This window comes from Scyliorhinus torazame, chromosome 19 (assembly GCF_047496885.1).
Source record: "Scyliorhinus torazame isolate Kashiwa2021f chromosome 19, sScyTor2.1, whole genome shotgun sequence".
NCBI classification, from domain to species: domain Eukaryota; kingdom Metazoa; phylum Chordata; class Chondrichthyes; order Carcharhiniformes; family Scyliorhinidae; genus Scyliorhinus; species Scyliorhinus torazame.
Window position 1 is genome coordinate 115,860,197 of NC_092725.1, and position 240,934 is coordinate 116,101,130.

The 240,934-nt window shown below is 48.4% G+C and overlaps 1 protein-coding gene, 1 long non-coding RNA gene and 1 pseudogene across 4 annotated transcripts; 1 reads left to right on the forward strand and 2 right to left on the reverse strand.

Moving 5' to 3' along the window:
* The first annotated feature begins 2,316 nt into the window (after positions 1-2,316).
* Positions 2,317-96,546, forward strand: LOC140396446 (uncharacterized). 2 transcript variants are annotated; one of them, XR_011936539.1, is made up of 3 exons: positions 2,317-2,385; positions 91,374-92,613; positions 95,854-96,546. It is a non-coding gene; the product is annotated as an uncharacterized lncRNA (long non-coding RNA). The 2 variants fall into 2 exon arrangements; XR_011936540.1 differs by lacking the exon at positions 2,317-2,385 and adding an exon at positions 60,183-60,288.
* Positions 6,109-6,759, reverse strand: LOC140395936 (calcineurin B homologous protein 1 pseudogene; annotated as a pseudogene).
* Positions 26,368-114,922, reverse strand: LOC140396445 (carboxypeptidase M-like). 2 transcript variants are annotated; one of them, XM_072485079.1, is made up of 9 exons: positions 114,796-114,921; positions 114,449-114,629; positions 103,969-104,066; positions 68,667-68,845; positions 64,564-64,748; positions 62,630-62,797; positions 49,126-49,278; positions 35,609-35,757; positions 26,368-32,647 (listed from the first exon to the last, which is right to left on the reverse strand). In XM_072485079.1, exons 2-9 carry the CDS (start codon positions 114,612-114,614, stop codon positions 32,426-32,428), a joined length of 1,320 nt encoding a protein of 439 aa, XP_072341180.1. In that variant the 5' UTR covers positions 114,615-114,629; positions 114,796-114,921; the 3' UTR covers positions 26,368-32,425. The 2 variants fall into 2 exon arrangements, with proteins under 2 accessions (XP_072341180.1, XP_072341182.1); XM_072485081.1 differs by lacking the exon at positions 49,126-49,278 and having other exon boundaries at positions 114,796-114,922.
* Positions 114,923-240,934: the final 126,012 nt, after the last annotated feature.

A 240,934-nucleotide genomic window follows, 5' to 3' on the forward strand; every position in this document is an offset into this window, starting at 1 on the left:
CTATATAGGGAAATGAGGGACGAGGGGGAGATTATGGTAGATGAGCTGAAAGGGAAATTGGAAGAAGAGCTGGGGGAGGAGATTGAGGAGGGGCTGTGGGCGGATGCCCTAAGTAGGGTAAACTCATCGTCCTCGTGTGCCAGGCTAAGCCTGATTCAATTTAAGGTGTTACACAGGGCGCATATGACTGGAGCACGGCTCAGTAAATTTTTGGGGGTAGAGGATAGGTGTGTGAGATGCTCGAGAAGCCCAGCGAATCACACCCACATGTTCTGGTCATGTCCGGCACTACAGGGGTTCTGGGTGGGGGTGACAAAGGTGCTTTCGAAAGTAGTGGGGGTCCAGGTCGAACTAAGCTGGGGGTTGGCTATATTTGGGGTTGCACAAGAGCCGGGAGTGCAGGAGGCGAGAGAGGCCGATGTTTTGGCCTTTGCGTCCCTAGTAGCCCGGCGCAGGATACTGTTGATGTGGAAGGAAGCCAAGCCCCCGGGGGTGGAGACCTGGATAAATTACATGGCAGGGTTTATAAAGCTGGAACGGATTAAGTTCGTCCTAAGGGGATCGGCTCAAGGGTTCACCAGGCGGTGGCAACCGTTCGTCGAATACCTCACAGAAAGATAGAGGGAATGGAAAAGAAGAAGGCAGCAGCAGCAGCCCGGGGGGGGGGTTGTTAATATATATGTATAATATGTATAGGTCGTTGCTATAAATAATTGTATTTTGGACTGTTAAATCATATTTTTGGAGAGTGTTTATCTGAGACACTCAGATGCCAACGCCGGCATCTCCACATCATATCTGAGACAAGGCAGGTGCCATTTAGTTTTAGTTTTCGTTTTTGTTATATATTATTTATTCTTTGTTTATAAAACAGGTCATTGTTATTTATACTGTTATATTATTGTGTAAAGGATACACAATGTACTGTGATGGTTGACCAAAAAGTTTCAATAAAATATTTTTTTTTAAAAAAAGAAAAGGTAAACTCAGCTTCATAATGACAACAAAGAAGGCAGTTTATTGTCATGGTACGTCCTTGGTCAAGATATGAGGAATAGGTTAGATTGGTTGTTGAGGAGCGAAAAAGGGATTTGGGATCAGGATGAACACATAGCGGCATTAATACCATGCAGCTGGTGGAATTTGAAATCTATTTATAAATCTCGAATATGAAACTAGTCACCGGCATGGTGGTGCAGTGGTTAGCACTGCTGCCTCACAGCTCCAGGGACCCGGGTTCAATTCCGGCCTCGGGTGGCTGTCTGTGTGGAGTCTGCACTTTCTCCCCGTGTCGGCGTGGGTTTCCTCCAGGTGCTCTGGTTTCCTCCCACTGTCCAAAAATGTACAGGTTAGGTGGATTGGTCACGCTAAATTGCCCCTTAGTGTCCAAAGGTTGTGTGGGGTTTAGGGGTTAGGGTGGAGGTGTCCTCTCTCAAGGGCCTGTGTAGACTCGATGGATCGAATGGCCTCTTTCTGCACTGTAAACTCTATGATCCTATGAATGGTGACTGAAACTATCACCGATTGTCGAAAAAAACCTTCTGGTTTACTAATGTCCTTTAAGGAATGAAATCTGCCTTAACTGGTCTGGCCTATTTATGACTCCAGACCCACAGGGCAGCACGGTGGCACAGTGGTTAGCACTGCTGCCTCACGGCGCCAAGGTCCCAGGTTCGATCCCGGCTCTGAGTCACTAACTGTGTGCAGTTTACACATTCTCCCCGTGTTTGCGTGGGTTTCGCCCCACAACCCAAAAGATGTGCAGGCTAGGTGGATTGGCCATGCTAAATTGCCCCTTAATTGGAAACAATTAATTGGGTATTCTAAATTTATTTTTAAAAATTGTCTCCAGCGCAATGGGGTTGCTCTTAATTGTCTTCTGAAGTAGCCCAGAAGCCATTCACTTGTATTCAAGAAGGTGGCTCACCACCATTACAAAGACTATTAGGGATGGACAACAAATACTAGCCTGGTCAGCGACACTAGTGTCCCATCAAAGAATAGAATGTGGAGGATCAATATCAAGTTGGACTAAATATCTTGGTTCCAACATATGATTGGTTCCTTTGTTATTAAGCACAGCGCCTTACAAGATGATCATTAAATCCACCACAGAATCTCACTAATCTCAGAACTTGGCTCTAATGTTTCTTGAGCTTAATATTATTACCACACAAAATATAAGGATGTGCAAACTAAAATGTCAGTCTTTCCTCCCACCTGTCAATAGATCTCATGTTGCCGTCATGTATTTTTTCCCCTTTTTTTGCAACATGTATTGCCTTTTGAATTGTATTTTCATTTTCATTTAGATGGGTAAACAGTCTTGCTCTCTCTTTCTGAGCCCAGTCACGTCCCCAGACGAGGCAGCGAAACACTGATACGGTGAGTTACAATAATCAGCTTTCTCACATCTCAAACAAATGAAAGAGTGGCTGAGCCTTGTCATTGTGGTGATCTCTGTAGGTGCATGCACACAAGGGGTTAATGGGTAGATAGCAGCACCACATGACCACCAGACGGCGGCACCAACAGGGGTATAAAGGGCAGCCACACGGGGTCTCTCTCTCTCTCTCTCTCTCGGGTGTGCTATGAACAGGGAAACATCAGAATCACATAGATAGTTAGTGGAGTTACATTTAGCTCCAATTGTTAAATCTTGTTATCCAATTCCTAGTTCCAATGTTAAGGTAAAGAACTCATGCATTAATAGTTATAGTTACTCAATAAACCTTTGTTGTTACTGGACGAGTTCGAGTCTTCTTCAACAAGATTCAGAGGACCTCACCATCAGCCCAGGATTGAGTAACATGTGTTATCGACCAGGCAGGTACCACTACAGTCATCTGCTAGAGCACTCGGCCAAGGAGTGATGCTTGAGAGAAGCAGATAGTGTGACTGAGTAACTACTGGGTTCAGTAGCGGCTATGTTACTGAATGACTAATCCAGAGACTCAAACAAAGTTCTCATCCTACCAAATTAAGGACCCACACTCCGTGTCACCATACTACAGATTGTATATTCCTTTATATGGACTTTAATTTGGCCAACCTATCCTTCCTCACTCTGTAATCTGTATTTGTGTGTGTCTGAGCTTCGAGTTGGTGTGTGCTCAAGTTGGAGTTTATTTTATTTTATTTACCTTGGTTTAAGTATAATAAAGCTAACCTCTTTCTTTATTTTTTAAAAATAAATTTAGAGTACCCAATTCATTTTTCCAATTAAGGGGCAATTTAGCATGGCCAATCCACCTAGCTTGCCCATCTTTGGGTTGTGGGGGCGAAACCCACGCAAACACAGGGAGAATGTGCAAACTCCACACGGACAGTGACCCAGAGCCGGGATCGAACCTGGGACCTCAGCACCGTGAAGCAGCAGGGCTAACCCACTGCGCCACCGTGCTGCCTCTCTTTCTTTGTTAAACTGAAGGACTCAAGTAACTTTTCTTTTTAGGATTAAGATGATTAAATGTGTTATTTCTGAAATGTAGAGATACTCTTCTCATAGGGAAGGTGACGGATCAATTCAGGACAGAACAATATAATTCTATACAGTATCAGGGAGCCAGTCCCAGGCATTCAACAGTTTGCATTGCATTCAGCTCAGTCACACCAGCCTGGCTACCATTCCCATGCAGTCCTCATATGGGAAATCTTTCAGCTTTTCCCATGTATCCCAGGGGTAGGGGTGGGGAGGCAAGCACCTTGGGCAGTTTCTCTGTCCTTGGCTCTTTGCTGAAAGGTTTCACTCTCCCAATAAAGGCACGCAACCAAAAGCCTGGGACTTGTTTGGGTTCCAGACTTGACAATCATGGTGACAGTTTAGGAAAGAAACCTCTAGCCTCAAAAATTCAGCCAGAAGAACACACATGAGCAGGGCTGCCCTTTATAGCACCACACCGTCTTCAGGCTTCCGACATCCCCACATGTGATTAAGGTCAGACCACGGTGTGCCTAACCTGGACGGAAACCTGCAGTTCCACAGCAAGGCCCAGGAATGTGCATAGTGCTCCATGGCACAAATGGGCCTTTGAATTATCGGAGCACTCAACAAGACAGTAAAATAACCGGTTGCAAAACTCAATTCAAGCTCTACAATACTGGAACTGCCCTATCCCTTCCTTCATTCCACTGTGCTAGCACTTAAGCCACAGAAAAATAAATACTGTTGGAATATTACTGCAACATGAAACTTCACAAATAGGAATGACCACAACTAGATAGTTTCAACAGCAAAAGCCAATTATAAATGCTGCAGGATGACAGCTGATGTTACAAATACAGAGACTCTGGGGCGGGATTCTCCGACCCCCCGCCGGGTCGGAGAATCGCCGGGGGCTGGCGTGAATCCCGCCCCCGCCGGTTGCCGAATTCTCCGGCACCGGATATTCGGCGGGGGCGGGAATCGCGCCGTGCCGGTTGGCGGGCCCCCCCCCCCCCCGCGCGATTCTCTGGCCCGGATGGGCCGAAGTCCCGCTGCTAGGATGCCTGTCCCGCCGGCGTGGATTAAACCACCTCTCTTACCGGCAGGGCAAGGCGGCGTGGGTGGGCTCCAGGGTCCTGGGGGGGCGCGGGGCGATCTGGCCCCGGGGGTGCCCCCACGGTGGCCTGGCCCGCGATCGGGGCCCACCAATCCGCGGGCGGGCCTGTGCCGTGGGGGCACTCTTTTCCTTCCGCCTTCGCCATGGTCTCCACCATGGCGGAGGTGGAAGAGACTCCCTCCACTGCGCATGCGCGGGGATGCAGTGAGCGGCCGCTAACGCTCCCGCACATGCGCCGCCCGGAGATGTCATTTCCGCGCCAGCTGGCGGGTCACCAAAGGCCTTTTCCGCCAGATGGCGGGACGGAAATCAGTCCGGCGCGGGCCTAGCCCCTCAAGGTTCCGCACCTTTGGGGCGGCGCGATGCCCGACTGATTTGCGCCGTTTTTGGCGCCGGTCGGCGGACATCGCGCCGATACAGGAGAATTTCGCCCCTGTTCTCCATGTCTATTACTATGTAGTGGAACTACCAATGGCCTCACACTAACGCCAGAAATGTCTTGTCACATTTAGGAACTGATATCATCAGAACAGGGGCACTGTCAACTTTAGTTTCTGCTGTTTCAGCAGCCAATTAACTAAGAGAGGGCAGGTGACACACAGAATCCTCTCTTCACAAGCAGCGAAAGTAAAAATACCATTAGTATAAAGGCTTCCCACCAGGGGTGGAGCAGGAAAACCAAGGCAGAGAAATTCATCAATTGGTTATATTAACATCGCAATTTCTCCACCCCCCCCCCCCCCCCCCCCCCCCGCGCCACTACCCCTAGGAGAGGCCCACAGGCTTGAGCTCCACCCTGTCCCCATAACCTCTAGGAGAGGACCGCAGGCATAAGACCTATATAAGTGTCATTATTATTGCAAAGTAAAATCTGGTGAAATCTTGTGTTGGCATACACAGTTAAACAAGTCACAAGTAGCGCTCAAGAAAGCCTGGACCCATGCAGAACCATGTGGGAAAGTAGTGTTATTCGCAAACAAAATGGCAACTGTTCCTCTCCTCATAGGGGTTTGAAGAGATTGGGCCTAAAACATAACAAGCAGAACAGACAAGATAGAATAACTGGCACTAAAGGACCTGTAATAGCAAATATGAAAACCACAACACTGGATCAATAAATACCCTATAATCAATAACCCCAATCAGAAAAACCTACATTTCCAATTTTAAACGCACCTGATTGTCATCCCCTCAGTTTTGCACAGTTTGATGGGGGAACAGTTCATTTCAAGGAGCACCAGAACAGTGCAACCCATGAATCATGGACGCCTCAGGTCGGACTTGTTTCCTCTATTAACCATCTCCTGAAAGTGCAGCACTGCTCCACCAGCAAGGCCGATTAGTCTGTTCTGCCCAATGGGCTGCAGTTCCATGGTACCCAGGACAATCAGGTGAAATGTACACAATTCCTTCCTGGTGAGACTGAGAACTTACCAGACAGACTAACAACTTCCACAGCTGCTGAGGAATGGGGAACCTATGGAACGACTGGCACTCTCCTGTGCATTGCTAACGTTTTCTACGTAGTCAGCTAATATGTCGATGTGTCAGGAACAGACAGAGTCACTGTGTCGAGATCTCGCCTGCTCATTCACTATAGAGTGGATTTCAGTGAAGGAAACGGATGCTCACCTTCTGCTCAACATCAACCTTCTCTAACACCTTCTGGAACTCTGTGAAGGAGATAGAAAGGTCATCATCCTAGTCTGCCTCTTGAATGGTCCGGTCTGCGATGCTCCCCAACTGTTCTTCAGAAATGTTGACCCCCACCATCATGCGAAGGACCTGCAGGAGCACTTCTCGTGAAATCTTGTCAAGATCATATAGCCTGAAAGCAAAGAGCAGTTTGTTGTTTCTGCTATTGAGGGGCTCAGGAACAAGAGGATCCTTGCTTTTGTCACTGTCCTCGATGGGTCGAAAATGAGCAAGAGTCCGCACAAAATCCCGGAAGTTGACCTGATCTTCACTATCTCCTATTTCCCAACGGGTTAATGGGCAGCTCTGGGATCCGTTGAAGATCTTCATGGCAAAGGGTGCCATTCTCCCCCTTATCGAGGCTGGTGAATCTGCTGTAAAGGCGTGTAATCTGGCTGTGAGATAAGCCGGTCTCCTTCTTGATTTCCTCGACCTCCTCCTCCCTGAGCAGACCGGATGCTCTGGATCCCATTTTCTTCAGTCTCCCTCAGGCTCTACCTCCCTCAGCTGTGTTGACACTCGTCCGTGCACTCTCAAGTAACTCTTTTATGATCACAGCACGTAAACAGATAACTATACATTGAATTGGGGGGGCAGCACGGTGGCACAGTGGTTAGCACTGCTACCTCACAGCGCCGGGGACACTGTCCATGTGAAGTTTGCGCATTCTCCCCGTGTCTGTGTGGATCTCATCCCCACAAACCAAAAAGATGTGCAGGGTAAGTGAATTGGCCACGCTAAATTGCCCCTTAATTGTAAAAAAAAGAATTGGGTACTTAAGATTTATTTTTTTAAAGTATGCATTGTAATGCAAAATGTATCTATTTCAAAACAAATCTGTTGCTTTGGAACATGGAGAGGAAAATGAAGGCGGCATGGTGGCACAGTCGTTAGCATTGCTGCCTCACAGCACCAGGGTGATTGTGCTGGGTTCTCCCCATGTCTGCATGAATTTCCTCCGGGTGCTCGGGTTTCCTCCTGTTACTCTCTTTGGTTGGCTCTGAATATGGCGGTCAATATGGTCGCCTTCCTTAATCCTAATTATGTTTGCTCTAGAGTTGCCAGGTATCTTTCGATACCGCCACAAGGTTCAAACCCGAACACTGATCAAAAGAGCCAATACACCAGTTAGTTAGTTCAAAATCAATACTATTTATGTACACACACAGTAATATCTACTCATGCACGAAATACTACAGACTAAACTATCACTACTGCTAAAGCCTATACTTAGCTTCGGGTGCCCACTCAGTCAGAGGAACAATGTCCGTTGTTCGGTTCTGAGGCTGCTGGGGTCGAAGTGGTAGAGGGGAACAGCTAAGGTCGTCTGTCTGGTAGCGAGCATTGACCTTGGACTTACTTGCTCCTGGTGCAGCTGGTGGACGGGTCTCTCCGCTGTGAGAGCCGATTCCAAGACATCGATTCTCTCTTGGGGCCTTTTTATACCGGAAGGAGCTTTGCGCGCTTTTGGGCGGGCCTTCAACTTGGCCCCAATCAATTGGGCCATATCTTGATCACTCGTATTGATCTTGACCAATAAAGGGGTGGGTGCCCTGATGGCTGGGCTTGTCCTAGGTGGTCGTTGGCCTTGCTTTGTTTTCTGCCCTCGGTTTGGGGAACTGGCACGAGGTCCGGAGCCAGATCGGTTACTTAAGTATCTTCCTTTGTTCCCGGAGATGGGCCATCCACATGCTAATGGGCCTAGAGTTTTGTTTTTAAAAAAAAAATGTTTATTCAAAGTTTTTCAACAAAATTTTTCAACCAATTAAACCCCCCCCGCGTAACAAAAAAGAAAAGAGCAGGAACAGAACAAAACATAAACATATCAATCCAACATAATACAGAACTTGTACAATGGGTTCCTCCCGCACATATTGACTCTCCCATATGTTTATGTTTTTCCTTTTTCAAGTACCCCTAGGAAAACCCCCTTCCCCGCCCACCCATATACCCCCCTCCGAAAGAGACCCCCCCTCCCCTCCCCCACCCACCCCCTCCCGCCCTGGGTTGCTGCTGCTGACCGACCTCCTTCTAACGCTCTGCGAGATAGCCTGAAGAACCCCTGCGCAGACCCTCTCAAGGCAAACTTTATCATCTCCAGCTTGATGAACCCTTTATCCAGGATTTATCCAGGCTTCCACACTGGGGGGCTTTGCGTCTTTCCATAATAGCAAGATTCTCCGCCGGGCTACCAGGGATGCAAAGGCCAGAATACCGGCCTCTTTCGCCTCCTGCACTCCCGGCTCGTCCACCACCCCAAATAGTGCCAGCCCCCAACTTGGCTTGATCTGGACTTTCACCACCTTAGACATATTCCTCGCGAAACCCCTCCAGAACCCATCCAGTGCCAGGCACGACCAGAACTTATGGGCGTGATTCGCCGGGCTTCCTGAGCACCTCCCACATCATTCCTCCACCCCAAAGAACCTACTCAGCCTCGCCCCTGTCATATGTGCTCTGTGAATAACCTTAAACTGTATCAGGCTAAGCCTGGCACACGAAGAAGAGGAATTAACCCTACTCAGGGCATCAGCCCACAGACCCTCTTCAATCTCCTCCCCCAACTCCTCCTCCCATTTGCCCTTCAGCTCCTCTACCAAAGCCTCCTCCTCTTCTTTCATCTCCTGATATATCGCCGAAACCTTGCCCTCTCCGACCTATACACTCGAAATCACCCTGCCCTGAATCCCCTGTGCCGGGAGCAACGGAAATTCCCTCACCTGCCGCCTCACAAACGCCCTCACCTGCATGCACCTGAACGCATTTCCCGGGGGTATCCCAAACTTCTCCTCCAGCAAACGTCCCATCTATAAACAGGTCCCCCATCCTTCTGATCCCTGCCCGATGCCAGCTCTGAAACCCCCCGTCCATCCTTCCGGGGACAAACCGATGGTTATCTCTGATCGGGGACCACACCGAGGCTCCCATCTCACCCCTGTGTCGTCTCCACTGCCCCCAGATCTTTAGCGTTGCCGCCACCACCAGACTCGTGGTGTACCTTGTCGGTGAGAGCGGCAGCGGTGCCGTCACCAGCGCCCTCAGGCTCGTTCCTTTGCAGGACGCCATTTCCAACCTCTTCCATGCCGCCCCCTCTCCCTCCATCACCCACTTACGGATCATCGCCACGTTGGCTGCCCAATAGTAGCCACCCAGATTCGGCAACGCCAGCCCTCCTTTGTCCCTACTACACTCCAGAAATCCCCTCCTTACCCTCAGGGTCTTGTTTGCCCACACAAAACCCATGAGGCTCCTACCTACCCTCTTAAAAAAGGCCTTAGTAATCATAATCGGAAGGCACTGGAACACAAAAAGAAACCTCGGGAGGACCATCATTTTAATCGACTGTACCCTGCCCGCTAGCGAGAGTGGCAACACATCCCATCGTTTGAAGTCCTCCTCCATCTGCTCCACCAGCCGCGTCAAATTAAGTTTTTGCAGGGCCCCCCAACTCCTAGCTACATGGATCCCCAAGTACCGAAAGCTCCTTTCCGCCCTCCTCAACGGTCGGTCGTCTATCCCTCTTCCCTGGTCCCCTGGGTGCACCACGAAGAGCTCACTTTTCCCTACATTGAGCTTATAGCCCGAGAAGTCCCCAAACTCCCTTAGGATCTGCATGACCTCCACCATCCCCTCCACTGGATCTGCCACATACAGCAACAGGTCATCCGCATACAGCGACACCCGATGCTCCTCTCCCCCTCGGACCACCCCCCTCCATTTCCTGGACTCCTTTAATGCCATGGCCAAAGGCTCAATTGCTAATGCAAACAACAGGGGGGACAGGGGGCACCCCTGCCTCGTCCCTCGATACAGCCGAAAATACTCCGACCTCCGCCGATTCGTAACCACACTCGCCACCGGGGCTCTATATAGGAGCTTAACCCAACTGATAAACCCCTCCCCAAACCCAAACCTCCGCAACACTTCCCAGAGATACTCCCACTCCATTCGGTCAAAGGCCTTCTCCGCGTCCATAGCTGCCACTGTCTCCGCCTCTCCCTCCACCGATGGCATCATAATCATGTTTAGGAGCCTCCGCACATTGGTGTTGAGCTGCCTGCCCTTTACAAATTCCGTCTGGTCCTCGTGAATCACCCCCGGGACACAGTCCTCAATCCTCGTAGCCAGCACTTTTGCCAGCAACTTAGCATCCACATTAAGGAGCGAAGTCGGCCTATACGACCCACATTGCAGTGGGTCCTTGTCCCGCTTCAGGATCAGAGAAATCATCGCCCCGGACATTGTCGGGGGCAGGGTCCCCCCCTCCCTTGCCTCATTGAAAGTCCTCACCAGCAACGGGGCTAACAGGTCCGCATACTTCCTGTAAAACTCAACCGGGAACCCATCTGGTCCCGGGGCCTTCCCCGCCTGCATGCTCCCCAGTCCTTTAATCAGCTCCTCCAACCCAATTGGCGCCCCCAAACCAGCGACCTCCTGCTCCTCCACCCTCGGGAACCTCAGTTGATCCAGAAATCGTCGCATCCCCTCTTCCCCCGCTGGGGGCTGAGATCTGTACAGCTCCTCATAAAAGGCCTTAAATGCCTCATTTACTTTCACCGCACTCCGCACCGTAGTTCCCCTGCCACCCTTGACTCCACCTATCTCCCTCGCTGCCATCCTCTTACGGAGCTGATGTGCCAGCATCCGGCTCGCCTTCTCCCCATACTCATACATCGCCCCCTGTGCTTTCCTCCACTGTGCCTCTGCCTTCCCTGTGGTCAACAGGTCGAATTCCGTCTGGAGACTTCGCCGCTCCCTAAGTAGTCCCTCTTCAGGGGCCTCTGCATATCTCCTGTCCACCCTTAAGATCTCCCCCACTAACCTCTCCCTTTCGCTGCCCTCTCTCTTCTCCCTGTGAGCCCTGATGGAGATTAACTCTCCCCTGACCACCGCCTTCAGCGCCTCCCATACTACCCCCACCTGCACCTCCCCATTGTCGTTGGCCTCCAAATACCTTTCAATGCACCCACGTATCCTCCCGCACACCTCCTCATCTGCCAGTAATCCCACATCCAGACGCCACAGCGGGCGTTGGTCCCTCTCCTCTCCCAACTCCAGCTCCACCCAGCGCGGGGCGTGGTCTGAGATGGCTATGGCCGAGTACTCCGTTCCCTCCACTTTTGGGATCAGCGCCCTGCTCAAAACAAAAAAATCTATCCAGGATTAGGCTTTGTGTCCGTGGGAAAAAAAAGAAAATTCTCTGGCCAGGGGCCTAGCAAATCTCCACGGATCTACTCCCCCCATCTGGTCCATAAACCCCCTAAGCACCTTGGCTGCAGCCGGCCTCTTCCCCGTCCTAGATCTGGAACGATCTAATGCTGGGTCCAACACCGTGTTAAAACCCCCTCCCATTATCAGGCTTCCTACCTCCAGGTCCGGAATGCGCCCCAACATATGCTTCATAAATCCAGCATCGTCCCAGTTCGGGGCGTATACATTTACCAATACCACCCACGCCCCCTGCAGCCTACCGCTCACCATCACGTATCGACCTCCATTGTCCACTACTATATTCTTGGCCTCAAACGACACCCGCTTCCCCACCAGTATTGCCACCCCTCTATTCTTTGCATCCAGCCCCGAATGGAATACCTGTCCTACCCATCCCTTTCTTAACCTGACCTGGTCTGCCACCTTCAAATGTGTCTCCTGAAGCATGACGACGTCTGCCTTCAGTCCCTTTTAGTGCACGAACACTCGGGCCCTCTTAACCGGCCCATTCAGGCCCCTCACATTCCACGTTATCAGCCGGATTAGGGGACTTCCCACGCCCCCCCCGCCCGCCCCCTGCCGACTAGCCATCTCCTTTTCTAGGCCAGTCCCGTGCCCGCGCCTCCCGCACCCTCCGGTCCCCCAGACAGGGGACCCCCGCCCCGACCACCTCTTGTTTTCAGTTCCCCCTCGGCCAATGCAGCAGCAACCCTATTTCCCCCCCCCTTCTCCCCCCCCCCTTCCCCCTCCCCCCGCTAGATCCGTATCTAGCTCTTTTGCTCCCCCCATAACACTCCCGTAAGTCAGCTGACACCTGCTGACCCCGGCCTCCCCCGCCATCCCGTTGACCCCCCCCCCCGGTGTGGAAATCCCCCCTCCTCCTCCTCCCCAGCAATCGGTGTTCGCTCCTCCACACCCCCCCCCCCCTCCGTCCTTCCCTAGCGCGGGAAAATGCCCGTGCTTTCCTGAGCCAGCCCCGCCCCCTCTGGCGCAGCTCCTGTTGCGGCCTTATCCTGATTTCCCCCATCCCCAGGCCTCCCCTCCCCACAGCACCGGCGCCCACATTCCCTCACAGTCTCCCCATCAGATCTCTTACCCCATCCCCATCCATCGCCCAACCCGTGGAACATTCTCGATGCATAGTTAAAACCCTGTATACAACCGACATCCCCCCCCACAACCACAGACCCTCAGTTTGAGTCCAACTTTTCAGTTTGTATAAAGGTCCAAGCCTCTTCAGGCGTTTCAAAGTAGTGGTGTCGATCCTGAAATGTGACCCACAATCGCGCTGGCTGCAGCATTCCGAATCTCACCCCCTTCCTGTGCAGCACCGCCTTGGCCCGATTAAAACCAGCTCTCTTCTTCGCCACCTCCATACTCCAGTCCAGATAGATTCGGATCACCGTATTCTCCCACCTGCTGCTCCGCTCTTTCTTGGATCATCTCAAGATACACTCTCTGTCCACGAAACAATGAAACCTCACCACTACCGCCCTTGGCGGCTCGTTGGCCTTGGGTCTCCTCGCCAGGACCCGATGAGCCCCATCTAGCTCCAGGGGACTCGGAGAGGCCTCCGCACCCATCAGCGAATTGAGCATCGTGCTCACATATGGCCCGGCATCGGCCCCCTCCACCCCTTCAGGGAGACCCAGAATCCGAAGATTCTTCCTCCTCGACCTGTTCTCCAGGTCCTCAAATCTTTCCGCCCACCTCTTGTGCAGCGCCTCGTGCGCCTCCATCTTCACCGCCAGGCCCAAGATCTCGTCCTCGTTCTCTGCGGCTTTTTCCCGCACCTCCTGGATCTCTACCCCGTGGGCCTTCTGGGTCTCCTTCAGCCCCTTGATCGCCGTCAGCAATGGCACCAGCCCCTCTTTCTTAAGCTCCTCCACGCAGCGGCTGAGAAACCCCTGCTGCTCCGGCCCCCATGCCGCTCGATCTCCGCCCTCCGCCATCTTGTTTTCTCTCCCTCGCTTCTTTCGCTGCTCCAAAACCGCTTTTTTGACCGCTCCACTTCTGGTCCACTCCATATACTATGGAAGGGGGACATTGTTCTCACCTTGCCACACGGGAAGTCGTCGAAAGATTTCCGTTACGGCTCCTCTGGAGAGCCCATAAGTCCGTTCTAGCGGGAACCGGCGAAATGTGCGGCTTAGCTCCGCATAGCCGCAACCGGAAGTCGGGCCTAGAGTTTCAGTCTTGTCTGGGAGCTGCAGCTCCAATATGCAGACAGGCCTGCTTGCTTTCTTAACATTGTCCATTTTTGCCTGAAATTTTTGCAAAGGTCCATTTTGTATTCTGGAAATGGCCATCCCAGATGGCTACACACCCTCCTTGTGATCCTCAACGCGAAGTGTGAAGGATCAAATAACCACCTCGTCTTCGTTCTCCTCCCAAGTTGGGCATCCGTAAGCACTTTATAGGCTCTACACTGCTCTGTCCTATGAATTGCAACTTTTACCTAAATTATTTATGTACATACATCACTATAAAATTCTACAGGGCGCTATGACATTCAGGCATGCATTACAAAATAAAAAAACTGGAACCTCGAACTATCCTTAATTAAACTATCCTTACTGAAACAATCAAAAGAATTTACAAAATTTTAAACTGTACAAATAGCAGCATCACAGGTCTCTGGCTTGGCAGTCAAGCACAGAGTTTTACATTTCTTTTTATTGGAACGAACAAAACACACACAAAAAACGGATGCACTTTAATTCACTTAAAGGGGCTGGGGGGTTTGTTGAAGTCCGAAAATAGGGGATCTGAGGGTGTATATCGGAGTACGAGTGGGGGAGGCTTTCCTCCACCATTTCCTCAGTCTTAGCGTCTGAACGACACTGCAGAGTATCACAAGTACTAATAGTGGTTCCACAACATAGGATAGGGAATACCAGGTGATGAACCGGTCACACCGAATTGGGGTCCATCTCATCATTCCGGATGAGCCTGAACGAATTGTCTCGGTGCCAGAATCTTGTATCGAGGTTGGAGCTGCTAGGTTTTAATCCATAATCGTCAGGCGGTGGGTCTGGGTCAGGGGCTTTAATGTACGTGGTCTCAAAGGGGTCGCTGGAATCATGTTCGGAATCGCTGGGAGTGGGGCCTGGTGCACGGGTGTAATCGTAGCGTGGCGTGCTGGGGCTGTTGCTATCGCTGTCGCTGTCGCTGCTGGTTGAAGGAAGGGAGAGGCGGAGCCGTGCCTCTGGGGGTGGAGTCGAAGTTGTGTCTGAGGACGGGCTGGACTGGCTGGGGGAGGGTAGGAATACGTCATCTGTGGGCAGGGCGTGCTCATCTGCTGCTGCAAGTGAGATGTGGTGTGCATGGTTGTTCTGCGAGCCATAAGCCTTAAGCTGGTTTATGTGAAACCACGCAGACTTGCCATTGGGATATGTGATCTTGTATACAGAGGGGCTGACTTTGTCAGAGATGGAGTACGGTCCGGAAAATTTTGGGGAAAGGAATGAACTGGGGTTGTATAGGGATAGCATCACTTGCTGCCCTACTGCAAACTCGGTGGCGTGTACCATTTTATCAAAGCAAGCCTTGCTTTGCTTCTTCCGTGTCCCAGGTCTGACAGCTGCTGCGAGCTGGGCTGCCTTTACATTATCAATAATCTGCTGTACTGCTTTTTCATGCGTGAGGGCGGTGACTGTGGGGCTGGCCAAATCCAGTCCTAATAAATACTCTGTCCCTTTCAAGGGGCGTCTGGTCATGAGGGTGTGGGGGGTGTATCCTGTGGACGTGGATACCATGTTTCTTATGAACATTAAAGCAAATGGGAGAACAGTGTCCCAGGTGCTATTGTGCTGTTGCACCATTTTCCTGAGGGTGGCTTTCAGAGTTCTGTTCATCCTCTCTATAATGCCGCTTGATTGGGGGTGGTATGCTATATGAAACTTTTGCTTCTTTTCCGAAAATTGTGAGGACGTTTTTCATCACTCGTCCTGTAAAATGGGAGCCTTGATCGGACTCTATACTGCGTGGGAGTCCCCATCTTGTAAAGATGTGCTGCATTAGGATTTTAGCTGTCGTTTTGGCCATGTTTGTTCTGGATGGAAAAGCTTCCACCCATTTTGTGAAGGTGTCGATGACCACCAACACATACTTAAAACCATTTCTGCAGGGGGGTAGGGGTCCTACATAATCTATTTGCAAATTCGTTCAGTGGCCATTAATGGGGCGGCTGTGACTTAGCTGGGCTTTTCTTGCATATCTGTCCGGATTGTTCTGGGCACAGATTAAGCAATTCTCAATGTAATGAGTAACATTGGCTTTTAAATCCAACAGAGAGGTCTGGGGTGAGCTAGGGTGGGTTCAATGCCCTGATGTCCATGATTGTCATGGAACTGACAAATAATTTGATTCCTGTCCTGGCTGGGGACTACATAAATGCCGCCTTTTAAAATCACACCGTCATGTGTGGTTATCGCGTTTTTAAACTTATCATAAGGGCTGGGAAGTTGCCTTTTAAAACTTCCCTGAGCTTCTCATCTTCTTTTTGAGCCTTTGCCAAATCTTGAATGTTGGTCTGTGAGACCTGAACCGCGTGTACTGGGCCAAAAGTGACTATGTCTGGAACCTGCCTTCGCTAGGGCGCTTGCTTTAACGTTACCAGGGGGGGAAGAACGATGATGAATGTGAACTTTAATAATGCCATATTCCCTATCTTTAGCTGTCTCTAGGATATGCCGGAGTAATGGGGCTGAGGGTAGGGGCTTTCCGTCTGCGGAAACAAATCCTCTAGTTTCCCACAGGGGTAGAAATTTGGTTAAACTGTTGCAGACATATAAACTGTCCGAATATATGTCGGCTGGGGTCGGAAACGAGTCGGGGTGATCTACAATGTACGCTATGGCTGCCAGTTCTGCTGCCTGCGAGCCTAAGTGTCCTGGCAATTTTGACGAAATCTCTTCTAGGGCGCGTCCCTGCACGTCCTTTACATAAATACCACAACCGGTAATTCTTTTCCCATTTAAAACTGTGGAGGGGCCATCCACATAGATTCTAAGGGGTGCGCATGTGTCTGTGGGCTGGGGTCTCTGGGGTGCAGTAACTGCTTTCCTGGGAGCTGACTTAGGTATAAAGGGTCCTGTATTATGTTTAGTGGAGATGATCTCACACTCGTGTGGGGTACCTGCATATTGTAAATTATCGGCTAGGAAAGTGTGCGTCTTGATTCGCTGAACTGTTATGTCCTGTCCCTGTAAAAGAAGGGTCCAACGGGCTGCGCGGATTTGGCTGACTGTTCCATCCTTAAGTCTACCATCTAGTAGTAGCTGTGTTGGGGTGTGTTCAGTGAGAATGGTGATGGGGTTGAGTCCTGTAATGTAGGCAAAGTATTGTACTGCCCAAAAAATTGCGAGCAGGCGCCTTTCACAGGCAGAAAATCCTTGCTCGACAGGATCTAACACGTGTGAGGCGTATGCCACGGGGCCCAATCTGTCATGGCGTTGTTGGAGGAGCATGGCCGAAAGGGTTCAGTCGGTGCTTGCAACTTCAATTGCGTAGGGGGATAGTGGATCTGGGACCTGTAACGCGGGGGCTGTGCTGAGGGATCTTTTTAAAGCATCCACGGCATCTGCATGCTGTGGAAGCCATTCCCAAGGTGCTTGTTTCTTGAGAAGTTCGGATAGGGACGCTGCTTTAGTGGCGAAACTGTCGATATGGTTTCTACAGTAGCCAACCAGTCCTAGAAATGACCGGAGGGCTGTTACGTTATGGGGAAGGGGCAATTTGATGATCGAGTCAATTCTTTTTTGCTCAATCTCGCGTTTACCATGTGTGATTACTGTACCCAAGTAAATCACTTTTTCCTGCAAAATCTAGGCCTTCTTGGGGTTCACTTTACATGCAATCTGTTGTAGGAGTCCTAAATGTTCGGGGAGAAGCGAAATGTGCTCTCCCTTTGTGTCCATCTGTAGTAGCAGATCATCTACATATTGGACCAGACAATCGGGTCGGGAAAATTTTGCTAATCCATTTGCCAGCTGTCGGTGTAAAATGGAGGGGGAGTTGTGGAAGCCTTGTGGCAGGCGCGTCCACGTATATTGTTGTCCCTGGAATGTGAATGCGAATTTATATTGGCACGCTTTATCCAATGGAATGGACCAAAAGCCGTTGCTCATGTCCAAAACCGTTTTTTTTTTTTTGATGTCGTCCCTGTTTGAGCATGGTCTCGGGACTCGTGGCTATGGTGGGGGCTGCTACTGGGGTTACTTTGTTCAGTTCCTGGTAATCAATGGTCAGTCGCCATGATCCATGGAGTTTCCTGATGGGCCAAATTGGTGCGTTATTCGTGGAGGCTACTGATCGGAGTACGCCTTGATCAAGCAGACTCTATTACCCTTGAGATTTCTCCCTCTGCTTCTTGGGGAAAACCATACTGCTTTTGGTGTCTGGGGTCGGGGCATGTAATGTTCACTAAGCCAGCGATCTTGCCACAGTCGTGCTTGCGCTGTGCAAATGCTGCTTTGTGTTGCTGCAGGCCTTCCCTAACTTGTTTGCCCTGACTAATGGCTCGAGGGTCGAACCAGAAGTCTCCTATTGCGCTGATTCTATTTTCATATTCCCCAACTGTGAGCGTGGCGGGGGCTCGTGCTGCCGTTGCCATTTTCCATACACATTTATTTACCGGGTCAAATGATAGATTGTGGGAGCTCATGAAGTCAATTCCTAAGATGTGTTCGGCTGTCTGGGGTAGATCGACCAGAACTACGGGATGTTTAGTTTCAATGTTCCCTATCTGGATTGCTACAGGAGCTGTGATGTGCCCCTTCTGTAAATGACACGTAAAACTGCTGAGTGTAATGGTGTCGGTGGTGGGCCACGTGTCTCGCTGAAACATCGTGGAGGAATTGAGCATGGTGCGGGACCCTCCTGTGTCCCAAAGGAATTCTACGGGGTGTCCCCGGACTGTGCCTGCCACTACTGGTCTACCGGACTTGTCCCAAAGGGTGTCGCAGACCTAAGTTGGGGAGCCCGAACACCGTCAGTTGGTGCCGTTCATATCTGCGTTCTCAGAACGGGCGCTAACGCTGTGAATTGGCTCTGCTCTATTCTTATTTAGGGTGCCTGCCTGTTGGTTTCTTTGCAGGTTCTGGGGTGCATTGCACTCTCGTGCGTAGTGTCCTAATTGTCCACAATTGTAACATTCCTGGGATTTGGGTTGCTGTGGGCTGTTCCTGCCCTCATTTACCCATGCGGGGTTCTGGTGCATCCTAACTGGATGCATGTCTGCCTGTTCTGCCTCGGTTTTAACAAATGTGGTTTTGCCTTGGATGGACTGTTCCCAAGTGCGGGACAATCTCTTCAAAACCCATTTCTCGTTGTGGGCCTCGTCTGAGGGGTCGTAATGTGCGCAAGCTCTCTGTCCTGCCTTTGTCGCATGAGAGACTAGGATGCGAGTCCATTTGGCCATATTATCCACGGACAAATGGGCGCGGGCTAACTCCAAATACTGCTGTAAAATGAAACCACAAGCGTCCAGCAAACGCTGTGGGGTGATCTGTCTTTTTCTGCCTACATTTGTTCAGGCCTTCTACGGGGTCTCCTTTGTTATAGCCGATCGCATCTAGGATCGCTGTGTGCATTTGTTGGAGTGTGCCTTCTCCTACATTCTGTGGGTCGGGAAGGGCTGCCACGACTGAAGGATCGAGGCTTAAAACTGTGAGCTTCACTTTCATCCAGGCCGTACATGGTCGCCTGCTGTTTTACTCTTGCAAAGTAATGGTGGGGGTCCGATGTGGGTAGGAACGGTGTAATCCTATCGCACGCGTCCCGTAATTGAGTGACTGTTAATGGGGTGTATAGGAAATCTGGGTCTCCTTCTGTTGTGGTCCTGCGCTGTGTGGTGACAGGGTTCATGGGATTGTGTTCTGCCTGTGCAGTCGAGGGTGGGGGTGCTTTTTGTTTTTGTGGTTTTCCTGTGTACATGTTCCATGTACATATCTATGGGCAGTCTCATTTAACTCCTGCCAATCTGGGCCGTTTTCCTGGTCTAACTGGGGTTCAAGCATGCTCTGAAACCCATTCTGAACGGAAAGCAGAGATTGCAATTCTGCAATTTGCTTCCGGCACTTTGCGTGATCTACCGAGCTCTGCCTTTGTTCCGTTGTGGAAGTGTGGAGCGCTCGTAGGGCTGCTTTTAAGTCGTTGCACTGTTTCTGCAACTGCTCAACCTGTTGTTCTTCGTTGCGTGTCTTGGTAGGACTTATCATATTGGATCTGAAAACTACTCAAATGGACGAGACAAGACTGGTGTGCCACCTCCTTGTCACTGGCCGCTAACTGCTCTCTCAATTCCCTTTTCTCCTTCTCAATTTCGCTCACATCTCCTTCACTATTCCTGTCTCTCCCATCAATCTCTCTACGGAGCGTCCTGACGACCTCCTCTGTGCCTCGCAATTGTGCCAAGCAGGACACGATTGCCATCGGCTTGCGAGCTTTCCCTAAGCTCTTCTTATGGATCTCTGTCAGGTTCTCCCACCAAGTATACCCTATACTCCCGGGACCTGTTTCATCATTGGCACAGAATTCACTCCAATGGGGCCATCCTTTCCCTTTGAGATATTTTCTGATCTCTTCTTCCCATATGGGACACTGTCCTACTCTACTGGTCGCTTCGACCTCGAATTCCTGGGGGTTCATAAGGCGTTCCATTGCCTTCATTGCCATTTTCTCTATCTCTGGGTTCTCTACTGAATTTGGAACAGGGGGTGATAAAGTGGTGATGTAAACACGGGTACAGCTTACGCTAATTTCCGGCCTACAAAACTCCCGATAGTTTTACGCAACAATATCTCTCAGGTTTACCTTATATCCCTGTTAGTACACATGCATTAACATACTTCCGAATCTTGGAGGTTTGATCAGTATCGTTCTTACACTTGTGGTTTTTCTGCTTCCAATTGGATTCCAATTCAAATTTGGGTTCTCTCGGAGTGACTAGGCCACTTCTAGGTCGAAACAAGTCAGAGGTCGCCAGTAAATGTTGCTCTCTTTGGTTGGCTCTGAATATGGCGGTCAATATGGTCGCCTTCCTTAATCCTAATTATGTTTGTTCTAGAGTCGCCAGGTATCATTCGATACCGCCACAAGATTCAAACCCGAATACTGATCAAAAGAGCCAGTTAGTTAGTTCAAAGTCAATACTATTTATTTACGCACACAGTAATATCTACTCATGCACGAGATACTACAGACTAAACTATCACTACTGCTAAAGCCTATACTTAGCTTCGGGTGCCCACTCAGTCAGAGGAACAATGGCTGTTGTTCGGTTCTGAGGCTGCTGGGGTCGAAGTGGTAGAGGGGAAACAGCTAAGGTCATCCGTCTGGTAGCGAGCGTTGACCTTGGACTTACTTGCTTCTGGTGCAGCTGGTGGACGGGTCTCTCCGCTGTGAGAGCCAAGTCCAAAAGAGCAATTCTCTCTTGGGGCCTTCTTCTTATACCCGAAGGGGCTTCGCGCGCTTTTGGGCGGGCCTTAAACTTGGCCCCAATTAATTGGGCCGTATCTTGATCACTGGTATTGATCTTGACCAATAAAGGGGTGGGTGCCCTGATGGCTGGGCTTGTCCTAGGTGGTCGTTGGCCTGCTTTGTTTTCTGCTTTCGGTTTGGGGAACTGGCACCGCGAGGTCTGGGCCAGATCGGTTACTTAAGTATCTTCCTTTGTTCCCGGAGATGGGCCATCGATATGCTAATGGGTCTAGAGTTTCAGTCTTGTCTGAGAACTGCGGCTCCAATATGCAGACAGGCTCTGTGCCTGCTTGCTTTCTTAACATTGTCCATTTTTCCCTGCAATCTTTGCAAAGGTCCATTTTGTATTCTGGAAGTGGCCATCCCAGATGGCTACACTCCCACAGTCCAAAGATATGCAGGTTAGATGGATTAGACATGATCAATGTGGGGGGTTGGGAATGGGATGGGGAGTGGGGCCTAAGTAGGATGCTCCTTCGGAGGATCAGTGCAAACTCAATCGGCCAAATAACCACCTTCTGCACTGTGGGGATTCCATGAGCGGAGCTTTCTGACCCCTCCTCATCTGGTTGTTACATTCTAATCAATCTATTCCCAGTTTTTTCTTTTAAAAAAGCTTAAGCAATAATCCTCTTTCCATAATTTCCAAAGTCTGATGGTGGAAGAGACGCTGAAGGACTGCCAGCACACAAGCAAGTTTTCTTTGAATTATTTCTGTACCTTTCCAATCCAAAGACTACAAAGGTTGCCCTGGTGATCCCTGACATGCCTGCACACTGATCTTTAACATGATATTCCCAAGCCAAATAGAGAGCTACTCCGGCTTGAAGAGTTAGCTGTGATGCCAATTGTATAATTGTGCCTGGGTGAGAACGCGTTTGTGACTCTTCAAGGGTTACGCTTTCTGTGGAAGGATCATTTAGATCTGAAACGTTAACTCTTGTTTCTCTCCACAGTTACTGCCAGATGTGCTGAGTTTATCCAGGATTTTCTGTTTTTAATAATAATAATTATAATAATCGCTTATTGTCACAAGTAGGCTTCAATGAAGTTACTGTGAAAAGCCTCTAGTCGCCACATTCCAGCGCCTGTTCATTTCTGATTTCCAGCATCCTGAGTATTTTGCTTTTATTTCTGATTTATTTATTGACTTGCATCATAAGAGTGCAGTTGAAGCATCTTGGCTGTGCCATTATGCCATTAGTTTAACACAACTGTACCCTGTCTTTAAACACAATTGTAATATTGCTGAATAAAAAAACGGCTACAAAATCCTGCAGCTTACACATTCCAGTGATTTGCACAGTTAAAACCTAAGTACACCACCTGCATTTATCCCTTTAGAGGTGTTTAATTTTAAAGGGATTAACATTAGAAGGTTCTTATACTTGCATTTAATTACATGCGTTACCCTTTCAGTGCCTGTTGAGAGGATTGGCAGCCAGGTTTAGAATCTTTTAGTTGGAACGAGAGAGACAGGGCCACAGCAACATAAGTAAAACAAAGAAAATTAAGTACTTCAAAATGGATGGCAAACTATTACATTAAAAAATTTATTCTGACTGCTGAAATTATAAAGCTCATTCTTAACTAGTGTCATTTGGTTAAAATTGTCAAAAGAATTGTTGTGGAGTGAAGAATTTCCTTCTGCAATATTCCTTATTCACAAGAAACAAGGAAACCCTTCCAACAATTATTGTCCAACATTTAAAATGAAGATAGATGATTAAACATTTTCAGTGTGGTGAAATTGATCGTGTCGTAACTGTGAATATGGAGAAGTTGACTAGAAAGGACATTCAGAACTGCAGACTGCAAGCTAATTTAAAACATTATTTTGTAATGACATTTTTCTGATGTGGGGTAATTTAATCAGAACTTCCGAGCTCCAGGCCAATTTAACTGGGGGTACCCTAAAACTGCGCTGGGGAACCACGGGCGGGATCCTCCCAGCCCCGCGCTGGGCCGGAGAATCCCGGCAACCGCGCCTGCTGCCCCGATGGCGGCACGCGATTCTCCACGGAATCGGCGCCATTGGTGCCGGCATGTTTGGCGCGGCGCCTGTTGCGGGCCGCTCTATGCGGCCGGGCCACCGATTCTCCGGCCCGGATGGGCCGAGCGGCCGCTCTAAAAAGGCAGAGTCCCGCCGGCGCCGTCCATTCCTGGTTGCAGCCGGCGGGAACTCTGCTCGCAGGGTCGGGGGGGCGGCCTGTGGGGGGGGGCTCTGACCCCGGGGGGGGGCTCCAATGGGGCCTGGTCCGTGATCGGGGCCCACCGATCGGCGGGCCGGCCTCTGTGGCTCGGGGCCTCCTTTCCTACGCGCCGGCCCCTGTAGCCCTGCCCCATGTTGCGTCGGGGCTGGCACGTTGAAGGAGGCCACTGCGCATGTTGGTGCCGGCGCCACTGCGCATGTCCTCGTTGGCGCCGGCGCAACTGCGCATGCGTGGATCCTATGGCGCACAGTTCTCCACCGATCGACCGGCCGGGATCTGCAGCTGGAGTGGCGCAAACCGCTCCAGCGCCGTGCTGGCCCCCTGTTGGGGCCAGAATTAGACGTGGGAGCAGCCCGTTCATGCCGTCGTAAAACGCGACGTCATTTACGACAGCGTGGACACTCTGCCCCGGGATTGGAGAAGCCCGCCCCACAGTCCTCCGGACCTTCCCAGGTAAGGGTTGCATGGTAATTGCCCAGGGTGCAAGCTTCCAAGGGGCAATTGCTCTGTACTGGGAACCATCTGAAACTGCTTATCTATCTGAGGAAATGTGAATGGTTCTGAAGATTGTGCAATCATCAGCGAACATCCCCACTTCTGACCCTGTGATGGAAGGAAGCTGCAGAAAATGGTTGGTGCAAGAGTCCTTCCTGTTTATTTCCTTTGTTCCCTTTTATTTTATGTTATTTTATTATTTTGGTCCATGGACCCATAATCAGGATGTACCTTTAAGCAGAAGACTCAGGTTTGAAGCAGGCTGCTTGCCAGCATTCTGTATTCCCAGGTTTTGTTTTTGGAGAGGAGAAGCCAGACTCCTCGGCACCGGGTGGCTCTTAGGAATCAGATTTCGAGGAAGTCTGATCGATTGGTTGGCTGACAACCGGTGGGACAGTGTTCTGCCTGACAATGGCTAGTGCTTGGTTCCTGCAAGAGTGTTTCCTTTCTCTCGTGCTTGCTGAAGTGAAAGAACTGCTTTATTGTTCTGAAAGCAGTGAGTGCCCGGCCCATCATTTACTGTAAACCTGAAATGATGCCGTCTGCAGAGAAGGTAGACAACCTTGCCAGAGAAAACTATCTCAAGCCTAGAAGGAAGAAGTATCAAAACAAAAGCTGAACTTCAGAAAGACACTAACTGGAAATTACCCCGGTGAATTAAAAGATCCTTATCCTGTAATTTTTATTAAAATGTTATTTCCCATTGAATCACCCTTTCCCCGCTGTGTTGTTTGTGTGTGTAGAGAATGGGGGTGGTTAGGAGGGGGGTGGGGGTGGGAAAGGGGTATTAGATGGTCAGTTACATTTTCTGTCCGTTTAATTTTAATACTTTTTGCTATAAATTTAGAGTACCCAATTATTTTTTTCCAATTAAGGGGCAATTTAGTTTGGCCAATCCACCTACCCTGGAAATCTTTCGGTTTCTGGGGTGAGACCCACGCCAACACGGGGAGAATATGCAAACTCAACATGGACAGTGACCCGGGGCTGGGATTGAACCCGGGTCCTCGGCGCCATGCTAACCACTCTGCCACCATGCTGCGTGTTAATTTTAATACTGTACATAAATAAAAGATTACTCACGTTACAAACCTGGTGACTGCAGTTTATTGGGATCAACCTAGGACCTCGGGTATTTTAAATAAAATCCAATTTTACTTGTGTTGCGACTCTGGGTCAAGCGAGGCTGTAAATGACTGCACCCGAGCCCAGGGCGTCATGAACCTGAGCCTAGAGTACTACTTTAATAAACTCCTGAAGTGCAGTGTCCTGGGACTGAGATAATTGGCCTCCAACAACCACAACCATCTTCATTTATGCTGATTAGGATTCCTCCAGTGGAGTTTTCCCCTGATTTGTATTGACTCCAATTGTACCAGTGCTCACTGGTGCTGCACTCGGTCAAATGCTACCATGCTGTCAAGGGCAGTCACTCTCACCCCCTGTTGAGTTCAATTCTTTTGTCCATCTTTGGACCAAGGTTGAAATTAGGTCAGGAGTCAGGTAACCCTGGAAGGACCCAAACTGAGCATCAGTGAGCAGGTTATTGGTGTGTAAGTGCCACTTGATAGAACTATCAACAATGCCTTCCATCACTTTGCTGATGATTAACAGGAGGCTGATGGGGTAGAATGGCTAGATTGGATTGGACATGCATTTTGTGGATAGAACGTACTGGCAAATTTTCCACATTGTTGGGTAAATGTCAGTGTTGTTGCTTGTGGTCTGCGGTGAGCAGTTTCTCATTTAAGGGCATTCGGTGCCTGACCAAGGAATGTGAAATTGGGAATGGATGGGGTGCCACTGAGAACTTCATGCCATTGCTGCTGACCACCCCCTTCCCCATTGCACTCACCCTGCTGCCCCACCTTCCTGCCATCACTCACCTGTGGGCTGGAATGCAATGATGACACTAAGCATCAAGTGGGTGTAGTGCCTGTAGCTGCCACCCCTTCTGTGATGGCGCTGCTGTACAAAAGAGTTACTGTCCTCTGATATGTTGGCAGCTCTTGATGGGTGAAACATCTGCTGCTAGGGTCCTCTATCCCGAGCAAAGCCCGCCACTGTCCATTTAATATGGTGGGTCTTCCCTAAAAGAGGAAGCATGGGGCGGTTGCCAACTCACCAGATAGCAGGCAGGACCCCCAATCGCCTCCATCAATTACCACCCAATGTATCTATTCCAAATATATATATATTTTCTCGGTACAGGTGATCTACATTAAAGTATGAATATTTATTTTAAGTTTAAAAAAATAAAACTTTAATCTTTTCAAATCAGTGAGGTAATTATGTATAAAAATTAACATATTGAAACCAGAATCACATCTTATTAATAACATATGCTGCATAAAGATTATAATTGGCAAAATGAATTCATTCAATAAAAGTTTCTATACTATTGAAGTTGAGACGTTAATCATTGTGACACAAGATTAGAATATTGAATTCAAACTGTACCAACCAGGTCTATTAACACAAAATGTTTCTAATGTTATGGAGCATTTACACCATACACTTTGGAGAGCAGCTTAATCTATGTGAAATGTGAAACACTCGTGCAGCTGAACTAGGACGAGTTCAGAAGTTGGTGATAGTGTTATGGGCCAGGGTTTAGAGAACCGCAAAGTGCATCATGGAGTTCACCTGACCCACAACTTTTAATAGATTGTGGCATGGGGAGCACACGGCCCACTCTACAGGTGTGGTACAGCAGAAATGGAAAAGTATTTTTTTAAAGCAAAACAATGTTTATTCTATGAACTAAAGTTAACCTTTTTAAAACATACAGTGAACATCTTAGCAGCTATCAATTCAAATACAACCCCCAAAGAATACAACACTAAGTAATCTTTAATAACTTCCCAAACATCCAGAAGACAGAAGAAACACCTTTCAACAGAAGCACATTAGGTTTACATTCACTTCTGAGAACATTTATAATTCTGAATTCACCAAATGATCAAGAGATACTTTATTGATGGCAGAGAGAATAGCAGTGCACCTGCTTGGTCTGGCTTCAGCTCCAACACTGAAAACGAAACCAAAACACACCCTGTAGCCTGCTCAAAAACAAAAGTAAAAAGCTGACACAGCCCAGCTCCACCCACTCTCTGACATCACTGCAGTAGGAAACACCCATTTCTTAAAGGTACTCTCAGTACAGATATTTATATACACACCCATTTATAAACACCCATTTCTTAAAGGTACTCTCACATGACAATAGATGTAAGATTCCCTCAGGAAGGAAGTTTCACATCTCTTTAGTAACTGCAACTGCTAACTTTAAAGCTTAAAAACACAATCTACTGGACATTGTGAAATTATTAATAGAACAGACAATGCAGAAGGAGGCCATTCGGCCAATTGAGTCTCCACCGACCCACTTAAACCCTCACTTCCACCCTATCCCCGTAACCCAATAACCTCTCCTTCCCTTTTTGGTCACTAAGGGCAATTTATCATGGCCAATCCACCTAATCTGCACGTCGTTGGACTGTGGGAAGAAACTGCAGCACCCAAAGGAAACCCACGCAGATATGGGGAGAACGTGCAGACTCCGCACAGACAGTGACCCAGCGGGGAATCGAACCTGGGACCCCGGCGCTATCCACTTGTGCAGCCGTGCTAATGTTAGGAAAGAGCCAACATGACAGTCAGTTCTTCCTTAACAGTACCATCACTACCAGCTAAACTTAAACAAGCCCAAATCTGCATACGTAGCAAAAGGTACATACAGGGGTCTACATTTTTCCTCTACTTTGAGGGCACTACAAGTAAACCACTGTAACTTGGTCCCTGTCCACAGTGATAAGGTTTTACCAGTGTAAAATGAGTTGGCATAGATGGGCTAAAGTCTATAAGTTAAATACTCACAATAGTTTCAAGACTACTTTTAGTGATGCCACAGATCTTTGCGTATACTTTGTGTTCCTCAAATTAAGAACTGCCAGTAGCTGATACAGGCCAGATGAACTTCCCCACTGATTGCCTTCCACGTTATTAAAACAGAAGCTGCTCCTCTCTTTCTATTCTCTCCATAAACTCTAGGTGGCATCACAAACTGAATGGTACAGCTGAGCTGGCCAGGAGAATGATCCTTCCCCATGATCCTTCGATTGAGTGAAGCTATTTTAGAAGATTTTCAAGGTCCGAATTCAGCAATCACTTTTGGCAATGTTGGTAAGATTACATTGGGCAGAGGGGCTGCAAACGTTTGAGTGAATAAACACCAGATTAATGGTTCTCGTTTGATATATATGGCAGTCGAATGTATTCTCTTACCCTTTTGGGTTTCACTAAATAAGAAATTGTGGTTTTCTCAAATACATAAATATTGTTTCATTTAATGGCTTTTAATGAATCTAGTGGTCCTTAGTTTGAAAAGATCTGTAGCCCAACAATCATGAAGATTTTCACCAAGACGAAAACGTGAACAGAACTATCATATTGGACTTTGATGCTCAAATTGATGCAATACCTGTCACAAAAGGATATAGAATTTTAAGAAACAGATATCCACACAATCCTCATTTCTTGATAACAGGCATCCCAACCCAGCACAAAAAATTAACTTTGTTAAACTGCAGAAAGAGCAGTCATAATTATTGCATAGTCGCCAAATAATGTTGCTGATTTTCTCCTTGGTTCAATTGCTCTGTTTTATTACCTTTGCTCTCGAGTCGCCAGGTACCTTTATGTTACCGCCACGAGGTTCAAGTCCGAGTAATGATCAATAATCCAATACACCGATTAGTAAGGTTTAAATCAAAGCACATTTATTATACACAGTAATCGCTACTCATGCACAAATTCTACGTCTAAGCTACTTCTACAACTAACAGGCCAATACTTAACTTTGGACTGGCCCACCAGGTCAGGGGAACAAATGGCCTTTCGTTCGGGTTCTGAGCCTGCGGGATTCGAAATTGGTACGGATTGGTAGCTAGGAGCGCCTATCTCGTAGCGAGCGTTGAATTAAGACTTACGATTTCGATCTTCACTGCTCCGGTCACGGTCAATGTTGGTTCGTTGTTGCTGGGTGACCCGGGCAGGAAGAAGAGCGTGAAGAGAGCGAAGAGGTGGAGAAGAAGAGCGAAGAGGTGGAGAAGAAGAGCGAAGAGAGAGCGATTTGAACTTGGGGCTCAACTCGTATAGTCCCCAGGGGCTTCCCGCCTTTTGGGGCGGACCCTGTACCTGGTCCCAAGTGATTGGACTTTGTCCCAATCGCTTGGTTCGATTTTCTCCAATGCTGGAGCGGTTCCCTGATCGATGGGCGGTCTTGAGGTGCTCGTTCACCTCCTTTTATGTAGGCTCCTGCTGGCGCCGAAGAGTCTGGTTTTGCTTTGTGTGTCTAAATGTTGCTTATTGTTCCCGGGGATTGCTCATTAGTATGCAGATGGCTGTTGTTTTGTTATGCTGATGGTTGCTGGTATCGATATTGTCTGGTCTTTCCAGAGGTAAATACACAGCCAACCTGCAGCTGCTGGTTTTTGTCTTGTTGGCTGACTTTCCCATCAACCTTTGCCGTTCGCCATTTTGAATCAGGAGTTGGCCATTTTAAGTGGCTACAAGATCCTCTGTAAACTATCCTTTGATTTCTTAACAGTTGCAGGCATTATTGGCCAACCCATTTCTATTGCACATCTCTAGTTTCCAACTGCCACTGTTTGATTGGTCATTTCAAAGGGTTAGTGTAAAATTGCAGTCACATGCTATCCTGTTCAGATATGACATTAATGAACTATTTGGGTATTCTTTTTCTGAGTGACAAATCCTCAAATGACAAAATCTATTTAATTCAATTTGGTGTGGATGAGGATTTCAGCAGCCCACGAGCAGAAGCTACTGATGTTATGGAGGTGGAAATAGGCAGTCTTAGTGATGACCCAGATATGTGGCCGGCACCTCATCCTGGGTCGAATATGATACCAAGATTACAAACTGATTCAGCCTCAAGACAGTTGCCAGGACGAGGGATGGAACCAGTGGCTAATGAATGGAGTTTTTGGTGGGGACCAAAGACAATGGTCTTCCCAATATTTGATTTTCTTTTTTATTTATTCACGTGGTGTGGATGTTCCTGGTTTGGAAAGCATTTATTGCCCATCCCGAATTACCCTCAAGAAGGTGGTGGTAAGCTGCCATCTTGAACCGCTGCAGTCCATGTGGTGTAGATACATCCACAGTGCTGTTATGATGTGGAGAAGCCTGTTAGGGAGAGATTTCCAGGATTTTGCCCTAGCGACAGTAAAGGAACGGCGATATATTTCCAAGTCAGGATGGTCCAGTTTAGCTCAGTGGGCCAGACAGTGGTTTGTAATGCAGAACAAGGCCAGCAGCGCGGGTTCAATTCCAGTACCGGCTTACCCGAACAGGGGCCGGAATGTGGCGACCTGGGTCTTTTCACAGTAACTTCATACTTGTGACAATAAAAGATTATTATTGAGTAGCTTGGAGAACTTCTAGGTGGTGATGTTCCCATGTGTCAGCTGACCTGTCCTTCTGGATGGCAACAGATGTGGGTTTGGAAGTTGCCGTCTAAGGAGCCTTGGTGAGTTCCTTCACTGTATCTTTTAGATGATGCACACTGCTGCCACTGTGCGTCAGCGGTGGAGGGAGGGAATTTTTGTGGATGGGGATGACAATCAAACGGGCTGCTTTGTCCTGGATTGGAGGAATTATCTGCTGACATAGTACTTACTGGATGTTGGATAAACAGACTGACAATTTAGAGACAGTGGAGGAGGTGAGAGAGGCGGTGGTAAAAATGACTGTGAAGCTATTGGAATTGTTGTAAAATCCTAACTGGTTCACTGACATTCTTTGGGAAGGAAGTCTGCTGTCCCTTAACTGGTCTGACCAAGACATCCCTCCCACAACAACCTTGACTCTTAACTGTCCTCTGAAGCGGACTAGTAACTGTGTTTTAACAAACCAATACATCAGGGCAACCAGGAATGACGAATAAATTCAGGGTTTCCCCACAATTATCATCCCCTCCAATTCCCTTTTGTTGTGTGCGCTGCCTATTCATCTTAAGTGTGCAGGCCTGGAAATGGTTCTTGAATAGCCGAGAGGTAAATTAAAGGGACCAACTTGTGCTCAGCCAGGATAGAAATTCTTAGCAGGAATAAGCAGAAGGAAATTGTTTCATTCCATGATGAATCTCTCCTGGATTACTTCATACTCCTCTTGCTATTACAATTTGTTTTATGAAAATGCTTTTCATTGCACTGCGCTTTCTCACCACAAGACAACAAACAGATTAAAACTGGTGAGGTAGTTCTTGGGGGTAGTGTGCACAGTACGGGTCTCCACATTATGGAGACACTGGGGCAATGTGCAAAAATAATTCACAAGGTTGATACCAGAACTGAGGGTACACCTGTCAGAAAAGGCTGAACAGACTGGAACTCTTTTCTCTATAAAAGAAAAGGCTGACAGGTGGGTTAGGGTAGGCGTAGAGATGTTTCCACACGTGGGGAGTCTAAAACTAGACACAAATTCATCCGACAGGGTATTCAATAGAAACTTCAAAGGGTGGTAAGAAATAGAACTCGCTACATAGACTAATCATAGAATCACTACGGTGCAGAAGGAGGCCATTCGGCCCATCGAGTCTGCACCGGCCCTTGATCCGATAGAGCACTCTACCTCGGCCCAATCCCCCACTGCTAGCCCCGTAAGCCCACCTAACCTTTGAGCAATATTAGCATGGCCAATTCACCTAACCTTCACATCTTTGGTCTGTGGGAGAAGATAATGAGGCAAATGGCAGAGATACATTATTTAAGGGAAAACCTTATATGCGGGAGAAAGAAATGGATGGGTATGCTGATAAGATTGGAGGATGTAGAATAAGAGGAGGCTCATGTGGAGCATAAACGCCGGCATAGAATAGTGAGGCCAAATGGCCTGTTCTGTGCTGTAAATGTTTGCAAATTTGGTGCTCAATGATAAAAGGAACTCTCTTCTAATATAATGGCCTGTTGTTAATATTAAACATTCTCATGTTCAACAAAGCATCTTAGCCATGACATCAAACAATAAATGATAAGTTTCCCACGTTCTTTCAAACAAACTCTGGTAGGGTCACATCGCTTTACTCTCAAACTTCTCAATCAGATGCTTATAGATAGTGCGATTGTTGTTTGGTTAAGATAACTGAGAATTAACAATGCAACTTTAAAGTAAACTAACATGATAAATCCATTGATTGGAGAAAGCAGAGGCATAGTGGTAGTGCCACTGGACTATTAATCCAGAGACCCAGGGTAATGCGGGGAGCCCGGGGTCGAATCACGCCATGGCAAATGGTGAAATTTGAATTCAATAAAAATCTGGAATTAAAACTCTAATGATGACCATGAAACTCTTGTCGATTGTCCATGTCCACCTGGTTCACTAATGCCATTTAGAGAAGGAAATCTGCCATCCTTACCGGTCTGGCCTACACATAACTCCAGATCCACAGCAATGTGGTTGCCTCTTAAATGCTCTCAGGGATGGGCAATAAATGCTGGCCCAGCCAGAGACGCCCGCATCCCATGAACGAATAAAACAATGAAAATATTGCAAAACTCCATTACTCCTTTCTTTCAGATGAAATTCGATCTTACCCAGATTTTAAAATATACTTGTTCAAATGTCATCAATGCTGACTTATTTTGATTGTCATGTTAATATTTATAATTAGCAGGATACAAGAGTCTGATCAGATTTTATGCAACAGGATTTGGTTGTAGATTATAGTTACAGCGCCAGAACATCTCTATCCATTGACTAATAAATTAAAGCTGAGCAAATCACAATTGAGATCAACAAAACTGCATTTTGTTGTTTGCTGCTAGCAGTGCCATGTTGTTGTTGAATACTATGTTTACTTGATGTTGCATCAGTAGCATTGACGTTGAAGTGAAAGTTAAAGACCAACGCAGAGAAATTTTCCACATCATTCAAAACTTGAAACTCAGTTGTGTTTGATCCAAATCCTGGCACAGTGACCTTGAAGAGAAAAAGTTACAAGACTCGGTTTGTTAGTTTTCTATGATATCACAACCACCAAAAAAAAACCCTTTCCTTTCGGATCAAGCACTCCACATGTAATTTAGAACAATTTCAACTGCTCAATCTGAAAGCTTTGCACCATTTTGTTTTGGATGGGTACAGTTTAAGGACACTGGTTAATTAAAGAATTGAAACATGGAATGGGAGGTCACTTGATCGTTTTATGTTAGACATTTGGTGTTGACTTCTGAAACCTGCTCGAATTCCTTTGTTGGGCTTAAATTTTCCTGGAATTTTGGTTGTTGATCCCCAGAGATTTGCCTGATTTGTGGGGTTGTGGTGGTGGCAGTTTGATGGCACACAGAAGCTGGATAAGACATACTGGACAAATTAATTCTATATTTTCCTGTTCTTGTACATAGGATTTTATAGACTGTGTGCCAACATGTTCAACATCATTAAAGAGATAAAACCCCAAAATTAAGTCAGGTGTTTTTTTCAGATCACATGAACATAGGAGCCTTCGGCCCCTCAAACCTGCTCCACCACTTAGCTAGATCATGGCTGATCTCCTCTCTCAGCACCACCTTCCAGCACTATCCCCATATCCCTTAATGTCATTGGTATCCAGAAATTTATTGATCTCTGCTTTGAACATACTCAATGACTTGAGCCTCCATCACGATCCTCTGGGGTAGAGAATTTCAAAGATTTACCACCTTCTGACTGAATTCCTCCTAATCTCTGTCCTAACTGACCTACTTATTATTCTAAAACTGTGTCCCATGGTTCTAGATTCCACCACCACCCCCAACCAGCAGAAACATTCTTCCTGCATCCACCCTGTCGAGCCCTGTAAGAATTATGCACCCTTCAATGAGATCACCTCGCAAAAGCCCTGGAGAATACAGGGCCAATCACTTCAATCGTTCCTCACAAAGCAAACCTGCCAACCCAGGATTAGTCTGATAAACCTTCATTGCACTTTCTCTATGGCCAATATATCCTTCCTTAGAACCATGGAGCCATAGAATCCCTACAGTGTAGAAGGAGGCCATTTGGTCCATCGGTCTGCACCGACCCTCTGAAAGAGCATACTATATAGGCATGCTACCCTGCCCTATCCCTGTAACCCCACCTAACCTGCACATCCCTGGACTGTATGGGGCAATTTTTATTTATCGTGGAGGAAACCAACATAGGCATGAGCCGGGGTTATTAGAGTCCGCTCCTGGTCAGAGAATCGCCGGGGGGCGGGGGGGGGGGGGGCGCGAGATACCCAGCACGCCGCTCCGACGCTGGGCTGCCGATTGTCTGGCGACCGAAGAATCAATACCAATCACGCCCATTGAAAGCGGCCCCCGCGACGAATCTCTAGATGGGCCGAGTGCCAGCTGAGTGCCGTCGGCATGGTATACATATGGTCCCACCCAGCAGGCTGTGGGGGCCGTCCTGGTGGGGGGCAGGGGGATTGGACTCCGGGGGAGGGGGCCTCCACGGTGGCCAGTTCCGCAATTGGGGGCGTCCGATCGACGGGCGCGCTCATTCTGGGAGGGGCCTATGTTTTTCTGCGCCGGGCCCCTGCAGGGCTCCGCCATGTTGCCTGGGGGCTGGTGCGGAGACTGAACCACGCGCATGCGCCGGCGCGGTAATGGCCGCGGCGCACATGCACAAACCCTCACCTTCCTGTAGGGCCGGCTTTCGGTGCCGGAGCAGCGCACAGCACTCCGGCGCCATTCTAGCCCCGAAGAAGAGAATTACTGGTCCAGGAGGCCGGTTGACGCCGGCATCAAAACCCACACATTCTCACCATGGCCGGGATTCTCCAAAATGTGTGGGTTTCCTCCGGGTGCTCCGGTTTCCTATCACAGTCCAAAGATGTGCAGCTTAGGTAGATCAGCCATGCTTTAAAAAATTACCCCTTAGTGTGCAGGGATGTGCAGACTCGATCGGCCAAATAGCCTCCTTCTGTACAGTAGGGATTCTATGGGTCAAAAGAAAGATATTCTACCAATACTGCACAAAATACTCCCACCAAGGCTCTATCCAACTGCAGCAAGAGTTTCCTATTCCTGCATTCAAATCCCTTTGCAATAACAGTTAACATCATGACTGACCATGATCGTGTGTGCTGGCAATGCTGTGGTTTCCTACAGTCCAAACTGAAAATAGCAGAGCAAGAGAATCCAGCTCAAATGTTTTGCTCAAACTGCTATCAGGCAATTTCTGTTTTTTTTCTGGGCAATAAAAAAAACTGAGAACTGAAAATTGCACCGTAAAGATTTATTTCGCTGCAATTAATCTCAAGATCTTCATCATAATGGTGAATGTTTTAGTTTGCTTTCAATTGCTGTCTGCTTGTGTGGATAGCAATTTTTTCCAAAAACCAAATAATGAAAATCAACGAAGCTCACTGATGCTCAGAGCACTGAAAGCTCTGCAAAGGAGTCAATTTTATAAACCTCTTTCTTCAATGGAAAAATTATTGAATTGCCATTTCAAAGAGCTAGCGCCAGCCCAGCAGGCTGAATGTTCTCCTTCTGTGTATCAAGATTCTACTCAGATTTTATTTCAAAGCAATTCTTCAATCCCTGAGTGCTTGTAAGAGTATTAGCAATACGTTTTCAACATTGTGGGTATGGTTTTCTGAGATCCCATGTCACTGGTAGTACATTCAGAATTTTTCATGAAGCCGCTCCCCTGGAAAGTTTTGCCCGGGACAGAAGGTCTCAGGATATTCAGCCTTTGATACTTCTTAAAAACTAAAAATGACTTGAGGAGAAAGTCTGTTCTGCAACTCAGCGGAAATGCTACATTGCCTGGAAATTATTATTATCCATTGAGTGACACTTCATCATTACACAAGGTGAACTGCATTATATTTATGCATTTGTTATAATTACAGCAAGATAGTAAATGTGGCTGAGCACATTAATAATTGCAGTAGATTGAACTTACATTCAGGATATATGTTCCAGGTAATAGGAGTCTGTAATATTCTCCCCATTTATTCGTTCGAAAAGGATTGATGTTTTCTCTGCCTTGAACCTCTACTATTGCATTTTCTATGGGAGCACCATCCATGGTCAGGACTTGCCCCTTTATACCTGTGTAAGTGAGACAATTTTAATAATAAATTATAACATAGATTTGGGTGAATAACTGTGATCTCCTCGGTCATAACCAATTTCAACTATTTACGGTATAGAACATAGAATAGTACAGCACACTTCAGGCCCTTTAGCCCCTGATGTGCCGACCATTTATCCTAATCCAAGATCAACCTAACCTACAACCCTTCAATTTACTGCTGTCCATGTGCCTGTCCAAGAGTCGCCTAAATGTCCCTAATGACTCTGACTCCACCACCTCTGCTCAGCGCATTCCACGCACCCACCACTCTCTGTGTAAAGAACCTACCTCTGACATCTCCGCTATACCTTCCTCCAATCACCTTAAAATTATGTCCCCTCGTGACAGCCATTTCCGCCCTGGGGAAAAGTCTCTGGCTATCCATTCTATCCATGCCTCTCATCACCTTGTACACCTCTATCAAGTCACCTCTCTGCCTTCTTCGCTCCAGTGAGAAAAGCCCTAGCTCCCTCAACCTTTCTTCATAAGACATGCCCTCCAGTCCAGGCAGCATTCTGGTAAATCTCCTCTGTACCCTCTCCAAAGCATCCCCACATCCTTCCTACAATGAGGCGACCAGAACTGGACACAATATTCCAAGTGTGGTCTAACTAGAGTTTTATAAAGCTGCAGCAAAACCTCACGGCTCTTAAACTCAATTCCCCTGTGAATGAAAGTCAACACACCATACGCCTTCTTAACAACCCTATCAACCTGGGTGGCAACTTTGAGGGGGTCTATGAACGTGGACCCCAAGATCCTTCTGTTTCTCCACACTTCCAAGAATCCTGCCTTTAACCCTGTATTCAGCTTTCAAATTCGACCTTCCAAAATGAATCACTTCACATTTATCAAGGTTGAACTCCATCTGACACTTCTCAGCCCAGCTCTGCATCCTGTCAATGTCCTGCTGTAACCTGCAACAACCCTCAACACTATCTACAACTCCCCCAATCTTCGTGTCATCGGCAAACTTACTAACCCACCCTTCCACTTCCTCATCCAAGTCATTTATAAAAACCACAAAGAGCAGAGGTCCCAAAACAGATCTTTGCGGGCACCACTGGTCACCGACCTCCAGGCGGAATACTTTCCATCCACTACCACTCGCTGTCTTCTTTCGGCCAGCCAATTCTGTATCCAGACAGCCAAATTTCCCTGTATCCCATGCCCCCTAACTTTCAAATGCCTTACTGAAATCCATATACACCACATCCACTGCCTGACCTTCATCAATGTGTCTCGTCACATCCTCAAAGAATTCAATGAGGCTTGTGAGGCATGACAAAGCCATGCTGACTATCTTTAATCAAACTATGTTTTCCTAAATAATCATAAATCCTATCTCTCAGAATCCTTTCCAATATTTTGCTCACCACAGACGTAAGACTGATGAGTCTGTAATTCCCAAGGATTTCCCTATTCTCTTTCTTGAATAGGGAACAACATTCGCCTCCCTCCAATCATCCGGTACTACTCCAGTGGAGAGCGAGGACGCAAAGATCATCGCTAATGGCGCAGCAATCTCCTCCCTCGCTTCCCGTAGTAACCTTGGATATATCCCGTCAGGCCCAGGGAACTTATCTATCCTGATGCTTTTCAAAATTTCCAGCACATCCTCCTTCTTAATATCAACCTGTTTGAGTCGATTAACCTGGTCCACATTGTACTCATGAGCAACAATGTCCCTCTCTCCTGTGAATACTGAAGCAAAGTATTCTTTTAGGGTCTCCCCCATCTCCTCAGACTCTAGGCACAAGTTCCCTCCACTATCCCTGATCGGCCCTACTCTCATTCTGATCATCCTCTTATTTCTCACACAAGTGTAGAACGCCTTGAGGTTTTCCCTAATCCTTCCCACCAGGGCTTTCATGCCTCCTTCTAGCTCTCCTCAGTCCAATTTTGAGTTCCTTCCCAGCTACCTTGTAACCCTCTAGAGCCGAGTCAGATCCTCGCTTCCTCAACCTTACGTAAGCTTCCTTCTACCTCTTGACTAGAAGCTCCACTTCTCTTGTCACCCAAGGCTCCTTCACCTTACCATTCCTTCCTCGTCTCAGTGGGACAAAACTATTCAGCACTCGCAGCAGGTGCTCCTTAGACAATCCCCACATTACTGTTGTGCATTTCCCCAAGAACAATTGTTCCCACTTTATGCTCCTCAGCTCCCCCAATTAAATACCTTCCATGCTGTCTGTTCCTATCCCTCTCCATGACTATGGTAAAGGTCAAGGAGTTGTGGTCACTGTCACCAAAATGCTCTCCCACCAAGACATCTGACACCTGGCCTGGTTCGTTGCCGAGCATCAAGTCCAATATAGCCTCCCCCCTAGTCGGCCTATCTACATATTGAGTCAGGAATCATTCCTGTAAACTTCCGGGTGCGGCGATGACCAGCTAAGTCGCACGTTTCGGCAGCTCCCGTTGGAATGGACTTTTGGGCTCTTAATAGGAGCCCCAACGGCAATTTAAACGGCCAAAAACACTGTGCGGTAAACCAGAAGGGAATCCCCCCGGACACGCATGGATAAGGGAGAGGATAGCGGCCGGATTGCGGAGGATCCTCTGGAGCAGCGGCAAGGAAGGGAAGCTCAAAGCAAGATGGCGTCGGAAGTTGGCCGTTTGTTATGGGGCCCGGACCAACAAGAGTTCCTGCGGCGCTGTGTGGAAGAGCTGAAGAAGGAGTTGAAGAAGGAGCTGTTGGCCCCGATATTACAGGCGATTGAAGGGCGAAAGGAGGAGCAGAGGACCCAAGAGCTGGAGCTTTGGGTCGTGAAGGCAAAGGCTGCTGAAAATGAAGATGAAATACAGGGCCTGGTGGTGAAGACAGAGACGCACGAGGCACAGCACAAAAGGTGTGTGGAAAGGTTGGAAGTAGTGGAGAATAATTCGAGGAGGAAGAATTTAAGAGTCCTGGGTCTTCCCGAAGGCGCAGAAGGGGCGGACGTCGGGACATATGTGAGCACGATGCTTCACTCGCTAATGGGATCGGAGGCCCCGACGGGGCCTTTGGAGGTGGAGGGAGCTTAGCGAGTTCTGGCGCGAAGACCGAAGGCTGGAGAAATACCTTGAGCTATAGTGGTGAGGTTTCTCCGCTATAATGACAGAGAGACGGTCCTCAGATGGGCGAAGAAAACTCGGAGCTGTAGGTGGGAGAACGCGGTGATCCGCGTATACCAGGATTGGAGTGCGGAGGTGGGCAAGTTTTAATCGGGCTAAGGCGGTGCTTCACAAAAAGAAGATCCAGTTTGGAATGTTGCAACCGGCGAGATTGTGGGTCACACACCAAGGGAAGCACCACTACTTTGAGACAGCAGAAGAGGCGTGGACATTCGTTGTGGACGAGAAGCTGGAATAGTCTGGCGAGAGAAAGAGCTTTTGGGACAAAGTGGTGGTGTGATTATGTGGGGTGAGAAAAGGGGGGGGGGGGGGGGGATGATTTTTCAATTTGTTAATTTTGTGATCCTGTAACTTTTCTCTCTTCCCCATGTTGGGGGGGGGGGTATGAGGAACTGTGGGCGCCGGCCATTAGGGGCGGGGCCGAGTGGGAAACGCGGGCTTGGTTCCCGCGCTATGGTAATTATGGTGGGAACAGGGATGCAGGAAGGAGGGGGCCTCGCACAGTGGGGGCCGAGGACAAGGGGGGAAGCCGAGGTCAGCCAGAGTTCGCTGACTTCTGAGAGCAACATGGGGGGTGCAACTACACTAGAGGGGGATCTAGCGGAGGGGGGGGTTAACTGGGTTGCTGCTGCTAAGGAGAAGGGGGAGCTGTTATGGGATGGGGTGGTCGAGGCGGGAGGGCGCCGTCGGGGGGATATACGGGTACGTGGGAACCGGGTGAGGAGCTGGGTTAAAAAAGGGGATGGCTAGTCGACAAGGGGGGGGGGGGGGGCAGGGGGTAAAGAGCCCCCCAACCCGGCTGATCACGTGGAACGTGAGAGGGCTGAACGGGCCGATTAAAAGGGCACGGGTACTCGCACACCTAAAGAAATTAAAGGCAGATGTGGCTATGTTGCAGGAGACGCATCTGAAACCGATAGACCAGGTCAGACTACGTAAAGGATGGGTGGGGCAGGTGTTTCATTCGGGTTTAGATGCGAAGAACAGGGCGGTGGCTATCTTAGTGGGGAAACGGGTACTGTTTGAGGCAAAGACCATAGTGGCGGATAGTGGGGGTAGATAGGTGATGGTGAGTGGCAGATTGCAAGGGGAGGCGGTGATTCTGGTGAACTAATATGCCCCGAACTGGGATGATGCAAATTTTATGAGGCGTATGTTGGGACGTATCCCGGACCTGGAGGCGGGAAAGTTGGTAATGGGGGGAGACTTCAATACGGTGCTTGATCCAGGGCTGGACCGGTTGAGGTCCAGGACCGGGAGGAGGCCGGCAGCGACCAGGGTGCTCAAGGACTTCATGGAGCAGATGGGAGGGGTAGACCCCTGGAGATTTAGTAGGCCTAGGAGTAAGGAGTTCTCATTTTTCTCCCAGGTTCACAAAGTATACTCACGGATAGACTTTTTTGTCTTGGGAAGGGCACTGATTCCGAAGGTGACAGGGACGGAATATACGGCCATAGCCATTTCGGACCACGCTCCACATTGGGTAGACCTGGAGGTAGGAGAGGAAAAAGAACAGCACCCACTCTGGAGAATGGATATGGGCTTATTGGCGGATGAGGGGGTATGTTTAAGGGTGAGGGGGTGCATCGAAAGGTACTTGGAGCTTAATGACAATGGAGAGGTTCAGGTGGGAGTGGTCTGGGAGGCGTTGAAGGCGGTGGTCAGAGGGGAACTGATATCCATAAGGGCACATAAAGGGAAGCAAGAGGGCAAAGAAAGGGAGCGATTGCTGAAAGAACTTCTGAGGGTGGACAGGCAATATGCAGAGGCACCGGAGGAGGGACTGTACAGGGAAAGACAAAGGCTACATGTGGAATTTGACCTGCTGACCACAGGTAAGGCAGAGGCACAGTGGAGGAGGGCACAGGGTGTACAGTATGAGTATGGAGAGAAGGCGAGTCGGCTACTGGCCCACCAATTGAGGAAGAGGGGAGCAGCGAGGGAGCTAGGAAGGGGTGAGAGATGAGGAGGGAGAGAAGGAACGGGGAGCGGAGAGAGTGAATGGGGTGTTCAAGGCATTCTACGAAAGATTATATAAAGCTCAGCCCCCGGAAGGGAAGGAGGGAATGATGTGTTTCTTGGATCAGCTGGAATTCCCTAAGGTGGAGGAGTAGGAGAGGGCGGGACTGGGAGCACAGATTGAGATGGAGGAGGTGGTAAAAGGGATTGGGAGCATGCAGGCGGGGAAGGCCCCGGGACCGGACGGATTCCCGGTGGAATTTTATAGGAAATATATGGACCTACTGGCCCGCTTTTGACGAGAACCTTTAATGAGGCCAGGGAAAGGGGGCAGCTGCCCCCGACTATGTCGGAGGCGACGATATCGCTCCTTTTGAAGAAGGAAAAAGACCTGCTGCAGTGTGGGTCCTACAGGCCCATTTCCCTTTTAAATGTAGATGCTAAGCTCCTGGCCAAGGTGATGGCGACGAGGATAGAGGACTGTGTCCCGGGGGTGGTCCACGAGGATCAAACTGGGTTCGTTAAGGGGAGACAGCTGAACACAAACATACGGAGGTTGCTAGGGGTAATGATGATGCCCCCACCAGAGGGGGAGGCAGAGATAGTGGTGGCGATGGACGCCGAGAAAGCATTCGACAGAGTGGAGTGGGATTATCTGTGGGAGGTGCTGAGGAGATTTGGTTTTGGAGAAGGGTTTATTGGATGGGTACAGCTGCTGTATAGGGCCCCGGTGGCGAGCGTGGTCACGAACAGACAGAGGTCTGACTACTTCCGTCTTCATAGAGGGATGAGGCAGGGGTGTCCCCTGTCTCCGTTACTGTTTGCATTGGCGATTGAGCCCCTGGCCATAGCACTGAGGGGTTCCAGGAAGTGGAGGGGAGTACTCAGGGGAGGAGAAGAACACCGGGTATCTTTGTATGCAGATGATTTATTGCTGTATGTTGCGGACCCAGTGGAGGGGATGCCTGAGATAATGCAGACACTCAGGGAGTTTGGGGAATTTTCGGGGTACAAATTGAATATGGGGAAGAGCGAGTTGTTTGTGGTGCATCCGGGGGAGCAGAGCAGGGGAATAGATGACTTACCGCTGAGGAAGGTAACAAGAGATTTCCGGTACTTAGGGATTCAGATAGCCAGGAGTTGGGGAACCTTACATAGGCTTAATTTAACAAGATTAGTGGAACAGATGGAGGAGGATTTTAAGAGATGGGACATGGTGCCCCTGTCACTGGTGGGTAGGGTGCAGGCGGTCAAAATGGTAGTCCTCCCGAGATTCCTTTTTGTGTTTCAGTGCCTTCCGGTGATGGTCACGAAGGCTTTTTTCAAGAAAATTGAGAAAAGTGTCATGAGTTTTGTGTGGGCCGGGAAGACCCCGAGAGTGAGGAGGGGGTTCTTGCAGCGTAGCAGGGATAGGGGAGGGCTGGCACTACCGAGCCTAAGTGAATACGACTGGGCCGCCAATATCTCAATGGTGTGTAAGTGGATGGGAGAAGGGGAGGGAGCGGTGTGGAAGAGATTGGAGATGGCGTCCTGCAAAGGAACCAGCCTACAAGCAATGGTGACGGCGCCGTTGCCGTTCTCCCCGAAGAAATACACCACAGGTCCAGTGGTGGTGGCAACACTAAAAATTTGGGGGCAGTGGAGACGACATAGGGGAAGGACGGGAGCCTCGGTGCGGTCCCCGATAAGAAATAACCATAGGTTTGTCCCGGGGAGAATGGATGGGGGATTTGGAGCATGGCAGAGAGCTGGGGTTGTGCAACTGAGAGATCTGTTCGTAGACGGGACGTTTGCGAGTCTGGGAGCGCTGACGGAAAAATATGGGTCGCCCCAAGGGAATGCATTTCGGTACATGCAACTGAGGGCTTTTGCGAGGCAACAGGTGAGGGAATTCCCGCAGCTCCCGACGCAGGAGGTTCAGGATAGAGTGATCTCAGGGACATGGGTGGGGGATGGTAGGGTGTCGGATATGTACAGGGAAATGAGGGACGAGGGGGAGATCATGGTGGATGAGCTGAAGGGGAAATGGGAAGAAGAGCTGGGGGATGAGATTGAGGAGGGGCTGTGGGCTGATGCCCTACGTAGGGTAAACTCATCATCCTCGTGCGCCAGGCTAAGCCTGATACAATTCAAGGTTTTACACAGGGCGCATATGACCGGAGCAAGGCTCAGTAAATTTTTTGGGGTAGAGGATAGGTGTGGGAGATGCTCGAGAAGCCCAGCGAACCACACCCACATGGTTTGGTCATGCCCGGCACTGCAGGGGTTCTGGGTGGGGGTGGCAAAGGTGCTTTCGAAGGTGGTGGGGGTCCGGGTCGAGCCAGGCTGGGGGTTGGCTATATTCGGGGTTGCAGAAGAGCCGGGAGTGCAGGAGGCGAAAGAGGCTGATGTCTTGGCCTTTGCGTCCCTAGTAGCCCGGCGAAGGATATTGCTTATGTGGAAGGAAGCCAAACCCCCGGGCGTGGAGACCTTTATAAATGACATGACAGGGTTTATAAAACTAGAACGGATAAAGTTCGCACTAAGGGGTTCGGCTCAAGGGTTCACCAGGCGGTGGCAACCGTTCCTCGACTATCTCGCAGAACGATAAAGGAAATGGGAAGGTAACAGCAGCAACCCGGGGGGGGGAGGGGGGGGGGGGGGCACGGGTGGGTCCTCAGGGGTGTTTTTGTATAGATATTTGTACTTGGTTATGCATATTGGATTGTTTGATTTTATTTTTGGAGAGTTATTATTTTTGATATGGCAGTTGCCATTTAGTTTATATATTATTTATTTATTTGTTAAAACGGCCACTGTTATTTATATTGTTTTATTGTTGTAAAAAGGAAAACCTTTGTATTGTTATGTTTGGCCGAAAAATTTGAATAAAATATATTTTTTTAAAAAGGAATCATTCCTGTGCATGCCTGACAAAATCTGCTCCATCCAAACTATTTGCACTAAGGAGGTTCCAGTCAATTTAGGGAAGTTGAAGTCGCCCATGACAACAACTCTGTTACTTCTGCACTTTTCCAAGATCTGCCGCCCAATCTGTTCCTCTATCTCTCTGCTGTTATTGGGGGGTCTATTGAAAACTCCCAATAAAGTGACTGCTCCTTTCTTGTTCCTGACTTCCACCCATACTGACTCAGTAGACAAACCCTCCTCAACTACCTCCTTTTCTGCAGCTGTGGTGCACTCCCTAATTAACAGTGCCACTCCCCCTCCTCTTTTACCTCCCTCCCTATTCTTCTAAAAACATCTAAACTCCGGAACATCTAACAACCATTCCTGCTCCTGTGAAATCCATGGTCTCCGTGATGGCCACAACATTGTAGTTCAAAGTAGTGATCCATTCATTTCCCTTATTACTGACATTCCTTGCATTGAAACAGACACACTTTAACCCATTCCACTGAGTGTAGCTTTGCCCTATCAACTGTCTATCCATCCTCACAGACTTGTTGCATACTATTTCTGCCTGTTCAACAGCTACCCTATCCCCTGATCCATAGCTCTGGTTCCAATCCCCCTGCCAAACTAGTTTAAACCCTCCCGAAGAGCTCTAGCAAACCTCCCACCCAGGATATTGGTGCCCCTCCAGTTTCGGTGCAATCCGTTCTTCATGTACAGGTCCCACCTTCCCCAGAAGATATCCCAATGACCCATATATCTAAAGCCTTCCATCCTGCACCAGCCCTGTAGCCACATGTTCAGCTGCACTCGCTCTCTGTTCCTTGCCTCACTTGCACGTGGCACCAGTAGCAATCCTGAGATCACTACTCTGCTTGTCCTGCTCTTTAGCTTCCAACCTAACTCCCTAAAATCACTTTTTAGATCCTCATCCCTTTTCTTAGCTATGTCGTTGGTGCCTATGTGCACCACGACTTCTGGTTGCTCCCCCTCCCCCTCGCGTTTCTCGACGGCGTCAACACGGCCTCAGGATCAGCAATTCTGGCCCCTACAGGGGGCCAGCACGGCACTGGAGTGACCCTTGCCGCTCCAGCTGCTGATCCCGGCATCAACTGGGCGCCGCGGGATCCGCGCATGCGCAGTGGCACCGGCACCTACACGCACATGCGCAGTGGCTTCCTTCAACGCGCCGGATCCAACGCAACATGGTGTACGATTACAGGAGCCGGCGCAGAGGAAAGGAGGCCGCCAGCCAGAGAGGCCGGCCCGCCAATCGGTGGGCCCCGATCGTGGACAAGGCCACATAGAAGGGCCCGCCCCCGAGGTCGGACCCCCCTCCCCCTCCACAGGCCACCCCCGGACCCTTCAACGCCACGGTCACGCCGGCTGAGAGCAGGTGTGGACGGCGCCAGTGGGACTTGACATTTTTACGACGGCCGCTCGGCCCCTTCCGAGCTGAGAATCAGCGGGCCAGCCACGTAGAGCGGCCATTGACTGATGCCGCGCCAACCACGCCGGCGTCAGGGCGGCGTGGCACGATTCGCGCCAGTCGGGAGAGATACTCCAGCCCGGCCCCCACTGAGAGAATCCCCCCCATGATTTTATTACAATATTCTTAAGGAAAAAGCTACAGCTCTGGTATCGTATCTCCCACTCACTTGGGATCTTCCAAACGTTTCTTCCCGCTACTGCGGCTGAATTATATAAATACCAGTTTGAAACGATGGATTAATGCTGACAATCTGGTACAAAGCTTCAAACCCACAACACATCATGCCTTGTTGTAACTGAACAGTTTAGTTTCTGGCTTCTCTTCCACACCTAGTGGTGCACCAAGGCAGACTTTTTGGAATAGGCCAGTTGTCTGTCGCCAGGGGTTTATAGCTTGAGGGTCCTCACACAATCAAGTGTGGCTGAGCAGGTTGTCATTTGCAGGTTGTCACTCAACCTGTTTGGCCATATTATGAATGCAATTTCCTCCACCATCAAATCCGGTGGTAGGACCCCAAGCCAGAGCTTCTGGCTCAAAGGCAGAGACTTGACCAACTGTGCCACAAGCTGTGAAATGTGGGCCCAGGTGGGAAGGGGTGGTAGGCCGAGCCAGCCAATTTATCTACTGTTTCTGCCACTAATTAATAGTAATAATAATTGAAAGTGATAGAGAAAAATCCAGGTCACGGTGTGTTAAAAGAGCAGCACATCTGCACCCCCATAGGGAGCAGGATAAGATCATCATATACAGCACAATAACATTATTGAAGAGGCAAAATGTCTTGTTTTAAGTCCAAATATACAGGAAGCCAAGTTGAACAATGTTACATGACAAATGTGTACCTCACAAAAACAGTAAGCTGCCTTACACAGGAATTTTTTTTTTTTTTAATATTTATTTATTTATTTAAATTTAGAGTAGCCAATTCATTTTTTCCAATTAAGGGGCAATTTAGCACGGCCAATCCACCTGCCCTGCACATCTTTGAATTGTGGGGTTAAAACCCACACAAACACGGGGAGAATGTGCAAACTCCACACAGACAGTGACCCAGGGCCGGGATCAAACCTGAAACCTCGGCACCGTGAGACAGCTGTGCTAACCACTGCGCCACCGTGCTGCCATCCTTACACAGAAAAGTAATGAGTGAATGGCATCTAAGTACATTTGGGTCTGAGTATAGACAACTCAATGTTACTAGATCATTGGGAAGTTCCACTTAGTCTTGGGGTATAGGTTAAATATTGAGTTCTCTTTAGGACCATAACTAATAAAGATGAGTACACACAAAATTGGGCACTAGTGTGGGAAAAATGACCGGGACTATTAAATGATGTATTGATGTGGTCCTTTGAACTTACTGGACATACAGTTTATGACAAAGTAAATTTGTTATTTACATAGTCAATACTTTCTATATTATTACTGTTGCCACAAGCATGTGCAAGCATGTGAGTGGAGCAGCAGAGATAAAAAAGCGAGATTGAGAGCGGAGCTGGGAGATAAAAGAGCGTGAGAAAGACTTGAGAACAGAGTGCTAGTCTGGAGTTTGGAGCTCCTGAGGTGATGTCAAGATTCAAAAGTGATGTGAGGCAAGTGGATATACAGATGTACCGCTTTGGATGCGGTTCGGGAGAATGGCTTCTCAGAGGAAAGCAGCAACAGCCAAACTCATTACGCTGCATGGGAATGCAATAGTTATAGGGGATTCAATCGTAAGAGGAATAGATAGGCTTTTCTCTGGCTGCAATCGAGACTCCAGGACGGTATTTTACCTCCCTGGTGTTTGAGTCAAGGATGTCTCAGAGTGGCTCGAGGACATTCGGGAGGGAGGGGGTGGACAGCCAGCAGTCATGGTGCACATTGGTACAAACAACATAGTTTAAAAAAGCAATGAAGTCCAATAAGCAGAATAGAGGCAATAAATTGAAAAATTGGACTTCAAAGGTCCACTAGTAGTAATCTGAGGAATACAGGAATTTATAATGGGGAACAAAGAAATAGCTGATCAATGAAATACTTACTTTGGTCCTGTCTTAATAGAGGAAGACACAAGTAACTGACCAGAAATGTTGGGGAACACAGGGTTCAGTGAGAGGAAGGAATTGAAAGAAATGAATATTAGTAGAGAAATGGTATTGGGGAAATTAATGGGTCTGAAATCCTGAGGACCTGATAATCTACATCCCAGAGTACTTAAGAAGGTCGCCCTAGAAATTGTGGATGCATTGGTGGTCGTCTCTTAAGATTCTACAGTTGCTGAAACAGTGCATATAGATTGGAGGGTAGCTAATATAACCCCACTATTTAAAAAGGAAGGTCGAGAGAAGACAGGGAATTATAGACCAATCAGCCTGACGCCAACAGGGGGAAAATGTTAGAGTCCATTATAAAAGATGTAGGGCGGGATTTACCGACCAACCCGCCATGTGTTTTCGGCAGCGGAGGAGTGCCGCCAGAGGGATTTTCTGGTCCCGCCATTGTCAACGGGATTCCCCGTTGATTGCACCCCTCATCTTCGGGAAACCCGTGGGACTGGAATATCCCGCTAAAATCCATCTACTATACAGAGCCCTTGGAATCAATGGCAGGATCAGACAGAGTCAGTATGGATTTGCAAAAGGGAAATCACGCTTGACTAATCTACTGAAATTCTGTAAAAATATAACTAGTAGAGTTGACGAGGGGCAGCTGATGGATATGATTTATTTGGACTTTTAAAGGGCTTTCGGCAAAGTCCCGCATAAGAGATTAGCATGTATAATTAAAGTGCATGGGCTTGGGGATTGTGTATTGAGATGAATAGCAAACTGGTTGGCAGACAGGAAACAAAGAGTAGGAATTAATGTCCTTTTTTCAAATTTGCTGGCATTGGCTAGTGGGCTGCTGTAGGGATCAGTGCTAGGACCCCAGCTATTCACAATATATATTAATTATTTAGATAGGGAACTAAGTGCAATGTCCCCAAGTCTGCAATGACACAATTCATGGTGGGAGGGTGAGCTGTGAGGCGGATTAAGAGATGCTTCAGTGTGATTTGGACAAGTTAAGTGAGTGGACAAGTGCATGGCAGATGCAGTATAATGTGGATAAATGTGAGGTTTCCACTTGGTAGTAAAAACAGGAAGGCAGATTATCTGAATGGCTATAGAATTGGAGAGGGGAATATGCAGCGAGACCCGTGTGTCTTTTTACATCAGTCGCTGAAAATAAGCATGCAGATGCAATAGGCGGTGAAGAAGGCAAATGGTATGTTGGCCTTCAAAACGAGAGGATTCGAATACAGGAGCAGGGATGACTTGCTGAAATTATACAGAACTTTGGTGGTATCACACCTGGAATATTGTGTGCACTTATAGTCTCCTTATCTGAAGAAGGATGTTCTTGTTATAGAGGGAGTGCAGTGAAGGTTTACCAGACTAATTCTTGGGATATTGGGACTGACAAATGAGGAGAGATTGACTACGTTAGGATTGTTCTCACTGGGGTTCAGAAGGATGAGGGGGGATCCTATAAAATTCTAACAGGACTAGACAGGGTAGATGCACGAAGGATGTTCCTGATGGTGGGGAAGTACAGAACCAGGGGGTGCAGTCTGAGGATATGGGGTAAACCATTTAGAAAGAGAAGAGGAGAAATGTCTTAACCTGGAGAGTGGTGAGCCAGTGGAATTCACTACCACAGAAAGCAGTAGAGACCAAAACATTGTATGATTGATTTCAATGAGTTAGATATAGCTCTTGGGGCTAAAAGGATTAAAGACTATGGGGGAAAAGCAGTAACAGGTTACTGAGATGGATGATCAGCCATGATCATAATAAATGGCGGAGCAGGCTCGAAGGGCCGAATGTGTAATAATAGGATGAGAACTTGCACATACCTAGATGAACAAGTTTGAGGAAATTAATCAGCGACTCCTGATTTTCATTCCAGTATTCCATCAAATAGATTTCCGGTGGATTTTTACAACACGACAGCTCTACAGTTAGCTCAAAACACTGTCCCGAAATGTAGTTGAAGTCTTGCATTCCACCTAATGGAAAAGGTTTAATGACCGATTTCAGTAGTTAATAATACAAGGTCAATCATAGTTTGAATATTTGTTTAGTCTTTTGTATGCTTAAAAATATTTATTTAAATGTACATTAAAAACCAGCAAATGATGTTTTGTGCTCATGTTTCATCCTGAGGACATATCACTAGTAACGGTAAAGTAGTTCTGCAACTGTAAATACATCAGTGGTAAATGGATACACTGGCTGCTCAATAATAATCCCCAATAAGACAGAAGTGCCATCCTTCAACTAGGATCACTAAGTATTTCTTTTTAAAAGAGAGTTTCGTTGAGTGAATTCAGGGAGAAAATAAGTGATAAAGACCAAGAAAATCAGAAATTTAGTTGATTTAGTTGATATGAACCTTTGCTAAAATTGGCCTCAGTTCCCCCAGGTTAAAGAGCGGGTAATTAACCAGAATTCCTGCTCCTGACCAGTATTCCGGTCGTCCAGCTGAGGACAAGTTCAGGGTCGGTTGCGATGCCCACACCCCTACCCCCACACCCCATTACCACCGAGCAGCTGTCAAAATTGGATTCAGGAAGTTTATATTTATTCTCATGGCCCTTTGTAGCCTTTGGCCCTGGATGTAACCCTTGCCCCTGTACAATTTTCTGGTCATTTAGGAAAGCTGATCCCCACATAGCAATCAATAGTATTAATCAGTAAATTTGTTGGGAATATGGTGAAGAAGTAGAAGCACATGGCCACTCGAGTCTTCTCCCCTGCCTGTTCCCATAGCCCTCGACTATAATTCAAAAATCTGTCTATCTCAACCTTGAATATATTCAACGACAGTCTCCACAATTCTCCGGGGTAAAGAATTTCAATGATTCAAGGCACTCAGAAGAAATTCCTCCTCATCTCCATTTTAAGTGGGCAACCTCTTTATTCTGGAATGGTGGCCCCTAATTCGAGACTCCCCAAGGTCACGAGGGCAAACATTCTCTCAGTGTTTACTTTGTTAAACCCCACAGAATTTTAAACCTTTAAGAAATGTGCTGCGGGATTCTCCGTCGGCAGGATCCTCCACTTCACCGGCAAAGCACCCATGACCGCAGGTTTCCCGACGGCGTGGGGTGGCCACAATAGGAAACCCTATTGGCCGGCTGCGGGGGCGCACCACACCGGAAAACGGGGCTGGCGGGACAGGGAATCCCACCCCTGATTTCTTATTCTTCTCAAGTCCAATGAGTATAGGCCCAACTTGCTCAACATTTCCTCGTTAGACAACTCCTTCATCCCAAAAATCAAACTGGTAAACCTTCTCTGAACTGGAAGTCTATCCCTCCTTAGATACGGAGACCAAAACGGTGCATAATATTTTAGGTGTGGTCTCAACAATGCCCTGTCCAGTTGTATCAAAACTCCTACTTCTAGAGATCATCCCTCTTGTAATAAAAGGTTAACATTCTATCTGCCATACTAATTTCTTGCTGCACCTGGATGTATCTTTTGTGTTTCAAAAGAACACCCTAGATCCCTCTCTACCCCACCTTCTTCAGTCTCTCTCCATATAAATAAAATTTTGTTTTCCAATTTTTCCTACCAAAGTGGATAACCTCACATTTTCTCCTACATTATATTCCATCTGTCAAATGATTGTTTTAAGTTCTTCCTTCCCTTCCTCGTCCTGATTTTATACGTTCATTAGACTACTATTCATGTCTTGTGCCATGAAGACGGATACTTCTCCAAAGTCGCTCTGATTCCCTTACTCAGTTTCATGTTTTAAGGGCCTAACAAAAGAACAATACAGCACAGGAACAGGCTCTTCGGCCCTCCAAGCCTGTACCGGTCATGATACATTTACCTTTGCTAGCCTCTTCATCTTTGTATACTTTAGAAACTCTCAGTCTGCTTTTGCATTTCTTCCTAGTTTATTCTCATCATTAAAGCGCATGAGATTAGGGGTAGTGTATTGAGATGGATAGAAAACAGATTGGTAGACAGGACACAAAGAATAGGCATAAATGGTGTTTTTCCAAACAGCAGGCAGTGACGACTGGGGTACCACGAGGATCGGTGCTGGGATCCCAGCTATTCAGAATAAATATTAATGATTTAGATAAGGGAACAAAATGTAATATCTCCAAATTTGAAGAATACACAAAGCTGGGTGGGAATGTGAGCTGTGTGGAGGATGCAAGTGTGATTTGGACAAGTAGAGTGAGTGGGCAAATGAATGGCAGATGGAGTATAATTGGATAAATGTGAGGTTATCCACTTTAGTAGCAAAAATGGGAAGGCAGACTATTATCTGAATGGCCATAAATTAGGAGAGTGGAATGTGCAATGACAACTGGGTGTCCTTGTACACCAGTCACTGAAGGTAAGCATGCAGGTGCAGCAGGTGGCTAAGAAGGCAAATGGCATGTTGACCTTCACAGCGAGAGGATTAGAGTACAGGAGCAGGGATGTCTTGTTGCAATTATACAGGGTCTTGGTGAGGCCACACCTGGAATATTGTGTGCAGATCTGGTCATCTTATCTGAAGAAGGAGTGCAGAGAAGGTTTACCAGACTGATTCCTGGGATGGCAGGACTGAGGTATGAGGAGAGATTGTGTCAGATCGTATTCGCTGGAATTCACAAGAATGAGGGGAGATCTCAGAAACCTATAAAATTCTAATAGGCCTATGCAGAGTAGATGCAAAAGGATGTTCCCGATGGTGGGGGTGTCCAGAACCAGGGATCATGATCTGAGGATATGGGGTAGACCATTTAGGACTGAGGTGAGAAGAAAGTTCTTCACCCAGGGAGTGGTCGTCCTGTAGAATTCACCACCACAGAAAGCAGTTGAGACCAATGTTTTCAAGAAGCAGTTAGATATAGCACTTGGAGTGAAGGGGATAAAAGGTTATTGGGGGGAAGGTGGTATCAGGCTATTGGGTTAGATGATCAGCAATCATCATAATGAATAGCAGAGTAGACTCAAAGGGCCTCCTCCTGCTCCTATTTTCCAGGTGACTTTAATCTCATAACATTATTCTGGGTTCTAGAAACAGTGCCAAATCAATCGTAATCAAAGCCACAATTGACTTCATGTATAACTGTGACAAAAGGAAACCAGTCTTCCTTGTCCTTCTCAACCTGTCTGCAGCCTTTGACACAATTGACCACACTATGCTCCTATAATTCCTCTCCACTATCAGCTGGCTGGGTTCCATTCTTATTTCTTTCATCATCCTCAGAAAATCAGCAACAATTGCTTTTCTCATTCTCACACAGTTAACTCTGGTATCACCCAAGGATCTATCCTTGGCCTCCTCCTATTTTTCATTGATGCCCCTCAGTGACATCATCCAAAAGCATGTCAGTTTTCACACTTATGCTCGGCCTCAGCACCACCTCGCTTGACCCCTCCACTGTCCCTAAATTGTCAAGACTGTTATCCGAAATCCAGTACTGGATGAGCTGGAATCTCTTCCAATTAAATTTGAGAGATGACTGAAGGCATTGTATTCAGTCTCTGCCATAAAACTTGTCCCCTCACCATTAATTCCATCTTTGGCCCTTGGCAGGGCGGCATGGTGGTACAGTGGTTAACACTGCTGCCTCATGGTGCCGAGGTCCCAGGTTTGATCCTGTCCCCGGGTCACTGTCCGTGTGGAGTTTGCACATTCTCCCCATGTCTGCATGGGCCTCACCCCCATAACTCGAAGATGTGCAGGGTAGGTGGATTGGCCACGCTAAACTTGCCCCTCAATTGGAAAAAAGGAATTGGGTACTTAAAATTTTAAAAAATCTTTGGCCCTTGGCTGGCCAATAATTACAGTCACCAGGTTGGTAAATGTAAACACAATTACTTTTTATTAATAACAAGAACTTTAATGGACTTCCGGTGATGGGGATGTGCAGAGATGTCACACATTAGGTGGCTCACCTTCCAGGAACCTGAAAAATAGGCCCTTTTTGCCCGAAAAACACATGCACACCATTACCACAACATAAGAGAGAAAAATGCCAAACAGCAGCCACTCCAGAGGACGTGTGGAAACCAGGAGCGGAAAAAGCCTGGACAAGCAAACGACCGAGCTGGCGGACGCACAAGCCGGCGAAACTCCGGCTTCGCCAGAGCAAGAGGGACCGGCCCGTTGCACGAGATGCCCCCCCCCCCCCTCAACATCAGGGGATGGGTGGAAGATGTTTCTCTCAAGAGAATTGAGAGAACATCAGGAAGAGACAAAGTCAGATATTCAAGCTGCAGTGAAAGATACTTTTCCGAAGCTCTGGCGACCTTGCAGATGGCCCAGGATAAGGCGGAATGGCGACTGGAAGACAGGAGGAAATGATGAAGGAGCTGGAAAAGTCTGCAACAGACCAGCGCGACCGGATCATTGCCCTGGAGAAGGAGGTGCCAAGGTTGGTCGCGATGCAAGGGAACCTGAAAGTGAAAATCGAGGACCAGGAGAACCAGTCGAGGTGTCAAAACCTATCAATTGTGGACCTACCGGAGGGGATCGAAGATAGGAACCCCGCAGACTATGTGCCCCAAATGTAGGGTAAGCTGGTGGGAAGAGATAACTCACCCAAAGCACCAGAATCGACAGAGCACACCGGTCGCTTCGCCCAAAGCCGGGGAACATCCGAGGGCGAGAATCGCCAAAGGTGCACCAGTACCAGGACCCGGAATGAATCCTGCGCTGGGCCAGACAAACCAAAATGTGTAACTGGGAAGGCCACTGGATTCGGATTTATCGAGACATTGGAGGCGACCTGGCCAAGCGCCAGGCCGAATGTAATAGGGCGAAGGCCATGCTGTACAAAAACAACGTAAGGTTTGGGATTTTGTACCCAACCAAGCTCTGGGTTTCATTCCAAGGCAGGAGCACTTCTTCCTGGCCCTTGCAGACGCTGACAAATATGTTGCAGAATTTGGACTAGAGAAGGGGCAGCAGGGACAGCGATGAAGAGCCCACAGGAACAGACTCTTATTGCTTAATTAATGTAATCTTTACATTCTGTACAGCCAACTGTGAACCAGATCCATATTGACCAATTTCCATTGGATTGTACAGCCTCGTTCTGGGGACGAGAGTGAAAAGAGAGGAAGGTATGAACGAGTGCAACAAAGCACAGGAGACGATGAGGGGAATGGTGGACAGGGGGCACAGGGATCGGACGACGGGACGACGCACAACTAACAGAGTGCATGGGGCTCACCCTCACGGCGAACTCACTTTTTTTTTTTAATAAACATTTTATTGAGTTATTTTTGGTATTACAACAACAAAATAAACAATGTACATGAATCTATAAACAGTGCAAAAGCCGTCTCCCCCCCCTACAGGTTCCACCTTTATTAACCCCCTACTCTAAGCTAAACTACCCCCCCCCCCCCCCCAACTTCTGGTGACGATTAATTTTCCACAAAGAAGTCGACGAACGGTTGCCACCTCCGGGCGAACCCTAACATTGACCCTCTCAGGGCGAACTTGATTTTCTCCAAACAGAGAAAGCTAGCCATGTCAGATAGCCAGGTCTCCGACTTCGGGGGCTGTGAGTCCCTCCAAGCTAATAGTATACGTTTCCGGGCTACCAGGGAAGCAAAGGCCAGAATGTCTGCCTCTTTCTCCTCCTGGATTCCCGGATTCCTGCAAAAATCCTCTAAGCTTCGGACATGCCCAGAACATGTGGACTTGGTTCGCTGGTCCTCCCGCACACTTTGCGCTCCTGTCTTCCACCCCAAAGCATCGGCTCAACCGGGACGCTGTCATGTGAGCCCGATGAACGACCTTGAATTGTACCAGGCCAAGCCTGGCACATGTTGTGGACACATTGACTCCACTCAACGCGTCCGCCCATAAACCATCCTCTATCTCTCCTCCCAGCTCTTCTTCCCACTTGCGCTTCAGCTCCTCGGTCTACTTCTCCTCTGACCCCATAAATTCCTTGTAAATGTCAGAGACGCTCCCCTCTTCTACCCACCCTCTGGAAACTACCCTGTCCTGAATGCCCCTTGGTGGTAGGAGGGGGAAGGTTGACACCTGACTACGTAGGAAGTCCCACACCTGCAGATACCTGAATTCATTTCTCCTCGCCAGCCCAAACTTCTCCTCCAGCGCTCACGTACTCGAAAAGCTCCCCTCTATAAACATATCCCCCATCCTCTCAATCGCTGCCCTCCGCCATATCCGGAACCCCCCATCCATACTTCCCGGGGCAAACCGGTGATTATTACAGATTGGGGACCAGACCAATGCTCCATCTTCTCCCACATGTCTTCTCCATTGCCCCCAGACTCTCAGGGCCGCCACCACCACGGGGCTGGTGGAGTACCGTGCCGGCGGGAACGGCAGAGGCGCAGTTACCAACGCCCCCAGACTGGTGCCCTTGCATGAAGCCGCCTCCATACGCTCCCATGTCGACCCTCCCCCCACCACCCGCTTCCTGATCATGGCTAGATTCGCCACCCAGTAATAGTTACTAAAATTTAGCAGCGCCAGCAAGCCCTCTCCCCGACTCGGCTCAAGCATTACCTTCCTTACTCGTGGGGTCTTGCCCGCCCAAACAAAGCCAGCGATCACTTTGTTGACCCGTTTAAAAAAGAACCGCGGAATAAAAATGGGGAGACACTGAAATACAAACAGGAATCTCGGGAGGACCGTCATGTTCACCATCTGCACCCTCCCAGCTAGTGACAACGGAAGCGCGTCCCATCTCCGAAAATAGTCTTTCATTTGGTCTACTAGTTTATTATTTATGCAGCCGGTCCCATTCCCGCACCACTAAACGGCAGCTCCCCCAATCGCCTCTCCTGTCCCCTCGCCTGGACCGCAAACATCTCGTTTTTCCCCATATTTAGCTTATACCCCGAAAACCGGCCAAATTCCCCTAAATTCCTCATGATTTCGTCCATCCCCTCTATTGGGTCCGATACATACAGAAGCAGGTCGTCTGCATACAGCGAGAATCTGTGTTCACTCCCCACCGGATCAGTCCCTTGAGGCTCTCAGAGCAATTGCCAGTGGCTCTATAGCTAGCGCGAACAACAGTGGGGAGATGGGGCATCCCTGTCTCGTCCCCGGGGCAGTCTAAAGTAGTCCGATGTTGTCCTATTTGTCCGCACGCTTGCCACAGGAGCCTGATACAGCAACCTGACCCAATCAATAAAGCCCCACCCAAATCCGAACCATCCCAGTATCTCCCACAGATAATCCCATTCTACCCAATCAAAAGCCTTTTCTGCATCCATTGCGACCACTACCTCCACCTCCCTACCTTCCGGGGGCATCATGATCACGTTTAATAGCCTTCTTATATTGGCCACAAACTGCCTACCCTTAACAAACCCTGTCTGCTCCTCCCCAATAACGTCCGGAACACAATCCTCAATCCTGGAGGACAACATTTTTGCCAGCAGTTTAGCGTCCACATTCAACAAGGATATCGGCCTGTAGGACCCACACTGCTCCGAGTTCTTGTCCCACTACAGGATCGGCGAAATCGTGGCCTGTGACATCGTCGGGAGCAGCACCCCTCTCTCCCTTGCCTCATTGAACATCCTCATCATCAACGGTCCCAATATCCCAGAGAACGTTTTATAGAACTCCACTGGGTACCCGTCTGGCCCCGGGGCTTTACCCAACTGCATGGCCTTCAGACCCTCCACTATCTCTTCCAACCCGATTGGGGGCCCCAGCCCTTCTACCAGCTCCCTGTCCACCTTTGGGAAATTCAGTCCCCCTAAGAAGTGCCTCATCCCCTCCGGCCCAGGTGGGGGTTCCGACTCATACAGCCTACTGTAAAAATCCCTAAACGCCTTATTCACCCCTGTTGTATCTCCCACCAGGTTCCCATCTCCATCATTTACTTTCCCTATCTCCCTGGCTGCCTCCCTCTTTCTAAGCTGCTGTGCAAGCATTCTGCTTGCCTTCTCTCCATGCTCATAGATCGCCTCCCTCGCCTTTCTCAGCTGCTCCACCGCACTCCCTGTGGTTAACAAGCCGAACTCCGCCTGTAACCTCCGCCGTTCCCTAAAAACCCTGCCTCTGGGGTCTCCGCATACTTCCTGTCGATCTGTAGTGGCTCCTTTAACAGTCGATACCTCTCTGCCCTGTCTACCTTCTCCCTGTGGGCCCGTATCGAGATCAGCTCCCCTCTGACCACCGCCTTCAGTGCTTCCCAGAACACCGCTGCTGAAATTTCCCCCATGTCGTTGACCTGCAGGTAGTTCTGAATACATTTCCTCAGCCGCTCGCACACCCCTTCGTCAGCTAAAAGTCCCACATCTAGCCTCCTGTGCGGGCGCTGGTTACTGTCTTTACCAACCTGCAGGTCAACCCAGTACGGAGCATGGTCTGAGATTGTGGTCACCGAGTACCCGTGTCCATCATCCCCATCAGTAAAGCCCAGCTCAGAATAAAGAAATCGATCCGGGAGTACACTTTATGCACGTGTGAGTAGAAGGAGAACTCCTTCACCCTGGGCTGCCCAAATCTCCCCTTGACCTGTCTAAGCCAGGGTCCAACCCACCCCCTCCCCTTGACCTGTCTAAGCCAAGGTCAATAACTGTGTTGAAGTCCCCTCCCATAACCAACTTATGCGAGTCCAGGTCCGGTATCTTCCCCAGCATCCTCTTTATGAACTCCGCATCATCCCAATTTGGCGCATATACATTTACTAATACCACCTGCACCCCCTCCAGTTTCACACTGACCCTAATGTACCGACCTCCCACATCCGAGACTATTCTACCCGCCTCAAACACTATCCGCTTATTGATCAGGATCGCGACACCTCTAGTCTTTGAATCTAGTCCCGAGTGAACGACCCGACTGACCCAGCCGTTCCTCAATCTCATCTGTTCAGCTACTCTAAAGTGAGTCTCCTGCAATATTACCACATCCGCCTTCAGTCCCCTCAGATGCGCGAACACGTGTGCCCTCTTGACCGGGGCATTTAGCCCTCGTACATTCCATGTGATCAGCCTAGTTGGGGGGCTCATTGCCCCCCCACTTCGCCGATCAGCCATCCCCTTTTTTGGGCCAGCCTCCAGCCCATGCTCCATGCCTCCACCGGCCTGCCGCTAGGCAGCCTCCGCCCCAACCTCCTCTCTGTCCTTTAGCACAAGTCCCTCCCTCGTCAGCAGAACATTCCCCCCCCCCCCCCCCCGCCCCCCCTAGTAACAACACAATATAACTCAACCCCTTTGATAAACCTAACATATGCACATCCCCCACTATGCTTCTGTGAGATAGCCCGCTCAGCTAGCTTGGTGGCCCCCACCTCTGACGCCGAAAAGTCTCCCACCTATTGTTCCCTCCCCCCGCTCATACATACATATTCCAATCACAAATAATCCCAACACATTGGCCCGACAGAAAAAACAGGAAGAAGAAAAACAAAGACGCTAACAAAGATCAAGTAAGAGATCCAAAATCTAAACAAGCACACCTCCATCTCCCAACAGTGCAAGTGTAAACCTTAACTCACTCAGCTCTGCCACTGGTCCCAAATCAATACAGAAGGCCTTACAGACAGCTTACACAAAACAAAAACGAGAAAGTTAAAAAAAAAAACATGAACATTGCAGCAACGTTCAAAAGTTCTCAGTCCACCACCAGTCCTTTCCTTTTCGCAAAGTCCAGCGCGTCCTCAGGCGACTCGAAATTAAAGTATTGTTCCTCGTACGTGACCCAGAGACGGGCCGGATACAACAGTCTGAACTTTACCTTTTTCTTAAAAAGGATCAACCTAATCTGTTTGAAGCCTGCTCTTCTCCTGGCCACCTCCACACTCCGGTCTTGGTAGATCCACAGGATACTGTTGTCCCATTTGCAGCTCCCTGTCTGCTTGGTCCACTGTAGAATGCGCTCCTTATCCAAGTACCTATGGAATCTCACCACCATTGCCCTCGGGGGGGGTTCCCATTCACAGCTTCCTCGCAAGTGCTCTGTGAGCTCTGTCCACCTCCAAGGGTCGGGAGAATGCCCCATTCCCCAGCAGCTTCTCAAACATGTCCACGATGTATGCCCCAGCGTCCGCTCCTTCGGACCCCTCCGGGAGCCCAATGATTCTCAAGTTCTGCCGGCGGGACCTATTCTCTAGGTCCTCCACCTTCTCCAGGAGCTTCTTCTGCTGGTCTCTCAGCATCCCCACCTCCAACTCCACTGCAGTTTGATGTTCCTCCTGCTCAGCCAGCGCCTTCTCTACCTTCTGGATAGCCCGATCTTGGGCGTCCAATCTAAGTCCAGCCGCTCAATTAACTCTTTTATCGGGTCCAAACCGTCTCGTTTCTGCTTAGCGAAGCCTTCCTGAATAACTTGCATCAACTGCTCCGCTGATCGCTGGGTCGATAAGCCAGAGGTCTGGTCCTCCGCCATGCTATCTCTCCCCCTGCAGCTTCAGCCCAAGCCTTCTCAGTCTTTCTATTTCTGCCTTTACGAGCACTTCTAGTCTTCCTCTCCATGCACCGAAGTGGGAATTCAATACAGGATTGCCTCTGTCATCAATTTTTCAATTGGGTGAACAGAGCCCACGGCCATCTTCGACGGCCCCCTAACAAAAGGAAACTCAGGAGTGCAAGGTTGCGTCCTCTAGTGGATTGGATTTATTTGTTTACCAAGGTACAGTGAAAGTATTTTTCTGCGAGCAGCTCAAACAGATCATTTAGTACATGAAAATAAAATAAAATACATAATAGGACAGCACAAGGTACACAATGCAAATACATAGACATTGGCATTGGGTGAAGCATACAGGAGTATAGTATTAATCAGGTCAGTCCATAAGAGGGTCGTTTAGGAGTCTGGTAACAGCGGGGAAGTAGTGGTTTTTGAATCTGTTTGTGAGTGTTACCAGGTAATCCAATGGTTGATCCCGCAGGAATGGAGGGACAAAAGAAAACCATCAGGATAGTCATCTGGAATGTCTGGGGACTTAATGATCCAGTGAAAAGATCCAGAGTGTTCGCCCACCTGAGAAGTATGAAAGTTGACATACACTTCCTCCAAGAGACGCACCTGAGAGAAGGACCGACTGCGGGTAAGGAAGGGCTGAGTGGGACAGACCTACCGTTCCTGCTCCGGGACGAGATTAAATAAGAGGACAGTGTTTACGGTGACAAGAACAGTTACAGACCCAGGGGGGGACAGTAAGTCATGGTCAGCGGTGTCCTGACGGGGCACCGGTAGTCCTGGTGAACGTGTAAGCGGAGTTTGTAAAGAAGACCATGGCGGAAATCCCCGACATAGACACACACCGTCTGATCATGGGTGGAGACTGTGTACAGGACCCACGGGGAGACAGGTCGAACCCAAAACGGGAAAGACCTCCAACATGGCGAAAGAACTCAGCCTATTTACGGAACAGATAGGGGTAGTGGACCCATGGCAATTTGCCTTCTTCTCACAAGTACATAATGTCTATTCATGGATCGACTTCTTTGTAGTGGGAAAATTGGTGCTTCCAGGGCTAGTAAGAGCGGAATATTCCATGACCATAATCTCTGACCAGGCTCCGCACTATATGCATGTGTGGTTGGAGATGGGTCGTGCCCAATGCCTCCCATGGAGGTTGGACACGGCCTTCCTGGCCTTCAGCGAGAAAATGTTATTTTCTGCGAGTATGTTATTAACAACCATAATGGGGAGGTCTTACTCGCCACGTTCTGGGAGGCGCTGGAGGCTGTGATCAGAGGTGAAATAATAGCTTCTAAAGCACGGAGAGATAGGGAAGAGAGGGTGGCTAGGAAACAGCTGGTCGACCCCATACTAGAAATAGACCGGCGATACTCCGAAGCCCCGACTGTAAAATTCCTGGCGGAGAGGAAAAAGCTACACGTGGACTTTGACCTGCTCTCCACGAGGAAAGCAGTGCACCAACTCCACCAGGCATGGGGGACCCTGTACGAACATGGAGACAAGGCCAGTCGCTTGCTGGCTCACCAGCTGAGAAAACAGGCAGCCACGAAGGAAGGAGCCCAGATTCGGGACAGAAAAGGCAAACTAGCAGTGGAGCCGGAAAAGGTCAACAAGGTATTCAAGACCTACCGGGGGCTGTACATCTCCGAGCTCCCAGCAGCGGACTTCCGGATGAAGCAGTTTCTCTATGAACTCGACATGCCAGTCGTGGGGGAGGATAGGAGACAGAGCCTGGAAGCACCGCTAGAACTGGGAGAAGTCATGGAGAGTATTAGCTCCATGCAGGCGGGGAAGGCGCTGGGACCGGACGGTTTCCCGGCGGACTTCGACAAAAGATTTGCACGGCACTGGCCCCATACCTGCAGGAGATGTTCATAGACTCACTGGCGAGGGGTACCCTGCCTCCTACGCTGGCGAGGGGCACCCTGCCTCCTACGCCAGTACAAGCCTCAATCTCGCTGATACCGAACAAAGACAAAGACCCGACAGAATGCGGTTCCTACAGAACCATCTCGCTGCTAAACGCAGACCACAAAAATAATGGCCAAGATCCTCGCCAAAAGGCTGGAGGACTGCGTACCAGAGGTGGTAGCAGACCAAATGAGTTTTGTCGAACATTAGCCACCTGCTGAATGTGATTATTTTTAAAAATAAATTTAGAGTAGGTAATAATGTTCCTTTCCAATTAAGGGGCAATTAATTTAGCGTGGCCAATCCACCTAACCTGCACATCTTTGGGTTGTGGGGGTGAAGCCCACGCTGACAGGGGGAGAATGTGCAAACTCCACACGGACAGTGACCCCAGGGCCGGGATTTGAACCTGGGTCCTCAGCGCCGCAGTCCCAGTGCTAACCACTGCGCCACATGCTGCCCTCAGATCAGGTAAGGATGGCAGCATTAGTGAACCAGATGGGTTTTTACAACAATCGGCAATAGTCATCATTAAACTTTTAATTCCAGATTTTGATTGACATGGTGGGATTTGAACCAAGCCCAGATGCTGCCCTGGGTCTCTGTTCAGTGACAATACCACTGCAACACTGCCTCCCAGGTAAGTAATGCTGAGCTAACTGGCTGGTGCCCACTTGGATCTGGCCAGATAAATTAGATGAATGGGACCAGAAATCAAATTAAACTTAGCAGTGCACTCTGCACAACCAAATTGCCTTTCAGCCTTTGTAATTCTAAATTATCACACACTTTTTATGCCCAAAATGAAAGAAAATCACCAAATAATCCTTCAGAGTTGAATAAGATTTGAACGGATCATAAAACATCATTTGTTTCTGGATAACCTGCAAGTGACAGAGATGCAGAATTGAAAATGAGCAGGAATTTTGAACATTTCTTCAATAATTAGCCAGTTATCAATCTGCAAACTACCAATTCTCCTTCACGGTTCTTTGCATTTATTTCAGGCTAGGAGGTAGAGGGAATTCACAAACTGTCCGTATAAAGTTTACCTGAAAAATGATACCACTCTGCTCCATTGGTGATTCCGTCCTGGAAATATGGGGTCCTCTCACATTCTTCTCCACTGAACATGCTTAAATGGTTATACGAGTAATTCTTTGCAAGATACACAAAGACGTCGTCATCAGGGCATTTGCTGTAGCCTGCAGGTTGCTTGTCTTTTGCAGACATAAACTCAAGTTTAGTAGTGAAGCTGAATAACTTTAAGGACAAACACACTGAGCACATTCAGCCCATTGATACATTGTAAAAGTTAAGCAATTAGGTTGCAAATATATTGCAGCATAAACAAAAACATTTTTCAAATTGAAGATGGATTTAAAGCACATCTGAATGTCTCCATCAAGAGACAGCAGCTCATCGGGGAGTTTGTAATTTTGGATCTGGTTGTACAAATACAGAAACTAGTAAAGTAGTTGTTCTTACAAAGCCAAAAGCAATTGTCAGTCATCTTGCTTTACATTCCCAGGGTTTGGCCCGACAAGAACATAAAACAAGAACATAAAAGGATTAAGGCAGCACGGTGGCGCAGTGGTTAGCACTGCTGCCTCACGGCGCCGAGGTCCCAGGTTCGATCCCGGCTCTGGGTCACTGTCCGTGTGGAGTTTGCACATTCTCCTCGTGTTTGCGTGGGTTTCGCCCCCCACAACCCAAAGATGTGCAGGGTAGGTGGATTGGTCACGCTAAATTGCTCCTTAATTGGAAAAAATGAATTGGGTATTCTAAATTTATATTTTTTAAAAAAGAACATAAAAGGATTCTGAGGGGGTTAGACAAGGTAAATATTGGGAGGATGTACTCATGGGAGAATGTAGGACCAGACGGCAGCGTCGCAGGATAGAGGATGCTCGTTCAGGACTGATTTGAGGAAGAATTTCTTCTCTCAGAACGCTGAATCTTTGGAATTCTGTACCCCAGGAAGTTGTGGAGGCCGAGTCTTGGACATTTTCAAGGCCAAGAGAGATAGATTTTTAAGCAATAGGGGAATTAAGGATTACGGAGATAAAGCAGAAAATTGAACGTAGTGAATCTTTAAAGAATAAATTTAGAGTACCCAATTCATTTTTTTTTTAATTAAAGGGCAATTTAGCGTAGCCAATCCACCTACGCTGAACATCTTTTGGGTTTGTGGGGGTGCAAGCTCCACATGGGCAGTGACCCAGAGCCAGGACCGAGCCTGGGATCTCAGCGCCATGAGGCAGCAGTGCTAACCACTGCGCCACTGTGCTGCCCTTGAACATAGCGAATTTTTAAATTTTAAAAATAAATTTAGAGTACCCAATTCATTTTTCCAATTAAGGGGCAATTTAGCGTGGCCAATCCACCTACCTTACCCACACTGTGGAGTTTTAGTTAAGAGTGTCTCTGACCTAAGTGATCGATTTACTTGTCCAGAGAGCAAGTTTGATTGGCTTTTAATATTATGGAAAAAAATCTGTTAAAAGTGCCCATTGAATGTTGGATTGTTGCAATAACGAAACTGGTTGACAAATTTAGGGAAGGAAATCAATCCGTCATAAATGTGACTCCTGACCTACTCCATTGTTTAACACTCAGCTGACTTCGGAAGAGGCTGAATAAGTCACTTGGTTAAGGATATGGTCGTGGAGTGGGCAGGGGAGGGACGAGGCACTCTCAGGGTAGGTAGGGTACTCTTTCCAAGGGTCGGTGCAGACCCGATGGGCTGAATGGCCTGCTTCTGCACTCTAGAGATTCTATGATACTGAATGAATTTCAACCCAGCGGTGTCAGATCTCTGAAATCCTCAGTCTTGTACAATGTGCCAGTCTCAAAGCTGGCCACTCCAATTAATCAGTACTGTATGAGTTTGTAAAACAGTAATTAGGTCAGAGAAACACTAAACTGTGAGTGTGTTGGCAGCAAATGCAGCCTTAAAAAATAGGAAATGTTTCAGCGGCATTACCTGTTTGCTTGTTGTCATATGGGTAACTGGCTACAACAGCCCCTCCATGTAAACTTATGGACAGAACAAAAGTTTCACTCAGAATCCAGTTCATCACTGCCTTGGTTTCCGGTTGTGTTGCTGAGGTGCTATTCTCAAAGGCATCAGGAAAGTTTCTATTCAAATCGACCCGTTCTTTATTGTATCTGGCGAGTGGGGTCAAAAGTTAGAAGCAACACTCGGTTAAATACAGCACGATTGATTTCTTCTGGACAAATTATATCCGTTGTAGGGTTAAATAACATTTTTCACACGTTCAGTTAAGAGCTTTTGGTTTCTTAAAATTACCACAACAATAGGCTCCTAAGCACAAAACGTTAAATCCCAGAATGATTACAGGAAGTTATCTACGATGATGAAAATCATTGGTGAGAATCCAAAGCTATTTTCTGTTTTCTTTATTCTTTCATGGGATGTAGGTGCCATTGGCAAAGTCAGCTTTTGTTGCTCATGCCGAATTGCCCTTGAACTGAGTGGCTTGCTGGGCCATTTCGGAGGGCAATGCCAGTCAGCCATGTTGCTGTGTGTTTGGAGACACATGGAAGACAAGGTTGGCAGATTCCCTTCCCTAAAGGACATTAGTGAACCAGGTGGGTTTTTACAGCAATAGTTTCATGGTCACCATTACTGAGACAAGCACATATTAAGAGTATGACACAATTTCCAATGGAGAATAGGTCAGAATGCGGGATTGTCATCAATTACGTTTCCTCATTTTGAAGTCAACGGATTATGTAAATGAAACAAATATTCCATTGGTAAAGTACATCAGTATTTCAGTGCTATATAATTTGACTCAAAAGTTAAATGATTCAAAAAAAATTCAATTTATATTCGTTAAATTTCCCATAGGTTTGTTCAAGGATAAAGTAATAAAATGACACTGTCCGTGTGGAGTTTGCACATTCTCCTCGTGGTTGCGTAGGTTTCGCCCCCACAACCCAAAGATGTGCAGGCTAGGTGGATTGGCCACACTAAATTGCCCCTTAAGGGTCATCTTAACAAATACATGAATAGAATGGGAATAGAGGGATACGGACCCCGGAAGTGCAGAAGATTTTAGTTTAGACGGGCAGCATGGTCGGCACAGGCTTGGAGGGCCGAAGGGCCTGTTCCTGTGCTGTACTTTTCTTTGTTCTTAATTGGAAAAAATGAATTGGGTACTCTGAATTTATATTAAAAAAGAGTAATAAAATGTATCTTTCCTCGGGCAGCACGGTGGCGCAGTGTGTTAGCACTGCTGCCTTCACGGTGCCGAGGTCCCAGGTTCGATCCCGGCTCTGGGTCACTGTCTGTGTGGAGTTTGCGCATTCTCCCCATGTTTGCGTGGGTCTCCAACCCCACAACCCAAAGATGTGCAGGCAAGGTGGATTGGCCACGCTAAATTGCCCCTTAATTGGAAAAAATGAATTGAGTTCTCTAAATTTCTTTAAAAAAAATATTTCACAAACATTTTATCTCCTCGTTTTAAGAGGTGCAACTCTGAATTTTATGTTTCGCTCATTTGATCCTTCTGGTCTTGGTTACGTTCACGTCCATCTTGATCATTAGCTCCATAGCATTGCTCAAGAAGTTAGGTGCGCACAGGTGTGCAAAAGTGAGGCGAGCTGGAGGTTTTTCCCCAGCTGTGTGAGGGGGTCACTGTATTTGTGAAGAGAGTGATGCAGTTATCGCTTCCTTGACTTGCACAGTTGTTGCTGTACACCTCAACTTTTTTCAAAGTACATACAAATTTCTGCATTTCTCCATTAGCTCATAGCCAATTGGGTGCGACTTTTTGATGAGTTAAACCCAGATAGTTCACAAAATTGCTGAACTCATCGCTGTTGAATGGGGGTCCATTGTCTCTTCTCGCTGCATGAGGAATTCCAAACAAAGCAAAGTCTGGTCAAGCTTTAGGATGACTGCTTTTGTTGCCATTGACAAAACTACCTTCACAACTGAAAATCCGCTGTAGTCAGTGTCAAGAAGGAGATGTTCGCAGAGTGAAAATCTGTGAAATGGACACTAACTTCAATTCATTGTCCTGGAGGTAATTCAGACATCTTGAGCAGATCACGAAGATTTGACACTGCGCTCGCTGGGCACGGCAAGCACTGGTTGATTTGTGCTCAACGCCAGGAATACATTAGCCCCCCCCCACCAAAGGATTCTCTTTCATGTGCTATATTGACAACACATTCATCATCATGACTGATGGATTGCCTGCCTTGTCTTTCTGCATGATAACTGCCAACATGACCGGCTGCGACAATTTCTCTGGGCTAAAATGGGAATTTGTGCAACTTGCTGTCAATCACAGTTTGATATGTGCAGCTTGTTTGTGAGATTTGGTTCACTCCCACTTGGTAATCTTTTCAAATCGCATAGTGGGGCGGATAGCAAAGCGAGATCAGGAATGAACCGACCACAGTACACGATTATAGTATCCACAGCATTTGCAATTGCTTCAATCTTGCCTTGGATCAGGTGATACTGCTTTAGCGCTGAGCATTTGTCTTTGTTCAAGGTGAGGTTATATTTTTCTAAGACATTCAACGTATGTACGTAAGCATGTTACGAGTTCACTTTCAGTGCAGCAGTAAATGAGAATGTCATGACTGATTTTCAGCGTTCCTTCAAGTGCAGATTGAATCATGTCCGAAATACCTCACCTGCTCAACTCACGCCAGAGCCTCTTTTATTATACAAGTCCAATATGAGTAGAGAATACTTTCAGATACCTCAATTCTTCTGCAAGCTCGATATAATGGTGGCCTACATTGAGGTCAAGTTTAGTGAGGTGTTTAGGACCATTCATTTTCTCTATGATGTCATTAATCACAAGTGTCAAATGTCTTTCTCGCTGTACGGCTTGGTTTGGTGACGGTATATCAATGCAAATTCTATTTGGTCTCTCGTCCTTAGGTTTCTCGATGGCTTGTATGGATAAGACCCAAAGGCCGTGATCTAGCCGCCCCACTAGCTGTGGACGCATATCATGTAATGGCTGCAAGTCTGGTAATGGCCAGTTTGAGATATTCCCCAACCCACTCCACCCCACGTCAGTGACGTGAACAGGTTCACACTCAGAAAAGGAGTGAACCTTATTTATAAACATCATAATATTTTAACATATTATTAAAGAGTTGATGCTGTAATGTCTGTGTCTGCATCGCAGCCCCCCCCCCCCCCCCCCCCACCCCACCCCACCCCCCAGCGGCGTGATTTCACACCAGGGCAATACACTGCTGATTTTCAGAGGCGAAAAATAGTCGTGATGATGTCGGGGACGCAGAGGTGCCTGAAGACCCGGGGGTGGAGGGACATGCTTGTGTTTTGCCCCCTGGCATCTTGACAGTGCCCCTTGGCACTGTAATTTCCAGAGAGCACTGGCATGGTGGGTCCTATGGGAAGGCCTCTCCCAAGATTCAACCGTCTCGTCGCGCCACCAGTCGGGAGTGACAAAGCCAGTAAATTGCGCCCATGCTTTCTGAATTTCAAACCTCGCCTGATACTACACAAATTGCAAACACAGTTGAGAGTAATTATTTCAAGAGGCAGAATTTGCCGTTCTATCACGCCGTCAGGATTCTCCAGTCCTGCTGCAATGAATGGAGATTTGGCTGAGTGCCAAATTCTTCGTTCTTGCTAGTAGCGGTAGCAGGGCGAACTGGGATCGCAGATATCCAGCCCAAGTTTTCCTTCAGGGACCTGAACAACTTGCTATTTACCATCAGCCATGCCCTTAACACAATTATGAAATTCTTGGGAAGAAACAGCGAGATTCGCTAAAAAGCATTACTGCTGCACATGCTGTTGAAACCTGGAATATGAATGAAATGAAAATGAATGAAAATCACTTATTGTCACAAGTAGGCTTCAAATGAAGTTACTGTGAAAAGCCCCTAGTCGCCACATTCCGGCGCCTGTTTGGGGAGGCTGGTACGGGATATGATCCTCCCTCTCGACTCCCTGCGCTGGTACATGTGTGTGTGGTAGCCTTAAGTGGACAAAATGCACAATGCAACTTTCAATACATTGCACCATCCAGCTACATAGAACGGTTGACATTTTTTTCTTACCTGCCAATAGAGTAGGTGCAGCTTCTTTCTTCATGTTGAGTGATTTCAAATCCATCTGGGTTCATGGATGGCATGATGTGAATCCGAGCATTGTTTATTAACCTTGTTATAGTGGCATCGTGTTTATACATTTTAACCAGATGTTCGATCAATTGGAGCAACATTTCTCTGCCCACCACCTGTATTAGATCACAGTTTTGTTTCAATTCAACTACACCTCAATATAGCTGACATTTAAATCACTGAAGGTTCTGGTTTGCTTTCTGGTATGGGTACATTTTGTTATGAATGCGAGAGTCCAGCTCGTTATTTTCTTTTTTTTAAGTAAATTTAGAGTATCTGATTTTTTTATTCCAATTATGGGGCAATTTAGCATGGCCAATCCACCAAACCTGCACATCTTTGGGTTGTGGGGTGAAACCCACTCAGACATGGGGAGAATGTGCAAACTTCCCACAGTGACCTGGGGCCGGGATTGAACCCAGGCCCTCAGCGCCTTAGACAGTAGTGCTAACCACCGTGCCGCGAGACAGCACATTACTATCAGCAACAATAAAAATGGTGGAAATTTATTTTTAAACTCTTAAAATTTCCGAAGTTTCTACAAAGAAGTCAGGATTTTCTTTTCAGATTAGGCGGTAAAGCAGCACAAAGTAGGCAAGAAGACAACAATAAATTTTATCATTCCCTCAGGAGAAAGGAGCAAGGATGACAATTGTAATGTGGAAAATTATGTTAATGAGGTTGGAGAGGACATGGTCAAGGTGACTCATGGGTTTCTGGACCTATATCCTGTCCATGTCCCTCTTAACAATGCCCTATCAATCTCACCCACTGTCTTAATTGTTTTTTTTCTCCAATGCACCATTTGAGATACAGGGAGGAATTACTTAGTAAAATGGTGACTGTTGTGTTATGCTTCTTCATGTAGCATAAGCTGCTTCCTTGATGTATGCTCTGACAAAGGAAGGTTCAGTCTTGGAGATAGGGTTAACACATTTATTGAACAGTTAACAATTCTCCTACTTGAGTTCGACTCTCCTGCTAATCTTGCTATAGTAACTCCGTCTAACTAACCAGTCTGCTCTAAGCCATGCAGTGGGTGTGATGCTTCCGATCTGCCCCGTCCTTCTCTCTGAGTGTCGCCTGTGGAAAAGAAAAAGAGCATGTGTGCCCAGTCCTTTTATATGGGTTGCCCCCTTGTGGTAGTGTCACCTCTGGGTGTCTTGACTGCCCATTGGTCGTGTCCTATTCGAGGTGTTCATTAGCTGAATGTATGCATGTCATGATGTCTCTGGTGCTCCCTCCAGTGTTTACTTGGTCTTAGTGTATTTACATTAACCCCTTGTGTAGTTACAGTGATGCATATCACCACAGTGACATAGGGTGATTCAAAGAACATAGTACATAGGAACAAGAATAGGCCATTTAGCCCCTTGAGCCTGTCCTGCTATTCAATGAGATCATGACTGATATGCACCTTAAATCCACATATCTGCCTTTGCCCTATATCCCTTAAGAGTTTAGGATAATTAAGGCATTAGCTTGCTTGTCTTTAGAGGGATTTAATTTAATGGGGGGGGGAGAAATGTTCTAGAGTTTTATTATTATACAATTTCCAATTTAAATCCATTGCTGATGTCATCAGTAAGTGCTGTAACATCATTAGTTGTTATCCACGTATATTCACATTTAACAGTAAGTTCTAATTCTATTCCGTTACTGTTATTTTGACGATGAGCTAGCTGCTCCCATTTAAAAAAAATAAATTTAAAGTACCCAACTCTTTTTGTTCCAAAGTATAGTGTGGCCAATCCACCTATCTTGCACATCATTGTTTTGTGGGGGTGATACGCACGCAGAAATGGGGAGAATACACAAACTCCACACATACAGTGACCCGGAGCCAGGATCAAACCCGGTTCCTTAGCGCCGTGATGGAGCAGTGCTAACCATTGCGCCATGCTGTTCCCATTTTAAAAAAAAAATAATTTAGCGTACCCAATTATTTTTTGATCCAATTAAGGGGCAATTTAGCGTGGCCAATCCACCTACCTGCACATCTTTGGGTTGTGGGGGTGAAACCCACGCAGACACGGGGAGAATGTGCAAACTTCACACGGACAGTGACCCAGGGCCGGGATTCAAACCTGGGTCCTCAGCGCCATAGGCAGCAATGCTAACCACTGTGCCACGTGCCACCCCTGCTGTTCCCATTTTTGAGTTTTGAATTTCATTTTTTTTAATGTATTAAAGATTAACTTTATTTATTAACTTTATTAACAATGTATTTCAACTACCTTTTTGTGGTCAAGTTATGACACAAACTGTGGGGTTCATTTCTAAAGGGATAGAATTGAAAAGCAGAGAAGTTATCTTAAGCTTGTTTGGAACCTTGGTTCAACTACACTTGGAGCACCATGAAGTTTACAAATTAGAAAAAGAATATAGGGCCACTGGAAAAGGTGCAAGAAAGATTAATTGGAATAATACCAAAACTAAGAGGTTGTACACATCAGGAAATACTGAGCAGGCTGAGGATCTTTTCACTCAAAAAATTAAGAGCAAGAGGTGACATGATAAGATTCTTCAAGAAGGTTGATGAGGGCAATGTTCTTGATGTGGTGTATGTAGACTTACAAAAGGCATTGGATGAAATATTGCTCAACAGACATTTAAGCAAACTTAGAACTCGTGGAATAAAAGGGATAGTTGTAACAAAGATATAAAGTGTAGTGGTGAATGGCTGTTTTTCAGAGTGGTCTATAAAGCATATCATGGGACTTATCAATAAAGGCAGAGTACAAGAGCAAAGAAGTTACGTTGAACCTGTGGTTTGGCCTTGAGTCCCAGGTTTTATTCCCTGCTGGGTCACTGTCTGTGCGGAGTCTGCACATTCTCCCCGTGTCTGCCTGGGTTTCCTCCGGGTGCTCCGATTTCCTCCCACAGTCCAAAGACGTTGGATTGGGTTGGGTGGGGTTACTGGGTTATGGGGATAGGTTGGGGGTGTGGGCTTGGGAAGGGTGCTCTTTCCAGGAGCCGGCGCAGACTCGATGGGCCGAATGGCCTCCTTCTGCACTGTAAATTCTATGACATCTATGACGTGCAGGTTAGGTGGATTGGCCATGATAAATTGCCCTTAGTGACAAAAAAGGTTAGGAGGGGTTATTGGGTTATGGGGATAGGGTGGAAGTGAGGGCTTAAGTGGGTCGGTGCAGACATGATGGGCTGAATGGCCTCCTTCTGCACTGTATGTTCTACGTTCTAACTAGAGTATTGCATCCAGTTCTGGGCACAAAACTTTAGGAAGGATGTGAAGGCATGAGAGGGGATCCACAAAAGATTCATGAGAATGGTTTCAGGGATGAGGAACTTCAGTTACAGCTGGGACTGTTCCCCATGGAGAAGAAGGGATTTTTATTTTTATTTTGCAGTGAGTGGTTAGGATCTGGAATGCACTGCTGGAGAAATTGTGGTGGACACAGGTCAACTGAAGCTTTCAAAAGGGAATATGGGATTGTTATCTGAAAAAGAAAAGAATGTGCATGGCTAGTTTAGCACAGTGGGCTAAACAGCTGGCTTGTAATGCAGAACAATGCCAACAGCTCGGGTTCAATTCCCGTACCAGCCTCCCCGAACAGGCACCGGAATGTGGCGACTAGGGGCTTTTCACAGTAGCTTCAATGAAGCCTACTTGCGACAATAAGCGATTATTATTACTGGATGAAGACCAGGGAGTGGTACTCGATAAATTGCTTCTTCAGAGCGCCAGTACAGTGGTGACAGTCCGAATGGTTTCCTGTGCTTTAACCATTCTGTGATTTTTATTCCTCCATATTGGATAACGAAGGACCATTCTCGTCTGTTGTGATTTTGCTTTTCTTAATATGAAATTTATAGCAATTAGGGAAAAAGGAGATGCATATTTTTATTTAAAGTATGACAGCTAAGGTGCACTGCCTAAAGTGTGACAAGCAGGTGCACACTAGCCGCAGGATCCTATTTTTACTTGCCTACATTTATCAGTCAGACATGTGAACATTAATTAGATGTCAACATTTTGCAGTCACATTGTGCTGTTTGACTCAATATGATATGGCAGAGGCTGATCAGAACTGAAGCAGCAGGATATATGCAAATCATGTGACCAGAACATTGAAAATGAAACAACCAATTGAGTACAGTGAAAGTACCAATACCAAAAGGAAAATTTAAAATGCACCAATTGAATCAGTGAACACACTTTGGTGTCATTTATATTCTCAGCAACAATTCCTGAAGGGGTGGAGAGGCTTCTAGAAGGCAGAGTGGTGGCAAGGCCTACACTTATTAAGACAATAACAAACAGGAATAGGAGTAGGGTGAGGTCATTCAGCTCTTCAATAAGATCAGGACTGATCTAACATTCACTACGTCCACCCCTGCCTTATCTCTGTAACCTTTATCATTTATCATAGAATTTACAGTGCAGAAGGAGGCCATTCAGCCCATCGAGTCTGCACCGGCTCTTGGAAAGAGCACCCTACCCAAGGTCAACACCTTCACCCTATCCCCATAACCCAGTAACCCCACCCAACACTAAAGGCAATTTATCAGGGCCAATCCACCTAACCTGCACATCTTTGGACTGTGGGAGGAAACCGGAGCACCCGGAGGAAACCCACGCACACACGGGAAGAACGTGCAGACTCCACACAGGTAGTGACCCAATCCGGGAATCGAACCTGAGACCCTGGAGCTGTGAAGCAATTGTGCTAACCACAATTATGCTACCGTGCTGTCCCTACCGATAAATACCCCTACCGATTAAATCCCCTACCGATAAATGTTCAAGGACTTGGCCCCCACAGCTTCCCGTGTGAAGAATTCCAAAGGTTTACCACTCTTTGAGAAAAGAAATTCTTTCTCAAATCTATCTTAAATGAGCATTCCCTTATCCTGTGACTGTGCCCTCTGGTCCTACACTCTCCCATGAGTGGAAATATCCTCCCACCATTTACCCTGCCTAACCCCCCTCAGAATCTTATGGGTGGGATTCTCCGTCCCGCCAGCCCCATTTTCTGGTGCAGCGCACCCCTGCCAGCAGCGGGATTCTGCGTCCCGCAATCGACCAATGTGGTCTCCCACTGTGAGCATCCCCACGCCATCGGGAAATGGGTAGGCATGGGTGCGCTGGGGGGCGGAGGATCATGCCGACGGAGAATCCCACTATGGCCGGGATTCTGCGACCCCGCGCCGGGTACGAGAATTGCCGGGGGGGCGTGAGAATAGTGCCACGCTGCTTAGACGCCGCTGCCGATTCTCCGGCCGCCGGAGTCGCAGCCGCGCCGGTCAGGGGCCTTTGAAAGCAGCCCCCCCCCGGCGTTTCTCCGTGCCTCGATGGGCCGAGTGCCCGCCGAGTCCTGCCGGCGTGGGTTACATGTGATCCTACCCGGCGGGACCTCGAAGTTCTGGCTGAGGGGGCAACCCTGGTGGGGGGGGCGGGGGGCTCCGACTCCGGGGGGGGGGGGGCTCTCCACGGTGGCCAGGTCCGCGATCGGGACCTACCGATCAGCGGGCGGGCTAATTCCGGGGGCGGCCTATGTTCCTCCATGCCGGGCCCTTGTAGGGCTCCGCCATATTGCCCGGGGGCTGGTATGGATACGGCAACCCACATGCATGCGCGGACCCCCGCTGGGCATGGTGCGCATGCGCCGACCTGCGCCGGCCATGACGCGCTGGCTTTTGAGTGCCGGAGCAGCGGACACCACTCCAGTGCCGTGCTAACTGCTAGGAAGGACGGTAGAAAGAGGGAAAATCAACCGTGGATACCTAAGGAAATAAGGGAGAGTATCAAATTGAAGGTAAAAGCATACAAAGTGGCAAAGATTAGTGGGAGACTAGAGGACTGGGAAATCTTTAGGGGGCAACAGAAAGCTACTAAAAAAGCTATAAAGAAGAGTAAAATAGATTATGAGAGTAAACTTGCTCAGAATATAAAAACAGATAGTAAAAGTTTCTACAAATATATAGAACAAAAAAGAGTGGCTAAGGTAAATATTGGTCCTTTTGAGGGTGAGAAGGGAGATTTAATAATAGGAGATGAGGAATTGGCTGAGAAACTGAACAGGTTTTTTGGGTCGGTCTTCACAGTGGAAGACACAAATAACATGCCAGTGACTGATAGAAATGAGGCTATGACAGGTGAGGCCCTTGAGAGGATTATTATCACTGAGGAGGTAGTGATGGGCAAGCTAATGGGGCTAAAGGTAGACAAGTCTCCTGGCCCTAATGGAATGCATCCCAGAGTGCTAAAAGAGATGGCTCGGGATATTGCAAATGCACTAGTGATAATTTACCAAAATTCACTAGACTCTGGGGTGGTCCCGGCGGATTGGAAATTAGCAAACGTGACACCACTGTTTAAAAAAGGAGGTAGGCAGAAAGCGGGTAATTATAGGCCAGTGAGCTTAACTTCGGTAGTAGGGAAGATGCTGGAATCTATCATCAAGGAAGAAATAGCGAGGCATCTGGATGGAAATTGTCCCATTGGGCAGACGCAGCATGGGTTCATAAAGGGCAGGTCGTGCCTAACTAATTTAAGTGGAATTTGTTGAGGACATTACCAGTGCAGTAGATAACGGGGAGCCAATGGATGTGGTATATCTGGATTTCCAGAAAGTCTTTGACAAGGTGCCACACAAAAGGTTGCTGCATAAGATAAAGATGCATGGCATTAAGGGGACAGTAGCAGCATGGATAGAGGATTGGTTAATTAAAGAAAGCAAAGAGTGGGGATTAATGGGTGTTTCTCTGGTTGGCAATCAGTAGCTAGTGGTGTCCCTCAGGGATCAGTGTTGGGCCCACAATTGTTCACAATTTACGTAGATGATTTGGAGTTGGGGACCAAGGGCAATGTGTCCAAGTTTGCAGATTACACTAAGATGAGTGGTAAAGCAAAAAGTGCAGAGGATACTGGAAGTCTACAGAGGGATTTGGATAGGCTAAGTGAATGGGCTAGGGTCTGGCAGATGGAATACAATGTTGACAAATGTGAGGTTATTCATTTTAGTAGGAATAACAGAAAAAGGGATTATTATTTAAATGCTAAAATATTAAAACATGCTGCTGTGCAGAGAGACCTGGATGTGCTAGTGCATGAGTCGCAAAAAGTTGGTTTACAGATGCAACAGGTGATTAAGAAGGCGAATGGAATTTTGTCCTTCATTGCTCGAGGGATGGAGTTTAAGACTAGGGAGGTTATGCTGCAATTGTATAAGGTGTTAGTGAGGCCACACCTGGAGTATTGTGTTCAGTTTTGGTCTCCTTACTTGAGAAAGGACATACTGGCACTGGTGGGTGTGCAGAGGAGATTCACTAGCTTAATTCCAGAGCTGAAGGGGTTGGATTACGAGGAGAGGTTGAGTAGACTGGGACTGTACTCATTGGAATTTAGAAGGATGAGGGGCGATCTTATAGAAACATATAAAATTATGAAGGGAATAGATAGGATAGATGCGGGCAGGTTGTTTCCACTGGCGGGTAAAAGCAGAACTAGGGGGCATAGCCTCAAAATAAGGGGAAGTAGATTTAGGACTGAGTTTAGGAGGAACTTCTTCACCTAAAGGGTTGTGAATCTATGGAATTCCTTGCCCAGTGAAGCAGTAGTGGCTCCTTCAGTAAATGTTTTTAAGATAAAGATAGATAGTTTTTTGAAGAATAAAGGGATTAAGGGTTATGGTATTCGGTCCAGAAAGTGGAGCTGAGTCCACAACAGATCAGCCAAGATCTCATTGAATGGCGGAGCAGGCTTGAGGGGCCAGATGGCCTACTCCTGCTCCTAGTTCTTATGCATGCCTAGCCTGGAGGCCCGTTGACGCCAGAGTCGCTCACGCCGGTTTGGACGCTGCCGTCAACACTTGGCCGGGATGTCGGAAAATCCCGGCCTATTTGTTTCAATCATATCACCTCATTCCAAGTTGTACAGATTTTCCTCACATGGCAGTCTCTCCATACCTGGGATCATCCTAGTGAACCTCCTCTGTACTGCATCCAGTGATAATATATCTTTCCTTAAATAAGGGGACCAAAACTGTACACAGCAGTCGGAATGTGGCCTCACTAATACCATGCGTAGTTGCAGCAACATCTCCTTACTTTAATACTCCAGCCCCCTTGAAATAAAGGTCAGCATTCCATTTGCCTTCCATTACCTTCTGCAGTTATGCTAGCTTTTTAGGTTTCACGAACAAGGACCCGCAAGTCCCTTTGTGCTACAGCTTTCTGCAGTCTCTCTCCATTTAAGTAATAATCCGCCTTCTCATTCTTTCTTCCAATATGAACCACCTCACATTTTCTCACATTGAATTCCATTTGTCAATTTTCTGCCCACTCATTTTTTTTTTAATAAACATTTTATTGAGGTATGCTTTTGGCATTGTAACAGCAGCAATATAAACAATGTACATGAAAATATAAACATAGTGCAAATACCGCCTCCCTCCCCCACAGGTCCCACCATTAATTAACCCCCTAATCTTTTTTTTTTTTGTAAATATTTTATTGAAAATTTTTGGTCAACCAACACAGTACATTGTGCATCCTTTACACAATATTATAACAACACAAATAACAATGACCTATTTTATAAACAAAAAATGAATGAATCAATAATAAATAACAAAAATGAAAACTAACCCTAATTGGCAACTGCCTTATCACAAGTAACACTCTCCAAAAATATAATTTAACAGTCCAATATATAATTAACTGTAGCAACGACCTATACATATTATACAGTATATATTAACAACCGTGAGAGTCCTTCTGGTTCCTCCTACACCCCCCCCCCCTTCCCGCCCCCCCCCCCCCCCCCCCCCCCGATTCTGGGCTGCTGCTGCTGCCTTCTTTTTTCCATTCCATCTATCTTTCTGCGAGGTATTCGACGAACGGTTGCCACCGCCTGGTGAACCCTTGAGCCGACCCCCTTAGGACGAACTGAATCCGCTCTAGCTTTATAAACCCCGCCATGTCATTTATCCAGGTCTCCACCCCCGGGGGCTTGGCTTCTTTCCACATGAGCAATATCCTGCGCCGGACTACTAGGGACGCAAAGGCCAAAACATCGGCCTCTCTCGCCTCCTGCACTCCCGGCTCTTGTGCAACCCCAAATATAGCCAACCCCCAGCTTGGTTCGACCCGGACCCCTACTACTTTTGAAAGCACCTTTGTCACCCCCATCCAAAACCCCTGTAGTGTCGGGCATGACCAAAACATATGGGTATGATTCGCTGGGCTTCTCGAGCACCTCGCACACCTATCCTCCACCCCAAAAAATTTACTGAGCCGTGCTCCAGTCATATGCGCCCTGTGTAATACCTTAAACTGAATCAGGCTTAGCCTGGCACACGAGGACGACGAGTTTACCCTGCTCAGGGCATCTGCCCACAGCCCCTCCTCGATCTCCTCCCCCAGCTCTTCTTCCCATTTCCCTTTTAGTTCATCTACCATAGTCTCCTCTTCGTCCCTCATTTCCCTATATATATCTGACACCTTACCATCCCCCACCCATGTCTTTGAGATCACTCTGTCCTGCACCTCTTGTGTCGGGAGCTGCGGGAATTCCCTCACCTGTTGCCTCGCAAAAGCCCTCAGTTGCATATACCTGAATGCATTCCCTTGGGGCAACCCATATTTCTCGGTCAGCGCTCCCAGACTCGCGAACTTCTCATCCACAAACAGATCTTTCAGTTGCGTTATTCCTGCTCTTTGCCACATTCCATATCCCCCATCCATTCCCCCCGGGGCAAACCTATGGTTGTTTCTTATCGGGGACCCCCCAAGGCTCCAGTCTTTCCCCTATGCCGTCTCCACTGTCCCCAAATCTTCAGTGTAGCCACCACCACCGGGCTTGTGGTGTAGTTCCTCGGTGAGAACGGCAATGGGGCTGTCACCATAGCCTGTAGGCTAGTCCCCCTACAGGACGCCCTCTCTAATCTCTTCCACGCCGCTCCCTCCTCCTCTCCCATCCACTTACTCACCATTGAAATATTAGCGGCCCAATAATACTCACTTAGGCTCGGTAGTGCCAGCCCCCCCCTATCCCTGTTACGCTGTAAGAATCCCTTCCTCACTCTCGGGGTCTTCCCGGCCCACACAAAACCCATGATGCTCTTTTCAATCCTTTTAAAAAAAGCCTTCGTGATCACCACCGGGAGGCACTGAAATACAAAGAGGAATCTCGGGAGGACCACCATCTTAACCGCCTGCACCCTCCCTGCCAGTGACAGGGATACCATATCCCATCTCTTGAAATCCTCCTCCATTTGTTCCACCAACCGCGTTAAATTTAATCTATGCAATGTGCCCCAATTCTTGGCTATCTGGATCCCCAGGTAACGAAAGTCCCTTGTTACCTTCCTCAACGGTAGGTCCTCTATTTCTCTACTCTGCTCCCCTGGATGCACCACAAACAACTCACTTTTCCCCATGTTCAATTTATACCCTGAAAAATCCCCGAACTCCCCAAGTATCTGCATTATTTCTGGCATCCCCTCCGCCGGGTCTGCCACGTATAGTAGCAAATCGTCCGCATACAAAGATACCCGGTGTTCTTCTCCTCCTCTAAGTACTCCCCTCCACTTCTTGGAACCCCTCAACGCTATCGCCAGGGGCTCAATCGCCAGTGCAAACAATAATGGGGACAGAGGGCATCCCTGCCTTGTCCCTCTATGGAGCCGAAAATATGCAGATCCCCGTCCATTCGTGACCACGCTCGCCATTGGGGCCCTATACAACAGCTGCACCCATCTAACATACCCCTCTCCAAAACCAAATCTCCTCAACACCTCCCACAAATAATCCCACTCCACTCTATCAAATGCTTTCTCGGCATCCATCGCCACTACTATCTCCGTTTCCCCCTCTGGTGGGGCCATCATCATTACCCCTAACAGCCTCCGTATATTCGTGTTCAGCTGTCTCCCCTTCACAAACCCAGTTTGGTCCTCGTGGACCACCCCCGGGACACATTCCTCTATTCTCATTGCCATTACCTTGGCCAGGATCTTGGCATCTACATTTAGGAGGGAAATAGGTCTATAGGACCCGCATTGTAGCGGGTCCTTTTCCTTCTTTAAGAGAAGCGATATCGTTGCTTCAGACATAGTCGGGGGCAGTTGTCCCCTTTCCTTTGCTCATTAAAGGTCCTCGTCAATACCGGGGCTAGCAAGTCCACATATTTTCTATAGAATTCGACTGGGAATCCATCCGGTCCCGGGGCCTTTCCCGCCTGCATGCTCCTAATTCCTTTCACCACTTCTTCTACCTCGATCTGTGCTCCCAGTCCCACCCTTTCCTGCTCTTCCACCTTGGGAAATTCCAGCCGATCCAAGAAGCCCATCATTCTCTCCCTCCCATCCGGGGGTTGAGCTTCATATAACTTTTTATAAAATGTCTTGAACACTCCATTCACTCTCTCCGCTCCCCGCTCCATCTCTCCTTCCTCATCCCTCACTCCCCCTATTTCCCTCGCTGCTCCCCTTTTCCTCAATTGGTGTGCCAGCAACCTGCTCGCCTTCTCCCCATATTCGTACTGTACACCCTGTGCCTTCCTCCATTGTGCCTCTGCAGTGCCCGTAGTCAGCAAGTCAAATTCTACATGTAGCCTTTGCCTTTCCCTGTACAGTCCCTCCTCCGGTGCTTCCGCATATTGTCTGTCCACCCTCAAAAGTTCTTGCAGCAACCGCTCCCGTTCCTTACTCTCCTGCTTCCCTTTATGTGCCCTTATTGATATCAGCTCCCCTCTAACCACCGCCTTCAACGCCTCCCAGACCACTCCCACCTGGACCTCCCCATTATCATTGAGTTCCAAGTACTTTTCAATGCACCCCCTCACCCTTAGACACACCCCCTCATCTGCCATTAGTCCCATGTCCATTCTCCAGGGTGGGCGCCCTCCTGTTTCCTCCCCTATCTCCAAGTCTACCCAGTGTGGAGTGTGATCCGAAATGGCTATAGCCGTATACTCCGTTCCCCTCACCTTCGGGATCAACGCCCTTCCCAGCACAAAAAAGTCTATTCGCGAATAGACTTTATGGACATAGGAGAAAAACGAGAACTCCTTACTCCTAGGTCTGCTAAATCTCCACGGGTCTACACCTCCCATCTGCTCCATAAAATCTTTAAGTACCATGGCTGCTGCCGGCCTCCTTCCAGTCCTGGACTTCGACCTATCCAGCCCTGGTTCCAACACCGTATTAAAATCTCCCCCCAATTAACCCCCTAATCTACGCTAACCTAACCCCCCCTCCCCCCACCCTCTGCTGACGATTAATTATCTGCGAAGAAGTCGATGAATGGTTACCACCTCCGGGCGAACCCTAACATGGCGAACTTAATTTTCTCCAGGCAGAGAAAGCCAGTCATGTCCGATAGCCAGCTCTCCGACTTCGGGGGCTTTGAGTCCCTGCATGCTAGTAATATCCGCCTCCGGGCTACCAGGGAAGCGAAGGCCAAAACGTCTGCCTCTTTCTCCTCCTGGATTCCCGGATCCTGCGACACCCCGAAAATCGCCACCTCTGGACTCAATGCCACCCTTGTTTTAATACCGTGGACATGACATCAGCAAACCCCTGCCAAAATCCCCTCAGCTTTGGACATGCCCAGAACATGTGGACATGGTTTGCTGGTCCTCCCGTCTTCTTTCTGCCCACTTAACGTATTAATCTCCCTCTGTAAATTATTTATTTTCTCCTTACAATTTGCCTTCCCTCCCACCTTTGTAATATCTGCCAATCTGTCCACAGTACACGCTGTTCCTTTCTCCAAATCATTAATATATATTGCGAAGAACTGCTGTCCCACCACTGATTCCTGTGGCACTCCACTGTTTACTGTCCTCCAACCTGAGAAAGACTCCCTTATCGCTACTCGCTGCTTCCTGTTAGCTGGTAAATCCCCTATCCATGTCAGAATATTCCCTCCAACTCAATGAACTCCTATTTTGCATGGGAGCCTTTTGTGTGGCACCTTATCAAATGTCTTTTGAAAATCCAAATATACAATGCTGACTGGTTCTCCTCTATCTACTCAAAGAACTCGTGAGTCAGACATAATTTCCCCTCATGAAAGCATGCTGACTCTTTTTGATCAGATTGTGAATTTCCACTGTCACTATTTTTTCCTTAACAATTGATTCTAATATTTTCCCCAATAACTGAAGTTAGACTAACTGGCATGTAGTTTCCTGCATTTTTCCTGCCTCCTTGCCTTTTAGAACACTGGCAGTTTTCCAATCCTTTGGCACAGTTCCAGAATCCAACAAGGATTTTTGGAAAATGACTACCAATGAATGCATCCATGATCGCTGTGATCCTTTAAGATCCAGGTCCAGGACATCTGTGAGCCTTTAACCCCATTAGAATTCTCTGGTGGTGGTGGCTGTCTCTATTTAATTCCTCCCGCATATGTTTTTTTACTATTTCTGGGATGCTTGTAGTAACCTCTACAGTAAAGACGGAAGCAAAATATCTATTCAACTCCTCTGCCATTTCTTTGTTCCCCATAATTACTTCGACAGTTTTTGTTTACGTCTCTCTTCATTTTAATGTACTTTTAAAAAACTTGTCTGTTTTTATATTTCTCGCTAGCTTGCCCTCGTTATTTATTTTCTCCTTCCTGATTTTTTTTAGTTCACCTTTACTGCATTCTGAATCAATTCCACTTTTCTGGCCTACCACTAACCTTTACCATCATATATGTTTCAAAGAACAAAGAACAAAGAAATATACAGTACAGGAACAGGCCCTTCGGCCCTCCAAGCCTGTGCCGACCATGCTGCCCGACTAAACTACAATTTTCTACACTTCCTGGGTCCGTATCCCTCTATTCCCATCCTATTCATGTATTTGTCAAGATGCCCCTTAAATGTCACCATCGTCCCTGCTTCCACCACCTCCCCCGGTAGCGAGTTCCAGGCACTCACTACCCTCTGTGTAAAAAACTTGCCTCGTACATCTACTCTAAACCTTGTACCTCTCACCTTAAACCTATGCCCCCTAGTAATTGACCCCTCTACCCTGGGGAAAAGCCTCTGACTATCCACTCTGTCTATACCCCTCATAATTTTATAGACCTCTATCAGGTCGCCCCTCAACCTCCGTCGTTCCAGTGAGAACAAACCGAGTTTATTCAATCGCTCCTCATAGCTAATGCCCTCCATACCAGGCAACATTCTGGTAAATCTCTTCTGCACCCTCTGTAAAGCCTCCACATCCTTCTGGTAGTGTAGCGACCAGAATTGAACACTATACTCCAAGTGTGGCCTAACTAAGGTTCTATACAGCTGCAACATGACTTGCCAATTCTTATACTCAATGCCCCGGCCAATGAAGGCAAGCATGCCGTATGCCTTCTTGACTACCTTCTCCACCTGTGTTGCCCCTTTCAGTGACCTGTGGACCTGTACTCCTAGATCTCTCTGACTTTCAATACTCTTGAGGGTTCTACCATTCACTGTATATTCCCTACCTGCATTAGACCTTCCAAAATGCATTACCTCGCATTTGTTCGGATCAAACTCCATCTGCCATCTCTCCGCCCAAGTCTCCAAACAATCTAAATCCTGCTGTATCCTCTGACAGTCCTCATCGCTATCCGCAATTCCACTAACCTTTGTGTCGTCTGCAAACTTACTAATCAGACCAGTTACATTTTCCTCCAAATCATTTACATATACTACAAACAGCAAAGGTCCCAGCACTGATCCCTGCGGAACACCACTGGTCACAGCCCTCCAATTAGAAAAGCATCCTTCCATTGCTACTCTCTGCCTTCTATGACCTAGCCAGTTCTGTATCCACCTTGCCAGCTCACCCCTGATCCCGTGTGACTTCACCTTTTGTATTAGTCTACCATGAGGGACCTTGTCAAAGGCCTTACTGAAGTCCATATAGACAACATCCACTGCCCTACCTGCATCAATCATCTTTGTGACCTCCTCGAAAAACTCTATCAAGTTAGTGAGACACGACCTCCCCTTCACAAAACCATGCTGCCTCTCACTAATATGTCCATTTGCTTCCAAATGGGAGTAGATCCTGTCTCGAAGAATTCTCTCCAGTAATTTCCCTACCACTGAAGTAAGGCTCACCGGCCTGTAGTTCCCTGGATTATCCTTGCTACCCTTCTTAAACAGAGGAATAATATTGGCTATTCTCCAGTCCTCCGAGACATCACCTGAAGTCAGTGAGGATCCAAAGATTTCTGTCAAGGCCTCAGCAATTTCCTCTCCAGCCTCCTTCAGTATTCTGGGGTAGATCCCATCAGGCCCTGGGGACTTATCTATCTTAATATTTTTTAAGACGCCCAACACCTCGTCTTTTTGGATCTCAATGTGACCCAGGCTATCTACATACCCTTCTCCAGACTCAACATCTACCAATTCCTTCTCTTTGGTGAATACTGATGCAAAGTATTCATTTAGTACCTCGCCCATTTCCTCTGGCTCCGCACATAGATTCCCTTGCCTATCCTTCAGTGGGCCAACCCTTTCCCTGGCTACCCTCTTGCTTTTTATGTACGTGTAAAAAGCCTTGGGATTTTCTTTAGCCCTATTTGCCAATGACTTTTCGTGACCCCTTCGAGCCCTCCTGACTCCTTGCTTAAGTTCCTTCCTACCTTCCTTATATTCCACACAGGCTTCGGCTGTTCCCAGCCTTTTAGCCCTAACAAATGCCTCCTTTTCCTTTTTGACGAGGCCTACAATCTCTCTAGTTATCCAACGTTCCCGAAAATTGCCGTATTTATCCTTCTTCCTCATAGGAACATGCCGGTCCTGAATTCCTTTCAACGACACTTGAAAGCCTCCCACATGTCAGATGTTGATTTGCCCTCAAACATCCGCCCCCAATCTAAGTTCTTCAGTTCCCGCCTAATATTGTTATAATTAGTCTTCCCCCAATTTAGCACATTCACCCTAGGACCACTCTTATCCTTGTCCACCAGCACTTTAAAACTTACTGAATTGTGGTCACTGTTCCCGAAATGCTCCCCTACTGAAACTTCTACCACCTGGCCGGGCTCATTCCCCAATACCAGGTCCAGTACCGTCCCTTCCCTAGTTGGACTGTCTATATATTGTTTTAAGAAGCCCTCCTGGATGCTCCTTACAAACTCTGCCCCGTCTAAGCCCCTGGCACTAAGTGAGTCCCAGTCAATATTGGGGAAGTTGAAGTCTCCCATCACCACAACCCTGTTGTTTTTACTCTTTTCCAAAATCTATCTACCTATCTGCTCCTCTATCTCCCGCTGGCTGTTGGGAGGCCTGTAGTAAACCCCCAACATTGTGACTGCACCCTTCTTATTCCTGATCTCTACCCATATAGCCTCACTGCCCTCTGAGGTGTCCTCCCGTAGTACAGCTGTGATATCCTCCCTAACCAGTAGCGCAACTCCGCCTCCACTTTTACATCCCCCTCTATCCCGCCTGAAACATCTAAATCCTGGAACGTTTAGCTGCCAATCCTGCCCTTCTCTCAACCAGGTCTCTGTAATGGCAACAGCATCATAGTTCCAAGTACTAATCCAAGTTCTAAGTTCATCTGCCTTACCCGTAATACTTCTTGCATTAAAACAAATGCACTTCAGGCCACCAGACCCGCTGTGTGCAACTTCTCCCTGTCTGCTCTGCCTCAGAGCCACACTGTCCCTATTCCCTAGTTCTCCCTCAATGCTCTCACCTTCTGACCTATTGCTCCCGTGCCCACCCCCCTGCCATACTAGGTTAAACCCTCCCATGTGACACTAGCAAACCTCACGGCCAGGATATTTATGCCTCTCCAGTTTAGATGCAACCCGTCCTTCTTATATAGGTCACACCTGCACCGGAAGAGCTCCCAGTGGTCCAGATAATGGAAACCCTCCCTCCTACACCAGCTGTTTAGCCACGTGTTTAGCTGCTCTACCTTCCTATTTCTAGCCTCACTGGCACGTGGCACAGGGAGTAATCCCGAGATTACAACCCTAGAGGTCCTGTCTTTTAACTTTCTGCCTAGCTCCCTGAACTCCTGCTGCAGAACCTCATGCCCCTTCCTGCCTATGTCGTTAGTACCAATGTGTACAACGACCTCTGCCTGTTTGCCCTCCCCCTTCAGGATGCCCTCCACCCGTTCGGAGACATCCTGGACCCTGGCACCAGGGAGGCAACATACCATCCTGGAGTCTCTTTCACATCCACAGAAGCGCCTATCTGTGCCCCTGACTATAGAGTCCCCTATTACTATTGCTCTTCTGCGCTTTGACCCTCCCTTCTGAACATCAGAGCCAGCCATGGTGCCACTGCTCTGGCTGCTGCTGTTTTCCCCTGATAGGCTATCTCCCCGACAGTATCCAAAGGGGTATACCTGTTCGAGAGGGGGACAACCACAAGGAATTCCTGCACTGACTGCCTGCCCCTTCTGGTGGTCACCCATTTCTCTGCCTGCACCTTGGGTGTGACCACATTTATATAACTGCTATCTATGACGCTTTCCGCCACCTGTATGCTCCTACGTGCATCCAATTGCCGCTCCAACCGAACGATGCGGTCTTTGAGGAGCTCCAGTTCAGTGCACCTCCTCCCCGTGTGACACCTGCATATGTTTTTTTTTACTATTTCTGGGATGCTTGTAGTAATCTCTACAGTAAAGACCTATGCAAAATATCTATTTAACTCCTCTGCCATTTCTTTGTTCCCCATAATTACTTCACCAGTTTAATATTTCAGGGTCCTATGTTTTTGTTTACATCTCTCTTCATTTTAATGTATTTTAAAAAACTTGTCTGTTTTTATATTTCTCGCTAGCTTGCCCTCGTTATTTATTTTCTCCTTCCTGATTTTTTAGTTCACCTTTACTGCATTCTGAATCAATTCCACTTTTCTGGCCTACCACTAACCTTTACCATCATATATGTTTCCGTTTTCAGCTTAATACCCTCCTTAACTTTGTTGATTATCCAACGTAGGATCTTCTTCCCTGTAGAGTCCTTCCTCTTCATTGGGATGTATTTTTGATGGGAGTCATGAATTACCTCCCTAAATGTCTGCCACTGCTTATCTATTGCCTTCCCAGTCCACTTTGGCCAATTCCATGCTCATAACTTCGTAATTCCCCTTAAGTTTAACACTGATATTTCAGTCCCAATTTTCTCAATTCTGAGCACAATCCAATGGCCACCCTGCACCGGAAAGATAGCTTGTTGTGGCTGATGAAAGCCGGGAGACCCCGCTCCTGGGATCTACCCGGCTCGCACGCTTCGCGAGATCCAACTCAACCTTGTAAGACGTTGCGATGGGCGCGATCACTTTCTGGCAAATCTCCACATTGGAGGCAGTAAGCTTCACTGTAATATGCAGATTCACGAGGTACCTGAGGCTTTGGGATCCATCCCCTTTGCCTCAGAGACCTTGGGCGGGATTCTCTCATCGGGCGGCTAAGTGCCGACGACGACGTAAAAACGGGAGTATTTTACTCCGGCGTCGGCACCCGTTCCGGGACCTCATTCTGCAGTCCACAGGGGGCTAGCACCAGTTGCCGATCCCGGCCTGAACCTGGCGCTGCGGGGTCCGCGCATGCGCAGTGGGCTTCTTCCCCGCGCCAGCCCCGATGTCAAATGACGCAGGGCTACAGGAGCCGGCGCGGAGGAAAGGAGGCCGTGGAACAGAGAGGTTGGCCCGCCGATTGGTGGGCCCCGATCGCGGGCCAGGCCACTACGGATCCCCCCCCCCGGGTGGGGTCAGACCCCCCTTCCCCCCTACAGGCCGCCCCCGGAAACTTCAGTTCTGAGGTCCTGCCGGCTCAGAGGATGTTAGAACGGTGCCAGCGGGACTCGGCTTTTTGATGACGGCCGCTTGGCCCATCCGGGCCGGAGAGTCGTCGCATACCCCGACCGGCGCCACGCCGGCCCCAATGGCGCCAATTCTCCGCTCTGTGGTGAATCGTGTCCTGCCATCTGACCCCGGCGGGGGGTAGGAGAATCGCGCCCCGTGGGTGAGCGCTGTTCAGCACTGCTCCCTACAAACGGGGTCCAGGCAGAACAGCCCCAGGGGTTCGGAGGCTCCCAGCTGCATGCATTTTGGGCAGGATGGTGCCATCTGCGTAACCTGGCAGTGCCAGCCTGGTACACTTGTGCCAACCTGGTAGTGCCCATGCCAGCTGGCAGTGCCAGGCTGACACCCAGGTTGCACTGCTAAGACGCCAAGCTGGCATTTTTTGTGTGCGTGTGATCCGGCCGGGGGGCATGTCGTGAGAGTTGGGAAGGTGCAGGGGCAGGCGGGGACACTTCTATTGTGCTTTCAGGCTGGGGAGAAGGAGGTCGGGGATCATTTCAGGGGCCTCGGAGATTAGGACTACGCTGCACTGGGGAGTTCAGGAAAGCCGAGCTCCCCACTGTACAAAATGGGGCTATGTGCGGCCTCGTCCGTGCGTTCCCCATTCAAGCCCTTTATGCAATGCGAGTCCCATTGAATAGCCATGTGTTTCTCAGCACTGGAGCGCCGGGAAAGACACGGCTGAATGCGCTCGCTAAGGGACTTTGTTCCCTTTTGCGAGAATCACACCCTCTATCATATTGTGATCACTACTTCTGAGGGGATCCTTAATCTTGAGATCATTTATTGAACCTATCTCATCACACATTCAAAATAGTTTGATTCCTGTGATATTATCATAACTATCAGCATTACAAGGGTTAATGTAGTACCATGAATAGCCACTAGAGGGAGCCACACTATATAAAGTAGTGATGCTGGACCTTAGCGGAGGAGTAAGCAGGAGATAGCTAGAGCGAGGTCATCAGAGCAGTTAGTGTGAGAAGGTTAGATTAAAGTTATACCAGTGAGTGAGATTAGAAGTAGGTGAGTGTAGTTAGATGTTGATCAATCCTGTATTCTGAAATGGAGTAAGTATCGAAACCCAGTTTAGTAGTGTAAATAAAATCATAGCTTTAAGTAAAAGATATACTGTGGTCTTTGTGGAACGCTACGCCAGCCATCCTTAATAAGCAACACAAAGAACACCACAGTTCCTAGTTGGCCCCATAACATATTGCTCCCCCCCAAAAATTATCTTGAATACACTTGAGCTTATTTTCCTGCCATTTCCAAATTTGATTAGCCTTATCAATATGAAATTAGTCCTGGTGGGAGGCTGGGTTGGTCTTTTGAGGAAGGGAGGCCTCTGCTAGGCCTTCTCTTGTGGATATAATTCAGCGTTGCTATGGTACTATCAAGAACCAAAACTTTATGTCGACATTCACTGGTTAAAGTCACATGATCACCAGAGCACCCATTATCTCGAAGGGGGAGAAAGCACTACAATGCTGCTACTCACGGCAGTCTAAATGTCATGCAATATCAATTGTCACGCAATTTAAAAATAAGGGGTTGCCCATTTAAGACAGAGGTGAGAGGATTTTTGTTTCTCTCAGAGGGTAGGGGGTCTTTGAAACTCCCTTTCTCAAATATCTGTGGAAGCATTGTCTGTGAACCTTTTAAAGATAGAATTTGATAAACAAGGGGTGAAAGGTTACCATCAGCCATGAGCTCAGTGAATGGTCAAGCAGGCTTAAAGGACATAGTAGTCTACTTCGGCACCTAGTCAGTGTGTAATACACAGCACCTTTTACTTATGGGGCTGTATTAATCCACATCTGCTGCCAAACACTGGTTCAATGCACAAGTTTTTATAATCGGTCTCCAACAGCCATTGCTAGGAGCCAAACTGAAAATAGTGCAAGATCCTTGTCGTTCAGACGCTTCTCCGACTCGCGAAAGAGTAATAACTGCCACTGGTGACTCAAGGTACAGAAAGCAGAAGTTCAGTTTGGAACATATTGTTTCAAAGAAGTACAAGTTCTTTTCATAAGGCATTAGCAGCAAAGTCTTGAACAGGAAGCAAACTGTTGAGGGCAAGTGGAGCAACAACAAAAAAAAAAGCCAGTTCTGGTTGGAACTGGTTAGATCTGAGACGTCAGGCGCTTCAACTCCAATGAGGGCTGAGTTTTGTACAAACTAAAGGTCAGTGACATTTACCATCAAAAGAAGAGGAAAGGGTTTTGGCATCTTTCACCCAATTGACTATATTTTGTGTCAAGTCAGAGGATGATTATCAGCTTGTGGGGCATCAGACAAATCCTACATTCACCGGACATCCAGCATGTACATATCCCAACAGTGGTCACTTGATAAATGAGGTTATGTGAGACTGTTCCCTAACCCAGGCTGAGAACTGACCCTGGTATCCTTCATGCCATTATCACTCGGCAGGACATTTAGGCAGCATTTTTTAAAAAGATGTTAGAGTTCTGTATACATATGTTGGATTAGCATTTGATTTCATCTCACATGATCAGCGTTTTGCCTTTTTATTTCATAAATAATTTGTGGGTTTGTATTGTATCTAGAAATAAAGGAATTGGCAAACATGTCCTTTGCCCAGGTGCTTTAGAGTTTGACACATCAGTGTAAAATATAGCTGACTGTGCTACTGGGATGCAGGATTTGTGATTCCTGTCTATTTTGCTGAGCTTGGTCATTACATTGGGAAAAGAGATTGCCTTAAGCCAATGACTTTCTTCTTAGACAGTTCCTTGGGATTGATGATAAGTTGCTTCAATGCTAGCTCAATGGGTTCTGGAAAGTCTGCTTACACACATACCAACAAATTACTTAGGAGCAGGAGCAACACATTTGTAGCCTCAACGCCACATTTCAACCAGGAGCGTGAGCGAGCGGTGCTTCAGCCTCCTGAAGATGCGGTTCAGGTATGGGGGGGGGGGACTGGCCATGGTCACAGACATCATATCCCTCCTGCAACCCCCTCCATGATATACACCTGCCGCACTACAGGGTGCAGGCCCTAGGTTGGCCTTAACACCGGATCTGGTCCAAGGGATGGAGGATGATGATAACCTGCTCAGCGATGAACTCTGGTGTAACAGGCCTAGCCTGTCCAGACACGTCCCCCCCCTCCCCCCCGCCCACCCCACCCACCACCACCTTCCCTTATCCCAGGTGACGTGCCAAATAATAAGCAAGTTGGTACATGGTTCTCTTGACCATTAACAGCTCAATTGAGGATCTTTTTCACAATGCCTGTTGTCAGGACTTGATGAATAATTTAGGATGGTGTACATGACTCAAGACCTACAAAGAATCTGCGTTTTCCTTGACTATTTATAGAGTCAAAATAGAAAGAATTGATGAAAGCGACATCTCCCCCCAAAAAGTGCATTTGTTTTTTTCCATATTTACTGGTTAGAGATTTTGCTGAAATGTTGCAACCATTTTTGATATCAGATTCAAATCTCTTTAAATTGTACCAGAGGAACATTATTGTTTCTAAATTTCCGTGACCAATATTTGTAACTGCCAGATAGTTATAAAAGGAACTATTTAAAATGTGGCTAACTAGCTTTAGGACAGTAAACAACCCTGCTGAGCATCTTTCCAGGCAGGGCTGCCTGTGCTATATATCATCCTATTAAGTTTAATGAAGTTTACACCCCAAGACATGAGTCAAACAAACAATGACACCTGTTTCATTTAATTATATCAATATAATCATTACTGCTGTTGAGGAATAAAGTCATGGATCAGTTTACTTCATTTTACTTGGCATCCGTCCATTATGATTTAAAAAGAGAAATTAGACTAAAAGTTGACTCAGCTGTTTTTATTTTATTTTACAGAATTGGACACTTAAGCATCTCATAGATTATCATAGAATTTACAGTGCAGAAGGAGGCCATTCAGCCCATCGAGTCTGCACCGGCTCTTGGAAAGAGCACCCTACCCATGGTCAACACCTCCACCCTATCCCCATAACCCAGTAACCCCATCCAACACGAAGGGGAATTTTGGACACTAAGGGCAATTCAATTTATCATGGCCAATCCACCTAATCTGCACATCTTTGGACTGTGGGAGGAACACCGGAGCACCCGGAAGAAACCCACGCACACACGGGGAGAATGTGCAGACTCCGCACAGACAGTGACCCAAGCCGGAATCGAACCTGGGACCCTGGAGCTGTGAAGCAATTGTGCTATCCACAATGCTACCGTGCTGCCCCAATGCTACCGTGCTGCCCCAATGCTACCGTGCTGCCCCAAAGAATCTGTCCAGACAATTTCAGTACACCCCAGATTCAAAGAGAAAAGCGAGAACATCTTTGATGGCATACTGGGTGTGGTAAACCACTGTGTTCTGATATTAGGGGTTGTACGGTAGACTAACACACTAGCGCTCTCCATGACGGTCGCACTGCGCAATGTCCAGTCCTACGCCCCCACTCCTCCTACACTTCATGGGCCCCACAGGCAGTCGCCCCAGCAGGGGCGATACCCACCCAATACGCCTGCGCTATGCGCCAGCAAGTGATCTCCGGGGGGCCCCGATGCTATTTTTGCGGCCAGCAAAAACACCCCCGCCAACGCTGCCCGGCCCGTGCTGCCCTTTGTAAGGCCTGCGGGAAGAAGGGCCACTTCGCTGGGGTGTGCCAGGCCCGCTCAGTGGCCGAGGTCGCCCCCCCCGGTCACCGACAATGGGCGCTGCCATCCTCCTCCCCTCCCCAGGCCATGTGCTACCAATGGGCGCTGCCATCTTCTCCCCCGTACAACACGTGCATTTCATTGGCGCCGCCATCTTGCTCCACTCCCGCAACATGCGTTCCATGGGCGCGCCATTTTGTAAACCCCAGGATCTCCGTGCGCCACCATCTTGTCCACCCCACGGCACATGGATACCAACGGCTTTCCAGGACCTCAACTCAACGGCCGCCTCACTACCCGACGATCAACCACGGCTGGACTCCATGGCAATCGACCAGATAATCTGACCAACGCATCCACCAGCGTGAAAGTCAACGGCCATGTGACCTCCTGCCTACTGGACTCCAGGAGCACCGAGAACGTTGTACACCCAAATACGGTAAGGCGCTGCTCCCTTAAGGTACACCCTACCAATCAAAGTATCTCCCTGGCCTCCGGATCCCATCACGTAGCAATCCGTGGGTACTGCACGGTCACGCTCACAGTCCAAGGCGTAGAGTTCCACGGCTTTCGCCTCTACGTCCTCCCTAACCTCTGCACTGCACTTATCCTCGGCCTGGACTTCCAGTGCAACCTCCAGAGCCTGACCCTTAAATTCGGCGGACCCTTACCACCCCTCACTGTGTGCGGCCTCGCGACCCTAAAGGTCGATCCTCCTTCCCTCTTTGCCAATCTAACTCCAGATTGCAGACGGCACAGCACCCAGGATAAGGCCTTCTTCAGGTCCGAGGTCCAGCGGTTGCTTCGGGAGGGTGTAATCGAGGCCAGCAACAGCCCCTGGAGAGCTCAAGTGGTAGTGGTTAAGTTTGGGGGAAAAAAACGAATGGTCGTGGACTACAGCCAGACCATCAACAGGTACACGCAGCTCGAAGCGTACCCCCTCCCACGCATATCTGACATGGTTAACCAGATTGCACAGTACCGGGTCTTCTCAACGGTGGACCTGAAATCCGCTTGCCACCAGCTCCCCATCCGTAAATCGGACCGGCCATACACCGCCTTCGAGGCAGACGGCCGGCTATATCACTTCCTTAGGGTCCCATTCAGAGTCACCAATGGGGTTTCGGTCTTCCAAAGGGAGATGGACCGAATGGTCGACCGGTACGGCTTGCGGGCCACGTTTCCGTACCTAGACAATGTGACCATCTGCGGCCATAATCAGCCGGACTACGACGCCAACCTCGCTAAATTTCTCCGCACCGCCACTCTCCTCAACCTCACATATAACAAGGAGAAGTGTGTGTTCCGCACAAACCGCTTAGCCATCCTTGGGTACGTGGTCCAGAACGGAGTTCTGGGGCCCGATCCCGACCGCATGCGCCCCCTCATGGAGCTCCCCCTCCCCCACTGCCCCAAGGACCTCAAACGCTGCCTGGGGTTCTTCTCATATTATGCGCAGTGGGTCCCAAACTATACGGACAAGGCCCGCCCACTCATACAGTCCACTCATTTCCCCCTGACGGCCGAGGCCCAACAGGCTTTCGCCCGGATCAGAGCTGATATTGCCAAAGCTGGAATGCACGCTGTAGACGAAACACTTCCTTTCCAAGTAAAAAGCGACGCATCGGACGTCGCTCTTGCCGCCACCCTCAACCAGGCAGGCAGGCCGGTGGCATTCTTTTCCCGCACCCTCCATGCCTCCGAAATTCGGCACTCATCCGTTGAAAAAGAGGCCCAGGCTATCATTGAGGCTGTGCGACATTGGAGGCATTACCTGGCCAGCAGAAGATTCCCTCTCCTCACTGACCAACGGTTCAACATGTTCAACAACACACAGCGGAGCAAGATCAAAAATGATAAAATCTTGCGGTGGAGAATCGAGCTCCCCACCTTTAATTATGAGATTAAGTATCGCCCTGGCAAACTCAACGAGCCCCCAGACGCCCTAACCCGAGATACAAGTGCCAGCGCACAAGTAGACCGACTCCGGACCCTGCACGACAGCCTTTGTCACCCAGGGGTCACTCGGTTGTACCATTTCATTAAGGCACAAAATTTGTCCTACTCCATTGAGGAAGTAAGGACAAAGCCGCACTTCTACCGGTCGGAACGCGCGCACCTGGTGAAGGACTCCCGCCCCTTTGAACGCCTCAGCGTGGATTTCAAAGGCCCCCTCTCCTCCTCCGATTGACACACATATTTCCTCAGTGTGATCGATGAATACTCCCGGTTTCCCTTCGCCATCCCATGCCCCGACATGACGTCTGCCACCGTCATTAAAGCCCTTAATTTTATCTTCACTCTGTTCGGCTTAGCGAGATGGAGTCCAGATCTAATGTCCTCCCGTGATCTAACTGACTCCCCAGTGAGTGGTCACGCGGGCCACTGATTAACACTGGTCCACACAAACTTGGACCAGACGTCACAGCAACTTGGGGGGGGGGGGGGGTTCTCCCAAGCCATTGGAGACCACCTGGGTGGTCAGGGACATTGCAGGGTGGCACCCTGACTCTTCCCCTGGCACTAGACATCTTGGCACAACCAAGATGGTACCTTGGCACTGCCACCTGGCCATGGTGCCTTGGTAGCACTGCCAAGGGCTGAGGCCTGAGGGTGGCCATGCTCATGACTGAAGGAGTGAAGGGGCTATCATGGGTGGGGGTGTGTGAAGGGGGGTATGAAGGAGCCTCTGGAAGGTTGAGGGTTCAAAGGAGGGGCCCTCAGTTACCCCATAGCAGGATGTCTTCACTTGGGGAGTGTGGGATATTACCCATGCATGTTGGGGGTGACATTGCCCGTTGGTGGGGGAACCTCACGATCACTTAAAAATCAGGACACCCTTTAAAATGGCGGCACGATCTTGGAGGAGCCGGCCTGGCCAGCCAGTTCAGCTCCCCAGTTGATGAAAATAATTGTGTGGGCTAACCCGGAGGGAAACTCCCCGTGGTCCAAATTAGTGACTACGTGTGGCTAGATAGGGATGGGGAACACACTGACAGAGCAGAGGAGAAACTCCCAGCCAAACGCGCCAGAAATGATAGAAATCCTTTCTGTTAGATCGCGGCCATTGGCTTTGTGCTTCCTCCTTCATTGATATTAGAGCCATCAAAACATTTATAAAGAGTGAAAATTAAGTATACCATCTGCAATAATTCCCAAAACAGTTGCCATTCATATAGCACATTCAGAAAGGTGGAAACGTTTTTCAAGGCTCTTCACAGAAGTATGAGTAAAATGGGCAACAAGGCAAACTGTTGGAGACTGGGGTGGGAGAAGTTCATCAAATCCTTAGAGGTAGGTTGTGAGGAGGAAAGGGGTGTGGAGAGGCACAAGTAAAATGGCAACTCTTTTTAAATGTCATACAAACTTAAATTGAAGCACCCTTTTTATAAAAGTCATATTCTGTAAAGAAATGAACGAACAGTAATAGAGCTCAAAGTCAGGTTGGTGTGTGTGACTTGGATGAGAATATGCCAACTATGTCTTTGTTTATAATGGTTTGTCAATCTCGACAAATCATCCATTCATTATACAATCCTCTAATTCATTATGGCATGAAATGGAATTCCTTCATGCCAGGATGATTTTGAAATGTATGAAATCCAGAAAATGTGTTTGTTAACATGTTCTCTTCCACAGCAAAATGCAAGTTCTGAAACAGTTGATTTTCTTTGCCCAGACTTCAACAGCACTTTCCAAGCCCACATCCTTTCCCACCTATAAGGACAAGAGCAACATGCCCATGGGAACACCATCACACCCAAGTTCCCCTTCAACTCAAACACTGGGGTGGTCAAAATTCCGGAACACTCTCCCGAGCAACAGTGTTGGTGTACGTTCAGCACAGGGACTGCAGCAGTTCCAGAAGACGGCCCTCCACCACTTTCTCAAGGGCAATTCAGGACGGGCAATAAGTGCCACCTTGGTAGCAATGACTGTATCCCATGAATAAACAAGAGTTTACATGCACAAAACTAGAAGCAGGTTTTGTAACCTTGAAGGCAAGGCTCTACCTTTGAATATTATTGGCTGTGATGCACAGACACTAGAGCTCATTCAGTACTGAATCAGTACGAAGAAAAGTAACACTCGGAAGAAACAGTAGTCTGGGACTAGGAAAAATTCTTGCAGCTATTTATATCAACTAACCAATTGTATGAGCTACGTTTGGTGATTTATTTATATATTTATAAATAATATTTACAAATTTTCACTTGAGTAAAGGGCGAAAATGATCAGAAATAATTTGAACAGTTTGGCTGTTTTGTGACAAATGGTGGTTTGTGAATCATGACTTTGAAAGAACAAATCGACATTTGATTTTCCATTTTCTGCTAACAACTCATTCATTAATGAGAATGAATCGATAAGTGCCGACCAGCTTCGATTGGTTACACATGTAGCTGTTGTTTTTTTAAAAATCCACATTCTCTGGCATGAGGGCACCAGCATTTCAACTAATATAACTGGGCAGTACCAGTATAATCCTGAATGCAAGATGTTTGGACTGCTTACAGATGTGACTAGTGCTGCTGTTGTCAAGAGAAACAAATTTAAAATTTGTAAAAAAAGGAATGATACAAACTCCTGAAACCCATGTGCCTCCAGACAGATTATTGCCCTGTCTATTCCCCACACAGAACAGGAGATGTATTTTCAGAAGTCAGCGAACAAGACTTCCATTTTAAATTTGCATTGGATTAGATTTTGCAATTAGCAGCAAGCTAATAGTTAGCTATTCATTGCATTTACACTTCCCATAAACTATTGTACGAAAGGTTCCTGTAAATTTCTCTTTGAGACCAATTTGAACAGGGCAAGCAATGACGTATGGCTTTAACCAACCAGTTTGAACAAACGTTAACAGGTAGCCCAGTGTTTGAGCCAAAAAGTGTTCGTCAGAACAGTTAATTCAATATCAAATAGAGTATTAAAAGCAAAAGAGAGAGACAAAATGAAATGGAAATTTAAAAACTTTTCTTTTAAAAGAGTCCAATATTTAAAATCTTCACGCTTATAAATTTTCAATACAGAGTCTTTGAGACCTGTGAACAGGGCAAGCAACTAGGAGTCCCCTGACTAACACGTTTAGCTGTGTTTTTCCCGGTGCTTGCAGCACCGAGAAACACCATGCTATCTATTGGGACTCTATTTTCAATTCGGGGCCTGCCCCACCGAGGCCGCACTTAGTCCTGCCTCCTGCATTGAGGAAGGAGCTTTGCACGCCCCCATCTCTCGACCCCCTGATGCGTACCTCAAACCCCTCCGGAGCTCAATTCACTTGTAATGGGGTCCCCGGATCCCCTGCACCGCACATCACAAGCGCAGCGAATCCTGGGCCCCATCCCTGCCACGGGAAAAATGCCAGCCTGGCACCTTGGTACTGTCAACCTGGCAGTGCTCCTGGCAACACCACCTGGGAACCTTGGTAGTACCAGGCTGGTATCAAGTTGGCACTGCCAGGGTACCCGTTCCCAGGAGCCAGACTGGCAGTACCTAGGTGATACCAGCAGTGCCAGGATGCCACCCTGGCCAGAGGGCAAGCACCTGGTGGCTTCTGAACTGCTGGGAGACCCCCCAAGTGGGGAACCATTTGTGGGGACCAGGACTGAACGGCACTCGCCTGGGTTAGATCTCAACACCTCAGAAGATCAAGGGTGTGCATATTAGATATGCAGATTTGAAAAATACTGATCCCACCCACAATGTGCAATATTCAGATCTGAACGTCTCAAGATTGCATTAGATTTCACAAGGCACGCCGGATGGTTCCCAGAAAGTGGATCTTGCGGCATCAGTTTGAGTGCCGAATTAGTGGAGCAATGCGATAGATCGCGCCTAAGTGTTGACGTCTGGACTGAATTGCATGCGGTTCGCTTCCTGGTGGGGGCGCTATTTCCGGAGCAATTCTGAACATGCTAATGAGCCAACACACTTGGGGCAGCATGTGGTGCAGTGGTTAGCATTGGGACTGCGGCGTTGAGGACCCGGGTTCGAATCCCGGCCCTGGGTCACTGTCCGTGTAGAGTTTGCACATTCTCTCCATGTCTGCTGTGCAGGTTAGGTGGATTGGCCACGCCAAATTGCCCCTCAATTGGAAAAAAAAATAATTAGGTACTCTAAATTCATTTTTTTTAAACTGTCCACGTGAATCTATAGAGCAATTCCCATTCCCAGGTTCACAGGGGACAAAATTGGTGCTGAAGAGCTTGGCAAGCTGGAGCTGCCTACTTCACGCCCCACAAACTCATTCCACCCAGGATGATGGCTCCATGAAGAGCAGCACCACGCTTCGCTGATGTAGAGCTCGTGGGAATGTTGGATGCGGTGGAGGAGAGGCAGGACACCCACTTGCCCAGGGTGGGCAGCAGGCTACCGCCTGTGGTCATTTACCAGGCCTGGGCGGAGGTGGCCGAGGCGCTCAGTGCAGTGAGCCTCAGCAGGCGGACTGACGTACAGTGCCGCAGGAAGATGAATGATCTCCTTAGGACAGCTCGGAAGAGCCACCATCTCTGTTCCCCTGGCATCACTTTGTCCCTCACTCAGCACATCACCCCACCCACTCCCATAGAGTGGGACTGCATCACCCCCACATCCGACCCTGCATCAATCCCCAACACCTGTATTGTTCTCTTTGGCCAGGTGCCTTGCCACCAGCTACAGACTCCCAATGTAATTCACCTCCATGCGTCTCACCATGCCCTTTATATGTCCCATATAAGCCATAATAGAAGGGAGCAGAAGAAGACCGGAGGGGGAGTCCCGGACCTCCGGGCTCTCACCCCTGCTGAGCAGAGGGCAATGGCATAATCCGGGCAGGTGCAGGATAGGACTATCTCCAAGGCGGAGGTCGGCATGCGACATCCAAGTGAGCCCCTAATGCAAAATGATGTCCCCCACAGCAAGTGAGTCGCCACTCTCCCTCAGACCACTCCTTCCCAAGATCTCACCATTTGCCTGGTCTTTTGTCTTGCAGTATCACCAACAGACCAGGGCAGCCCATCGCCCCCCAGCCACTCCCCAGCACACCCTGGAGAATCAGTCTGGGTACCACTGCATTCACCTGCACCCTTCACCATTGCAGCGATTATCACCTCGGTAGAGCATTTTAGTGAAGAGGCGCATGGGAACACCACCACCCGAAGTTGGAGTCACCTTCTGATACACACGCCCCACATGCTGCAGAATGGAGGTAGGGACTCCCGGGGTAGCGGACAGTAAGAGGGCTTTTAGAAAGTATGATCCCGGCGAGATGCAGGCACAGGGTCAGGATCTGCACGAAAGGTGTCAGCAACATTCTAGCATCTGCAGGTGCAGTTGAAGGTGTCCAACCGCATTCAGATGCAGGAGATTGTGGCAATAATGTGTGGCACCCAGGCCAACATGGTATGGATGGCATCCGCAGTGGAAGCCTTGGGTCAAAAAGTCACAGACATGGGTCAAGACATCCAAGGCTTGGGGCACAATCATATAATTTACAGTGCAGGAGTCTGCAACGGCCCTTATAAAGAGCACCCTACTCAAGGCCACGTATCTACCCTATCCCCGTAACCCCCACTTAACCTTTTTGGACACTAAGGGCTATTTAGCATGGCCAATCCACCTAACCCGCACATCTTTGGACAGTGAGAGGAAACAGGAGCACCCGGAGAAAACCCACGCAGACACAGGGAGAACGTGCAGACTCCACAAAGACAGTGACCCAAGCCGGGAATCGAACCTGGGATACTGGAGTTGTGAAGCAGCTGTGCTAACCACTATGCTACATGCTGCCCACTAATGTGCGGTCGACGGCTGAGGCTCAGGACAGGGGAGTTCAGTCACAGGCAGCCATGTACCAGGCCCATTGCTACGCCATTCCCAAACTTGGCCCAGTCACAAGTCACAAAAGGGTCATGGCTGAGGGCATTGTGAGCATTGGACGTGTGCTGACTGACCTGGGCCAGTCACAGAGGGACATGCCTCACTCACTGAAGGACGTGGCCCAGTCTCTGTGCTCCATGGTTGAGATGAGAGTGGGCTTCCAGGACTGGCAGCGTCAGGTGACAGTGGAGCTCACTCCGGCCTTACCTCTGTCCAATGGAGTAGCAGCTCGTCATCTGTGATTACCAAAAGTCAGCTGGGCCCATCTAGGTCCAGGCCCTCCAGAGGACAGCCGGCAAAGTCATCTCAGGTCAGACAGCGAGATACGCAGCAGAATCTGAGATACTATCTGGGGTCACACTTGGAAGGAGCGGTAGACCACTTAAAATAAGGAAGTTAGACACCAGGTAAGTTGACACAGGTGCAGCACATAGGCTAGAGGTGGGGCTGCGCTATCCTCACCACCCGTCGCTGTCAACTGGGCTACCGGTGGCAGCTGCAGCCCCCGTCAGTGATAGGCTCTGTGGTCCCTGTCCTGTCTCCCCAGTGGGGCCTACTGTGGGTGTCCTCATTGGGTGCACCATGTGTTATCCCACACTCAGTGTGGCACCTAGTTATGCAGTGGAGGATCAGTGCACCATCAATGGCCTCCGTGCTTCCATGCCTGTGTGTGGGCAGGTCCTACAGAATGGTGGTGGTGGTGTGGGGGGGGGGGGGGGGGGGAGCATGGGTGGTGGTGGTGAGTGAGGGAAGTGTGTGTCTGCTGGGAGCATAGGTGCAGTGTCATGTGGGTCCTGGGTGTGGCACACAGGTTGTGACAAGCTGTCCGGGGCAGGATGGATGGGCAGCGGTGGGCAGGCAGGGCTTGGAGACAGCTGTGGAGTTGGCTAGCTCATGGTGTTACCCTGAGAGGGGCAATGTAGCCAGGGAGGGTGATAAAGGTCACGATGCATATGTCTTTGTTTGGGATGAGCTCTGCTATTCCCCTGCTTCTCCGCAGTGAGGCTGCGCGACTGATGAGTGCACTGGGGAATGGCAGCATCTGGCGGGCGACTGATTGAGTTAGGCTACACCCATCCCATTCATGAGTCATTGGGGTCTGAGGATTTCCAGAGGGGTGGCCTGGACGGGCTCTCAAATGACTTGAGGTTGTGAAAATTTACAGGACACATTGACCAGTCAGCAGAGGGAGCAGCCAGGGACCTGTAACTTGTACCAAATGGCTGCATTTAAAAGAAATACTGCAGCAATAGCAGCCTGAGCCAGGTCACCACCCCCCACCCCCACCCACCCTCCCCAGCAAGTAGCACAGTTTTTAACATTTTTCATTCTCTCCCCCTCAGCAGCCATGGCGCCCAGTCCCCACTTGTGAATACCTGTAGTGATCCGCGCCCACGTGAGAGGGACAGAGCATCACGGAAGCCTGGAGCATAGTGGGTCAAACCTGCTAATCACATTTAAATGAATGTGAATGCTAGTTTTGCGTGCCACTGACGTGGGGCGTCACATCAATTAAGTACAGCAACTTCATGGGATTGCTTATTTTCTGGAGTAGCAGAGCATCACTGATAGCAGTTTCCGGATTTCCATATTTAATTGAATATGTGCGTTTAATGAATGCTGCTCTCCAATTTCCATATTAATAATGGTGCTTGCTGTTGGCCCCACTGTTATTTCCACCAGACGATCCAAGCCAATGTAAAATTTCAAATGAGAAAAAAACAAGCTGGAATACAAACTCTTAATGCTTATCTGGCTTCCGTGATAGAATCTTGCATCATAAATCTACAGAAATTCTTTGATGCAGCTTTCCGGATGGTCCAATGAAAACAATTAACTGGAATTTTCAGTAGTAATTTAGTCCACGTGTATTTTTTTCATGATTAAATCTAGGCCAAACACAGAAAACTGGCTAACTAAACTGTTTCCTAAAGTGAGAGAGTATGTGGCAACAAATAACTTCCATTCACATTGGGCCCAGTAAATGCTTCCAATTAATTATTTGACTATTTACTTCGCTATTTTTTCCATCACTTGTTAGCTGGTGAATATAGTGTATGTCAGGCTGCAACATGAATGCTTTAAAGAATAGAACACAAAGAAATAAAATTTGGTCGAAATGCCGATTCAGGTGAACCACAGATTTGAGCCAGGGAGGTGGGATGGAAATTTTCGGAAATGGGACGAGAAGGGGATTAAGGCACTGAAGGATTTGTTTCTTAGGGGTCGGTTTTCAGGATTGAAATAGCTGGAAGCGAAGTATGGGCTGGAGCAGGGAGAAATGTTTAGATACATGCAGGTTCGAGATTTTGGTAGAAAGGAGATACAGAACTTCCCGGAGGAGCCGACCTCCACATTGCTGGAGGAGGTGCTGACGAAAGGGGGACTGGAGAAGGGGGTAGTGTCAGCGGTCTACAGAGCTATTTTGGAGGAGGAGAAGGCACCGCTGGAAGGGATCAAAGCAAAGTGGGAGGAAGAGTTGGGAGAGGATATGGAGGAGGGGTTCTGGTGTGAGGTGCTCTGGGGAGTGAATGCCTCCACCTCGTGCGCGAGATTGGGGCTGATTCAGCTGAAGGTGGTATACAGAGCACACCTCACGAGGGCGAGATTGAGCCGATTCTTTGAAGGAGTAGAAGATGTGTGTGAACGTTGCGCGGGGGGGGGGGGGCCTAATCAAGTTCATATGTTTTGGTCCTGTCCAAAGCTAGAGGATTACTGGAAGGAGGGTTTTAGGGTCATTTCTAAAGTGGTGCACGTGAAACTGGACCCGGGCCCCCAGGTGGCCATATTCGGGGTGTCGGACTAGCCAGGGTTGGAAACAGGTGCGGAGGCAGATGTTGTAGCCTTCGCCTCGTTGATTGCCCGAAGGCGGATCCTGATGGGTTGGAGAGCAACCTCTCCACCCTGTGTTCTGGCGTGGCGAGGGGACTTGTTGGAATTCTTGACTCTTGAGAAGGTTAAGTTTGAACTGAGGGGAAGGATGGAGGGGTTCAATAATTCATGGGCATTATTCATCATGCACTTTCAAGAACTGATAACATTGAACATTAGTTGGGTGGGAGGGTTGGGGGGAGGGGGGTGGTGTGTGTTGATGGTGACTATGGGTGATTTCTGATTCCTTTTTGTTACTTGTTTCTGTGAACATGCGGGCTACTGTTTGGTGTTTGGTGGGAGGATGGGATCGTTGTTATGGATATGGGGATTGACATATTTGTTACTGATTATTGTTTATTGTTGGTGGGTGTAAATTTGGGAGAAAATGTGAAAAAGGAGGAAAATAAAGAAATATTTAAAGAAATAAAATTTGGTCAACCTACTGGGAGCGACAATTATTAAAAGCATTAATCTGGATTGTACAGTTAGAGGGGACAGTAATAGCCATTGGCCTCAAAGAAAGCTTCCCACAGAGATCTAGCAATCCCCGTGGCATGGCTGTCCACTTTACTGGCATCATTTTGAATTTAGGAGCAAGGCAGAGGGATTATGTGATGTCCAGCAACAGTGTCATCAAGCAAGATAAAGAACCAATCACATTGACAAATTCGTACAGACAGAAACCAGGTGGTAAAATGCACCAATTACCCTTCACTTTTTACAAATTTTAACTGTCAAAATAATGATCGGGACATGCACATGAGAAGCTGAAATCTCAAACTTTGAAAATAATTAAAAACTATGGTATTATTATAATAAAAACCACTTGAAATTATACAAATATAAAGTACGTTTTCAGGGCCAGGGAGGTTGGTCAGGAGTGGGTATGATTTATTATGTTAAAAATGAACTTACCTCTCATTAACCAGGTGTGACTTTTTCCAAAGGGTTTTGAAAATCTTTTCTAAATTGCTTTCTTGGTATTTGATTATGCCCAGTGAAGCACTGATGTAAAGTATATTGGACAGTATGGAGCACATGAAGAAAAAAAAATTACCTCATCGCCATGGATGTTAGCAATGTACTTCACATCTGGAATCCCTACAGTGTGTACTTTTGGATATTTTCCAATTGCCAGAACCCAGAGCTTAATACCTAAATCAGGAGCACAAAAAAAAGTCTTTATTGAGTAGAAAGTTGGAAATGCAAATCCTTTGTCCATTAAGACGCATTCTTTAAAGAGAAAACAAATTACAGCAATTTTTTATCCCCTTAATGCTTTTTCCTCCTTTTCACCCCTTCTCCCAATAAAGCATCCTTTTAACGTTAACTGTGCTGTATAACTGCTTGTTGCTGTTTTTGCTAACCCATTAATAAATTGGGTATGCATCTATAGTAAAGCCAGCATATGCCCATTTTTGGGCAGCACAGCTTAATTTATTCAGTTTTTCAGGAATGTCTATTTTTATAATATTCTGGAAGGAGAGGGAGGAAAAGAAACTTGGCATTCAGCTTCTTAATTTATTTTCTTCAAAAACGCCAAGAATATTTTTCACAGTTCCCATCCTCCTTTTGAAAATGCTCACCCATAGTTAGGGTATGCTTCTGCAGGCACTAGTCACCCCACCAGTGCTCTCAACCAACTGACCAGTATTCCCAGGTGAGGCATGACCATGATTATTCTCCAGCTATTCAGCCACAGAGCACTACTGATTTGCCTGATCCTCTCCCTCCTTACTGACATCAGTACATGTGCACTTCTACCAGCTAGAGAAATCATGGGCCCCAGGTGCTTCTCCTGGTCTGGGCCCTTTATTTCTGTACTCACCGCCCCCCACAACTGCCTCACTCCCCCATCCGTTATGCCCTCCCCATCACATCCTTCAGATGCCCAGAATTAGGAACCAAGCACAGTGGATCAAACGGTTTCATACAGGTTTAGCTAAACTTGTTGGCTTTTGTATTCTATAGGCAGACTTCTCTGCACCCTTGCGACATGTTTTGCAGAGGTGGCCTGACACTGGCAGGCTGCGGATTCTTCTGATCCCCCTGCTGTCAATGGGAGTCTCCTGATATTCGCACCCTCCGCCAATGGGGAACCTGCGACAGAGGATTGCCATTGGCAGACCAGAAAATCCCACAAGCAGGAATAGCTGGAAAATCCCACCTTATGTATCTATTTACAAAGTCCATCGACACTTTACAAGCAAAACTTTGTCATGCAATTACAAACTTGGCCCCATGCAATATCCAGGCAGCAACATCCAAAATGCTTGAACCTCAAGCACGACGAACAACAATCCTGTGTAGAATACTTTGATCGAACAGTGAGATATTTTATTGGTACATGATTCCTGGCTTCACTTCAAAGTTTAAAAATGGAAAGGCCCTCCAGTAAATTTGCGCCAAACAATTCATCAGCAGTAATGTTCTATTTATATCCACACACATGCACTTTGTTAACAGAATTCTCATTTTAAATTGAAACTAACCACACCAAGCCTCTGAAGGAGCACCCGACTCAGGCCCACTCCCCGCCCTATCCCTGTAACCCCAACTTGTAACCCTTTTGGACACTAAGAGGCAATTTAGCATGACCAATACACCTAACCTACACATCTTTGGACTGTGTGAGGAAACCGGAGCACCCGGAGGAAGCCCACGCACACACGGGGAAAACATGCAAACCCCACACGGACAGTGACCCACGGTCAGAATTGAACCCGGGTCGCTGGCGCTGTGAGGCAGCAGTGCGAACCACTGTGCCACCGTGCTGCCCTTCAAATGGAAATCGCACTTCTTGGGGGCCTCTCATTTCCCTTTCAGCAACAAACTCAGGAGCAGCTTCCTGAGATCTGACGTTTGGCATAATTAACATAAACAAAAGTTCAGGTATGAAGAAAACAGGACTTGCTGAACAAAAAATAAAATCAATGTCAAAGCAATAAGTTGTTAATTAGAAAATAGTAATTAATAGAAATGACACACTGAGGATTTCCAACATTTCACATTTTATTGGAGCAAAAATATTCCCTTTTGCCGCCAGCCCTCCCAAAAAGTAATCAGACTCTCCTTCCTCTTCAGCAGCTGCCTGAGGTCTGGCTTGGCATAACATTAAACATGCATTTCATGTTAAGAAGAGAGAGAGAGAGAGAGAGAGACAAGCCCCCTAGTCCTGATCACCACGGAATGGCAGCACGGTAGCATTGTGGATAGCACAATTGCTTCACAGCTCCAGGGTCCCAGGTTCAATTCTGGCTTGGATCACTGTCTGTGTGGAGTCTGCACATCCTCCCCGTGTGTGCGTGAGTTTCCTCCCGGGTGCTCCGGTTTCCTCCCACAGTCCAAAGATGTGCAGGTTAGGTGGATTGACCATGATAAATTGCCCTTAGTGTCCAAAAGTGCCCTTAGTATTGGGTGGGGTTACTGGGTTATGGAGATAGGGTGGAGGTGTTGACCTTGGGTAGGGTGCTCTTTCCAAGAGCCGGTGCAGACTCGATGGGCCGAATGGCCTCCTTCTGCACTGTAAATTCTATGGTAAGGGGAGGGGAACCTGGGCTTAACTAACACAGACGTTGCAGTCACCATTGGTGGCGCACACTCGGAGCTGATCTTGGCAGAATTCATATGAAAGTGGGGATCAGATGCCGGCTGCCTTTCAGTCTGGGTTTTCTTCTTCACCTGGCCCAGTGTGTGGACAGGAATTTTGGGAAGGAGGAAGAGCGTGGGTGTGGCCCACACCCTCCCACGTGCATACTCCACACACGCCCACACTATCCCTACACACCGTTGACTTTTAACTCTGAAATTCAAGAGCAATTAGGGATGGGCAACAAATGCTGGCCACATCCCATCAATTAATTAAAAAAACACCACATGCACACCAGGTTCACACCACAAACACCCCTTCACCTGATGAAGGAGCTGCGCTCCGAAAGCTAGCGATTACAAACAAACCTGTTGGACTTTAACCTGGTGTTGTAAGACTTCTTACTAAATCTGCCTCCTCAATATCCCAACAAACCCACAAATGCCCCTTTTCCTATTACTTTGATATCCTTTCTATTTGAGGGTGCTCAGAAGTTCTGTATAACTGTTGTTCCGCAGGGCCCTGCTGTCTCACTGCTACCTTGACTCCTGTCTTCCTTCAGTGCGTTGGCGTGGGAAGGTGAGAGCACAGCCAAGGTTGGACAACATTAGCAAGAATGCACTTTGGTGGTCAAAACAGAGGGCTGTGCAGATTCGGGCTCGTTCTCCAACAACAGAACTTTGTCCCAGAGGGGAGCACTCACTGTGTGCTCATCTGTGAGGAGAGAGCAGATTGAGACATGAAGTGGCCACTCGGGAGAGTGGGCTGTGCTGCCTGAGCCCCAGTGGTAGGCACGGCGTGAAACCCTCTCTCCCAGGCCCGGTCAGAATATGAGCCCTGGCTGATTTTTCTCCCGCAAACTATAACCCACGTTGATAAAAGCAAAGTTGGAAATCTGAAATTAAAAAAATGGAAATGGTGGAAATAGTCAGCAGGCCAGCTAGTATCTGTGGAGAAAGAAAGCAAGTTAATGGTCCATAACTTCTGAGCTTCAAGGCACCCAATGCTACCCACTTACTGTTTGCACTTAATGTTCTCCATTGCCTGGACTTTTAAACTTACCTGGTTGTGGCAGCTAATACCATAGGAATGCAATGTGGTTTAATTAGCTTCAACTCTACAGCCTTCGCTGCACGTCACCTGAGGCGGAAGGTTGGGTGGGGTAGGGGCACCTGAATTGAAAGGTAAGAAATCACGACTGGAGTAGCAATCTGATTCAATTGTTAGGTTAATGACCTTTGGTCATCTATCCCCCACTTTATTCATCATGGCTGGATTTGGACAGTTCCAAAAGTCAATTTAGCATTGAGTGCTATCATCTGTCTTCACCTGAATATGTGCACATTTCCCCACATGGGAGGCAATCAAGAGAAAGATTCAGGGCTTAGGACCACCTACCAGCACCCAGGTCATTAACTCAGTAAATTTAAAAACCATGGACCTATCTTTTACACAACTAGAATACAAAAAGTTAAAGTGCAAATACGAGATGCCTTACAGAAATTTGCAACTGACTTTTTTGCCACAATCATTTGCCATAATAAATCTACAAAGTTTTGTTGGTTATATTTAAAACAGAAACACACCAAGAAGCAGAACTGCCTGTTCCAGAAATTCAATCGCGCCTGTTCTAATTAATCAGTCAATAGTAAAGATAAAATGCTCTTGCGTCACACTTGGTTAAATTATTCAAACTAAATTCTGTACAAGTTTCACAAAAAATAATCAATTATTTTTTGATTATTTTGAACGTTCACTAACAACTTGTAGATCGGCCAAAAAGAAGGCATGTTTACTTTTGATTGTAGATGTGTACAATATTCCAAGCTCCAATTCCCACATCTAGTGGTGCACCAAGGCAGACTTTCCATAGCTAGTAATTCTCAGAACAGATCACTAGTCTATTGCCAGGGGTGTATAGCTTGAGGGGTGCCACTCCACATCAAGTGTTGCTGACCAGGAGTCTCTCCCATTCTTAGGGCAGCACAGTGGTGCAGTGGTTAGCACAGCTGCCTCACGGCACCAAGGTCCCAGGTACGATTCTGGGTCTGGGTCACTGTCCGTGTGGTGTTTGCACATTCTCCCCGTGTTTGCGTGGGTTTCACCCCCCCCCCCCCAACCCAAAAGATGTGCAGGGTAGGTGGATTTGCCACGCTAAATTGCCCCAGAACTGGAAAAAATGAATTGGGTACTCTAAATTTATTTTTTTTAAAGGAAAAAAAAACATGAGTCTCTCCCCTCTTATCGCCAGGCATGTTTGCAAGGAATTGCAGGTTGACACACTCAACCTGTTTGGCCGCGTTATGGATGCAGCTTCCTTGGCCAACAGGTCCTAGGGTGGGACTTGAACCCAGAGCTTCTGGCTGAGAGACAGGGATGCTACCCACTGTACCACAGGATCTCCTCAGTGGAATATAGTTAAATAAAATATCGGCATTGAGCCAGAACAGTTGGGTCAAAACAGGAATCATTTGGCATTAGAAAAATTAGCACAATATCACTTGTTTCCAACTGATGCTGCCCGACCTGCTGTGTATTTGCAGCATTTACTGTTTTTATTTCAGATGTCCAACACCCCAGTATATTACTTCCCAAACTTTTACTTTCCTTCAGGTTTTTCTAATAATTGAACAGGACCAGCATGTAGGATAACTGTTATATTTAATTAATGGTTGTGGCTGCAGGGGCTCCTCATGATCCAATCCTCCACAACAAAACTTGACAAACTCTTTAATAACCTTTTTAAACTGATTTAAATCGGCCTCAAATGAGGTGAGCAAGGTATTCTGGTCCTTGCCCTCGCCGTCCTGATTACTAGTTGTGGCACTGGAATCAGCATCTTGAAATTGAGATTCCACTCAGCACCTGTATTTTCAGGAACTCTCCTGCCTCTGTTCTGCCTTCCGGACTCCCTGAAAATTCAGTGCGTCAAAGCAAAGCTGATCGGTTTGAAAATTATATGCATATCGCGAGTTTACCAACATCCTGGGGGTTGCCATTGACTAGAAGTTGAACTGGACTCCTCCATATAACTACTGTGGCTACAAGAGCAGGTCAGAAGCTGGGAATTCTGCGGGGGTAACTCACCTCATGATTTCCCAAAGCCTGTCCACCATCTGCAACTCAGAATTGTGCACAATTGTGCCTATACTGTCTCAGGAAACTAAGGAAATTTGGCATGTCCACATTGACTCTTACCAATTTTTAGAGATGCACCATAGAAAGCATCCTATCTGCTGGGGCAGCACGGTGGCGCAATTCAATCCCGGCTCTGGGTCACTGTCCGTGTGGAGTTTGCATGTGTTTCACCCCCACAACCCAAAGATGTGCAGGGTAGGTGGATTGGCCACGCTAAATTGCCCCTTAATTGGGAAAAATGAATAGGGTACTCTAAATTTATTTTTAAAAAGAAAGCATCCTATCTGTCTGCTTCACAGCTGATACGACAAGTGCTCAGCCCAAGGCCGTAAGAAACTAGAGTCATGAACTCAGCCCACTCCATCACGCGAACCCGTCTCCCATCCAATGACTTTGTCAACACCTCCCGCTGCCTTGGGAAAGCAGGCAGCATAATCAAAGACCCCTCCCACCAGGGTTATTCTCTCTTCCAACCTCTTCCAGTAGATGTAAAAGTCTGAGAACACACACTAAGTTCAAAAATAGCTTCTTCCCTGCTGTTACTCCTGAATGACTCTCTTATGGACTGAACTGAATTCTTCACACATCTTCTCTACTGAGTAGTACTGCACTCCCATATGCTCATCCGTGTCAGTGCCTATATATTTACATTGTTGTTATGAGTAAAGATCCAACTATACTCAAGGAACTCAACGCCATCCAGGACAAAGCAGCTCACTTGATTGGCACACCATAGGTCCTCTGAAATGTTCACTCCCTCCACCACTGATGCACAGTGGCAGCAGTGTGTACCATCTATAAGGTGCACTGCAGAAACTCACCCAGGCTCCTTACAGCATTTTCCAAACCCGTGACCTTCCCCATCTAAATAGGACAAGGACAGCAGATGCATGGGAACACCACACACCTGCAAGTTCCCCTCCATGTCACTCACCATCCTGAAGTGGAAATATATCGCCATTCCTTCATTGTCACTGGGTCAAAATCCTGGATCTCCCTTCCTAACAACACTGGGTTTATCTACACAATATGGACTGCAGCAGTTCAAGAAGGGGGCTCACCGTCTCCTCCTCAAGGGCACTAGCCTTCAGTGCCCAAATGTGGTAAAGAAATAAGTAAAAGTAAACATTTTCTCAGACCCTATAAATTTTTTAAAAATTTACCATGCTGCAATTAAAATCTGCACGAATAGGAAACAATGCAATACAAGCATCAAGTTTGCAGGCGATCAGGATATAGAAAATATATCTTTTTTCTCCACTTTCACCATAAGATAACTAAACAAAAAGTAGTCCATAACATGTAGACCTAACTTAGAAATATGCTCTGGAAAAACTGGAAGTAATAAATATCCCCAAAGCTCTTGCACTAAGTGGAGATCTATTTGCATCCTAGAATCCTTTAGATACTAAATGATGCTTTTGATAGTTTTCAGAGTTTTTAATAAACGCTGGAATAATGGCCAAGGATTGGAGGATAACGAATGGTAGTTTCAATTATTACATTAGCCTAATAATGACAGACCTTAATTTATTGGTGTCATTCTGAAGTTTACTGGAAAAGGAATAGGTAAAGAGAATAGGAGCAGTCTTGTGACAGGGCAGATGTGACAGCTGTTCCAGCAGATGTTGTTTACTTGTTCCAAGTAGGAAAGTTAAGAATCATGGAAGACATGACAAACTGATTTGTTGGACTGAGGGTTGGCTAAACAACAGGAGGGTGGAGATAAATTGCAAAAAAACCTCGGAAAAAAGTTATCAGTAATTATTTCCACTGGGTTCTGACCAATTAGCCCTGTTGTACATTAAGTTTGTGCATATAGAAGCTAGGTTTTTCGGAGTTACTGTGAGAATAATGGAAAGAACACAAATTATTTTGAGTCAATCATGCAAGTGTGATGAATAAGACAGATGGCACCTTGAAGCAAGCATTGGGCCAGATTCTGGCTTGAGCATAGGTCAGTTTTGGACAAATGGTAGGTATGCACAATATTATTTAGAGTTAGAATGGTCTACAGAATTAGTTTTGATGTCCCAAAACAGTCAGAAAAGAAATTTCTATTTCTTCCCCCGCCCAATGCAGCCCCTCCCACCCATATCAATTTGGGTTTTTTAATCTAATCTTCTTTAGTACGGCCAAACATATGAAAATCGTCGTCCAAATCAGTGTTCTTCAATTTTTTTTTTCCGGGACCCACTTTTACCAACCGCCCAACCTGTGCCATTTTCTCTTACCTTTAATGCGACAGATGAGCCTTCTTGGTCGTCACAATTTCACATGCTTAGTCATTCAATAATACATTTCTGCTCGGGACTTCAGCTGATGATTTAAGTTCTCAATGCATCCTTTGAAGAAAATCAATAGATCTCGCCATGCTTAGTCTTCAAATGCCTATGAAGTTTTGAGGGCTTTAAACTCTCATTTGCCAGTATTTCCCCTGCATTTGGAACACATGGGCTTTGCATCCTGATTTGCATTGGCACAATTAACAAAGCCATACCTCAAGTATTCATCTTTATACTGCTTTGTTCCCGATTTCAGTTTTTGTTCTGTTTAAAACGATCCATTTTCATTTCTTCACACTCCTGTCGCCTTGCTTGCTCACAGCTAGAAAATGGAGGAGTCTCTCCTCCGCGGTTTGACGACAAAAGCATAGACGCAGCTTCTGGCCCGAAAACTGTGTTGTTCCATTTTAAGAGCCAGTCGCAGCCGCCATTCTCAATTTAAAAGCCATTCACAGCCGTTGAGCGTTTCTCCCACAATCGGGAATGCTGTGACTGATTGCCTCGCAATCCTTGGGACACCCACAGATCGCGCTCCTCAGTTTCAAAAACCCTGGTCTAAATTCAAATTACCTCTTTGCTTCCTCAACCCCTTATCCTGTTGACAAACTGGTCAATTGTCCGTTGGGATATATTTTCTGATCAGCAAGTCCATATCCAAAGATTTAATGTACTCACACTAAATTCCTCAAAACAAAAAGGCTTTTCTTTTTATAAATGAAGAGTACCCAATTATTTGTTTTTTCAATTAAGGGGCAATTTTAGTGTGGCCAATCCACCTAACCTGCACATCTTTTTGGGTTGTGGGGGTGAAACCCACGCAGACACAGGGAGAATGTGTAAACTCCACACGGACAGTGGCCCAGGGCCGGGATTCGAACCCGGATCCTCAGCGCCACAAGTCCCAGTGCTAACCACTGTGCCACGTGCCGCCCCTAAAACAAATAGGCTTTGACCAAACCAGCAGAAATGTATGTGTAGGGGCTTTTCACGGTAACTTCTTGGCAATGTTAATGTAAGCCTACTTGTGACAATAAAGATTATTATTAATGTATATTAGGATTGTGATTTACTGACCAATAAAGGCTCCAGCCCTAACAGTCTGTCCAAGTATTCAGGCCCACAAAATCCAAAAGGACAGATCCGCAACAAGAGATAGAAGCATAACTGAAATATAGAACTGCCGAGCATCATTGACTCATTGGGATTGTTAGGGCTGCATATTAGTCTCCGGCTCATCGCTTGGACACTGCTTTGTAGAGAAATATCAGTCTATTGATTTACCGAAGACCATTTCATTGATCTTTAGGTGCCAATGGTTCAACCTGGCCAAGTTGATTGATTTACCATTATTGAGCTTTTGTCACTTTGCATTGGTCTCGTACATATTTAAAACTTACTCTATCTCTTATCCTTTTTGAGACACATATATAATTTTCCCAATAATTTTCAACTACAGTAGTAAATTACTTCTATAAACCTGCTGGAGCTCTTTTAAGTGTTGAGCATTGAGGATATAGCTTCCAGTTATATAAATCATTTAGTCATTTTTCCCCTTTCCAATTGGTCTTATACTGAATACTCAACAGGCTGCACCATGGACGCTAGATCTAGCATTTATTCTACTTCAGGTGTAGGTCTGGCTTTAACTCTCGACTTCCAAGGAGCTAAAAACGGCATAAGACCCAAAGCTGGCAGTTTCTTCACTGTTTCCCAAACATTAACCAGTCCTGCCTGCTACCTCTGCCCGAACTCAATTCATGGAAATAAGCTCAAGAGAAGAATCTCCAAGATCCTCCAATCTCTGTGGCAATGTGACACACATGGCCTGTTTCCTGCTAGAAATACAAAGGAACTGCTTTTTAAATTCCCAATGTTTTCCTTTATTCTGGGAAACCACATGAATAATATATATTTTCCTGGAATAACTGCAGTCTCCAGTTCTTTAGCTAAGTTAGCCCACCTGCCAGTTAATGATCTTACCTTTCTGGCGGTTGACCCCAACCTTTTAAGAGGTTATGTTGTCTTAAGTGTAATAAACTTCAAGCTCGTTTGAATTGCATCCATGCCAGGGCTGCCAATCGGGCGCCCCCATTCCCCACAGTCAAAACTTTCATTCTTAAAACTAAACGCACAGGAACCACGAATTGGACATTCGCAACAAATTCGATTTATGACATCTTACAAATGAGAAGCTTCTGGTGTGTTGAATTGCAATCTTATAGATAAATGGGAGCAACCTTTTTTGCAAGCACCGATTTCTAGTCTGCGGTTCACAAAGAACATTCTCGAAATGTGATATAAAGATTGACCCTGCATACAAATCAGCGGGTGTCGTTAAATAAAAGAATATTCGCAAGCAGCTTTTAAAGGGAGTGCATTAATTCAGTATTTCGTAAGATTGGGCAATTTGTAAAGAAGACAGTTTCTTTCCGCCCCGAAGAACCGAAAATCCTGCACATGGCACAGCAGAGGCAGGTTTCACACAAGAACCACATTCATTCAAACCGAGCAGCTGAGATACCCACCAGCCACCGATCCCCCAATGTAGTAAAGGTGGGTGATTGAGGGGTACTTTCTGTTGATGGCGTGTAAAAACCCTTCCAGTTCTTGGGTGCTGTGGTATTGAAGTTTCAGCGCGATCAGGTCGGGGAGGATTGCCCAGATCCACAGAAGCTTTATGCTGCGGAACATCTTCCAGCGGGATGTCTGGAGGAGCAGAAAGACAAGTTGCTGTGGTAAAGACAAGTTGTTGTGGTAAGCTTGTCAAACTCCAGTGCTGCGGGAGAAATGTCGCTTTAAAGTATTTCTTTTAAAGGACTAGATTAGCACATTGGGGTGACTGGGGAAGGGGGGGGGGGCTAACATTCCTTACCTGGCTATTCTCCTGCAGTGCCTCCAGCAAACAGCATCTCACGTTACTGATGGGCTTTTATTTTCTTTAAAAGACAGGCGGCGGCGCCACATTTCACCAACCAGCTGTCCTCCCGTCTGACTGACAGCACAAGTGGCCATAGATGGGGCTGCAGAAGGTTGTCAGCCAATAACAAACCCGAGCCTCTCTCTCCCCCGCCCCCTCTCCCTCCCTCCTCCCGCCAGACCCCCGCATACAAACCGCCTTTGTTTCCAGAGATGGCACGTCAGCTTTGCCCCCGGGACTGGCTGTGGGTGTCAGCGAGAGAGGTGCGGGTCCAGTTAGCGGGACTGACTGCTCCTCACAAATTCCAATGCTGGCATAATACCCTCTGTGTTCAGAGAAAAATTAAAAGACAGCGGATGATGGGAACGTTTGGAGAAGAGGGCTAACTTTTCAGGTCGATGACCTCTCCTCAGAAAGTTCTTCAACGCTTTTAAAAAATTTAGAGTGTCCAATTTCTAACCTCCCCCCCCCCCCCCCCCATTAAGGGGCAATTTTGCGCGGCCAATTCACCTACCCTGCACGTCTTTTTGGGTTGTGGGGGTGAGGCCCACGCAGAAACGGGAAGAATGTGCAAACTCCACACGGACTGACCCAGGACTGGGGTCGAAGTGCCGTGAGGCAGTAGTGCCGCCCAACGTTAAACGCTTTTAACCTCTTTCTGTTTCATGTCTTAACCCAAAAATAACTTCAAACTCCACCTCTTAAATCTACGAAAAAAAGGGGTAAATTCTTTATGGAACAGCTCCACCAGCCAGGCCAAGTTCAGGATGACTGTCCCCGCCCCCATCTGGAGTTCTGTCACAACCAAAACCCCACAAATCGCCCCCAATGGGCAAGGCCCAATCCAATGTTCAGGATTAATGACGTGGTCTCAAAAAAGGGCCTCCAGATGTCTGCCAGCTTTGAGCTTGACCAGAACATGTGCACTTGATGTGCCAGACCTCCCACGTACCAATTGCATCTATCATCCACCCCTTCAAAAAATCGACTCATTCTAGACTTCATAAGGTGTGCTCGGAACCTCACCTTCAGCTGTACGAGACTCAGCCTCGCAAAAGATGAGGTTGAGTTCACCCTCCCCAACACCTCACTCCAAACCTCCTCCTCCAAGAGCAGACCCAGCTTCTCCGTCCACTTTGCCGTTACAACCTCAACAGAGCCCGTCTCCTCCCCCATCATCCGTTGGTATATACCCGACATGCTGGCCACCTCCGAACCAGAGCAGGTTAAGATCCTCTCAAGAAAGGTAGAAGGCTGCTTCATCGGAAAGGCTGAAAAGTACTTCTTGACCCAAGCTGCGCACCTGGAGATACCTGAACCCATGAGCACCTGTGAATCCATATTTCTTTTTTTTTAATAAACATTTTATTGAGGTATTTTTGGTATTATAACAACAAAATAAACATTGTACATGAAACTATACACAGTGCAAAAGCCATCATCCTCCTTTACAGGTCCCACCTTTATTAACGCCCTACTCTAAGCTAAACTAACCCCCCCCCCCCCCCCTTCTGCTGACGATTAATTGTCCGCGAAGAAGTCGACGAACGGTTTGCCACCTCCGGGCAAACCCTAACAGTGACCCTCTCAAGGCTAACTTGATTTTCTCTAAACAGAGAAATCTAGCGATGTCCGATAGCCAGGTCTCCGACTTCGGGGGCTTTGAGTCCCTCCAAGCTAATAGTATCCGTCTCCGGGCTACCAGGGAAGCAAAGGCCAGAACGGATGCCTCTTTCTCCTCCTCGATTCCCGGGTCTTCCGTCACCCTGGAAATCGCCACATCTGGACTCAGCGCCACCCTTGTTTTTAACATCATGGACATGAGATCTGCAAACCCCTGCCAAAATCCCCTAAGCATCGGACCTGTCCAGAACATGTGGACATGGTTCGCTGATCCTCCCGCACATTTTGCATACCTGTCCTCCACCCCAAAGAATCTGCTCATCTGGGCCACTGTCATGTCAGCCCGATGAATGACCTTGAATTGAATCAGGCTGAGCCTGGAACATGTTGTGGACATGTTGACTCTACTCAACGCGTCCGCCCATAGACCATCCTCGATCTCTCCTCCCAGCTCCTCCTCCCACTTGCGTTTCAGCTCCTCGGTCTGCGTCTCCTCTGACCCCATAAATTCCTTGTAAATGTCAGAGACGCTCCCTTCTTCTACCCACCCTCTGGAAACTACCCTGTCGTGAATCCCCCTTAGCGGTAGGAGTGGGAAGGTTGACACCTGTTTACGTAGGAAGTCCCGCACCTGCAGATACCTGAATTTGTTTCCCCATGCCAACCCAAACTTCTCCTCCAGCACCGTCATACTCAGAAAGCTCCCCTCTATAAACATATCCCCCATCCTCTCAATCCCTGCCATACCTGGAACTCCCCATCCATACTTCCTGGGGCAAACTGGTGATTATTACAGATTGGGGACCAGACCGATGCTCTCTCTGCTGCAACATATCTCTTCCATTGCCCCCAGACTCTCAGGTCCGCCACCACCATGGGGCTGGTGGAGTACCGTGCCGGCGGGAACTGCAGAGGCGCAGTTACCAACGCCCCCAGACTAGTGCCCTTGCATGAAGCCGCCTCCATACGCTCCCATGCCGACCCTTCCCCCACCGCCCATTTCCTGATCATGGCTATAATCGCCGCCCAGCAATAGCTACTAAACTTTGGCAGCGCCAGCCTGCCCTCTCCCCGACTCCGCTCAAGCATTGCCTTCCTTACTCGCGGGGTCTTTCCCGCCCAAACAAAGCCAGTGATCACTTTGTTGACCCGTTTAAAAAAGGGCCGTGGAATAAAGATGGGGAGACATTGGAACACGAACAGGAATCTCGCGAGGACCGTCTTCACCGTCTGCACCCTCACAGCCAGTGACAACGGAAGCGCGTCCCACCTTCGGAAATCGTCCTTCATTTGGTCTACTAGTTGGGCCAGATTTCATTCATGCAGCCGGTCCCATTCCCGCGCCACTTGAATGCCTAGGTAGGTACCAAAAGCTTCCCCCTACTAATCTAAACGGCAGCTCCCTCAATCGCCTCTCCAGTCCCCTCGCCTGGACCGCAAACATTTTCCCCATATTTAGCTTATACCCTGTAAACTGGCCAAATTCCCCTGGAATCCTCATGATTTCTTCCATCCCCTCTATTGGGTCCGATACATACAGAACAGGTCGTCTGCATAGAGCAATTTGGCATCCACCTTCAACAAGGATATCGGCCTGTAGGACCCATATAGCTCCAGGTTCTTGTCCCGTTTCAGAATCAGCGAAATCGTGGCCTGTGACATTGTCGGGGGCAGCACCCCTCTTTCCTTTGCCTCATTGAACATCCTCATCAACACCGGCCCCAATATCCCAGAGAGCATTTTATAAAACTCCACTGGGTACCCATCCGGCCCCGGGTCTTTACCCGACTGCGTGGCCTTTAGACCCTCCACTACCTCTTCCAGCCCGATCGGGGCCCCCAGCCCTTCTACCAGCTCCCCGTCCATTTTGGGAAATTCAGCCCCTCCAAGAAGTGTCTCATCCCCTCCGGCTCCGTAGGGGGTTCCGACCTATACAGCCTACTGTAGAAATCCCTAAACACCTTATTCACCCCTACTGAATCTCCAACCAGGTTCCCATCTCCGTCATTTACTTTCCCTATCTCCCTGGCTGCCTCACTCTTCCTAAGCTGCTGTGCAAGCATTCTGCTGGCCTTCTCTCCATACTCATAGATCGCCCCCTCACCTTCTCAGCTGCTCCCCCTGTGTTTTTTAAAATAAATTTAGTGTACCCAATTCATTTATTTTCCAATTAAGGGGCAATTTAGTGTGGCCAATCCACCTAGCCTGCACATTTTTGCGTTGTGGGGGTGAAACCCACGCAAACACGGGGAGAATGTGCAACTCCACACGGACAGTGACCCAGAGTCGGGATCGAACCTGGGACCTTGGCACCGTGAGGCTGCAAGGCTAACCCACTGCGCCACTGTGCTGCCCCTCCCTGTGGTTAACAAGCCGAACTCCACCTGTAGCCTCCGCCGTTCCCTTAAAAGCCCTGCCTCTGGGGTCTCCGCATACCTCCTATCGATCTGTAGTATCTCCTTTACCAGTCGGTCCATCTCTGCCCTGTGCACCTTCTCCCTATGGGCCCATATCGATATCAGCTCCTCTCTGACCATTGCCTTCAGTGCTTCCCAGACCACCGCTGCTGAAATTTCCCCCGTGTCGTTGACCTGCAGATAGTTCTGAACACATTTCCTCAGCCGCTCGCACACCCCTTCGTCAGCCAAAAGTCCCACATCTAACCTCCAGTGCGAGCGCTGGTTGCTGTCTTTACTAACCTGCAGGTCAACCCAGTGAGGAGCATGGTCTGAGATTGTTATTGCCGATTACCCCGTGTCTATACCACCCCTGCCAATAAGGCCCTACTCAAAATAAAGAAATCAATCCGGGAGTACACTTTATGCACGTGTGAGTAGTAGGAGAACTCCTTCACCCTCAGCTGCCCAAATCTCCATGGATCCACCCCCCCCCCCCCCCCCCCCCCCCATCTGCTCCATGAACCCCATTTGAGCCTCCATTTGCGATATGAAGTCTGTGGGACTTGTTAAGTGGAAGAGTGTTGAATAGCGTTCCCGGCCTTGCCAGGCCGAGCAGCGGGAAGCTTGCGGCAGTTTCCACTTGCTACCGCTCTTAGAAATCTTTCCAGAGAATCGCGCCCTCCATTTATGGTGTAGATGTCCATACGGCCACTTACCCATGGTCCATTTATTGCCGCTATGCTTTCTGATTCCTTGACCTGCCTGCAACAGTTAGATTACACAAAATAACAGATGGGATTCATAAAGCTGATCAAAGGATAAGAGAGACAAATAATAGACAAAAGCAGCTGACCAACAAAGCAGGGCAATCTTTAACAGCAGAGTGGGTTCAGGAGGGGATGTTTGGGTAAAAATCTGGTTTGTGAACTAGGTTCAAATAACGGAAGAACTGTGAAAATATTTCCTAAACAGTCAAATGTTGAGTAAACTCTTAAAACTGTAGCCAACTCGACGAGCTGTCCTGAAGAGTACAGGAATGGAGGAACAATACAGGTGCAGTCATATGTGATCTTCCAGGACCCAGCTCTGGAAATAACATTGACCAAGCTACAACCAACTGCATCATTGGCTCTTCCCCCTCTACACGGTGCGTCACAACACTTCAGAAGTTGTTTTCATAGGAAACTACATTTGGCACCTTTGGAATGGTGCTGTGTAAGTTCTAGGTATTATTTGGGCGGCATGGTGGCGCAGTGGTTAGCGCTGCTTCCTACGGCGCGGAGGACCCGGGTTTGATCCCAGCCCCGGGTCACTGTCTGTGTGGAGTTTGAACATTCTCCCCTTGTCTGTGTGATCTGGGAATTCCCTCTCTCCTGAGTGGGGAAGACTGCATCATTCTGGATCTCCTCCAGACAGCAGAGGATGTAAGGATTACCACTATCGTTAGCCAGCCAGAACAACATGCTCCTGAGTGCTCAAACGCTCCTGAGCACCCAATTAAGGGGCAATTTATTGTGGCCAATCCACCTACCCTGCACATCTTTGGGTTGTGGGGACACTGAGAGACTGGGAGAATGTGCGAACTCCACACGGACAGTGACCAGGGGCCGGGTCCTCAGCGCCATGAAGTTGAAACCCAACGCAAGTTGAAAGAACAAAGTCAAAAGATTTTAAAACCTCCTCAAATTTGGTGGATGGCTCTTAATATCCTGTCATGTGTGATTATGTCATCTCCAATTGGCCCTATTGGGTAAAATGTATTTACATGCTCTTCTTCTGGCTTTTTATTTAAGCCAGAAGCGTTGCTGCATCTTAAAGATCTTTTCCTCCAAAGACCCCAATTTTCTGACTGGTTGGGGCCTTGGGTGAGTTAAGTGGAGTTAGAAGTGTGGAACTGGGCAGCACGGTGGAGCAGTAGTTAGCCCTGCTGTCTCACGATGCCGTGGTCTCGGGTTCGATTCAGGCTCTGGGTCACTGTCTGTGTGGAGTTTGCACATTCTCCCCGTGTTTGCATGGGTTTCGCCCCCACAACCCAAAGATGTGCAGGGTAGGTGGATTGGCCACGTTGAATTGCCCCTTAATTGGAAAAAATGAATTGGGCACTCTAAATTTATTTTTCAAAATAATAAATAAAGAAGTGTGGAACTATTATCCATGTTAAAGATGTTTAAAAAGCTTGCCTTTAAAGATGGTGTGCCATTCACTGCAGTACAAAGGACTTCCCACGTTTTCCAGTTTCGGCAGGCTCCACAAAATAGCGGCAGAGCACTTCTGGGAGAAAACCTGTTAACAACGGCTGCATGGGTAAGCTATCTGCTGACTTATTTCATTCAGCAATTTACTGTTGCGAGTAGCAAGGCATTCAAATTCAGCGCAGGCTTGCTGTTTTACAAATCAGATGGCCGCAACATTCCCGATTGGCTGAATAATTCAATTAATTTCCTTTATTTTTCAAACTTGGAGGCCACGTGTTGAGGCTTGGAGAGGGGAGTCGGGTTTAGCGATGAATTTTATTCAAACAGCATTTTTGACTCTGGATTAGTAAAATGGGTTCTCAGGACTGCTGTAGCCAGGGGAGTATGGTAGTGCAGTGGTTAGCATTGCTGCCTCACAGCGCTGAGGTCCCAGGTTCAATCCTGGCTCTGGGTCACTGTCCGTGTGGGGTTTGCACATTCACCCTGTGTTTGTGTGGGTTTCTCCCCCACAATCCAAAAGATGTGCAGAGTAGTTGGATTGGCCACGCTAAATTTCCCCTGAATTGGGTACTCTAAATTTATTTTTAAAAAAGGACTGCTGGAGCCTGGAAGTTAAAGAGATTTAGCTCACCTTTGCAGGCTCTGGATTCTGTGTGCTGAAACTGGACTTTCAAATAAGGTTTTATGAAGCCTTTTACTGCAGTAAAATCTCTGCCCTCAGCTTCCAGGCACTTTGCTCTGGGCTTTTTTCTGGCCAATTTTACCCGCATCCTCAGTTTCAGTTTAGAGCCTCCTTCAGGTCAAAATTTCCGTTGAAGATTTTCTAAGTCATTCAGCATTTTATGAGATTGAGGGATTTTGAATCCGAGCTGACACAATGTTGGGATGCTATTAGTTACAGAACATGTCTGTTAAAGAAATCTGCATTGTCTTCCATGTGTTGCCAAACTTATGCCTCTTCTACGCCAAATGTTCAACCTCTTACTCCCAGTTTATTTGTTCTTCTCCACTGATATTTGTTTGTCTCATGTCTAGCTAAGGAAAATAATCACTCATATTTTTCGATGGCCTTCCATACGTACTTTCTTTTGAAACCATGAAATCTGCAATCATTTCACAATATTTATCAGCTTGAACATTCTGGTACTTCTCATTTTCAAATGAGACATAATCATGTGTTTTCCTACCAAAGCCATAATGTAAGTCATCCAGCTTCCTATTTTCCATTTTGGTGAGAAAATTATTTTCTTGAACGAGAAGCAAAAATGTATTATCACATTGTCAGTGATTCAAAATCACAGCTGTTAAAAGAAGTAACGAAACTAATTTGCGCAATGGCAAAATCTGGGATAAATCTAGCGAGAAAGTTCTTTTGATAATGGGAAGAATCAATTGAGCTGATCCTGTAGAGTGATGCACTTTAGACAGCTCACGCAGTTAAGCGCAAATGACTTTTCCATTCCATCCATGGTCAATAATGCAAAGTTTGACCCAACTGCTAACTGCGCAAGTTACAATCCATTGCATGTTAAAGACATAAGAACTAGGAGCAGGAGTAGACAATTCAGCCCCTCGAGCCCACTCCACCACGCAATACAATCATGGTTGATCTAATCTTGGCCTCAACTCCACTTTCCTACCCGTTCTCCATAACCCTTCAACCCATTACGATTTAAAAATCTGTCTATCTCCTCCTTAAATTTACGACCCTCTGAGAGAAGTAGTTTCTCCTCAACTTTGTTTTAAATCTGCTAGCCCTTATCCTAAAACTGTAATCTCTCATTCTGGATTGCCACACAAGAGGAAGCATCCATTCTATGTCTACTTTGTCAATACCTTTCATCATCTTATCTTAAACTTCCATTCGTAATGAATTAAGTAGTTCAACTGGATATTCTTTGAAAATAACCAAAGCCACTGCTCTAATAAACAAAAATAAGTGCTTTTCTTATGGAAATGAGAGAATATATAATACTTTCATCTGTAAACGCCAAACATTGCAAGAAGAACACTTTTTTTGAATTTCATAAAATTAACTAGAAAATTGGATAATGGAAACAGGCCATTTGGTTTTATTAGTCGATGTTGGTCTTCATCCTCCACACAGGCACTGGTCCTATTTCCAGATGTCCGCACAAATCCCACTTTGCTTAATTCCCACTTCCCTATCAAATTCATTTTTAAATGGTGGCATGGTTTCTTGTTTCAATAATAACTTCAGAAATGCATTCCACAGCCGTACGGTGCACTGAATTAATGTTTTTCTTCTTCGTAAAAATTACATTTAATTTTAGATCTATGTTCCAGCGTTCCCATTAGCCACTGTTCTTATCTACCCTGTTCCATCTCTTCATAATTTTAAACATCTCTATCCAATCATCTTGTAATCTTTCTTTTAAGTATTGGGCTTGTTTTCATTAATGAAAAGGAGGACTCAAGTCATTGCAGGTCATGTTCGAGTGCATCTGCACGATAACCTAATCCCTCAGTGTCCTTCCGGCAGCTTGCAAGTTTATTGATTTAATTGTTTTTAGCAAAAATAAACTGTTGTACTGCAATTATATTGTGTTATGCTCAGTATAGGCATGTCACAAAATGAACTTTGAGTCGATGCTAAGCATTTCACACAAACAAGCTGTTGAGATGGCTTCTGCAAATCAGGAGTACTTCTACGAGTACTGAACTGAATCCAAAAGATCCAAAACCTGACTCAATACCAAAACTTGTCAGGAGATCAGGAAGGCTTCATAAACCAGTTACTGTAATAACTGGGATGACCCAATTGATCTCCCCGTGGGGCTCGCTGAGGGGTGGAGGTTCAGCAGCTGAGGCTCGTGAAGCTTGAACTTAAAAGTCGGCCAAGATTGGGACCGGCAAGATCGGTAGTCCTGGCTGGGACTTACGTGCTTTATGCTGCATTGCGGTCTTTACTTTTGTTTACCAAAATAAACCAGGCGACAAGCAAAAACTACGCCTGCAATTCTGGACGTCCGGACTGCGTTTCAATTCCTCAGTACAAGAGCAAGGTCAGCGCAAGTTTAAAAATGAGGCTTTTTGGGAGACTTGAGGCTTTTGACACAGGCGTAGAAGATCGGGTCCAGTGTGCCGAATGGATGCGGCATTTCTTTCAGGTGATTGCAATTACAGGAGACGACCGACAAAAGGTAATCCTGACCGCCTGCGGATCCCCAACCTCTCTGTGATCAAAAGCCTTGCCTACCCAGCGGACCCAGATTCAGACCTTTGATGAGCCTGTAGCACACCATTACGACCCCTAGCAAAGGTGCAGGTTCAACAAAGCCGGGCAAATCCTGGGGGAATTCCTAACACACCCACGCAAGCTGGCCGAGCATTGTGACTATGGGCCATCCTTTCCAGAGATGCTGTGGGACCGCCTCGTGTGTGACATAAACTACATGGCGACCCAACATAAGTTGTTGGCAGAACCTTCTTTGGACTTAAAAAGGGCCAAAGAATTGTACTTCTCACATGGATGGCATGATGGCACAGTGGTTAGCACTGCTGCCTCACAGCACCGGGAACCTGGGATCAACGCCAGCCTCGGGTGACCGTTTGCGTGGGGTTTGGACTTTCTCCCAGTGTCTGCGTGGGTTTCCTCCGGGTGCTCAGGTTTCTCCCAAAGTTGTGCACGTTGGGTGGATTGGCCATTCTAAATTGCCCCTTAGTATCCAAAAGGTTAGGTGAGGTTACTGGGGTACGGATATAGGATGGGGGCTTGGGCTTAGGTCGGGTGCTCTTTCCAAGAGTCCATGCAGACTTGATGGGCACCCCCCTCTCCTCCCCAACCAGACTAAACTGAGTGGGTCTCCGAAATGTTAACCCAGTGGTCATGTGAACAAAGCTGGATTCAGGGACAGCGCCCTGAAAATTTAACTCCTGGTTCTCTAGCCACAGATGCTACAGACATGACCTGTTGAGAATTTACAGCATTTTCTGTTTTTATTCATAATCTAACAAGGCACATTTTGTCCTTAGTGCTACTAATGCATATTCAGGACTAAAGCATAATCAGAACAAAACAGAAACTTCTCAAAACTAACAAAAAGGTGTCCTAACCAAACCATGCACAATAACAAGAAAAGCTCAATCCACTTAATAATAAGTATATCCTTTTAATTGAATGTAGAATCTCATTTATTGGCTTGAAAAAATATGGTGTTATGATTGGTCCCTGGGCAGGGCCCCCATGATTCCAGATGAGATATCCTCATTGTTATGCTCCTGGTGGGAGGGGAGAAGGGTGGGTGGGGGTTGAGGGGGGGGGGGGGGGGGGTGAGGGGGGAGCGGGACGCAGATACGGGGAGAATGTGCGGGGGGGTACCCACGCAGATACTGGGAGAATGTGCAAACTGCACAGGGACAGTGACCCAGGGCTGGGATCAAACCCAGGTCCTCAGCACCATAAGGCAGCAGTGCTAGCCACTGGGCCACCATGCCACCCAATGTTTTCACATTTTTACAAATAACGCATCAAAACAAAAGAAAAAGGAAAACCCATGGGTATCAATCAAAACCAGATTCATAATAAATCAGAAGTCGGGGTGCAGTTTGGGCATTCTCCCCGAGTCTGCGTGGGTTCCACCCCCACAATCCAAAGATGGGCAGGTTAGGTGGATTGGCCATGCTAAATTGCCCCTTAATTGGAAAAAAATAATTGGGTACTCTAAATTTTTTTTTAAAAGAAATATAACAGGAGTCATTACTAGTATAGGAATAAATAAGATCCAATGAGTCGGGAACAATATCCCCAATATGTTCCATCCACGGATACAAGATCCATTTGCATCAAAACAGGATACAGTCAACAACACAGAGTTACATCACACCCACAGCTTCAACAAAAAAATAACAGAAATAAAAAAGCTGAGAGCCGCAGAGCTAAGGAGGAATTACACTGATACCAGCATGCAATTCAACTCCCTTCCAGAACAGACTGTAGCCACCTGGGTTGGCCACTTCCCGACTTAAAATGGAGAACCGCAAAAACTACAGGGAAATTCAGCCAACACAGGCAAAAACTAGCAAGTGCAAAAATCCTGTGTATTAGAACTTGCAGAAGCCCAGACAGCACTGAAACTCACAGCCATCTGCATACTAATGAGCGATCTCCGGGTACAATTGAAACATGTAAGGTGAATAAGGCCAAGCCAGACTCCTCGGCGCCAGCAGGAGCCAAGACAAAGGAAGGCCAACGGACACTCAGGGACCGCCCAGCGATCAGGGAACAACTCCAGTATTGGAGAAATCGATCCAAATGATCGGAACGCAGTGCAATCATTTATAACCAGGTACGGGCTCCGCCCCGAAGGGCAGGAAGCCCCTGGGGACTATAAAGTCAAGTCCCCAAGTTCAAATCGTCCTTCTTTGGCAGGGTCACTCAGCAACTTGAATCAACCCGTGAGAGTGACCTGTCTAAGCTGCCGCATCAACCAAGTAAGTCTCCAGTCAACGCTCGCTACGAGATAGGCGCTCCTAGCTACAAGTCCATACCAGCTTTTGAATCCTGCAGACTCAGGACCTGAACGAAAGGCCATTTGTTCCCCTGACCTCGTGGGCCAATTCCGAAGCTAAGTATGGGCCTTTTAGTGATAGGAATAGTCTAGAAAGTAGAGTTTATGCATGAGTAGTGATTTACTGTGTATAATAAATGTGTTTTGATTTGAATCTTACTAATTGGTGAGTTGAGTTATTGATCATTACTTGAACTTGAACCTCGTGGTGGTATCATAAAGATACCTGGCGACGCTAGAGCAAAGGTTAAACAAACAGACAAAATTACGAATTAAGAGCCAACCAAAAGTTAGCAACAAGACAACCATCCCATAACATGGAGTCTGCCTGGGCCTGAAAAGAAAAAAGCACGGATACTCTGAAGATGTATACACGGATGATACATAAAAGTAAGAAAACAAAATCCCAAAACCGCTTAGTTCTAACTGGGGGGGGAACCTTCCTCGATCATAGCAAGGGCAAACTAACCCAACCAACTCCAACCCCTCACCACACTCCAACTCCACTCACCATCCTTCCAATGAGACATGGGGGGAGACAACAAAAAGCACTCCCCTCCCTCCATCAGACAATATAAGGTCCAAAAACATTTACGATAAAGACTGTCAACAAATCCCAGAATCAACATTTGGCTTGACATCATAAACTTTTAAAATCAGCATAAACAACTCTACAGGCCATCACACCCACATTATTCGCTTCCCTGTAAATGGAAAGAATTAACATTAAGGAGACAACAACACAATCAGCAAGGAGCAAAGTCCAGGATAACAAATGCAGAAGTGCAAGGCAGTCCTTAGGATAAAGACTTCTTCATTGGCGCACAAAGAAAGCCAATATCAAGGATGAGGCAGGGTCAGAATCAATGGCCATTCTTCAGGATCTTTCAAGGATTCCGACGATCGAAACACGAGACACTATTCCTTTAACTAAGCTATCTCACCAGAACCCAGAGGGTCAACAACCTAGGCTCCAGCTCGGCGGATGAATCGTCTGGTTCGGCCACACCCAGCCCCTCACAACCGACATCCAGAACAGGACAACACACGACCAGTGGTCGGAAGGCCACACCAACCCTAGGCCTCGAAGACAAGATTAGATGTGCTCCATCAAATTTCTCTATTGCAAAAACCTCTTTGTGCCTCCATAAAAACACCCCACAACTCTTGGAATTAGGCCTCAGAGCTGAGATGTTCAGCCAGCACAACACCTTCCTTGTTAGCCATAATCTATCGATGCACACCCCACCACCAGGGTGGGAGTCCGTTCAAAAGCAAATGTGCCACTAAAGACAGGGGCCCACCCCGACTCCTTCCAGCCATCACGTACAAGCGAGGATTTAAACATTCCAACTCTGCTCTATAATGTAACACCAACCTGCAATTTTCAGGGCATATACTATGTAAACAAAGTGAAGACAAGAAAGAAAGTTCTTTGAAGAGATAACAAATAGGTTAGACCAAGGAGAGCCAATGGATGTTATCTATCTTGACTTCAAAAAGGCCTTTGATAAGGTGCCTCACGGAAGACTGCTGAGTAAAATAAGGGCCCATGGTATTCGAGGCAAGGTACTAACATGGATTGACGATTGGCTGTCAGGCAGAAGGCAGAGAGTTGGGATAAAAGGTTCTTTTTCGGAATGGCAACCGGTGACGAGTGGTGTCCCGCAGGGTTCAGTGTTGGGGCCACAGCTGTTCTCTTTATATATTAACGATCTAGATGACGGGACTGGGGGCATTCTGGCTAAGTTTGCCGGTGATACAAGGATAGGTGGAGGGGCAGGTAGTATGGAGGAGGTGGGGAGGCTGCAGAAAGATTTAGACAGTTTAGGAGAGTGGTCCAAGAAATGGCTGATGAAATTCAACGTGGGCAAGTGCGAGGTCTTGCACTTTGGAAAAAAGAATAGAGGCATGGACTATTTTCTAAACGGTGACAGAATTCATAATGCTGAAGTGCAAAGGGACTTGGGAGTCCTAGTCCAGGATTCTCTAAAGGTAAACTTGCAGGTTGAGCCCGTAATTAAGAAAGCAAATGCAATGTTGTCATTTATCTCAAGAGGTTTGGAATATAAAAGCAGGGATGTACTTCTGAAGCTTTATAAAGCATTAGTTAGGCCCCATTTAGAATACTGTGAGCAAATTTTGGGCCCCACATCTCAGGAAGGACATACTGGCACTGGAGCGGGTCCAGTGGAGATTTACACGGATGATCCCAGGAATGGTAGGCCTAACATACGATGAACGTCTGAGGATCCTGGGATTATATTCATTGGAGTTTAGGAGGTTGAGGGGAGATCTAATAGACACTTACAAGATAATGAATGGCTTAGATAGGGTGGAAGTTGTTTCCATTAGCAGGGGAGACTAGGACCCGGGGGCACAGCCTTAGAATAAAAGGGAGTCACTTTAGAACAGAGATGAGGAGAAATTCTTTCAGCCAGAGAGTGGTGGGTCTGTGGAATTCATTGCCACAGAGGGCGGTGGCGGTCGGGACGTTGAGTGTCTTTAAGACAGAAGTTGATAAATTCTTGATTTCTCGAGGAATTAAGGGCGATGGAGAGAGAGCGGGTAAATGGGGTTGAAATCAGCCATGATTGAATGGTGGAGTGGACTCGATGGGCCGAATGGCCTTACTTCCGCTCCTATGTCTTATGATCGTATGGTCTAACATGCACAAGGATAAAAAGACAGATTAAAAATCAGCAGAGCTGGAGCTTGTGAAAATGCAGCTGCTAACACGCTCAGATCATGTTACCCCCTCCCCGTCAAAAGCACTTTTTAAAGTTCTTATCCATGTACGGTGATCCCTTGAATGTCTTGTGAACCAGAATCTTCAAATCCCTCTGGGTTCCCACATGAGCACATCTTTCCAATTTCAAAGTACTTTTTTAATAAATCAAGACGTATCACCTCGCACTGATTGTGTTAAATTCCATCTGTAACTGTCTATTCTATCTTTGTTTTCAATGTCCCTATGCAGCACTGTTTGGTCCTCAGAATTATTTACAGTCTGAGTTCATTGAAGGGCCAGTATAAATGAAAATTCTTTCTTACGTTTTGTCCTGTCCGGATTTATCATTGTCGCTGCAGGATGCCAGTTCTTTCAACTTGTTGGAGATATTTTTCTGTGGGCATTCTTGCCATTTTCTCTAACCTGTGGAGAGTCACCACACTTTCCTTTAGCACTGCTAGCTCTCCATATCTCACAGAAAATGACTACAGATTTTGGTGTGTCTGCAATTGCACCTCAAATTGTCAGATTATTGAGTTCAAATATGAAATGTGGAGACAGTCCAGAGATAAATGCACCTAAATTTCTAGCACAGTTTCAGCTCATTGTGCCTGAGCTTGTCCCACATTACAGGCGGGATCCTCCGGAATCGGCGCGATGGCCAGACGCCGGCGTAAAAAACGGCATGAACCACTCCGGCATCGGGCCAACTTCTCCGCACTTCCGGGGGCTAGGCCAGCGGCGGAGGGGTTGGCGCGTGCCAGCAGCCGCCGAAGGGACTGCGCGAGTTAGCGCATGCACAAAACCGCCGGCATGGTTCAGCGCAGGCAGGCCGGCGTATTCTGGCGCATGCACAGGGGGGTGTCTTCTCCGTGCCGGCCATAGCGGAGCCCTACAGGGGCCAGCGCAGAAGGAAGAAGTGCCCCCACGGCACAGTCCCGCCCACATCGGTGGGCTCCGGTCATGGGCCAGGCCACCGTGGGGCCCCCCCCCGGGGTCGGATCCTCCCGCACCCCCCTGAGGACCGCACCAGCCAACTTACCTGCCAGGTCCCGCCGTGTGGGACCATGTCCAATCCACGCCGGTGGGACTGGCCAGAAACTGACGGCTGCTCGGCCCATCGGGGCCCAGAGAATCGCCGGGGGGGGGCCGCTGCCAATGGCCCCCGACCGGCATGGTGTGATCCCCGCCCCCGCCCGAAAACCAGTGCCAGAGAATACGGCAGCCGGCATCGGCGGGGCGGGATTCACGCCGCCTCTGGGAATTCGCCGACCCGACGGGGGGTCAGAGTATCCCGTCCCATAGCTTTCTTCTCATAACTCTGCAAACTCTTCGCATACATGTCCAATTGCTTTTTGATACTTCCAATGGAATCTGATTTCAATGTTCTTTAAGGTAATGAGTTCCAGATCATATCAATGCTGTGCATGAAATAATTTTTCCTCATTTCCCCTCGAATTCTTTTGCCAATTATTTGAAATATGTGACTTCTGTTATCAACCTATTTGCAAAAGGAAATAGTTTCTCCCTAATTGCTCTTTTGAAACCTTGAATTTTGTATAACACTATTCCTCACCTAAACTTGAACTGCTCAAATAAGAACAATCCCAGCTTCTCCACATCAGCCGAAATTTCCATTCACTGGTGTCATCCTGGTAAACCTAGAGACCGTCTTAACACCTTTCCTGAAGTGTGGTGCCCAGCCTTGTATAGATGACTGCTCTAACTAATCATTTGTACCTAACTTGTTTTGTATTCAATGTGCAATGTTCTGAACTTCCTGATCAACTTGCCCTGCCACCTTCAAGAATTTGACAATGTTCATTCCGAGGGTGTCTCTACTCTTGCACTCCCCTTAGAGCAGCTCAGTCAATCCTGCAAAGTACTCATTATGAATATTAGGGCACATGCCAATATTAGGAGTGCTACCCCACAGACTAGTCAAACAACTGCCGAACATAATCATACTGACAGAGCCCTATCATATAGCCAATGTCCCAAACTCCTCCATCACCATCCCTGGGTATGTCCTGTCCCACTGTGAGGATAGAACCACCAGAGATGGGGCCACAGTTGGCAAAGAGTGAGTCTGGGTGTCTTCAGCATTGATTCAGCCCTTACAAAGTCCCATGATATCAGGTCAAATATGGGCATGAAAACATCCTGCTGTTTACCACCTACTGCCCTTCCTCAACTGATGAATCAGTACCCTGGCATGATGGATACAACCTTAGTCTAGCAAGGGCACAGAAAATACTCTGGGTGTGAAATTTCAGTGTCCACCCCCAAGCATGACTCAGCTGGCAGTGTCCTGAAGGGCATAGGACCAGTGATCATAGAACAAACAAGGGAAAAATATACTCAATTGCGCCCAGATGAGTTTACCTGTCCATGGCAATAATAGTAGGAGTGACTACCAAACATTCTTTATGAAGTCTAAGTCCCGTCTTTACAATGAGGATACCCTCCATGGTGTTGTGCAGCACTACCACCGTACCACACAGAATAGATTCAAAACAGACCTCGCAGTTCATACCAGGCATCCATAAAGCTCTGTGGATCATCAGGAGCAATAAAATGTTTCAGCCACAGGGGCGGCACGGTGGCGCATTGGTTGGCACTGCTACCACACGGTGCCGAGGACCCGGGTTCGATCCCGGCCCCGGGTCACTATCCATGTGGGTTTGCACATTCTCCCCATGTCTGTGTGGGCCTCACCCCCACAACTGAAAGATGTGTAGGGTAGGTGGATTGGCTACGCTAAATTGCCCCTTAATTGGAAAAAAAGAATTGGGTACTCTAAATTGATATATAAAAAAGAAATGTTTCAGCCCCAATCTGTAACTCCAAGGCTGGGTATATAGCTCACTTTATCCATCGTCATCAAGCTAGGGGACGACCCTTGGTTCACAATGAGCATTCCCGCGGCAGCATCAGGAAAATTCCTAAAACCAACCTGCTGCAGAAAGAACACAGGGTTACATGGATGCAACGTAGCAGATACAGGATGCTATAGATTAAACTAAGAAAACCCACTATCAATGGATCAGATCAGAGGTCTGCAGTCATGCAACTCTGGTATTGAATGGTGATCGATGATTAAATAACAAGAAAGAGGAGGAGGCTCCATGAATATCCCATTCTCAATGATGGTGGAGTCAGGGCAGCACGGTGGCACAGTGGTTAGCATTGCCGCCTCACGGCGCCGAGGTCCCAGGTTCGATCCCGGTCCTGGGTCACTGTCCGTGTGGAGTTTGCACATTCTCCCCGTGTTTGCGTGAGTTTCGCCCCCACAACCCAAAAGATGTGCAGGCTAGGTGAATTGGCCACGCTAAATTGCACCTTAATTGAAAAAATGAATTGGGTACTCTAAATTAAATTTTAAAAATGATGGCGGAGTCAGTGCACCAGTGCAAAAGACAAGGTTGAAACATTTGCAACCATCTTCAGCCAAAGGTGCTGGGTGGTCAATCCAATGTTGAAGCGCTGCCCCACAGACTAGCCAAGCAACAACCTGACATCATCATACTCACAGAATCATACCATACAATGCTCCAAACTCCTCCATCACTGTCCTCAGATACGTCCTGTCCCATTATCAGGATAGACCCATCAGAGGTGGTGCCACAGTGGGATACAGTTGGGAGGTACCTACTGCTAAGATCTCCACCATCACAGAAGCCAGTTTTTGGCTAGTACGATAGACTTGGTGTGAAATCAAGAAACGGCTGATCGTACTGATATAGAAAAGGCTATGGTCACTGACAACATCCTGGTTGTGGTGCTGAACAATTATGCTCCAGGACTAATGAATCGCCAGCCATGCTGTTTCCGTACAGCTACAACGCTGGAATAATGCAGGTTAATAACGGAAAGCCAGCAGGATTTGTTCAGGGCAATAAAAACAAAAAGTGCTAGAAATATTCAGTGGTCAGGTAGCAACTGTAGGGACAAACAGAGTTAATGTTTCAGGTCGATGACTTTTCATCATGAGTTCTCATGAAAAGGTTGTCAACCTGAAATGTTGGGCTGAAGTTTCCTGAAAATCGACAAAGGCAGCTAGCGGGAGGGAAAAGCGGCATTGATACTGCTGACCCCAACAGCGGCTTTCTCTGCCATATAGACACATATTTAGAAAAACAAAGGGGCAGGTCCCACAGCATCATGGTCTATGATTCATCCACCTTGATTATGATATTCTAATTAATTTAGTTGATTTCAAAGTCAGGAAGGAAACAAGCCCCATCACTGACATGGGGAAGGGACTATCACATCACTGACATGGGGAAGGGACTATCACATCACTGACATGGGGAAGGGACTATCACATCACTGACATGGGGAAGGGACTATCACATCACTGACATGGGGAAGGGACTATCACATCACTGACATGTAGAAGGGACTATCACATCACTGACATGGGGAAGGGACGATCACATCACTGACATGGGGAAGGGACTATCACATCACTGACATGGGGAAGGGACTATCACATCACTGACATGGGGAAGGGACTATCACATCACTGACATGGGGAAGGGACTATCACATCACTGACATGGGGAAGGGACTATCACATCACTGACAAGGTGAAGGGACTATCACACGTTGACATGGGGAAGGGACTATCACATCGCTGACATGGGGAAGGGACTATCACATCGCTGACTTGGGGAAGGGACTATCACATCGCTGACATGGGGAAGGGACTATCACATCGCTGACATGGGGAAGGGACTATCACATCACTGACATGGGGAAGGGACTATCACATCACTGACATGGGGAAGGGACTATCACATCACTGACATGGGGAAGGGACTATCACATCACTGACATGGGGAAGGGACTATCACATCACTGACATGGGGAAGGGACTATCACATCACTGACTTGGGGAAGGGACTATCACATCGCTGACATGGGGAAGGGACTATCACATCGCTGACATGGGGAAGGGACTATCACATCACTGACATGGGGAAGGGACTATCACATCACTGACATGGGGAAGGGACTATCACATCACTGACATGGGGAAGGGACTATCACATCACTGACATGGGGAAGGGACTATCACATCACTGACATGGGGAAGGGACTATCACATCGCTGACATGGGGAAGGGACTATCACATCGCTGACGTGGGGAAGGGACTATCACATCGCTGACGTGGGGAAGGGACTATCACATCGCTGACATGGGGAAGGGACTATCACATCGCTGACATGGGGAAGGGACTATCACATCGCAGACATGGGGAAGGGACTATCACATCGCTGACATGGGGAAGGGACTATCACATCGCTGACATGGGGAAGGGACTATCACATCACTGACATGGGGAAGGGACTATCACATCACTGACTTGGGGAAGGGACTATCACATCACTGTCATGGGGAAGGGACTATCACATCACTGACATGGGGAAGGGACTATCACATCACTGACATGGGGAAGGGACTATCACATCACTGACATGGGGAAGGGACTATCACATCACTGACATGGGGAAGGGACTATCACATCGCTGACATGGGGAAGGGACTATCACATCACTGACATGGGGAAGGGACTATCACATCACTGACATGGGGAAGGGACTATCACATCACTGACATGGGGAAGGGACTATCACATTACTGACATGGGGAAAGGGACTATCACATCACTGACAAGGTGACGGGACTATCACAACGTTGACATGGGGAAGGGACTATCACATCACTGACATGGGGAAGGGACTATCACATCGCTGACATGGGGAAGGGACTATCACATCGCTGACATGGGGAAGGGACTATCACATCGCTGACTTGGGGAAGGCACTATCACATCACTGACAAGGTGAAGGGACTATCACATCACTGACATGGGGAAGGGACTATCACATCGCTGACATGGGGAAGGGACTATCACATCGCTGACTTGGGGAAGGCACTATCACATCACTGACAAGGTGAAGGGACTATCACATCACTAACATGGGGAAGGGACTATCACATCACTGACATGGGGAAGGGACTATCACATCGCTGACATGGGAAAGGGACTATCACATCACTGACATGGGGAAGGGACTATCACATCACTGACATGGGGAAGGGACTATCACATCGCTGACATGGGGAAGGGACTATCACATCACTGACATGGGGAAGGGACTATCACATCACTGACATGGGGAAGGGACTATCACGTCACTGACATGGGGAAGGGACTATCACATCACTGACATGGGGAAGGGACAATCACATCGCTGGCATGGGGAAGGGACTATCACATCGCTGACATGGGGAAGGGACTATCACATCACTGACATGGGGAAGGGACTATCACATCGCTGACATGGGGAAGGGACTATCACATCACTGACATGGGGAAGGGACTATCACATCACTGACATGGGGAAGGGACTATCACATCACGGACATGGGGAAGGGACTATCACATCACTGACATGGGGAAGGGACTATCACATCACTGACTTGGGGAAGGGACTATCACATCGCTGACATGGGGAAGGGACTATCACATCACTGACATGGGGAAGGGACTATCACATCACTGACATGGGGAAGGGACTATCACATCACTGACATGGGGAAGGGACTATCACATCACTGACATGGGGAAGGGACTATTACATCACTGACATGGGGAAGGGACTATCACATCACTGACATGGGGAAGGGACTATCACATCACTGACATGGGGAAGGGACTATCACATCACTGACATGGGGAAGGGACTATCACATCACTGACATGGGGAAGGGACTATCACATCGCTGACATGGGGAAGGGACTATCACATCGCTGACATGGGGAAGGGACTATCACATCGCTGACATGGGGAAGGGACTATCACATCACTGACATGGGGAAGGGACTATCACATCACTGACATGGGGAAGGGACTATCACATCACTGACATGGGGAAGGGACTATCACATCACTGACATGGGGAAGGGACTATCACATCACTGACAAGGTGAAGGGACTATCACAACGTTGACATGGGGAAGGGACTATCACATCACTGACATGGGGAAGGGACTATCACATCGCTGACATGGGGAAGGGACTATCACATCGCTGACTTGGGGAAGGCACTATCACATCACTGACAAGGTGAAGGGACTATCACATCACTGACATGGGGAAGGGACTATCACATCACTGACATGGGGAAGGGTCTATCACATCGCTGGCATGGGGAAGGGACTATCACATCGCTGACATGGGGAAGGGACTATCACATCGCTGACTTGGGGAAGGCACTATTACATCACTGACATGGGGAAGGGACTATCACATCGCTGACTTGGGGAAGGCACTATCACATCACTGACATGGGGAAGGGACTATCACATCACTGACATGGGGAAGGGACTATCACATCACTGACATGGGGAAGGGACTATCACATCGCTGACATCGGGAAGGGACTATCACATCGCTGATGTGGGGAAGGGACTATCACATCGCTGACATGGGGAAGGGACTATCACATCGCTGACATGGGGAAGGGACTATCACATCGCTGACATGGGGAAGGGACTATCACATCGCTGACATGGGGAAGGGACTATCACATCGCTGACATGGGGAAGGGACTATCACATCGCTGACATGGGGAAGGGACTATCACATCACTGACTTGGGGAACGGACTATCACATCACTGTCATGGGGAAGGGACTATCACATCACTGACATGGGGAAGGGACTATCACATCACTGACATGGGGAAGGGACTATCACATCACTGACATGGGGAAGGGACTATCACATCACTGACATGGGGAAGGGACTATCACATCGCTGACATGGGGAAGGGACTATCACATCACTGACATGAGGAAGGGACTATCACATCACTGACATGGGGAAGGGACTATCACATCACTGACATGGGGAAGGGACTATCACATCACTGACATGGGGAAGGGTCTAGCACATCACTGACATGGGGAAGGGACTATCACATCACTGACATGGGGAAGGGACTATCACATCACTGACATGGGGAAGGGACTATCACATCACTGACATGGGGAAGGGACTATCACATCACTGACATGGGGAAGGGACTATCACATCACTGACATGGGGAAGGGACTATCACATCACTGACCAGGTGAAGGGACTATCACAACATTGACATGGGGAAGGGACTATCACATCACTGACATGGGGAAGGGACTATCACATCGCTGACATGGGGAAGGGACTATCACATCGCTGACATGGGGAAGGGACTATCACATCGCTGACTTGGGGAAGGCACTATCACATCACTGACAAGGTGAAGGGACTATCACATCGCTGACATGGGGAAGGGACTATCACATCGCTGAAATGGGGAAGGGACTATCACACCACTGACATGGGGAAGGGACTATCACATCACTGACATGGGGAAGGGACTATCACATCACCGACATGGGGAAGGGACTATCACATCACTGACATGGGGAAGGGACTATCACATCACTGACATGGGGAAGGGACTATCACATCGCTGACATGGGGAAGGGACTATCACATCGCTGACATGGGGAAGGGATTATCACATCACTGACATGGGGAAGGGATTATCACATCACTGACATGGGGAAGGGACTATCACATCACGCATTCACATCGATGTGAAACACGATTTGGCTATTCTCCAAAACCTTTCTGCTCCCGGGGCCGAACCCACCAAACGTAATCAGGAGCGGAAAATTCCAGCCGTTAACTCTTACGCTCCATAGATGCGACTTGACCTGCTGAATATTTCTAGCATGTTTTGCTTTTATTTCAGATATCCAACATCTGAGGTATTTTGCTTTTGTTAAGGACAAAGCATGTTTAACTAAATTGCTTAAACTTTGGATGCGGTTTGGGGACCTGGTTGGGGGAGGACAGTTTTTTGAGTTTGGAAGGATTGGAGAAGGGTTATGAGCTGCCCAGCGGGAGTGGGCTCCGGTTCTTATAGGTATGGGAATATGTGAGGAAGCAGGTGCTGTCCTTTCGTAGCCACCTGGGTTGGCCAACTCCCGACGTAAAATGGAGAACAGCAAAGGCTAAAGGGAAATTCAGCCAACACAGGCAGAAACTAGCAGGTGCAAGTTTACTGTGTATTAGACTCTGCAAAAGCCCAGACAGCATTGATACAAGCAGCCATCTACATAATAATGTAGCAGCCATCTACATACATTTGAGATAAACAAGGCCAAGCCAGACTCCTCGGCGCCAGCAGGAGCCAACACAAAAGACGTTAACGGACACCTAAAGACCGCCCATCGATCAGGGAACCGCTCCAATATTGGAAAAATCGAACCAAGCGATTGGAACGAAGTCCAATCATTTGAAACCAGGTACGGGGTCCGCCCCGAAAGGCAGGAAGCCCCTGGGGACTATAAAGTAAAGCCCCCAAGTTCAAATTGTCCTTCTTGACAGGGTCACTCAGTAACGCGAACCAACCCTTGACAGTGACCTCTTCAGCTACCACCAAAAGACCGTAAGTCTCAAGTCAACGCTTGCTACGAGATAGGTGCTCCTAGCTACCAGTCCATACCAGCTTTTGAATCCCGCAGGCTCAGAACCCGAACGAAAGGCCATTTGTTCCCCTGACCTGGTGGGCCAGTCCGAAGCTAAGTAGAGTCCTGTTAGTTGTAGAAGTAGCTTAGAAAGTAGCATTTATGCATGTAGAAAAGTTAGCACTAATATGTTGCTAACGTTTGGTTGGTTCAATTGGCTCTGTTTTATAACCTTTGCTCTCGAGTCGCCAGGTATCTTTATGATACCGCCACGAGGTTCAAGTTCAAGTAATGATCAATAACTCAATACACCAATTAGTAAGATTTAAATCAAAGCACATTTATTTACACACAGTCAAATCTACTCATGCATAAACGCTACTTTCTAAGCTACTTCTACAACTAACAGGCCTATACTTAGCTTTGGACTGGCCCACCAGGTCAGGGGAACAAATGGCCTTTCGTTCGGGTTCTGTGTCTGCGGGATTCAAAAGCTGGTACGGACTGGTAGCTAGGAGTGCCTATCTCGTAGCGAGCATTGACTTGAGACTTACGGTCTTTTGGCGGCAGCTGAAGAGGTCACTGTCAAGGGTTGGTTCGCGTTGCTGAGTGACCCTGTCAAGGAGGACGATTTGAACTTGGGGGCTTTACTTGAAAGTCCCCAGGAGCTTCCCGTCTTTCGGGGCTGACCCCGTACCTGGTTTCAAGTGATTGGACTTTGTTCCAATTGCTTGGTTCGATTTCTCCAATACTGGAGCGGTTCCCTGATCGATGGGCGGTCTTTAGGTGTCCGTTAACCCCTTTTGTCTTGGCTCCTGCTGGCGCCGAGGAGTCTGGCTTGGCCTTGTTTATCTCAAATGTTTCAATTATTCCCGGAGATCACTCATTAGTATGTAGATGGCTGCTACATTATTATGCAGATGGCTGCTTGTATCAATGCTGTCTGGGCTTTTGCAGAGTCTAATACACAGTAAACTTGCACCTGCTAGTTTCTGCCTGTGTTGGCTGAATTTCCCTTCAGCCTTTGCTGTTCTCTATTTTACGTCGGGAGTTGGCCAACCCAGGTGGCTACACACTCTCCTTGTGATCCTAACGCGAAGTGTGAAGGATCACATAACTGCGTTGTTCTTCATTCCCTGACCCGGCGAGCACCCTTCTGTGGCCTCTACACTGACCATAACTATGCAAAAAATTTTAACTGACAATTCTGAGGGGCACTATGTCAAACAAGGACATGCATTACAAAATAAGAAAATCGGTACCTCTAACTATCCTTAATAAACTACACTCACTCAAACATTCAATCATACTAACTTCCTGACAAATACACACAAAATCATAGCAGCATTACACACATTTCCCTTGGCTTGGCAGTCAAGCTCAGGATTGTACAATCGCTCATGAAACATTTCTTTATTCACAAAAAACGCAAACGAATGTTCTTCATTATAGATCGCGGGGGTTGGGGGTCTGGTCGTATCCGAAAATAGGGGATCTTATCCTATATACTGCGGTGCGAGTGCAGTAGACTCTCCTTCACCATTTCCTCAGATGAATAATCTGCACGATGCAGCAGAGTATCGCCAATACTAATAGGGACTCTATTAAGTAGGACAGGTAGTACCAGGTTATAAATCTGTCACACCAAGATGGTGTGGTGTCGCTTGTGACTGGGCTCTGGGTACTATGGGGAAATGAATCATTAACGGCTGGGGGGGGGTTGAGGTCAGGGGGTTCGCGTTCGTGCGCAACCAAATGTCTATTATGGTGAAGAGCAACACGGAGGATGTCCTCGTGGTTCTTCTTCTCTCTTTTCTCTTCTCTTCTCTGGTCCTGGAGCTTCTGGAGTTCTGTGGGATCAAGCATAGTGTCTGTTACTATTTTGGTTTAATATCTCGTATGATAGCCTGTCTGTCCTTTAGTGCCAATTACTCCCTTTACAATTGGTCACTATGTGTGACTCCCTCATTTTTTTTTTCAAAAACCGAATTTCAGGACAGGACACACTTAAAAATACTGAACCAGTGCGAGCCGTCTCGTCGACTGTGCGATGTACCATCCAAATGTTTGAGGATGTAAATAGCAGAGGGTTGGCAACCTAAGGGTTACCTGAAAACAAAACAAAACTTTTTGAACATAACTTGCCGAAATGAGGTGCGTATGGGCCGCGACGGGTAAGATTTGGATGGAGTCCCGGGTAGGACAGCGAACAATGCCGTGTGTGCTCTACCCAAGGGTAGCTGACCAGAGGGGGGTTCCCAGGCAGGGCGGGTCCCAATGCTGTTTCTCCACTGCCTGAGCAACCGACAAGAATGGGCAAGAAATGTAGTCATCGTGAGGGGTTGCCATATTGGTTCTTCCTTCGAACCAGAAGGGCAGTTCCGAACGGGGGTCTGGGTATCTGTCGACAGACGAGTTCCTCTGAACTGCCGTCTGGGACATTAACAAGTCTCTGCGGACAAACTAGTTCCTTTGAATTAGCGTCCGGACAAACTAGTTTCTCTGACCGCCAGTGGGCGTCGGAAGGGTGGTGGCGTGGGGCCGTGGAAAAACATTTCCGGTCTAACATACAACATTTAACAATACTAGTACAAACAACATTAAACATGCTGCAGGTTCCATCGGAAAGGACGCCGTTTTCTCCCAAGCGGTTCTTTTTAAAACATCATCTGGACACCTCAGTTATTGGTTGCGAACAGGGTCGCAAAGGGGTTCTCGTTTTGGGAGTCAGACTCAAAGTCGTCATCTTCTCCCGGATGCCAAACTCTCGAGTGTATCAGGGCTGTTAGGGCTGCATGGTGTGATTTGGGATCGCTCTCGTCATCCTGGACGAGTCTGTATGAATTATCTTGGTGCCAAAAGGTGGTGTTTAGTTCTGTGGGGACGGAATCGGGGTCGTCATTGTAGGTCGGTGGTCGGTGGTGGGGTTTGTTTAGGAAAGTGATCATGAAGGGATCACTCGAATCGTGGTCAGAATTGCTGGGTGTGGGTCCTGTTGCATGGGGATAGTAGGGAGGTGTGCTGTGGCTATTGTCCGAGTCACAATCGCTGTCGCTGCTGCTGCTAGTGGGCGTTCCGGGGCGGAGTGTATACTTCGGAGGTGGAGTCGGGGTTGAGTCCGTGGCTGGCTGGACATGTTGGGGGAGGGTGGGGTTACGTTAGCTGTGGGCAGGGCGTGGTCTGCTGCATCGAGCATGACGTGATCTGCATGGTTAGACTGTGTTCCATATGCCTTCAGCTAGTTGATATGGAACCACGCAATCTTTCCATTGGGGTACTTTATTTTGTAGACGGAAGGGCTTACTTTGTCCGCAATGGAGTACGGACCCGAATACATATGTGACAGGAATGTGTTGGGGTTGTATACGGAGAGCATGACTTGCTGTCCTACACTGAACTCAGTCGCATGCACTGTCTTATCGAAACAGGCCTTGCTCTGTTTCTTTCTTGTGCCCAATTTCACTGTGGCTGCTAGCTGAGCCGTTTTAACATTCGCCACTAATTGTTCTCTCTGCTTTCTCGTGTGTGAGGGCCGTCACTTCGGGGCTGGTCAAATCTAATCCTAATAAAAATTCTGTGCCTTTCATGGGGCGTCCGGTCATGAGGGTGTGTGGGGTGTAACCTGTAGAAGTTGAAACTGTATTTCGCAAAAACATCAGCGCGAAAGGGAGGACCGAATCCCAAGTGGTGTTGTTTTGCTGGGCCATTTTTCTGAGGGTTGATTTTAGGGTCCGATTCATGCGCTCCACGATACCACTTTACTGGGGGTGGTATGCGATGTGTAATTTTGGGGTAATGCCAAATATCGTGAGGACGTTCTTCATGACACGTCCCGCAAAATGGGAACCTTGGTCGGATTCAATGCTGCGGGGGAGTCCCCATCTTGTAAAGATGTGGTGGGTTAAAATCTTGGCTGTGGTCTTTGCCGTGTTCGTTCTGGATGGGAATGCTTCCACCCATTTTGTAAACGTGTCTATCACCACAAGTACATATTTATAACCATTCCTGCAAGGGGGCAATGGTCCAATATAATCAATCTGGAGGTTACTGCAGGGGCCATTTGCGGGTCGGGTGTGACTAAGCTGAGCCTTTTTGGCATATCTGCCCGGGTTGTTCTGGGCACAGATAAGGCAATTCTCAACGTAGTGAGTTACATCATCTTTTAAACTCGGCCACCAACAGAGCTGCCTGAGGTGGGCTGTAGTGGGATCAATTCCATGATGTCCATGACTGTCATGGAACAAACAAATGAGCTGTTTCCTGTCTTGTTCAGGAACCACATAAAGGGTGTCTTTTAACACCACACCATCATGTGTGGTCAGAGCATTTTTAAACCTATTGTATGGGGCTGCAAAGCTTCCTATTAAAATCTCCCTGAGATTATTATCCTGCTTCTGGGCCTGCACTAAATCCTCGATATTAGTCTGTGAGGCCTGAACTGCATTCACTGGTGCGCTTTTGGGGAGTGTCCAAAAATATCCGTGCCTGGAACCTGCCTTAGCCAGTGCGTTGGCTTTTACATTTCCAGGGGGGGAGGAACGATGGTGACTACCAACTTTAACTATCCCCAAAATTCTGTTCTGTGCTCTCTCTAAAATGTGGCGGAGTAATGGGGCTGAGGGAAGGGGTTTTCCGTCTGCGGAAACACATCCTCTTGCTTCCCACAGGGTAAGGAATTCCGTAAGGCTGTTGCAGACATAAAGGCTGTCCGAATATATGTCTGCTGGGCTGGGGAAGGAATCTGGGTGTTCCACTATGTATGCGATGGCCGCAAGTTCCGCCGCCTGCGCGCCTAAGTGTCCTGGAAGTTTTTGTTGCTATTTCTTCTAGGGCGCGTCCCTGCGCGTCCTCAATGTAAATGCCACATCCTGTTATGCGCTTCCCTTCTATTATTGTGGAAGATCCATCCACATATATCCTAATGGGTTCGAACGTGTCTGGTTGCTTGGGGCTCTGGGTTGAACTACCTATCTTTCTGGGGGGCGTTTTCGCATTAAAGGGGCCTGTGTTGTGGTGTGGAGAGATAATTTCACATTCATGGGGGGTTCCAGGGTACTGTAGGTTATCGGCTAAAAAAGTGTGGGTCTTTGTCCTTTTAACAGTGATGTCCCGTCCCTGCAAAAGAAGAGTCCATCTGGCTGCTCTTATTTGACTGACTGTACCATCGTTGAGTCGTCCGCCCAGTAAAAGTTGGGTGGGGGGGTGTTCCGCGAGGATTGTGATGGGGTTCAGTCCGGTTATGTAAGAAAAATACTGTACTGCCCAAAAAACTGCGAGCAGGTGCCTTTCAGAAGCCGAAAATCCCTGCTCCAGTTGTAAAACTCTGGAGGCGTAAGCCACGGGCCTTAACTGTTCGTGCCGTTCCTGGAGGAGCACGGCCGAAAGGGTGCGGTCTGTGCTTGCTACCTCTATGGCATAAGGGGAAAGCGGGTCTGGAACTTGTAGTGCGGGGGCTGCTATGAGTGCTCTTTTCAACGAGTCCACAGCATCTGTATGCTGCGGAAGCCATTCCCAGGGGGCTCCTTTCTTTAGGAGGTCTGAGAGGGGTCCTGCCTTGCTGGCGAAACCGTCAATGTGGTTTCGGCAGTAGCCAACCAGTCCTAAAATCGACCGGAGGGCTGAAACGTTCTGGGGAAGGGACAATTTAGCAATCGAGTCAATCCTTTTATGCTCGATCTCGCGTTTGCCGTGTGTGATAATTGTACCCAGATATATCACCTTGTTTTCCAAAATCTGGGCCTTTTTGGGGTTAACTTTACATCCAATTGTTTGTAGGAGTTCCAGGAGTTCGGACAGAAGCTCGATGTGCTCTTCCTTGGTGTCTGTCTGCAGTAGTAGGTCGTCCACATACTGGACCAGACATTCGGGGCGAGAAAACTTTGACAAACCATTTGCCAGCTGTCGGTGGAAAATGGAGGGGGAGTTGTGGAATCCTTGTGGAAGGCATGTCCACGTGTACTGTTGGTTTTTAAAGGTGAAGGCAAATTTGTACTGGCACGCCTTTGCCAATGGAATGGACCAGAATCCATTACTGATATCCCAAACCGTAAAGTATCGGGAATTGAGACCCTGCTTGAGCATGGTTTCGGGACTTGTGGCTACTGTGGGGGCTGCTGCGGGGGTGATTTTGTTGAGTTCCCGGTAATCGATGGTCATCGCCATGATCCATCGGGCTTTCTCACTGGCCAAATCGGGGCATTATTAGTAGAGGCTACTGATCTAAGTATGCCCTGCTCTAATAAGCTGTCGATTACGTTTGCGATTTCTCCCTCTGCCTCTTGGGGAAATCCATATTGCTTTTGGGGTTGTAATGACCTCCAATTGGCATTATTGGTTGGCCAATTCGAGTATGAGCTCCCTCAAAGATAGCTCATTGAGGGGGCCCATATAAGCACCTGTGTAGGCTTTGTGAGGCAGTCTTAAGTTGACTGGAATGCTAGCAGCACTGTTTGGAGCTGCTCTTGTACATAAGTTATAGCAAATAAATACTGGTGTGGTGACGGAACCCCTGCCTCCTGTGGATTATTACAGGGGTCTAGGGTCAGGTCCTGTGATTTGTACTGAACCAGTCATCCGGCCACAGTCGTGTTTGTGGGTCGCGAATGCTGTCCTGTTTTTTTGTAACACTGCCCTAACCTGCTTGTCCATGCTAATCGTAGTCGGGTTAAACCAAAATTCGGCTACTGCGCTAATTTTGTTTGCATATTCTCCTATGGTGAGTGTGGCGGGGGCTCTTGCGGATTTTGCCATTCTCCAGACACATTGGTTGACTGGATCAAAGGATAGGTTGTGGGAATTCATAACGTCTATGCCCAAAATGTGTTCTGCTGTGTCAGGCAGGTTGACTAAGACTATGGGGTGCTTGGTGGTAATGTTGCCGATTTGAATGGGTACTGGGGCTGTGATGTGTCCCTGCTGTGAGTGGCCTGTAAAGCCGCTGAGGGTGATGGTGGCTGTAGTGGGCCACGTGTCCTTTTGAAACATGGTGGAGGAATTTATTGTGGTGAGGGACCCTCCTGTGTCCCAGAGAAACTCGATGGGCTGTCCCCGTATTTTTGCTGCAACTACTGGTCGGAAGGACCTATCCCAAAGGGTGTCGCAGACCCAACTGGGGGAGCCCGAACACCGTCAGTCCATTCCGTTCAGGTCCGTCTGATCTGAACGGGTGCTCACACTATGTATGGGCTGTCTTATTCTTATTCAGGGTGCCTGCCTGCTGTGCTCTCTGTGGCTTTCGTGGGGCATTGCATTTCTTGCAAAGTGTCCCAACTGTCCACAGTTGTAACACTCCTGTGACTTTTGTGGGGGGCTGTTCTTGCATTTGGAGTATTGCGTGCAATTCTGGTCGCCGCATTATAGGAAGGATGTGGAAGCATTGGAAAGGGTGCAGAGGAGATTTACCAGAATGTTGCCTGGTATGGAGGGAAGATCTTATGAGGAAAGGCTGAGGGACTTGAGGCTGTTTTCGTTACAGAGAAGAAGGTTAAGAGGTGACTTAATTGAGGCATACAAGATGATCAGAGGATTGGATAGGGTGGACAGTGAGAGCTTTCTTCCTCGGGTGGTGATGTCTAGCACGAGGGGACATAGCTTTAAGTTGAGGGGAGATAGATATGAGACAGATGTCAGAGGTAGGTTCTTTACTCAGAGAGTAGTAAGGGCGTGGAATGCCCTGCCTGCAACAGTAGTGGACTCGCCGACACTAAGGGCATTCAAATGGTCATTGGATAGACATATGGACGATAAGGGAATAGTGTAGATGGGCTTTAGAGTGGTTTCACAGGTCAGCGCAACATTGAGGGCCGCAGGGCCTGTACTGCGCTGTAATGTTCTATGTTCATTTACCCATGCAGGGTTCTGGTGTGCCTTAACTGCGTGTATGTCTGCTTCTGCCTGCTGTTCTTCAGGATTTTTAACTGCGGGTTTGTTTTGTACAGACTGCTCCCAGGCGCGGGACAATCTTTTTACGACCCATTTCTCATTATGAGCCTCCTCTGAGGGATCATAATTGGCGCAAGCTTTTTGTCCTGTTTCTGTGGCATGGGAGATGAGGATGCGGGTCCATTTAGCCATGTTGTCTGGGAACAAATGGGCGCGGTCTAAGTCTCCGAAAACTGCTGCAAAATGGATCCACAGGCGTCCAGCAAACGCCGTGGGGTGCTCGATTTTGTTTTGCCTCCACTTATTGAGGCCATCTACGGGGTCACCCCTGTTATACCCGATCGCGTCTAGGATCGCGGCATGTATTTCTGCAAGGGTGCCTCCTCCTACATTCTGTGGGTCAGGAAGGGCTGCTACGACCGAAGGGTCTAAACTCAAAACTGTGAGCTTTACGTGCTCTCACTCATCCAGGCCGTACATGGTCCCCTGCTGCTTTACTCTGGCAAGGAAGTGGTGGGGGTCTGAGGTGGGGAGGAACGGTGTGATTTTCTCGCATGCGTCCCGTAATTGGGTCACTGTTAAGGGGGTGGTGTACAGAAATCCCGTATTGTCCGATGTGGCTGTGCGGTGGGTGGTGACTGGGTTCATTGGAGCCTGAACTATCTGCTCTGTGGGGGGTTGGGGCGCTTTTCTCTTCTGGGGCTTTCCCTGCGCACATGTTCCCTGAACATATCTCTGCGCTGTCTCATTTAATTCTTCCCAATCAGGGCCGTCTTCCTTGTCTTACTAGGATCCAAAGGTTTCCTGGAATCCTTTTTGAACTGAAAGCAGAGATTGCAGCTCTGCAATCTGCTTCCGGCACTTTGCGTGGTCTAGTGAGCTTTGTCTTTGCTCCGTGGTGGCAGTATGGAGTGCTCTTAACGCTGCCTTCAGGTCACTACACTGCCTCTGCAATGCCTCTACCTGCTTCTCGGTTTCCTCTCGTACCAGGACTGCATGTTGCGTATCCTGATAGGCCCTTTCATACTGCGATTGGAAGCTGCTTAAGTGCGCCAGACAAGACTGATGTGCCCTCTTGGCATCATCCACCTCTCCGTCCTTTGCTGCCAACTTCCTCCTTAACTCTAGGTTCTCTCTTTCTACCTCACTGACATCGACCTTGCTCATTCGATGTATGCCTTCTATCTCTTTCCGGAGCGTCCTAACGACCTCCTCTGTGCCTCGCAACTGTGCCAAACAGGACACGATTGCCATCGGCTTCCGAGTTTTTCCCAAGCTCTTCTTGTGAATCTCGCTCAGGTTCTCCCACCAAGTATGTCCTATACTCCCGGGACCTGTTTCCTCATAGTTACAGAATTCACTCCAAAGGGGCCATCCTTTCCCTTTGAGGTACTTTCTGATTTCTTCTTCCCAAACGGGACACAGTCCTACTCTACTGCTGCTGGTCGCTGCGACCACAAATTCTTCGGGGTTCATGTGGCGTTGTAGTGCCTGCATTGCCATCTTTCTTATCTGAATGCTTCTTTTAACATTTGGAACAATGGGTATTAAGGCGGTGCTGTAATTACGGGTACGGCTTTCGCTATTTTCCGGAATACAAACTCCCGACAGTTTTGTCGCAACAAAAAATCTATCAGTCTACCTTATCGCCCTGTTAGTTACGCATGCATTTACACACTTCCGAATTATGAGGATTGATCAGAACTGCTTGAACACTTGTGGCTTTTCTGTTCCCAATTGGATCTCTAATTCAAATTTTTGGGTTCTCCCGGAGTGGTTAAGACACTTCTAGATCAGGTCCCGGCGGAGTCGGCAGTAATATATTGCTAACTTTTGGTTGGTTCAATTGGCTCTGTTTTATAACCTTTGCTCTCGAGTCGCCAGGTATCTTTATGATACCGCCACGAGGTTCAAGTTCAAGTAATGATCAATAACTCAATACACCAATTAGTAAGATTCAAATCAAAGCACATTTATTTACACACAGTCAAATCTACTCATGCATAAACGCTACTTTCTAAGCTACTTCTACAACTAACAGGCCTATACTTAGCTTTGGACTGGCCCACCAGGTCAGGGGAACAAATGGCCTTTCGTTCGGGTTCTGAGTCTGCGGGATTCAAATGCTGGTATGGACTGGTAGCTAGGAGCGCCTATCTCGTAGCGAACGTTGACTTGAGACTTACGGTCTTTTGGCGGCAGCTGAAGAGGTCACTGTCGAGGGTTCGTTCGCGTTGCTGAGTGACCCTGTCAAGGAGGACGATTTGAACTTGGGGGCTTTACTTTATAGTCCCCAGGGGCTTCCCGCCTTTCGGGGCGGGCCCCGTACCTGGTTTCAAGTAATTGGACTTCATTCCAATCGCTTGGTTCGATTTCTCCAATACTGGAGCGGTTCCCTGATCGATGGACGGTCTTTAGGTGTCCGTTAACCTCTTTTGTCTTGGCTCCTGCTGGCGCCGAGGAGTCTGGCTTGGCCTTGTTTATCTCAAATGTTTCGATTGTTCCCGGGGATCGCTCATTAGTATGTAGATGGCTGCTACATTATTATGCAGATGGCTGCTTGTATCGATGCTGTCTGGGCTTTTGCAGAGTCTAATACACAGTAAACTTGCACCTGCTAGTTTCTGCCTGTGTTGGCTGACTTTCCCTTCAGCCTTTGCTGTTCTCCATTTTACGTCGGGAGTTGGCCAACCCAGGTGGCTACACTTACCCGAGGGGCAGCAGGACAAGGTGGTGTCAAAAACAGTTGATGAGGTTAGGGTATCGGTGATTTACAAGTACTTAATATACTGGGAGAGAGTCCCGATAAGGAAGTAGGGAAGTTGGAGAGACGTTGGGCAGATTTGAGCATAAACCTAAACCAGCATAAACCTAATACCAAATTTGGTGCATTACTAAACAAGTGCTGCAATTTTGAGGGGGGTGGTGGGGTGGGGGGTGTGTCATGATATTCAAACATACATCATAACACATACATAATGATAGACCGACCAACGGACCAATTAGCTCACATAACACGACAGCCATTCACAGACAAGAGCAGACACAGTATAAGACAAGAAACACAACATTTCCTGGGCAGTCCACCTGGAGACAGCACAGGGCCAGATCCTCATAGCAAGACACTCACACCGTCACAACGTGCTGAGTACCAAGTCTGATGTATAAATAGTTAGATGGAATAAAACTGTGTTGTACCAATCGCAACCGTGTTGGTTCGTCTGTACCTCAGAGCACCCAACACCTCAGGGTGTTGTCTTTTAGAGGAGACATTAAATTTAAATCTTATCTGCTCTCTGAGTTGGCAATATGTTAGTGAAGAGCAGAGGACCTCTCCTGTTGGCTTTGATCAATATTTATCCCTCAACCTACATGATCAAGAAACAGATTATCTGGTCATTTTGTTTTCAGTTCTTTGCCAAAAGGCAGGTCCTTGGCAATTATTCAGTGAATCACAGCAAAGTGTTGTGGTTTTTTTTTTTAACTACAGGGAGGACACAAAGTCAGACCCCAAGTCTTCCCCAGTTAGAATGGTGATCAAACGGCGTGCTGTTGGTGATGATCTGATTCACACACTAGTCGCCTTGCCAACTGAGCTAACTAGCCCCCATCTGGTGTGCAGATTGACTGCAGTGTTTTGTAAATTACTATGGCGATTACGTGTCAAATGTAATGGAAAGCATGTTGGGATGCCGTGAAAGGCAAATCTGTCTTTTCTCTTTTTACAACTCGATCCTCAGTGTCACTCTCAGAAGCAATCACGGGACATCAGGAAAGATTTTTTTAAAATCTTTTTTTTCCAATTAAGGGGCAATTTAGGGTGGCCAAAGAATCTGGCACATCTTAATTGAAGGTTCTTTGTTTTTCTGCCTCCGTAGGTAGTTCAGGCGGTGTCCTGTTGGGCCCCCCATCCACCAACACCCCAACTCCCTCCCTCCCCACCATCCTCCTTTCCCCTCTCTCCCCACCACCCCCTTCCTTTCCCTTTTGTTGGAACAGAGGCGAGGGTATCTGGTCTCTCCAGCGCAAAGTTTAGTGCTTGTACCATTTGGTTTTTTTTCAGATATGTGTTGTGAACTGTTTTAATAATCAGAGTATACACCCCCCCCCCTCTCCTCTTGGTACTGAGGGGAGGGTACCCTGTTTCCCCATTGCAAAATTAGTGTTTGTACCATTTGGCCCTGTATATATTTTTTCCTGTTTTAATAAAAAGATATGACCAATCCACCTATCCTGCACAACTTTGGGTTGTGGGGGTGAGGCCCGCGCAGACATGGGGAGAATGTGCAAACTCCACACGGGCAGTGACCCGGGGCCAGGATCGAACCTGGGTCCTCGGCACCGTGAGACAGCAGAGCTTTTTTTTTCTTTTTAAAATTTAGAGTACCTAAATTTTTTTCCAATTAAGGGCCAATTTAGCATGGCCAATCCACCTAACCTGCACATCTTTGGGTTGTGGGGGTGAAACCCACGCAGACACAGGAAGAATGTGCAAACTCCACACGGAGAGTGACCCAGGGCCAGGATTTGAACCTGGGTCCTCAGCGCTGCAGTCCCAGTGCTATCCACTGCACCACGTGTCGCCCGAGACAGCAGTGCTAACCACTGCACCACCATGCCGCCCCTTGGACATCAGGAAAGATGACAACAAGACATCTGGCAGGGAATAAAACACTCTAGCATTAAAGGCGTGGGTGTGAAACTCACCTCTTTTGCAGCATAGTCTATCCCCCTCTGAGAGAGCTGGCTGCTGCTTCTGCAGTGGCCTGTATGGCATGTCACCTTGAGAATCACACCTACATGGGCATCCCCTTGTGTGCCAGAAGCAACTGAACCAGTGTCGACCTGATATCACTCATTACCAAATTTGGATCAGACTTGGCAGATATTCCTGTCGTAGCTGAATAGTTGAAGGTATATGGAGGCATCACCATATGGGTGTGAGACTGGTAGTATCAGTATGCATGTGAGGGTGAGGATTTTTGGATATTAAGTGTGAGTCCTGAGTATCATGGGCTGCTTGCTGATGGGTGAGTGATGTGAGTCTGGTGCATCGGGGCAATGTGAGAAGTTTGTGGTGTGGTAAGTAGAAGGGATTGTGTGAAGATTCAGTCATTCACCTTGACCACCTGTCTGAGATCATTAGTGTTGTGGCACTACTACTCGGTCCTTGGATTCAAACACAATGAATTGACCTCCCCAGTCACCTGTTCTTGATCCCTTCTGATGTTGTCCTTGAGGACCGCCTCTCCACCCTGATGTGTTAGGCAGGTAGGTTTGATGTGGACTGCACTTGATGCAGGGAAGCTAGAAACAAACGTCTAACAATGGAGAAGATCCAACATTGTTTTATTCAACTGATAGAACTGATATACATATTCAGCTGTGGTTCGACACTATACTGAACTGACTGGAGACCTTGTAGTAGCCTGACCAGACTTACTAGCTACCGCATGGTGTTTGCACTTGCTAGCTCGTGGACTCTGATTGTCTCAGTGGCTGGGTCCCGAGAGAGCGGGAAACCTAGTGCCCTCTGGCTTTATAGTGGTAGTGTCCTGTCTGGTGATTGGCTGCACTGTGTTGTGTGCTTACTGGTCGTCCTGAGTGTCAATCACTGCCTGTCTGCATCTCATTATATACAGGAGTGGATATTATGACACACCCCACCCATCTTTGGGGCCTCACCTCCTGCCCAGGTGCCCCAAAAGGCCTCCAGCATCACATCCGTGAACTTGGAGCCCCCCTCTCTGCCGTGTTGTTCCATCTTCCTTGCTTAGAATTAAAGCTACGAGCGCAGCTCCCCTTTAAGGTGGACTCTACAACCTTGAACAACAGAAGGCTGGCTGCACCACGCGCTATCAGCGCAATGCTGCTCAGCTCATGACTGACCTCAGTGGCAGTCAGGAGCAAAGAGGCCACTTGTCCAACCAAATCTGCACGCTGCCCACCTCCACAAGAACTGCTATGAGCAGCTCACAAATCGTGTCTCCCGCCATAGTTATCAGGGCTGTCCAATTTGTATCTGTGGCATTTAGAGTTTAAATTCATGCTTGATGATCTTCAATCCCCAATGAAGTAAGCTGTAGATCCAGAAAATATAATAGAAATTAAAGGGTCAATCACCAAACATCAGGCAGAATAGCAATTTTACACTTGAATGGCGAATCCAAAGTGAATGGGAACACTAGGGTACCATATCAGGATTTAAAATTTTAAGTGGCCTTTAACTGACTCCCAAAACACAAAGCAGGTATTGTTACCATGGGTAACTGTGAGCCACATCTGTGTAGTAGATAAAGTGCATCTTATGAATTAAATTTGGAGCATTTCCTAGGAAGGAAATGAAGCATGATTAGTTCAAATGTAGTTCAGCTATCATGTCCAAAGAAATGATACAATAGTTAAGGTTTGACATACTACTTTTGCCGTGAAACCAAGAATTCACGTAAATTGAGTAACAGATTTACTTACTTTTTAATAAGTGTTGTTCGGTAATGACCACCAAATCGGATGACACTGAAACATGAATCACATGTCAAATCGACTTTCATTTCATGTTAGTGGTAATTATAATACGATGTGTGTCAGACACGTGCAATGAGCACATGACCTGGGGAGATTATGAGGAGAAAAACAAAGCTAAAGTAATTTTCCCAGTCCCATGATGGTAGGTTGGAGGAAGGGCACACTAAAAAATTGAAGGAACTGCATCAGCATTCCCAATCCCAGAGATCTTTCCTTAGATGGGCTGGGAATATCATTGGCTGCCCACATCATGGAACCATTTACACTGGTTCAGGCCCCAATTAGGTTATCAGAGTTGACGATTCCATGCCCTATTGATGGGATGGGGAGCATGAAAGGCCACAATCGTGACTGATCTCAATCCAGTGGACAGTGCTGTGTAACCTTGCTGTGAGTGTATCCATGTTAAAAGTGCCCCCCACCCTCCATGGTCCCCGACCTGCCTCAGCAGTGCCCATCTCTCCAAGTGGGGCTGCTGACCCCTCTGATTGGGCCTGCATCAGCCGTCCTTAACGGCGAGTGAGGAGAAGGCCGCTTCTCAGAAGATTGCTGAACTGGTCTCATTCCCAGTAAGTGGGAGCTCAAGACTCCCATTTGGTCCGAACATCCTGAAGAAAATCCTGCCCTATGTTACATTTTTATACTGAGTCCTACTATGGTAATCCAGATTTGTTAAGTAGGGTAAGTAGTTGAGTGGAGCTACTCCATTTACATTGATTTGCTGTTGCACATCTTTTGTTTTTGAATAAACCAAATAATCTAAGCATCCCCATCAACACCAAGGCCACCTGCAGCTGGGAGGGGCAATGGAGTTCAGTGAGCGACAGTCAAGGCTTGAAAGTGCAGAGGGATATACAATAAAGGTAACAATGACTCAGATCACAAAATCACAGAATCTTTATAATGCAGAAGGAGGCCATTTGGCCCATTGAGCCTGTACTGGCATGGCAATACACTTCAGAGGAACATTATAAAGCAACATTTGATCCCGAACCACATCAGGAGATATTAGGGACAGCTGACCAAAGAGATCATTTTAATGAGCGTCTTAAAGGAACAGAGAGAGAATGAGAGTGGCACATATTTCAGGGAGGGAATTCCAGAGTTTGCGACCACAGGCAGCTGTAAGCATGTCCACTGATGGTGGGGAGATGGGAATTGGGGAATGCTCAAGAGGATGGAGTTGGAGGAGCTCACAGATTTTGGCGAGTTGTAGGGGCTTGGTGTACATTGCAGAGATAGGGAGGATTGTATGGGCTGGAGGAGGTTATTGAGATAGGGAGGGTTGTAGGGGCTGGAGGAGGTTACAGAGATAAGGAGGGGTGGAGGAAATTACAGAGATAGGTGTGACATTACAGAAATGTTCAGCATTCAAAGAGTTAATGTCATGTTACAAGTAGCCACTAGATGGAGCTAGATGCAGTACTTTATAAAGCACTGACTCTCAGACTTCTGGAAGAGAGAGTGAAGGCTGGAGTAGAGTGCATAGGAGATCTAGGTAGGATAGAGTACAGTTCGAGTTAGAGTATAGAGACTAGTGTTAGTAGAGTGTAGATTACTATAACTCTTGTTTACTATAGCAGTAAGTAGTCAAACTTAATTTAAGTTTGACTACTTAAGTAATTTACACAATTTAAGTTGTGTAAATAAATGTTAGCTTTCTTAATGAATTTAACTTCTGTGGTCTTTGTGAACACTACGACATCCATTCTGAAAACAGCATCGCAAAGAATACCATAATAGGGAGTATCGTCAGAGGGGGTTACTGGTATAGTGAGGGTTGTAGGGGCTGCACGATCTAAACTCCAGGAATGGAAAATAACCCAATTCCAAGTGCCTGGAAGAGGTGAGATCAATGGGACAAAAAAAAATCTTATAGCGCCTAGGTATGTTTACAAATCATTTTAGTTATATTTAGCTAGATTGTTCAACTATTTACTGCTGTGTCATTCCATTTATGGGTTCCAGCCATATCCGGTGCCCATCCATTGTCTCGAACTCCAAATGGCATGTGAAGTGCCCTCAATTAGATTACCCACCTAATTGGTTACCCACTGGTTACCCACTGCTGTTTGCCAAGAACCTCCACACACACTCTCTGAAGCCTCCTTCCTGAAAATAGGTCAGAGATGGGAACATCTAGATGGAGCTAGATGCAGTACTATATAAAGCACTGGCTCTCAGACTTCTGGGAAGAGAGTGAAGATTGGGGTAGAGTGCAGAGGATAGATCTAGAGAGGATACAGTTCGAGTTAGAGTGTAGAGACTAGTGTTAGTAGAGTGTAGATTACTATAACTCTTGTTTACCATAGGAGTAAGTGGTCAGCACACCCCAACCCCTTCCTCTCCAGATCCATTTGAACTCAGCCCTCTGAGGCCCAATCCATGAAAAGGGATTGACTATGGAAGGGTGTGTGGAAATCCCACTCTGCCCCAAATAGCGCTTTACTCAGCAGATAATGAAGGTGAGTTGAACACTACCCACTTAGCCAGTGGCCAATTTAAAAATCCCAATTTACTGGGGACTACCTAGATCCATGATTTTAACCTGGTCACCTGATGCGACAATAAGAACACCCACCCAAACCCTGCAGATCTTTCTCTGTATATCTTCAGACCCTATTTGATCCATTTGGCCATCATGTGTGCACCGGCTCTGCAGATGAGCATTATGGCTTAGTGCCATTGCCCTGCCTTTTCAACAAAATGTTGCATACTGTTTTGATTCAAGTAATCATCGAATACCCTCTTGAATGTCTCAATTGAATCTGCCTCCGCCACAATTCCCATGAGGTTAATACAGGACAGAAAAGGAAACATCCAAAGTGGCTATTTTTCTTTCTATCTTATTTGTGAGGCAAGGAAGAGCAAGAAATGCTTCTCTCCGCCACTGACAAAAGCTTAGTCTTCAACTTTGTGGGCACTCTCTCTTCCCAAAGGGAAGGACCCGTAAGATACCCCCATAACTTGATCTGCCACAGGCAGACAGGCAGGACGTTGACCAGAGAATTATTATTCATCTTACCAACCACCCTACCAAAAATTCACATGGCATTAAAATCAGGGACGATAAGATACATTATACTATCATGAAAGGATTTGAAGGGCTAAATTATGAATATAGGTTACCCAAATTTATTTTGTATTCTCTTGAGTTTAGAAGGTTGGGAGGTGATCAATTGAAGTCTTTAAAACCACAAAGGGATTCAACAGGACAGAGACAAATAATCTTTCAAATGAAAGCAAAATACTGCAGATGCTGGAAATCTGAAATAAAAACAGAACATGCTGGATAAACTCAGCAGGTCTGGCAGAATCTATGGAGAGAGAAACAGAGCTAGAGTTTCAAGATCATATGACCCTTCAGAACTGAAGAAGGGTAAAAATGTGAGGAATTGTATACCCCTGGAGAGGAGGGGGTGGGGCAGAATGTAAAGTCAGATGTAGGTTGGTGTTAAGGCGAAATGGACAAAGATGTCATAGAGATGAGGCAAAGGGCTGTTAATGGTGCCATTGGAGACTGAAGAGTCTTAATAGTGGCAACGATAGGATAGCAGAATGTGTTGATAGAAGAGCAGAGGTCAGTGTTGAGTGGGCTCAAAATGGAACAACAAGGGACAGTGACCCTATGGGGGAGCGGTGGGTAGTATTGGGACAAACCAAGTGAATTGAATAACAGGAAACAAAACAGGGGACTCAAGATGGAGGGGTCGGGGGTGGGGGTGGGGGGGGGGGTGGGGGGGGGGTTCACAGTGTAAAGTTGTTGAACTCAGACTTGAGTCCAGAAATGAATATGAAATGAAAATGAATTAAATGAAAATCACTTATTGTCACAAGTAGGCTTTAAATGAAGTTACTGTGAAAAGCCCCTAGTCGCCACATTCCGGTGCCTGTTCAGGGAGGCTGGTACGGGAATTGAACCATGCTGCTGGCCTGCCTTGGTCTATTTTAAAAGCCAGCTATTTAGCCCTGTGCTAAACCAGCCCCAGAAGGCTGTAACATGCCGAATTGGAGGATGAGACATTGTTCTTCCAGTTTGCATTAGGCTTCACTGGAGCATTGCAGGAGGCCGAGAAGGGACATGTGGGCATGACATCAAGATGCTGAGTGGAAATGGCAAGTGACTGGAAAGTTGGGGTCCTGTTTGCAGACTGTGGTACTGGAAATAGGCTGACAAGACACAGAGGCTAGGAACAGAATCTGCCACATGAGGCCTCGGCGGAATTGATGCTGGCTGTCTGCAAGAGCACTCAAGTCAACAGATAAACCCATTATTGCTATATGGGTTTTGGGACTGCCCACTCACGCTTACACAAAAGAGCAAGGCCATGCTATGAACATGTATTGAATTTCCAGTCACAGGTGATCAACTTTGCAGACAAAAGAAGCCATCGGACTCCAGAATGGGCTATAAGCTGGTCAGGCAAGGGTGTTTCAGAAGACAATAGATCTTGATTGAATCACCCAGGATGAACAGCAATATCTTGTTTATTCCCATTAACGAGTTTGGGTCTGGATGGGACAGTAGAACTCAGGCGAGTTGGGGGCGTATATCTATGACTCATTGCTAGCAAACCAGTATGAAGGAAGGAACATTGGGACAGATCTGGAGCGATAACCTGGGAGTCCCCCAAGCACAACCATCGCAAGAAAAAGAGACCCCGGGGTGAGAAGACATCCACATCGAGTGATCATAACTTGGCCAGCCTGCTTCACTAAGTACGGGTAATACCTCGAGCTCAGTTGTGAGTCTGAGTCATATTTTGTGTAAGAATTGTGAATAAAATTGCATTAAACCGTGAAGCTGTTTTGTCCATTGTTGTTCTTGCAAATAAGGGCACCTGGGTAAAATGTTTGAATAATAAACTGGTCAAAGTGTCTGAGATTATTCAGACACAAGACAGAGAGAATGTGTTCCACAAAGCAGTCACCCAGTCTGCGTTTACTCTCCCCTACATAGAGGAGATCACATTGAGAGCAGAGAATATAATAGACCAGATTGGAGGAGATAATAAGTGAAATAAGCTTTTGCTCTGTTGGGGGAATCCAGAATATGAGTCTTAAATTAGAGCTAAGTAATTTAAAAGTGAAATCAGGAAGTACTTTTGCACACAACGGCTAGTTGAAATCTGTAACTCCCTGTACTAAAAATCTGTAATTGCTGAGTTCATTGACATTTTCAAGATCAAGACAGTTAGGTTTCTGCAGAAGAGCATCAAGATATAAGAAGCAAAGCCAGGTAAATGGAGTTAAGTATAAATCAGTCAAGAATTGAATGGGTCAAGGCCTGAGAGGTAGAATTTTTCTTTTTCCGTTAATAAATTTAGAGAACCCAATTAATTTTTTCCAATTAAGGGGCAATTTGACATGGCCAATCCACCTACCCTGCACATCTTTGGGTTGTGGGGCAGAAACCCACGCAAACACAGGGAGAATGTGCAAACTCCACATGGACAGTGACGCAGAGCCAGGATCGAACCTGCGACCTTGGTGCCATTAGGTAGCAGGGCTGACCCACTGCGCCAGCGTGCTGCCCTAGGTGTTGAATAACCTATACCTCTGTTCCTATATTCGTGAAGTCCTGCAACATACTATTCATGATAGCCATGAAGCTGTAGATTTTGGCTCAGGTTTGTTTTTTGCTCTAAACATGAGGGATTGGGACAAACCCTAGATCAAAGCTGCAAATACTCTTGTAATTTTTAGATTATGAAATAGAACAAAAGGAAAGATATCCTTGATTAGTTAGTTATTGCCAGCATTTGTTCTGGGGGTTTTTGTTGAATGCAGTTCTCTACTTTTTGCACTCAGCCGCGACTGAGACCGAGGAGGCAGTGCTTCAGTGGTAATGTCAATAAACTGGAAATGCTTAGGGCAGCACGGTGGTGCAGTAGTTAGCACTGGGACTACGGCGCTGAGGACCCAGGTTCAAATCCCAGCCCTGGGTCACTGTCCATGTGGAGTTTGCACATTTCTCTGTGGGCTTCACCCCCACAACCCAAGGATGTGCAGGGTAGGTGGATTGGCCACACTAAATTGCTCCTTAATTGTAAAAAATGAATTGGGTACTCGAAATTTTAAAAATGAAACAAGAAAAATGGTAATGCCGAGAGGGTAAGGGTTCAAATCCCACCACTGCAGCAGCTGCTGAAATTTAAACTCAATTGACAATCAAGAATTGAAAAATTTGTCTCAATAATCATTTGTTTATTTTTTTTAATTTTAGTGTACTCAATTCATTTTTTCCAATTAAGGGGCAATTTAGCGTGGCCAATCCACTTACCCTGCACATCTTTTGGTTGTGGGGGCGAAACCCACGCAAACACGGGGAGAATGTGCAAACTCCTCATGGACAGTGATCCAGAGCCGGGATCGAACCTGGGACCTCGACGCTGTGAGGCACCAATGCTAACCATTGCGCCACCGTGCTTCCCATCGTCTCAATAATTATGACTATAAAACTGTTGTTGCTTGCTGTAAAAACTCATCTGGTTTGCTCATCTAACCTACATGTGACTCCAGACCCACAGCACTTCAGCTGGTTCTTAACTGCCCTCTGAAATGGCATGCCACTCAGTTCTAGGGCAATTAGGGATGGACAACAAATGCTGGGCTTGTCTGCGATGGTCAGCTACCATGAAGGAATTTAATAAATGTAGGATTGGCTTCTCCATTCCATTTTTAAAAAACATTTAGAGTACATTTTTGCCAATTAAGTGGCCAATCCACCTACCCTGCACACCTTTGGGTTGTGGGGGCAAAACCCACACAAAGACGGGAAGAATGTGCAAACTCCACATGGACAGTGACCCAGAGCTGGGATCGAACCTGGGACCTCGGCGCCGTGAGGCAACAGTGCTATCTACTGCGCCGCCGTGCTGGGGCTTCTCCATTCCTGAGACTAAGTGTTGACACCGGGGTAGGATTCGTGGACTTCTACAATAGCAAAACTGGCACCGCAGATGGACCGATTCAGCAACTGTCAAGGGGCTAGCACCAGCGCCACATGGAACACATCGATTCCAATGAGAAACTGTGCCGGCTTCGCAGGATTAGCAATTGACACTCAGGAGGCCGACAAGCTGCAGCCGGATATACACACTTCACTCCCCACACACTCATCCCAGCCAACAAGATGGCACTGGTGGTGCTGGAGCACGCCCATACGGCTGATCAGTCGGCTAGGACCAGAGGGCAGGTAGGGGGGGTGGCCTGAGGGGACGCCCATACGGCCTGTGTCCCTAGGTTCACAGTGGACAATCAACGGTGTGCCTAGCTATGTGGCTGCCTTGCAGGCTGCGGCAATGGTGTTCCATACCCATTCACCCCGACTCCACAGCCCACCTCCCGCTACTGCCCCTGTCCCTGGCAGAAGCCTCCAAGCCAGCGGCACAACTGTCAGCAAACTATGGCAATGTTGGACACTTTCCATACCCTTTCTCTCTCCCTTAGCAGCTACGGCGTCTGTTTCACCATTTTCAAAAGCACAAGTGAACATCGCTGTCGGGATTTGGGCCCATTGGAAGCGGAGAATTGCGGAGGCTGCGGAGAATACTAGGTCAGGCGAATGGCGTTTACTGTACGTGCATTGTGGAATGCATTGACGGCACTGTGGAGGCAACGTTGAATTGTGATTTGGTGTGAAATCGGTGCCCGCCGCGATTCCACCGTCGGAACCAATTCTCCGCCCAATCGTGTTTCCCGATTTAGGTCGGCGGAGAATCCCACCCGTGATCTCTTCAACAATCCCTAATTAGTGTAGCACGTGGCTGGTAACATGCAAGGGAGCAGATTAATTAAGACAAATTTCCTAGAATTGTTCATTCAGATGAAATGTTTTATGAAACATGGTTTTAGGAAAGATGTCATAGCTATAGAAAGAAAGCAGAAGAGATCTAGAAGAATGGTACCAGTCATGGAGTCACTGGAGCAGGTCTGGTTGTTCTTCTTAGAGCAGAGAAGGCGAAGGAGAGATTAAAGAGAGGGATTCAAGATCATGAGGGGTTTTGATACAGTAAATAAGGAGAAACTCTTTACAGTAACACAAGGGTCTGTATTCCAAGGACACTGATCATTGATAAAGGAGCCTGGGGCAGGAAGAGCAGACATTCCTTTACATAGCAAATTGTTTTGATGTGGGGTGAGCTGCCTGACAGAATGAATATATTTTAAAATAATATTCAAAATTGAACTGGATAAAAAGTTGAAGGAAAATTTTCATGGCTGGGAGAAAATAACAGGAAAGTGGGAATAATCTTTCAAGCAGGCCAGGCCAAATGGTCTCCTTCTGTGCTGTATCATTTTATGACTCTATGGTCAAGGTTATAACATCAACATTAGCAGTAAAGGGAAATTTTCTGTGGTAAGCAACTGAAACTTTATACTTCTTCTTCAGTGATCACTCGCTAACGAGTATGATTGGCCACCTAACAAGCTCTGTGTTCCTGGTCATGGGTTCTGTGGGTTCTTTTTAAAAAATAAATTGAGAGTCCCCAATTTTTTTTTCCCAATTAAGGGGCAATTTAGCATGATCAGTTCACCTAGCCTGCACATCTCTTTGGGTTGTGGGGGTGAAACCCACACAGATACAGGGAGAATGTGCAAACTCCACGTGGACAGTGACCCAGGGGCCGGGATCGAACCCGGGTCCTCAGTGCCGTTAGGCAACAGTGCTAATCACTGCCCACCATGCAGACTTGGTTCTGTGGATTCTTACGCGGCTATTGAGCCCGATCCTAGAACCCCATCTTCGACCGCACACTTGGCAGGTGATGGGATCTGTCTTTGCACGCTACATTGCTGGTATTCCTTTCTTGGGCTCCTTTTTTGGGTCTCCTCTTGCATTCAGGTGTCCTCAAAGAATTGTGACCCTTCAATCAGGAAGTTCCTCCAAGTCGGTCTTTTCTAAGAAAGGGGGCGGGATTCTCCACTCCCGCGCCGAAGTGGCCGCGCCGTCGTGAACGCCAGCGAGGTTCACGACGGCGCGAAACGGCCCCGATCCCGACTGATTCAGACCCGACAATGGGCTAGGATCGGGGCCGGGTCATCTACACGCGCCAGGCCTTGTCGCCGCGTAAAGGCGGCGCCGCATGGATGACACTTCTGGCGCCGCATAACTGGCGTCACCCGCGCATGCGTGGTTGCCGTCCTCTCTGAGTCCGCCCTGCAAGAAGATGGCGGACGGATCTTGCGGGGCCGCGGAAGGAAGGAGGTCTTCCTTCAGAGAGGACGGCCCGACGATCGGTGGGCACCGATCGCGGGCAATGCCACATTTGAGGTACCCCCGATGCAGGATCCCTCCCCCCCCCCGCCCACCGCAGGCCGCCCCCCCCCAGCGTTCCCACGCTGTTCCCGACGGCAGCGACCAGGTGTGGACGGTGGCGGGGGGAACCCGCCATTTTGGCCTGGCCGCTCGGCCCATCCAGGCCTGAGAATAGCGGGGGTGCCAGAGAATCGCCATTTTGGGTGTCTCCGACGATTCTCCGGCCTGCGGCCCGCGGAACTCAACGGGGCCGTTCCCGCCGCTTGGGAGAATCGCGGGAGGGCGTCGGACCAGCGTTACGGGAAATTTTGGCGGCCCAGGCGATTCTCCAAACCGGCACGTGAGTGGAGAATCTCGCCCAGGGTCTCCCAGGCGTTGACCTCTAAGTTCCATTTCTTAAAATAAGCCTGCAGGGTGTCTTTGAAGCGCTTCCTTTGTCCTCCTCTTGTTGGGAGCCTTCCTTGAGCTGGGCAAAGAAGATTTACTTTGACAGTTGGAACTCTAACATCCTAAGCACATGGCTGGCCCAGCGGAGCTGATCATGGCCTCGATGCTGATGCTCTTGGCTCCTTCAAGGATGCTGATGCTAGTAAGCCTGTGCTCCCAGCTGATGTGGAGGATCTATCCTGGATAGAGTTCATGGTACCTTTCCAGTTCCTTGAAGTGGTGGCTGCACTCGTCCAAGTTTCTGTGCCGTATAGAAGAGTTGGGAGGATGACTGCCATGTGCACGAGGATCTTGGCATCAGCACATATGTAGGGGTCATCAAAGACTATCGGCTTTAGGTGTCTAAAGGATGCACTTGCGGATTGGAAATGATGTTGGATCTACGCATCAATGTCAGCCTTAGGTGAGAGGTGGCTCCCCAAGTAGGGGAAATGTTCCATGTTTGGTAGGGTTTCTCCATTGATCTTAACGTAGGGAGAGACCAGATCTTGCCCTGGGACACTTTGGTAAAGGACTTGAGTCTTATTGAGGTTGAGACTGAAACCAATTCTTTGGTATGTTTCTGCAAAGGCACCAAGCATGGCTTGGAGATTCTCTTCTGACAGCATGGAGATGGCAATGTTCTTTGCATCCTGAAGTTCCACGAGTAATGTCAATGTTTTCTTCTTGGATTTCAAAAAAGTTTTCCATCCATCCTGTAGATGATGCCCACTCCATTGGGAATTTTTTTTTTTAAAGTTCTTTTAAATTTTCTTTTTTTCCAATTAAGGGGTAATTTAGTGTGGGCAATCTGCCTACCGTGCACATCTTTGGGTTGTGAGAATGTGCAAACTCCACACGGACAGTGACCCGGGATCGGGATCCAACTCGGGTCCTCGGCGTGTGAGGCAGCAATGCTAACCACTGCACCACCATGCCACCCCCTCCATTGGGAAACTTGTTCTCGACAAGGTGAAGGATGGTGGTGATGAAGATGGAGAAAAGGGTGGCGGCGATGACACTTTCCTGATTGACTCCAGTCTTGACCTTGAAGGTTTCCCCCTTATTCCGTTGATGAGGACCGTCGCCAAAATCTTTTCATGGAGGAGTCAGAGGACGTTGAGGAATTTCTCTGGACAGCCAACCTTTGACAGGATCTTCCATCCACTTCCCAGTTGACTGAGTCAAAAGCTTTGGTCAGATCGGTGAAGGCCATGGAGAGGGTTGATATTGCTCCTGGCATTTCTCTTGAAGAAGAAGAATGCAATGTGACGGTGTCAATGATAAGATTGTGAAAAAGGGAAGATATAATTTTGTTAATAGAACAATGAAAGTCACTTGTATAATTGTGCCAGTTATTTAAAGGAGCAGGTACAATCAATTCTTTTATTAAAAATTTATAGTATCCAATTATTTATTTTTTCCAATTGAGGGGGCAATGTAGCATTGCCAACCCACCTACTCTGTACATATTTTGGGTTGTGGGGGTGAGACCCATGCAGACACGGGGGAATGTGCAAACTCCGCATGGACAGTGACTGAGGGTCGAGATCGAACCTAGGACCTCAATGCCGTAAGGCAGCAGTGCTAACCACTGCGCCACCGTGCCACTGTTGGTATAATCAACTCCATCATGAATTCTACTCACCCCGATCTACAGAGAAAACATTTTGCAAAGTTTCTCCATGTGATCCTGCCTAAGCCTCCTAAACAATCAATGGGAATAACCCCTATATCTTGTGAACAATTAAATACGGAATCTGGGAGCTCACTAAATATATCAAGAAAGAAAAATCTGTATTTATAAAGCTCTTCTCGAGACCACTGGATATCTTAAAATATTTTACAGAACATGATTTATTTTTGAAGCGTCATCTCTGTTGTAATACAGGAAAGGCTACAGCAAACCCTGACAAACAGCAATGTGATAATGACCAGATAATCTATTTTTGTGATGTTGATTGAGGGATAAATATTAGCCAGGCTAACAGGGAGATGGTGGTGTAGTGGTAATATTGCTGGATTAGTCATCCACAGGCTGATGCTAGAGGAAGAAGGGTTCAAATATCACCAGTGGGAGGAATTTAAATTTAATTAATACATTTGGAATATAAAGCCTGTAATGGTGACCATAACATTTTATAATCAAAAACAGAAAATACTGGACAATCCCAGCAGATCTGACAGCATCTGTGGAGAGAGAAGGGAGCTAATGTTTCAACAGACTCTTTGTCAACCCTGGAGACAAGTGGAAATAGGGTCAGGTTTATAATTGTTGTGTGGGGTGGAGTGGGGGCAGCGGGGCTGGATAGAGAGTTAGTGATAGATGGAGATTGACAAAGATGTCATCGCCAGAAAAACAAAGGGAATGTAAATGGTGCTGATCATGGCTAAGAAGGGTGCTGATAGTGGTACATAAAGAGATTAGAATGTGTTAATGCAGAACAAAGGTAAGCAGTGTGTCAAAGGGCAACTAGGAACAGGGAACAGATGGCCCAAGTGGGGTGGGGTGGAGAGAGGGGGGAAAATGGTGAGGGTTATAATCAGTCATTTTAATCAGTTAATCAGTTAATTGGTTATAATCAGTTGTTTTAAAAATCCAACTGGTTCACTAATGCCCTTCCTTTTGAGAAGGGAATTTGTCATTCTTACCTGGTCTGGTCTACTTGTGACTCCAGATCCACAGCAATGAGGTTGATTCCCAAACGGCCTTGCAAGTCACTCAGTTCAAGAGCAATTAGGGTTGGGCACTAAATGCTGGTCTTGCCAGCGATTCCCACAATCCATGAAAGAAAGAATGAAAGAAAAAGAAAGCCCTTCTTCAAAATAGTGCATGAGAGCTTCTGCATTCAGCAAAGCAGGCATCTCATCCAAACAACAGCACCTCTTGAGTGTGCAGCACTCCCTCAGCACTACATTGGGGCATCAGTCTTGTTTTTTTGTTCAAATGGACCCAGAACCTTCTGACTCAGCAGTAACGATACCTCCAAGTAAGTCACACTTATCTATCATTCCTTTGAAAACATGCGTGTGAGTGTCTTCAAGTCAAGTGACACTGCAATTTCTGACACTTCTTCGGTGGGATTCTTTGTTCCTCAGACTGGGAACAAAGTGTTGATGCCGGGACAGGATTAGTGGAGTTCTACGACAGCAAAACTGACACTGCACCTGGACCAACTCACCGACTGTTAGGGGTTAGCACCGGGTTAGCACCGGCGGCAATTCTTTTTTTTCCCAATTAATGGGCAATTTAGCGTGGCCAATTCACCTACCCTGCACATCTTTTTGGGTTGTAGTGGTGAGACGCACCCAGACAGGCGAGAATGGGTAAACAGACAGTGACCTGGGGCCGGGAGGGAACCCGGCTCCTCAGCACATTGAGGCAGCAATGCTAACCACTGCGCCACCGTGCCAGCCCTCACTCTTGTTGCCCTTAGGTAAGCCAGGTATCAACGGCGCTGAGGACCTGGGTTCAATCACGGCCCCAGGTCACTGTCCGTGTGGAGTTTGCACAATCATTTAATTTAATGCTGGATCTGGATTTGATGAGAGTTAACTTTTTTTGTTAAAAAAAGGAAGGAGAATGGCTTGGTCCCGGGCTGCACACGCGCACGGCAGATGACCTGCAGCGGTCGCATTGTACAACATGGGGCCAGACGCGCCCGGACCCAACCTGCCATCCGCAACTCCGCAGCCCACCACCTAGCCCTCGCAAAAGCCCTCACCGGACAGCGGCATGGATCCTGGCCGAGTGTGGCGGTGCTGGAAACAGTCCGGAGCTGCCACACCGGATTCACCATAAGACCATAAGACATAGGAGTGGAAGTAAGACCATTCGGCCCATCGAGTCCACTCCACCATTCAATCATGGCTGATTTCAACTCCATTTACCCGCTCTCCCTCCATAGCCCTTAATTCCTCGAGAAATCAAGAATTTATCAACTTCTGTCTTAAAGACACCTAACGTCCCGGCCTCCACCGCCCTCTGCGGCAATGAATTCCACAGACCCACCACTCTCTGGCTGAAGAAATTTCTCCTCATCACTGTTCTAAAGTGACTCCCTTTTATTCTAAGGCTGTGCCCCCGGGTCCTAGTCTCCCCTGCTAATGGAAACAACTTCCCTACGTCCACCCTATCTAAGCCATTCATTATCTTGTAAGTTTCTATTAGATCTCCCCGCAACCTCCTAAACTCCAATGAATATAATCCCAGGATCCTCAGACGTTCATCGTATGTTAGGCCTACCATTCCTGGGATCATCCGTGTGAATCTCCGCTGGACCCGCTCCAGTGCCAGTATGTCCTTCCTGAGGTGTGGGGCCCAAAATTGCTCACAGCATTCTAAATGGGGCCTAACTAGTGCTTTATAAAGCTTCAGAAGTACATCCCTGCTTTTATATTCCAAGCCTCTTGAGGTAAATGACAACATTGCATTTGCTTTCTTAATTACGGACTCAACCTGCAAGTTTACCTTTAGAGAATCCTGGACTAGGACTCCCAAGTCCCTTTGCACTTCAGCATTATGAATTTTGTCACCGTTTAGAAAATAGTCCATGCCTCTATTCTTTTTTCCAAAGTACAAGCCCAAGTTGAATTTCATCAGCCATTTCTTGGACCACTCTCCTAAACTGTCTAAATCTTTCTGCAGCCTCCCCACCTCCTCCATACTACCTGCCCCTCCACCTATCTTTGTATCATCGGCAAACTTAGCCAGAATGCCCCCAGTTCCGTCATCTAGATCGTTAATATATAAAGAGAACAGCTGTGGCTCCAACACTGAACCCTGCGGGACACCACTCGTCACCGGTTGCCATTCCGAAAAAGAACCTTTTATCCCAACTCTCTGCCTTCTGCCTGACAGCCAATCATCAATCCATGTTAGTACTTTGCCTCGAATACCATGGGCCCTTATTTTACTCAGCAGTCTCCCGTGAGGCACCTTATCAAAGGCCTTTTGGAAGTCAAGATAGATAACATCCATTGGCTCTCCTTGGTCTAACCTATTTGTTATCTCTTCAAAGAACTCTAGCAGGTTTGTCAGGCATGACCTCCCCTTACTAAATCCATGCTGACTTGTCCTAATCCGACCCTGTACTTCCAAGAATTTAGAAATCTCATCCTTAACGATGGATTCTAGAATCTTGCCAACAACTGAGGTTAGGCTAATTGGCCTATAATTTTCCATCTTTTTTCTTGTTCCCTTCTTGAACAGGAGGGTTACAACAGCGATTTTCCAATCCTCTGGGACTTTCCCTGACTCCAGTGACTTTTGAAAGATCAGAACTAACGCCTCCACTATTTCTTCAGCTATCTCCTTTAGAACTCTAGGATGTAGCCCATTTGGGCCTGGAGATTTATCAATTTTTAGACCTCTTAGTTTCTCTAGCACTTTCTCCTTTGTGATGGCTACCATATTCAACTCTGCCCCCTGACTCTCCTGAATTGTTGGGATATTACTCATGTCTTCTACTGTGAAGACTGACGCAAAGTACTTATTTAGTTCCTCAGCTATTTCCTTGTCTCCCATCACTAGATTACCAGCATTATTTTGGAGCGGCCCAATGTCTACTTTTGCCTCCCGTTTGTTTTTAATGTATTCAAAGAAACTTTTACTACACGATTTACTACACGATTTGTGTGACCACACGTGTCACGCGCCGTCGGGATCTCTGCCCATCGGCCGGAGCATCGCGAGTGAACAGGCCGATGAGGCGGCAATGGCATTTCAGAGGGGCGGAGCGTAACAGTCTGGTGTCAAACCTGCGCCAGCCCCGATTTCGGCATCGGAGCCCTTTCTCCTGATCGCCAAACATGATTTTGGTGTTGAGCAATGGAGAATCCTGCCCATAGAATTTGAGACATAGATTTGGACATTACTAATTCCAATTCTCTTCCCACACCTTGTGGTGCACTCGCAGACATTTGCCTGTTTCCATAGCTAGTAATTACCGGAAAATCTAGGAAATATTGCCCAAATAAAGAAATTGCCTTTCACTACAAACAGAGGTACAATCTATGACTTCACAGAACTAAAACACCCTGATGTGGTTTTCCAAAAGCAGATTCAAACAAACTGCTTCACAGAACAAATATCCTCCTGGCCTAGGTTGCTTGCTTCAGTTAAAAACCTTTGTGATATATACAAATCTTTCGGTTGATTTGCCCTCTCAACTTGATGGTTCAGCGATTAGAATAGAGTTACACAGGACAGGGTGCTTTCAGGGGTGTGGGTCGGAGAGGGCAAGGTGTCAGAGATTTACCGAGAGATGAGGGAAGAGGGGGAGGAGTCGGTGGGCGAACTAAAAGGAAAGTGGGAAGAAGAACTAGGGGAGGAGATAGAGGAGGGTATGTGGGCTGATGCCCTAAGCAGGGTAAATTCCTCTTCCTCATGCGCCAGGCTTAGCCTGATTCAATTTAAGGTGCTACATAGAGCACACATAACGGGAGCAAGATTGAGCAGGTTCTTTGGAGTGGAGGACAAATGTGGGAGGTGTGGCGGGAGCCCGGCAAACCACGCACATATGTTTTGGGCGTGCCCGGCACTGGAAGGGTATTGGAAGGGAGTGACGGGAGTGATTTCGCAGGTGGTGAAGGTCCGGGTCAAACCAGGCTGGGGGTTAGCTCTATTTGGAGTTGCGGAAGAGCCGGGAGTGCAGGAGGCGAAAGAGGCCGACGTTGTGGCCTTTGCGTCCCTAGTAGCCCGGCGCAGGATCCTACTCATGTGGAAGGAGGCGAAACCCCCCGGACTGGAGGCCTGGGTAAATGATATGGCGGGGTTCATCAAACTGGAGCAGATAAAGTTTGCCCTGAGAGGATCGGCTCAAGGGTTCACCAGGCGGTGGCAGCCATTTCTCGACTACCTAGGGGAACGTTAGAGGGAAGACAGATGACCAGCAGCAGCAACCCAGGGGGAAGGGGGGGGGGAGGGGGGAGGGGGGGGGGGGTTTAGTTTAGTTTAGGTCAAAGATAAAGGGGGTTTTGTTACTTGTGTATTGTTAAAAATTTCTGTATTGTTATTGTTGCGTTTGCTTTGTAAGAGGGGAAAAATTGTTGTTTGGGAAAAAAATTTCAATAAAACATATTTTAAAAAAAAAGAATAGAGTTACAGATAAAGTAAAGAAAGCCTTGTATTGCTAAAGTGCTTTTTACGACTCCAAGATGTCCCACGGTGCTTTCAAGCCAATTAAGTATTTTCAAAGCATTGTCACTATTGTAGTGTGGCATGAGGGGACCAGTTTGCACACAGTTACCTCCCACAAACTGTAAAGTGATGTTGAGCAGACAGTGTGTTTTGATGATGTTGATAGAGGAATAAACATTCACCGGGACACCTGGGATAACACCTCTGGTCTCCTTTGAAATAGTGCTGTGGGATCTTAAGAGGGCAGAAAGCTGGCATTTCCAAAAATGTACAAGGAAGCGGAGAATGAGTCATGCGACTGAGTCAGGAATGAGGCAGATAAACACAGTCAAAATAAACAAAATCTGATGGTATTGCAAAAATATAGTGATAAAGGTCATGGAGCACCAAACACAGACGACACAAGCCAGTGATAATATAAAGCCAGAGCAGAGGTTTGGGCAATATTTATATTGTTGTTTTATCTAGAGTTAACATAACTTATTGAAATGGTAGTGCTAGAAATGTGTGGTTACCCTCATGAGGACCACAGGCAATTACTTATCGAGTTCCCCAGGGATTCGGGAGTATGAGCCAAGACTCGTTACCGAGCCCTTTAAATGCCATCCCAGATCCGGAACAGGATTTCCTTTAGTCCCGGACTGGGACACTTGTGATGTACGCCACGGGTGGGGCTTTACATTTGAGTTCAGAATAAATCTGTTTAAACCTTCCTCTCCATGTCTCCTGGATTACTACAGAATGGCAAATCATGTTGCAGCTGTACAAGACCTCAGTACGGCCTCATTTGGAATATTGTGTACAAATCTGGTCGTCACACAACCAGAAGGATGTGGATGCTTTGGAGAGGAGACAGAAGCGGTTTACTAGGATGTTGCCTGGCATGAAGGGAATTAGCTATAAAGAGAGGTTAGATAAACTCGGTCTGTTCTCATTGGAGGTTGAGAGGCGACCTGATAGAGGTCTACAAGATTATGAGTGACGTGGGTAGGAGAGTCAAGTACTATGGGACATAGGTTTAAAGTGCGCGGGGAAAAGTTTAGAACTGATGTTGGAGGCAAATTTTTTTACACAGAGGGTGTAAATATATGGAATGCACTGCCTAGAGAGTTGGTGGGAGCAGGGGCATTTAAGGGGCATTTAGACATATATATGAATAGGGTGGGGATGGAAGATTCCGTAAACGCATACGATTTTAGTTTTTTTTCAGTTACCATGGTCGGCGGAGGCTTGGAGGGCCGAAGGGCCTGTTCCTGTGCTGTATTGTTCTTTGTTCTTTGAAAGATGATCTAAAACTCAGGTTTAAGTGCAATATTTCCTGGGCGAGAGGAAGAGAAGGATATGCTTATCAGGTGGTGGGGGTGGGTGGCTCACCTTTAACATGAACATTAGTTTAGACCAGTAAGGACAAAGGTTTCTGTGTTGTGAATCTGTATCAAATACTCTGTCCTTACAACAATACTTCATTGGCTATAATGTGCTTTCAGATTTTCTGATATGGGCATGAAAGCCATTATATAAATGGAAGTCTTTCATTTCTTTCTTCGTATTAATCAATCTTTAGTCAGAATATTCACTACTTCTGGTTAACCAACATGGGCCTTTCTAAGGAGGGATCCCTGCAAACTCCAAAAGTGATCCCAGAGCATGGCGATGCAGAGATGCCAACTGTTTGAGAAAGCAAAAATAATTTTAATAATAATCTTTATTGTCACAAGTAGGCATACATTAACACTGCAATGAAGTTACTGTGAAAAGCCCTTAGTCGCCACAGTTGGGCACCTGTTAGGGCACACAGAGGGAGAATTCAGAATATCCAATTCATCTCCACTTCTCTTTTCCATCCAGCCCAAGCAACATGTTATCATTGAAGAAATGTTGCTTCACGTCAGGTAGAGGCATATATCATGTCTGCCCTGAGTATGGTGAGTTACATTATTTGATTGTCACCGATGGTGGCATATTACACACACAACCAAGGACAACAAAATATGCCACCTCTTTCGGGACTTGTGGGAGGAAACCGGAGCATCCGGAGGAAACCCACGCAGACACAGGGAGAACGTGCAGACTCCACGCAGACAGCGACCCAAGCTTGGAATCGAACCTGGAACTCTGGAGCTGTGAAGCAACAGTGCTAACCACTGTGCTATCATGCATAGAACAAGGGAACGACCAGAGAAGTTCACAGTACAAAGAGGGGTCATTTATCCAACGGTGGTTGTGCTAGTATTTTGCAAGAGCAATCTAAAACTGCTCTTCTCTCTCCATCTCTCTCTCTCCCTTACTCCCTCCCTCCCCCTCCCTTCAGGCCTGTATCTTCCTCTGCTTCAAGGTAAAGGAAACGTGGTAAGTACTTCATTCAGGGAGATCTTCACTGACTGGAAATCCCGAAGCAATAATTTAACAGAAGAATTTAAAATGAGCAACAGGAAGAGGTAAAGTTGAATGGAAACAGCAGAGTGAATATCGAAGGGAAGCACCCATGGAAAATACATTTTTAATAAGGAGTGTTTGGCTGCAAGACAGCCAGATCTAATAAACAGAAAAAGATGCAAAGATTTGAATTTAATTGAAAAGCATATGTCGAGGGTTATTCTCTTGCAAAGGGGAGCACAGTATCTCATAGGTGAAGTGTTGGGTGCTCTGAGGTACAGATGAGCCAACACGGTTGCGATTGGTACAACGCAGTTTTATTCCATTAAACTATTTCTTCATCAGACTTGGTACTCAGCACGTTGTGACTGTGTGAGTGTCTTGCTATGAGGTCCTGGCCCTGTGCCGTCTCCAGATGGACTGCCCAGGAAGTGTCGTGTTTCTTGTTTTATACTGTGTCTGCTCTTGTCTGTGATTGGCTGTCGTGTTATGTGTGCTAATTGGTCCGTTGGTCTGTCTATCATTATTTATGTGTTAAGATGTATGTTTGAATATCATGACAATAGGGAGAGCCAGTTAGTGAGGGGGCATCGGGAGTGAGTTGTCCAGCACAGTGGGACTGTCCTTGTTTGGTTCTACTTCCATCTGTCAAACCAGAGCCAAAACATTTCCAGTAATAGCTTCACTGTTTGTCCCTGCTGGTCCTATCATTGAACCTCTTCCTCCTCTCTATGTTACAACATCCAAGGAGGCATTTTATCTCCCCCCCACTCAGTAGGGGTTGCTAAAAGGGGTGGGCCAATTGCCCTCTCCATTACTGCACAATGGTAATTTTTGAATTTTTTTTTTTTTAATTTTTGTTATAAATTTAGAGTACCCAATTATTTATATTTTTTCCAATTAAAGCATGGCCAATCCACCTAACCTGCGCATCTTTGGGTTGTGGGGGTGAAACCCACGCAGACACAGGGAGAATGTGCAAACTCCACATGGACAGTGACCCAGAGCCGGGATCGAACCCGGGTCCTCAGCGCCTTAGTCCCAGTGCTAACCACTGCCCTTCTCATTAAAGCTACCGGTTTTCACTCTAAGCTAGGTTGTTTCCAATAGTTACTTTCTCTATTCTCTGTCTGGTAGTTCTTGGTATTCATGCCGGCTGATCCCTTTTCCTGATCGCTCGCTCTCCTTTCTCACTTTCTAATTTCTGGCAGATTCTTCTTTCTCACACACATGTGACACAGGTCATTAGTAATATTGGGCACAATTAAGCAGCTTTGGGTTAAAGTCTGCTGAAAACATAAACACTGATACCAAAAGCTTCTACAAGTATATAAAGAGGAAGAGAATAGCTAAAGTAAATGTTGGCCCTTTAGAGGACGATACTGGTGAGGTATTAATGGGGAACACAGAGATGGCAGAGGCTCTGAACCAATATTTTTCTTCTGTCATCATGTTGGAAGATAATAAAAATTTCCCAAAAACTACAGTTAATGCAGAGGACCTTGGTACAATAACCATCACAAGGAAGACAGTTTTGAATAAACCAATGGGATTAAGGGCAGATAAGTCTCCGGGACCTGATGGCCTGCACACTAGGGTATTAAGGGAGGTGGCAGCGGAGATAGTGGATGCATTGGTTATGATATTTCAGAATGCCCTGGATTCTGAAAGGGTCCGGGTGAATTGGAAACATGTTACTGTGACACCCCTATTCAAAAAGTGAGAGAGGCAAAAATTAAGAAACTATAGATTGGTTAGCTTGACCTCTGTGGGGAAGTTGCTGAACCAATCATTAAGGAGGAGATAACTGAACATTTGGAAAGACAGAGCTCAATCCATCATTGTCAGCATGGTTTTATGAAGGGTAAGTCATGCTTGACAAACTTGCTTGAGTTCTTTGAGGACATAACCAGCAAAGTGGATAATGGGGAACCTGTGGATATGGTATATCTAGACTTCCAGAAGGCATTTGGTAAGGTGCCGCATAAAAGACTGATCCAGAAGGTGGGATTGCAGGGGATTGAGGGTAGAGTACTCGATTGGATTGAGGATTGACTGACTGACAGAAAGCAGAGGGTCCCCCTTTCAGGCCCCATCCCCCGTTTCTGATGCCCCCTCACCCACACAACCTTGGGGAGGCCCGCAGGAGCCCCCATCACCCCCTTTCTGTTTGGCAAGGCCCGCCTGGGCCCAATCCCTGGCAGTGCCAACCTGGCTCATGAGCACCTGTCACTGCCTGCCTGGCACCCTATCAGTGCCTCTGCCAGCCAGGCAGTGCCACCCCACTTCCAGAGTGTCAGGCTGGAGAACCAGGGTGTCACACTGCTCTCTTCCCGACCACCTGGTGTCTCCAATGGCCTAGGAGACCACCCCAAGTGCTAATACGACAGGTCCACATTTGAGTGGACCAGTACTAAATGGTGCCCTGGCGAGGTCTCCCAAGCACGGCCGTTGAGTCCCGAGTGCTGGGTAAATCTGGCGAGCATACATTTAAATGAGTCATAAGGCTTATTTTAATTATGCTGATCTGGATCACGGCCAGTGAGGGCGAGATCCAGATTGCGACATCTCATGAGATTTTGTTCAATCTCGTGAGATTTTTCGAGCATTGCAAATCTCGCAAGAGGCCTCTCTCGAGATTCAACGACATAAAGTTGGGTGCGATGAGGCCGCAGAATTGCACCCACAGTGTTTAGCAGACTAACAGTATCGTTGAACCAGAACTATTTTAGTGGCTTGGTGTATTCCTTCTTCTTTCTAATATCTATTTGTTCACATGCAGGAAGCTGTCTGCCCATCTGATGACTGAAATTACGGATGGCAAACCTTGGAGTCAAACATTCTATTGATTTCACTCTGTAACTGAAAAGTGTGCACCAAGGCCCAGAAGCATCCTTAATGGCCCAAATATTCGTCCCTAGTTTGTGCGAAAGCCAGACAGGAACTCTTTCTTCCATCTTTCTCAAACTATCAGCTCCAGTGGCATATTTTGTTATCCTTGGTTGTGTGTGTAATGTGCCACCATCGGTGACAATCAAATAATGAAACTCACCATGCTCAGGGCAGACATGATATATGCCTCTACCTGACGTGAAGCAACATTTCTTCAATGAGAACATGTTGCTTGGGCTGGATGTAATAGTGAAGTGGAGTGGATCAGTTCAACACTCTTGAAAGAGGGGAAAGGTGAGGATGATGATGCGCACCGAGGAGATAGATTTGTGTCAAAAAAGAACATACGGAAAGTATAAGGCTGAGGAATGATAAGCCTTATTGAAGCAATTCATGTTTCCAAAGAGCCAGAATCTGGTTTTTCATATATATATATATAATGTTAACTGATTATATAGTAATATAATGTTACGACTTTATGAATGTTGACAAAACTAAATCAATGTTGATTTCTGTTTTAATCTTCATGTTCACTTTTATATATTTAAATAAAAATGTTCTATTCCAGAATGTACCAAGCTTATCGTCAACGTGGATAACATTGTGAGAAGCTTATGTGTTGATAAATGACCTAAATATTTTTTTTATTTATGGAATTCTGAGGCAGTTCTTTATTTTAGGAACGTATTTGTGGTTTTGTGATGTAAACAGAAATTCCAGTTTAAATAACGTGACATTAAAACCTAAAAGATTTTTTTTCAAGCAGAATCCAAGATGTAAGCTTAATTTGCCTCATGGGCACGTCAGTTTGAATGATAAATTATTGAAATGGAAGAACCTCAAAATGGTGCTGCAAACCTTGTCCATCTGTATTTATGGTGTTTCTGCCACTCACAGTGAAATGAAGGGAGGGATTTACTGGCCACATCGCGCCCGACTTGATGACGTGGCGAGACTATTGAATCTCGCGAGAGGACCTTTGTGACATTTGCAATGTGTGAGACGTCAACCAAACCTCGCGAGATGTAATGATCTGGATCTTGCCCTCACTGGGCTCATTTAAATAGGTCTGTGCCGGATTCTCCCGGGGCCAAGGAACTAACAGCCTCCACAGTGAGGCCTCGCCAGGACGCTGTTTAGTATTGGTCCACACAAACATGGGGGGGGTTGGGTGTCTCCCAGGCCATTGGAGACCCCCAGGTGGTTGGGCTCTGTGCAAGGTGGTAACCTGGCACTCCTGCTGGCAGGGGCACTGTCAGTGTTCCAGACTGGCAGTGCCAAGGGCCTGGGTCCCAGGTTGCCTGTGCCAGACGTCGGGCCCGGGATGCAATACCCTTAAGTGGTAGGGCTCAAAGACCCCAGAAGAGGTACGTTTGGTGGAGTGGTGGGGTTCGGAGGCCACAGTGGCAATGCTGAGGGAGATTGAAAGACTGAAGCTGCCGTTAAAAATGACGCCTCAATCCACGAATACTCTTCCTACGCTGGCGAGCTGAGCTCAGCAGTGCAGGAAATGATGTAAGTGAAGACGCCCCCGCCGAAGCCAAAAAAACAACAAAATACCGTGGAATAGCGGACTGTTCCTTGGCCCTGCAGCCGTCGAGAAACACCCTGCTAAACCTGCCCAAAAGCAGACTCTGATTTCTTTCCAGTTAAATCGTGCTCAAAGACAGCTTCTGTGAAAGTACTGTGTATAGGCCCTATCTCATGTTTCTCTTTTTGTGGTCTGTTCTCTCTCGTTCCCTTCCTCTTTCTCTTTCTTTTCTCTTTCAATGTTTCTCTAACTGGGGAGGGATTGGCACAGTGATATTGTTGCTGGACTAGTAACCCAGAGACACAGAGTAATATTCTAGGTAGGCGGGACTCACTAGATGGTGAAATTTAAATTCAGTACAAAATCTGGAATTACAAGTCGAATGAAATACAGTGGAGTACAGTTAGGAGGGAGTTGCCCTGGGATTCTTCATTATTGACTCTGGACCCCCTGAAGTCACATGGTTCCAGGTCAAACATGGCCAAGGAAACCTCTTATTGATTACCTTGTACTGTCCACCTCAGGTGATGTATCAGTACTCTTCAATGTTGAACACCACTTGGAGGAAGCACTGAGGGTGGCAAGAGTGCAGAACGTACTCTGCTTGGTGGATTTCAAAGAGTGACTTGATAGCACCACCACAGACCGGGCTAGCTGAGTCCGAAAAGACATAACTGCTAGACCGGATCTGAGGCAGGTGGTGAAGAAACGGATAAGAGGGAAAAACATACTTGACCTCATCCTCGTGCCTGCCTGCAAATGCATCTGTCCATGACAGTATCGGTTGGAGTAAACACTGCGGATGTGAAACCCGCTCCCACTCGAGGTCGTGTTGTGCCGGGTCCTGGGTGCAATGCAGACCCGCCGGGGATGGTTTGAAAGGAGAGGAGGCAGGCTCTTGAAGGCTGCCTGAAGTTTTGGGGAGACTGTATGACTGATGATTGCTCTCCAGGAATGTCATCAGCGCCAAGAGTCCATGGAAGCCGGGAGGGTAAGTCGGGTGGGCTAGGTTCCCCCCCGTTGTAGAGATGAGCGCCTGTCTGTGCTGATGTAGGAGGTCAGTGCCTGGTGCAACATCCTGATGCCCAGGGACGGGAGGAAAAAGGCCAGCGCACCTGACTAGGAACACCTGGACTGAGGTGGATGCTGTGGTCAGTGGGCACAATATCGTGCACCACACCTGGATGCAGTGCCGCAAAAGTTTCAATGCTGTTCTGCGATTGCCAAGGGTAAGTGCAGAGATGCCAATCACCTGTGTGGAGGCGTGTAGTCGGGTGTCTGTTCCTCTGTGCGCTCAGGGGTCTGAGTGTGTATACCAACTGACAATGAAGCCTGCCCTGCCAAGGCTGGACTGTCAGCATGATGGGCTTCAGCGCACTGGAGGGGAGGTGTGCCACAACAAAACGGCCCACTAGGTGCCCATGTAGGGGAAGGGGGCACCTGGAATGGGCCTCAAGGAAGATGGAACACTAATGAACCTTTCTATTTTCCCCTGCCAGGTGAACACAAGTCACAATACTGCCGAACTAGTGGATAATCCCAATCTGCTGGTGCTGACTAGGGGGTGAGGGTGGTGTTCTGGGGTTGGACTGCCACCACCCAGCTCGCTCCGACAGTCCTGGTGAGATGGGGGTTTTGGAGAAAGGTAAGAGTTCAAGACCCAGGTGCGTGTGGCAGTGTTACGGGAAAGTCCACGGACCCTTCTTTTCAGAAAGTGTGCTGTCCCAGCCATAGTGCCCACTGAAGCTCCAATGCAGTTGGCACAATGCAGCATCTCTGCTTTGTCTCACCGGGCTACCTAGCATATATCATGACGATGGTGATTGAAATTACTGATGTTGTGCCTTCCTTTTGTAGATGAGCCAACCACACCAGTCGCAGATGACCCGAGGACTCTCCCCCCCCCCCCCCCCCCCCCCCACCCCCCGTCCCCCATTTAAGCACACCGGGAGATACCGCTTCTGCACTCACATCACACTCTCTTGGAGCCAGGCACCAGCGCAGATACTCACATACTCACACATCGGTGGGCATTGGGCAGTCACTTCCAGTGGTTCAAGCACATCACACTCATGTGAGGAGGTGCCAGAGGCAGAGAGGTCCCAGGGCGCCGATAGTGGGAGAACTGCTGGAGTAGTGGACCATACCGAGTTCGAGGGAGATGGCGAGCCTCCGGTGGCCAGAGGACACCCGCCAAGGTCATCATGGTCACCATTTCAGGATCAGCAGGCTGCCTCTAATGTCACTGCCAGCCAATGGGGGCGGGCACCAAATTACAGCACCCACAGGCATAAGTTTAAGGCCCCTTAACCACAACAGGGGTGTGTCATGGGTGACATTATTTACGTTCATCATGTTGCATCTTCTGTTGAGTTTAAAGTATTTGTATGCTATTCCTATTGATGCGCAATCAATTACTCTCAAGACAAGGTGAGGCATAACTAATAGGCTTTAATCTGCTAGAACTCTTCCCCAGCAGCTTCGATACAGAAAGTGAAGGCTGCTGGGATGGCATCGGTTCTTATACTCCGCCTCTCAGGGCGGAGCTATGTACATCAGCCAATAGTAGACTCCTGGATCTAACCAATGGTTATCCACCTCTCAGGTACCGCAATACCTCGTATTACCACATTCACCCCCTGTTAAAAAAGAGCCCGGCGGGGTGATGGCCAGCGTTAATAGTCGCCTTTCGCATGGTATGACCAGTTATGGAGGTACCGTGATGTCGAGGGTAATAACAAAGTGTTCATAGTGCAGCAATCAGTCGATCGGGTGGCCTGGTCGTCCTTCTGGAGCGTCTGGGCTTCGGCGGTGATTCTGATGGGGGTCCCGGCGGTTGCGACTCGGGGAACGTGGTGTCGTCCTCCCAGGCAGCTTCGTCACCCCTAGGCGGCGCTGTTGGGGCGAAAGGTGGGCAGGGGGGGACGGCACCTGTAGGGGGCATCGGTGTGTGTTCGGGCCTAGGCAGGGGCGGCGGGAGTACTGACCCTCCAGTTAGGTGCTGTGGGGAGGGTGGGGGTGGAGGCAGTGGTGCAGGTGCGCGTGGGGCTCCGGCAGGCACCAGGTCCCGAAGGGAGACGTGACTTGGCGGCCGTCAGGGAACGCTACGTAGGCGTACTGGGTGTTGGCGTGCAGCAGGTGGACCTCTCGACCAACGGGTCCGACTTGTGCGCCCTCACATGTTTCCGAAGCAGGATGGGTCCGGGTGTCGCTAGCCAGGTTGGGAGCGAGGTCCCGGAGGAGGACTTCCTGGGGAAAACAAGGAGACGTTCGTGAGGTGTCTGATTCGTGGTTGTACAAAGCAGTGACCGGATGGAGTGGAGGGCCACCGGGAGGACTTCCTACCAGCGGGAGACTGGGAGATTCTTGGACCGTAGGGCCAGCAGGACGGTCTTCCAGACCGTTTCGTTCTCCCTCTGTACCTGCCCGTTTCCCCGGGGGTTGTAACTTGTCGTCCCGCTCGAGGCGATGCCCTTGCTGAGAAGGAATTGACGCGGTTCGTCGCTCATAAAGGAGGACCCCCTATCACTGTGAATGTATGCGGAGTGTATGCGGGGAAACCAAACAGTGTAAAGATACCCTGGAGGGCCTTGATGACGGTGGTTGTGGTCATGTCTGGGCAGGGGATGGCAAATGGGAACCGGGGAGTACTCGTCAATCACGTTAAGGAAGTACGTGTTACGGTCGGTGGAGGGGAGGGGGCCTTTGAAATCCATGCTGAGGTGTTCAAAGGGACGGGAAGCCTTTATCAGGTGTGCCCTCTCTGGCCGGTAGAAGTGCGGCTTGCACTCCGCGCAGATTTGGCAGTCCCTGGTGACGGTCCTGACCTCCTCGATGGAGTAGAGCGGGTCTTGATAAAATGAAAGAAACGAGTGACCCCCGGGTGGCAGAGGTCCTCATGGAGGGATCGGAGGCGGTCCACTTGTGCGGTTGCACAAGTGCCGCGGGACAGAGCATCAGGAGGCTCATTCAGCTTCCCCGGATGGTACAAGATCTCGTAATTGTAGGTGGAGAGTTCTATCCTCCACCGCAAGGTCTTGTCGTTCTTAATCTTGCCCCGCTGTGCATTATCGAACATGAACGCCACCGACCATTGGTCCGTGAGGAGAGTGAATCTCCTGCCGGCCAGGTAATGCCTCCAGTGCCACACAGCTTCTACTATGGCCTGGGCCTCCTTTTCGACCGAGGAGTGGCGAATTTCGGAAGCATGGAGAGTACGGGAGAAGAAAGCCACAGGCCTGCCCACCTGATTGAGGGTGGCCGTCAGAGCTACGTCGGACGCATCGCTCTCGACCTGGAAGGGGAGGGACTCGTCGATGGCGCGCATCGTGGCTTTTGCAATGTCTGCTTTGATGCGGCTGAAGGCCTGGCGGGCCTCCGTCGACAAGCGGAAGGTTGTGGACTGGATCAGGGGTCGAGCCTTGTCTGCGTAATTGGGGACCCACTGTGCATAATAGCTGAAGAACCCGAGGCAGCGCTTTAGGGCCTTGGGGCAGTGAGGGAGGGGGAACTCCATGAGGGGGCGCATGCGCTCAGGGTCGGGGCCTATGACTCCACTTCGCACTACGTAGCCTAGAATTGCTAGACGGTCGGTGCTAAACACGCATTTATCCTTATTATATGTCAGATTAAGGATTTTTGCGGTCTGGAGAAATTTGCGGAGATTGGTGTCGTGGTCCTGCTGGTCATGGCCGCAGATGGTGACGTTATCCAGATACGGGAATGTTGCGCGTAAGCCGTACCGGTCAACCATTCAGTCCATCTCTCGTTGGAAGACCGAGACCCCGTTCGTGACACCAAAGGGAACTCTTAAAAAGTGATAGAGCCGCCCGTCTGCTTCGAAGGCAGTGTACTGGCGGTCACCATTACGGAGAAGAAAGCCACAGGCCTGCCCGCTTGGCTGGTGGTAGGCAGACTTGAGATCCACCGTGGAGAAAACCTTGTATTGCGCGATCCTGTTTACCAGGTCGACTATACGGGGGAGAGGGTACGCGTCCAGCTGCGTAAACCTGTTGATGGTCTGACTGTAGTCAATGACCATCCTATGTTTCTCCCCGGTCTTTACCACCACTACTTGAGCTCTCCAGGGACTGTTGCTCGCTTCGATGACCCCTTCCCTCAGCAGCCTCTGGACCTCCGACCTGATAAAGGTCCGGTCCTGGGCACTTTACCGTCTGCCCCTGGTGGCGACGGGTTTGCAATCCGGGGTGGCGGGTTGACTTTAAGGGTCGTGAGGCCGCAGACAGTAAGGGCCGCCAAATTTAAAAGTCAGGCTTTGCAGATGGCACTGGAAATCGAGCCCAAGGAGGGTGGCTGTGCAGAGGTGCAGCAGGACGTACAGGCGGAAATTGTGGAATTCCCTGCCTTGGACAGTGAGGTTCGCTAGGCAGAACCCCTTTATCTCCACCGCGTGTGACCAGGAGGCCAGGGAGATCCTTTGATTTACGGGATGGGTGACAAGAGAACAGCGCCTTACCGTGTCAGGATGAACAAAGCTTTCCGTGCTCCCAGATTCGATCAGGCACAACGCCTCATGGCCGTTGATGAAGATTGTCGTTGTAGCTTTCACAAGCATCCGGGGCCGACTCTGGTCCAGAGTCACCGAGGCCAGCTGCAGTAATGGAGAGTTCTGGTCGGGCAGCATGTAGTCGGCTGTGCTGGGGGTCTGGGGCCCCATCCAAGATGGCGTCACCCATGGGTCGCACATGGTGTCCGGGGATGAAGAAGATGGCGGCGGCGAGGGACAAAATGGCGGCGCCCACCCGTCCAGCGTGGTGTCCGGGGGGCAAGATGGCTGCGCCCGCGGGTTGCACGTGGCCTTAGGATAGGGGGGTGGCTGTGAGCGCTGGGCGGTCAGGGCCTGAAAGGGGGGTTGCCGATAGTCGCTGGAGACCGCGGCCACGGCGCGGGCCTGGCAGACCCCCACATAGTGGCCCTTCTTGCCGCACCCTTTGCAGATGGCGGTGCGGGCCGGGCAGCGCGGGCGGGGATGATTCACCAGCCCACAGAAGAAACAGCGGTGTCCGGTGGCATTAGCGTGCCGTCTCGCCGCGCAGGCTTGCGGGGTCAGGGGAAATGTCTGAGGGGCTGCCGCTATGGGGTGCCACGCAGCCCAGGGGGCCACCGCGCGATCGGGAGCAAAGGACAGCGCGTTTTTATATGCAACGTCCATGGACCCCGCCAGGGCCCGTGCCTCTGCAAGTCCCAGAGTGTCCATTTCTAGGAGCCTTCGGCGGATATCGGGGGAGGTCATACCTGCCACGAAAGCATCCCTGATCAAATGTTCCGTGTGCTCGTTCCCCGAATCTGGCGGGCAGCCACAGTTTCGGCCCAGCACCAGCAGCGCCTGGTATAAGTCTTCCAGCGTTTCCTCGGGACTTTGCCTCCTAGTCGCCAGCAGGTGATGAGCGTAGACCTGGTTCACAGGGCGGATATAATGTCCTTCTAGCAGCTCGATCGCGGCAGCATAATTCGCTGCCTCCTCGATAAGAGGGTAGATCCCAGGGCTGACCCGTGAGCAAAGGAGATGCATCTTTTGTCCTTCCGTGGGGGTGTCGGCGGCTGTGTCGAGGTAGCCCTTAAAGCACGCCAGCCAATGTTTGAAAATAGGAGCAGAGTTGTCCGCGTGGAGGCTGAGCTGAAGGCACTCCGGTTTGATACAGAGATCCGTCCTTTCAACTGAAGTTGTAGCAGATTAAATTGATGCGCAATCAATTACACTCAAGACAAGGTGAGGCACAACTAATAGGCTTTAATCTGCTATAACTCTTCCCCAGCAACTTCGATACAGAAAGTGAAGGCCGCTGGGACGGCATTGGTTCTTATACTCCGCCTCTCAGGGCGGAGCTATGTACATCAGCCAATGGTAGACTCCTGGGTCTAACCAATGGTCATCAACCTCTCAGGTACCGCAATACCTGGTATTACCACACCTGTTAATATGAAGTCGCAAAAACATGTTCCTGAATTCAAAGGGCGACATTGGCAGCTAACATTTGTACATTGGCCTGATGTTGCACAGGCTTGTCAGCTGAGGGCTTTGTGTGGGCAACATTTTTGGGTTTGGCTCTGAAGGAAAGCTTTTTTGCGAGTGAGACATTGCCATTGGATTGAGTCGGCCTCCATGCCTTGGATGACAAGCTGAAGCTTTGCTGGATCAAAGCATTTCTCATGTCTGTGCCTCTCTGAATGTTCATGTAGTCCACTTCAAAGTCCTCACACTGTGCGATCCCAGGCTCCGGCCCAGCACTGGAGTCATCCTCCCTAGCCTGTGAACTTGTCTCGCTCTCCTCAGCCTCCATTGGGTCTCTCTTGCCAGACTGAAGCATGTTTTGACCAGCCAAATGGTCCTCTCCACGGCTACTCTTGTGGATGCATGACTCCTGTTAGATTTCTCCTTTGCCCCAGTTCTTGGTGGCTGAATGGGGTCATCTGCCACCTCTTCAAAGGTTAGGCCCTGTCACCCAGGAGTTATCCATCCAAATTTGCAGGAGCCATGAACAGTCGGTACCTGGGGATGGCGCAAGATGTATGAATTGTGTGAGCTCCCTGGATAACAGGCACAGACTTGTAGAATCCATGACCTGTGGTTTCAGACAATCTGCACATTCATTGAGTTGTAGCCCTTCCTGTTGAAAGCCCTGCCTCTCATGCTGGGGCCCTGATGGGCAGTAGCGTGCAGTCTATAGCACCCTGGATGTGCAGAAACCCAGCCATCGTCGTGAACCCTCGTGCTCTCTGGGCCTGGCTGCCCTTGTCCGTCCGGTTGATGAAAGTGCGGGTGTTTCTGAAGGTGACATCGGTCACGAGCTTGACACAATTGTGTGCAGCTGATTGAGAGCCACTGCACAGATTCTCCCATTGAGCCTGAAAATAACCAGAGGTGTGGAAGTTGAGGGCCACTGTGACGGCATCTCCCATCCCCCCCAAGCAGATCTATCATTTCACAAGGGGATGTCACTGTGTCCCTGGAGAGGCAGAGCCTCCTACGCTACTGGACCTCAACAGTTCATAGAATTTACAGTGCAGAAGGAGGCCATTCGGCCCATCGAGTCTGCACCGGCTCTTGGAAAGAGCACCCTACCCAAGGTCAACACCTACACCCCATCCCCATAACCCAGTAACCCCACCCAACACTAAGGGCAATTCTGGACGCGAAGGGCAATTTTATCATGGCCAATCCACCTAACCTGCACATCTTTGGACTGTGGGAGGAATCCGGAGCACCCGGAGGAAACCCACGCACACACGGGGAGGATGTGCAGACTCCGCACAGACAGTGACCCAAGCCGGAATCGAACCTGGGACCCTGGAGCTGTGAAGCAATTGTGCTATCAACAATGCTACTGTGCTGCCCACTACAGCACAGTACAGCCCAACTACATTTGCAGGTAGTTGTTGCGCTGCTTGCATACTCTTGCTGCTGCTGGTTAGTGACGTTTTTAGTGTCCCCTCCTGCCTTGGCCTCACTGCTGACCCTGCACCAACTGAGCCCAGACCTCTCCTCTTACAGATCTCTGCCTGGGATGCTGCCACGTCCCGATTACAAAATGGACACTTGCAAAGACTGCAGGGAAAATTGGACAATGCTAAGAAACATGCAGGTGCAAGCTCTGTCTGTTGATTAGAACCTTAAACGCTCAGACAGGACAGAAACTACCAAATGATTTACATACTAATGAGCCATCTCCGGGGACAAAAGGGAAACATTTAAATACACAATGTTAGGACAGACTCCCCGGTCCCAGAAGAAGCCAAGACAAAGCTGACTGACAGTCACCAGGACACGCCCAGCGATCAGGGAACCACCCCTCTATTGGAGGAAAATCGATACCGATGATTGGGACCCAATTAGTTGAGGCCAAGTTCAAGGCCCGCCCAAAAGAGCGCGAAGCCCTTTTGGGTATAAAAGGTATCCCCCAAGGGAGAACGCCCTCCTTTGGCTTTGGCTCTCAGCGAAGAGCGAGACCAGCCTAGCAGCTACAGCAGACCAAGTAAGTTCCAAGTAAACGCACGGTACGAGATAGACGCTTCTAGTTGCTACCCTGTAAACAGCTCAACCCAGCAGCCTCAGAACTGAGCAACGGCCATTGTTCCTCTGACTGAGTGGGTGCCCAAAGCTAAGTATAGGCTTTAGTAATAGTGGTAGTTTAGTTTGTAGAGTTTATGCATGAGTAGATTTGACTGTGTGTAAATAAATGAGCATTGCTTTTGACCTTGCTAACTGGTGTATCGAGTCATTGATCAGTATTCGGTTCTGACCCTTGTGATGGTGTCGAAAGATACCTGGCGACTCTTGAGCAAACGTGATTAAATAGAGCCAAATTAAGAACCAACCAAAAGTTAGCAACATTTACTGGCGACATCTGACGGGACACGATTTAGAAGTGGCCTAACCACTCCGGGAGAACCCAAAATTTGAATTGAGAATCCAATTGGGAACAGAAAGAAAAACCACAAGCGTCAAAACTGATCAAGCCTCTGAGATTCGGAAGTGTGTTAATGCATGCGTACTAACAGGGATATAAGGTAAATCTGAGAGATTTTGTTGCGAAAAACTGTCGGGAGTTTTGTAGGCCGGAAATTAGCGTAAGCCGTACCCATATTTGCATCACCGCTTTATCACCCCCTGTTCCAAATTCGTTAGAGATCCTAGTAGAGAAAATGGCAATGAAGGCAATGGAACGCCTTATGAACCCCCAGGAATTCGAGGTCGCAGCGACCAGCAGTAGAGTAGGACAGTGTCCCGTTTGGGAAGAAGAGATCAAGAAATATCTCAAAGGGAAAGGATGGCCCCTTTGGAGTGAATTCTGTGATAATGAGGAAACAGGACCCGGGAGTATAGGACATACTTGGTGGGAGAACCTGTCAGAGATCCACAAGAAGAGCTTGGCAAAAGTTCGCAAGCCGATAGCAATCATGTCCTGTTTGGCACAATTGCGAGGTCGTTAGGACGCTCCGTCGAGAGATAGAGGAGAGAGACAGAACCAGTGAGGTAGACGTGAGTGAGGTAGAGAAAGAGAATCGAGATCTGAAAGAGCAGTTAGCAGCAAGGGACAGAGAGGTGGATGATGCCAAGAGGGCACATCAATCTTGTCTCGCGCATTTGAACATTTCTCAGACACAATACGATAAGGCCTACCAGGACAAGCAACGTGCGGTCTTGGTAAGACAAGAAACAGAACAGCAAGTTGAGAAATTGCAGAAGCAGTGCAATGATTTAAAAGCAGCCCTACGAGCACTCCATACTTCCACGACGGAACAAAGGCAGAGCTCCGTAGACCATGCAAAGTGCCAGAAGCAAATTGCAGAATTGCAATCTCTGCTGTCCGTGCAAAATGGATTTCAGAGTACATTCGGACCCCAATTAGACCAAGAAAACGGCCACGACTGGCAGGAATTGAACTGGACTGCCCATAGATACGTACATGGGACATGTACGCAGGAAAACCCCCAGAAAAGGAAAGCGCCCCAACCAAACAGGCAGAACAGACCCCCATGAATCCTGTGACCACACACCGCTGGGCCGCAGGAGAAGGAGAAGCAGATTTCCTTTACACAACCCCGTTAACTGTGACCCAATTACGGGACGCGTGTGGAAAAATTACACCGTTCCTTCCCACATCTGACCCCCACCAATTTTTCGCGAAAGTCAGACAACGGGCTACCATGTATGGCCTGGACGAAAAGGAGCAAGTGAAGCTCACAGTTTTAAGCCTCGACCCTTCAGTCGTAGCAGCCCTTCCCGACCCACAGAATATAGGAGGAGGCACACTCCAAGAGATGCACACAGCGATCCTTGATGCAATCGGCTTTAACAGAGCAGACCCCGTAGAAGGCTTAAATAAGTGTAGGCAAAAGACGACAGAGCACCCCACAGCGTTTGCTGGACGTTTGTGGATTCACTTTACCGCAGTTTTTTGAGAGTTAGCCCGTGCCCATTTGTCCCCAGATAATATGGCCAAATGGACCCGAATTCTAGTCTCCCACGCCACAGAAGCAGGATGAAAAGCTTGCGCAAATTATGACCTCTCAGATGAGGCCCACAATGAAAAATGGGTTTTGAAGAGATTGTCCCGCACTTCTACCATAGAATTTACAGTGCAGAAGGAGGCCATTAGGCCCATCGAGTCTGCACCAGCTCTTGGAAAGAGCACCCTACCCAAGGTCAACACCTCCACCCTATCCCCATAACCCAGTAACCCCACCCAACACTAAGGGCAATTTTGGACACTAAGGGCAATCTATCATGGCCAATCCACCTAACCTGCACATCTTTGGACTGTGGGAGGAAACCGGAGCACCCGGAGGAAACCCACGCACACACGGGGAGGATGTGCAGACTCCGCACAGACAGTGACCCAAGTCGGAATCGAACCTGGAACCCTGGAGCTGTGAAGCAATTGTGCTATCCACAAGGCTACCGTGCTGCCCTTGGGAGCAATCAATTGCAGGCAAAGCCGCATTTATAACACCCGATGAAGAGCAGGTAGAAATGAACCCAGTTAAGGCACACCAGAACCCCGCATGGGTAAATGAGGGCAGGAACAGCCAACCCCAGCCCAAAGCTCAGGAATGTTATAATTGTGGACAGCTAGGACACTTTGCACGAGAGTGCAATGCACCCCAGAAGCAGCAGAGCAACCAACAGACAGGCACCCAAAACAAGAATAGGGCAAAGCCGATCCATAGCGTTAGCGCCCGTTCAGAGAGTACAGACATGAACAGCACCGACTGACGGTATTCGGGTTCCCCAACTTGGGTCTGCGACACCCTTTGGGACATGTCCGGTAGACCGGTAGTAGCAGGCAACGTTCGGGGACAACCCGTGGAATTTCTTTTCACACTCAAGTGGTCCCGCACCACACTCAATTCATCCACGATGTTCCAGCGAGCCACGTGGCCCACAACAGACACCATTACACTCAGCGGTTTTACAGGCCATTTACAACAGGGACATATCATAGCCCCTATAGCAATACAGATAGGGAACATCGCAACCAAGCACCCCGTAGTTTTAGTTGATCCGCCCCAGACAGCAGAACATATCCTTGGGATCAATTTCATGAGCTCCCATAACCTCTCTTTTGATCCAGTTAACAAGTGTGTATGGAAAATGGCAAAGGCAGCACGAGCCCCCGCCACGCTCACAGTAGGAGAATACGTAAATAGGATTAGCTCAGTAGGAGACTTCTGGTTTGACCCTCGAGCCATTAGTGCAGACAAACAGCTTAGGGCAGTCCTGCAGGAACATAAAGCAGCATTTGCACAGCACAAGCACGACTGTGGCAATTTGGCTGGCTTTGTGAACGTTACAGGTCCCGACCCTAAACCCCAGAAGCAGTACGGATTTCCCCAGGAAGCAGAGGGAGAAATCTCCAAAGTAATAGAGAGTCTGCTTGATCAAGGCGTGCTCAGACCAGTAGCCTCCACAAACAACGCACCGATTTGGCCCGTCAGGAAACCCAATGGATCATGGCGACTGCCCATTGATTACCGGGAACTGAACAAAGTAACCCCAGCAGCAGCCCCCACCGTAGACATGAGTCCCGAGACCATGCTCAAACAGGGACTCCAGTCAAAATCTTTTTTGGTTTTGGACAATAGTCACGGCTTTTGGTCCATTCCATTGGCTAAAGTGTGCCAGTACAAATTCGCCTTTACATTCCAAGGGCAACAATACACGTGGACGTGCCTTCCACAAGGCTTGCACAACTCTCCCTCCATTTTCCACCGACAGCTGGCAAATGGTTTAGCAAAATTTTCCCGCCCCGATTGTCTGGTCCAGTATGTAGACGACTTGTTACTACAGACAGACACAAAGGGAGAGCACATTTCGCTTCGCGCTGAACTCCTAGCACTCCTCAAAGAAATTGGTTGTAAAGTCAACCCCAAGAAGGCCCAGATTCTGAAAGAAAAAGTGATTTACTTGGGAACAGTGATCACTCATGGTAAATGCGAGATCGAGCACAAGAGAATTGACTTGATCGTCAAATTGCCCCTTCCCCACAATGTCTCAGCCCTCCGGTCATTTTTAGTACTAGTTGGTTGCTGCCAAAACCATATTGACCATTTCGCCACTAAAGCAGCGTCCCTTTCCGAACTTCTCAAGAAGCAGGCACCTTGGGAATGGCTTCTACAGCATACAGATGCCGTGGACGCTTTAAAAAGAGCCCTCAGCACAGGTCCCAGATCCACATTCCCCATACGCTATAGAGGTAGCAAGCACCGACCGAACCCTTTCGGCCGTGCTCCTCCAGGAACGCCACGACCAGTTACGCCCCGTAGCATATGCCTCACGCATGTTAGAGCACGTAGAGCAAGGATTTTCTGCCTGTGAAAGGCACCTGCTCCCAGTTTTTTGGGCAGTGCAATACTTCGCATACATTACAGGACTCAACCCCATCACCATCCTCACCGACACAGCTATTGTTAGACGGCCAACTTAAAGATGGCACAGTCAGCCAAATCCGCGCAGCCCGTTGGACCTTTCTTTTGCAGGGACAGGACATCACGGTAAAGAGAACCAAAACCCACACATTCCTTGCCGATAATCTGCAGTATGCAGGCACCCCTCACGAATGTGAGATCATCACCACTAAACACAACACAGGCCCATTTATTCCCAAAACACCCCCCAGGAAAACAGGTAATACACCCCAGAGACCCCAGCCCACAGCGCACCCCTGAAGATATATATGGATGGCTCATCCACAGTGTTAAATGGAAAGAGAATTACCGGTTGCGGTATATATGTGGAGGACGCGCAGGGACGAGTCCTAGATGAAATTTCCTTGAAGTTGCCAGGACACTTAGGCTCGCAGGCAACAGAGCTGGCAGCAATTGTGTATATTGTAGACCACCCAGACTTGTTCCCAACCCCAGCAGACATCTATTCAGACAGCTTGTATGCCTGTAATAGTTTGACAGAGTTCCTACCACTCTGGGAAACAAGAGGATTTGTTTCCGCGGACGGTAAACCCCTACCCTCAGCCCCATTACTCCGCCATATCTTAGAGACAGCGAAGGATAGGAAATACGGCATAATTAATGTTCGCAGTCATCACCGTTCTTCCCCCTCGGTAACGTTAAAGCAGACGCCCTAGCGAAGGCAGGCTCCAGGCATGGTTATTTTTGGAACTCCCCCAAAAGCGCCCCAGTACACACAGTTCAGGTCTCACAGACCAACATTCAGGATTTAGCGAAGGCCCAGAAGGAGGACGAGAAACTCAGGGAGGTTTTAAAGGGAACCTTCCCAGCCCCATACGACAAGTTTAGAAACGCAATCACCACACACGACGGTGTGATTTTAAAGGAAGGCCTTTATATAGTTCCCAGCCAGGGCAGGAACCAGATCATTTGTCAGTTCCATGACAATCATGGACACCAAGGAATTGAACCCACCCTAGCCTACCTCAGACCGCTTTGTTGGTGGCCTGATTTAAAAACCGATGTCAGAACTGTTTAATCTGTGCCCAGAACAATCCGGACAGATATGCTAAAAAGGCTCAACTTAGCCATACCCGCCCCGTTAATGGACCCTGGACAAATCTCCAGATAGATTAGAAAGGACCCCGACCCCCTTGCAGAAATGGTTACAAGTATGTGTTGGTGGTCATAGACACCTTCACAAAATGGGTGGAAGCATTTCCGTCAAGAACTAATACGGCCAAGACGACGGCTAAAATCTTAACACACCACATCTTTACAAGATGGGGCCTCCCACGCAGCATAGAGTCCGACCAAGGCTCCCATTTCACCGGACGTGTAATGAAAAACGTCCTCACGATTTCCAGAATTACACAAAAGTTCCATATCGCATACCACCCCCAGTCAAGTGGTATCGTAGAATGAATGAACAGGACACTGAAAGCCACCCTCAGGAAAATGGTTCAGCAAAATAATAGCACCTGGGATTCAGTACTCTCATTTGCTTTGATGTTTTTAAGAAACACAGTATCTCCATCCACAGGTTACACCCCCCACACCCTCATGACCGGACGCCCCATGAAAGGCACTGAGTATTTATTAGGACTGGATTTGGCCAGCCCCGCAGTTACAGCCCTCACGCATGAAAATGCGATTACACAACTAGTACAGAACATAAAGGCAGCCCAACTCGTAGCAGCAGTGAGACTTGGAACCAGGAAGAAACAGAGCAAGGCTTGTTTCGAAAAAACAGTACACGCCACTGAGTTTACAGTAGGGCAACAAGTTGTACTTTCCCTTTACAACCCCAGTTCATTCCTCTCCCCCAAATTTTCCCGTAACAGCCTCCCCGAACAGGCGCCGGAATGTGGCGACTAGGGTCTTTTCACGGTAACTTCATTTGAAGCCTAGCTGTGACAATAAACGATTTTCATTTCATTTCATTTTCCGGACCGTACTCCATTTCGGACAAAGTCAGCCCCTCAGTATACAAAATAACATATCCCAATGGTAAGTCTGCGTGGTTTCATATTAACCAGCTCAAGGCTTATGGCTCACAGAATAACCACACACACCACATCCTGCTCGCAGCAGCAGACGAGCATGCCCCGCCCACAGATGACGTATTCCTACCCTCCCCCAACCACTCCAGCCCACCTTTAGACACAACTTCAACTCCGCCCCCAGAGGCACGACTCCGCCTCTCCCTTCCCTCAACCAGCAGCGACAGTGATAGCGATCAAGGTGACGATAGCCACAGCACACCACAAATCGACTACACCCCTGCACCAGGCCCCACTCCCAGTGAATCTGAGCATGATTCCACTGACCCATTCGAGATCACTTATATCAAAGCCCCTGACCCAGACCCACCGCCTGACGATTCCGGATTGAAGCATAGTAGTTCCAACCTTGACACATGATTCTGGCACCGAGACAGTTCGTTCAGGCTCATCCGGAATGATGAGATGGACCCCAATTCGCCCCAAGCAGCTTTGGCACGGTTACTACAGACAAGAGTTTGGCAGCCGGGAGAAAATGATGACTTAGAGTCTGACTCCCACCAAACAAATCCCTTTGTGACCCTGTTCGTTATTGCGCAGTGAGGTGTCCAGATGATGGAGAAAAAAGGAACCGATGGAGAGAATTGGTGTCCTTTCTGATGGAACCTGCACCATGTTTGTTGAATGTTTGTTCGTTAGTGTTATCGTTAAGTGTTGTGTGTAAACTCAGAAAATCTTTCACGGCCCCACGTCACCATCCACTTTGACGGCCAATGGCTGTTAGAGGATCTAGTTTGTCCCCAGAAACTTGTTAATGGAACAAGTTTGTCCCAGACAATAGTTCAGAGGAACTAGTTTGTCGACAGAACCTTGTTTAAGGTACAAGTTTGTCCCAGACAATAATTCAGAGGAATTAGTCTGTTGACAGAACCCGACTCATAGTTGCTCTCCTAATTTGAGAGGCAGCCCCCCACAACGACCACATTCTTACCCATTCTTGCCGGTTGCTCAGGCAGTGGAGAAACGGCATTGGTCCCCACCCTGCCTGAGGAAGCCCCCCTCTGGTCAGCTACGCTCGGGTAGAGCACATACGACATTGATCACCGTCCTACCCAGGGATTCCACCCATTTCTTACCCGCCGCGGCCCATACGCACCCCATTTCGGCTTGTTACGTTCAAAATTCTTTTGTTTGGTTTTGGCAACCTTTAGGTTGCTTCCCTATGCTATTTACATCCTCAAACATTGGGATGGTAAATCTCACAGGCTGCGAGACGGCTTGTAGTACGGCAGTATTTTCTTAGATGTCTTGTCCAAATATTCAGTTTTAAAAAAATAAATGAGGGAGTCACAGATGGTGACCAATTATAAAGGGAAATTGGCAGTAAAGGACAGACAGACAGACATACAAGATCTTAAGCAAGATAATAACAGAAATTATGCTTGTGTTCACAGAACTCCGGAAACCCAGGAACCCCAGAGGAAGACAAAGAAGTCCGACAAAGATGAAGACAGCCTTCGTGTTCACATGGATCTTGGCGGGATCCCTTCAGTTGCGCGCGGACGCTACCTCCCTGACCACACAAACCGTAAATGACTGTAATACACGGAACCCCGAGATAACTAGCCCAGCGACAGCTAGCAATACCCCGACCTGGTGTGATAAGTTTATCACCTGGTACTCACTCTCATATGTAGTCGAAGCACTCTTAGTGCTGGCGATACTTTGCAGTGTCGTGCAAACGTTTAGAGTTAGGAAATGGCAAAACAGAGCATATTGCTCTCGCACCCCGGTATACAGATTTAGGTCCCCCATTTTCGGATTTCACCAGACCCCCGAACCCATTGGGACGGATTAAAAAGCATCCATTTTGTTTAATGTATTCTATGGAATAAAGAGATGTAAACCTCTGTGTCTGACTGTCAGGCCAGATAAATTTGTGTGCTGCTATTTTGTACAGTTTAAGATGTATAGATTATTTTTGGATTGTTTGTATTTTTGGATTGTTTAAATGAGGATAGTTTATTGAGAATAGTTAGAGGTTCCAGTTTTTTTATTTTTCTGTAAAGCATGTATTAATGTCATAGCGTAGAATTCTTTGATAATGAATGTATTTGAAATGGTTTAGGTAAAATTGTGTTGCACAGGATAGGACAGTGTAGAGCCTAAGCATGGGTGCCCCGGGGATCAGAGGGTGAAGACGCCATGGTAGTGTGATCCTTCACGCTTCGCGTTGAGGATCACAAGGAGGGTGTGTAGCCATCTGGGATGGCCACGTCCCGATTATAAAATGGACACTTGTAAAGACTGCAGGGAAAATTGGACAATGCTCAGAAACAAGCAGGTGCAAGCTCTGTCTGTTGAGTAGAACCTTAAACGCTCAGACAGGACAGAAACTACCAAACGATTTACATACTAATGAGCCATCTCCGGAGACAAAAGAGAAACATTTAGATACACAATGTTAGGACAGACTCCCTGGCGCCAGAAGAAGCTAAGACATAGCTGACTGACAGTCACCAGGACACGCCCAGCGATCAGGGAACCACCCCGCTATTGGAGGAAAATCGATACCGATGATTGGGAAAGACCCAATTAGTTGAGGCCAAGTTCAAGGCCCGCCCAAAAGAGCGCGAAGCCCTTTTGGGTATAAAAGGTATCCCCCAAGGGAGAAGGCCCTCCTTTGGCTTTGGCTCTCAGCGAAGAGAGAGACCAGCCGAGCAGCTACAGCAGACAAAGTAATTCCAAGTCAACGCACGCTACGAGATAGACGCTGCTAGTTGCTACCCTGTAAACAGCTCAACCTAGCAGCCTCAGAACCGAGGAACGGCCATTGTTCCTCTGACTGAGTGGGTGCCCAAAGCTAAGTATAGGCTTTAGTAATAGTGGTAGTTTAGTTTGTAGAGTTTATGCATGAGTAGATTTGACTGTGTGTAAATAAATGTGCATTGCTTTTGAACTTACGAACTGATGTATCGAGTGATTGATCAGTATCCGGGGCAAGATTCTCCAACCCCCCGCCGGGTCGGAGAATCGCCGGGGGCGGGAATCACGCCGCGCCGGTTGGCAGGCCCCCCCCGCGATTCTCCTGCCCGGATGGGCCGAAGTCCCGCTGCTAGAATGCCTGTCCCGCCGGCGTAGATTAAACCACCTACCTTACCGGCGGGACAAGTTGGCACGGGCGGGCTCCGGGGTCCTGGGGGGGGGCGATCTGGACCGGGGGTGCCTCCACGGTGGCCTGGCCCGCGATCGGGGCCCACCGATCCGCGGGCGGGCCTGTGCCGTGGAGGCACTCTTTTCCTTCCGCCTTCGCCACGGTCTCCACCGTGGCGGAGGCGGAAGAGATTCCCTCCACAGTGCATGCGCGGGGATACCGTGAGCGGCCGCTAACGCTCCCGCGCATGCACCGCCCGGAGATGTCATTTCCGCGCCAGCAGGCGGGGCACCAAAGGCCTTTTCCGCTAGCTGGAGGGGCGGAAATTAGTCCGGCGTGGGCCTAGCCCCTTAAGGTTGGGGCTCGGCCCCCAAAGATGCAGAGGATTCCGCACCTTTGGGGCGGTGCGATGCCCGACTGATTTGCGCCGTTTTGGGCGCTGGTCGGCGGACATCGCGCCTATACCGGAGAATTCTGCCCCCGGTTCTGAGCCTTGTGGCGGTGTCGAAAGATACCTGGCGACTCTTGAGCAAATGTGATTAAATAGAGCCAAATTAAGAACCAACCAAAAGTTAGCAACAATCCCCACTGAAGAAGACCAGTGCCTTGCAAATGATGGGACGCTGGCCCCACAAGTGATGTACCTGGGATATAAAGTAGACGAGTCGGGCTTACACCCATTGGAAGACCGAGTAAGGGCAATAAAAGAAGCCAGAAGCCCCAGCTCCCACCACGGTCCAGGAGCTACGATCATTTCTCGGATTGGTAACATATTATGGCAAATTTATTGAAAATAGGGCGTCCATCCTAGAACCCCTCCACCAGCTACTAAAAAAGGGGCAAGAATGGAAATGGTCCGCCCGCCAAAACTGAGCATTTAGGGACATTAAGGAACAGTTGTCATCCGAAAATGTCCTAGAGCATTATGACCCAAGGAAGGAGTTGGTGGTCATGTGTGACGCATCACCTTACGGGGTTGGAGCCGTCTTAGCCCATAGAGGAAGGAATGGGGAAGAACGGCCAATAGCCTATGCTTCGAGGACCTTGGCGATGGCTGAGAGAAAGTACGCCCAAATCGAGAAGGAAGGACTGGCGGTGATATTTGCAGTAAAAAATATTCACCAGTATCTGTACGGGCGGAAATTCACCATAGTGACGGACCATAAGCTGTTATTAGGGTTATTAAAAGAAGACAAGTCAATACCCCCGATTGCATCAGCTAGAATCCAACGCTGGGCGTTGCTACTGGCGGCATATTGATACGTTCTGGAGCACAGACCGGGAACGCGAGTAGCAAATGTAGATGCTTTGAGCAGACTTCCCCTCCCAGACACCGCACCACTAATACCGAAAGTAGAGGAGACAGTAATGACTCTAAATTTTTTGGACACCCTACCAGTGGACGCACAACATATTCGGTTGTGGACGCAAAAAGACCCAGTTTTAGACAAGATGAAGCATTTACTGCTAACAGGGGAACTGGAGAGACCAGTGGAGCCCCAGATGCACCCATACTGGAGCAGAAGGGACCAAATAACCGTAGAAGACGGTATCCTATTATGGGGAGCCCGGGTAATAGTCCCAGCTCAGGGCCGTCAGGCAATCTTAACCGAGTTACATCACGGACACCCAGGGGTGTCTAAAATGAAGATGCTAGATCGAAGCTACATTTGGTGGCCAGGATTGGACACAAACATAGCAGCCTTGGTACGTCGGTGCCAGGAGTGCCAACAGGGGCAAAGAGTGCCACCAGCTGAGCCATTGCACCCGTGGGAATGGCCAGACAGACCGTGGACCCGCCTACATATTGACCACGCCGGCCCTTTCATGGGCTCAATGTTTTTGGTGATAGTGGACGCCCACTCCAAATGGTTGGACGTCCACCGGGTAAAAGCGGCAAGCACAGCATCGACAATTGAAAAGCTCAGGGCCTCGTTTGCAACACATGGACTTCCGGAGGTATTGGTGTCGGACAATGGAACGGCATTCACAAGTGGGGAATTTGGAAAATTCCTAAAGGGAAACGGAGTCCGCCACATTAAAACAGCCCCTTACCATCCAGCGTCCAACGGCCTGGCAGAGAGAGCGGTTCAGACACTAAAAGCGGGAATCAAGAAGCAGCCGGCAGAGTCAATGGACACCAAGCTCTCCCGCTGGCTGTTTGATTACAGGACCACACCGCATTCCACAGCGGGCATACCGCCAGCTGAACTCTTAATGGGAAGGCGGCTGCGAACGAGGCTGAGTCTCCTTTTCCCAAATTTAACGGGGAAAGTGGAGAAACAACAGGAGGTCCAACGCAGGGGGCATGATAATAATCGGCAGCAGAGACATTTCCAGGTGGGGGCACCGGTTTGGGTCAAGAATTATGGGAATGGACCAACGTGGGTCAAAGGCACGGTAGAGTCCCAAACAGGGCCCATATCATCTAAAGTTTCGATAGGAGGTAAGGTGCTGAAGGAACACCTAGACCCAATAAGGGCAGCGGAACCACACCTGGAGGCAGTCGAAGCAGGACCTCCTCAAGCTGGGATAGCTCCCCACGGGAAAGATACCCACACCCCAGCCCCGAGCAATTTCTCCAGACCCCGTCATCCAGTCGTCAGAGTCGAAGATGGACACGTTCGACGAGGCCGCCGTGACACCTCTCCCCGAGGAGGAGGAAGTACAACTTCCAAGGAGGTCGTCAAGGAAAAGACGGGCACCTATAGGGTACACCTCACCCACGTCGGAGAACGACCCGGCGGACGACACAGAGGTTACAGACCCGGACAGGAGGAGCAGGAAGAAGCTCAGAGGAATGTCAGCTGGCAGGAATTCCTCGGACCTTGGGGAGGGAGGGGTGTAATGACCTCCAATTGGCATTATTGGTTGGCCAATTGGAGTATGAGCTCCCTCAATGATACCTCATTGAGGGGGCCCATATAAACACCTGTGTAGGCTTTGTGAGGCAGTCTTAAGTTTGTGAGGCAGCACGGTAGCATTGTGGATAGCACAATTGCTTCACAGCTCCAGGGTCCCAGGTTCGATTCCGGCTTGGGTCACTGTCTGTGCGGAGTCTGCACATCCTCCCCGTGTGTGCGTGGGTTTCCTCCGGGTGCTCCGGTTTCCTCCCACAGTCCAAAGATGTGCAGGTTAGGTGGATTGGCTATGATAAATTGCCCTTAGTGTCCAAAAATTGCCCTTAGTGTTGGTTGGGGTTACTGGGTTATGGGGATAGGGTGGAGGTGCTGACCTTGGGTAGGGTGCTCTTTCCAATAGCCGGTGCAGTCTCGATGGGCCGAATGGCCTCCTTCTGCACTGTAAATTCTATTCTATGACTGGAACGCTAGCAGCACTGTTTGGAGCTGCTCTTGTATATAAGTTATTGCAAATAAATACTGGTGTGGTGACAGAACCCCTGCCTCCTGTGGATTATTACAACTAGGAAACTCAAGCTAAGCTCTATACTCACAGCGACGAACTCATTCAAAGAGAAACTGTTGCTGCTCCATCCCACCCTTGGGTGGGAAGATGGAAAAAATGTAATGGGTACCCACCCGTATTGCTCATGCGATGAGCTAAAAGTAGCACATGCTGTTCTCGCATGGAAATACATTTAAATCAATGGAGTTTAAAATTGGATGTAGTATAACGCAAGAGACCAGGGCAGCACTGCTGCCTCACGGCGCCGAGGTCCCAGGTTTGATCCCGGCTCTGGGTCACTGTCCGTTTGGAGTTTGCACATTCTCCCCGTGTTTGCGTGGGTTTCACCCCCACAACCCAAAGATGTGCAGGGTAGGTGGATTGGCCATACTAAATTGCCCCTTAATTGGAAAACATGAATTGGGTACTCTAAATTTAAAAAAAAAATAAAACAAGAGACTGATTCAAACACATCTTTCCCCCACCAGGGGCAAAAGGATAATAAAAATCAAACCCAGTGTATTTTTTTTAAGAAACATCATCAGAACGCAAAAACACAAGAATAGGTGGTCGTGGTATTGTCACTGGACTATTAATCCAGAGACCCAAGGTAATGATCTCGGCATCCAGATTCAAATCCCACCAGGGCAGATGGTGAAATTTGAATTCAAGAACAATTTGGAATTAAAAGTCTAATGATGACAATGAATTTGAGTGGTTGGCCATGAGGCACATCAACTCCATACTCCCAGAATGCCTTAATCCACTGCAATTCGCAGACCGCCGCAACCGGTCCACAGCAAACGCCATCTCCCTGGCCCTACACTCATCCCTGGAGCATCTCGACAAAAAGGATGATGTGTTGGGTGCTCTGGATCCGTGGAACACATACAGGCCACCAACACTTAAAATAGTGCAACACTATTTTATTAAGTTAGAAACTGTTGAACATACTTTCACTGTGGGTTAACACAATGTTAGATTAAACTAAAGACCTATGCCTGTCCGAACCAGTCTATGCACTCAGCACATGGTGAGGATCTGTGCTGTAAGCTGTGAGCTCTGTCCTTGTAGGAGGCTGCATCCCGAATCAGCGGGAACTCTGATGCCCCCTGTCTTTATAGTGAATGTGCTCTAACTGGTGATTGGCTGCGGTGTTGTGTATGTTGATTGGTCTTGCTGTGTGTCCATCAGTGTGTGTGTATCTGCACCATGATATACTGGTGTATATTATGACGTCCCCCCTTTTATAAAAGAATGTATGTGTGCGGCAATAAATAATGTATGGTGAAAATGTTCCTAACTACGTGTGGGGTGCGAAGACATATTTACAGGATTACGTACATGAGAACTAAGCTATTTACATGGGAAAGTGCCTGGTGCAGAGAAGCAATATGCAACAAGAGTAACGAGATCAACATTATATACAAACCAGGGAAACGATCAAACAAAGCAACAAAACAATTCAGAGAGTCTATAAGGCCGCAAAGTTCATAAATTAAGTCTCTGAGATGGGCGACAAATTCTGGTTGACCGCCTCAAGGGTGGGTCGAGAGCCGCCGGTTCAGGAGCGGGCTGGACTGCGTCAGAGTCAGGGGAAGGCAGAGTGACAGGGAGCTCTGCATAGTCCGTGGCAGGGTCAGCAGGAGGGCGAGGCGACAGTGGAGGATCATGTGGCGAGCGTGGAACGAGACGAAGGGCGCGTCGATTGCAGCGCAGAATAGAGCCATCCAGTAGACGAACCAGGAACGAGCGGGGGGCCACCTGCCGAAGGACAACAGCGGTTGCAGACCAGCCCCCATCCGGAAGATGGACGCAGACGTTGTCATCTGGAGCCAGAGCAGGGAGATCAGCTGCACGGGGGTCATGAGACGCCTTGGGCTGTGCACGAGACAGCTGCATCCGGCGAAGGACCGGAACGTGGTCGAGGTCTGGGACATGAATGGACGGCACCGTCGTCCTCAGGGTACGACCCATGAGTAACTGGGCTGGCGACAGGCCAGTGGAGAGCGGGGCGGAACGATAGGCCAGCAAGGCAAGGTGGAAATCAGACCCAGCATCGGCAGCCTTGCATAGGAGCCGTTTGACGATAGTACTCCCTTCTCCGCTTTGCCGTTGGATTGGGGGTACAGGGGACTGGATGTCACATGGGCAAAATTGTACCGCCTGGCAAAGTTGGACCATTCCTGTCTGGTGAAGCAGGGGAGATTGTCCGACATAACCGTGAGCGGGATGCCGTGTCAAGCAAATGTTTCTTTACATGCACGAATGACGGCAGACGAGGTGATGTCGTGCAACCGTATCACCTCCGGGTAATTCGAAAAGTAGTCCACCATCAGGACATAGTCTCTACCCAGCGCGTGGAACAGGTCGATGCCCACCTTGGTCCATGGTGACGTGACCAACTCATGGGGCTGCAGGGTCTCACGTGGTTGGGCCGGCTGGAAGCGCTGACAAGTGGGGCAGTTGAGCACTGTGTTGGTTATGTCCTCATTAATGCCGGGCCAGTACACTGCCTCTCGGGCCCGTCGGCGGCACTTTTCCACGCCAAGGTGGCCCACGTGTAGTTGTTCCAGGACAAGTTGGCGCATGCTATGCTGGATGACAATGCGGTCCAGTTTTAGAAGAACCCCGTCTACTACTGCCAGATCATCTCTGATATTATAGAACTGAGGGCATTGGCCCTTGAGCCACCCGTCCGTTAGGTGGCACATGACACGCTGTAGCAAGGGGTCAGCCGCCATCTCGCGGCGAATTTGGACGAGGCGTTCATCCGTTGCTGGTAGATTGGAGGCCGCGAATGCCACCTGGGCGTCAACCTGGCAGACAAATCCCGCTGGGTCACATGGAGTGTTGACTGCCCTGGAGAGAGCGTCAGCAATGATGAGGTCTTTGCCTGGGGTGTATACCAGCTGGAAGTCATATCGCCGGAGCTTGAGAAGAATACGCTGGAGGCGAGGCATCATATCATTCAAGTCTTTCTGTATTATATTGACCAGCGGGCGATGGTCGGTCTCGACGGTGAATTGAGGAAGTCCGTAGACATAATCGTGAAACTTAACCACACCGGTCAGAAGGCCCAGGCACTCCTTTTCTATCTGCACGTAGCGCTGCTCCGTGGGGGTCATCGCACGTGACGCATATGCAACGGGGGCCCATGATGTGGCCTCATCACGTTGAAGGAGCACGTGATGACTGGCATAGGTCGAAATTTTGGTCTCCTTTGCTGGATCAAAGAAAGCTAAGACCGGTGAGGCGGAGCGGAGGCGGCGGGCGGACGCTGTCCATTTTGCAGGATGGCTGTATGCTGGTGGAAGGCAGATCACTTGCAGGTAGGTCTAAGAAGTTCTAATATCCCTCAACTCCTGGTATCATGATGTGTTGGGTGCTCGGGATCCGTGGAACACATACAAGCCACCAACACTTAAAATAGTGCAACACTATTTTATTAAGTTAGAAACTATTGAACATACTTTCACTGTGGGTTAACACGATGTTAGATTAAACTAAAGACCTATGCCTGTCCGAACCAGTCTATGCACTCAGCACATGGTGGGGATCTGTGCTGTAAGCTGTGAGCTCTGTCCTTGTAGGAGGCTGCATCCCGAATCAGCGGGAACTCTGATGCCCCCTGTCTTTATAGTGAGTGTGCTCTAACTGGTGATTGGCTGCGGTGTTGTGTGTGTTGATTGGTCTTGCTGTGTGTCCATCAGTGTGTGTGTATCTGCACCATGATATACTGGTGTATATTATGACAAAGGACTCCTACATCAGACTCCTATTTATTGACTGCAGCTCATATTAAACACCATAATCCCAGCCAAGCTCATATCAGGGGCTGGTTTAGCACTGGGCTAAATCGCTGGCTTTGAAAGCAGACCAAGGCAGGCCAGCAGCACGGTTCAATTTCCGTACCAGCCTCCCCAAACAGGCGCCGGAATGTGGCGACTAGGGGCTTTTCACAGTAACTTTATTTGAAGCCTACTTGTGACAATAAGCGATTTTCATTTCATTTCATTTCAAAGCTCCAAAACCTAAGACTCGTCTCCTCACTCTGCTACTGGGTCCTCGACATCCTGAGCCATAGACCACAATCAGTAAGAAGAAACAACACCTCCTCCAAGATAGCCCTCAATACCGGGGCACCGCAAGGCTGCGTACTTAGCCCCCTACTATACGCCCTAGACATACATGACTGCGTGGCAAAATTTGGCTCCAACTCCATACAAGTTTGCTGATGACATGACCGTAGTGGGTCGGATCTCGATCAATGATGAGTCAGAATACAGGAGGGAGATGGAAAACTGAGTGGATTGGTGTAACAACAACAATCTCTCCCTCAATGTCAGCAAATCTAAAGAGCTGGTCATTGACTTCAGGAAGCAAAGCACTGTACACACCCCTGTCTGCATCAACGGGGCCGAGGTGGAGATGGTTGACAACTTCAAATTCCAAGGTCACATCAGCAAAAATCTGTCCTGGTCCACCCACGTCGACGCAACCACCAAGAAAGCACAACAGCGCCTATACTTCCTCAGGAAACTAAGGAAATTCGGCATGTCCACATTGACTCTTACCAACTTTTATAGGTGCACCATAGAAAGCATCCGATCTGGCTGCATCACAGCCTGGTATGGCAACTGCTCGGCCCAGAACCGCAAGAAACTACAGAGTCATGAACACTGTCCAGTCCATCATGTGAACCCGCCCCCCATCCATTGACTCTGTCTACACCTCCCGCTGCCTGGGGAAAGCGGGCAGCATAATCAAAGACCCTCCCACCCGGCTTACTCACTCTTCCAACTTCTTTCATCGGGCAGGAGAGACAAAAGAGAACACAAACTAACAGATTCAAAAACAGCTTCTTCCCCACTGTTACCAGACTCCTAAATGATCACCTTTTGTTCTTCTTAACGCCAGTGAGCATAGGCCCAACCTGCTCAATCTTTCCTCAAACGATAAACCCTTCACCCCAGGAATCAGCCTATGAACCTTCTCTGAACTGCTTCGAAGGCAAGTGTCTCCCTCCAAGTGACCAAACCTGTCTGCTGTACATAACTTCACTTGAATACTTTATTAAAAATTTGTGAAAACAACAAAGCAGACACTGGTAAAAAACAAAGAAAATTATTCCTCAGAAATTGGGCATACTACACATGCTCAGACTGCACTTTCTGAATTCACTGAGCAACATCAAAGCTCTGGACCGAATTATAACACCCATGTCCAAGCTTTTGAGAAATACTGATTCATTCAAATACAAATGTTGGCAAAAGCATTAAAATGCAATTATGTCTTTATGAAATATATCGTTTTTGAAACTCCCATTTTGGAAATAAACTATTTTAATTAAAAAAGCAGGTTCAAACTTTTGATTTGTGGAGTAAAGGTAATTTAGTGCCACCTAGTTGTTGGTTTGCATAATTACAGGGTAGATAGGTTAATTTGCAAATGTGGATAGAGAAATCAATAAAGAGTAAAGGTAAAGTGATGATAGAAATGTTTAGTAGACAGGATGTGTACACGGGAGGTGAAACCCATAAATGGCAATCATGAGTCGACAAACTAATTTATATTATGCTTAATTTTCTTTCCGATTGAGTTTTAAACCAGCCTAGACACTGCCACTCCAACCTGAGCACTGCCACTCCAATCTGGGCACTGCCACTCCAACCTGGGCACTGCCACTCCAATCTGGCACTGCCACTCCAATCTGGCACTGCCACTCAAATCTGGCACTGCCACTCCAATCTGGCACTGCCACTCCAACCTGGGCACTGCCACTCCAATCTGGCACTGCCACTCAAATCTGGCACTGCCACTCCAATCTGGCACTGCCACTCAAATCTGGCACTGCCACTCAAATCTGGCACTGCCACTCCAATCTGGCACTGCCACTCAAATCTGGCACTGCCACTCCAACCTGGGCACTGCCACTCCAATCTGGCACTGCCACTCCAACCTGGGCACTGCCACTCAAATCTGGCACTGCTCCAATCTGGCACTGCCACTCAAATCTGGCACTGCCACTCCAATCTGGCACTGCCACTCAAATCTGGCACTGCCACTCCAATCTGGCACTGCCACTCAAATCTGGCACTGCCACTCAAATCTGGCACTGCCACTCAAATCTGGCACTGCCACTCCAATCTGGCACTGCCACTCAAATCTGGCACTGCCACTCCAACCTGGGCACTGCCACTCCAATCTGGCACTGCCACTCCAACCTGGGCACTGCCACTCAAATCTGGCACTGCCACTCCAATCTGGCACTGCCACTCAAATCTGGCACTGCCACTCCAATCTGGCACTGCCACTCAAATCTGGCACTGCCACTCCAACCTGGGCACTGCCACTCCAATCTGGCACTGCCACTCAAATCTGGCACTGCCACTCCAATCTGGGCACTGCCACTCCAACCTGGGCACTGCCACTCCAATCTGGCACTGCCACTCAAATCTGGCACTGCCACTCAAATCTGGCACTGCCACTCCAATCTGGGCACTGCCACTCCAACCTGGGCACTGCCACTCCAATCTGGCACTGCCACTCAAATCTGGCACTGCCACTCCAACCTGGGCACTGCCACTCCAATCTGGCACTGCCACTCCAACCTGGGCACTGCCACTCCAATCTGGCACTGCCACTCAAATCTGGCACTGCCACTCCAACCTGGGCACTGCCACTCAAATCTGGCACTACCACTCCAATCTGGCACTGCCACTCCAACCTGGGCACTGCCACTCCAACCTGGGCACTGCCACTCCAATCTGGCACTGCCACTCCAACCTGGGCACTGCCACTCAAATCTGGCACTGCCACTCAAATCTGGCACTGCCACTCCAGCCTGGGCACTGCCACTCCAATCTGGCACTGCCACTCAAATCTGGCACTGCCACTCCAACCTGGGCACTGCCACTCAAATCTGGCACTACCACTCCAATCTGGCACTGCCACTCCAACCTGGGCACTGCCACTCCAACCTGGGCACTGCCACTCCAATCTGGCACTGCCACTCCAACCTGGGCACTGCCACTCCAATCTGGCACTGCCACTCAAATCTGGCACTGCCACTCCAGCCTGGGCACTACCACTCCAGTTTTGGTACTGCCACCTCAGCCTAGGCATCGTCAACCCAGCCTGGGCACTTCCACCACAGCCTGGACACTGCCACTTCAACCTGGGCACTGCCACCTCAGCCTGGGTAGTGCCACCCCAGCATTGGCACTGCCACTCCAGCCTGTGCACTGCCACCCCAGCTTTGACACTGCCACCACATTCTGGGCACTGCAGTCTAGCACCTTTCCCTGCAGAGTTTGGGACTCCATCTTCTTATTTACCTTCTTGCGGCTTGGAAATCAGCTACTCGTCAAGAGCGCTGTGAAGCCTTCAGGCTCAATGCGCAGGAGACCTGACCCTCAAAAGGGACCAGGCCTCACATCAGCATCCTAGATGGTCCGGTCAGAGTGTTCTGCTATCCATGTACCCAAAAATAAACCACTCAAGAGGAAAATGCACACCATGGAATTTTATTCTGATATGCAACACTGCCTGTTGTTTAGATGAGGCCTACTTTGTCTACTCCTCGTCCTTCCAGAAGATAACAAGGTTTCCCAAAGATTCCTGAGCCAGATTGGCCACACCTCAAACTACCCACATAGGTAGGACCAGCTATTCCACCGTAACCCATTCAGCATGTGACTATGCATCACACCACCTTGATATTGGTTCATGCATAAAAAAGGCCTGTCCCAATATGAGGTTTTGGCCCTACTTAAGACACTGAACATTGGTCCCAAAATTGTTCTTCATTACCCATAAAATAAGTTTCTATGAGGTTCCTATTCTACCCCTATGGCCAGTCGGAAATCTGTTAGGACTGATCTCCTTGGAATAAAGAAGGTCAAGAGGTGACCTACCAGAAGTTTTCAAGATGATGTGGGCTTATAAGTGCAGCATGGTAGCACAAGTGGATAGCACCGTGGCTTCACACGCCAGGGTCCCAGGTTCGATTCCCTGCTGGGTCACTGTCTGTGCGGAGTTTGCACGTTCTCCCCGTGTCTGCGTGGGTTTCCTCCGGGTGCTCCGGTTTCCTCCCACAGTCCAAAGAGGTGCAGGTTAGGCGGATTGGCCATGTAAATTGCCCTTAGTGACCAAAAAGGTTGGGGGGGTGGGTTTATTGGGTTGCGGGGATGGGGTGGAAGTGAGAGCTTAAGTGGGTCGGTGCAGACTCGATGGGCCGAATGGCCTCCTTCTGCACTGTCTGTTCTATGTTCTATTTTCTACATTTCTATTAACATTGAATGTGACTGATAGTTCCTTTATAATTTTAAATGATTAGATATTGAAAACCAAGGAAGTCCTGATAACTCTTTTCTCGAAGTAAGAAGGATTGTTCTTTTTAAATCCATGATTGAAACACCAAGTTAGAACTCTTGATCTAAAGAATCAAAATCAGTTTGATATTTCCAAGAAAGCATTTGTGTAAATACATAATAATATAAAATAGAAACAGAAAACAGCATTTTCTGTTTTTATTTCAGATTCCCAGCATCTGCAGTATATTGCATTGTTTGAGTAAATACATGATAGCGAATTAACGGGGTATGAAGAGAATTCCTGGGTGACTGCTCTGTGCCAGAAGGCTGCAATTGTACACAACAACCCTATTCCAAATCCTGGAAATGGGGTCATTAGTATGTTTGAATTGGGTGCATGATTTCTCTAAAGACTACCCAACACCATGTCACTCCACTATGCAGAAGCGAGACAAAATCCAGGCCAAAGAAAACATAACTCCAAGGAATCTTTGGCTGCAGCAAGAATCAAACTCTTCTGTGCTAAGAGACCCTCTCCATTTTAATGATCTTATGCCTGGTCAGATACATCGTGTTCACCCACAGTGAAAGTATGTTCAACAGTTTCTAGCTTAATAAAATCGTGTCGTACTATTTTAAGTGTTGGTGGCCTGTATGTGTTCCACGGATCCAGAGCACTCAACACATCAACACACTCCACAAAATCACACTCCACAGTTAGTACAATTTTTCCCCTTTTTGTCCCCTTCCTCTCCCCCCTCCACCACATGCACGATGAACAATTCCTAAAACATCATCATGAACACCCCCCACTGCAGCTCAAAGCCCTCCGCTAACCCTCTCAACTCAAACTTTCTTTTTTTTATAAATTTAGAGTACCCAATTATTTTTATTTTCCAATTAAGGGGCAATTTAGCGTGGCCAATCTACCTAACCTGCACATCTTTGGGTTGTGGGGTGAAACCCGCATAGACACGGGGAGAATGTGCAAACTCCACATGGAAGTGACCTAGGGCCGGGATTCGAACCCAGGTCCTCAGTGCCCTGTTCCCAGTGCTAACTACTGTGCCATCTCTCAACTCAAATTTAATGGAGCAGAGAAGACTGAGGGGCAATCTGATTGAGTTGTACAAGATTATGAGGTGCATGGACAGGGTGAATAGGAAACCAGGGAAAGTCGTACAAGCCCCCCAGCCAGGCCGCAACCCCCAGAGGCTTATGCAACCTTAAATTTGGTGAAGGCTGCAACATCGGCCCCCTTCCATTCCAGAATCCCTCCGCCCTGCCGCGTGCACCGGAAACACCTCACTTTTCCCGACATTTAACTTATACCCGGAGAAGGCCCCAAACCTCTCCAATATTCCCATGATCCTACCCATACTCTCCAGCAGGTCCAACACAAACAACGACACCCGATGCTCCGTGCCTTATCCTCACAATCCCACTGCCACTCCACAGTCCCCCTAAGGGCCATCACCAAGGGCTCAATGGTGAGTGCGAACAACAACGGCGGCAATGGACATCCCTGTCTCGTTCCCCTGTGCACCCCAAAACTCTGTGAACTCATCTTATTTGCATGTACACTTGCCACTGGGGATACATACAAAAGACACACCCATGTCACAAACTTCGGGCCAAACCCAAACCTACTCAAAATTCCAAATAAATACCTCCACTCCACCCACTCGAAGGCATTCTCCAGATTCATAGAAAAAATAACCTCCGGCACCTGCCCACCTGACGGAGATATAACCACAGTTAACTGCATCCTGATGGTGATAGAGAGCTGACGGCCCTTGAGTTTGTTTCTCAAGCGACAGTTCCTGACCAGAGACCTTCCCTGATTGCGCCATAGTCCAGACCAAAACTTCAGGCCCAATGTGTATTTGAAAGCTGTTTGTCAAGATTAGCCCTTAGTACCTTTGCAATCTCTGCTGCTGGCGTCAGAGCAAGGCACAGAGCATACGTTAGACACTGCTCTAGCAGTGCGGGTGGCAGAGATCAAATGTTAAATCACCATGAGCAGTTTTAGTATGCTCCCTAGTGTTCATCCCAAGATCGGCATTCACAAAACTCTTGCCAAAGAATGAATAAATGCAGTGTGCCTTGGCAAAAGGTAGAATACTGCGCGTGGGAGAACCTTAACTTGAACACATTTTTAAGGGCCACAGCACCCATTTCCCCTGATGACACAAGGGGTAAATTCATGCCCCGATGTGGAATGAAGTTCAAGGTTTAATTCTCAGCAGCTGCTGAGTTGGGTGATCATGGGAAGGTGATGAAGACGATACAATTAGTTATGTGCCTTTGTGCTAAGGAGTAGATTGAAGAGTCGGGGTGTCAATTCTAATTCCTATCCAATGACTTCATGTGAGAATTTAGAACTAAGGGACATATGTAAGTAACCATCAGATCATTAGAACATAAGCAATAGGAGCAGGAGTAGACCATTTGGCCTCTCCAGCCTGTTCCTCCATTAAATAAGGACATGGCTGGATTATCCACTTTCCAGTAGATCAAAAATATGTCTACTACAGCCTTAAATATATATATTTTTAAAAATATATTTTATTAAAGTTTTCAAACACAATTTTTCCTCCTTACAAATCAACAAAAACGGTAACATGATAACTGATAGATAACATTGTTTAAATAAAATAGTGAACTAACAAAATAACACGAAATAGTGCTCCCCCCCCCCCCCCACCGCCCCTTCACCCCATCTAGAACAGAAACAATTTACCCCCCCTCCCCTTCCTTCCCCCTCCCCCTTTTGGGCTGCTGCTGCTGGCTATCTATTTTCCCCCTAACGTTCCGCTAGATAGTCGAGGAATGGTTGTCACCGCCTGGAGAACCCCTGAGCCGTCGCACGTTGACATTCAATTGTCTCCCCTTTACGAACCCTGTGTGATCTTCGTGCACCACCCCCGGGACACAATCCTCTATCCTCATTGTCAGCACTTTTGCCAACAACTTGGCGTCCACATTCAGGAGCGAGATAGGCCTATAAGACCCGCATTGCAGCGGATCCTTATCTCGCTTCAGGATTAGTGATATCGTCGCCTCCGACATTGTCGGGGTAGAGTCCCCCCTTCTCTGGCCTCGTTAAAGGTTCTTACCAGCAACGGGGCCAACAAGTCCACGTATTTCCTGTAAAATTCCACCGGAAACCCGTCAGGTCCCGGGGCCTTCCCTGCCTGCATATTCCCCAGCCCTTTGGTCACCTCGTCCACCCCAATTGGCGCCCCCAGGCCTGCCACCTCCTGCTCCTCCACCCTCGGGAACCTTAGTTGGTCCAGAAACTGCTGCATCCCCTCTTTTCCCTCCGGGGGTTGGGACCTATATAACCTCTCATAAAAGGTCTTAAACACCTCATTTACCTTCCCTGCTCTCCGCACCGTAGTTCCCGTTTCATCCCTAACTCCCCCTATTTCCCTCACCGCTGTCCTCTTACGAAGCTGGTGGGCCAACAGGCGACTCGCCTTTTCCCCATATTCATATCTCATCCACTGTGCCTTCTTCCACTGCGCCTCTGCCTTCCCTGTGGTCAGCAGGTCAAACTCCGTCTGGAGTCTACGCTTCTCCCTATATAGTCCTTCGTCCGGGGCCTCCGCATATCTTTTATCCACACTCAAGATCTCCCCCAGTAGTCTTTCCCTCTCTTTGGCCTCTGTTTTCCCCTTGTGAGCCCCGATGGAGATCAACTCTCCCCTGACCACCACCTTCAGCGCTTCCCATACTACCCCCACTCGGACCTCCCCATCATCATTGGCCTGCAGGTACCTTTCGATACATCCCCGCACCCTTCCGCAGACTCCCTCATCCGCCAATAGTCCCACATCCAGTCGCCACAGTGGGCGCTGTTCCCTCTCCTCTCCTAGTTCCAGATCCACCCAATGTGGGGCATGGTCTGAAACAGCTATGGCCGAGTACTCCATTCCTTCCACCCTCGAAATCAGTGACCTTCCCAAAACGAAGAAATCTATCCGGGAGTATACCTTATGGACATGGGAGAAAAAGGAGAACTCTTTGGCCAACGGCCTAGCAAATCTCCACGGATCCACTCCCCCATTTGGTCCATAAACCCCCTAAGCACCTTGGCCGCTGCCGGCCTTCTTCCGTTCCTGGATCTAGATCTATCTAACCCTGGGTCTAGCACGGTGTTGAAGTCCCCCCCCCCATTACCAGGTTTCCTACCTCCAGGTCCGGGATACGTCCCAACATCCGCTTCATAAATCCCGCATCATCCCAGTTCGGGGCATATACGTTGACCAGCACAACCTCCATTTCCTGCAGTCTGCCACTCACCATCACATATCTTCCCCCGCTGTCCGCTACAATGTTCCTAGCCTCGAACGACACCCGTTTCCCCACCAATATGTCCACCCCTCTATTCTTTGCATCCAGCCCCGAGTGGAACACCTGTCCCACCCATCCCCTCCTCAACCGAACCTGGTCCGCAACCTTCAGATGCGTCTCTTGAAGCATGGCCACGTCTGCCTTCAGCCCTCTTAATTGGCCCATTTAGGCCTCTCACGTTCCACATGATCAGCCGGACTGGGGGCTGCCCGCCCCCCTCCCCTGTCGACTAGCCATCACCCTCTCTGGGCCAGGCCCACGTCCCGGTCCCGCGCACTTACCTGTCCCCCAGGCGGCGCATTCCCGCCTCAACCACCTTTTCTCTTACCAGCTCCCTTTCGATCTCAGCAGCAGCAACCCAGTTGTGTCCCTTTTTCCCTACACCGGCGCCCACATTTCTCAGTGTCCCCCCCTCCCCAATTTACACCTCTATACATCAACATTGTCGTTTCCCCTCCAACATCAGTCCCTCAGTTCTGGTCCAGTTTCTCTTTTTGAATGAAGGTCCATGCTTCTTCCGACGTCTCAAAATAGTAATGTCTATCCTGGTACGTGACCCATAATCGCGCCGGCTGCAGCATCCCGAACTTTACTTTCTTCTTATGCAGCACCTCCTTGGCTCGATTGAGACTCGCCCTCCTTCTCGCCACCTCCGCGCTCCAGTCCTGATACACTCGTATCACCGCATTCTCCCATCTGCTACTTCGTACCTTCTTGGCCCAGCTCAAAACAACCTCTCTGTCGTTGAAGCGGTGGAATCACACGACCATCGCCCGAGGTGGTTCTCCAGCTTTTGGTCTCCTCGCAGGGACCCGGTGGGCCCCTTCCACTTCCAGGGGGCCCGAGGGGGCCTCAGCTCCCATTAGCGAACGTAGCATCGTGCTCGCATAAGCCCCGCCGTCAGCTCCTTCCACTCCCTCGGGGAAACCCAGGATCCGGAGGTTCTTTCTCCTTGATCTATTTTCCAGGACTTCAATTCTTTCAATGCACTTCTTATGAAGCACCTCGTGCGTCTGCATTTTGACCGCAAGGCCCAGGATCTCATCCTCGTTGTCAGTTACCTTCTGCTCCACCATACGGAGCTCTATCTCCTGGGCCTTTTGTGTCTCTTTAAGCCCCTCGATTGCCTGTAACATCGGGGCCTGCACCTCCTTTTTTAGCACCTCCACACACCGTCTTAGAAATTCATCCTGGTCCAGTCCCCATGTCGCCTGGGCTCCCTCCGATGCCATCTTGTTCCTTTCTTTCCTCTGCCGCTGCTCTCGAGGATCCTCCGTGATCTGGCCACCGCCGCCAATCTTTTTCTTTTTCCACACTGGGGGGGACTCCCTGTTGCTTCACCCTACACCGGGTTTCGTCACAAAAATTTCCCGTTGGGGCTCTTAAAAAGAGCCCAAAAGTCCGTCCAAGCTGGAGCCGCCGAAACGTGCGGCTTAGCTGATCATCGCCGCAACCGGAAGTCCGCCTTAAATATATTTAATGACCCAGCATCCTCTCTGGGGAAGAGAATTTCAAAGATTAAGGATCCTCAGAGAGAAGAAAATTCCTCTTTATTTCAGTGTCGAACAGGAGACCTTGGCTTTTTCCACCGGCAGTGTACCACCGCACAAATGTCTCCCAGCAGCATGGGGTGGCTTCAATGGGAATTCCCACTGACAAGCGGCGGGAGTATAGAATCCCACCGCCAGCGAATTGCACGCCGCTGGGTAACACGCAGCTGGGGTACCCGAGAATCCAGCCCCTCTTCTTCTGAAACTGTGCCCCCTAGTTCTAAACTTCCCCATGAAGGAGAACACCCTTTCAGTGTCTATCCTTCAAGCACCCTCAAAATCTTATTTGTTTCAATAATATCACCACTCGTTCTTCTAAACTCCAATGAGTATCGACCAAACTTGCTTTCCTCACGAGACGACCTCTTCATCCCAGGAATCAAGATCACAATCTTCTTTGATCCCATAGATTGCAAAATAACCCGCCAAAATTCAACTTCAGTGAGGTGGCTCCTGGGCCCTGAAAAATTACCCCAACAAAGGGTCATGCCTTCAAGAGAGGAAGAAAATGGCAGAGAAAACAGGATTTTAAAAAATAGAAATAAACTAATAGTAAGGTTAAATGATGTGGGTGAGACAAGGAGGGAACATGAAGAAAGAGAATTGTTGAAAAGAGGAGCGAGATGTTAAAGAGAAATAAAAGTTCAATTTTACTTTTTGCCAGTTCTGTTCTCTTCTCTGGGTCCCTCAAAAAGAATCTGCGTCACATTCCCATCCTACAAACCATCCCCCGCCTCCAGCCCAACTCTCTGCAATTTGCAATCCTCTTCACACACTCCGTGGTTGCCAAAGTAGCCCAATATTGGCCGGACTTCCTCCAGAACTTACTTCAAACCATCCACTTGCTGCTCCACGGTGCTGTAAACGGAACCAGTGCCTCAGACTTAGGGTCACTTCTTCACCCCGGTTAATGGCTAGCTGGTGGAGTTGACAACGATCAAAATCGACCTTAGAGATTATATTTCTTAGCCTCTCAGGCTGGCTGTGGGCTGAGTGCAACTAGAGTCATTTTAATATTTCCCGAACTCTGCTTATTTCTTGGTATGCACATGCTTAAACACCTGCATTATCATTGTTCCAGAAATCTCCAGATAACTGCACACTAACCCCCTCAGCCCCCAGGATACTCCTCACGGTACTTAGATTGAATGCTGACAGGCATAACCGCTCACTGCACCCTCCACTCACAGCCACCACCCCCTCCCCACAGGATTCGATGAGTCCAAGCCCAGGCAACTAGCAGCAGCTGTAAGGTCCCCACTCCAAAACCTTAGCTTCACCCTGACTTGCTTCTTATCTAATCCTCTTTCTGTCCCTCTAGTCTCTTCGCATCTACTCTGTTCATCCATTCCCAATACATGGGGGGAAATTCTCTGGCCCCCCATGTCGGGGGAATTCCGGTAGAGGCCCGAAGTGGGATTTACGCTGGGCGCCAAACAGTTTCCGATTATCTCGGCCCGCTCCAACTGACATGATCTGGCTCGCGCCATTAAATCTTAATTTAAGGCAGCACGGTGGTGCAGTCGGTAGCCCTGCTGCCTCACGGCGCTGAGGTCCCAGGTTCGATCCCGGCTCTGGGTCACTGGCCGTGAGGAGTTTGCACATTCTCCCCGTGTTTGCGTGGGTTTCGGCCCCACAACCCAAAGATGTGCAGGGTAGGTGGATTGGCCTCGCAAAATTGCCCCTTAATTGGAAAAAAATGAATTAGGTACACTAAATTTATTTTAAAAAAGAAAAAAAAATCTTCATTTAAAAATGCAGGATCTGTTTTAAGCCTGATTCTCCCGACTCCTGTAGATCTCCCACCCGCCGGCGCAATGTGAAGCTGGCGCCAATCACTACTGGTCTCCACAAATGGAGGGATGTGATGACCATGCCGAGGGGTGGGGGGGGGGGGCGGGGGGGCTGTGGAGGACATGGTAGGGTACTGCCTCCCTGGCACCCTGGCATGGCTAGATTGGCACTGCTGAGGAGCGAGGCCTGAAGGGGGGGCTGATGGGGTAGGACGTGAAAGGGGGTGAATTTATCAACCTGAAGGCTGCTTATTGGGGGGGGGAACAGGACCCGCTTATAATGGTCATTGGGATGGGGTGGGGGATAAGCAAAACGCTGGTAGTGGTGATGGGGGAGGCCTGATGTTGCCGATTGGGGGGGGGGATGAATTTGCCGGTGAGAAGCAGGGGGTGGGGTGAGTCAGTCTGAGACCAGGGCACCCCCTTATCCTGATCTTGAGGAGCCGGACCTGTCGGCATCTTCAAGTCCCACTCCCTTCATTCAGGACACAGTTCGCCCAACCTCCAAAAAAACTTATAAGTGTGGGTGGATTGTGATCTGGATCACAACAAACCACTCCACAGGAATCGCACCTCACTTCCTGCTGGATGTGACAATATGTATATTGTAAGAATAATGAAGGGTTAACAATTTACAGTAACTACACACAACCACTAGATGTCAATCAAGCACACACATATGGATCACATGATACTCTTGATTCGGGGAGTAGGTTTTTAGGCGAGATGGAGAATAGTCGTATTATCAAGAGCTCTGTCGTTAGAATCATAGTTTTAGTTCATCTGTAATCTTTTATCTTAGCAAGCAAGTCAAATCTATTCAATTGTCGTGTTAATAAATTAGCTTTGTTCAAAACGTAGCTTGATATTCTTTGTGAGACACTACACTTCGAAGCCATCCTCATTCAGAAAGCAAAGGACATCACACTGGATACCACATTTCAAATTTTGTTTACAGAATAGCGCCCATAGTTTTTGAGGTGTAGGGCTGGATTCTCCTTTCCTGAGTGTTGACGCCGGGGCAGGATTAGTGGACTTCCACGGCACCAAAACTGGCGCCACATCTGGACCCACATTCACCGACCGTTAAGCGACTAACACCAGCGCCACGTGGAACACAATTGATTCCAATGAGAAACGGTGCCGGATTCACCGGGTTCGGGATTGACACTCAGGAGACTGACAAGCTGCAGACACATATACACGTTTCAGCCCTCACGCACACTCATCCGAGCCGGCAAGATGCAGCAAAAAGAGAGAAGCCTGTTTCATGGACGCTGAACTCGAGACCCTGGTGGAGGAGAGGTGGGCAACCCTGTGCCCCGACATGGGCTGCCAGCCACTGCCGTTCGCCGAGCTTGGACGTAGGTGGCAGAGGATTCCAGCGCCGAAAGAAACGGCACAGCCCCCTCAGGGTGACCAGGGTGAGTAGAATCATAGAATCATAAAATTTACAGTGCGGACGGAGGCCATTCAGCCCATCGAGTCTGCACTGGCCCTTGGAAAGAGCACCCTACTTAAGCCCACACCTCCACCCTATCCCCAGTAACCCCATCAACACTTTTTTCGACATTAAGGGCAATTTAGCATGGCTAATCCACCCAATCTGCACATTTTTGGACTATGGGAGGAAACTGTAGCACCCGGAGGAAACCCAGACACAGGGAGAACGTGCAGACTCCGCACAGACAGCGACCCAAGCCGGTAATCAAACCTGGGACCCTGAAGCTGTGAAACGACAATGCTAACCACTGTCTGCGCGGATGGTAGAAAGGTCACTCTGTCTACCTCAGTAAAATCAACCTCATAAAAAGGATATTCACAAGTCCCTAAGACCCCCAGAACGAAAGGAATCTTAGCGTTCATCACCTCCAGACACCTATACCAGGTCTTAAAAATGCCCCAGCAATCTTTAGGAAGGAGCGGCATGGTGGTGCAATGGTTAGCACCTCTGCCTCACAGATTCGAGGACCCTGGTTTGAACGCTGCCCCGGGTCACTGTCTGTGCGGAGCCCGCACATTCGCCCCATGTCTGCGTGGGTCTCACCCCCACAACCTGTAGCCACCTGGGTTGGCCACTTCCCGACTTAAAATGGAGGTCCGCAAAGACTACAGGGAAATTCAGCCAACACAGGCAAAAACTAGCAAGTGCAAAAATCCTGTGTTTTAGAACTTGCAGAAGCCCAGACAGCACTGAGACTCACAGCCATCTGCATACTAATGAGCGATTCCTGGGAACAATCGAAACATTTAAGGTGAATAAGGCCAAGCCAGATTCCTCGGCGCCAGCAGGAGCCAAGACAAAGGAAGGCCAACGGACACTCAGGGACCGCCCAGCGATCAGGGAACAACTCCAGTATTGGAGAAATCGATCCAAGTGATCGAAACGTAGTCCAATCACTTGGAACCAGATACGGGGTCCGCCCTGAACGGCGCAAAGCCCCTGGGGACTAGAAAGTAAAGCCCCCAAGTTCAAATCGGTCTTCTTGGCAGGGTCACTCAGCAACTCGAATCACCCCTTGACAGTGACCTGCCTAGCTGCCGCAACAACCAAGTAAGTCTCCAGTCAACGCTCGCTACGAGATAGGCGCTCCTAGCAACAGTCCATAGCAACTTTTGAATCCGGCAGACTCAGAACCCGAACGAAAGGCCATTTGTTCCCCTGACCTGGTGGGCCAATCCGAAGCTAAGTATAGGCCTTTTAGTGATAGAAATAGCCTAGAAAGTAGAGTTTATGCATGAGTAGCGATTTACAGTGTATAATAAATGTGCTTTGATTTGAATCTTATTAATTGGTGTATTGAGTTATTGATCATTACTTGAACTTGAACCTCGTGGCGGTATCATAAAGATATCTGGCGACTCTAGAGCAAAGGTTATAAAACAGAGCCAATTGAACCAACCAAAAATTAGCAACACCTGTACCTGAGTCTCCTCTGATTAGTTTGCAGAAGTCCACCGCAGCAAGGGAATGAGGAAAGATTTGACAAAGATGCTCTGGGCACAAGACAAAGGGAGGTTAAAGATTAAAATAGGTGCTGATAATGGCATAACGGTAAGATACCAGAATGTGTTAAAAGCAGAACAAAGTTGGGTGCTCTATGAAAGCAAAACATAAGAACGAGTGACAGGTTGCCCTGTGAGGGAGGGAGTGAATTGGGGGAACCAATTTTGATTTAAAAAGGGGGGCAAATCGTTTAAGGCAAAGATTGACAAGGAGGAGAGGGTGGAGCGACAAAGGGCACTAGATGAAATGTTGGAGGTAGACAGGAGGTATGCAGAGGATGGAGATGCAGCACTGTTGGAAAACTGGAAGGAGTTGCAGGCGAGCTTGATCGGCTGTCCACAAGGAAGGTGGCGCGCCAGTTGAGGTGGGCGAGGGAAGCAGTCTACGAGTATGGAGAGAAGACATATGGAGCATGTTCGCAGGTCAACTTCAAGGGGAGGCAGCGGCGAGGGAAATTGTTCAGGTGCGGGATAGGGCAGGGAAGCCGGACCAGATTAATGGGATGTTTGAGGGGTTTTATGAGAGGTTATATAGGTTGGAGCCACCAAGGGAGGATCGGGGGATGCAGGAATTCCTGGATGGTTTGGAATATGCGAGGTTGGGGGTGGAGGATAGGGCCACATTGGAGGGGGCAATAGGGGCGCAGGAGATAAAGGACCCAATAGGATGCAGTCGGGGAAGGTAGCAGGGCCAGATGGATTTCCGGTGCAGTACTATAAGAAATTTAGGGATAGATTGGTGCTGCTGATGGTGGAGATTTTTGAGGAGGCGATAGGGAAGGGAGTGTTGCCACAAACTTTGAGGCAGGCATCAATATCCTTGTTGCTCAAGAAGGATAAGGATCGGAAAGAGGTGGGTTGTACAGGTCCCTATCACTCTTGAATGTGGACGCAAAGGTGTTGGCAAAGGTGTTGGCGGGTAGGTTGGAGGAGTGCCTCCCGAAGGTGATAGGGGAAGATCAGACGGTGTTTGTGAAAGGGAGGCAGGTCTTTTCGAACATTAGGAAGGTATTGAATGTAGTTATGACACTGGCGGAGGGGAGGGAGACAGAGATGGTGATGGCATTGGACGGCGAGAAGGCGTTTAACCGGGTAAAGTGGGGGTATTTGATGGCAGTTTTGGAACGGTTTGGGATTGGGCCGAGATTTGTGAATTGGGTAAGATTACTATACAGGGAGCCGAGGGCGAGTGTCCACACGAATAGTATGAATTTGACGTATTTTGCTTTGCACCGAGGGACCAGGCAGAGATGTCCTATGACCCCCCCCCCCCCCCCTGTTATTTGCACTTGTGATTGCGCCTTTGGCCATTGCATTGAGGAGTTTGGAGGTGTGGAGGGGATAGTGCCAAGGGGAGGGGGGGTGGAGCATAGGGTATCTTTGTACACAGATGACTTGCTATTGTATGTGTCTGAACCAAGTGTGTCGATTGGAGCTGCTTCGAGTGTTTGGGTCTTTTTCGGGATACAAGCTAAATTTGGACAAAAGTCAATAATTTGTGGTGTCACGACCGGGGGGTGGGGCAGGAGTGGGGGGGCTGCCATTCCAGAGGATGGCGACCCACTTTAGATACCTGGCATGGGATTGGGGGGGGGGGGGGGCTCCGTAGGTATAATATTACTAGTTTGGTTGTGAGGGTGAAAGTGGATTTGGCAAGGTGGGATGGTCTTCCTCTGTTGCTGGTGGGTCGGGTACAGGCAATTAAGATGAATGTGTTGCCACGGTTTTTGTTTATTTTTCAGTGCCTGCCAATCGTTCTGCCAAAGGCGTTTTTTAAGAAAGTAGAAAAGATGATTACCTTGTTTATTTAGGAGAGAAGGTGGCCAGTGTGATGCACGATCAATTACCACAGAAGCAAGATTATAGAGCAATGAAAATTGAAGGCTTTATTACACCAGATGCTTCCCCAGCAGGGCAGTATCAGAATGGCTGCAGCCAGGGCAAGCACAGACCTTTATACTCCGGCCTGCTGGGCGGGACCAGCAGGCAGACCTCTACTAAGGAACCTCTAATACGAGGTATCTTCAACATAGGTACCGTAATACCCTTAATACAGACTACCACATTCACCCCCTGTTAAAAAAAAGAGACCGGCGGGGGTGGTGGCAAGGCATTGTACAGTGGTAGTTATCATGACGGTACCAGTTGGTGGTACAGTATTTACAGTTACACAAGTTCCAGTTATTTACAGTTACATTTAACGATTATACTGAAGCTATCAGTTGATCGGGGGCCTTGGTTGTCCTCTGCGATCGTCGCAGTCTCGGCGGTGATGCAGGCGCCGACTCGGGCATCCGTGACTCTGGGAGCATGTCATCCTCAGCTTCATCACCCCCAGGTGGGGCCAGTGGGAGGACGGATCCTCCTGGGAAGGGGGCTGCGGTGAGGTGCGCTGGTGGGAGGTTGGGTGGGGTTGGTGAGGACGCCGTGCATGGGGATCCAGCGGGTGCCAGATCCCGGAGGGAGACCGTGTCTTGTCGACCGTCGGGGTGCGCCACGTAGGCGTACTGCAGGATAGCATGGAGAAGGTGGACCCTCTCGACCAACGGGTCCAACTTGTGGGTCCGCGCGTGTTTGCGGAGCAGGACCGGTCCGGGAGTTGCCAGCCATGTTGGGAGCGAGGTCCCGGAGGACTCCTAGGGAAGACAAGGAGACGTTCATGAGGTATTTTCTTGGTCGTGGTACACAGGAGTGATCGTATGGAGTGGAGTGCATCGGGGAGGACCTCCTGCCAGCGGGAGACCAGGAGATTTCTAGACCGTAAGGCCAGTAGGACGGCCTTCCAGATCGTCCTGTTCTCCCTCTCCACCTGCCCGTTTCCCCGGGGGTTGTAACTGGTCATCCTGCTTGAGGCAATGCCCTTGCTGAGCAGAAATTGACGCAGCTCGTCGCTCATGAAGGAGGACCCCCTACCGCTGTGGATGCAGGCGGGGAAACCGGACAGGGTAAAAATGCTGTGTAGGGCTTTAATGACAGTGGCAGCAGTCGTGTCGGGACAGGGGATGGCGAAAGGGAACCGAGAGTATTCATCAATCACGTTCAAGAAGTACGTTGCGGTCAGTGGAGGGGAGGGGTCCTTTGAAGTCCATGCTGAGGCCCTCAAAGGGACGGGAAGCCTTCACCAGATGTGCTTTCTCTGGCCGGTAGAAGTGCGGCTTGCACTCTGTGCAGATTTGGCAATTTCTGGTGACAGTCCTGACCCCCTCGATGGAGTAGGGCAGGTTGCGGGTTTTGATGAAGTGAAAGAAACGTGTGACCCCTGGGTGGCAGAGGTCATCGTGTAGGGTCCTGAGTCGGTCCACTTGTGCGCTGGCACATGTGCCGCGGGATAGGGCATCAGGAAGCTCGTTGAGCTTCCCGGGACGATACAAGATCTCATAGTTGTAGGTGGAGAGCTCGATCCTCCACCGTAAGATCTTATCGTTTTTGATCTTGCCCACCTGTGTATTATTGAACATGAAAGCTACCGACCGTTGGTCAGTGGGGAGCGTGAATCTCCTGCCGACCGGGTAGTGCCTTCAATGCCGCACAGCTTCTATGATGGCCTGAGCCTCCTTTTCGACAGAGGAATGATGGATTTTGGAGGCATGGAGGGTGCGGAAAAAGAAAGCTACGGGCCTGCCCACCTGTTTGAAGGTGGCAGCCAGAGCTACATCTGATGCGTCGCTCTCGACCTGAAAAGGGAGGGACTCATCGACAGCGTGCAACGTGGCCTTTGCAATGTCTGCCTTTATGCGACTGAAGGCCTGGCGGGCCTCTGCCGATAGGTGGAAGGCCATGGATTGAATTAGTGGGCGGGCCTTGACCGCATAGTTGGGGACCCACTGGCCGTAATAGGCCGGAGTATAAAGGTCTGTGCTTTCCCCCGGTCTTTACAACCACCACTTGAGCTCTCCAGGGGCTGTTGCTAGCCTCGATAATGCCTTCCTTCAGTAACCTTTGGACTTCCGACCTGATAAATGTCCGGTCCTGGGCACTGTACCGTCTGCTTCTGGTGGCGAAGGGTTTGCAATCCGGGGTGAGGTTCGCAAACAGGGAAGGTGGGTCGACCTTGAGAGTCGCGAGGCTGCAGAAGTGAGGAGGGGTATAGGGCCGCCGAATTTAAAGGTTAAATTCTGGAGGTTGCATTGGAAGTCCAAGCCCAGGAGTGCGGCAACGCAGAGGTGAGGGAGGACGTAGAGCCGGAAGTTGCTAAACTCTACGCCCTGGACGGTGAGATTTGCTATACAGTACCCCCAGATTTCCACAGAGTGGGACCCGGAGGCCAGGGAGATTTTTTGTTCAACAGGGTGTATCGCGAGGGAGCAGCGCCTTACCGTAGTGGGGTGAATAAAGCTCTCCGTGCTCCCAGAGTCGAATAGGCAGGACATCTTGTGCCCGTTGTTGTGTACCGTCGCCGTTGCGGCCGTGAGATTTCGGGGCTGAGACTGGTCTAGTGTAACCGAGGCGGGTTGCGGCAGATGCTGGGAGGACTCATCAGGCGATACAAGGCCATCCGAGTCGGGGTCCTGAGACGTCATCCAAGATGGCGGCGCCCATGAATCGCACATGGCCGGCGGTGGGCAAGATGGCGGCGTCCATGGGCCGCACGCAGCCTGCGGGATCAAAGATAGCGGCACCCACAGGCCGCACGTGGCTTGCGGATAGGGGGATGGCGGCGGGCCCGGGTCGCCTGCGGAGACAGCGGCGACCGACCGGGCCTGGCATACCGCCACGAAGTGCCCCTTTTTACTGCAGCCCTTGCACTTTGCGGATCGGGCTGGGCAGCGTTACCGGGGGTGTTTGGCTTGCCCGCAAAAGTAGCATCTGGGCCCCCCGGGGTTGACTGGCTGCCGCACGGCACACGCTTGTGGCGAATTGGGGGGTGCAATAGAGTCGGCCGCGGATGGGGTCCATGCATTCCACGTGCGGTTGGGGGCATACCCATGGGCGTTATGGGCGACGACTTCTAAAGAGCTTGCGAGTTTCCGTGCGTCCCCGAGACCCAGCATATCCCCATCTAGCAGCCGCTGGCGGATCTGCGTGGACAGCATGCCAGTAACAAAAGCGTCCCGGATTAAAAGTTTGGTGTGGTCGCTAGCCGAAACTTGCTGGCAGTTACAGTTCCTTCCTAGGACTAATAATGCACGGTAGAAGTCGTCCAGCGATTCCCCCAGAATTTGTTGTCTTGTGGCCAGAAGATGTCAGGCGTATTCCTGATTCACTGGGCGAATATGGTGTACTTTCAACAGAGTCATAGCGTCCTTGAGGTCAGCCGCATCCTCGATGAGCATAAAGATTTCTGGGCTCACCCTCGAGTAGAGAATCTGCAGTTTCTGGTCCTCCGAGGGTGGAGTCGTGGCCGTCCTGACGTAGCTGTTGAAACATGCCTGCCAGTGTTTAAAAGTAGCAGGATGAGTTTGCCACGTGGGGGCTGAGTTGTAGACACTCCGGCTTGATGCGGAGCACCATTCTTTAAAATCTGGTGTAATAAATTGATGCACGATCAATTACCACAGAAGCGAGATTGTAGAGCAATTGAAGGCTTTATTACACCAGATGCTTCCCCAGCAGCGCAGTATCCGAATGGCTGCAGCCAGGGCATGCACAGACCTTTATACTCCGGCCTGCTGGGCGGGACCAGCAGGCAGAGCTCTACTAAGGAACCTCTAATACGAGGTACCTCCAACATAGGTACCGTAATACCCTTAATACAGACTACCACACAGTGTATGAAGGTGCTGTTGCAGAGAGGACGGCAGTCAGGGGGGTTGGGTCTCCTGAATTTACTGTATTATTAGTGGGCGGCGAATGCAGAGAAGGTGAGGAGCTGAGTTAGAGTAGGGGAACTCCCAGTGGGTCAGAAGGGAGGAGAGTTTGTGCAGGGGGTCGGGGCTGAGGGTGTTGGCAACAGCGCATCTCCCGATGGCCCCAGAGAAATATTCAGGGAGTCCGGTGGTGGTGGCGACACTGAAAATCTGGAGGCAGTTGCGCTAGCACTTTAGGTTGTGGGTGGGGTCAAGGGAAATGCCGATTCGAGGGAATCATAGATTTGAGCCAGGGCAGTGGGATGGGAGTTTTTGGAGATGGGAGGAGAGGAGAGTTAGGGTATTAAAGGAATTGTTTCTGGTGGAGGGTGGTTTGCAAGACTGGAGGAGCTGGGGGAGAAATATGGTTTGGGGCAGGGGGAGATGTTTAGGTATGTGCAGGTCTGAGGTTTCGCTAGGAAGGAGATACAGAGCTTTCCGGTGGCACCACACTGTTCGAAGAGGTGCTGACGACAGGGGGAACGGAGAACGGGGTGGTGTCGGCGATTTATGGGGTGATTCTGGGTGAAGATAAGGTATCGCTGGAGGGAATTAAGGCAAAATGGGAGGAAGAGTTGGGGGAGGGTATGGAGGAGGGGTTGTGGTGTGAGGTGCTCCGGAGAGTGAATGCTTCAACTTTGTGCGCGAGGTTGAGACTGATACAGCTGAAGGTCGTTTTTAGGGCACACCTCACAAGGACGAGGATGAGCCAACTCTTTGAGGGGGTACAGGATGTTTGTGAATGCTGTGGGGGGGAGGGGGGGCAGACCCTCACAAATCACGTTCATATGTTTTGGTCCTGTCCAAAACTAGGTATTGGAGGGACATTTTCAGGGTAATTTTGAAGGTGGTTCACATGGGACTCAAACCAGGTCCCCTCGAAGCCATATTCGGGGTGTCGGATTGGCTGGGGTTGGAAGCGGGTGTGGAGGCAAATGCCTTAGGCTTCGCCTCGCTGATCGCCCGAAGGTGGGTCCTGTTGGGATGGAGATCCGCTTCTCCGCCCTGTGCCCCGGCGTGGTGGGGGGATCTGCTGGAGTTCTTAACGCTTGAGAAAGTGAAGTTCGAGGTGAGGGGAAGGATGGAAGGGTTCTACAACTCATGGGCTTCGTTTATTATGCATTTTCAAGAATTAGATGACAATGAACATTAGGAGAGGTTGGCGGGGGGTGGGGGCGTTGGAGTGTATATGTTGTTGGTGATTATTGTTGGATGGTTTCTCTACTACTTTTGTCTTTTCTGTGCCAATTAGGGCAATCCGTGAATTTGCCTTCTTTCTATATTGTCTATGACCGAATGCTTAGAGTCACCAGGTATCGAATGATACCACCACAAGTTTCAACTGGCTATCGATCACAGAGCCAAACACCAGTTAGTTAGTTCAAGGTCAAGGGTACTTTATTTATTTTTTTAATAAATAATTTTATTGAGGTATTTTTGGCATTGTAAACAGTTACAGTGTACAGTAATGTGCAAATATCAACACAAAGCTGAAACACTGTGCAAAAGACCACTCCTCTCTCATAAACAGTATCCGCCTATTTATCCCTCCTATTCTACTCTAATCTACCCCCCCCCCTCCCTGCTGACATTTAATTCCCCGCGAAGAAGTCGATGAATGGTTGCCACCTTCGGGCGAACCCTAATACAGATCCCCTTAAGGCGAACTTAATTTTTTCCAACCCTAAAAAGCTCGACATGTCCGAGAGCCATGCTTCGTTCTTTGGGGGCTTTGAGTCGCTCCATGCCAACAGTATACGTCGCCGGGCTACCAGGGAAGCAAAGGCCAAGACATCGGCCTCCCTCTCCTCCTGGACCCCCGGGTCTTCCGAGACCCCAAAAATTGTCACCACTGGACTCATCACCACCCTAGTTTTCAGTACCTGGGACATAACGTCTGCAAATCCCTCCCAGTATCTCCTAGGTTTTGGGCATGCCCAGAACATGTGGACGTGATTCGCTGGCCCTCCCGCACACCTAGCGCATTTATCCTCCACCCCAAAACATTTACTCATCCGGGCCACCGTCATGTGGGCCCGGTGGATGACCTTGAACTGAATGAGGCTGAGCCTAGCACATGTTGCAGTTGAATTTACCCTACTCAGGGCTTCCGCCCATACCCCCTCCTCCATCTCCTCGCCGAGTTCCTCCAGCCCACTTGAGCTTCAGTTCCTCTGTCTGGGACTCCTCCCCTTTCATAAGTTCACGGTAAATATCCGAGACTTTCCCCTCCCCTACCTCTCCCCTAGACACTACTCTGTCCTGGATCCCATTTGGCGGGAGGCGTGGGAAGGATGGGACCTGTCTACGTATGAAGTGCCGAAAGTCATTCGCTCTGACTAGTCCGAATTTCTCCTCCAAGGCCCTCATGCTCAAGAAGCTCAACCCCAAGAACATATCGCTCATCCTTCCCACCCCCGCCCGCTGCCACGCTCGGAATCCACCGTCCATACTCCCAGAGGCAAATCGGTGGTTGTCGCATATTGGAGACCAGACCGATGCTCCCACCTTCCCTACATGCCTCCTGCACTGGCCCCAGATCCACAGGGCTGCCACCACTACCGGGCTGGTGGAGTACCTGGCCGGCGGGAGCGGTAAGGGGGCCGTGACCAGGGCTGCCAAACTGGTGCCCCTGCACGAAGCCGCCTCCACTCGCCCCCAAATAGACCCCGTACCCACCATCCAACTCCTTACCATGGCTATGTTGGCCACCCAGTAGTAGTTGCTGAGGTTCGGCAGCGCCAGCTCCCCCTCGCTACTGTTCTTCTCAAGCTTCGCTTTCCTCACCCACAGGGACTTCCCCACCCAGACAAAGCCCATAATAATCTTGTTGACCTTTTTGAAGAAGGACCGCGAGATGAAAATCGGGAGGCAGTGAAAAATAAACAGGAATCTTGGGAGGATTGTCATCTTTACCGTCTGCACTCTCCCCGCAAGTGATAGCGGGAGTGCATCCCATCTCCTGAACTCGCATTTAATTTGTTCCACCACTCTAGTCAAATTTAGCTTATGCAGCCTGCCCCAATCTCGCGCCACCTGTATCCCTAAGTATCGGAAACTTTCTCCGACCATCCTAAATGGTAGTCCCTTCAACCTGTTCTCCTGGCCCCTCGCCTGCACTACAAACATCTCACTCTTAGCCATGTTCAGTTTGTACCCTGAAAACCTGCCAAATTCTCTCAATATTCCAAGTATACAGTCCATCGAGGCGAAGTGGGTCCGAGCAGGTTGTCTGCATACAGCGATACCCTGTGTTTACCGCTCCCCTAATCATTCCCTTCCACCCCCTCGCAGCTCTCCGGGCAATCACCAGCGGCTCTATGGCCAGTGCAAACAGCAACGGGGAGATAGGGCATCCCTGTCTGGTACCCCAGTGTAGTCTAAAGTACTCTGATGTTGTCCAATTCGTCCTCACGCTAGCTGTTGGGGCCTGGTACAATAGTCTAACCCAGTCAACAAAGATTTCCCCGAACCCAAACCGTCCAAGTACCTCCCACAAATAGTCCCACTCCACCCGGTCAAAGGCCTTCTCGGCATCCATTGCCACCACTGCCTCTACCTCTCTGCCCTCCGGGGGCATCATGATCACATTGAGTAGTCTTCTCAAATTGGCTACCAGGTGTCTGCCTTTCACAAACCCTGTTTGGTCTTCCCCGATCACCTCCGGGACACAGTCCTCAATTCTATGCGCCAAGACCTTAGCCAGGAGCTTGGCGTCGACGTTGATCAGGGAGATTGGTTTATATGACCCCCACGCTTCCGGGTCTTTATCCCATTTTAATATCAGCGAAATGGTAGCCTGTGACATCGTCGGGGGTAGCGTCCTCTGTCCTTCGCCTCGTTAAATACCCTAGTCAGCGCCGGCCCCATTATCTCCAAGAACTTTTTGTAGAACCCCACTGGGTATCCATCTGGCCCCGGGGATTTACCCGACTGCATGGCCTTCAAGCCCCCCAGTACTTCCTCAGCTCTGATCGGGGCCCCCAGTCCGTCTACCAGCCCCCTACCCACTTTTGGGACGGTCAGTCCGTCTAAGAAACGCTTCATCTCCTCCGGCTCCCCAGGGGGATCCGAGGTACAGAGCTTGCTGTAAAACTCCAGAAACACCCTGTTCAGTCCTGACGGGTCATCCACTCTGTTCCCCATACCGTCCACTACCCTGCCTATTTCTCTGGCCGCCTCCTTTCTCCTGAGTTGCTGCGCAAGGAATCTACTAGCTTTCTCCCCATGCTCATAGACCACACCCTTTGCCTTCCTCAGTTGTTCCACTGCCTTGCTCGTGGACAACACTCCCAACTCGGCCTGCAGTCTCTGTCTATCTCTAAGTAGGCCCTCCCTTGGGGCCTCTGTGTATTCCCTATCTGTCCTGTGGATCTCCTTGACCAGTCTGTCCATCTCCGCTCTGTCCGTTCTACCTCTGTGGGCCCGAATTGAAATCGGCTCACCCCTTACCAGCGCCTCCCACAGGGTCGCTGCAGAGACTTCCTCTGTGTCATTAACCTGCAGGTAGTCCTGCATGCACTTCCGCAGTCATTACATGTTTCATGACCCTTCCTGTAAAGTGGGACCCTTGGCCTGATTCAATACTACGGGTGAGTCCCCATCTTGTAAAAATGTGTTCTATTAAGACCTTTGCGGTGGCCTTGGCTGTGTTTGTTCTCAATGGGAGCACTTCGACCCATTTCGTAAATGTGTCTATCACCACTAACACATACTTGGAACCATTTCTGCAGGGGGGGAGGGGACCAATATAATCCAATTGGAGGTTTGTCCACGGGCCATTTACAGGGCGGGTGTGTTGGAGCTGGGCTTTTCTTGCATACCTATCGGGGTTGTTTTGAGCACAAATTAAACAGTTTTTGACGTAGTGCGACACGTCAGTTTTCATCCTGGGCCACCAGCAGGGTCGGTGGTGGGCAAGGATGGATTCAATCCCTTGATGTCCGTCATGGAACTTGCAAATTATCTTGTTTCTGTCCTGGGTGGGGACTACGTAAACTCCATCTTTCAGAACGATTCCCTCATGGACAGTCAAAGAATTTCTAAATTTTTCATAGGGGTTTGGGGAGGTTCCTTTTAAAATCTCCTTTAATGCTTCGTCTTCTTTTTGTGCCTGGGCTAGATCTTGGATGTTGGTCTATGAGACCTGAACTGCGTGTACTGGGGCACTCTCGGGGGGTTGCCAAAAGTGGCCATGTCGTGAGCCTGCCTTTGCTAGGGTGTCAGCTTTCACATTGCCGGGTGGGGAGGAGCGATGGTGACTTCTTACTTTGATGGTGCCATATTCTCTGCCTTTAGCTGTCTGAAGGATATGTTTGAGTAGTGGGGCTGAGGGTAGAGGTTTTCCGCCCGAGGAAATAAATCCTCTCGATTTCCACAGGGGTAGGAATTCTGTTAGGCTGTTGCAGTTGTACAAACTGTCCGAATATATGTCTGCAGGCGTCGGGATCGAATCGGGGTGCTGGACAATGTAAGCAATGGCCGCTAACTCGGCTGCCTGCGAACCTAAGTGTCCAGGCAACTTTAAAGCTATCTCTTCTAAAGCGTGTCCCTGCGTGTCCTCTACATAAATACCACAGCCTGTTATCCTTTTTCCCTCAAGGACTGTGGAAGATCCATCTACATAAATTCTCAGGGCTTTGGCTGTGGGCTGGGGTCCGATACCTGTCTTTCCTGGTACCGACTTTGGAACAAAGGGTCCTGTGGTGTGTTTTGGGGCGATGATCTCGCATTCATGTGGGGTCCCTGAATAATGCAAGTTATCGGACAGAAACGTGTGCGTTTTGGTCCGTTTTACAGTGATGTCACGTCCCTGTAGGAGTAGGGTCCATCACTCGAATTTGGCTTACTGCGCCGTCTTTTAGTCTGCTGTCCAATAAAAGCTGTGTCGGGATGTGCTCGGTCAAAATGGTTACTGGGTTGAGTCCGGTTATGTACGAGAAGTATTGTACCGCCCAGAAAACTGCTAATAGGTGCCTCTCGCAGGCTGAAAACCTTGTTTGACTGGATCTAAGACTTAGGCATAGGCTACGGGTCCCAGACGACCGTGCCTTTCCTGCAGGAGTACAGCCGAAAGGGTGCAATTTGTGGTCGTAACCTCTATCCTGTATGGGGAGTGGGGATCGGGGCTTGCAAAGCGGGGGCTGTGCTCAGGGCGCGTTTCAATGCATCCACAGCATCCATGTGCTGTTGAAGCCATTTCAATGGTGCCTGTTTCTTTAGTAAATCGGAGAGTGGGGCTGCCTTTGTGGCGAATCCGTCGATATGGTTCCAACAATAACCAACCAGTCCTAAAAATGACCGGAGGGCTGTAAAGTTTTGGGGCAAGTGCAAATTTACGATGGAATCAATCCGTTTGAGTTCTATTTCACGCTTCCTATGCATGATGACTGTACTTAAATAAGTGACCTTTTCCTGAAGAATTTGGGCTTTCTTGGGGTTAATTTTGCATCCAATCGTTGTAAGGAGTTCCAATAATTCAAAAAGAAGCGAGATGTGCTCTTCCTTGGTGTCAGTCTGTAGGAGCAAGTCATCCACATACTGAACAAGGCATTCAGGGCGGGAGAATTTAGATAATCCATTTGCCAATTGTCTGTGAAAAATGGAGGGGGAGTTATGGAAACCTTGTGGAAGGCATGTCCACGTGTACTGCTGTCCCTGGAAGGTGAACGCAAATTTATACTGGCATGCTTTGTCCAGTGGAATGGACCGAAAGCCATTACTGATGTCTAATACCGAAAAAGATTTTGACTGGAGTCCCTGTCTCAACATGGTCTCGGGACTTGTGGCAACGGTGGGGGCTGCTAGGGGAGTCACTTTGTTCAGTTCTCTGTCGTCGATGGTCAGTCGCCATGATCCATCGGGTTTTCTTACTGGCCAAATCGGGGCATTATTTGTCGATGCAACGGGTCGAATCACGCCTTGCTTCAATAAGCTTTGAATTACCTTGACTATCTCTCCCTCGGCTTGCTGGGGGAAGCCGTACTGTTTCTGGGGCTTGGGATCGGGACCTGTAATGTTTACAACACCTGGGATTTTACCGCAGTCGTGCTTGTGCTGGGCAAATGCTGTTTTGTACAGCACGCTGTGTGTCCTGGTAGGCCTTATCATATTGGCTTTGGAAGCTGCTAAGGTGGGTGGGACAGGATTGATGTGCCCTCTTGACATCATCCATTTCCTTGTCCTTCGCTGCTAACTGCTCCCGGAGCTGTACATTTAATCTCTCACATTCACTTAAATCTCCCTCTCTACTTTTCGCCTTCTCCTTTAGCTGCTTGCGGAGTGTCTTCGTGACCTCCTCTGTGCCTCGCAATTGTGCCAGACAGGACACGATTGCCATCGGCTTACGAACCTTAGTCAAAGCATCATAGATAGCATCCTATCGGGCTGCATCACAGCCTGGTATGGCAACTGCTCGGCCCAGGGCCGCAAGAAACTTCAGAGAGTCGTGAACACTGCCCAGTCCATCACACGAACCTGCCTCCCATCCATTGACTCCATCTACACCTTCCGCTGCCTGGGGAAAGCGGGCAGTATAATCAAAGATCCCTCCCACCGGCTTACTCACTCTTCCAACTTCTTCCATCGGGCAGGAGATACAGAAGTCTGAGAACACGCACGAACAGACTCAAAAACAGCTTCTTCCCCACTGTCACCAGACTCCTAAATGGCCCTCTTATGGACTGACCTCATTAACACTGCACCCTGAATGCTTCATCCGATGCCAGTGCTTATGTAGTTACATTTTATATGTTGTGTTGCCCTATTATGTATTTTCTTTTATTCTCTTTTCTTCTCATGTACTTAATGATCTGTTGAGCTGCTCGCAGAAAAATACTTTTCACTGTGCCTCGGTTTACACGTGACAATAAACAAATTCAATCCAATCCAAATTCTTTTTATGGATCTCGGTCAGGCTGTCCCACCAAGTCTGTCCTATGCTGCCAGGACCTGTCTCTTCATTCGCGCAAAACTCAGATCATAGGGGCCATCCTTTCCCCTTTAGGTACTTCCTGATCTCTTCTTCCCATACGGGACACTGTTCTGATCTATTGGTCGCTGCGACCTCGGGCTCTTGTGGATGCATAAGGCGTTCGATTGCCTTCATGGCCATCCCTACAAATACTCTGTCTCTTACCGGAAATTTGGAACAAGGGGGAATAAAGCTGTGGTACAAACACGGGTACGGCTTAAGCTATTTTCCGATTTACGCAACTCCCGAAAGCTTCACGCAACAAAATCTATCAAGTTTACCTTATATCCCTTTGTTAGTACGAATGCAAATTACACACTTCTGAATTCTGGAGGTTTGATCGGTACTGGTTTCGCTTGTAGTTTCTTTTACTTTGCCAATTTGGATTCTAATTCAAATGTTTTTGTGGGTTCTCTCGGAGTGACACGGTCACTTCTGGGTCGAGTCCCGTCAGATGTCGCCAATAACTGTTGTGCGTTTTCTCTACTACTTGGTCTTTTCTGTGGCTCTGTTCCAATTAGGGCAATCCGTGAATTTGCCTTCTTTCTATATTGTCTATGTCCGAATGCTTAGAGTCGCCAGGTATTGAATGATACCACTGTTGCAGGGAAAAAAGTCAACCTGAGTCAGAAGTTTGAATCGCAAGACAGGGTTTATTGCCTGGAGTTCCAGGGAGAACAGCGGGCTGGAGTTAATAGACAGCACGGTCTACACTGAATTCAAAGTACATACAGAAACGCTTCATCTTATATAATGCAGATTTCTTACAAGTTTTGGCGGGCTTTTGGGCTAATGCATATTTACAGTTTTACCCTGCAGACATGATTCTTGGCGGGCTTATTCATGAAGGTATCATCGTAGGTTAGTTTCAGTGGGCCATTACCGGTTCCCACTTCACAGCCCATTCATTCATGATTTCATTCATTCATAGTTTTTGGCGGGCTTCCTGGCTCTGACGTCAATACCATGCTTTTTAATAGGATTTATTTCGGTTCACAATAGAGCTCCCTTTAACTAGATCAAATGGTGATGGCTTTTGGCTGGTGGTTGAGATATGTTCCGGGTTTCATAACGAGGTGTTAAATGCAGGCTTTGTATTGATTGGGAATACTTTATTGTCCGGATAGGATCTGTGTCTGTGCTTTTTAAGTGTGGTCTTTCTGTGCTACCCATCTGATTTAATCCTTTGCCTGCCTGTTTCTGATACAGTGTCAGCCATGATTTATGGTCTTGATCCGTTGTCCTGAATTTTCCCCTTACAACTCCCCCCTCTCGGCCAGGGGGTCCCATTCGTGGCCGACCCCCCTCAGGCCGACATTTGTTCAGAGATATCTCGATGGTAGATCTTCTGGGGGAGTGAAGTCGCGGGGCTCTTCTGTCATTAGACTTGCGGTTGGAATGGCTTTGGACACTATTAATTTGCAACACATTTTTACACAACCCAGGCCTAGGCAGAGCACAAACAGTGTGGATAGCAGCAGAATCACCCCATTCATCAAATATGTTCCCCAAGCCTTACCCAGTAACCAGCCAAGCCAATCATCATTTCCCTGGGACCCCTGTCTGAACCCATTCAGCAGTTTGCGTATTGCAGCCATTGCTGCTGTGATATTCAGGGTCTCATCGTGTACATATGTTATGCATTTGTCCTGAATAATAGTGCACACCCCTCCTTGTCGGGCCAGCTGATAGTCTACCGCATTGCGAGTTTGTTGTGTGTACAGCCTAAGTTCCGTGAGTTCCTGATTAATAGCCCCTAATGCCTGCAAAGTGTGATTCCCGAAAATGGTTAATCCACAGATGATGAAATTCCTGTTTTTTTCACTAACCACCCCGGCCGCTCCCCCTAGGGATACAGTCCCTAGGAATCCATATCCTAATGACCCCAATGTAGTAGGTGTCTGCCAGTCAGCGCAGAATTCTGCACTGGCAGATCGAGAAACTATTCGTTTTTGGACGTGTCCCTCGCTTGGGCATGGAACAGTAAGGGGTTTAATAGTCCCTACTGTGAAGAAGCTCAGGGGTCGCGCTGTGACTGTTGTGTAATCATTTTTAAACCCTGTGCTCCTGGGTCGCTTAACCCTGTGGTTCCATGTGGAGGAACCCTCCCTTTCCCTCGACTCCCCAGTTGATTCTACCCCCCGGTAGAAATCAAATGGGTATGTCCATAAGGCTGAGCTTACGTGTGTGCCGTTGCACATACCACACATAAGCTGCCTTCCCTTTGTAATCGCGACGCATTCCTGCTGCATGCAAACGCAGGTGAAGTGTCCCTCTCGAATCTGGCATTTCTGCTGGGTACACTGTGTCTGGACGCACAAATTGCTTCTAGGGACTAGGGCATACATGCATCCCCAGCCCTGTCCTTTGAAGCACTGGGGGTAATCCCCATATCCCTCTGCCCGTTGGGGCTCTGATCCTCCCGATATCCCGAGCTCAGTGAGCTCCACACACCTCCCCTGTATTCCCCGTTTGAAATGTCCAATTTGCTCGTTACAGGGTTTCCCTGAGGTGTCTGTGGTATATAATTTGTGTGGTAGCCACCCTGGTGTGGCTATGAATAGGGATTCTACTGACCGTGCTTTAGGATAGCAGGCGGTCCTGTTCCCATGTATCTGGGTGTGGGTTTTATAAAACAGATTCTCCTCTATAAGTGACATTTTTACATTGGTAGGACATAGATATTGGAAAATATATATAGTTATAAGAATGGATTTGTCGAGCCCCATGTTGTGGGCCTCAATACAGTTATATACAGTACAGAAATATAACCAATATTAAATAGGGTGTTGTCTTGCTGGTCGATCTTTTGATGAATTGAGTTCCTCCTGTAGTCCAAAAAGGGAAAAATCAGTATTTAGATTTGGTTATCTGTACATGGTTTCAATTGGGTCCACTTTTTCCAAATCCCTTGTCCTCTGATATCTACACATGCACAGGTGTCTCCACTAATAATAATGTCATATGGTCCACACCACTTTGGGGCAAATCCCGGTTTTGCGGGCAGCATTTTTACAAAGGTCTCCAGCTTCTGGGACCTCAGGGAATATCTCTAGGTCCCTCTGTGCGTCGGCTTGTGTCTGATTAGTAATTGTGGATCAGCGCATTCCTTTCAGTTGGGTGCTAAGATCCTGGATGTATTGCCGAATTTTGTCTTTTATTGGACCCACATCGGTCCCACCTGTGATGATATTTTCGGGCAGTTGCATGGCTCGCCCGGTCATTAACTCGTACGGGGTTAGACCCATGGTCCGGTTTGTGGTTGCCCTAAGTCTCATTAAAATCGCCGGCAGGACCTCTGTCCACCCTCTTCCCGACATTTGTATAGCTTTAGCTAGGGCAACTTTTAAAGTTCGATTCATTCGCTCTACCATCCCTGAGCTTTGAGGGTGGTATGGTATGTGGAATTTCTGTTTTATATCTAATAATTGGCAAATGGTTTTCATGACCTTACCTGTGAAATGTGTTCCTTGGTCCGAATCGATTTGTACTGGCATTCCCCATCGGGGAAGTAACTCCTCTGCTAAAATTCTGGCCACAGTGGTGGCAGTACAATTTGTTGTTGGGAATGCTTCCACCCACCTGGTAAATTGGTCGATAATAACCAGGCAGTATGTTTTCCCATGAGAGGGTGGCAACGGTCCTATGAAGTCCATTTGTATCTGTTCCCATTCTAACTTTTATGGGTCTCCCGGGATTGTGCTGTGCGCACACGGTGCAGTTGCGATAATATGTTGCTACATTTCTCCCCAATCCCTTCCACCACCATTCTCTCTCCAGGCTGCTTATCATTGCATCTCTGCCTGTATGGGAGAGTCCGTGGTGTAGTTCCAATAAGGTGGTCTGAATACATTCTGGTGCCATTACCCTGTTGTCCTTCCTCCAAATTCCATCAGCCCCCTCGGCTGCCCCTAATTCTCTCCATCTATCTCTCTCCGGTTGTGGAATGTCCTCATGTAATTTCTGGATATTGATTTCCTCCCTTTCTATCCCTAGTACTGCAACGGGTTGTTCCTCTATAGCACTGTCTTCCAGTGCTCGTTGTGCTGCTCTGTCTGCGGCTTGATTTCCTTTATAATGGATCCACCAGAGGAAGGTACCTTTCCCTGGCTCCTTTTGGTGGGCTTTTATTTTTATTACTGCGGCCTCTTTAGGCCCTTCGCTAGCTTCTAGCAGAGCTTTTATTCGCTGCTGGTGTTTAATGGGGGTACCACCAGTCGTAAGGAATCCCCTTTTACCCCATGCGGTCATGTAATCATGGATCACACCAAACGCATATTGGCTGTCCGTGTAGATGTTTACAGTTTTTTCCTTGGCTTGCCGTAATGCTTGTGTGAGGGCTACCAATTCTGCTACCTGGGCGGATTGACCCCCATCAATCCTTCCTGATTTTATGGTTTCTAACTCCTGATTTACCACGGCCCACCCCGTTCTGGGTGACCCGTTTATATACTTGCGGGACCCATCTACATAGAGGGTCTCTTCTTATTTCCGTGGTCCTGTGAGACCTCAGCAGAGTAAAAACCGTCTTGGTTGTCACAATATATGTGAAAGTCCCTGCTGCCGTCTGGCAACCCTAATCCTGGTGCTGCAATTAGTCTTGCCTTTAACTCGCTATATGCTTCCTCCTGCTCCTTTTCCCCATTCTATGATCTCTAGGGTTGGTTTCCCTCCTTTTACAAGTCTCTGTATGGGTTCTGCTATTTTGGCGAAATCGGGGATGAAGCTCTGACTGTAATTGAATAGTCCCATTACTTTCCTAACTCCTCTTACTGATGCCGGTCGCGGCATCTGTTTAATGGCTGCCTTTCGATCTATGGGCATTTCTTTGAGTCCTTTTGATATCAGGTGTCCTAAATACAGGACCTGGGTTTTTGCAACTTGCGCCTTATGTGGGCTGATTTTTAGCCCGGCGTCTGCCAATTCTTTCAGGACTGTATACAGGGCTATTTTGTGCCCTTCTTCGGATTTAGATGCTATTAGTATATCATCTACATACTGGAGGACTGTACTGTCCTCTGGCAACTGTGCCCTACTCAGGATATCGCTCATTGTTCTATGGAAAATGATGAGGAGATGCCGGCGTTGGACTGGGGTGAGCACAGTACGAAGTCTTACAACACCAGGTTAAAGTCCAACAGGTTTGTTTCGATGTCACTAGCTTTCGGAGCGCTGCTCCTTCCTCAGGTGAATGTGATTCACCTGAGGAAGGAGCAGCGCTCCGAAAGCTAGTGACATCGAAACAAACCTGTTGGACTTTAACCTGGTGTTGTAAGACTTCGTTCTATGGAAAATGGCTGGGCTGTTGTGAAATCCCTGTGGGAGGCGAGTCTATGTGTACTGCCTGTCTCCTACTGTAAATGCGAATTTATCTTGGGATTCGGCGTCCAGTGGAAGGGACAAGAATCCATTTGCTATGTCCAATACTGTGAAAATGTTGTGGTCTTGTGCCAATCCGTTTAAAATTGTGGAGGGGTTTGCTACGATAGGGTGCAATTTAGGGGTAACTTTATTCAATCCTGTATAATCGATGGTGAGCCGGTAGCTCCCGTCGGGTTTTAGGACTGGCCATGTAGGGGAATTGGTGGTACTTGTGGCTGTCCTAAGGATCCCCCTTTCTACTCTCTACCCCCTACAAGGGCTGTAACATAAATTCTTCCCCCTCCTTGGTTGCTCTGTATAGGAGCTACTGGCTGTAAACATTCTGTGTGCTCTGGTTGATGAGTGGAGTGGTCTGAAACAGGCTTTGGTTTAGCTTGGCTGTCTTCAGTGGCAGTGGTTGTGTGAATCCTTTTCCCTTCCCTATTCTCCTGAATGGGGGCCTGTGATTGTCACCCCTGCGGATTCCGGGAATATTGTTGCTCCGCAGTGGGCCTAGGTTGGCCCTGGGGTCTACCAGGCTTCTCCCAGCATGTTGCCTCCCTGTGCCCTGTCCTGTGACAGTAACTACAGCGGGGCCCGTCTTTCCTCTGCCTATCTCCTGCTTGTGGGTTCATGCAATTTCTAGCTATGTGCCCCGGTCTGTCACACTTGTAGCAGCTGGGCCCACTCCCTCCTTCGCCTCCTTGGTAAGAGGCTCCTATCCTGTCTAGTCTTGGTTTTGCTTGGGGCATTTTCCCTTCCTGTACCCCGCTAGCCCACTCGACTAGCTGATCATAATCTTGGGAGGCTATCACTCCCATTCTCAGGATTCCCTGATGCGTTTTGGATAACCCGTCCTTAAAGGCTTGGACAAAGGCTCTGTCCCCCCTCTCGGAGTTATCCTGCCCTGAGCATTCTTTATTGATTTTAAACAATCGTTCCCCAAATTCGGATGCTCCCTCTCCCTTCTGCTGTTTTGTGTTAGTAATCTTGCTCCAATTAGTGGGAGAGTTCCCTAACACCCGCTGTATTTCAATTGTAAATTGCGCAAAGGGAACCAGCTGTGCTTCTATTTCTGCCGTTAAGGGAACGGCATGGGTCCATCTTCCCCCATTATAATCCTGGGCAGCTGGAGCGGTGGGTCCACCAGCTACCAGTCTCCACTTATCCGCTGGGCAGGCTGCCCTGACCAGCTAGTGTACATCCCTGAGGTGTAGTTGGTGTCCCACCCAGAGTGTATGCAATTCCTCCCAAAACTTCAAATTTGCACTTCTGGGACTCAGTCGCCCCAGGGAGGCCATAATCTGTTGTCTCTCTCCTGGGGTGAAAGGTTTGTAATTTGCTTTTGGTTGCGCCTCAGTCCCCCCTCTGGTAACTGGTGCCAAATTGTAATTTCTCGTGTCCCACTCCTGTTGCGGAGCGGTAGCCCCAAGTTGCACGGGCTCATATGGAGGTGAGGGGTCTGTTCTCCTTTCTCTCTGCTTTACCTTCAACATGTGATTCTTTTGTTCCAACTCCCTAATCTTCTCCTCCAGCTCACTGATTCGTTTGGTTTCTTTCTCCTTTTCATCCGAGGAGGCATTTACTTTCTCAATCAGTCCCGCTAATTGAGTTACTAACATGGTGCCCATCTTCTTTACTTTATCCCGTTTTATCCCATTTATCCATTCTCTTTGGTGTTCTGAAGGTTGTGTTGCATCCCACCCTTCTTTTCTCATCTTGGCTACTATCGCTTCTCTGGCTGATAAATATTTAAACATGAGGGAGTCTGTCGACACTCCCTTCAAAACAATACGGTCTGCCATTTTCTGGACAGACCCACAACCCCCGTGTGCTTGACTACAGTAAAGTGCCCGACTGTTTATCCCACTCCTATTCACTCTCCTGTCCCAGCACCGTACAGTATTGCTATGTATCCTCGTAGTGTGGTCACAGTGGGTCTCCTTGCCCCTGTACCCCCCCACTATTCCTGGCACCTCACGCTTGGCTTATCGCTGTCCTAGTAGGGTATACGCCCGGGGATCACCCCGAGTCAGACACCTTCCAGCACCTCCCACTTGGACACCGCCTGCACCTAACAAGGCTGATCCGTTGGCCCTCTGGCCACCTGCTATACAGCTGGTGTTCCACATAGACGAACAGAGTTGTGACACAAAATTTGCGGGTCCCCGTAAGGATTGCCGCATAAAAACGTGGACTTTTGGTCAGAGCGGATCGATCTCTTATTCCTCACCACAACACTATACTGATCAGCAAAGCCCCTGTAAGTTAGTAACCCTTTTTCGACCCTGTGTTGTTCGCCACTACAGGGTCTTTTTGGTTACGCGATTTCCACCACATGTGTCCTTCACTCCAAGTGCCCTTGTGTCTCAATTCCTACTTCAAATCCTGACCTTCACGTGGGAGATTTCTCCTCTTGACAGCCAGTCCAAGGCAAGGTTTTGAGACAGACACTGTCCTTTGCTTAGGGACACAGGTAGTGCTTTCTATACACAATACATGGGTTAGTTACAACAGTTATCAGCCTGTGATCACTTACTTCTTACCCTGTCAATTTCACTAATAATGGATTTTACTTTTCGCTCTGTTCCTTATTGTATGGAAAACTTTTAAACAATAATTACTTACCTGTTTTCTGAGGTTGCTCCGACCTTTACCTCTGGGTTCCTTGCCCCTTCACCTTGAGTAAGTTCACTTGCTCCGGAATTAAAAGTTTCTGTAAGTTAACTTATATTTTAAACAGTTCCATACTTAGTCAGGAATCCCGTTCCCCCAAATTTAAGTACCCCAAATTTCCCCAAAGGTACCTTTTGTTTAAACTGTGTCTTGTATCCGTTCTGACTGTTTTTCCAGATTTGTTGGAAATCTGACCCCAACCTCCGTGCTGTGGCCACCGGCCAGGAAGTCAGAAATCAGACCCTTGTTCGCAGCGCCATTTGTTGCAAGGAAAAAAGTCAACCTGAGTCAGAAGTTTGAATCGCAAGACAGGGTTTATTGTCTGGAGCTCCAGGGAGAACAGCGGGCCGGAGTTCAAAGACAGCACGGTCCACACTGAACTCAAAGTACATACAGAAAGGCTTCATCTTATATATACAGATTTCTTACAAGTTTTGGTGGGCTTTTGGGTTAATGTATATTTACAGTTTTACCCTGCAGACATGATTCTTGGCGGGCTTATTCATGAAGGTATTATCGTTTCAGTGGGCCATTACCGGTTCCCACTTCACAGCCCATTCATTCATGATTTCATTCATTCATAGTTTTCGCAGGCTTCCTGGCTCTGATGTCGATACCATGCTTTTTAATAGGATTTATTTAGGTTCACAATAGAGCTCCCTTTAACTAGATCAAATGGTGATAGCTTTTGGCTGGCGGTTGAGATATGTTCCGGGTTTCATAACGAGGTGTTAAATGCAGGCTTTGTATTGATTGGGAATACTTTATTTTCCTGATAGGATCTGTGTCTGTGCTTTTTAAGTGTGATCTTTCTGTGCTACCCATCTGATTTAACTCTTTGCCTGCCTGTTTCTGATACAGTGTCAGCCATGATTTATGGTCTTGATCCGTTGTCCCGAATTTTCCCCTTACACCACCACAAGTTTCAATCGGCTATCGGTCAAAGAGCCAAACACCAGTTAGTTAGTTCAAGGTCAAGGGTACTTTATTTACATACAATCAGTCATGCAACATGAACACTACTAGTCAACTACACCTATTAATAAGACAACCTGTACTTAACTTCATGCACCCGGCTTAGGTCAGGAAACAGTGGCCGCTGTTCAATTCTGGATCTCTTGGGTTCAAAGTGGTAACTGCTGCTCAGCTGGGCTCATCCGTCTGGTAGTGGGCGTTGAACTTGAACTTGCTTCTGGTGTTGCTGCAGTTGGCAATGGCCGTGACCGGTGTACCAA

Excerpts from the sequence above, each read along its gene's own strand:
- LOC140396445 (XM_072485079.1), bottom strand. The coding sequence starts at position 114,614 with ATGTTCCGCAGCATAAAGCTTCTGTGGATCTGGGCAATCCTCCCCGAC. Across the intron at positions 62,798-64,563 it reads ATATGACAACAAGCAAACAG|ACAAGCAACCTGCAGGCTAC; the intron begins GTAATGCCGCTG and ends TGTCTGCAAAAG. Across the intron at positions 35,758-49,125 it reads CCTCAAACTTGTTCATCTAG|GTATAAAGGGGCAAGTCCTG; the intron begins GTATGTGCAAGT and ends TCACTTACACAG.